The sequence below is a fragment of the Eublepharis macularius genome, chromosome 6 (genome assembly GCF_028583425.1).
Source record: "Eublepharis macularius isolate TG4126 chromosome 6, MPM_Emac_v1.0, whole genome shotgun sequence".
In the NCBI taxonomy this organism is placed as follows: Eukaryota; Metazoa; Chordata; class Lepidosauria; order Squamata; family Eublepharidae; genus Eublepharis; species Eublepharis macularius.
Window position 1 is genome coordinate 42,055,232 of NC_072795.1, and position 288,358 is coordinate 42,343,589.

General features: G+C 41.2%; 1 protein-coding gene across 3 annotated transcripts; it reads left to right on the top strand.

The window, feature by feature from the left end:
- The first annotated feature begins 1,131 nt into the window (after nt 1-1,131).
- PID1 (phosphotyrosine interaction domain containing 1) lies at nt 1,132-166,648 on the top strand. Of its 3 annotated transcripts, none has more exons than XM_054984052.1 (3): nt 1,132-1,451; nt 67,761-67,907; nt 162,306-166,648. In XM_054984052.1, exons 1-3 carry the CDS (start codon nt 1,413-1,415, stop codon nt 162,780-162,782), a joined length of 663 nt encoding a protein of 220 aa, XP_054840027.1. In that variant the 5' UTR covers nt 1,132-1,412; the 3' UTR covers nt 162,783-166,648. The 3 variants fall into 3 exon arrangements, with proteins under 3 accessions (XP_054840027.1, XP_054840028.1, XP_054840026.1); XM_054984053.1 differs by having other exon boundaries at nt 1,132-1,442; XM_054984051.1 differs by lacking the exon at nt 1,132-1,451 and adding an exon at nt 2,181-2,370.
- Nucleotides 166,649-288,358: the final 121,710 nt, after the last annotated feature.

Consider the following 288,358-nt stretch of genomic DNA (forward strand, 5'->3'; position numbering starts at 1 on the left):
CAATGTAAAAATCCAGAGAAGAGGATCGCTTTTGAAGCACGTTTTGGTGCCGTTGAGGTGCCACGCAGGGTTTGTGGCAATCTGCCACAATGGCAATCTGCCATTGCCAATCTGTGGCAATGGACACTATATTGGACTGTATGGTGAGTTTTGGGTGACCCCATGTAAAAATCGATTTGTGCAGTGCACTCTGTGGCACGGTGGGTGCATGATTGTTTCCCTGCTGTCTGTAGACTAAGACATGTTCTATAATACGGCCTGTTTGTTTTGTTTCACTATAAAAATCATATGAATTCATGAGGATCTGTTTAAAGTCATCTAGATTCAACTTTCACCCCCCCCCCCAAATTTGGCAACCTACTAAAAGGAAACAAAATATCCATGTCCCCCTTTATTTACATCCAACCACAAGCCCAGGTCTTGGGACACCTGAATTGGAAGCTAGAGGGTTAGGGAACAAAGACCAAAATCTTCCACAGGACATTCGAGAGAGGAAATGGACGCATATACAGCATTAATACAGTATTACATGGCGGTGGGCCAGAAGACGTGCTCAACATGACGGGTCTGAAACGCTGAGGAAAGCCAGGTTTATTGCCGCAGATCCAGCCAAATATCCTTTACACTTAGACGCTGGGGCGCATCGCTTCAGCCACCTCTTTAATTTGCTCCGCACGCTTTCCGAGCGGCCCTCACAGACAAGGCACAAACCGCGCGCGCAGGAAGGTGAAGCTACCGTGACGCGCGTAGAACCCTCTCGGCATCTTGTGCCAGGGCGTTTTATACATTGCCACGAGAGACATGAACCTGCCCGGCTGAAGTCTCGAGATGGGAGCTTAGGGTTGTCTTGCGACGCTTCAGCGCAAGCGACCCCCCGCCCCCGGCCATCCCTCAACCCCGCGTTGTCTCTGACGCGCCGTCTTGCGAAGCGGGAGCCCCGCCAGCGTCACGCGCCTAGAGGGGCAGCAGCAGCTCCAGCTGAGAAAAGGGAGGGGGGGGGCTGCGCTGAAGGAAGGAGGAGAGACGGGAGGGGGGCCGACTTGCGCCGGGAAGGTTGGAAGGGGCGGGGCTCGTTGAGAGGGGGCGGGGCTCGAAGCGGGGCCGCCTCTTCTCTCGCTGCTCCTGCTGCGCTCAGGGGCCTGAGGTGGAGACTAGCGCAATAGGACGGCGCTTGCCCCGTGGAGGAGCCGGCGCCGGGCTTGCGAGGAAGTTCCAGCATCTCGGTTCAGGGCTTCTCTCCTCGGCTGGGCGGCGCTCGCCTCTCGCCCCGTTTGCTGGCTGGCGGCTCGCCCCGACCTGACACACGCCGCGCAGATGTGAGCGAGCCTGGCCAGAGCTGTGCAGCCGCCGCTCCAGTCAGCTCGTCAGCAACTGCGTCCCGCTCCTCCCAGCCAGGTCCCAGTGGGAGAAATATGTGGCAGCCGGCAACGGAGAGACTGCAGGTAAAAAGGGTGAGATTTGGGGCGGGGAGGGGGGGGGAGGATGCCTGTCATGTGACTGTGAGGTTGTGTAGAATTGAAAAAGGGGGCAGTTGGAGGAGGGGGGATCGCCATCAACTTGGTTGCCCTTTCCGCCTGCTTGGTCCTGGAAGGTTCTGCTTGCAACTTTGCTCTTTCCCCAGTCGCATTCCAGCATGGGCTGGGGAATCTTGACTCCAGATGTGCTTTCTCTGGGGAGGAGGGAAAAAAAGCAGATGACTTGCAGATCAGGGGTCTGGGCTCTTTTGCTTGTCTCTGAAGCGGGGCTTCGTTCAAATAAGATGTTTACGGAGTCTTCGGTCCCCTCTTTCCACGTCGCTGAATCCCGCGTTAAAATCGCTTGGTTTTCCCCCGTTGCAAAAGGGCTAATCGGAGGAAGAGGGGAGGGGTGGACCTGGCGGGCTAGTTGTCATTGACGCCTGGCTGTAAACTGTTGAGATCCCGATCTGTTTGGGCTAGAGACGGCGAGACGGGGCTGTTGCTCAATTGCAGACGTAGCTGGCAAGAGGAGTCATTAACCACACGGATCGAGGTCTTCGGAGTTGGCGGCGGGGGAAGGGGCACGGGTGCTCTTGTTGCAGGTCTCTCTCTTACTCTGAAATATTCTCCAGATGGTCAGCCAGAAAGGCTGCCAGAGAAATTTACAGAATTCCTCAGACAAGCTTCTTGGCAGGCCAAGGCTGCACTAAATCTCAGAGTAAACTCCGAAGAACTTCTGAGGGGCAAAACAAAACACTCTGAAAAGCAGAGTTGGATTTGAAGGCATGGCAAGGAGAAAATAAAACGCTAATGCAGATTCATTACAAACGCAGATTTGTAAGGGCAAGGATGGAGGTCAGCAAACATGTGTCCTATCCCCCTACGGAGTGGGAGGTGCCTGCTAATACTTGCAGTAAGTCATGGTCTATTTTATGGGGATGGTGTGCATTTAGAACATTGAAGACTTCATACTGAGCTGTGTGGACTCAGGAAAAGTGCTACTGTGTTTTTACCACGATTCATTAAGCATAATGCAAGATGATCTTTGTTTTTCTGGAGATACTTGAGGACAAAAAACTGTGGTGTCTCTTGAAGGATCCTGTCACAGTAACAGTGATTTCTTAGTGTACTTTCTTTGTGGGATGGTCATGGTGTTCCTGTGTACATGTGCATGCACACACACATAACTATTTAACCACAGCATGCTTTATTTAAAGTGCTTTGAGGAATTCTGGCTTGTGTTCATCATGGTAGTATTTTCACATTTGGAATATCAGCTTTGTATTCAGTGATTAGATAGTTATTGCAACATTGGCTGTAGTACTTTCTGTTGTGTACATTGTCATTTTCTGAAGTCAGGCTGTTATGTAAAACCCCTGGCACACTAAAGATATGAGCAACAGTTACGAAGATTTTTATGAAAGAAATTCTTTTTCTACTATGGTGAGACATACTTCCTAAATGACACTCTCTCCTCTATGTTGAATCCTTGAACTATTTGCTTCAGTGCAAAATTATCTGGAGTATGCCTGTAGGCCTGCCTGATACTGAGATTGTGAATATGTAGGTAGCTGCCGGTCAATTATAAAACTTAGCTATTGAGTTAATATTGTAAACTTTTCGAGATATGTGTCATGGTTTACATATTTAAAGTGCAGTTGTTTCAAAGTTTCCTGACAGATTTGGTTTTTATACCCTTCAGAAACTTTTCTGTTTCAGTATAAACCTTCATGTTTTTGAAGGATATTATCTTAAAATAAACAATAAAGTATTTGTTTTGAATTTATGGTACAGAGGTAAGGGAGACAGTCTGCCACATGATCTGTTGCTACAGTTACAAGAAACTGGCAGACAAGACTGGTGCCAAGCCATTACAATTTGAGGTGAAAAGCAGAGGGAAGGGACTGATGGGTGGGCTCAACTTGTAATGGCTCAGAGATTTCTGAGCTGAGAGAGGTAATTTTCCTTTCTTATCATTGAAATTCTTCTACTGAACTCAGGTTTGGTGTGGCTTCATTTGTTTATAATCAAAATATATTTTGGTGATGTAAAGTGCTGTCAAGTTGCGGGCAACTTATGGCAATTCCAGCTTTCAAGGGAAGAGATGAACAGAGGTGTGTTGTCATTGCCTGTGCAGTGATACTTGACTGCTTTTGTGGTCTTCCAATCCAATTACTAACCTAGGCCAACCCTGCTTAGCTTCTGAGAGCTGATGGGATCAGGCTAGTCTGAGCTATCCAGGTCAGAGCAAAATATATTTGTTCCAACCCATATTTTGTGTTGCCAGCATGTAATCAGCAGGGCCAACAAAGTCAGTGTTTTCTGAAGTGTCTTGTGTATACAGAGCCATAAAAAATGGAAGAGGAGGAACCTTCAGCATGGGCTAGGAAAAGTGATGGGGTTTATTTTAATGGTAGTTTACTCTAATGATGAACACAAGGAGATGTGAGTCTGCGTATTGGTGCATCATGTTGTTGTTATGGCTGTTTCTATAAAACATAATGCAACTCATTGTTTCATGGATTTTACCCAGGATTTTGATAATATGTTCTTTTTCTTAGAAGTTAATTAATGGATTGGATGTTAAATATTTCATCATCTTTTTAATTTTCAACGTCAGCTAATGAACTGTTTTAGACATTCTAATGAATGCTAATGAACCATGATTTAGACATTCACCATCCAAGGTGTGAACGTTAAATGAACCAGCAGACTATGAATGAATAAACACCAAGCAAGATAATAAATTATCTTCTGCCTGGGGAGTAATAGTACAGTTGATATGTAGTATTAATGTGCAAACATTATAATAGTTTATTATTACCTTTTATCTGAATGCCACCCTAACTTTTTGTTTCTGAATTCCTATTATGCTTTTTCTTTTCATAGTTCACTTGAAAAAGCATGTTGGGTTTATCTCAGTAAACTGTGTTGGTATCATCTGTTGATGGGTGTTCTTCTTCCCATTTTTTCCTAGGCAATTCTCAAGAATGGCACTCCCAGTAGAGGGAGAGTTCTCTTGTTCTGGTGGTAGCATGATCCTTCCATCAGATCCTCAGGGCCCCCCACCCCCCTGTCCAGCATAGCTAGAAGCAAGTAGTGCTTGGACATGGTAGATATATGAAGATGCCTTTAATAGTGAATTGTCTGTCAAGCTCTGTATCATCATATGGTTGGCAGTAGTTTCAGGATAGGGTCAGAGATTTTTTTCTAGCACTGCTAACAACAACAGCTGCGCTTATATACCATTCTTCTAGACAGATTAGTGCCTCACTCAGGGCTAAGCTAGAAGTGACAAATTACACTTGAATGGCAAGTGAATAGACACACATGTATTCCTCCCTGTTCACTTGTACTCCACTTGCACTCCACTCGATCAAGTGGAGTGCAAGTGAACAGGGAGGAATACATGTGAGTCTGTTCACTTGTCATTCAAGTGTAATTCGTCACTTCTATCTTGGCCCTCAGAGCAGTGAACAAGTTAGTGTTAGTGTTCAAGACTGTAGGGGGTGGGAATGTTCCAGAACATGACAATTTGGTTCTGATGCAGGATCAAACTGTGACGGAGCCTGGAAATAATGCTTCAGCTTGTGCATTCTCCTACATTTTGTGGTTCTTTTTCTCATTAGTTTATTGCAGATTTTGACTTGCTAACTTGGATGAAATTGCATTGCAATTGTGGTTTGCCATGTTTCACGGAGGGAGTAGATGGCAACAGAGGAACAGAGAAGAATGGAAGTCAACAGTGGGGCATGTGAGCCTGAGTTTTGTTTCGGGCTAATTCATGTGGTATCAGTCATGGGTTGCCATTGTATCTTGATTATGCTAATTTCTTTTTAAAGTACTATCAGAAGAGGGAACAAAGGATTCAGAAAAGAAGAATGTGTCTGTTTAATGCTTCTGCAAACCAAATTTATAATGGATACATGTCATTTTGGCTTACTGTTCTGAGTTGGACTTTCCCCCTCACATACTTTATTCACATTTTAATATAAATAAATATGCAAGGAAACCTGAGACATGCAGAAAGCAAAGCAAAATAAAGCTTACTGTGCAGTTTTACTATATCAACTCCATAAAGTTCCTGAACCAAATATCTAGAAAGAAATAGCTGAACATATTAAAACACAGTTATTGGTCTCTAGTAGATATTGCTCCTCAGAGGTTTTATTGTTTCTGTGGTTGGAAACAAGGAATGGATTTAAAGGCGGGGGGTGGGAGAGATGTGGCTATTCAAACTTAATTTAGCCAAGTTTGTTTTGGTCTATGACATTTGATCATTGTTTGCTGTCATAATTCTAGTAATTATCTGGAGATCTAAGATGGCACTGATGTGGTATCCTTGTAGCCACCTCTCCCTGTAGCCTCTTTTTAGACAACTGTTTTCTTTCACCCTGCAAGTAATAGGGGTTTTTTTTTTGCTGTATTGCCCTCCCTCCCCCATCAATAATTCTTTCCAGTCCCCAGATAGCAGATTCCTGGGGTCATAGGATCTAAGTGTACTAAACACTGGGTAAGTTGGGGACTGCAGTGAGGTGTAGCTTTACTAATGGAAGAGGGCGATGCTTCAGTTAAGCTTAGATTTTCTTCCTTTTCCACTCCAAACAACAACAGTGTGCTTATATACTGCTCTTCTCGACAGATTAGTGTCCCACTCAGAGTGGTGAACATAGTGTTATTATTATCTCCACAATACAGTTGGGAAACTGAGAGGAGTGGTTTACCCAAGGCCACCCGTTGAGCTCATGGCAGTAGAGCAGTGGTTCCTAACATGGTACCCATGGGCACCCTTGCATCCGCAGACACCTTTTCTGGTGCCTGTCAAGTGTTTTTAGAAAGGGGGTGGGGCCAAGTAGGGCTTTTGCCAAGCATAGCTTCTGATTGGCCATTGGAGGTTTGATTAGCTGTGTAGATTTTAAAAAAATTGCTTTGGCAGAAGCTGCTTACACAGCAGAAAGGTCTTCACTGTGTGACTGAAGGTAAACTGTAGCAGCCATTTTGTGGCTGTACCCACCACACTGTGTCAGAATTCCAAATGTACCTGCAGGTTCAAAAAGGTTTGGGATTCAAACGAGTAGAGTGCTGATTCACATCCCAACCACTAATAGAAAAGAGCAGGGCTTTTTTTCAGCAGGAACGCGGTGGAACAGAGTTCCGGAACCTCTTGAAAATGGTCACATGGCTGGTGGCCCTGCCCCCGATCTCCAGACAGAGGGGAGTTTAGATTGCTCTCCGTGCCGCTCAGCAACCCTCTGAGTTCTACCACCTCTTTTCCCAGAAAAAAAGCCCTGGAAAAGAGCAAGAGTCCAGTAGCACCTATAAGACCAACAAAATTAGTGAAGAAGTAAGGTGTGACTCACGAAAGCTCATACCCTACTACTAATTTTGTTAGTCTTATAAGTGCTACTGGACTCTTGCTCTTTTCTGCTGCTACTGACAGAATAACACAGCTTCCCATCTTGATCTATGTACTATGCTACAATGGCTCCAGTCTGTATGGCAGCTCGTCCATATGGGCCCTGTGACTCTTGGAATCAGTTTTCTGGGGATTAGATGGGGTTGCTTGGTAGAAGGGAATGACGAACAAATTCACATCTGCCAGTGCTTTCCACAAATGTATCACTGGATCCAACACAGCTGTTAGCAGAAAAGTCAGCTGCTGGGAAGGTAAGCTGTAGAGTGTAGACTATAGAATGCTTTAACATTTCTTCACCCACATGTAACCAGGCCCTTAATGGGCGTTGCTGCTATCACATTTAGTTAGGTTCTAAGTATCAAGTCAAGGCTTTATCTGGTTGCATGTTTCACAAATGCATTTACATAGTTAAAGCAGTCACATTAACTGAAACCCTTAAAAAAGGAAGCAAACATGCTTCAGTTTATGCTGTGAGCATAGTAATGCTAGAATGTGTAAAGTTATTGGAAAGGCTAGGCATACCTTATTCTGTTGAAATGGATGCAGTGTAAGGATGAAGTTAAGCGACCAAACTTCTTTTTTAGAGAGGAGAGAATAACATAATGATCTCTGGTTTAAAAAAAAATGTGGTGAGATGGACTCAAAGCAGCATCTTCCTAACATGTATTATTATTTATTTAACAAAATTTATATACAGCCTTCCTGCCCTTACAAGGACCACCAAGTGGCTAGCAAGTTAAAACATACACAATAAAATCACTTTTAAAAAAGCAACTTTAAACAGTTAAAACCAGAACTAAAAACAATTAAAACATTGGGTAGGAAGGAAGGATCACTGAGGAAATCTGCTGGTGGAAGATGCAAGAGAAGTGGAAAGAGGGGAGGGTGTTCCAGAGATTTGGTGTCATGATCACCAAGAAGGCCCTATCCCAAGTTGCCACCCATCAAATCTCAGAAGGTGTGTGTTGGGGGGAGGTATTACTGAAGTATTATTACTTCTGTATTATAGGAAGTTTATTTAAATTCATCAAGGTAGAAAAGACTGCTTGTATTATGGTATATGTAAGGGTTTGTAGCTGGGACGAGCCTTACTGCAGATATTGTTGCAAGGACACACACAAAACCAGGAGCTCTGGATTGAAGTCAATGTGTGTAGAACTATTAGTTGAAACCAGATATAACAAGTAAGGATGCCAAGTATAACAGGAATGGAGGTTGAGACATTAGTCAGGTGTACACTTTGTAGGATATGGGTGATACAAAACAGTAATGTTTCTACAGATTGATACGACGGTTTCACACATACTTATTTATCACTTGATTGCTTGCATTTGTAAATAGTCCATACAGATGGAACTGTAATATTGTTTAGCATCAGTCAGCTGCAGTACTCTGCCTCCATACTTGGCTGTCAAATGTCAAATAAATAATAGCAAAGAACATAATAATGGCTTGACTACTGTGCAAAAATTTGTGGTCTCTAATGATATAGTGACTAGTTACATTGAGCAGCCAGAGGACATATCTGTTGATGTATTTTGATGAAAGATACAGGCTGAGATGTTTGTGTGAAGCCACTGCTTCTTTGTGAACATCACAGCCAATTTTTTTACCTGATAATCAGCCAGCTCCTGGCCCCAGAAGCAGGGACTATGTTTCATTGTCCCGTTACAGTGGTAGTGTTAAAATGGATTTGAGTGCTGCCACCACTTTAGCCTTCACAGGGGAGATGGTTGCGTTAGCATAAATCAGTTGATGCTGCTGTGATGTGCATGTATTTGTATCCAACACTTAGCTTGCAGTGAGAGATCTTTGTTGGAGTAGAAGTGCTGAACATGTACAAATTAAATGAAAAATAGTATAGCATAACTTGTTTTAACCTTGCACAACCTATGCTTATAGGAAAAGAACAACAGTCACCAGGAAAAAGTAAAAGCGAAGGCTTCTAAAATGAAATGATTGTCACAGGCTTTTACAGGAATATGGATTCCATCTGAATGTGCCAGTGCAGACAAAAATCAGAGTTACTTGGGTTCCCAAAGACACCTGTAACCTTTAAATGATAGGGACTGTAGACTATATTACTGTAGACTATGAGCGGAACTACAAGTGACAAAAGGCACAGGTTGGACTCTTGTCAGCTTCTCTCAAGTTTTGATGGGAAATGTAGGCATCCTAGTCTTGCAGCTTGGCTCTATGACTGCTGTCCAATGGACTTTTTAAACTGTCACTTGTCCAACATTCCGCCAAGCTGCCTACATTTCCCATCAAAACTTGAGGGAAGCTGACAAGTGTCCAACCTGTGCCTTTTGTCACTTGTAGTTCCACTCTAAATTACTGTCATTTATTATGTCATGTCAGATTGCTTGTTTTGTTTCAACATTGTTTCAGCACTGTGTCAGATTTCTGCTTTTCTTTGAATTTCTGTAGTCTACATGCTATTGTATTGTATGTTGAATGTCCTAGCTGTTGATCATATTGAATTGTGCTGTGTGTGTAATCTGCCTTGAGTCTCAGTGAGAAAAGTGGACTATAAATAATGTAAATTTTAAAAAAATTAGCATGTCTAAGACTGGATGATCCTGGATGTTGGTTCGACAGAAGTCTATTCTGTAACTGCACACTTTGTTTTAGAGTGAATTCATAATGCCTTGTATTTGATAGCAAACTCTCAAGCAGTGCTGTTTCTGAAAGAGCTTTAGGTTGATTTATGTTTGGACCTCTATGAATGTCATCATGTTGTGTTTTTAAGGCCTTGGGCATCTTTGTTCTTTCAAGTCTTTTGTGGTTTTTGTGTGGGGAAGTTGAGTTCCACTCCCATACTTGTCATCTTTATGATCTGGATGATCTATACTCTCCTTCTTCCAACTTCCTCCTCCTCCTTCTCCTTATTACTACTACTACTACTACTACTACTACTACTACTACTACTACTACTACTACTACTACTAGGATGTTTAGTCAGTTGGAGGTTATGTTGATGCAAATCATATGATGGAACACTTAATGCTTTATGTAATGTGTCAGTATAGAGATGCATTTTTGCTTTGGACACCTCCACCTGTCCCACTTTTCTTCTTCAGCTGTCTTGTACATTGTGAGCTAATGGGTGGTGTGTGACTCTAACAGCGTAATAGAAGGGTATAACTCTGATAAGGATTAAATTGTTAGTGTGCTGTAGATACCATTATATAATAATTGACTTAACTGGTAAAATAGTAACTCTGTAAGGTTTCACTGTTGCTTTGTTTCGTTTTTCCAAGCAAAACAGAAAAATATATTTATATAGATCCATATTATATAATTTTAATTTTTTTAACTGGTTGTTTTCAAAACTCAGTGTTTGGGCTGGATGCCAGCTTATTTTTGTAGCCAGAATTTATGGGCTTAGACTGGAGTAACTCTCCTTAGGATTTCATTGTGAGAGTAGGATGACCATTATTCACACTAATATTGAACTTAGGGGTAGTTTCCGCTATCTTTTATTAAAAACATGCTCCAAAAGGTTCTATGATACATTGGATAGCGTTACAGTAGAATTGTAATGGAAATGGATGTAATAAACCTAGATTACAATAAATGTTAGCTACATTTTCTTGGTTTTTTCCCCTTTTGAACAGATGGTTGGTGTTTAGAGCTAACAGATGTTGGAATTTTATCTGCTACTATCATGACAGTTGGTGTTGAGGTGTTGACGTACTTGCTGAAAAGTGCCATTTTGAAATGCAGAAGAATTTAACTTACAAAGTGGTGTCAAATGCTTTACACATCTCTCTGCTCTACATTATGTTTGCCTATAAATGAGAACTTAGTAATGTCAGGTGAAATGGGATTTGTTTGATATGATCCTCTAATTATTTATTGCAGAATACTCTAATTGGCTTCAGGAGGATTATTCTTGAGTTGGTTATCAGATCTGCTCAGCCGTGGTAACACTGTCACCTGACATCAGCTATTTGCATACTAATGTTCAGATCTTACTCATCCAAGGCAAATTCATCACTTAAACATTTTAGAAGTGTATAAAGAGCCCATAAAAATAGCTTTTCTGCTGCTCTTCATGCACAGGCAATGTATGTTATTCATTTAAAAAGTGGTCTCGCCTTAAGATTTATACCCATTAAAAAGCCCATTTGGGCACTATTTTTTTTCATTTTCTATCAACCTGGACTGGCAAGGCTTTATAGCTGTGGGAGGCAGAGGGAAAGAAATGTATACCACCTCTAGTATTCTTCTTCCAAGTTGTTTACTGAAATAGACATAGTAAATGTAACCAACTAAAGCATTAATTACATTTCTGTCAACTAGAAAGCCTCACGTGGCAGTCTCTGCAAAAAGGAATGAAGTTTGGATTCAGATGTGAGCAGAAGGAAAATTATAATGCAATTCCACAGACACTTGTGCACAATTTTTGCAAGGAGCCCAGGGCCACAGAGTGATATAACTGTATCTGCTGTTGCAATTCTCCTGCTTCCCACTCATGAAAAAGGTAGCCACAACTCTCTCATGTAGGTGGATTGACATCTTTGCATTTAGTTTTACTTTTCTAGCATATGGGATAAAATAACCTATCTGTGCAGAAGGTACCAGGTATCTCATATGAGGACATTGAGATTCAGTTCTGTGTTTTAACGCATCTTTGTAGAATGCAGTAATTGAACTACAAAGTACTACCTGCAAAAAAAGTATCCAGATAAGTGTTTTGTTTTTATGCTTTAGGTTGTCCATTTCCTGACAGTTTGAAATGTCATTGTAAATAATGAAAAAACTTGGTTAAAATAGATTCATCAAGATCACTATGTAACTCTTACTTTCTTTACAGCTTGATCTATTCCTATTATAGTCACCAGATAAATACGAACTCCCTCTTTAATCTTCATGAACTGTGTAACAATTGTCTGATGTTATCTAAACGTCCCTTCAATCTAGTTCAGAGTCCCTGGAGGGGAGAGCGAATATTGTCTTCCTTTTTAAATTAGCCTTTTCTGTCGCAACTCTGATCGTGATCCATAAAGCCAAAGCATATGTGTTTGAATCACCTGTTCACTGCCACATTCCTGACTGGGTGTTCTTTTTCCTGTCCGGAGCACTCCTTGTGCCCTATGTTTTGCTTATCTCCCGCAGCTTTCAAGTCTGATCCAGTACTTCCAGCATTTTTGCAGTATTCATGATGCCCATATTGTTGGGCATTGTGACATGGGAGTCAGCAGTTGTAGATAGTTTTGTGCCATCTAGAAGTCAGAATGAGCAATGTTTGCGGGGCAAGCTTAAGGCAAGGTTCAAGGACAGGAAAAATTACGCAACAACTTTGTTGGATAAAAAAACAGGCCACAACTTTATTGGTTACAGAAGAGAAAAGGAGCATTGGCAGCGTAGGGCACAGATCCCAGCATCGGGTGACCCGCCTGCCAGCTGATGACTCTCTCACCCCCTCAGCACGCCTGCTGAAGGGGGATACCCCAGGATGACGGTTGATGGGTCCACACTGGGCGGAAGCCTCTGTGTAGTTCCCCAATCACCTGGAAGCAGGCCTGCCTTGGCAGCCCCCCGAGCTGGGCCTGCTGCTGCCATGCCTGGTCCAAGATCCCTTATGGGGATTCCCATCTATGGGGAAAAAACAGTGCCTGCAGGCCCTGTTTTCCCCCAAAGGGATCGGTGCCCAACGCCCAAACCGCCAACCCAAAGTTGGGACAATTGCATTTTTAACAGAGAGACTGTTCCAACGAGTCTCATTATTTAACAAAGGGTGTCAACAGAATACTAGCATCAACAGCAAAGCTAACCCTATGCTAATACAAAACCAAACCGGGTTAAAATGGAACACAATACACTGAAATAATCACTGACAGAATAGCAGAGGGTAGGAGGGGTTCGCAGTTCCGGAGCCGACTGAAGGCTCCCTCTCCGGCCCCGTATTTATAATATGTGTGAGGACCTGAGGGAAAACTTCTTCCCTCAGGTCCAGCAACGGTCCCCACGTTCGAATACCCAGCCAGCCCTGTTGATTGGCTGGCTGGGAATAACCATCGCGCGGCTCGGATTGGAGCCGCGTATAATGGGGCCGGCAGGGAAGGAGCCGCGCCCGCCTGTCTCTTCCCGTGCCTTGCAAGCCCAGCAAACGCCGGCCCTGGTAAGAGCGGGGCTGGGGGCTTCTGTTATTGTTGCTATGGGTATAAACAGGTGAGATGTCTAAATTTTAGTGATGGCACATGACACATGCTGACATGCAATATAAATGTCAGTTTTATCACACTTCATATTTGTTAATTACAAGGTAAAAATAATGAACTCTTTAAAAATTGGTATGGGGGTGGGAAAGCACAAAATTCATATTTAGTGGGTATGTTTTTCTATTGCATACTTTCCCGATTTCCTAGACTACTTTTGTTGTTTGTGTTACAATTGGATAGGAATCTTAAAAACAAAGATCTTGGGACTTCAGCACAGCTCATCTGGCAACACTTAAGATTCAGGCAATTCCTTTTTCTCTGCTGTTTATACTTCACAAAAAAATGAACAGCTCTGAAAAAGTGCTAATTTGAGGCAATACTATATGACCAAAGAAAATGAAAGTCAGCCGGTCCTTTTCTGAAACCCTTCTAGGAGGCCAATCAGATTCACTTTTAGCATGCTAGCTTATTATCTTAATGGCCATCTAATTATAGAAATCAATGGTGTCATTGAAAGAGTTAATTTTTTTAATACTGGATTAGATTAAATGTGTTAAATTTCAAAGTTTGTACTTTTTCATTTTTCCATTCAGTGGAAAGTTGTTTGATGTTACAATCAAATATAAAATGATTAACTTAGAATCGAGTGTGAAGCCAGAAGATTGCTCTGATAAGCCTTATGAAGCAATGTTTTTACTTTTACATAGTTAAGTTTCAGGGGCCATGCAGTAGCATTGTATAAATAGTGACGAACCTCATATATTGTGACAGCATGAACATAGTAGGGAGATGGAGGCAGTATAACAATCAAGAGCCATTAAATAGGCTCTGTAAATAGATCTTTGTATTATTAACTGTGTTCCCTGCTTGTAAGTTAAGCAAAGAACTTACCTAGCACTTGTATTGTAAACAGGAACAAAATTCATTGGTAGTGTGGACATATGAAAATGGGAATTATCAATAGATATGATGTTTAATTTATAAAGTAGTAAGGAAGGAAGAAGAACATGAACACCCCTATTGAGTTGGGAGATCTTGGTTCTTTGGAAAGAATCTGACTAGACTGCCTTTAAAGTACTTCAGGGTGGAAACATAAAGGACTGAACATGCTGACAAAGTGGAACATAGCTAGTAGGAGTAGTAATAAACTGATTTCTCTCTAAATCATTTTGCTGAAGTAACATGTAATTGTATAAAGTGGACTTGCCATCTGTCACAAAGTCCTAGGTAATAGAGGTAGCCCTATCAGCAAGGATAAGACTGAATCAAAAAGTTAACATTGGATTAGGTTGAATGGCCATAGCCACTGGGAGACATCATCAGGAACTTCAGGCTGTGGTGTCATCAATGTACAGATGATACCGAACTCTACCTTTCCTTTTCCATCAAATTCTAAGGATGCGGTTGATGTTCTGAACTGGTGGTTGGAGTCAGTAATTGGCTAGATGACGGTGAACAAACTGAAACTTAACCCTGATAAGACAGAGGTTCTCTAGGTTAGCAGAAAGGCTGACTAGCAGTGTGAGATCTCCTGTCTTGGATGTGGTCACACTCCCCTTGAAAAGTCAGATCCACTGCTTAGGAGTACTGCTTGATACCGCAGTCACCTTAGGAAGTTAGGTGACTGCAGTAGCTCAAAGTGCGTTTGCCCAGCTTTGCCTGGTTCAGTCAGATCTAGCCACAGTGATCCATGCCTTAGGTACATCTCAACTGGATTACTGCAGTGCATTCTACTTGTGGCGACCCTTAAAGATGGTTTGGAAGCTGCAGCTAGTGCACAATGCTGCAGCTAGACTGCTGGTTGTGGCAAGCTATTGTGATAGCGTATGACCTTGATATTACAACTACCCTGGCTATCAGTCCACTCCTGAGCGCAATTCAAGGTGTTGATTCTGTCCTTTAAAGCCCTAGATGGCTTGGGACTGGGTTATCTGAAAGACCATCCTGCCTGGGTATTAAGAGCATAGGGAGACGCCTTCCTGACTGTCCCATCAACCAAAGAAGTTTGGTTGGTGGTCCATGAGACAGGGCCTTTTCAGTGGCAGTCCCACGATTGTAGAATGATCTTCCTAGGGAGGTGTGGCTGGCCCCCTACAGTCTCTAGCTTCAGGAGGCAGCTGAAGACTATTTTATTTCCTTGATAGCTTTTTAGATGTATTTTATACTCTATTTTTAACCTACGTTTTTAACAGTTTGGGTTGTTTATATTTTTGTTTTTTTCATATTGTAAAAACTTGTTTTGTTTATATTTTATACTGTAAGACACTTTGAGCTCTTTTTTGGTGGATATGTGGCTAATAAATATTTAAGTTAAATAAATAAAATGATTTTTTTCCATCCTAGTGTGTTTTTCCAGGAATGTTCTTACTCACATTTTTCTGACATTACTTAATTTCTGGAATTTCCTGGCTTACTGTGAGTGGTTTATTCTATCATGTGTATTCTCTTTTCATATTTTGTATTTGTGTAAATACATGAACATATACATATACAGAAATATGTAACTTGTTACTAATGGTATGTTCAGTTTGTGCAGGAAAAATAATTGATTTCAGCTGAGGTATTGTGGGGTAAAATGGGAATGACACTAACTGATTGGGCTGTATAGAGAAAAAGAGAGAACATATCATTATAGCAAAGTAATATGGTTTGCAATACTTTGTATTTCATCCATAATTAAAGTTATTTGACACTGAATCCTTATGTGTATATTACCTTTTTTAAGAGAAATTCTCGGTGGACATGGTAAACCTATAAACTTGATCAGAACTTTTAACAAAAGTTAGAGATGCTGGATTCTTTAGTTTGGAAAACATAAATGCAACCAATGTAATTTTGAACTTTTCAGAATTGAGACTATGGGTGTATGGAAAAACTGGACTTGGACATCCTACTGAAAGGTGTTATTCTGTATTTATTTGTTTTGTTTATTAAAACATTTATACCCTGCTTTTCCACGTGGTTCAAGGTGGCTTACAATAATGATTAAAGCTTCCAGTTAAAAACCAAAATAAAATAACAATTCCCCAAACTCCACTCCCAAGACTCCTGCCATTAATACTTTCTTAAAAGCCATATAAAACAAGCAAGCCTTGCAGCCTCTCCTGAAGATCTCTAAGAAGGACCCCCCTCACTTTTTCTGGGAGCCCATTCCACAGAGCAGGAGCCACCATGGAGAAGGCCTGGGCTCTAGTTGATGCTAGACAGGCACCCCAAGTGGTGGCATAGCTTGCAAATGACTGCCTGTGGACCGCATGCAGGGACATATTTAATTCTGTATCTTCTTGAGGGAAAAACATGGAAAGTCATGTGTCTGCATACTATAAAATATTGGTAAAGATTCCACCCCAGTCTGTCTGGAGCCACAATTACAAATATATGTGTTCCAGCTTCTAGTACATTGTCCAAATAAGAAGAAAATTGTATATGAATCATTTTTAAAGATGAACTAAAATTGTACTCTTGAATGTCTTTCATAGTGTCAAAAGGTCTCTCTTTTGCTTTTTTTGCAGTACTTGTAAAATGTTCACCAATGAATTTAGATTGCCCTTTCTTGAAGCCAATTAAAAGACAGAATTTACTTGCAATGATGTTGTCAAACAGCCCAGTGTGACTGGTTGTGAAGCAGTGTGACTTCATTCTGTTTACTGTATAATCTCTGATTGACTGGGATAGCTGATGTGATTTATCCAGAAAGAAGCAATAGCTTGGCATGGAAAACAGTGTGGAAGCAACAGCATATAGGCAGCTCATAAGTCTAAGGAGAAAATAAGTATTTCCCACAATGGAGAGATTTGGAAGGAAATATTTCAAATACCCCAAAGGTACTTCTGTTTTAGCTTTCACACTATAAGTAAATAATCATAGCCCCCATATGTGATTTAATTATAGGCTTCTTTAGATAGTTCTGCCTACCTTTAGGAGACTAAGCTCATACATTGGTGCTTTTTATCCTTTTATGGATATTTGTTGCTCTCTGTGTGTTTATGTTAATTGCTGTATAGTTCAATAACTTCTTATCTAAATATGCTAAAAAATACTGAAAAGCCAAGTATGGTAAAATATTACATTCTTTTAACTGTCTCCCCTTTTCTTCTGTTTCCATTAGTTTTTTATTAGTGTCCTCAAATCTGTATTCTTCAACTAGCTTCTATAGATTTCATGTTATGATTGCTACAAACTGTTGTACTTAGCTTAATTCTGCTGAGTAAGCCACAGTGCAGCAGATTCTTTTCCGAATTCTAGTGAAAGTAAGCCCAACCATGCATACAACCCAGTTAATTTACAAAACAAACCAGTTTGTTAAACATAATGGCACACTACTCTAGCAACAGCAAATAATTAAGTAAAAGCAAACACGCAACTGTATTGGTTCAGTGACACTATCTTAGTGTGACTGTCTTTCTGAGCAAGAGAAGCATATGGTCACATATACGTGAGAAGCAAAGTCTTAAGACTGAGGCAAGATTTTAGTAATAACTAACCACTCCTGTGACATCTTCCTCCAGACTATTTTTCCATGTTGTTTCAAGCAGTATATTCTGTTATGACTAATTACTTTGCATAAGCTCTCCCCCAGTTTTCCAGACCCTTATTGACAACTTGGCCAGGGTAACCACAGATTTTGTCACTTCTTTCACTTTTAGACAGTTACCAGAGGGCCTTTCAGTAACTGGCTCTGTCCAGTCCTCAACCACAACTTAGCAATCTTTTTATGAAAAGCAGGCCTCTTAACAGCTGGAAATCTTCCTTTTCCTCAGCAGCTTTTAGTTTGAGAGACAATTTCTGACTTGGGTCTGGGAGGCTGTTCTTGGACCCTAAATTCAGGGGTTCCCATGTTACAAAACTAAGAATTGTTGCTGTGAGGAGGCAGAATATTGATTTACTGGTAAACTCAGTACTTTAAACCGCAAGCGTATAAACATCCACAATTATCTTCCGTTCTTTAAAAGTAGCCATTTGGTTTTGTGTGTGTGTGTGTGTGTGCTGTCGAGTTGCAGTTGACTTATGGCAACCCCAGCAAGGGGCTGTCAAGGCAAATGAGAAGCACAGGTGGCTTGCGCCTTCCTCTGAAGATTCTTCCTTAGTAGTTGCCCATTCAAGTACTGACCCTGCTTAGCTTCTGAGATCTGACAAGATAGGGCTATACCATGCCATCTTCTCTCCCAGTCATGTAGCAAAATTAGAAAAAGAGTGCTGCGTGTCATAAAGGCTAGTACATTTATTGTATCCAAGATCCTACTTCATCAGTTGTATGAACTATAAAGTGAGATGAAGAGGATACTTGGAACTGTTAGACAAACAGTAATTGACACCAAAGTCTTCAAAATCGAATCCATGCTAAAATCTTCATATACTGGTCAATCACTAAGGATTGACAAAACTGTCACTCTAGATGGGTCCATTTACACCACACCCATCCTTTATAGACTCATTTTGCATTATACTGAGAAGATGGCTGCCTCTACTGGCATAATTCAAGAATGAGATCTATATTGATTATCTTCCACAGGCTCCTCAAGTAGGGTTGGTAATTGATCTTCCATGCTTGGGCCCATATTTGGGCTTTTTCTCTATTATTATAGGCAGTTGTCTCTTTTACCCAAAACTTGGCAGTGTGCAGACTGGACACCATTTCCCCTTTTTGGACTTCCTTGAACTTATTTCAAAATATATAAATCACATTGGATTAGTAGCTCCCATTTGTTTCTGTATGAAGGACAGTAAGCTGGACCTCTTAATCATCCCAAATGTGTAGATTGCTGCCCCAGAACTGCATGAACACAGAAGAGCAAATGATGAAGAATGTTGTTAAAATCCTTATCCTTCTGCCTAAACCTTATTATATAAATGGATTGTATAAAGTTCTGCTTTACAAATATGAACATTTTCCGCTGTTTGTTCCCTTGTTCAGAAGTGTTGTAATTCATTGTCTTTATTTTTTAATATAGCGTTTTGCTTTTACCAGAAAATTAAGAGGAAAGCTGCTATTCTTCCCCCTCCCTCAAACAATAGTGATATTCATGCCCAGCGTGTTTGTATGTAATCCAGATTTCATTTTATTCTAGTTCTTAAAAAGTCCTAATTGAACGCCATCAAAAGCAGGCTGTGGTGTAGCTATTGCCACAGTTGCCTGCCAAATGTGATGTGTTTTTCTTTTAATTATGGAGCCCTTGACTTCTCTTTGGAGAGACTGCCTTCAAGAGATAAATTGTTGTGGCCTTCTTTTTAATTAAACATTATGTGTGGCTTTCAGAATACATGATCTAAATCTGTAGAAATGTTGTGCCACTCTTTAATGTGGCTTCAATTTTGAAGGAAGGCAGAGTTCTGTGAGGTTTATAGTATTGAATGACTGATGGCACTTCTATGAAATCAGCCAATTTTCTACTAATGGTGGCACTTGTCGTGGTATATGTAGTATGAGGAGTGTCATATGCTTTTGTATTTTGAGTTACTTACTGACTGATTTTTAATGGGTGATCTTTTTATTAGTTTTTGTAGCTATTTTGAGCTTATGGAAATTTATGGAGTTTACAATTTAATGTTAAAAACTTTTAATTAATTCCTTCTTTCTGACACATACAATCTGAAGCGCTTAAAGCCTCTCTCTGCATATGATGATATGAGTGTTCCAAAAACCAGTGCTAGCTCAACAGTGTTCCTGGGCTTGGTACCTCCATCTACCACGTGCTAAGAGCAGTGTGCCCCCATCTTTTTAAATGTAGTATGGAAACCTTACATGCTGTATCAGACTTCCTTCCTCTCATGAGCATTCAGCCCATTATTTTCAGCATGCCTCAACTGGGCTGCACCCATGGTACTTTAGCTCTTTAGGAGGCCATTGTTTTTTTCCTCTGGACTCAGGAGTAGAGATGGACACGAACAGCAATACAAACAAAAAAAAAGCCACGAACAGCCCAATCTGCTGTTCGTGAACAAGCTGTTCGTGAGGCCCCATTCTAAATGAACAGGTGGTCGTTGCAAAGCCTCATTCATTGCTGTTCATCAATCCAGACAGTCTGGCACCTGCAATCAATTCCCTTGGCAACTTAGGCAGGGATTGTCTGAACTCTGTCTGAACTCCTGCTGTTGCCCTGGAAACCCCAATCTAAACCCAATTTAGCTTGGTAGGCAGGTCTTCCTTCCAAATGTGGAGCTCCAAATTTGTTACAAGGGAGCAAAGAGCAGGGGAGAGGGGGGCTCCCAGCTCTGGTTTTGCAGACAGTGGAGAGGGAGAGACAGTTGCTGTTGACATTTTGATAGAGAGAGTGCATTGGAGCTTGAATTTTCTTTGTGTGTGGTGGGATAGGGATCTACCCCTTCAGGTTCCAGGGCTGCTGCCAGGCTCTGGACCAAGCTATTATTTATTATTGGTACCTTTCCTGCTGCCTGCTCAGGTAAGGTTTCTGGGAGTGGTGCGGTAGGGATCTTGACCAAACTTGGATGATGGCTGGAGGAGAGCCTGCTGGCCCCCACAAACATCCAACCATGAACATATTCGCGAACAGGTCATGCTTGTAAGTGTTCGTGAGTCCCTGTTCATGGATGGCAACGAACAATGAACATCATGTTCATTTTTTTTCCTGTTTGTGTCCATCTCTACTCAGGAGGACAGGTCTATCACCCATGTAAACAATAACCCTTTAAAGTGCCAATGTGTTGTTTGCAGAGCAGCAGGAAGGCCTTCCTACCCAATTTTGGATATTTCCAATATTTATTGGGAGGGAAATGTTGAAATGAGGGAATATTGGGAGTGCTTTTTTGTAGTATTGGTTATTAGTGATCTGATACAAGTATTGGACATTTTATCTGGTTGGTAATACCTGTTTGAGCACGCCTAATCTGCAGCTTGATGTCACAATTTCTGTAGGCCTCACTGTAAAACTATTCCTGACAGGAACCTGAATGCTGAAATAGAGACAGATGAGAATGGCTGGGGGAGGTTACAATTCTAAAACAGTTTTCTGGGGATAAGACCCATTGACTAAAGTTGGACTTTCTAAGTAGACTTTTTCTGAGTAGACTTGCTTAGGATGATTCCCTATGTTTTTATTGTGAGCTGGTCCCCTTGGTTTCGATATTTGTATTTGGTAATTTTTAAAAACTCCAGCAGGAAATTATTCCTGTCATTTAAACAAAGGACATTTCTAAAGGGCAGAAAGCTTTTCCGCCTTCTCCTTTCATCTTAGTAGGGAAGAAGGCACTGGTATTTTGAAAAAAGTTGCTGCCTTAAAGATGCATGCATGTTTTCAAAAATAATTTGCTTTACTTTATCCCAATAGTGGGATAGTGGGCAAGCAATATAAGTAAGTAGTATCTTTAGGGATAGGGTATATGTGTTTCACTAAATAATATAGGAAATTAAATAAACAGTACTTAAAAGTTTGTAATGTGTAGTTAGTAATAGTATATTTTTAAAAATATACTAAACCTTTGTCCTATAGATCTTTGGCTTAATCTCTCATTTTTCTCCCTTTCCCTCCTGAAGCAAAGCCTAAGTTCATGTAAATGCATTTGTACATGTTTTACTCCCTTATTAGCTTGTCTTTCCTTTTTTCCTTTCTCTTCTTCCCTACAGCCAAGATTGCAATGTAACTTCCTTCAGATAGATGTACATCCTCTAGATAGCTGTATGTCCTTTACTAGGTAGAGTATTGTGTATACTTATGCTTCAGGAGTAAGTAATCCTATGATTTTTCAGAATTTCAAAACTTGGCAATATCCTAACAATGTGAACACATGAAGCTGCCTTAAACTTAGTCAGATCATTGATCCATCAAGATTGGTATTGTCTACTCAGATTGGCAGCAGCTGTCTAGGGTCTCAAGCTGAAATGTTTCATAACACCAGACTACTTGATGTTTTTAATTGGAAATGCCAATATCGAACTTGGGAACGTCTTCATCTTCACTTCAAGTAGATGCTGTATCACTGAGCTATGGCCCCTCCCAGTACTGCGTTTTTGTTTTTATTATATTATCATTGTTTAACTTATTAACCACCCACTTTATGTCTCACTTTGGTGTGTGAGAGAAGGTGGGACATAAGTATTTTATACACATACATAAAAATAGTTGTGTGTTTCTACACTAATCCTCAAGGGTACTTGAAATGCCATTCAGTCTGCTAGGTGCTGTTTTGGTTTTTCTCTGAGATGGAGTAGAAACTTTATGCAGTGAAAGACAGAGGAGGAAAATTTTTGCTACTGGAGCTGGCAACATAATTATATTTATTTAGATGTTTATACTCTGTATTCTCTCCAGTGGGGGACCCATAGCAGCTTACAACATTCTCCTCTCTTCCATTTTATCCTCACAGCCCTGTTAGGTAGATTGGAGAGAGGGAGTATGTGTCTGTGTGGCCCAAAGTCAGCCAGCAAGCTTCTGTGGCAGAGTGGGGATTTGAATCTGGATCTCTCAGATCCTAGTCCATTATTCTGACCACTACATGATGCTGGTTCTCTAATGAAGGAGTGGCTTAAGAAATTATATTAAGAAAGTATCTTAAGAAATTAATGGCTGAATGTAGATACATTATCATCCTAAATTATGTATTTGGTTTATTGTGGGTGGTTTTATTGTGCTACGTGATGTTCTCAAAGTGCAAAACTTCAGAAATGTTGCATGTCGAAATCTTGATTAAGAAACCTAGATTGCAAAACTGAATAAACAGTTCAATGGCCTTTGGTAAGGTCATAGCAAGCTGTCTTATCAAATACAGAATGTCCTTTGTTTGCATCGAATGGATATATGGGGGTGGGAGAATGTATACCCTGCTATACAATAGGCAGTGCTGCACACGCAAATGTCGAACTGCACTTGCTTTAAAGTTTATTCTGTTTATTTGGATAGTAATCGACTGACCTTTTGTTTCTCTGTTATGGTTTGAGGCTTTTGGGGTATATGAACCTTTCTAAGATAAACTAACTGAGTGTCGTTTGGCGTTGGAATAGCTGATGTTGAATGAAACTAGAGTTATGGAGGTAATTACTGTCTGAATTAGAATGTTATGATGAACTGAGTTATGGAAGATGTTATGATGTGCCTGCACTAAGTTCATATCTTAGTGTTGGTCACCCCAGGATAAATTCATGTAACTCCAGTGAAATAATGCTGTTGTCAGGAATTGTTCTGTCTAAACCAATGGCTCTCAAACTTGCTGTATTTTTGGGGAGATTCACTTGCAAAGTAATTTCATGCTTCTTTGCCTTTTCCAGCATTAAATAAAGCAATCAGGGCCGTCGTCACACGGGCTTAAAATTAGCGCGAAAATTGCGCAATCTACCGCAAAATTCCCACCTTATTCTGGCACTGTTGCGAGTCTGAGATTTCTCCTCTGGTCTCAATTTTCGCGCTATAATCTGCTTCCGTGTGACCATCTGGCATCGATTTCTATCCCATAATGACGGAATTTTCCCTTTCTTATCTTGACCCGTTATCCCAGACGCCCTTTCGCGCTCTCCTGCAGTGAGCTCTTTTTTTTTTTTTTAAAAAAAACGTCCTTATATCGCTATAACGTCATAGTATTATAAAAATACAAAGCAATGAAAGAGTGTTCTTTCTATGCTGCTCGAGCAGCATAGACCGAAAAAGTCTTTCCGCTGCCCTTCGCCTCCGATGGAGGGATCGCAGGTGTGCATGGCACAGAGTGAACGTGCTCTGAACCATCAAAACAACCAGTTGGGCCACCAGAACTACAAGTTCACTCGGTGGAGCCATGATTGAGTCTTCGGCGATGGGGATCACGTCAGACAGGGGTTTTTCTCAGAACAAGAGTATATTTATGGATGTTCAAATTAGGAAGAAAAACAATCTTAGCCAATGTTCAAGCTGCTTCCAGGGCGGGAAAACTTGGCCAACCTATCCTGCTCTTTTGGGGTTGGGCTAACGTTTGGTTATAACGATGTAATGTCGTTATAACGCAATAAAGCGGAAAAAAAAATTTTTAAAAAGGGGGGAGGAGTTTTTTCTGTGCCCGTTCAAAATGACAGCACAGAGCGCTACAGTGTGAACAACTCGAAGCGGGAGGAGACGGTATTTGACAAAAGATTGCGTCATGGCGCCGATAGGAACAATAGTGCCACATAATGGAAATTTGACGGAATAAACGCCCGTGTGACGACGGCCCAGGTAATACAGAATACATTTTTATATATATTGAATAATGAATATATATATATATATATATATATATATATATATATATATATATATATATATATATATATATATATATATATATATATATATATTTGATAATGAATATATATATGTTCATTATTAGTGTTTATAAATCTGTAGCACTTCTGTTTCATGGCTGCTTCATTATTTATTTGTTAAGGAAATTTCTGTGCAGCCTTATCAGAGTCCTGCTTGAAGTGGCTTACAGTTAAAATAAGAAGCTATCGATATAAAAACAAGCAGCTATTAAAACAAACTCAGTAACATAAACAGGTAAAGGCAGACTAAATTTGCACCAAAACTCACACAGCCTCTTCTCCTACCTTAGCCTGTTCTTCCCTCTCCCCTTCTTCCCTTACAACCTGCCTTTGAGGGAGTCATTATCTACTTTTGGATCCTGACTCACAGGGTAAGAACCACTAATTTAAATGGCTTCATGAACTTCCGGATAGTCTTTCACTGGATCAGATACTTTAAAACAGGGTTGCTGCAGAACAGCGTTAATCCTCTCTCAGGTATGCAGGTACGTTTTTTTCTAGGAAATGCAGGTAACTATTTCAGAAAAGGAGATAGCAACAGGTGCCCAGTTCTTCTGATGTTCATGCTTGAATCACCCCACTACTGACTTGTGGTAAAATATGTATGTTTAGACAAAAACACTCTTCCAAATTCAGTCGTATACAATAATAAACAATGATAATTAAAATAAACAATGAGAATTAATAATAAACAATTATAATTAAAAAGGCAACTGTTATATAAAGATCAACTGCAATGATCAACACTAAGAAGCCAAATCAGAAATATGGGGAACTGCAAACATATTTATTAGGCATGGAAAGCTAAACTGAGAGATGGATAAAGTTGTTCTGAGTGAGGAAGCATGCTCTGAAGCAAGGACTCCTTAAAACAATCGGATAGGATCATAGAGAAAAATGTACTCCTTCAGATAAATTGGGCCAAGAGTGTTCAGGCTATTTGTGGTAACCTTTTGGGAGTTGTTATGGCTCATTGGTAAAGCAATAACTTCACATGTAGAGGGAATGGATCCAACAACTTCTTTCCACAAAGAGAAAACAGGAACGAATCACTGGACTCAAATTAGGGGAATCAGTTAAGTGGATCCAAATAATTCCTAGCGAGTTACCTAGCTCAGTTCAAAGAGCTAGTGAAAGACCTGAAGCCTACCATATATGAATCAGAGTTTTGATTCACCCTGGCAGTCATTGGAAGATTGGGAGGGTAGAGAGTCAGGGTGTTGTAGCACTTATCATGTCTTCCTTCGTGCACATGCACCTCTGTTCCCTGCTGCGACAAAATCACTTCTGGAAATGATGCAGTCACATGGGGGGCAGGAGTACATACACACTTTGTGCCAGGACCAATTGTTCAAGAATCAGCACAAAACATGCGCATTCCTGTCCCCCGCAAATGCGACAGTGTCACTTCTGGAAGTAACATCATTGCAGTGGGGTACGCCAGTTTTCTCAGGATGCCTTCCAATGGCGAGCAATTGTTGGGCAGCTTGCCACCTCCTATCGATTGCCAGTGATCAGTGTCTACTGTAACCTGCAGCAGCTCTCCAGGGCCTTGGGTGGAAGTCTTTCACAGCAATGACTGCATGATACTTTTGAACTGGAAAAGTCCAAGATTGAAACGGGGCCATTCCAACATAACATTACAGGATCCCAGCATCAGTGAAGGCTGCTACTTGTGCACTGGATCCTTGTCCATCGTGACTGCTAAAATCTTATAAAGACCACATAAATGAGCCTTTGATGTCTGTCATAAAGCAGTCACTAACTCAGGGCTCCTTCCCTTGGCCACTGAAAGAGGTGGTCATCCTCTCACTACTTAAAAAAAATCCACAGTTAAAAGTGATGTGGCCAATTATTGGCCAGTCTCTAATCTGCCGTTTCTGGGGAAAGTGATTGAAAGAGCAGTAGCTGACCAACCCTAGGTCTTTTTAGATAACTCTGGTGCTCTAGACCTTTTCCAGTCTGGTTTCAGGTCAGGTTACCCATCTTGTCTGGGTTTAGTTTAATTTTGTTTGCTTTCAGCCATTTGGTTGTAGCTCTCAAGCAGTGACTCTGGACCTCTACAGCTTCACCAGGAGATTTGGATAGTAAGATAAAGAGCTGGGCATCATCTGCATATTGATGGCATCCAGTTCCGCAACTATGAATGATTTCTCTTAAAAGATTTACATAGAGATTGAATAACATGGCAGAAAAGATTGCACCTTGTGGAACCCTGCAAGGTAGTTCCCACACTGAAGATAACTTGTCACCAACAGCATCGCTTTGAGTCTACCCTATGAAGAAGGATTTAATCCAGTCCAAAACACATCCCCGAATATCCACTTCTGCCTCCAAATGCCTCAGCAGGATAGCATGATCCACTGTGTCAAAAGCTGTAGATAGATCCGGGAGGAGCAACAAGGAAGCATGGCCTTTGTCTATGTTCAGATGGAGATAATCATCTAAAGCTACCAGAGCTGTCTCCATCCCACAGCCTGACCTGAACTCAGACTGAAAAGACTCTAGAGCACCTGGATTCATGCCATGGTAACATTGAGACTAGACCACTGTAATGCATTCTGCATAGGTCTCCCCTCAAAGTCCCCTTGGAGATTCCAGCTGGTAGAGAACACTGTGGCTTTATTATTGTCAGATGCAGGGAGGAGCATGCATATTATTCTCATTCTGCAGTCACTTTATTAGCTGCCCATCAGTTGCTGAGCTCAATTCAACATTCTGTCCATCGTATATAAAGCCCTTCATGGCCTTGGCTGTTCATATCTACAGGACCATCTCTCCCCTATGCTCCACTGTGGCAGCTTTGTTCATTTGAACAGGGCCTTTTGCAGATACAGCACTTCAAGTGGGACCAAATAAACAGCTGTCCCCACACACTTGCTCTGTAAGCCCTCACCTTATGGAATGATCAGGAAAAATCTCACTTTCTTGGCTTTCCACAAACTGTGAAAAACTGAATTATTTAGGAGGGTTTTTTTTTACTTGGGTAAAAAAAGAGTGGTGCTGTAAGGAAATTGTTCAGAGAGATGCTCTAGTAAATGGGCATGGGCTGCAGATTATACTATTAAGTACTGTCTGTTGATGTAAGTGTGCTCCTACGGGGTAATTTCCTCATTGTTTAATATATTATGTCAAACTACTTATGTTTTGTTTCAGCAAGATCCATCTCTGTATTCCTGTATTTGAATTTATGCTTATTTTCAGATTTCTGCAACGCATATCCTATTGAATTGTTTTTGAATGTCGTATTGACTCACGCAGATATGTCCTCAATCATGAATGTTACTGATACACCAAATGAGGACTCCTGGGGGCAGTTGCAGTTTATAAAAAAGAAAAAAGCAAGATATAATTTGCATGCAACCTCCCTTATGGATTATATTCGCTGCAATGGGATCTCGAGGGGACTTAGAATTAATAAGCCCCTGGGTATGTTTCAGAATAATGAAGAATTTAAGAGCCGATGGGCAGTGGTCCTCAATAAGTGTTCAATGGATTTGATGTTACTGGTTGTGGAACAAGCCAAGATTGAAGTGAGTAATTTAGAGAAAGAGATCACCACCTTAGAGACTACTCTTAAACAGGACATGATACATACGGCATTCGAAACCAAATTAGCAGAATTGGAAGTACAAGTGTTAGAATTTGAAAAGAAGACGAAGGAAATTAAGATAAAGAAATTCCGTAGGGATACTAAGGATTATACAACGGGGAGGGCTGGAAACCAACTCTGCACGTAAAAGAGTAACCTGGTCCAATCCACTTGAAACCAACTCAGAATTGGACACTACAGATGGGGATGAAACCGATACCTCAGTTGAGGATAACACTCTGAGCAATACACGAATTAACAGGCTGAGTTGTAGTAAGCCTAGAGGGAATTTTTTGAGGGGAGGAGCCAGGGGACGAGGCAGGAAAACCTAGTAGTTAACCTGTCTGCCAGGCAGCTCTCCGCTGCAGAAATTGAAGTGTTAAACTTAGGTTTAAGTTTTGTCCCCACCCCACGTTATAATGCTTTCAAAACAAGAGTTGATTTGTTCAAATTAGTCAGGCTTCTAAAACTTCGAGATTTTTTTGGTAATGCACCCCCCTTTCTTGGTGTCCCTCTCAGTCTTCGTCCCCGCTCGACTTTTGTTCCTCCGGTTACTAATCATTACATTCAAACTTTTGAGGCAATGGTAAATAAAGAAATAGAGGAGGCGGAACAGAGTTTCCGCTTTAAGAAGTCCAATCTAAGTTATTCACATAACCTTGCCTTACGCTCCCTTACACAAGATGAATCTATAGTTATTAAGGAGGCAGATAAAGGAGGTGCAATTGTTGTGATGAATAGAGAGGATTATGTCGGGGAGATTGACCGCCAACTTAATGATAGGGAGAGCTATTTGAATATTCCTAATGATCCCACAAAATGAGTAGCTAGTATTATTAAAAATACACTTGATGAAGCTTTAGCCCTAGATTGGATTTCCGAGCCAACTCATAGGGCTTTGATTAATTTTTGTCCAAGAACACCTATTTTCTATGTCCTACCGAAAATTCACAAGCTGGGATTTCCCCCTCCAGGACGCCCGATAATATCCGGGTCGGATTCTATTTTAGAGCCATCAGCTAAATATGTGGATAGTTTTTGCCAGCCATTTGTAAGAAAGCTCCCATCATATATACAGGACACACGGGCCTTTATTAATGCCGTAGAGGGTATGTCTATTCCACAACGAGTGACTTTTGTAACCCTGGACGTGGCTTCTTTATATACAAATATTCCCCACGAGGAGGCTATGGAAGCCGTCCGAGTAGCTTTGGAACAAAGAACTTCATCCAGTCCACCTTCTCATTTTTTGTTAGAACTTTTCGATATAGTTTTGTCACATAATTATTTTCATTTCAAGGATAAATTTTTCCTGCAGGTCCGCGGAGTCGCTATGGGCTGCTCTGCAGCACCTAGCGTCACGAATTTGTTTATGGGGCGTTTGGAGGAAACTTTTTTACAAAACCCTACACAGAATCCTTTTTTTGAAAAAATTATTTTCTACTGTCGTTATATTGATGATCTTTTTTTGATTTTGTCAGAGTATAATATAGTTGAAGAATTATGCACATGAATGAATTCCCTACACAGTAATATCAGTTTCACCTGGTCAGCTAATGAGAACAACATTAATTATTTGGATGTGTCAGTGGTCCGTTCGAGGGGAAATGTAGTACAGGTACGACCATATAAGAAACCCACCGATAAAAATGCACTCTTGCACTTTCATTCTTTTCATCCTCCTCATCTTCGCAATAATTTACCGTATAGCCAATTCTTGAGGTTACGTCAAAATTCCACAACAATACAGGATTTTCATATACACGCGGCTCAATTAGAGAGACAACTTACGGTGAAGAGATATCCGACTCAGGTGATAAATCAATGCAAGAATAGAGCTATTAAGAGGGATAGACAGGAGTTCTTAAAGAACACGGAAAAAAGGCAGGAGGATAGGTTATGTTTTGCATTAGACTACACACCTTTGACGAGACAAATTAGGGGTATTATTTATAAATATTGGCCCCTTGTGGAGAGTTTGCCTGGTTGTAAGGATAAGCCACTTATTGCCCTCCGTAGAACCAAAAGCTTTAGGGACCAATTAATACACACGGATATAGTAGGAAAGGTTCCATCTAGAGAACTACCAAAGGGGCATTATAAATGTGGCAAATGCAACACGTGACCTGGTGATGTCACCACAACAATTTAGGGACTTAGGATTGTATTGGAAGGAGTTTTCCAATTGTAATAGCCAAAATGTTGTATATTTGATAGTATGTTCATGTGGCAAAATGTATGTAGGATGTACAGGACGAGCTATCAAAGTAAGGATTCAGGAACATCGGTCGAGACTACGGAGGAACATTGAGGAAGCGCCGTTGGTCACACACTTTAAGAATATGGGACATGGTGATAATGATTTTGTATACACCGTATTGTATGTGAGTCGCTGCAAGGAGCCCTTGATGTTGCAACGGGACCTGCTGCGGCAGGAGGCTTGGTGGATTTTTAAATTACGATCTGTGGAATCAAGAGGTTTAAATAATTCATTTGACTTGGCTGCATTCTTATGAGGACAGGACCTAGGAGCGCTAGCACTTTAAATGATGATTGAAAATTTGGATTCATTGACTAATTGGATGTAATACTTAACGGCTGTGTGAGTTTAATTGAATTGCTTATGCTACAGAGCGTGCTGCCACTATGCACTTTGAAGGTTGAGAAATGTATTGATTTATTGCTTGTAAGTATTTATATAACATTTGTAAATTTACTGTGTATATTGATATATTGTGTGGATATTTATAAATTTGATATGTGGCTTTTGTTTTACAGTTGTACAGTATTTTTTGAGATAATACATCTATCCAAACTGTTGTTTGTGAGTATATAGTGAAATGGCTGTAACTTATTGTAGATGTATGAATTTTTATAATTGTTCTAAAAATCATTTTATATATTTCCACAGTGGTAACTGCTTTGAGAAAGGGGCATCCGGAACGGGAACCTCTTGCTGGCGAACCCGTCAGCAGTTACATTGATTATATTGGAAATACTGATTGATATTGTAGATGGTAACATGGTTCATGTACCTACACAGTTTATGGATAAAATATGACTTATTGTGAATGATACACCTTAGTGGTTGAAATATTAAATTTACACCTTTAACATTTATGATATAATTTGGAGTGTGAGAATTGTTGATTGATTGGTTTATAAAAGCTCCTTCATTGTAAGTAATAGTCTATACAGCACACGTGCTGCATAGTTAGTCGGGCACGGTTACACATAGCTTTTTGGGTTGGTTGCTCCGTGCCTCTCTCGTTTGGTATTGTTTAGGCTTGAGTCTCAGTGAGGCTGTTTCCACACATCCTTAAAGGGACGGCCAGTTTTCAAAATGGTTGCAAGTGATTTAGCTTCTGTTTTTTCCACCTGAAAACAGAAGCCAAACAGCCTGCAACTGTTTTGAAAATCGACACATCTGGAATCAAGGGGGGAAAGCCGCCAGTGTTCGGTGACTAGGCTGTCCCTTTAAGGACATGTGGCAATGGCCTGAGAAAGGTGGACAATAAATAAATAAATAAATACTTGAACTTGGATGAAATATTCTACAACCCAGTAAGACTGAGTGGGCTTTTTATCTTTGTTTACTGTGGATATGTCAAATATGTGTGGAGCCATAGCCTATCCTCAATGCTATTCTCTAGGTTTCGAATTAGGTGTCCATTTTTTCCTGACAGACTCTGTACCTTGTAACAGTTGCATGACTTAAAGAAATTTCAAATTTAATTATTTATATATTTTTATTTTACTTAATTCTAATCTGCCATTGGAATGTAATAACAGGGAAGTTCTTGCCTGATACACATGAATGTATATAACCTGCTGAAGTCATCCTCAGAGATCCTGCTTTGTATGTCCCCAGGTACTGACGCTACGAGAATGCGCACTTGAGATGGGATTGTCTTACCGATGGTGCTTATGCATTCAACTTATGCTAACATGTGTGTGTGGTGGCGGGGGGGGGGGGATAAAAAGTATGCACTCTCCGTTCCCTGCTTAAACATATTTGACAGTGTACGTATGCATATAAACAGTTATGCCCACAGGCTCCATCTTTATGTTCTGGAACAGGGCTAATAGTTTGTAATCATATGGATAAAGCCTAGGCACCTACAGCTTGCGTACATGCAGGTGTTGTGTCCCTGTGTGGCGATGGTGCCAACTCACTCCTGTACCCTTTGTTGGCCTTGTGCACTCACATGTTATAAGTATAGTACTTATAACTTGTCCGTGGCCTGACAGCAAGCTTTGTTGCAAAGTGGAAAACTTGAACCTAGTTAAGACCCAGCATTCTATTTTTTAGGCTATACTGCTTCTTGGGATTTTCCCCCCCTCCTTTTGAATGCATGCAGCAGCTGTTATGGTGCAGAAGTCAATAATGCAGCATAATGCATCTCAGGCTATAATGCAAGTTCATAGGAAAATGATGCGTATTTTTTTAAAAAACAAAAAACAAAAACGGTTTTAGCATCATTAGTATTGTTTGCCTTCCAGGGTGCATTTTTCCTTGCACTCATTAGGTGGAATAGAATATTAGCTGATACTATGTCTTTGAGTTCTGTGTAGTTATAGGTTCTAAAGCTTTCAGTGAACACATACATTTTTAAAGGAGCATCCTCAATTTTCAAAGACATGGTAAGAACTCTTACCTTGTTTTTAATGTATGAATTTTTATCCAGAAGGTAGCCTGTGTGTGTCTAACAGTGCACTGATAAAGAACCATATGATTGGCAATGAAAATTGCCTCGGAACATCTATTGCTTGAATGCTGTTGGTTGGTTATCCACTACCATATGAAAACTAAGGGGGAATGCTTTCTCCCAGCATGCTCCATTTTCTTATAAAACTTTAACTCTGTAATAGGTACCACGTGTGTATAGAGAGGGTTGAAACACAGCATGATAGGTCTGCCTCTAAGACATACCTGCTTCCAATAGAAGTTAAGATGCCTTCTTTGCAGTTAGATGGCATGGCAGATTTTGTCTAAGTACACTATAATAATAATCTCTTTTGAAATTTTCTGAAGAGTTCTCTTACTGTGCACAAACCAAGTGGTATTCATGAAAATAATAAAATATGACAGGTTTGTGCTGAGAAAATATTACCGGGCAATGGAAAGGGAAAATGTTAGTGGGTTATTGAAGCAAAGATCCCCCCCCCCTGTTATTTGAGCTTTGGGTCACTTCTCTCTCATTTTCTTATTTTATGTCTGTGAGAAAATGTTTTGGTCATAGAAAGCAAGGTTTTGTGCCTTCTTCCAAATCTGTGTTATTCAGTCTCTGACTGTACTCTAGGATTGCCTTCTCCAGGTTGTGAAATCTCTGGAGATTTATGGCTGGACCCTAGGAAAGGTGAGGTTTGGTGAGGAGAGGCACCTCAGTAATACTATAGAACCCACCATCCAAAGTAGCTGTTTTCTCCAGGGAAATTGATCTCTGTAGTCTGAAGATCACAGCAATTCCTGATGAACTCTAGGCCCCACTTGGAAGTTGGGGCCTAGGCCCCAACCCTGCTGTAGGGGGAAATTGGGGCCTACAGCCCTGCTGTAGGCCTAGGCACATCTATTAGGGCATAGGCCCTGGTTAATGTAATGGGACTCATTTCTGAGTCAGCGTGCATAGGTTGAGACTGTATGTCTGGTAACAGATTACAACAATCCACCATTCAGACAAGCTCCAATGTGTTCCCTTCCTGTTTTAAACAACAAAAGGAAAAATAGAATCCTTTCCCCTTTGAAAAGGAATAGTGGGATTAGGGATCCCATGTCCCCTGGTAGAGAGCAGGGGATTCTCCACTCCCATCCTCTGCTCCCTGCCACCACTCATTTGGCCAGCAGGGGGAAAAGAAGGGAGAACAGGCCTCCCAGGCACACTCCTGGGAGGCCGCAACATCATTCCCAGGAGTGACATCATTGTGCCGCCCTGTGAATGCTCCTGCACTTTGCAGTGGGCTGATTTGGGCCCCAAACGGCTCGCACACACTCCCGAACCTACGCAATGATGTCACTTCCCAGAAGCGAGGAGCCAAGAAAAGATGAGTACTGGGATCCCTCCTCCCACCGGGAGGGTAAGGGAACCTGGCAACCCGAAGTGGGGTGTATCTCAAAGGTAAATGCTGTATTGAATCTAACAGGCTACTCTTGCAGACAGAAACTGTAGCACTTACTAGAATACTAATACTTTTACTCCTATCACAGTGTCCAAAGAGAGCTGAATGGAGAGTCACCTCTGGCTTCTGTAACTCTGTAATAGAACTGGTCGTTAGCTGGGCACACCACTATTCTCTCAGCCTATTGGTCGTGCAATAGTTCTAGGAAATGCTGAACTGCCCATGACAGGGAAAGCGGCCACACTGTGCTTGGACTGCTAAAAGGCCAGCTTGGGGGGGGGGGCAGGATGCTCAGGAAGTAACTTTGTCATGATGCCACTAGCTTTGGATACTTCTCTGAGAATGGAGGGAGGGGAATTACAAATGGCCGTTGGCATTGGTATGTATACAGCCAGTACTTCATTGTACACGAGGAGACTGTGCACCACTGGTAAGAGCACATTTTTTCAACATGCCTGTTCTTTCCAAGATCTGATATGTGTGAGATTTGTTGTTTTGTGTTCTCTGTGACTTCCGAAAGCCTTTGGGCATGGATTCTAATATTATTGTTCTGTTATTCCAATATTAATGACTAATAATAAGGGCATTAATGCGTCAGTCAGAAGTTCAATATTTGCTAGAGCCGATGTTGAAATAATGTCCAGAGTATGAGAATTTGGAGTTTGTTCTGTTAGCTTTTTTTAGGTTTATGTGAGGCAACATGATACTCCAGAGGACATGTTGCTGCTTCAGTACTGTTTAATTTTTTTTTGAAAGTGTGGCCCTACTTCCTGGTTCACAACATCCCATCATACTGTTTTCCTTCTGGAGTCCCCAGATTTCAAATTTAGTTTATTGGAGTATATCTTTATCCTATTACATCCCAAGAACTTTTTCTTGGGACTAACCCCATTGAATAGACCTGAGTAGGATTCTAACAGTACAATCCTAAGCAGAGTAACTCCAGTCTAAGCCTAAACAGTGTTTAAGATTGCACTGTTAGCGTATTATAAATTTTACTCTCATCTTAAATTGATTTTTCAAAGCCTGTTAGTTTAATACAAATGACAGTTATTTTTTTATACTTCCTCTAAATCATAGGTTGTAGTAACTAGAACTGGAATTTCTTCCTGGCTGTCCCATTATTCATTTAATGGCTTGAATAAGACAATTCTCAGTTGACTTGAATGTAGAATTTTTTTTTGAGCAAGTGAATTTTCCAAATTTGCCAGGTAGATTAAAATATGGACCATCTATTACCACAATCATGGGAAGGATTCACACCCCATCATGGGACTCTGATTCAGTTGAGGCTATCATGGCTGTGGGAGAATCCACCTCATGTACATCCTTTGCCTCACTGGCCACCTCAGTATTCAAGATCTCTGGCTGATCAGGACCATCTAGAACTTCCTAACTCTGTGTAAGTCCAGAGATGGTCTACATAATGTCTCATAATCATCCCATCCACCTGGACTATGTAAGAGTGGTCCTTTTTGTGCTAATAACAACTTTGGCACCCACTTGGATTTCCCAGAGAAGTTCTTAACTTAAACAGGATGTCCTGGACATAAAGGCCAGTGTGGGGTGGCTGCTATCATGATTCTTTTCATGGATTCCTGTTTCTGAATGACTTGACTGTGTATATTTAGCAAGTCCCATCCACCTACCAAAGTCCCATCCATCTACCCAAAAGCATTTCAATTGGGGATCTTACCCAGTACTAATATGTGGTGCTTGTGTGATATACAGCAAAAAAAGGGAAGAGTTTTGTTTGCAAGGTTTGGTATGCAATCTTCTTTAGTGTGGTTTTCATAATCTGCTTTACTGTTTCCACCAACCCATTTGTGGACTGATGGTATAGCATAGAAGTGTTTGTTTGTTTCCACTGATGATCAGGAATAGAGGTGGGCACAAACTGTGAAAAAAATGAACCGTGTGGTTCGTGGTTCGTGCATTTTCATGAACCACAAACTTCCATGAACTGGTGCAAGTTCAAACCAGTTCGTGGTTCGTAGTTCATGGGGTTTAAATGCCCCTTTCTATGCCGCTTTGCAGTGGCACGGAAAGGGGCATTTAAACCCATGGATCAGCTGCTTGTTGGGGAGATTTAAACAGCGGGGCTTGGCTGCCTGGCCAGGAGTTCCTGGCTGGCCAGCCAAGCCTCATCCACTCTTTAAATGGCCATTTCCCCACCACTTGGAGAGGTGAAGTAGCGACTTCGGAGTGACATCCAGCCATTTGGAATGTGCATCCACCAACACCAATAGCACAAGCCTCCTACTTTCGCTTCCCTCCAGACCTCATCAAGGAACACAGCAGCTTCGAGAGTGCTGGTGGAATACTGCAAGATTTGATTGATAGGGACCTAGAAGCATAAATGGCCTAATAGTGGTAGCTGTTCCCTCTTGGATACACACTGTAACATGGTGAGAGGGTTTGAGCGTGTCATTAAAGCTGAGAGCAACAGCATCAGGAACAAAGGCTTGGTCAAGAAGAGTCACTCAAGCTGGAATGGTCAAAGCTGAGAAATTAGACTATGATGCATCAATTCACTTCAGGAATCAGTGGTTACATCAGCAGAAGATAATTGACTGTTCTAGTGGTGACTTGATGACACTTTACACACAGAAACGGATTACTGAGGAAACTCTTAAAATGGCTAAAGACAGATGAGAAGCAAAAGGTTACAGAAAGAGTTAGAATTCTAAATGCAGCTTTTCAGTGACTTGCATGCAGAGCCAAAGAAATTTATTATAATAGCCAGTGCAAAGAAATAGAAGAGAACAACAAAAAAGGAAGAACAAGAGATCTGTTCCACAAGATCTAGGAAATCAAAAGGGAAATTCAAGCCATGGCTTGGAATGCTGAAAGATCTATATGGAAATACAGTATCTGATCAGGACAAAATAAAGGAAAAATGGAAACAATACACTGAAGAACTATACAGAAGACATGGAAGGATGACAGATACCTTTGAAGAAGAATCTTTTGATGAAGAACCAGAAATCTTAGAAAGTGAAGTAAAAGCTGCATTCAAAGCAATTGGGAAAAACAAAGCACCTGGAGTAGATGGAGCTATTTCAAGGTACAGAAATGGAGTCCATCAGAATTTTAACAAGAATCTGTCCTCAAATATGGAAAACAAAACAATGGCCCACAGACTGGAAATGCTCAGTCTACCTTCCAATTCCAAACAAAGGGAATGCCAAAGAGTGCAGTAACTATTGGACAATCACATTAATTTCGCATGCAAGCAAAGTGATACTACAGCAAATTCTACAGCAAATTACTTACCTTATATAGAATGAGAAATGCCAGATGTTCATGCTGGATTCAGAAAAAGAAGAGGCACCAGAGATCACATTGCAAATTTACGATGGCTAATGGAACATACCAGGGAATTTCAGAGGAAAATCAGTCTGTTTTTTATAACAGCAAAGCTTTTGACTGTGTGGATCATAAAAAGTTATGGATAGTATTAAAAAAAAATGGGGGTGCCACAACATCTGATTGTTTTGATTTGCAACCTGTACTCTGGACAAGAGGCTACTGTCAGAATAGAATATGGGGAAACAGAATGGTTTCCAATTAGCAAGGGTGTCAGACAAGGATGCATATTGGCCGTCGTCACATGGCCCCTTATTTCGTCAGTTTTGCACTAGAAATCGTTTCCTCTGTTATCATTATCAGAACAGATTCTCCCATCTTTTGACAACTGCTTGCACCTCCAATTGGTTACATTAACAGGGAAAAGCGCAATTTGATGGGCAGTCAAAGTGCCTCTGGAAACAGGGCCAAAAATCCCACTCCGTCCTTTAAAAAAAATTTCCCGCATATTTGCACTATGTCGCACTTCCGTTATACCATCAACATTGATACATATATTAAAAACTGGGGGGTGGCAAGATGGGCAGCGAAGCAGAGAATCCACGGCTACTTGGCAGTAAAGTTTTAGAGGAAATGTCAGTGTACTCAATCAGTGTTCTTGCATGGCAGAATATCGCAATAGTGCTATAAGGCTTACCTTTAAAAAAAATTACTTTGAGGCTTAATTGCGGGTCTTCCCGCAATGAACTTCCACTGAGAGAAAATCCATTTGCTATAGAAGGGGTGCACAACTCAAACAGTTAGGTGGACAGTGAGTAGGGTTGTCAGGTCTCTCTAGCAACTGGTGGGAAAGAGGTGGCCGACACCAGTTTCGATCTTTGTTCATGGGTCACTTCTGGAAGTGATGTTATCAGGGCTTTTTTTCAGCGGGAAGACGGTGGAACGGAGTTCCGGAACCTTTTGAAAATGGTCACATGGTTGGTGGCCCTGCCCCCTGATCTCCAGACAGAGGGGAGCTTAGATTGCCCTCCGCACCGCTCCAGTGGCGCTGAGGGCAATCTAAACTCCCCTCTGTCTGGAGATCAGGAGGCGAGGCCACCAGCCATGTGACCATTTTCTCCGAGGGCAACCCACTGAGTTCCACCACCTCTTTTCCCAGAAAAAAAGCCCTGGATGTTATCATGCGCTGGCCAGGAGTACACACGCCACTGTTTGACTGGCTTGCAAGTGGTGGGTGATCGCTGAGCAGAGTGGCAAACCAGCAACCACCTGACAAGCCTAGCCATAAGAGTTCTTGAACAGAGCTAAGGCATCGCCTTGTTCCAATATGGCTCACATTATTGTGCAGTAGGTCAGAAACACCTAACAGTGGTTGAGAATAGACATGAGCACGAACTGAAAAAACCCCTGAACCACCTGATTCGTGGTTCGTTGCTATTTCATGAACCAGAAACCAGGAAATTCCATGAACTTTTACCAGTTCACGAATCAGTTTGTGGTTCGTAGTTTGTGGAATTCAAACACCCGGTGCTGGCTTCTGAAGCTGGTGTGGGGTGTTTGAAACTGACAGCCCCCTTCTCCTGTTGCCCCAAAGCAGCAGGAGAAGTCTGTCAGTTTCAAAACACCCCGCACAGACTTCATCCGATCGGGTGAAGCCTGCGAGGAGCATGTGAAACTGACAGCCCTGTTCTCTTGTCCCCTAAGTGGCAGGAGAATGGGAGCTGTCAGTTTGACAGACCCCGCGCCGGGCTCAGCCCATAGGCTGAACCCGGCACAGGGTCTGTCAAACTGACAGCTGTTGTTCTTCTCCCACTCGGGAGGCAGAACAGGGCTGTCAGTTTCACTCACCCTGTGCTGGGTTCAGCCCATGGGCTGAAGCTGGTGTGGGATGTGTGCAACTGACAGCCCCCTTCTCCTGCCACTCACTGGCAGCAGGGGAACGGGGCTGTCAGTTTCACACACCACTCAGCAGCGCCAGCCGGTCTGGATTACGAACAGCTCACAAATCGCACGAACCCGCCACAAACCCTGGGGGTTTGTTAACACACAGTTGCACGAACCACATGTTAACGAACCACAAATTGGCCAGGTTCATGCATTTTTTTGGTTCATATTATAGTTCATGCCCACCTCTAGTTGAGAAGCAGATTCCGATACCACTACTCTGGGAAATTTCCCTGTTGTTTCCCAGGGCAGAGGGAGGAATCAGAACACTATTTGCTAGCTGTAAACACTGCTTGTCAGCTGAAAGGACACATGAGATCTTGACCCTTCCCCTTTGAAGTGTCTTCCTGAGAACTTGTCTAATCTAGACTACCCGTTCCACCGTCTTCCCACTGAAAAAAAGCCCTGATAACATCACTTCCAGAAGTGACCCATGAACAAAGATCGAAACTGGTGTCGGCCACCCCTTTCCCACCAGTTGCTAGAGAGACCTGACAACCCTACTCACTGTCCACCTAACTGTTTGAGTTGTGCACCCCTTCTATAGCAAATGGATTTTCTCTCAGTGGAAGTTCATTTACTGTGAAAGTAGAAATAAATATTTATGAAGCCATTCCTATTTCTAACATGATCATTGGAGAACTCTAATTAAGTAAAAGACCACTAGTCTGGAATAAAGGCAGGAAGTTTGGAACTATAATTTGTATCTTTATTCCCATTTACTGAAAACTTACTTTTGCCTCCTCTGTCTATCTGCTTCGTGTGCCTCTATGAAGCCTTCAGGCAAGATGTTTGACACTTTAGGGGCTTTGTTGCCATTTGTGGTTGGAAACAGAAGGCTTCAGATGAGTGAACGTACTTAAGAAAAGAAAACTAAGTGTAGGGTAGCAACAGGAAAGTGTTTTAAAGCAATCAAATTGGCCATTGCATGAGGGTGAGAGTTTTTATATATAAGCTCCCTTGAGAAATTTATTAACTTTAATTGTAGATTGGTTGCCCCAAGGGTGACCCTATGAATTCAGAGAAAGGCGATTTTGGCACATTGCAGTTTTTGTTCCTTGTGATGATTTACTCAAGGAGCAAAGACCCAAAGCCACTTCGTTCCAGCTTTTGTTGATAATACCGGAGGAGGTTTTGAAGAGGAAGGAAGATTTCACTAATGCCTTCTGAGATTGGAGAAAGAAAGGCTTTATCTTTGGAAACAGAAGAGGGTGTTTGTACAGGAGACTAGCCAGAGTGTGGTGGAAGTAAGAAGCCAGTGAAAAGACCTTTGGCACAGAAATAAAGTGTTGATTCTCTTCAGGATCAGTTAGCATAGAAATCTTGTATTGAGCTGGATTATAGAAGCTATGATGCTTTGCATTTCAAGACAGAACTTGTGAGGAAGGGGTTATTTTTTCCCTCAAGAAATCCCAAGTGTCTGTCTCAAAAATTTTCAATAAATATTGCTGTCCCTGAGGCTGAAGGAGCTATGGGGTTATGTTTCAAATTGCCAACAAATATATTCAGTTTAAAGTAACGATAGCCAGGACAGAAGATGGACATTATATAGAAACATAAATTTGGAAGAGAGATCTGGTCTGCATAAAGTTGTTGTATCCAAAGGGGTGTGTGTCTCAAATAAAAACCAAGTATCCGATATCTAGTTAGAGTTAAGTAGAATGAGTGCTGGAACTAGTAGAGAATGTGGCAACCCCGGCCACAGCCATCGGTTGCTATGGTCGAGTGCCGTCCTTTGCTGCCCTGGAAGGAGAAGGGACAGCCTCTCCTTCATGGGCATCCAGGCATTGTGAGAGAGGGTGGAGCCTTCCCCTCAGTGCTCTCAGTCTGCGCCTTGTGCTTGGCCTACCCACCACACCCTGTAACAGGGCAGGTTTAGCCAGTTGCCATTTATAGGTCCAGGCAGGAATTTTCTCCACCGTCTCCAAATTGGCTTATGGTGAGGGGTGGTTTTTTGCCTACCTTGCACTGCAAACAGAGGTTGTGGTAATTAGATTTGGTGGAGCTGTAAATAATTTGTCCACTGGCAGGTTAGAGTTGAGGAAATGAGAGCAGGCCGGTGAACACTCTTGACATCTCCCCATTGGTGGGGAATTGGGGTCTGTCAGGAGTGGCTGTGGCTTCATGGCCCAGCTGCGAGGGCAGACTGCCAGATGGGACCTCCTGGACAAGTCATTCCCTCAGGCTCCATGGCTTGGGGTGTTTTGAGCTTTAAGGGGGGAACCATTTCTCCTGACCGTCTGGGCCCAAGCCATACCTCATGGATGGCTTGCACCCGGGCAGTGGGTTTCACCCAGACAGGTACAAGGAGGAGGTCCCTGTGCAACTGCTGGCATGACCTGTACCACTAGTTAGGTTCCCTTTGCTGCGTTAACTGTTTATGTTGTTGCTTTAATAAAGTGGCCCTTTTTATTCCAACTGGGGTGGCAATGTGTTTTCCTGGAGAATCTTTTGCCAGGAAAGCAGATCAGGCAAGATATTGAAGAAACCACAGCGTTGCTTGTAAAGGAAAACAAGAGTGACAAAGTCAGTGGAGATCCACAAAAGAATATCAACAAGAAGCTTCTTTGAGTGTAACTAAAGTTATTAATATGTAATTATGGAATGTCAAGGAATATTCTAATGGTAAAGACTGATATAATAGAGAGTAGATGGGGCAGAATAATGGAAACTCTAAGGTTTCTTTTTGAAAGTACTTATTGGTAAGTCAAGAGACGAGATCTAGTGAAGTAAGGTATTGGTGAATAGAATTTGGCAAGAGGAACTAGATCAGGAGATTAGTCTGGATCCTGTTGGATTGCAGTGACAAATAGCTTCAGTCCTTAGTACTAATTATAGCATTGGATTTATAATGGTTCCAGATATGTCTCTTTTAAAAGTGTTGCTGCAGTTCTAAATGCAGTTATGCCACTCTAAGCCTGTTGATTTCAATGGACTTAGAAGGGTGTAATAATACTTAGGATTGTATTGTTAGTTCAGAAATGGTAAAAAGTTATTAAGAGGGCAACTTCATTATTTTTTTGTTGTTGTCATTGCTTCTTCAATAACTTTGTGGCTAACTCAAGGAGCAGTTTATACATTTTCTGCTGCTGTTGGAAACAGCAGTAAATGTAGATTTGGCTATGATTAAATGATTAATTGTTGGAACTAGTTTGGGGACCTTGGAGCTCGTTGCTTATAGGCCGTTTCCACACATCTTACTGGCCTCTGGAACATTGCGCGAAATACCCGGAAGATAGCATCTTCTCACGTGAAATTGTGCCAGGAAGACCCCTTTCCTTTTAAAGGCTTGTATTAATATGTCTGTGAGAAAAATAAATATTTACAATGTATTTTCCTTACCCTCATTAATAGGACATGAGGCTGGGCAGAAGGAAGTGTAGTGTATGAATTGTAATTTTTATATATTATCATTTATTGGAAGAGAAAACAGAGCAGATAAGCTGTGATGTACGTCCTTTATGTTACAAGTCTAGGGGTGCATAAATGGTGATTCACTTGTTTCCACCCTTCTGCAGCAGTCTTCTGCTGGTTCTGCCCCCTGGGTTATTAGTCCCTGTGTGGGTTGAAGTGGAGAACTGTGGTGGTAGGGGGGAATCGGGGGGAATCTCAGTCTGTTTGATTGGGAAGAGCACTTAAGATGCAAAATCATATACTTTCATAATGTAATTTCCAAAACCACACAATGATTTTGCATCATGCACTGCATCTGTAATGCTAAGCATCCTTCCTTCCAGTAAAATGAAATGGGTGTATAGGCTTAAGAATGTGAATGTATAACCCAGTGGAACCCTAGATACATAGATCTCTCTCCAAAATTATCTTTTCCAGTTGGAGAGTTTGGGGTGTGCGTGTGTTGAATTAAGTCAATGAATAAATGACAGCACCTTTGATAGCACCTTTGTGGCTTGGCAGTCTTTAAAAAAAACACTCAAGGTATTTTAGTTTTCAAGGTAACTAACATTTATCATAAACCCAACAACTCTATGAACCCAACAACGCTATGAACATAGCATTTGCAGAGACAAAATCTTCAGTGCCCTTCCGAAAGGGCACTCTGAACAAAGGCAAACACTAACAAATGGTGTCCAGTGATACACAGAGAACAGCAATTTGAAAATGTTAACTTAAAGAAGTAGTGCAGAGCTGTGTCTTACCCTGTGTGCTCTTCAATGGTTCTTGATGCTGCTGCTCTCGAGGCTTTCTCTCTCTGGCTTGGCCCTGCAAAGAAATCAGCAATTTCCTCAGTCAAACTCTAGGCTTTCTCTCGTTTGCTGCAGGCCACACATTGAAAGAGTTTTAAACATTATCCAACAGTTCGACAAACCCCCTTCTTTATAATATCTCCTAAAAGGGGAAATTCTAACATTTAATTTCTCCTTGGTTGGGCCCATTATATACCTGCAAAGAAATCAGCAGTTTCCGCAGGTAGGGTTGCCAGATCCACTTGGTATGAAATCAGGGAATGGGAGGGGGGTCATGGGTGCGGGTGGCTTGCCTGGAGGACATACCTTGCATGGAGTGCTCTGGTGCATTTCTACATTGCACTGGGAATAGTGTAATTCCCAGTGCAATGGGGAAGTGATGGGTTGTGTGCCAGGCTGATTTGGTAAAAATCAGCCCCCAATCTAGTGTTTGGGGTTGATTTTTACAAAATCAGCCCCATGCACGACCTTTCACTTCCATGTCATGCCATGAATGACCTCGCTTCCACAACAATGTAGAAACACTCCAGAGCTGGTTCTGCCCCCTGAGTTATTGTGGACGCTCTCTGTGGGGGTCCTAGGCTGATTCTCGTGTCTTCCCCCTGCTGTCCAGGCGAGAGGTGGGGGGGGTGGAGCCTGGGAGTAAGGGATCCCCTGCCCCCACTGGGGGACTGGTAACCCTAGTTGCAGTCCAAGCTGACTGTCAGTCTATGGAAGACAGGATATGTTGAAGTTGACTCCCAACCCTTGTAGCAAGAAATCCAAGCTCTCTTGAGTAAATGGGTCTTTATTGAGATATCATAGGCTTCGCCATACATACGTCCATAGGTTACACAGAGATAAGGGCTCGCTTGTCCTGGAATCTGGAAAGCAACAGGGAGCAGGTGCAAGAGGCTATTGCAGCATATTATAAGCTGAATAACAATATGCAGGGACAGTGGGCAACAGAGGTGAGGCCCTTGTAATGGGCAACTTTACTAACTGCCCGTGCTCTGTGTATTTTTGCTCCCTAGGCTCAAAATCCTAACCTCTCAACAGAAATAAAATGTTAAAGAAAAAGTGGCCTGGATTACAAATGTGAGAATTATTTTGTTTCATGTATTTATTTGAAACTCTTATATCCTACCCTTCCATACAAACTGAACATCCAGCATGACTTACAATAAAAAATGTAAAAAATATCAATATAAATAGTGATTTAAAACAAAAAGTAACCACCAGGGAAAAAGAGAGATACATGTCACTGATAAATTGGTCAAGTAGGTTACATAAACACAGCAAAAGGTGGTAGTAATCACATGTCAAAAGCCCTTTAAAAGTATACTTTTCCCATGTTCTGGTTAAAAGCTGGCAAGGTGAATCTCTGTTGGAAGCAAGTTCCATAACCTTCATGTTGCTACAAAAAGTGCCTTATCCTGTGGAATCACAGGGAAAAACAAGAGATGCTTCTGAGATGTTTCTCGCTTTCCTTCTCTGCTACACGTCCCCCAAGATTTGTAGATTGGTAGCCACCCGAGGGACCATATGGTCTCCATTAAGAACTGCTGTTCTAGTGGTTGCAGTCTGGACCAGTTGCAGCTTCTAAATGAATAGAGCCTCATAGTGCTTATCCCAGCAACAGAATATAGTTGTAACTAGATAGTACTATTGTGATTTAAGTTATCTTTAGCTGACGCCAGAGGTAGTTCTTGGACAAACATTCAGTTTGTATTGAAGGGTAGGATATAAGAGTTTTAAATACATGAAACAAAAATAATTCTTACATTTGTAACCTATGCCAACATTTTATGTGTGGTCTGCATGGAACTATCCTTGAACCAGTGATTTTAAATATTTGTGTCCCAACTGAGGCCCCTTTCGCACATACAGTTTAAAGCACCATTTTTGAGCAGTCAGGTTGATCGCAGTGGCTTCAGTTTGGCACCCTCTCCTTTCATGTTCCCAGCAGTTTCAATTTGGCCTCTTGTGATTCCTTTCAGACCTACCTCGAAGCCTGTATTCAGTTTCGGGCTTTCGGGGCATTGCAGTGCAAGTCACTGTTTTTTAAAAAACTTTGAGCATGTGTAGTAACGTTTCTACATCTTCTACCAACAAGGCCCCCTGATGCCCACCCTTCAACCACCCACCCCACCCCACCCCACTTTTTCTGTGATAAGGGAGGACTTCAGTTTGCATGGCACCTTTTAAAAAAAACTTTAAGCATGCATAGTAACGTTTCTACGTTACTACATCTTCTGACTGAAAAGGCCCCCCATGCCCACCCTTCAACCACCCACCCCACTCTTCCAAGGGGTAAGGCAGGACTTCCCTTCCCAGGGATAAGGCACGGTGCGGGGCGAGGGGGAGCAGGAGAGCTGCCCCAGCCAAACCCTGGCTCACTGTGCGCTCTGCTGAGACGCGCCAAGCCATGGCTTAGCTGGGACGTCCAATCTCTTGCGGGTGCCCCAGCTAAGCCACAGCTTGGCACATTTCAGCTGAGCTGGGAGTGGGTATGCATCTGCTCCCCCACAGTGCCATACACCACGGAATGTCCCCAGGGAGAAAAGTCGGGGTAATGGGGAAAAAGTTGTTTGTGTGTCTTCATTTTTGTTTTCATCTACATTTATTGGATGCTTTTTGTATTTCTGCTAATGTTTCTGTGGTAGTTTCTTGTTGTTAGCTGCATGCTGAAATCCTGTCCTTCATAATTTATGCTTGCTTTAAAAAAATTGTATTTGCCTTGATTGCATAAAATATGCCTTTAAATTGTTGCCATTGAGATACCACACTGGTTACATAGCAAGTGTCTGATGTTCCTTTTCCAACTTTCCCCCGCTCCTTCTCAGAGGACAAAAAATAAGATATATGTGTGCTAAGGTAGCGTAGGGTGCAGAAGCCTGCAGTACGCTTCTTTTCTTTCCTTCCTTCCTTTTCAGTTTTTTGTGTAGAAAATGGAAGCATTTATATTTTATAAATGTACCAAATATTACAATGTTATATGGTAAGTCATAAATTATGCATTTTACGTTACGTTACAGCATTAATATAAGATAAAGTACACACACATCATTAAAATTTTCTTTTTCTAGAAGATACTTGTTTTTCTATAGCTTCAAAACTTCTGGAAATTTTATATCTCTACTTTACAAACATACTTTCCAGTGATATGACAAACACCTGCCATGCAAATTAGGAAGTCTGGCTTGTGCGTGTGAGGATGCAAAAGCCTGAGGTTTGTTCTCCATAGAATAAATTGAGATTTGTATGTGAAATTTGAATATAGTCATTGTGTTTAAAACTAACAGAGCAATCCTAACCCCCCAGGCTGCACCGTCGCTCATGTGCCTGTGTAAATGGGGCGGTGCTGGACGACACCCTAATGACTTTCGCAGGATAGTATCGCCAGCGCCCAAGTGTGGCAAGGCAAAATGCAGCAGCCCCTGGGAGGTCCCGCCCACTGTTCCCCTGACAACTCCGCGAACACCAGCCAATGGCCACACCCCTCCCCTCACATCCCGGTGAGAGAACAGCAGCGGTGCAGCCAATGGGGAGGCTGCGATCGCCGCCGCCACTGCTGCCGCCAGTAGGCCCCTATCAGGGGGCAGGCATCCCTGCCAGGGAGGGGGCAGGGGTGATAGTGAGGGTCCAGATCGAACACCCCCCCCTCGCACGTCCAGCCCCCATTCTGATGAGAGCCAGGCCAGTAGCCGCAGCTCAGAGTGCCTGCCCACTTCCACTGCCACCACCAAAAGAAAAAGGTTTCCCCCCCCCCCTGAAAAAGTAGGGCCAGACAGTAGGGAGCTGATCTCTGTTGCCTGGAGAGCAGTTGTACTTCCAGGAGATCTCCAGCTACCACCTGGAGACCGGCAACCCTAATCAGTCCCCAGGTTCTGGAGAAGCAGGTGGGGGGGGAGGCGGGGCCGCCAATGAGTGACAGGAACGGCCACTGGGAACCACATAAGAGGCCAGGAGCCTGTTTGGAAACGAGGGGAAGGAAAAGCGCGCTCAGACTTGCTGCCACGCAATGGGAACACATTACTGCATCTCTACAAAGCGAGAGCGGGGGCTGGGCCTTGACAGCCATGTCCCAGTACTGGGGAGATTCCCCCCCCCAGAGTGAACTGAGAGACCCTCACCATGCCAAGCCCATCCCTGCCTCCGCAAACACAACCCCCACCCCCTGGCAGCAGCTTTCCACCTGCACCCTGTCTTCCTGGCTTATCAGATGCCAGCCACTCAGCCTACCAGAGAATGAAAGTCCTTGGTGCCTCCCCCCTCCTCGCAGACAGTCCTGGGCCACAGTTCAAGTCCCACCCCTCTGCCTGACGTTACATTGTGGGGTGGAGTGGGGTGGGGAGGCTGAATGGTGTCTGCTTGATCCATTTGTAGGGATGTGCGAGTGGAAATATGTGATGGGGTGTTGGGGGAGGGGCTAAGGACAAAGTCAGACATGCAAACACAGAAGTTAGTTGTTTTTCGACTCATTTTATTAAACTGGAAAAAGCGCCATTGTTTCTAGGCTGGAAAGGGAGCCAAGGCATTTCACACAGCCCTCTGTCTTGCTTCCAGGGGCGAGGTTGAGATGCGGGCTGCGGTGAGATATTACTTCCTGGGCTGGATCTGAATGTCACTCGCAGAGGATTGGTGGGGCGAGGTGGGGAGGAGCAGACATGCTCGGGACGTGCCTCTGAGAGAAAGACACACATGTGGACTTTGCTTCGGTCCATGGCCGAGGCAAACCCCACACTCCAAAATCTGAGAAGATGCACATAGTAGAGAGTGGCAGCGGCAGCGACCAGCTGATGCCAGACCGTCTGGCGAGGATGCACTCTGCCTTGGAGTGCTTTTACCTTTAAGGGAGGAAACAAGCTGGTAGTTACAAACACCTGGTCAAGATTAGCTTTCTGGGCAACTGCCTCTGGGGTGGGCAGGGACGGGCACCATCGCCCCCTCCCCTGCTGGGCTGCATCTGAAGAGGCTAGTGGTCAGGTGGGTTCAGGTGAAGGGGCCGTTAGCACTAATCAGCGGGACAGGTCCACCATCACCCCATCTCCTCCGTACCTTCAGCGTTCCCTTGTTGCTTAACGAGCTGGAACTTAAGAGTCAGGACACCTGCAAGGAAACAGGAGTGGCTGCTGTTAGTTAGCCAGATATTCCAGACTTTGCCCTTCTTCCCTTCAGCGAGTGCAGTTCTCCCTCTTTTCTTGCAAAGTCCCCAAAGTGCGCCCAGTGCCTGCCACTGTGCGACCCTCTCCCCCGCTTCAAAGTGGCCACGGCACACAGCAAACGGGCAGAGATTCCTGCTATGTGCTCACTTACCTGAGGGGTGTGGGCGGCGCTGGCCGGATGTTTTATAGGGTGCCTTCGCGGGTGATTGGGTGCGGGGAGGAGGGCTCGTCCACGCCAGGCGTGCATGCTGATTGGCCCCCGGGATAGTTCTCATCCTATGCTCCTTCGGGCCATGGGGGCGGGGCTGGGCGCTTGGAGAGGGGTCCGAGTTTTCGCCATTCCATGGGCGCCTATGGGCTACGCCTTCTTCTTCCATGGCGTAGCTATTTTGCGCCGCTGTGGGCGTTCCTGCTTCTGGAGGGGCTTAGGGAGCGAACTAACTCCGGCCTTGCCTTCCTCCCCGCCCCCTCCTGCACCGACACAGGGCTCTACGATGCTTTTCCGCCTGCGCCCGGGCACCTCTTGCTTGCGCCGGCGGAGGCCTGGTGGCAGCTGGGCGCCTCGTAGCACCACTGACGGAAGACCATTTACGCCGACTTAGAGGCCAGATCCGCTGTCGCAAGGCTTAGTTTGGTTCCTATTCACTTTCCCCGCCCTCCTTAGGATTGCACTGCCAATTTTCTCAGTTTAGAGTTTTTCAGCATCTTAAGAATTCCCCACTCCCAATCTGTTAATTATATATCTACTTCTGCAAAAAGTATCTAAAACTGGGCCACTGGAGACTTCAGACATTTTATAGATCTGGATACTTAAATGATGTATTTTTCCAACCATTCTCTTTTGCAGCACATATGTTCATAAAATGACTTGGAGGACAAGGAGTCTGGTGTGATAGTTTAAAATGTTAGTTTCAGAAGGATAGTTAGAGAAGGTACATATTTTGTTTCCAGCTGCATGTTTATGTGTGTATGTTATCTGCTGTTAAGTTGCTTCTGACTCATGGCGGCCCTATGAATTAATGACCGCCAAAATTTCCTGTCATTTATAAGTCTTTGTTTTGTATAGCAACGCCAAAACAACCCTTGAAAGGGTTCCATTGCTTCCCCTGTCATATCTCCTGGTTGAGGATGTCTTGATGGGGACAAGCCCATTGGTGTGAGTCACCAGAGACTCACTACCCACATGACTCAGCCTGGCACTGGTGGCAATGGTGCATCTGGGTCAGACTGTCATTGCTCAGGTTTTGTAAAGTGAAGACCGTGGCTTCTTTTACTGAGTCAATCTGCATGTTTGTAATCCATTATTTAGGGATGCACATGCTCTCGCTTTACAAATTGTGAGCTGTGTTGCTGCAGTAATAGTATCAGCGGTGAACCTGTTTAAATAGGAAGATATAGAAATGTGCTTTTGCAGAAATGTCTGGATCCTTGTTTCTGTTTGCTCCCCTCTTTGTCTCTTGCAGAGGTGATTCTCTTCTGCACAGCAGCCTGGCTCCAGATGTTTTCCAGCTCACTGAAATGTATATATTTAAAATATTTATATGCCCACCTTTCCATCAGGGATCTAAGGACCCAAGGTAGGTAACAGCAATATAAAATCAATACAAAACAATTAAATAACACCCACATTAAAACAATACACTAAAAACAAGACTGAAAAAAGCATACCCCAACCAGTAGGGTATTCACGCTTTGCCCAGGCTCAGGATATCCCCAAAGCTCTCTGGAACAGCTCTGTTTTGTACCCTCATTGGAAAAGGGGACAGAAGCTCTTAGACTTCTGGGAGACTGTTGCAGTGGCATGGGCACCTGCTGCAAAAGCCCATGCCTGGATGATGATAGAACGCGCCTTACATAATAGAAGAACTTATAAGAGACCTTGATGGAAAGAGCACAGCAGCCTCACAGGAACATGCTGGGAGAGGCATTCCTTCAGTTATGGAAGAAAGATGCTCATCTTGCATGGGTGGAAGATGCTAGCAGTGGAAGAACATGCTCTGCTATAGAGTACTGCCCCCACAGCAGAAAAAGGCTCAACACAAGCAGAAGCAAGACTCAGAATCCAAGCAGTGGGGGGAAGAGTAGAATGTCATATTTTACAGGCAGCACTATCTTGATGAGAATTTGGTTTGTTCCCTTCCTGTTTAGTCCCTTAAAGTTTGGGTATGGTCAGAGGTGCAAGCCCTTGGGCATGAGCTGAAGCCCAAGAGTTAACGGCTCTTATTGGCTGATTCCGCACACGTTGGATAATGCACTTTCAATGCACTTTATCAATCGTTTGAGGTGGATTTTTTGTTCCGCACATAAAAAAATCCGTTCCAAATGATCTATAAAGAGGACTGGAAGTGCATTATCCAACGTGTGTAGAATCAGCCTGTCTCTTAGCCTGTGGACTACAATTCAGGTCTTCAGAATATGAGCCAGAATACGAGTCCAGGACCAGCGCAATATATAGGTTAATGTTGTGCTGCTGTTTTGTTGTTTATTAGTTCATCTGTATAGCAGGTGAGGGGCTCAGTATATGTATTTACATCTTGATTTTATTCTCAATGGTGGTTCAAAGTGACTTATATTGTTCTCCTCCTTCATTTTATCTTCAGAACAGACCCGTGAGGTTAAGTGATGTATGACTGGCTTAAGGTCTCCCAGCAAGCTTCCATGGCAGAAAGGGGATTTTAACCTGGGTCTGACACTCTAACCATTCACCCCACTGGCTGTGTCTCTACATGGTTTTAAGCTATTTTGGGTCCTTTCAGGAGGAAAAATGAGGTACAAACAAACAAGCTAGCCACACAGAATTAACATATTGATCCAAATAATATTTTATTAATATGAGCTGGTTTTAAACTTGCAGGCTATCCAGCAAAAAATTAAAACAACGAATTCACAGCCAGCATTCTGAAATATGTAATCTATCTACCAGTATATTTGTCTTGCATTCGGAACACAGCAGTGTATAAACCTATAGATTTTTTTTAACTAATCGAGAAATGGCCTTTCAAAATAAACACTGAAAACTTGGCATTGCTATAACTGTGTTAGGTGTACAGTATGTTAACATAATGGTGCTTTTTTTGGAAGCGAAGTTACTTAAGTAGTCAGTATCATTCTCAAAAAGAGTCCAGTAGCACCTTTAAGACTAACCAATTTTATTGTAGCATAAGATTTCGAGAATCAAGTTCTCTTCGTCAGATGCATGGTACAGAAACTGGTCAAATATAGAAGAGGAGGGGGAAGGAGGGGAGGAGAGGGAAGATGTAGTTAGGGGGGGAGAGGGAGGATGAAACCAAAACATTCCTTTGCTAGTAAATGTAAACATCTCCTTTTGGTGTGGGGGTCAGTTGGCTTGGGTGAGGCTTCAAAGGAGTTTGCCGTGTTGGTTTGCAGCAGTAAAACAGCTAGACCATCCAATTCCTATGTAGTATAAGCCTTCGATAACCACAGCTCTCCCCGTCAGATGCATCTGACAAAGAGAACTGTGGTCCCCGAAAGCCCACGCCAGGCGCCACTGGGCTCCCCCAGACCCCGCCTCTGTAAAGGAAATCTGTTACCTGTGATAATGTGATAACCATTCATAGTCCCTATTCAGTCCCAGCTTGACAGAGTCAAATTTGCATATGAATTCCAATTCAGCAGCCTCCCTTGGATTTTGTTTTTGAAAGGTTTCTGTTGAACTACAGCGACCTTTAAGTCTTTGATGGAATGTCCTGGTAGATTGAAGTGTTCTCCCACTGGTTTCTGGACGTTTCCATTTCTAATGTCAGATTTGTGTCCATTTATTCTTTTGTGTAGAGGTTGGCTGGTTTGTCCAATGTACAGAGCAGAAGGACATTGTTGGCACATGAGGGCATATATCAGATTGGAGGATGAGCAGCTGTAAGAGCCAGAGACAGTGTAGCTGATGCCATTGGGTCCTGTAATTGTATTCCCTGGGTAGATATAGGGGCAGAGCTGGCATCTGGGTCTGTTGCAGGGCCTGGTACCTGTGCTGGTGACTCTGCTGGCCGATTCATGATTGTGAGTGAGAAGTCATTTAAGGTTGGGGGGCTGTCTGTAGGCAAGGAAAGGTCTTCCACCCAGGGCTTCTGAGAGAGAGGTATCATTTTCCAGGATGGGTTGTAGCTCACTGATGATACGTTGGATAGGTTTGAGCTGGGAGCTATAGGTGACAACCAGTGGTGTTCTGTTGTTAGTTCCTTTAGGTTTGTCCTAGAGCAGACTGTTTCTGGGTACTAGTCTGGCCCTGTTGATTTGTTTCTTCACTTCATTTGGTGGGTACTGTAGTCTCAAAAATGCTTGTTGTAAATCTCTTAAGTGTGAGTCTCGGTCGAGAGCATTGGAGCAGATACGGTTGTAACGTAAGGCTTGGCTGTAGACAATAGACCGAGTGGTATGTTTAGGGTGGTAGCTGGAGGCATGTAGATATGAGTATCGGTCTGTTGGTTTCCGGTATAAGGTGGTATTTATTCGTCCATTATGTAGTTGTACAGTGGTGTCCAGGAAGTGTACCTGTTGTGTAGAGTGGTCCAGGCTTAGGTTGATAGTAGGGTGAAAGTTATTGAAGTCCTGATGAAATCTCTCAAGGGCTTCCTTCCCATGGGTCCAAATGATGAAGATGTCATCCAGGAATCTTAAGTATAGTAGTGGTTCCAGTGGATGGGAGTTGAGGAAGCGTTGCTCCAAGTCCACCATGAATATGTTAGCATATTGTGGTGCCATCTGTGTACCCATGGCTGTGCCATTAACCTGTAGATATAAGTTGTCACCAAATTCGAAGTAATTGTGAGTGAGTATGAAGTGACAAAGTTCAGTGGTGAGGTGTGCTGTGGTTTTGTCCAGGATAATATTCCGTATGGCTTGCAGTCCATCTGCATGTGGGATATTGGTGTACAGGGCCTCCACATCCATGGTTGCTAGGATGGTGTCATCTGGTAGGTTGTCAATGGACTGTATTTTCCTGAGGAAGTCAGTGGTGTCCCATAAATAGCTGGGTGTGCTGGTGGCATAGGGCCTGAGGATAGAGTCCATGTATCCTGAGACTCCTACTGTGATAGTGCCTATTCCTGAAACAATGGGGCGTCCTGGGTTACCTGGTTTGTGGATTTGAGGTAGTAGGTAGAATCTTCCTGGTCGTGGTTCCTGGGGTGTGTCCGTATGGATGCATTCTTGTTACAGTATCATTCTGTAACATTTACCTATAACTATTACTGAAATACACTTGCTGCTAACTGTTCAAAAATTAGGCTATAGTAATTTTTCCAAAAATGAAGAAATCTGTGTAGCATAAACAGTCTTCCTTGTGGTGAAAGAGAGAATGAAAAGAAGAGTGCCTTCATTCATCCTTTCATCAAGAATGAAACTTCCTTTTAAATTTTTCATATATACTCGTGGGTGTATTAACTGAATGGTAGGCAGCCTGTGTACAGATCTGGTTTGTTTTTAACCTGTTAATTCTCAAGTGACCTCATTTTGAAATAAATGGGAACTGCTCAGGAGTATGGAAAGTAGTAGCTTGAGCAAGAAAGCTTCCCATTGGATTGAGCCATTCATAATGAGGCTGTTGTTTGTAAGCACTTTACACCAACCAAATTCTCGCAGTGTATAATTTGTGGCCTGATTTGTTTGAAGATGAGTCTACATGCAACAAAACTGCCATTTGTGATAGGTCAGACAAATGTAGTAAAACATTATCATAGCTGGGAACTGCAGCAAACTATGAATTTATGTCAAGAATGTTAATGATTTGTTTATGAATAAGGAAGCATGTTTTGTTGTAAAACTACGCTCTGACAGAATTGCTGAATGGACAGTATAAAGTGAACTGAGAATCTCTGAACTAAATAAAGCATATAGGGAGTTTTTGTGTTTGTGTGTGTGTGGTCAAAAGCTTGTTGCAACAAAGTTTATGATTTTAATAAACAGCCCATTCTTTCTCAGTCTATTCAGGTTTTCTTTTCTTTTTGTCTATGTCCAAAAGAGATAATTTTGAACATCTAACCTAACTTAACACAGATGATAAAAACCTTGTCAAAATTATACATTAAAATTCTAGAAGCCTAGTTACAGTCTGATAACACAACAGCACTCCAGAATCATGGCAAAGGTATCTGCTTTCAAGTTTACTAACTATAAATGATCATAAACTTTTAAAAAGATTATGAACTGCAAATCTCATTTAAAAAACCTGGAAGTCTCCCAGAACAGGATTATTCTCCTTCTTCAGGGAGCCATGGTTATGTGAGCCAATGAGTGATGGGGGCAGCACATTCCAGGAAATTGGTAATTTCAGCAATGTATGCAGAAAACCTCTTATGCGGTTGGCATAATCATGAAACACTATTGCAGCTGTAACTCTATATGTAAAGTCAGGCTCATTGAGAGGCTGCTGAGGTTCTTCAGAGAGAGATACAACTCTCTTGTCTGTAGATGGTTACACCAGATGCATTTTTCAATCCTGGGTTGGTTTTGTTACATACAAATACGAAATTGAAGTACATCTTGTTTTTCTCGACAGTTGTCCTGTAAATATTCTGTCTTCACTGTGCTGAGCGTTTCCTGGAACGTGTCCAGATTTGAATGGCTTTCAAATATGTATAATTTTGGCATCCCACCTAGACATCATTTCCGCAGCCTAGATTAGGACACGGGGTAAGGATATTAGATGCACAGGCAGTGCTCTGAAGTAAATTGGCTAACTGTGAAATACTTTCTTCTTTTAGTGCCAAAGACGAGACATTCCGGAGCCAGTTTTAATACATTCACTATATTTGAGCAGGCCACTATCCAGAGGCTTCAAACTGTCCATTCTAGTCTAGATCCTATTCAGACAGTATTGAGAGCTTAGTTTAAAATTTGTTGAAGTGATTAGAAGGCCATCAGTTGACTTTACTCGTTTTTTAAAGCAGTCTATTTGAGAATGAAAATAATATTTCAGTTTTAGTAAATGCTAGGAGTTGTGAGATTAGTTGTTGCTGCTGCATCCTTTCGATGATCAGATTTCATAAAGGATGCTAAGAAACGTGGTGCTAAATCAACATAAAGGTCTGCTTTGAGCCAGCTTGCTTAAGCATGCTCCCTCCAATAAGTAGCCAGCCAGGCAAATCTTGAACTAAATCAGCTGTAATGGTGAGATTGGGAGTCTTTTTTAACAAGTGGTTACAACTGAAATTTATGATTTTAATGAACAACAGTTTTTACTCAGTCTATCCAAATTAGGTCCCTACTGTTCATATAATACATATGCAGAACTTGGCAGCAGATCATGTTCTGTATATAAAGTTCTAGCCTTAAAAATGCTTTCCATTATTTTAGTTAGCTTCTTAGGTCTATAACTTGGGATTTTTTTTTTACTTCTCACCCCAGTCCTTTTGAAAAATTTGGTGTTATATTGGCGATCTTCCATTCCTAAAAGTGTCAGCATTGCCTCATTGCATTACATGATTCATTCTGCTATTTCTTTCTTCAGCACATAATACTTCAATAAGTCAAATATTAATACAAATATTGTACTGTAAACTTTTGTGGATCACATCTCAGTGAGGCGCAACACTGATAAATCTACAGTAATTAGTAATACTGCAACGTATATCAAGCAGCCAGTAAGTTTTAAAGTATGTGTTCTCTTGAATGATGATTTAATTTGAGCTATATTTCAGCCTGGAAACCTATTCTTATTGACAGGGCATCTGCCCAAACATATGTGAACTACTGTAATATTAACAACAGTAGCTTTGAGCATGTACAAATAAGCACAGCACTCTAAGTCAAAGATGGTAGCTTCTACGGGAATATGAGCACCTTTTAAATCCAATTCAATAATGCTTGGGTGATAAACTCAAAATCTATGCTGTTTGCATGTTGTCATTATCCAAAGCCCATATTGCTTGATGGTCTTTGCACAGCCAGCAACTATTCTCATGAGCAGAAGCATCCCAAGTGAAAGGCATTTTTCATTGTTGTTCTCTAAGTGTCTTTCCTCAGCATTCTTTTGATGTCCCCTTCCAAAAATGCAAATTATGTAGAGTTCTGGGTTGGAAGTTTGGGAAGCAAGTTTCTCCCTATATTCTGTGATGAGCCAAAGTAGATGGGTCATTATCTAGATCCACTTCAATCCAAGTTCAAGCCTGGGTTTGGGACAGAAATGGCTTTAAGGTCTCACCACAGGAGACAAAATACACTTGAATTAGACGGGTAATTCAAGTGTATTTTGTAATTTGCGTGTATTTGAGTGTAATTTGAGTGTAATTCAAGTGTGTTTTGTCTCGTTGGTTTGACCCTTAGTTTGCCTGATTTATGGTCTTCAGTGGCAGAGTGACAGTGGAGTGCATCCCTGTTGATTCTCCTGGGCCTCTCAATAGCATTAATTGACCATGAGATCCTTCTGGAGAGGTTGGCTGGGCAGTGCTTTGGTATTCTGCTCTTACTTGAGTGGCCAACTCCAGCAGGTGGTGCTGGGAGATGACTGCTCAGTCCCATTGGTATTTATAATATGCTATTGGGTCCTGCAGAATTCTCCCATCTACATGAAACAGCTAAAAGAGCATCAGGTGATTTGGAGTAAGGTGCCACCAATATGGGGATGATACCAAGGTCTGGTGTCATGAGTCAGCCTCAGCCTCTACTGGCCACCTTACCTCTTGCCCCAGAGTCCTCCTCAGAGGATGAGCAGGAAGAACCAGTAGGGGCTACTCTGGAGCCAGAGCCAGCCGTGACAGCTGCTGCTCCGAAGGAAACTCAGCAGGAGCAGCCAGAAGCCTCTGCAGAGGCTGTTGGAGACGAGGAGCAGCCAGAAACCTCTGCAGAGGCTGTTGGAGACAAAGACTCCCCCAGAGCAAAAGAGAAACCTGGGAACCCTGGGCCAGCTGAGAAGAGGAAAAATAAAGCAAAGACAGCTCTGTTGGAGAGGAGAAAAAGTGCTCCTTTGCAGGCACAGGCAAAGAGAAAACACCTGCTCCTTGTTAGGACAGTATAAGAGAGAGAAGCTGAAGAGGCCAAGTGTGGAAGCAACTCAGTTCGCCACTCCCGGTGACCAGAGCTCTGCACCTGGAAGCTCCTGGCCTGGCCTGGCCAGAAGTTGTACTGCTTAGAAGCTTCCTTGTTTCTACGTAAACTATGGACCTGTATATGGAAATGATTTGATTTCTGAATAAAAAGCCAATTAACCAGGAACCTGTGTCTTGATGCAATGGCCCAGAGATCTGTCTGCTGTATCCTGTCATCCATAGCCTGACAATCAGTGCAATCCACTTTATGTCTATCACTTGCCACAATACCTATGAGTACAATTAGAGTAGCAAATTCAACTTTAAAAAAAATTGCATGATCATCATGGCCGACTTGGTGATGGCACCTGATTTGCAGTTGATTAAAGTCATGGCAATTATCACACAAGTAATATTGTGCTCAAAGCCTTCTGCTTGGTTTTTGAAAGAGCTTTGGTGTTTGCATACTTTGAATTTAAGATGAAACCTTTGACTCCACAGATTATTTGTGCTCTGATTATGTGGTCTTTGTCTTTGGAAGATAATATTAAACAAGTGATGCTTAGGGGTTCCCTCCATAGATCAACACTCTGTTTCATATGGAGATGTGTCAGGGATCTGGACACATATCACATAGAGAAGGTATAGTTTATGGACTGTGGACTCCACTCCTGGAACTTACTGACTGAACTCTTAATTGCAGAGCATATGCAGTGAAGTTTTTATAATGCAATGGAAATGGTAGACCAATGGTAGATCACTATCTACAGAAGGGCTACCTTGGATCCAATCCCATATCCTTATTCTGCATCTAAGAAATTATGTGAACACTCATTAGCTGTTTACATGTGTTGTAGAAACTGCAAATGCTTTAAGGGAAAACAGTCTGGAGTCTGCTTTTGTATGAAATTTATTTCTAAAGGCTGTTTAGTCATAATCAGTGAATAAAAATAAAGGCATTTTATTAAAGCTCAGAAAACGTGTTATTTCACATGTTCTTTGATCTGAGCCCTTGGAGAAGAAAACCTAGCTTGAGCTAGAGCAAACATTTGCTAAAATGTAGAGAGGTAGATAGTGATACTTACATGCAAACCCTGTGCAGTTTTTTTTTAAAAAAAATACCCAGTTTGGGCAAAAAGAATTTTGGTCAGAGAGTATTTGAAAGGGGGAATTGGTAATGAAAGGCTTCTATGCAATTTTGTCATTCTGATTTTTCTAGGTGCATCATAGAAGCATTAAGGGTTTTTTTTTAAAAATCTTCCTGATACTTTTTCTTTGGGGTTACCTTTGCTTCTTTGTTTTCTCATTTCTTTAATCCAGGAGGAGCTAAATTTTCTAAACCCGTGTTTTTAAAAGTCTTTGAGTTGTAAAAATACTACTTTGTGGAAAGAAAAACTTCTCTAAACTTATATGAAATAGGTTACTATGTTTGAGGGGTCATCTAGTAACTTTTATTATTTTGTTATTGCGCAAAGCTGGCATGGCATACTTCAGAAGGAACATACTATTCAAGTAAAAGACAAGTCTGCTTTCCCTATATACAGATATTCTATGTAATTATGTTTTCTAAGATCTAAAGAATGTCACAGTTCTGCATTGTGATAATTGGCAGGAGTTGATTTAAGAAAATAGTTTAAAAATGTTTTTATGTGTACCATAATAAGCTTCAGTCATGACAACCAAAGACTTTACTTCTTGGCCGAAAACAGAATAATAAAATAGTTGTTGAGGTTGAAAGATATTTACAGTACTCTTGAGCCTTAAATAAACAGAACAAAATTCTAAACAAATTGGCATCTGCTGAATTCATTGGAGGAGAATCCCTCTTCCAGTGAGTATTAAACTTAAATGTTTACAGCAGAGAGACGATCCTTTAGAGAGTCCGTTGTTTAAGTAGTTAAGAGTGAAATCTGTAGGCACTGCTATGTAAGTTGGGCTCTTCTCAAGACCTATTACTCTTGACTCTGATATTTTACTAAAATGTAGAATCCATGCAGGGATTTAGGAATATTGTCCAGATGAAAGTAACAGGCATATAAATCCTCCCTGAATGCTCTTTATTCCATGGTAAAGTTTTTTCCCTCCCTGAAAGTGAATCAGCTTGCCTGAAGATTCCAGTGTTTTGGAATCCACTGTTTTGACTTGACAATATATAAAACTCTTATTCAGTAGCTTGGTATGAAATCAAGGGCAATTTTAAAATTAACTACTTTGTTAATCCACAGCCCTTTTACGTCACTATTTGCTACAGATGGCATGCTTTATTGAGCCTTGGTACATTTATAAATTAAAAGCCAAGTCTCCACTGATTAAAGATTAATAGATTCAGATGTTGAATATAAAACTTATGGGCAAGGCAGATCTTGTGTGATCCCCTTTTTTGTCACTATGTAAGGTATTGTGTCACCTGGAATTAAATGCTATTCTGCAATCACTGCTTTGATTTGTATGGGGAGAACCACCCTCCCTTGAGGTCCTGATAAAATGTTCTGAATGGTTGCAGTCTTTTTGTTTCATTGTTAATGCTTGACAAATTTCCTAAGCAGGTATTTCTACAAAATCATTTCTGTTCAGTATTATTTACCTTCAACATGAAATTATATGTACTAGAATAGCTAGTACTTGGAACTATAAATATGCCTTTAGACAATTCAGCACAAAGTCTTGAATGGTCTTGAATGTCGCCCAGTAATTTTGTTGTTTATTGCTGTGTATTTTATTGGTTCTACCAAATTTTTAATGATTTTTTAAAAAAAATCTTAGTTATTTTAATTTTTAAAATATGTATATGCTTGCCTTTCTCCTAAGCATCTTTCAGGACACTGTTTTGATAGCCTTATGAGTATGATGCAGTCATTTAAAGAATGTGTATTATCTCTACATGCCAATGCCAAGAGACGCCAAGGTGACTTTCAATACTGTATGTATCCATATTTTTCTAATTGTATTATAGTTAGTGTGATGTAATAAGATGATCTCAGTCAGGTGGTCAAGGCTTTTTCTTTGACATCACTTAAATAACTATGTGAAGCTATAACTTAAGCTATAAAGGGTTTTTCACTTCGGACATCTATCATAATGATGTATCCTTACAGCAGAAATATACCACACAATGTATTTTTAAAAAACACATTTTAACAAAGTAAATTTTCTCTGTCTGCATACTTATATTTACATAGTTTCTTTTCTGCAGGCTTGATAGTGTGATTAGTTTTGCTTTGTGATAATTGGCAGGATTCACACTGGCCATTTCTACACGCTGTTAAAGAGACGGCCCACTTATTGAACTCTGGCCTTTTTTCACTCACTCCATACGTCTCCTATTTCAAAGCGGAAGGAGGCAATTTGGCTTCCATTTTTTTGGTGTCTTTTCTGAGAACAGAATTTCCCACACTTTCCTGTGCCAGCTAAAAGATGCCAAAAAAAAAGGAAGCCAAACTGCCGGCTTCCACTTTGAAATCAGAGATGTATGGAGTGAGTGAAAAAAAACACACCAGAGTTCAGTGAGTGGGCTGTCTCTTTAACAGTGTGTGGAAACAGTCACTAAGAAGCCTGAAGGAAGACATCTCTTTATTTTCTGCTTCCAACAGCAGCTGTCAGTCATGACCCTTTATCATGATAATAAGTTGTGCCCACTCTTGACTGACACTGCTAATGTTGAAATAAAGTTTGAAAATTAATTCAGTTTTAAATAGTGCTCAAAGTTGAGAAAAAAACAATATTCCAGATAAAATTGATGTTCTCCTAGGCCGTGTGCAACAGAATCCTATAGCAGACAAAAATCATGTATATCTTATGTGATGCAAAAGAAAGGGGCGGATTACAACTACCAAATTTGAGATTATATCATGAAGCGATATGTTTAACATGGTTAAGAGACTGAGTAAATTTATCCAACTACAAGCTGTTAACTTTGGAGGCATGCATACTTATGCTATGAGAAATATAAAATGGATGGAATGTTTCAACACCACTTTGTAAGGAGAAATATTTTTTTGGTTTGGCAAAAATACAAAAAATATATAGAGGAGAAAAGGCCTATGTGGATCGTGCCGGCAGAAGTGATAAAACCACATACAGACTATTAAGGAGAAGACTGGATAACATATAAGGAATTATTGTTGATAGAAAGAGACATTGTAAAAATGAAGAAAGAAGAAGACTTATCTTTTAAAAATGGATGGTTACAATACTGACAAATTAAAGACTTATTTGAAGTAGATAAAAGAAAAGTAGGTTTCAGAACTAGAAATTCAGAGTTAGAAGAACTTTTACTTGGAAAGGGAACAAAAATAATTTCTAAGCTTTACAAATTGTTACTGAAATGGTACACAGAAGATGAAATGGTTAAGACACAAATGGTGAAATGGGCATTACATTTTAATAAAGAGATTACAATAGAGGCATGGGAATACTTGTGGAAAAATACTATGAAAATATCTACATGTGTTAATTTAAAAGAGAATGGATATAAGATGATGTATAGATGGTATTTAACACTGAAAAAATTAGCAAATATGAGTAACGTTATGTCAAACAAATGTTGGAAATGTAAACAACATGAAGGCTCTTTCTATCATATGTGGTGGACTTGTGATAAAGCTAAGCAATTTTGGTCTAAGATATATGCGGAAATGTTGATAATTATGAAAGGTAATTTGTCAAAATGCCCTGAAATGTTTCTGTTAGGGCTTAATATGGAAAAAGTCAATGTACTGGACAGGACATTAATGTATTACATGTTGGTGGCAGCAAGATTATTATATGCACAATACTGGAAGCAAGAGGAGATACCAGAAATTAAGGAATGGATACAAAAACTGTTGTACATGGTGGAGATGGACAAATTGACAAGAAAATTGAAAGAACAAAGCTCAAATGAATTTTTAAAGGACTGGGCAAAATTTAAAGACTATTTGAAAATAAGTGGGATGTAAAAGGACAACTATGGTCTATGGATAGTTACTAATATGTATATGATAATAGAACTAAAAACTATGTAAGAACTTTGCCTTTGAAAACTAGGACAAATATTAGAATAGAAGGAAATGAAAAGACTTAAAAAGGTTTTAGTGCTGTTGGGGGTCTAGGGTAAAAGGGGGAGGGAGGGTGGGAAATGTGTAATTGAATTGATAAATGTAAGACAATAAGTACTAGTTGAAAAAGAAATGAATGTAATATGTAATCTATGAAATGTATGTTAACCTACCCAATAAATTTCTTTATATATATAAAAAAATCATGTATATCTATTGTGTAGGTGTCCTTCTTTTATACAATGTTCCTCTTCTCTTTGATTACCTGGATACTGGAATTTACGAATTTCTCTTTTAAAAATGTCAGACCAAAAAAATGATCACATGCTTGAAGGGTTTATAGAAAAACTTTAGAAAATGTACACTTCTAAAATATGACTCTGCCATTTTTCTGGGCAGTTTCTCCCTTTTATATTGCTGAATTGGATAGAATTTTGGTTAATAGTCACTGAGTAATGTGAAAGTCACTTTAGATTACAGCCAGAATCTTCCACAAATGGAATATAGCATTAAGGATTGACTATTAACCACCAGACCAAAATTCTGATTGTAGTCTTGAAAATAATCTATCGGGGAGAAAGTAGAAATTATCAAAAAATGATGTCACTTCAGTTAACATTAATGAATGTTAGTCAATCAATCAATTAATTGATTAATATCACACTCTTGATATATACAGGGATTTTAAGGAAGCCTTCTGAATATGTGATGACTTCACTTGCTCCCTTATTGGTGAACATGGTTAGCTCCTATCAATTTATGACAGGGACTGTAGGATTATGCTATAGTGATGTATACATTCCTAGCTGTACCCCACTGGAGAGTTATCGCAAAGTACCAAAGAACATGAGACATTTTTTATTTTGCAAATAACATCAAAAATATCATCCCCTCAACAGTATTTTTTTACATGATGTTGAACTGGACTGCACTTCATAATGTAGTAAACTGGCCAGTCCCTGTGTCAAGTGACATAAAGGGTCACCCACAGGGAAGTTCTCTACATACTCTGGGGACTCCCAAAATATACAGGAAAAAATAGCATTTTTTAATTAACAAACAAAAGCACTGTTGTCCTGCTAGTAGACTCTAGGACGAATAGAGTATCAGGATAGCTGAGATGTCAGTTAAAAGGAAAGAGGAGAAAGTGGGGGGAAACAGCCTGCCCAAGTCCCTTAGAGAATCCTGGAAGGGAAAATATTGAGAGATGATTTTCGGTTGTTACCCAGTTCTTCAGTTCTTTATGGATCCACAGGTTGTATTTCATAGTTGTCTGCTAAGATGAAGAAATTATAGTAGGCACATTTGACCTTGGTAATAATCTTTGAAGTAAAAGAATATCCACATTTTAAATCCTAAATTTTGGTCTGGTTCATGTAAACTACATTGACTGAAACAGCTTGCCATTTGCCTGCACATTTCCTTTCATGAGGCAGAAGTGTAGGTTGCATCTTGCATTGTGGTTGGATGTAAGTGCAATGTTTATATTAGCAAAGGTTTTCCCTATCAAAAAAGAGAGGCTATTTAGATTATATCATCCATGTTATATGTTACCTGATGGGCTATTGTATGGGGAGTAGAAATGGGCATGAACCAGGAAAATTTCAAACCCTGTGGTTCATGGTTCGTCGCGTTTCATGAACCATAAACTTTCATGAACTTGCCCCAGTTCACAAACTGGTTTGTTAGGTTCATGAAAAAGTCACTTCCGGGTCAGCAGAAGGTTTGCAGAGAGCCCATACCCCATGTTGTCTAGGAAACTGATTGATCGGTGTCAGGCTGTCTGTAGTGATGAACTGAAATACAAACCAAATGAACTGGGCTAAAATTTGTCACTGTTCATGAGAAATGAGCTCCCACAAACTGCCGGTTTGCGAACCACAAACCGACGTGGTTTGTGATGAACTTTGGTTCATATTTTGGTTCGTGCCTGCCTCTAATGGGGAGTAATAGGGTGGGTTAGCTGTAGAACCACAGGAAGGAATTGGCAGTCGAGAGTGAGAGGCCATGTATTAAAAAGAACTGAATAAATTGTGATTCAAACCCATCTTTATGACAGTCACTTCCATAACAGTTGTGTAAACTTGGTTGCTTCCACCAAGAATAGTGAAATAGGCTATCTGTGATGCCTGTGACATGACTTAATGGGTACAATATCAAGTCAACTATTACTTTTGTCGCTTTGCATGTTTATGCTTTTCAGACATGCCATTGTGACAGTTTTGGTTTGGAAATGGTGATGAGTGTAGGATGTTTACATCGTTTTTTCAGGATTTTGGAACTGTTTACTTAAGTAAAGCATGTAACCAAAGTGTTTATTTCTTCTCATGGAATTTGTTTACAAGTATAAGATGTCTTTAGTTGCTGCAAATAAAATATAACATCTATGACTACATAAGTAAAAATGACAAATATAAACCCATGCACATTTTTTGTGAATAGTCAGTCTAAATTAGATGTATATCTAAATTCACAGCAGAATATGGTGGCAGTCTCAGAATTTTATGAACATTTTTATATTAACACATTTCTCCTCCATATTTGGTCTTTTCATTCTCCAGCTTGACTAGGGACTGGGGGAGTATGGAGAGGGGTCAGTGATTTCCCTAGAACTCTGTAGTAAAAACCATAGTGTTTTGGGAATTCTAGAGTGCTCTGCAACACGGTGATGTCATTTCCAGTTAATGTGGCCAAAAATGATCTTGCAATGTTGCGGGACACTGTTTTGGCAATGAGAGCAGAGCAGGAGCTTCCCCGGCTCCAGCAAGTAAGCGGCAACCCTAGCATGACAAATCAAAAGTGGCCCAAATGGCCCTTTTCTCACCGCTTTTTAATACATACAAATATTTAATAGACTTATAGTTATGCTTTTAGACAACAGGTTTTGACGCTTAGAAATCCAGAGAATGTAAAACTTGTGGAGCAGAAAATTTCAGAGGGCAGTGTTTTGTTCCTTGGATTTCCCATATTCCAAACAAGCTATCTCTCCAATGCACTGCTTTCTCCAATTTTGTGCAGCATTCATTCAAGCACATGTGAAAAATCATATTGAATAGTGGAGAAAAATAATATTTGAGTAACAAAAATACAGAATTCGGGTGTGGGGAGGGAATCCAGAAGAGAGGAATGGAAGGCCAGAGGAATAGAATTTTTTGCAATTTAAAAACGGTGCCAGTACTCATCTATATAGGTTGCATTGATTTCCACCAGTGCCCCCTGAGGACTTGGGAGACACCCCCACCCCAAGGTGCTGGTACTCAGTACTGGTAAGCACGCGCACACACATACACCCTACATACCTGAGAGACACAAAGACAAAGTGGAGTCATGGGAAGTCTGCTCACTGATTTGGATGGAATTTATACTTAAAACTCTTTCTGTTGAAAGCAATGCAGTTCATATACAATAAAATCAATAGTTCTTCAGATATTGGAAGGGTTTTTTGCCTTTTCTATTTAAAACTCTTTTGGTTGGAGAAGGGAAATGAACTTGGAGGAGGCATATCTGAGGGTGTATTTCTTCAAGTCCAATTTCTCCTTTCTTTAGAAGAGAAAAGCCCTCCTTATACAATGGGCAAGATTTGAGTCCAATCTCTCCTTAAAGATCAACAAGATTTCTAGGGTATAAGCTTTCAAGAATCAAAGCTCCTTTTGTCAGCTCAGTGCCGCTGCAAAGAAGCAATCTTTCACTTCTTCAAAAGCAAAATCCTAGAGAAAGTATTTGTGCAATGTCACCTTCGATTAAATCAAAACTAGTGCTTTAGTTAATTGTCTTCTCTATGGGCCCCATATTCCAGTCATACCTCTTAAGTGATACCCTTTGTCAGGTATCTCTAACTTCCAAAAGCTCATGCCCTGGATATCTTGTTGGTCTTTAAGGTGCTACTGGACTTAGACCTTGCTCTTGTACTGTACATCAACACAGCTACCCACCTGAAATTATACTTACCGAGGGTTTTGGCCTAAAGACTCACATTCTCTGATTCCAGTTCCCCCCATCCCACAGGCTTCAGGATGAAGGGAAGCAAGCAGCAGACTGTTTCCCTGCAGTCTGCCAGACTCCTAATGCATTTCCTACAGACTGAATGAACCTGTACTCTGCACGGACCTAGTTTTGGTTGCATGTAGAAGATCCACTGAAGAATCACAGGATTTTCTTGCATGGCTGGGTAGGGTCACACCCACTTTCAGGACCATCTTTTTCCCTCTCTATGAGTCGACAAAGTTTGCACTCTAAAAATCAAGTTTCAGTTATAGAGGTATGACTGGAATATGGGGCCTGTAGAGGAGGTGATTAACTAAAGCACAGGTTTTGGTTTAATCAAAGGTGGCATTGCACAAATACTTGCTGTAGGATTTTGCTTTTGAGAAAGTAAAAACTTGCTTCTTTGCAGTGGCACTGAACTGCTATAGAAACAGATGTTCAGAAAACTCAGTATTACAATATTCTGGTTATTTGCTATTAAAGCTGAAGTTAATAACTGAGCGTATATACCACTCTTCTAGACAAATTACTGCCCTACTCAGAGCAATGAACAAGGCCAGTGTTATCATTATCTGTGGAATACAGCATGGGAGCTGGGGCTGAGAGGAATGGCTTACCTAAGGCCACCTGCTAAGCTCATGGCAGTACTGGGATTTAAACCAGCAGAGTGCTGATTAGAGATGGGCACGAACCTGAATACGGGCAAAAAACCCCCACGAACCAGCATGGTTCGTGGTTTGTGAACCAGTGGTTCATGGAAGATCGTTTCCACGAACTTCCACGAACTGGTCTACTGGTTTGTTTGGTTCATATTAAAGGGCAGTTTAAATGGCCATTTCCCCAGGAAAATGGCCATTTAAAATTTTCCTGCTGCTTGCAAGCGGCAGGTCCCTTTAAACTATCTGCTGGCAGGCGGCGGGGGAGGGGGGAATCCCTTTAAATGCCCAAATCCCACAAACTCCTGGCCCCATCTTGAGGTTGATAACTCTGCCTCTTGTTTCATGTGTAGCTTTTTTCTAAAGCAGTTTTTATTCCATCCAGGCATACTTCCATGTCACTACACAGATTATTAGAATAAGTCAGGTAGAAGTTTAGGCCTTCATGTTAGTATGGTTTCATGCACACATTTTTTGCAGAAAAACCCCCCTAATCGTCTCTCTCTCTTACTTTCTGTCATTTAGCACTTTCAGACCATGTTGAAGACTAAGCTAAATGTCTTAACCCTTCGGAAGGAACCTCTCCCTACGGTGATCTTCCATGAGCCAGAAGCTATTGAGCTGTGCACCACAACTCCGTTAATGAAGACCCGGGTACATGCTGGCTGCAAGGTGTGTAATAATTCAAAATTTTAGTCAGCTTTGGGATTGTTCCACTCCAATAAAAAAATGGAAAGGAAAGGAAAAATCCAAACATCTTATGAATTATCATTTAGAAAGCCACAATATATTTTTCTTCTACACCTCACGTTATTATTGTGTGCATATAAAATTGTAATGAAATTTTTGCTTTTTGGATAACTGAACATTTCATATTAATCCTGGACTTGTAAAAATATTCATACTTGCAGGTTTTAAAAAATACTAGATGATCAATTAACATTTTTATCTGGAAGATGAAGAGGCTGGACCCTCTAAATTCTCTACCCTTTTGTATTATTTTGGACATTTTAATGTAAACCTCATCTCACTTTTACAGCATGATATGTAAGGTACTTAAACAAACACTGGTGATTAGTCAAAGAATAAAAATGTAAGTATGTAGGATGCTTAGCAAAGAAGAGATCCTAAGTGTCATTTCTGTTACATCCAATTAACATTAAAAATGTTAATGTTAATGGCAGCAAAAGACTCCTCCTTGCTAAGCACTTGAATAGCTGCTACTAATCAGAGTAGACACATCTGTACTAAGTTGAGAGTTAGCACAGATGGACTGGTGTGGCAGACCTGTTCAGATGTCACATCATACCATGGTTTGGGATTATATAAGAAACCTTTGAACTCTCGCACTTTCACTTTTTCTCATGTGCTCCTAAGCCTTCCCAGCCTGCTTTTTACCAAGCCACAGTTTGGCATTACATCCGAACCATGCAAAACAGAATATAAAATAGGTTTTTGATTGTAGTTTCCAATTCTGGTTTCCTCAAATAATAGTTTGCCTCATTTAAATGTAATATTGAAACTGGTTTGCTACATACCTCGGAAGAGTGAATCTAAGTGCCCAAGAATAAAGGACTTGGGGAAGGAGAAGAGAAAATGCACCAATTTAATCACTTAATGCTGATTAATTATGTCCTAAAACAATACATTATCATAAACCATATTATGATTGGGAAAGTGGTCCAAGAGAGCTAAGGTAGACAAGTTAATTTTGTTGTTTTCCTTTCTCTCTGCACAATTCGTCTGTAATTATTTTTGCATTTCTTTTAATAAATTGTTTGGAGTATAACTTTGTGGGTTCAATGGGAATTTGCAAGCTTCAATCTAAACCCAGTACTTTGGCCCATTTTGGTCACAGCTAACCAAATAATTGTTTAGTGGAACTCAATCTGCAAGGTGATATACCTTGCTGGGTTGAGTTCCTCTTTAAAATCTGATAGGGCTGGGAACCTGACTCTCTGTTCTATAGCCGAAAGTTTAGTCAAGAGATCATGCTGGCAGCTTGTTACCCTGAAAGTGAGGATTGACTCCCAGATTTGAGTATTTTGCTCTTGACCTTCCATTCTGGATGGCTTGGTGATATAGCTATGTGTGACAGGAATGTCTGCAGAATGGGAGTAATATGCATGCTTGCCTTGCTCCTGCTAATAATAGAGCTGCAGCCTTCTGAACCAGCTGTAGTCTCCAAGTTAACTTAGAGGGAACTTCCAGCCCTCGTTAGATCACCCAACTCTGTGTTAAATGTTACCTTGTCTTGTGTTAAAGTTGTTGGTATAGTCAAGAGATCTATGTCGAGTGCATTACAGTAGTCTAGTATTGATTTTACTATGGCTCCAAGTAGCCAGATCAGCTGTGTCAAAGTAGGGGGGGGGCAGAGCACTGCTGCTGAAGATGGCAGAAGCTTCCTTCTGAAGCTCCAAGCCCAGCCTGTGCCCGTGCTTAAATAATCAAAACAGCACCCGAAAGTGATGGGAAAGACACCCTACATACCCTACATACCCTACATTATCACAGTCTCTGAGAACCTAGCAGACAAAATAAATAGCTGTTTGGAACCTATAGCAAAACAGCTTAAAAACATTAAAGACTTCATTTCAGGAGTAACTCTGACTGCTGACACAGCCCTTGAGCTAGGACTCGTGTTACAAGATGAAATAAAACAGATCCAACTGTTGAAAATTTATTATCAGCTAAAGTAATTGCACTTGAAACAAAACTTAAGGCTAAGAATTTAAAAATTAGGGGCTTCCCAGAGAAAGAGGAGGCTAGCACAGAACTTGCTGTATTTATCTCCATGTGGCCAGCAGGCATACTCCAGCTTGAAGATGGTGTTGCTTCTAACATCAAGTTAGCCTACAGAAGATGTCCTAATATACCAAATAGATCTTGTTCACCAAGAGACATTTTAGTGACCTTCCGTGATTTCAGATCAAAAGAAAAGATTCTTCAGGAAGCTCGCAAGCGTGGACATTTACTATATAACTACAAAGAAATCCAGGTGTACCAGGACCTTCCAGCTGAAATACTAAAAATGTTCCACGACTTAAGACCAATCACCAGCGTCCTTACAAAAGCCAACATGAAATACAGGTGGATTGGTTCTGGCTGATTATCAGTGTTTCACAATGGATCCTTAAGCTATGCAAGTGACCTAGAAAAGTTCTGCTGAATACCTTGAATTTGAGCATTACACCTGAGTGTCCTTTGAAGATCCCACCAAAGGATTCAAGAAACCCCAAAATGATGGAGAAATGGAAGAGAATCCAACCTAGACTACAACACAAATGCTGAAATCTGACTATATATGGGCGATCTGAAAAAAATTTCTTAAAGCTATCAAGTGAAGTTGAGGCGGGAGCTGGTAGCTCTCAAAAGAACCTCCTTTTTTAGTTGTTTAGGTGTTTTCCCCCTGGAGTAGAGACCATGTGCTCTACACCTCTGGCCTTCAATGCAAGGCCAAATCCAAGGTGGTATTTGTTCTTCTTACTGTTTTGTCTTTCTCCTCTTGTTTCTTCTTTTTTCTTTTCTATGCAGAATATCTGGTTTATAAATAATTGTGTCAAAAGTAAGGGGGGAGGAAATAGGCGGGGGGGAGGATGGGAATCTTTTGTTGTATGCTGCACAGATAAGCTTTTACACAGGTTTAATTACATCTGCAAAACCAACTATACTTTACTTTATCTGCCTGGCATATTTGATATGTGGTAACTATGATAGCTATGAAAATAGTTTTGATGTAAACAGAGGAAGAAGAGCTATTGGGGAGGGCGGCAATTCTTTTGTCCTACCCTTTTATGTTTTGATATCAAGTTCTCAAGTAAAGCCTCTAAAGGTTAAGAGGTTAATTACCATAACTTCTGTTTCTTGGAAAATTTATTCAGACCACTATGGTCAGGAGCTTTTGAGCAAGAAAGTTGGCTTTGTAAAAAACATTTCGGGAAGGGACAAAAGTGGGCAGGTAGAGGTTAATGAGGGTTACTTTTTTCAAGTTATGTTTTTTAGGTTTCTTTGTTTACAGGTTGAATGTTCTGAACTCAAGTTTGTGAAGTCATACTTTATTGCGATAATAGTCAATATAAGAAAGAATTCTTTCAGGAAATTGGATGGGGGGAGGTGGAAGAGGATCAAATAACTTTAGACGTGATTATGGGTTTTTTTGGTTCATCTGACTAGGGCTATGATAACAAAATATCTTAGTCCACTTGATTATAAAAGGGACAATATAACCCTTCTGGTTAAAGGAAAGCTATCCGTACTTAATTTTCTTTGATGTCTTTTAATAAAAACCAATCGTATAAAATCATATCAGTCAACTGTCGAGGATTAAATTAAAAAATTAAAGCTAAAAGGGTAACGTCAGCCCTAACCAAGCTATGGCCCTCGATTCTTTTTCTTCAGGAAACACACTTAAAGAAATCAACTGTATCATCCCTGCAGTCTGACTGGTTTGGACAGCAATATCAATCCCCAGGCTCTTTGAAGTCTAGGGGAGTGGCGATCCTATTCTCTAAAGATACTAGTTTTTCTTTAATTGATTCCTCAATAGACAAAAAAGGTAGATTCTTGTTCAGTAAAGGTTATCGGGAACAGAAATTATCACCTTGGCCTGTATTTATGCTCCTAACCAAGGTCAGCTGCAATTTATGGTGAACACCCTGACAAGTCTTTGTTCTTTTGCAGAAGGAGAAATAATCCTGGCTGGTGATTTTAATTTCATTATGAACGATGATTTAGATAGATCTTTGAAACGACAGGTCTACCAAAAGCAGAAAAAAGGACCCTCAGAGCTTTCAGACATAAGAGCCAGAGTAGGTCTTCAAGATATATGGTGCCATCAGAACCCCTTGGTAAGGGACTACACATACTTTTCTTCCATGCATAATATATCTACACAGATAGATTATATTGTCTTATACCCCAAACTAATTGGCCAAACCCTTTGAACAAGCATTGGCGATAAATTGTGGACAGACCATGGTTGGATAGAATGTGTGCTTAACAAACAATATTAAACAAACTAGATCAAACAAAGTTGAAAAAAATCACTTTTATTTAATAATCAAATTGCTTCAGAAATCTCCTTGGAAATTAAGCAGTATTTTGACACAAATTTGCTTTGTGGTGCTCCTCAGATCCATGTATGGGACGCTATGAAAGTGATGGTAAGGGGGGAAATCATAGCTATAGTATCCTATCATAAGAAACAAAAAGAGAAAATTAGAAATGAAATTATATCCAAAATTTAAAAATTGGAAGATGAACATAAAAAACATGTAGCAAAAGAATATATAAACAATTGTTAATTGAAAGGAAAATCCTGGAAAATGAAAACTCTCAAATTAAAAAAAACTTGCTAAACATCAAATAAAGGTATTGAGTGAGATCACCCAAGTCTATAAAATTATTGGCTTGGAAAGTTAAAGAAAAAAATTTCATCTCATACTATAAAATCAATTAAGGATATATACAGAAATCCTCAAACTAATTTTGAAATAATAGCAAATGTGATTGCAGATTATTACCAAACTCTCTACACATCTGGTAACCCAGACTCTAACAACATCTCATTATATTTATCCTCACTGAAAGCCTTCCAGAAATTATCACTAGAACACAAACAAATCTTAGAGCAGCCAATTACAGTACAGGAAGTCAGAAATATCATTGTCTCTGAAAAATAAGGCTCCAGGCAGGGGTGGTTTCTCTGCTGAATTTTATAAAAATATGTAAATTCACTTTCAGTTCCTTTAGCAGCTACGTGCAACTCAGTTATGGCAACAGGTAAACTACCCCCTTCCTGGTCAGAAGCTGAAATTACAGTTAGCCCCCCAAAAGACAAAGATGTTACTGACACTAAACATATAGAGCAATCTCTTTACTGAACCAGGATCAAAAGATTTTTACATCTATACTTGTAAAGAGACTGCCTAGTTTTATCACTAAGTACCTACACTGGGACCAGACTGGCTTTATGCCAACAAGGAACTTGTCCGATAACACTCATAAAACATGAAATATAATTAATTTCTGTGAACAACACAAGACTCCTGCTTTGCTCCTGGCTTTAGATATAGAAAAAAGCGCCTGACATGGTAGAGATATCATATCTTAAATTTTTTTACAAAAAATGAACTTTGAAGAATTTTTTAAAAAATGTTATCAAAGCTCGTTACCTATCCCCCAAAGCTGTAGTTAGAATCAATAACGTTCAGTCAACAGATATTCACATAACAAGAGGAACCAGACAAGGCTGTCCCCTATCTCCGATCTTATTCGCCATAGCTATGGAACCTTTGGCATTGGCAATAAGATCTCATTCCAAAGTAAAAGGAGTCACAGTTGGAAGCTGTGAATTGAAAATTAGTCATACTTGCACTGTTGGCAGAAGTTTGAAGTATTGGCCTAGGGCGGTGTTGTTTTGTTAGGTCACTGGCAGGAGAGTTTTGGGAATAGGGCATGGGCCGGTGAGCACCCAGTGGCACTTCCCCATGGGTGGGGAACAGGGTCTACCAACAGTGTGGTATGCTTGTTGACAGCTACCATAACACAGGCAGACACCTGCGGGGATCCCCAGGGACAAGGCCTTCCCTCATGCTGTATGGGCTGGGGCATTAGGTGCTTGATGGCGGATCCATTTGCCTTGGCTGGTCGGGTTGCAGCCATTCCAGGGATGGCCTACACCCGGGGCTGTGGGGCTCACCCAGACAGGTCAAGGTGGAGGTCTGGGGATGACCCCAGGGCTTGATCTGTACCACTTGCCGTGGTTTATGTTTAATGGTCATGTTCATAAACAGCCCTTTAATTCCAAGCCTGTGTCTGTCTCTTCATTCTGGCTGGGGTTGCAGATACAAATGTCAGATTTTACTATGATGCAATACATCTTACCTACCTGACACTTACGTTAAATTCCAACTTTCAAACAGACTTGAAAAGCATAGAGACAGAAAAACTTAATCAGAATAACAGATGTGTCAAAAATGAAATCCTTCTATCCAAACAAAAATTGAAACAGCATTAGACTGCAAAAACCATGGCTCCAATACCTTCAATTCAATCATTTATTTAGTCAATCTTTTATGAAAAGTACATCTCGTACAACAACTGAATTTGAAAACCTTTTGAAACTGGAAAAAAAACACTTGCTAACACTTTCCAAAACTAAACCATTTCCCTATCAGACAACTTGGGAAACAAATTGCAACTTACCCATATCTGACTCCTGGTCTAAAATGTGGAAGTCAACCATCCTTAAATCTAGGTCCATAAATATCAGAACCCAGTCAATCAAATTAATGGCAAGATGGTACGTTAGTCCCCAAAGACTTCATTTTATAAATAAATCTATCTCCCCAGTGTACTGGAAGTTATGTGGGGAATTAGGTTCCTTTTTTCACTGGTGGTGGACTTGTAAAGTTGTTAAGAAATTCTGGTCTGATGTAGCCATATGCATTTAAAAAATCATGGGATGTGTTATCCCTTTAAAACGTGAACTGGTTTTGCTCAACCTAGGATTGGAACAAGATCTTTCAGTAGGGATGAGGAAACTAATTACCTCTTTATTAGCAGCAGCCAAGGCTACTATACTACTATATGGAAAAATCCCAAACCTCCTTCAATCCTAATTTGTCATAATAAAATTTGGGACTATATTTTTATGGAGAAAAATAACTTACCAACTCAAGCAAATGTATGCAATTAATCTGCAATCCAGTTTCTGGGAAGAATGGCTATCAGCACTAAATTATTTGATCAATCAATATGTCAAACTGAGTAAGCTGTATTCTTTGGAGCCTTTTAGCTTTTGAGAGGTGATCTTATTTTATAGAGTGTATGTTGAAGGAACTGTAATTATTCAGACAGTTATCCTTTAAGCTGCCTCGGATATATGTGTATACTTTCTAGTTTATTGTCCTTTTCTTGAATATGGAATGCTTAATTTATTCTGTATTGTATTGCTGAGTTCATTTGTTGTTTTTAATGTTGTTATGAAAACAAATACTTATAAAGAAAAAGTTTTTTAAAAAGGTAGGTGGCAGAGAAAGCCTTTTTACAGCTACGTTAACTTGATCCTCTGGCAGCGGTACTGGATCCAGTATAACCCCTAAGTTTTTAACAGGGTTTCCAAGGGTCAACTGAACTCCATCAAAAGTGGGGAGCACTATGCTCTTCAAGATCTCTGCTTTCCCAACTAGCATTACTTCCATCTCGTCTGGGTTCATTTTCAATTTGTTTGATTTTAGCCATTTGACCATAGCTGTCAGGCAGTGAATCGAGACCTCTACTACATCCTTGGGGATTTGTAAGTGAGATGTAGAGCTGGATATCATCTGTATATTGATGACATCCAGTTCCATAGCTACAAATGATTTCTCATAAAAGCTTTACGTAGAAGTTGAATAACATGGAGGGTAAGAATGCTCCTTATGGAACCCTGCAAGATAATTCCCAACCTGAAGATAGCTCATCTTCAATAGCAAATCTTTGAATCCATTCCATGAAAAATGTCTTAAACCAGTTCAAGGCACATTCCCTGATACCTGCTTTTGCCTGCAGATGCTGTAGCAGGATGGCCTGGTCTACTGTATCATAGGCAGCAAATAGATCCAGGAGGAGTAACAAAGATGCAGGGCCTTTGTCTGTGTTCAGATGGAGATCATCAACTAAAGCTACCAGAACTGTCTATGCTCCACAGCCATGCCTGAAGCCATAGTTATCTAAGAAAACCTGGAGCTGGTCTGCTACTGCTCTCTGAATCACTTTGCCTAGAAAGGGAAGACAAGAGACCGGGCGATAATTGGCCACATCATTTTTTTCCAGGGCTAGTTTTTTAAGTAGCAGGCAGATGACCACCTTTTTGAGTGGCCAAGGGAATGTGCCCTCAGTTAGTGACTGATTTATGATAGACTTCAAGGGCTCATTTATGTGGTCTTTACAAGATTTCAGCAATCAAGATGGGCAAGGGTCTAGTGTACGTAGTCTTCACAGATGTCAGGATCCTGTCAATATTTATATCACTGTAACAGTGTCAACATGGTTTAAAAGTGGACCAGAAGGTGTATTGAGCATTTCTTCTACCTTGCCTATATCACAGTCGGTATCCAGCATATTTGTGCTATTTTATCAGCAAAAAACTTTGCAAAGGACTCACAGCTAACTATCTGTTCTTGAGTCAGTGATGGTTCAGATTTAGGAGTTAGATGCTGAAATACCTTAAACAATTGGGATGGAAATGAACCAGCTGAAGCAATGGCTGCAGAGGAATAATGTTTGTTTACCACTATCATTGCTGCTTCTGTGCTCTGTAGCATAAGTTTTCTACCAGCATCTTTCTAGATATATCCCAGACCTCTTTAGATCACCCAGCTCTGTGGTAAATGTTAACCTGTCTTATGTTAAAGTTGTTGGTAAGTTGAATTAATACCTATTTTTAAAGGACATTAAAATGTGATTAGCTCAAATCTGATTTTTTTTTAATTAGGTAAAATACAGTCAACTTACAGTGTTTGTGCTAGCATTTAGCAGGTACTTATAGCTTGGCTGGTAATTATGTGTTTGACTTAGGGGTGCCAGTGTCCAGCTGCAGCCTGAAGATCTCCCTGAATTACAACTTAACTACAGAGATCTTTTCCCTTGAAGAAAATGGCTGCTTTGGAGAGTGGACTCTAAGGCATTATATCCTGCTGAGTTCTCACCTTGCCCTCCCTAGGCTCTACCCCCAAATCTCCAGGAATTTCCCAAGCTGGAGTTGGCAACCCTAGTTGGACTAGGATCTTGGAGATCCAGATTTGAAGGCCCAGTGTACTATGAATTTTCTAAGTGACCTTGAGCCAGCTCCACTTCCTTAGCCTAACCTACTTCGCAGGGTTGTTTTGAAAGTTAAATGGAGGTGGTGATCTCCAGGCTAATCTAAGAGAACAATATATGCTACTCTGAGCTCCTTGGAGGAAGGGCAGGATAAAAACATAGTAAAAATATATTTATACTGCAGAAGGACTGTCATACATTTGCCATAGATGATGGTGATTGAGTTGTGACTTGATTCTATAAGGTGCTGCATAGAAGCAGTGGCAGTGTACTAGGTGAGGCTAACAGATTTAGGGCCAAGCCACAAGTGACGAATGACACTTGAACGGCAAGTGTATTTCTCCCTGTTCACTTGCCCTCCACTTGCGTTCCACTCGATCCACTTGCCGTTCAAGTGTCATTCGTCACTTGTAGCTTGGCCCACAGTGTATCCTTGTTACGGCGGTTTTTACACACACGTTGCTGCTCTTGTCCTAGCACTTCTGCTCCTGTCTTTCTCCAACACAGCTGTAATTGGAATGTTTCCAAATAGTTAATCAAATCATTGGGAGGAGGGGCTTGTGGAATGATTAATGATTCACATCACAAGCCCGTGCTAACAAAATCTGTTATAGTGGCTGTATTGTAATTCTGTGGACAAGGCCTTTCTTAAACCGTTGCCTACCAATGAAGTTGGTAGCCCTGTGCAAGTTACACAGACAAACTTTCTTGCTGTATTGTCCCTGGTATGTGGAGGCAGTACTAAAGAAGCTTTATGAATTGGTCTTATTAATTGTGTTGCTGCTTCAAACCACTCATTAACTGTAATGGAGAAGGTCAGAGGTTGGCAGTCACAAGTTTCACATTTCTATTAAATTCTTCAAAGCAAGCCAGTGCTGTAGGGTCAGAAACCAGAGTCAGTTCTTGTTTCAATCAGATGTGAAATCGTGCATTTCAGAACAAGTGTTATTTGTTTTGTTTGGGCTGACATGTTCATTTGTATTTGGATTGACACTTGCATAGATTTTTAGTAGCACGAGATGGATTCTGATTATTTAAAGGATGCTTCCTGTGCCTCAGATGTAAGTCACTTGATCTTTCTTACAGACAAGACTGTAGTTAAATGGCATTGTGGGTGTTTGTGAAATAGCATGTGCAAGCTCACTGTGCTTTGTGCATGAAGTTTAATTTTGCTTAATTTAGAAGATTACTAAATTATAGGTTTTGATTCATCTGAACTGGGAATGTCATATTACAATAGTTCTCCAGTGTAGGACAGTCAAGTTGCTTACTTAGGACACACCTTGATGGTGGAGAGTGCTGTCAAGTCATAGCTGACTTATGGCAACCCCTGGTGGGATTTTCATGGCAAGTGATTAAGTAGATGGTTAATGGAGGCCATAGTCATAGAATTCTGTCTTGGTTCTGTCCCTGGGGATTTGTCAGCCACCATCATTACTGTCATTTATGTGCCAGATTGTCTGTTATAGTTAGGTGAGCTATTAATAGTAGCAAACATTTTTGGTTGTTGTGGGTTTTCCGGGCTGTATTGCACGGCAATACAGCCCGGAAAACCCACAACAACCATCGTTCTCCGGCCGTGAAAGCCTTCGACAAAAACATTTTTGGCTTTACTGCTGCTGATTTTTTATGTTGCATTTTTACTGTTGCTTGTTTTTTTCTGTTTTGTTATGTGCTTAAGAACGGTAAGACTGTGAAGATTTTACGATGAAAAATCAAGGTACAAATAACATATAAAAATGGTAACTCCATTTAAAAGTCACAGACCTTAACTTAAACAAATGAATTGCTGCACATAAAAACTTCCACTTCACTTTGGTTCCTAAAATTTACTCAAAATCTTGGTCAAAATGGTGTAACCTCTGTACTAGTTCTGATCAGAATTTTGAAAGATGTATTTACTTTATAACATCTCAAGTGCTTACTCATTGAGTCCATTTGATCTACATCCTCATGTGGCTTAACTGCCAACTCAAGCTTTTACTACTTAGTTGATTTTTGCTGCTTCTAACCACAATTGGTTGGCTAAGGCATGTATTCTTAAAACCACTTCCTTTTGTGACTGCTGGTTGGGAGCAATTCTCCTCTGCACTATTAAAGCCCAAATGGGAAAAAGTAGCTATTTCAAGGTCCTTTGTCATTTGTTATAGTGACTTTGTCTTAATTTGTTACTACTTTGTCTTAATAAAAAAGCAAAGGAAGATTCCCAAACAATACACGGAAAGCATCAGGACTGAATCAGTGTTTCTTCCATGTCATGATGTATGAATAGGATGTGCCTCTTTTTGTATATGTTTCATTAAGGGCCCTTATTGTTCACTATGAAATCTTGCTTATTTTAAAAAAATGATTGCTAATTGGCAATTGAGTTATTGCTAATTAATCTGGCTGGGCTGCTTCTTGAAGCATTTGTGTTTTCTAAAATAAAAATTGGTATTGACCTCAGTATCTCTAAGATCTATACAAATTAGATTCATCAGAGGTAGAAAGATAACCAGCCTAAGGTATCTTAGCCTGAGGCCATTTCCACACACTGTTAAAGAGATGGGCCACTTACTGAACGCTGGCGTTTCCCCCTACAAATTCCAGACAATTCTGATTTCAAAGCGGAATCAGGCAGTTTGGCTTCCATTTGTTCAGTGTCTTTTAGCAGGCACAGGAAAGAGTGGGAAATTCCATTCTCAGAAAAGACACTGAACAAACGGAAGCCAAACTGCCTGATTCCGCTTTGAAATCGGAGTCATCTGGAATTTGTGAAAAAACCCGCCAGCGTTCAGTAAGTGGCCCGTCTCTTTAACAGCGTGTGGAAACAGCCTGAATGTAATTTTAAAACACATTGGATTGTACTTTAGTACAATCCAATGTGGCTTTAGTTAGGGAGCAAGCCTAAGCAGGTCTACTCAGAAGTTAGTTCCATCTTATTAGGTGAGGCTTACTCTCAAGAGAGTGTCTTCAGGATTGCAGTCCTTAGCTTCTTCCATACTGTATGTGGCTTTATCTTGAAGCAAACCTACTATTTCATGTAAACAATCATGATGATTTTAAAAAAGAACTTACCACAACATCATAACCTGCTATTATGTAGCAGCAGTTTTTATAACAAAGCCATCAGTTCTGAGTGCTGAATGCTGTACAGCTGACCAGGAAGACAAATTGTGTATTGATACTGATTTTTAAAGTTCTCATGTTAGCTAAGGACCTAAGAAAATGATTGCATGGTCCTGGTGAGAGCAGGATTAGGACTACATTCAAAAATCTGGAAATACTAATATGCCAATTGGACTATTAAAGAACAATAAAGGAAAAAATTACAAGGCTAGATAAAGATATCTATCGAGCTAATCATATAGGTGATGCAAAATGGTGAATCTGTAGAAAGGCTATGTGACAGACATTAAATTACGATAAATGGAAGGATACACTGTGCTAAGAGTGAATGCCATAAATGTTTGTTGATGGAAGGGGAATGGCTCTGTTTTAAGGAGGAGGTGATTAGTGGCTCTGGGTGTATTTGACTTTAGAAAAGCCAGCAGAGTTTAGTATTTAGAATGTGAATTGTAATGAGTATGGATTGCCCTGAAATGAAGATGAATCATCAGATGGAAGAACAACTGCCAAGTAGATATCTATCATGCTGAACTCAGCATAATAGCTGCTGTTCTTCTTTCCAGAGAGGGCTGTATTGCATGTTCATTTACTTCCTAAATGCTTAGTGAAACCAATGGGAGTATTATGCACAGTAGGAGAAATTTGTTAGGTATAGTGGTCACTGATAAGGTCATTAGTAGCATCTGAGTGTTTAATTGAGAAAAGCTCAAGCTTGAATATGTAGTTGCTGCTGGATTTCTTCTTACCTTGCATTAGGGAAACCACAGTGCTTTGCAGGCTTGCCCCATGCAGCAGTGTGACCTGAGCATGAGAACTTAAATCAGCACTCGCTCTTTGGAAGACTGTTTCCATGCTTTTAGCAGATCTGTATAGGCAGTTTTTTCTAAACACATGATATGTAGGGATGTTTCAGAAACCCAAAGCAAACCCAAATCAACCCCGATTCGGGTTGATCTATAATTCCTGAATCGGCCCCAGCAGAGCTGGCCTGATTTGGGAAACCTGAAGCAGAGCAACCTGAAGTGACTTGGGTTGATTTGGGTTGCTCTGTGAAGCCTTTTTCTGTTGCCGCGGCAAGAGGAAAAAAGCTTCAAAGAGCTCTCTTCCCACAACTTTCAATTGATGGGAGGGGGAAGAGGGGAGTGAGAGAGGCAGGAGAGGGAGGAGGAGAGGGGGTGATCAGGGAAAGGAGATTGGCTGAGAGAAAGAGCCAGTCACTGCAGCAGCAAGCAGCTCTTCCCTTCCCAATTGGGGGATTCTCTGGGAAGACAGAATTTTTTTGAAAAAATGTTTCAAGGTGGGACTGTGATTTGAATGCGCTTTTAATGCTGTTCCCAGAAATCCAAGAAGTGAAATTTTTTAAAAAATATTTTGGTGTGTTTTTGGTTCTGTTTTTGAAGTGTTTTTTATTCTCTGGTGTAATGGTGGGGGTTGATTTAATCTAGGACTGTACAATGTGATTTAACAGTGATGTGATGTTTGAAATTTATTGCTGTTACCAAGAAATAGATTTTTAAATTGATTTTTGTGTGTGTGTGAATCTGTTGCGATGGTTGGCCCCATAGGAAAGCATGGAGAGTGGCTGGCCAGCCAGCTCTGGGGGTGCTGGGGAATTTTGAGGAGTTCGTCTTTGGTGTTGTTGAGCTGTTGGGGGTTTATTGAGGGGTTTCTGCCTGTGGCCATGGATGCCACATTCCATGTGTTTCTATTGTGGGAGTCTGGATTTTCCCAAAATAGAAAGTGGGGTGGCTGGGGTGGTGGTCAGCCTTCTTTAGGGAACCATTACATGGCCCCTCGAAGTCCAATCTCCCTGATTCTTGGGTGATCTCCAGAGGGCAGGTAGGAGTAGGTCCTCTGTAAGTTTGGGCCTCCTAGAACAGCCTCCTAGAACAGCCCACTAGTTTTCAACACATGGTTCAGTTTGGTTTGGGTTGAATTCAATGATTATCTGGAGTGAAGTTGATCCCCTTTCATCAGTTTGGCTGCACTGAGGGAGGTTGTTCATTAGTTCACTTCTAGTTGCTCACTCACTTGCTTCATATGGTTTTGTTGTGTATTTTAATCAAATTTTTCTTATTGTGATTCTCTGGTGTGAAGTTAGTCCTCATAGGTAATAATGTGGCTGGGGGACCTTTGGGGGGGCATAACATGGCCCCCCGAAGTCCAATCTCCCTGAAACTTGGGTGGCTGTGGAAGGAGAGTTGGGAAAGGGTTCCCTGCAGGTTTGGTGCATTTTGCTTGAAAAAGGCAACCCCCAGCCTCCTGGGAACATTCCCCCCCCTATTTTCCCATAGGAAACAATGGAGATAGGTGGCAGCTGGGGGGACCTTTGGGGGGGGGGCATAACATGGCCCCCGGAGCCCAATCTCCATGAAACTTGGGTGGCCATGAGAGGAGGGTTTGGAGAGGATCCTCTGCAAATTTGGTGTTATTAGGGAAGAAAATAACGCCCCCAGGCCCCCGGATAGCCGGGAGCAGTGTATAGCCAAAAACTGTGACTTTTCGTGGTTATATCGAGAACTGTTGTTTCCAATTTGGATGTGCAGTGCAGGTATTTGATACAGTTAAATTTCTCTTACTATGTCAAGACGAAGACCACCCCTTCAGGTGCTTGGATTGGTCAGCTTTCCAATAAAAATAGAGCTGCCAGCGCTTCACTGGAGACTTACATGAGACTGTTTGCATGTCACATGCTACTAGGCTTCCCAGTTTTTTAATCTCTGTGTGTAAACTCATCCCTGCTACTTTGATTATTAAGGCTGCATCTAATAAGCAGGGTTCAGAATGAGTTCCACTTAATAAATTGTGACACAAGATGATACAGCCAAATTGAAATTTATTGTGGTGGTTTACTGTGAGCAGATTTTGCTGTCATCACCAATTGGCTTGCTATATAATGTCCTTGAAAATTGTTCTCACCTTTTTGTACTTCTGCTTCAGGATGGAACCACTAGAAACTTCTCTGTTGTTTGTGTGAGTGATAGCTCAGCTGAGTTGCTATGGTTACCGAACTCTATCCAGCGGTCCATTGGTTCTCTCTGATAATTATTACAGACACTCTGTCTTTGCTTTGAATTGGCTCTAGTAGATGGGCTATCCTTTATATCTCTCACTCAATGCATTGAACAGGTTATGGTTGTCCCTTATACTTCACAGATCCTTTAAAACATTGCTCCCTTGTGAAATAAATAGGAGGGCTCGTTTATTATTTAACCTTATGTAGTTTTTGAAACGGCATTGCTTTTAAATGTATTCATATATAGTAAAGATGTATTCATATATAAAACAGAAGTGTTACGAGCAAGCCTGGGAATCACTTGGAGCATGATAAATCTAAGAATGTGTAATCAGCTGTTAGGGATAGCTGTCAGTACCTTGTGCTGGAGTTGAGAGTCATGAAATGGAAACTGCTGGAATTGGATCCATCATGTTCAAGCTGCTTCAGGCTTTGTAATTATTTCCAGCTGACAAATTCTGCACAGTCTATTATGACTCTTGTCTTGGGGGGATGACTCTGCCTGCAAGGTGCCCACTGAAGTATGTAGGAATTGCAGGTTTATACACATTTTTGGATTGGACCTCCTCTATATTTGTAGTGTAAAGTTCTGCATTGAATCTAGTGTGAGTTTGGCCATGATGGCTTCAACCTCTGTGTTTATTTTGGGGAGGAGAGGATTTGTTTGTTCATCAGCTAGGGAATATAATTTATTAAAGATTTAGAGTTACAAAACAGTTTACAACATAAAAACAAACAATAAAACCAAGTAGAACATGAAAAAATAAAAGCCCATAAAGAAAGCAGATGCTGCTTGATAGGTTCAGGAATTGAGAAAAGGGATCTTCTCCATAGATGAGTTAGTATGCATACTGCCTGATGCTGGTTGGAAAGGCAGAGATCTTGAAGGACATTGTGCTCCCAATGTTTGATGGGGTTCCAGTGACCCTTGCAGATTCAGTAAGAGCCTGGGGGTTATACTAGATCCAGTATTGCTGCTAGAGAAGTAGGTTAATGCAGCAGCAAAAAAGACCTTCTTCTATAGCCTGGAAGGTAGCCCCCTACCCTGATGCAGCTGATCTGGCCACTTGGATCGAGACTAGACTACTGTAATGCACTCCACTTATGTCCCACTCAAAGTCAGCTAAGAGACTCCAGTTGATGCCTTTCCCCCTATGCTTCACCATGGCACCTCCACTCATCTGAACAGCGCCTTCTGCAGATACCATCCTGCAAATGGGGAAAATCAATAGCTGCTCATACATGCACCTTTTCTGTAATAGCTTCCCCCTTTGGAATGGTCTCCTGGAAGAGGTCAGGAAAGCTCCCACCCTCTTGGTTTTCTGCAATTTATGCAAAACTGAAAATGTTCAGGAAGGCTTTTTTACTTAGGCAAATAGGGCTGTGCTGTAAGGAAATAATTCAGAGATGCTTTGGTAAAGAGACAGGGATTGTAGACTATATTCCTGACTACTGAATGCTGATGTAAACATGTTACTATTGTGTAGTTTCCATGTTATTTAATTTGTCATATCAAATTACTTACGTTTTGAGAAAGTGAGAAAGGTGGACTATAAATAACATAAATAATTAAAATGTCATCTGGAGTATTCTATCACTTTTGTTAATTAACATCTTACTCTCCATTATCTGGAGCTCCATATGATTTATTATGCTTTTGAGTCTGAATGCTTAGCAGAGAGTACATACATGTTGCTGCATTGAAATCAAAGATAGTGGTATATAACAAAATAAAGAGCCTTGTGGCACCTTAAAGACTAACACATATACTGTGGCATAAGCTTTCATGAGTTTATACTATGATAAATCTGTTAATTTTAAATGCCACAAAGCTCTTTTTTGTTGTTTTTGCAATGCACTAATGTGATCCTTTAGAACATAAACATAATAGTAGAGGATGTATAACATAATTATTTGTTACATTATGCATCGCTCTAGAACATGGCTTCCAGAGTTCATCCATCATAGGCAGACTACTAAATAGTTCCCCAAAGGCAGCATTTCCTATTTGTCTGGGGTGCTACCACCAAGAAATAGAGCCATGTTAGTCCCTTCTGATGGATATACCTGTGTATGGATAGAGCTATAAAGTTCCTGCACCTTACTGACTTTGAATTACCATCCCTATATCAGAAAATGCTGAGAGATTTGGTGGGCAGTGGCCACCAAAGTTTCAGGGGATTTGATGTCACACCCTCTGCCATGATCTAGGAATCTCTATGGTAAAGACCATATCTCTATGGTAAAGACCATAGAGACTGGAGAAATTCTTAGAGTGTCAAGGGGAAGTATGATGTCACTTGCAGGTATAGGTTTGGAGAATGTGACATCACCTGGGTAATGTTCTAGGAACTCCTACAATCATTGTGGTCTTTACCATCGAGATTGGAGAAATTCCTAGAGAATCACCGTCAATGCTACCTCCTTTTTTCCTCCTCCTAAAATCATCAAGGGTGGATGATTGAGGCTAAGGGTGGGGGTTTGCCCACCACAGGCAGGCAAGTTTACACTGACTCCAAGCATCGGAATTATTGATATCTCATTGGCAATTTCCAAGTAAAATTACTTAATGCAAAATCAACAGCTGTTACGAAGATGTCAGAGAATGCAAGTACATAACCCGATATTTATCCCTTCTGTCTTTGGCAAGATAGAATTTGCTACAAGATGTCATTCTCCGTGATGCTCACTGTCTACTTAAGTGAAGATGCCTCTTTCTTTTGGTCTAAGTGGATGCTTTGTTGAGCACCTATGTAATGCCTTGTTTCTTCCATATACTCCTTATAAACAACTGAATCTAGTTCACTGCTTTCTACAAAATGCAGAACTAAATACAAATTAAGTAACCTATAACTTTAGAAGGCAGATATGCAGTTATTAAGAAAAATGAGCAAGATGGAAGTTGAAGTCAGTAACATCAAGTTTATATCATTCATTATTGTGTGTTCTGAAGTCCAGATGGCTACAGTCTGTTTCCCTGGACGTCCTCCCAACATGAACCTTGCTTACAAAGTGCTTTCCTGGCCTTGATAACATGTTTCTCAATTACACTCCCAAATGCAATAATTTATTAATTATCAAACACTGCTTAGATAGCATGTCCTATAAACCTGAAGAGCAGCATAACTTCCAGGGATGTTTATTTTCATTAGCACAAATATACTTAAATGAAAGCACTACAGATGCGAAAAAATGGATAATTAAGTTTCTTGTAGGTTTACTGCATTAGCTGAGTTAGCCTACTAGCAGTTTCTTAATAAATCCTGGAATCTGCCGGGACAAAACAACAAAAAGGCCGTCTCATCCTCATCATCAATTTATTCTGTGTATATGACCATAGGCCTTAAGCATAATTAAACATAATTAAAATAAAATACATATATACCATCACTAGGTATCAATAAATTAAAAATACAAGATCTATAGAATGAAAAATGAATGATAAATAGTAATACTTTACAGAATACATACAAAATAGACCCATATATTTTTATTTTATTTTTATTTTATTTATGTTATTTATGGTTGTTGGGGGTTTTCCGGGCTGTATTTATGTTCTGCCTTTCTCACTGAGACTCAAGGCGGATTACATAGTGTGAGATTAGTACTTAGTGGCAAGGACAAAGGCAGGCATTTCCATACAGTGTCAAGAACATTTCCATAAACAATGTCATGGGGTAAAAGAATATAAGTTTACAAAATTTTGTATTAGCAAGGATCCAGTATGGGGTTGAGGAGTTGCTGAAACAGAATGTAATCAATTCTAGGACTTACATTGAACAACATAAAGCACAGGTAGTATATAGGAGTACATATTTAAAGCAACAGATTATATGTAAGGCAACATAATGGTGAAATCTATGGTTCCTAACTCATTAGCGAAACATCTGGGATCTCTTTTCTACAATACCACCTTCTTAGCTGAGAAAAAAGGCCTTTTTGAATAATTCCGTTTGCATTGTTTGTGGAAAGCCAGGAGGGTGGGGGCTCTCCTAACCTCCTCAGGCAGGCCGTTCCACAGGGCAGGGGCCACCACAGAGAAAGCCCATGTATGGGCTGCTGTTGATTTCACCCATGTACAGGCTGGCACCTGCAAGAGACCCTGTTCAGATAAGCGAAGCTGCCGTGGAGAGACATAGGGAGAGAGGCGGTCCTGTAGGTATGTTGGGCCAAGGCCGTGAAGGGCTTTTTATGTAATAACCATTACCTTGAACTGAGCTCGGTAACTGATAGGCAGCCAATAGAGTGACTGTAGGATGGAAGTGATGTTCAAGCTCCTACTCGCTCCTGATAATAGTTGAGCCACAACATTTTGCACCAATTGGAGCCTCCTAGTTAACTTAGATGGGAGACCAGTGTATAATGCATTACAATAGTCAAGTTTTGATGTTACCATAGCATGGATCCAGGTGGCCAGGTCGGCCGTGTTGAGATAAGAAGCCATTTTCCAGGCTCGAGTGAGATTGTAGGAAGCGTTTTTTTTGCAGCTGCCTTAAGTTGTTTTTCTAGTAGTAGTGCTGGATCCAGTATAACCCCATGGCTCTTAACTGAGTCTGCAAGGGTCAAAGGAACTCCATCAAAGGTGGGGAGTACAATGTTTTTCAAGATCTCTGCCTTCCCAACAAGCATCACTTCAGTCTTGTCTGAGTTTAATTTTAAGTTGTTATTTTTCAGCCTGTCAGGCAGCGATTTAAGATTTCTACTGCATCCTGCGTGGACCTGGATAGTGAGATATAGAGCTGGGTATCATTATAATTAAAATTCAGCAATAAAATGTAAAGGAGAATCAAAACTTTACAGATTCTAAGTGCAAATATCAACACAGAATCTCACCTAAAAACTTGTTTGATACTGATTTTGGCATTTCAGTGAAATTATAATTGCCAAAAATTTACCATCGAGTCCATTATTTCCAGAACAATGTCCATCAGTAAATAGGAAATCACCCATGGCTCCAATGGGAGATGATATATTGATAAAATAGGAAATAACCGATAGGATCTAAGACCAGTCCATTGAAGACAAAACAATAACAAGTGGGCTAAGGTGTCTATCACACCATACACACACGGACAAAGTCTATCTGAATAAGAGACTTGGTTAAATTGCCCTATTCGTTCCACTGATGGGAAGTATTTGGTCTTGCAAAAGTAAATGCAAACCTATGAGTGGAGATTGTAAGACAGCTTAGATATGAAGGGGGATTTAATGGAGGAGGAATCTCTAAAGCAAGAGGTGAACAGACATGTCTAGCAACCAAACTATCTTTATCCACATTAAAAGCCTTCAGTTTAATCAATCCCCAAGCCTCTTGTTGAGTTACCCTGTTAAGCGTCAAAAGAGGGAGACCAAGCAAATCCAGCTTCTTGTCTATCAACGTTAACCAAGTATTTCTATAATTTTCCTCCTTTGATAGATGAAAGAAACCCTCAGATGATGAAATAGAAAAAAGAACCTTCAGTCTTCATTTAAAAGTGGCCAGTTAGGCTTTCAATTCAACAGAGCATTGCGTTAGCTCCAACCTAAACACAGTTCCTGCCAGCCACACATTTTATTCTTTTGCGTAGAGGTTGGCTGGTTTGTCCAATGTACAGAGCAAATCTGACATTAGAAATGGAAACGTCCAGAAACCAGTGGGAGAACACTTCAATCTACCAGGACATTCCATCAAAGACTTAAAGGTCGCTGTAGTTCAACAGAAGCCTTTCAAAAACAAAATCCAACGGGAGGCTGCTGAACTGGAATTTATATGCAAATTTGACTCTGTCAAGCTGGGACTGAATAGGGACTATGAATGGTTATCACATTACCACAGGTAACAGATTTCCTTTACAGAGGTGGGGTCTGGGGGAGCTCAGTGGCACCTGGCGTGGGCTTTCGGGAACCACAGATCTCTTTGTCAGATGCATCTGGCAGGGAGAGCTGTGGTTATCGAAGGCCCATACTGCATTGGAATTGGATGGTCTAGCTGTTTGGCTTCTACAAACTAACAGGGCAAACTCCTTTGAAGCCAACTGATACACACACTAAAAGGAGATGTTTACATATACTAGCAAAGGAATGTTTTGATTGCTCCCTCCCCCTCCCACCCTAATTGCCTCTTCTCTCTCCTGCTCTTCTGTATTTGACCAGTCTCTGTATCAGGCATCTGACGAAGAGAACTTGATTCTCGAAAGCTTATGCTACAATAAAATTGGTTAGTCTTAAAGGTGCTACTGGACTCTTTTTGATTTTGCTACCACAGACTAACACGGCTATCTCCTCTGCATCTAAATATATTTTAAAATCACAGTAAAAACCACATCATGACAATAGCAAAATACAATTCATAAAATACACTTGCAACATGAACAATTTTTGGTTGGTACTAAGCATAGAGAAAGTACAGTTCTTACTAGGGTAGATAGAAAAAGGGGAAATGTAATTTCAATGTATGAACCGTTGCTGTCAGCACAAAACCTAGGAAGTTGGTGAGGCCAGTGAAGAAAGTTGCATCTGTCAGTAGCCTGGGGGAGTGCTGGAGGACCCTAGGAAGTGCCATCGGCACTGAGGATTTGCTGTAGGTGTTTCCATCTGTGCTTGATAGCATGCTTCCTCAGGTCATGTTGAAGCTAATCAAGCTACACAGTACTTTGTTTTTCTTTCTTTTTTCTCCCTTCCCTGTTCCCCTCCCCAGACAAACAAAATTTTGTGGCATAAGTTGGTGTTAGTTTTCACTTCTATTCCTATACTGGCTGAAACCAAGTTTGCCTTATACAACGCAGCTCATCATGACAGCCTGAACTCCATAAATGTGGGCTGGGAAATTTTCAAACCACAACATGTGGCATTCCACAAATTTACTGCTTGATTCAGTGTAAGTCATGAGTTGCTCTGTAGTCTTTCCCTTCCACCCCATTTTTATACTGTTGTTTAATGACTGTTTTTTTTCCTTCCCTTCTACCATATAGCATAAATATAGAAAAAAGCAAATGCTTTTGGCTTCTCTCTTTCCCAGCATAAATATCTGATAGGCTGATCGTGTGCTATAAATTACAGCAGTAGGAAATTGTGGCTGTATCTAATAGTTTCTTGCATTTTCTGCAGTATAGGATATGGGATAGCAATTTTTGTCAATAGACTTCTCAACTCCAGCCTTGTCATCTTTTAGGAATGGATTCAGAAAAGTATCTTCCAGAATGTGGACTTTGTCAAGGATGTTTCCCTGAGGGAATCTGAATATCTTTGTTTTTGTGTGTAGTGCAATTTAGTGAGGAAATTAGTACTGTGGTTTGTGTTGCTATGAGGAAGAAAGAAACCCTCAAGTTTGCCCTCAGTGTTTTTAATATTTTCTCTCCTGAAATGTTTTGGAGACAATTTTTGAGAGAAAAAATGTTCTGAAATACTTGACATAGAAACAGTATAGCATCTGTTTCCTTCTCATCCTATCTGTATATTGTTTCTCTGATACTATATATTAGAGAATGGCATCAGAAGGTTTCTTCTCCCCATTACCTTCAGAAATTTTGTGTGGTCTTCCCCATTGCCCTTCCTGAATAAAGCTTACAAGCAAAAAGATCTAAGTTTCAGTCTTTTTGTCCATAACTTATAATGCCATATGGTAGCAGTTAAATGTATCCACATGGCCACTATATACCACACAATTGTGGGGCTTTACAGATCAATATGGAGAAAATGTCTCTGAAAACGATTATCTTAAAAAAGCATAATAATATACTGAGAGTGGTCTGTTTTCTTTCCAAACTACGTGAGAGCCATCATATCTTAGCAAAATATGCTACCATTATATTAGATTTCAGGAAGGCAATGTTGACACATTTTACCTTGTAATGTATTGTGTGAACCATTACATGCTGGGGTTAGGTCTGTTATGCTCTAAACTAGCAACAGAGCCTGTGAACAAATGCAACGGGTTCTAGAAAATGGATTTGGTGGGCCCCCTTCTGGTGGCAAGTGGCCTCCAAGCTGCACCTCTTGACCAGGCCCTGCCATTGCCTCTGTGGGGCTGCCTCACCCTTTCAAAGCCCTGCAGCAGCTGTGGAGGCAGTGGGAGGCCGCTTCTGCCAAGTTTGGCATGGAAAGTTGCCTTGAGCAGCTCCTTTGATAGGGGAAGAGGTGCTTGGAAGCGCTTTGCTTTCCCTCTCCTTTCCACCCCAGCCCGCACGGCATTGAGCGGCTGCTCAAGGCAGGGTCAGCGGCCTGAAGATAGGCCTAATGATCTCATCTAGCTTTTCTTCCCCAGCGCTATTAGTGTTCAGATAGGCAGAATGAAGTGCAACTACATGCAAATCATGTTAGGAGCCCTTTATCCCAATGCAGAGCCCAGGCCAGCCCAGCTTCTTCTTGTTCTTCTTTTTAACTTCCTTTCCTTGTCTCTGATTCATTAGTTTAAAGCAGGCTGTTAAAGATCGTGGTTGCATTTTGCTCCCCGTTATACATCCTGGCCAAACAAAATAGATGTGCAGCACCTTGCTCATTTTCTGACCGTGTATTTGGAGGGGGGAATGACGAGGGTTGTTGCTGGTGAGATGAGAGACAGGGAGAGAAGTGGAAATGCCAAGATGAGGAGCTGCACAGATTAACACAGAGAGAGATGCACACCTGTGCACAGCCACACTCACTGAGGCTACCCTCTGCTCCCCTTCCCCTCCAGCTGGTTCCCTCCCTCCACTTTTGCGTATAGTGGTAAGAGCCCTTCTTTTTATGTCATCCCCGATGATTAGCAGGACTGACAGTGGTGGGCAGGGTGCTGCCATGATGATGCAATGACACCCAGCAAGCCAATAGAAAAGCGAAACAAAGTGCCTCGGTGCTGCACTCACTGTGGATTTAGGGGAAATACAATGAGGCTGTGGTATTTTGGGTGATGGTGGCCGAGTTGCTGAATCCCTGGCATGGTAGTGGAGGTGCTGCTCCACACCTCTGCATGACTGCCCGTGTCTCTGTGTGTGCATCTGAGTGAGTGCAAAGTGCTGGTGGGTGGGTGGGTGTGAGTGCGTGCGTGCGTGCACACATGGGTTTGGATGAGGGGCTCTATGTGGATATGCGTGGGGTCCATGAGCCCCCTGTCCCTCCCCTTCTCCTCTGTTCTTTCTTCTGCAGCTTCCCCTTCTTCTCCATCCCCTTTTGCCTCATCTCATGCCTGGTTCGCTTGGTGCATTTAGCCCATGTCAGCCCCCACCATCCACCAGGTGTTCTGATCCCCTTTACAACTTTATTTCTTTCTGCCAAACTTCCCTAATGACCCACACCACTACCATCACTCACAGCTTCTGGTCAGCAGCAGCAGCAGCAGCTCTGGAGCTGGAGGAGGCAGTGACAGCGGTGGGATCCTTTGGAGGGCCGCAATGCCATGCCTCCCTACTGCCTCCGTGGCCCCTCAGAGGCCTGGCACAGGCTGTAGGGAGGCCCAGCACACCAAGCCATGCAGACAACTCACATTTTATCCTGGCGCAAGCACACCTGCTGGCCAACGGGCTGTAGCAGTGGGGCCTTGGGAGGGCCAAGCCCCACACAGCCCTCCCAAGACAACAGATGTGGCAGGAAGCCCCCCCTGCTGTGGCCCTCTTGTTGAAGGGACAATGCACCACCCCAGGCTGCGGCATCACACAGGGCCTTCTTGCTGCATCTGCAGTGCGGCATGATGGGCCTTCCTGCTGCTGCTGTGGCAGCAAAGCCACTCACCAGGCTGTGACACTGTGCTGCCTCTGCAGCCCCTCAGAAGCCTGGGGCAGGTGGCAGGGAGGCCTGGCACTATTCTACCAGGGCCCTGCAGCAGCCGCAGCTGCCAGCAACTGACTTCTTATCCTGGTGCAGGTGCACTCGCAGATCCCTCAGTGCACCTACACCAGGATAAAAATGAGTTGTCGGCAATACGGTTAGCCTTTTATATATAGTGGATGTTCTTGATGAAATAAAGCAAAAAACCTAGGTGTAACTTTTTCCTGTTATACAGCAGATTACAGGAGACTAGATTCAGGCATCGTGTTCATTTTTAATAAGACTGCAGTTTGCTTCAGCCATAATGTTCAGCATATTACCACTATTAAAGGAATAAGAAAGTGGGATTGCTTCAAACCTTGGTTTTAAATCCTCATTAACAGGAAACTCAGTTAACCTTAATGCTTATGTGAAACATAATTTTAGTTAAAAAGACAGGAAAAAATTAACCAGCCAGTTGTGAGGGGAGGGTAGACAGTGCGTGTGCCTGGGAATCCCCCCCCCGGTTCATTTATGTAATAACAAACCATGGTTTACATCTACCTGAGACATGCAAGATTTAAACCATGTAATCATGGATCCAAGCTAGAAAGTTCAAACAATTAAAACTTCTTGTGAATTCCTGACTAGTTATTGTATTGCATATGCTCCAAGATCATAACATCAATCAGCCTAAGAGCCTGCAAGTATTTCAAGTGCCTGGAGAATGAAAGATACAAGGCAAAGAATATTTGGGGGCAGGAGTTCCAGACACACTCAAATTTTGTTTGTTTTTTTCCCCTAGACAGTCTGATCCCCTCCCCCACCCCAGTAAGTTCTCCAAACTTACTGACTGAGATGCCTGCTAAGTATCTTGGAGATATTTTGGTATGAAATGTTGTCTTGCAGGATGCTGCTTTAGAGCATCTGTTAAGCAGATGGAAGTGAGAATGTTTCCAGTTCTTAATGGCAAACACAAGCAAGCGGAACTGTTCCAAGTGTTGAGCAATTTGCTGGAAACTTGTTCCTTGGTATCCTAAGCAAGGCAGAGTTTGAACCTTCGTAGTCAAATTACTTCAGGGAAAGCATTTGCTTGCTGCATGCGTGGAAAACTAGTTTAAACTGTGTATTCTAAATATTTTTGCTAGCAGTGAAACTAGGCCAGGTTGCAGCTAGCCAGGTCTCTGCTCCACCTAAATGTTAAAATGACTTTCAGTCTGTCTAGGCTTTTAACAATACTTGTGTTTATAAAGAAACATGGGTGTATATAGGGCACTAAACTTGATCTGCACTTCAAAGGTATCTAATGTTTATGGCTACATCTCAATGAATTGGGCACCAGAAACTGAAAGAATTTATAAGGCAGTACAGGCTTTGTGCAATGCTTTATTGTGCACATTTCCTTAGTATTTATAATTCTGGAAAAAGCTTGCAGTAACAAGGAGTACTTATTAGGATCAGGGATATCCCGTTTCAAATTACAGTTGCCTGGTCCCCTGTGGCCCAAACTGAAGGACAGGCAGGTTGTGGGGGGAAGAACTTACCTTGCTCATGTGCACAGTCCAAAAGACTTCCTTGTTGCACTGGTAATGATGCTCTCCAGAGCTCCTGGGCTCATTTCCTGCACCTCCCCCCCCCCCCCGGCCAAGCAAGTGATAGCAGAGAGCAGAGTCTTGGAGCAGGGGATCTCCCACTCCAACTGGGAGAATGGGATTCCTGGTTCAAACCCCTGCTCTACCATGGAAACTAGCTTTGGGTGACTTTCAGCCAGTCACATACACCTAGCTCAACCTCCCTCACAGGGCTGTTATGTGGATAGAGGAAAAGAGAAAAATGTGACCTGCTTTGGGTCCCCATTGAGGAGAAAGGCATGGTATAAACTAAATAAATAAATTATGGAAGAGTGACAGAATTAGACTGCCCTAGAAAAAAAGATTCCTGTGGCATCTTTAAAAACTAACAAATGTATTGTGTTCATAAACACAGGCTTGGTTCAAATAGAGCGCAAACCTGTTTGCTGCTATATGAATGAGTCCTTTCTCTGTCCACGCTCCCTCCACCTTCCTCTATTAACAATTGCTGTTCAAGTGCAAGCCATAAGTTACCATTATAACTGAATCTGCAGAATGTGGTTTGTGGTTGTCAGAATGCTCGCATCTGCCATAACCGTGAGGGAAGGGGGGGATGGAGGTTCCCATGAACTGACTGTTTTCACTAAACTGCTCCTAATGCTGGGAAAGGATTCTCTGTGCCCTTGGAGGCTTCAAGGCCCTGTACACATATTTCCCAGCAGGAAGGGGAGGGGGGAGGAATACTAGCCTGGGAGGGATTTATGTGTCTATGCTATTGTAGTGCCTTATTCTGGACACAGACCATCGTAGGATGAGTATCGTAAGCTTATGATACTAGACTCGTTCAAGAAAGCTTTACAATTCCTGTGGAGACTTTTGGAAACGTGTCTTAGCATGATCCTTACAGTGGTTCCCTTTTAAACCAGCATTGCAAAGCAGCTCCAAAACATAATTTGAAATCTTGGTTAGGAATGGAAGTACAAACCCTAGTTTTTGGTACATATATAATGGCAAACTTTGCAATAAAGAGGGCAGGTTTGTAGCTTGGGGTGCTGCTGGACCTAAGCCTCCTGTTGGTGGCAGCAGTGGCCAGGCCTGCCTTTCACTGGCTTTGGCTAGTGAGCCAGCTGCAGTCCTTCCTGGAAGGGAAGGATCTTGCCGCTGTGGTGCATGACCTGATAACATCTACATAGATTAAATTACTGCAATGCGCTTTAGATGGGGTTGCCCTTGAAGACTCTCTGGAAGCTGCAGTTGTAGAGAATACTGCTGGGAGAAATGTTGATTCCCCAGCCTTGTTCATATCACTCCAGTTTTGTTCTGTCTACACTGGCTCCCAATTTGTTTCCAGGTCCAACTCAAGGTGATGATATCAACATTAAAAGCCTTATATGACTTGGGCCAATCATTCCTTAAGGACCTCCTCCCATATAAACCTACGAGTCCATGCTGGTCATCTTCAGAGGCACTGCTTTGAGTGCCCCTCCCATCTGAGGCTGGATGGGTGGCAACCTGTGAATGGGTCCTGTCGGTCCTTTGGAACTTCCTTCCCAGGAAAATTTTTCTGTCTCTTGTTGTTTTCTTCTACCAGTAGATGAAGATGTTTTGTTTTGTTTGATGTATACCCAGTAAGTATTGTTGACCCTCTTATTATGTTCTCTGTGTTTGGCCATTTGTATTATTTAAAGTGATATAAACTTTATATTAAATGTTGTTTTAATGTTTTACTGATTTGATGTTCGCCATCTTGGGGACCCTATTTGGTTGAAAAGATGGCAAAGAAATGTTTTAAATAAATAATAAATAAAATTAATAGACTGATGGCTTTCATGAAGAACACAAGGAAACATGGAAATGCACATTCATGTAGTGCCAAACCAAGATTAGGTCTAAGCTACCAGCAAGTTTGCTTCAGAAGTTGACAAAGGGAACTTTGACTCTTGAAAGCTCATACCCTGGCATTCTGATTGGTCTTTAAGGTGCTACTGGACCTGAATCTTGCTCTTCTACTACAGATCAATACTGCTGCCCACCTGAAACTGCTTTACTGTTCTATCTACTTTGTAACGATGATGTAGTTTAATTTAAAAAATGTGGATGGAGTTGAATCATTCTTGGCTACTGATGGCTGAAAATGTTTTTAGGAGTCTTTCAAATGTGGACGTGACCTTTTATCAAATGTCTGCCTATTTTACCTTCTCTAAGGCTTCATCCATATTTACATTACTGTTTCGGGCTAGAAAAGTACAGTCTGTTTTGCAACCACCGTTCCTTATGTCTGTTGTCCAACAGGTACATACAGCTCCTTATTTTGGCTGTCACAGAGAAGAACATAAAACGTTGATCAGGTTAGATACTGAGTGCAACACATTGCAAGCTAGGATTTTTTTCAGTTCTTCAGGAGTTTGTTCACACAAGCTTCACAAATTTATGCTGGAATCTGTTCAGGTGCAGGAACTAGGGTCTACTATATTGTTCGGATGTTTTTCTGTGAAGATGAGTGCAGGTAAAGTAGTGCTACTAACCTTCCTTTATCCTGCTGCATTCAGTGGCAGCCCTTAGAACGCATTCCAGTAGTGAAACTACAAGGTTACTCGACCATTACACTAACATAATAATGGTGAAATCCTCCATTTTAAGGAAAATATTCAGCCAAGGATATTAGAAGTAATTCATAGAGACTGTTCCTAGTTCCTGATATCAGCTGTGAAGCCAAGAGTGATCCACAAACACTTCCCAGCAGTCACTGGATCTAAATCTGCCACAGTCCAGGTGTTTTTAGACAAACAACAATCTCTTGCTTTCACCCCCCCCCACCCCCAATACATATCTCCAAGAAAGTGGTAATAGTGACCTACTATGAAGGTTGCAAGGATTACTGAGATATTGTAAGTGAAGCACTCATATTCAAAGTGTGGTATAAATGTTAAATGTTGTGATAATTACGATCCTAGTGATGTTTATTGCATGGCTGAGGAAAGTAGTTTAGATCCAGTGGCTAACCTCCACTAACTAAGGAGCTTTGCTCCAGTGGAAGGAGACTTCTTACTTAGCAAAGTGAATTATTGGATCCTACCTACTGTTATAGACCTCTGAACAAGCTTGTCCTGTGACAGTTTAAAAGATGGATAAATAGTTATGATTCTAACTACCTTATAAAACCAATTTTTCTGCAACATAATCTTGAAAACTAATTCCCTACAATCATTATGATGCGGTCTATGGTATTTTTCTCTGACTGGTTCCCAAGAAAATTTTTTAAATTATTTATTCAAACTGGCAAAGGTGCCAGCATGGTGTTAGAGTGAATGCTTTGGGTATAGGAAGCTGATTACAAAAAGAATTAGGGCAAAAAGTATCTTGTGGATGTGGATATATTTGAAACTATTGGGGAGCTAACTTACTGTTGAAATATATAAATATGTGCTTGGTGATTTTGAACAAGAGTTTGCCACTAAGGAACATATTGCAGAAGGATGTCATACTTGGCTCCTTGGGTAAGCTGTGGAAGAAGGCCGCATGATGAGCAAATAAGTGCTGTGTTTGGATCTAATATTGCATGCCTCATAGTGTGTGTAGTTGTAAAGCAGCCAGAGAACACTTCGCTGTCCATCTACATAGAAAACTAATTAGCAAACACAGTTCTCACAAATAAAAACTATGGGTGGAATTGATGCATTTGCTTCTTATAATTGGGTTCTTACTATTACAGTTGGTAATTCAGTCTGCTATCCTATGCTCACTTACATGGGCATGTGTATAAAGAGAACAGAGCTAGTAAAATACCTTTTAAACAGGTATAATTCTGCTGTGTGTGAGGGATGCATGGCTGAAGATTTGGATGGATGCTCATAGGTTATGGCTTTACCAAGTTGTGAAATATTAGGGTTGTTATTATACTATCTTGTTAGTATGCATAATTTATTTAAGAAGCACATTTAAATTCAAAACAGGAATTTTGATTTACGTGGACTTTTTGTCTTGGTGATTTAAATGGTCTTGAATGGAATCAGTCCACCTTGTACGTTGATGTCCTTGGGATACTCACCTTATCAGGACTCTCATTTTGATTCTCATTTTGTCTCAGCATGGGCCTAGAAATAAAAGATGGAGTCTGCATCAAACTGATATCAAATAGCAGCAAATCATTATGCCAAAGGTGTAATGGAATGCAGGACAACTCATCCATCAATCATGCAAAGCCCATTCAGCAAAAGTTAAATCGGAGGGTCATCTCCTCAAGGACTTTGGAGCCTCCTCTCTAAGTAATTTGACCATAATGAACAACCCAGATTTCCAAAACAATAAGCAACTGGCTGATTTCAGCCACTACTCCTCTCCCCCCCATCTTAACAATTGTACAAGACGATTTCTCCCCTTCTCTAATCTTTTCAGTCACCCAACCATTGTTCTATTTTCCCAAACCTCCTCAAGGGAGCATTTTAGTACTTTTGTGCAAATCAGGAAAACTCCCTTTTACAATGTTAACAAAAATTCCTTTTCACACTTACCAATGTCACTGTGATTCCGTCCCTCCATTTTTCTCAGCAAACCATAGTCCATCATTGCATGCCAGTGCTTGTACTTAAAGTTTGTGCAAGCCATAGTTTGATACCAGAGCTACAAAATTCCACCCCAAAGCACTGCATCCACTACGAACATACAAGACGGCCAACTGGACTGTTCATCACCAGTACCTGAAGTAGGAAGGATAGACCAAAGTACAGCAGTGGAAATTTAAATTTCTCATGTGCAGTCTATGAGGAATAGTGAGCATAAATGAGCATGCATGCATACACACACCACTTCTGGGTCTCCTCCTGTCCAAATATTTAGCAATGCACAATGCTAAATTTTAAAATTAAGGAATTCATTCCCCTGGGAGATTCATCTATACCCCTTAATCATTGTCTCGTGCTAGCAGATTTTTTTTTTCTTTTCTGGTGTACTCTGACTGACCCTCCTTTTTGTTTGCTTTTAATTGGCTTTTATTTATAAGTACTTTTTGTAAAAGTTAATTTTTATTGTCTTAATTGTTCACTACTTCAAAGGCCCAAATTCAGTGTAAAGGCAGCATATAAATGTTTTAAATAAGTAAATAACATCAGTTAGGCCCTAAGGGTAGGGCAAACCAGGTTTTTCCCTTTTGCTAAGCAGTAGGGGGACCGATATGCCAAAAAAAAGCCAACCCAGTAATTTTCTGATTTGTGGCCATAACCTGATGAGTAGTTCTGAGGCTTGGTATATATTATTTCAAGGCCACTCCACAAACACTTCCTATGCAGAGATACTCATTTGAATGTTGCACAGTGGTCATAAGATATAGTGAATGTTATGTGAGACAGACAAGACAGATTAAAATTAAAAACAGGTTCCCTGTCTGGACTCAGAAGAATAATGACAGGGAAAGAGACACACAGAGACAGAGACCAAGGATTAGGGATAAAAACAGGCTGGGGGAGGGAGCTTAAAGAATCTTCTCTATGAAAACGCAGCTTTTGCTGTGTGAACAGTCAACTTTTGAAAATGCAGCTTAACATACATTTTATTAACATTTGTTTACTTTAGGCTATTTTCCTTTATAATTGTAGCATGAACTGTATATAGTTAACCCAAATAGAATCCCTTTTTCTAATAAAAAAGTCTTTATCTTTTCTAAAACTCTGACTTTAAATGTTCCTATCACATGAAAAAACAGACTGGAAATTCCACACATACAACCCTGATCGTCTTTATAGTATATCCTCATGTACTTAAGCAATCACTATCTTCTTTGAACTTCTGCTTATCAAGTAGTGTCAGAACATGGTCTGAAGTAGTATTAAAAGAAATACTGACTCCAAGCTGAGCACTTCAATGCATATCATTCTTCCTGCCAGAACTATTTCTTGTAGTTATCTTTCAGTTATCAATTGTAGGATCAGGAAAACCTGGAAAAACCAGCATCCAGAAATTGGTTCATGTTAGCACAAAAATTTATGAAGAGACCTGTCCTGTTTTATTGTACTGTTCACAGTATACACAAATCTGTCTTTATTGCATTGACTTCTGTAACTCTGTAATCTACCTTGAGTGTCAATGAGAAAGGTGGCTTGGGAGCATGCCTGTGGCTGGTATGACAATGTCACTTCAGAAATTTTCGTTGTTGTGCCCTACTGGGAGCATGCTTAGTGTGCACTTTCCTGGGTTGACTAGTACTGGAGGGCAATCCCTGAGGGGTTTGCAACCTCCCACCAATCGCCAGGAAAATGCCCACCACTAGCGGGCAACTGGGAAGCCTATCTGGCGGAGAAGGTGTAAATGATGAATATAAACATGGTGCGCTGCTCAACATTTAATAACAAATTGTAGGTTTATGGTTTTTCTTATAGTTACTCAAAATGCTATGAAACATTCCAGGTTAGAGTTACAAAACTCCGAAAAAGGAGGAAAGCCAAGCAAGATATCATTTTAACGCTGACCATTCTAACAATTGTGCATTTCTTAAAATAAATCACCTCGTTTCAGGACTGTCGGATGGATTTGAATGTACTGCATCAAATGCAGAAAACTTCAGATCTTGCAGGCTGTATCTAGGGTTCATTTATATTCCAGAGTCCTAGAACATTAACTGTTATATAATGGAGCTGTCTTCAGGCTTCTTGCTTCAGTACAAGAAGCAAGCATAAGACAAAATCCTCTTTCTTCTCTCCCTTCTCATCCCCAACCCCCATAACCAGAATGCTGCGAAGTGTAAAGGCAGGCGGTACACTGCGCTGGGAAAGAAAAGAGAGGAAAGCTGCTGAAATGTGTAAGATACTAGCAGCATAGTGGGAAATTTGCAAAGAATAACAATCCTGCGCATGTGGTTTGATGAAGGGCGGTGTAAAAGAAAAATGAAGGTAAAGAAAATAGTTATTTAAACCCCTGATGGTTACATGAATGATCAGTAAGAAGAAAGGAGTTTTTCAAATAATAATGTGATTAATAATAATGTGATTAATAAAAGCAGTGAATGTAGATATCTAATATATTCAGTTGTGTACTGATATGGTGGTTAAGCATTTGATGACCAACATGCAGCCTAACACTGGGATCTGTGTGGAAATGTGATGCTACAAATCAGGGCTTTTTTCTGGGGAAAGAGGTGGGGGAACTCTCACCCAGGACAACTTCAGGGAGGAGGTGGTGCGGCTCTCAATACATGTGCATGTGCTCCCAGGACTACATGATGATGTCACTTCCAGGAAGTGATGTCATCACACAAGCAGGGCCACCCTGGGAGTAGAGTGGTATGCTTCATGGGGGGGGGGGGGGTGTCAGATTTGGCTCTTAATGGGCCGCTCCACTGCAGGGGAACACTCCTTTGCCCAGCAGTGGCTGGATCTGGAGCATTTTGAGCCCAATTTGGGCCAAAATGGGCCCAAAACGGCCTGTATCAGCCTGCAACAGGCTGTTGCCGCATGGGAGAGCACACCCTCACAGGGCAGCAGCCTGAACCTGGCCATTTAGGGCCTGATCCGGACCGTTCTGGGCCCCAAATGGGCCAGAAATGGCCCGGATCAGCCTGGAATGGACTGTTGCCACATGGGAGAGCACTCCCCCGCTGGGCAGCAGCCCGATCCTGGCCATTTTGGGCCCAAAACTGGCCAATTTTGGCCAGAATTGGGCCCAAAATGGCCAAAAGGGGCCCAAAATGGCCATTATTGGGCAGCTGTCGGGCAGGAGACTGTTCCCCCACCCAGCATAGACCTGATCCCAGCCATTTCAGGCCCAATCCTGGCCATTTTGGGCCCAATCCTGGCTATTATGTGCCCAAATTAGGCCCAAAATAGCCAAAAGGGGCCCAAAATGACCAGGATTGGGCTGCTGCTTGGTGGTGGAGTCTACCCTCACCTTGAAGGGGCCCAATGCTGGCCATTTCAGGCCCAATCATGGCCATTTTGGGCCTAAATTGGGCCCAAAATGGCCAAAAGGCCCAAAATAGCCAGGATGGGGCCGCTGCTGGGTGGAGGAGTGTTCCCCTGCCTGGCAGAGGCCTGATCCTGGTTGTTTTGGGCCTGATCCTAGCCATTTTGGGCCCCTTTTGGCCATTTTGGGCCCAATTCAGGCCCCAAATAGCCAGGATCGGGCCAGAAACGGCCAGGATTGGGCCTCTGCCAGGCAAGGGAGGGTTCCCCTGCCCTGCACTGGCCCAATTCTGGCTGTTTTGGCCCCAATCCAGGCTGTTTCTGCCCCAATCCTGGCCATTTGGGGCCCTAAATGGGCCCCAAATGGCCAGAACAGCCCCAAAATGGCCCAGATTGGGGTCAAACCGGCCTGGAACGGGCCACTGCTGGGCGAGGGAACCCTCCTTCGCCCAGCAGTGGCCTGATCCTGGCCATTTTGGGGCCTGAATTGGGCCCAAAATGGCCAGGTTTGGGCCCAAAGCAGCCAGGATAGGCCTTTGCCAAGCAGGGGAACCCTCCCCTACCTGGCAGCGGCCCAATCCTGGCCGTTTCAGCCCTGATCCAGGCCATTTTGAGGCCTAAATAGGCATCAAAACAGCGCCAAACTGGCCTGAATCGGGGCCGAACCGGCCTGGAACTGGCCACTGCCGGATGGGGGAACCCTCCCTGGCCTGGCACCGGCCCAATCCTGGCTGTTCTGGCCTTGATCCGGCCTTTTTGGTGCCATTTCAGCCTTTTGGGGCCTATTTAGGGCCCAGAACAGCCCGGATCGGTGCTGAAGCCACCATGATCAGGTCAGTGCCGAGCAGGGGAACCTTCCCCTGCCCCGCAGTCACCCAATCCTGGCTGCTTTGGGCCTGATTTGGGCCCCAAATGGCCAAAATAGGCTGCATGTTCCGGGGTGTTCCAGCTCCAAAAAAAGCCCTGCTACAAATTATTTCAGTTGATGTTAAGATTTCCAGCCATTTTTCAAATGCTTTTGTCTAGTCATTTTTTCCAAAGAACAAAATAGAATATTATCAACCAAAACTTAGTGAACTCTTGTATTACTGAGCTTTAATCTTTGAGTATTAAAGTCATTATTACACAGCTTCTTGGCGTGTTCCATATTTCTATATTGCCCTAGTTGCAGGGCGCTCGCTTTATTCATTTTATTTTACCAATTTTCTCATCAGTGTGTGTGTGGTGCCCTCAAATCATAGCTGACTTATGGTGATCTCTTTCCCCTCAGCATCTTCATCCAAATTGTTGTCCAGGTTTTGCATATTTTTTAAAGAAGGGTAATTGGTTGGATTGTTTTAAATCTTTCCTTGCAGAGTTACAGTTGAACTTGTTTCTTGTTACTAATGGAATAAGAATTACCCATACATACCCCAAAATAAAATGATCTTGAATGTAAGATGACTCCCCTCCCCCAATGTTATTTACAAAAGTTTTTTTATACTTGTAATATTGTGCGTGAATTTAATATGACTCTCTTTTTGTTGATGGCACACCTGGAAACAAATCCTAGACTCCCTTTTAGGTAAATGCTGTAAAATTAAGCAAGCCTATTTGGTGTTTTGTCAATCTGCAGAAGACTACAGGAATGATATCTTTACTGATATATGCTAGAATAATGAATTACAGTATAAAATTTAGCTTTCTGAGAATCTGCCCACTGGAGAGGTGACAGTGACTGTTTCTGTAACTGTTTCTACTACCTAGGGGCCGGGTATTTTGGGAATTCATTTCCTAGAACGCTGCTTTCGGGTTCTGCAAGGTTCCATCTTGTCTCCCGTGCTTTTTAGCATCTACACAAAGCTGCTGTGTGAGGTCATCCAGAGGTTTGGGTTGCTACCAATAAGCAGATGGTACTCAGCTCTATCTCATGCTTCCAGCGGCTCCCAGGTAGGCTGTGGCAACAGTGAACAGGTGCCTGGAAGCAGTTTTGGAATGGATGAAGGCAGACAGCAACTTGATTCCCCACAAATAGAGGTGCTACTGATGAGGGGAAGGTCTAACCCAGGAAATGGCTTAGCTACTGTTCTGGATGGGGTTGCACTCCGCCTAAAGGAGCAAGTTCATAGCTTGGGTGTGTTCCTGGATCCAGACCTCCTTTTAGATAAACATGACAACAGTGGTCAGGTGTGCCTTTCACCAGCTTCAGCTTCTGGGGAGAGGGTGAGGGGATCATGCCTCTGTGGTGCATGCCCTGGTAACATCTAGATTAGATTACTGCAATGCACTCTAAGTAAGGCGGCCTTTGAAGACTGTCCAGAAGCTACAGTTTATACAGAATTCTTTAGCCAGAATGTTGACTAGAGTGGGGAAGGGACCCTTTGTTCCATCTACATTGACTTCTATTTTGTTTCTGGGTCCCACTAAAGGTGGTGGTATTGATTTTTAAAGCCTTTATGTATTGGGACCTGCATACCTTAGGGACTGCTTCTCCCATATGAATCTACTCATCCACCCCAGTCATCATTGGTGTCCCTGTTATCTGAGGCTAGACAGGTAGTAACCTAAGAAAGGGCCTTCTTGGTCATGCTCCCCCCCCCCCCGCCAACCCTTTGGAACTCCATTCCCAGGGAGATTCATCTGTCTTCCTCTCTTGTTGTCTACCACCAGCAGGTCAAGACTCTTTTGTTCTGTTTGTGGACCCGATTTGGATGGAGATGTGACATATAAATGTTTTAAATAAATAAAATAAATAAATTACACAGGGAAATGCAAACTTAACACCTAGCAGTAGCTGCAGTTGCTCAGTGTATCTAATATGATAGTCATGTTCACATTTAATGTATACATGTAAGACCCAGAAACAGAATACGAGGAGTAGCCTTTGAGGGAAGTATGGATAGACGAGAGAGCTGATTAGGGTAAAAGCTGCTATTGTTTTTTAAAAAATGAATAAAAAGATGGTGGCTGAAGGATATAAGAGTTATGCTAAAAACAGCAAAGTTGACAGGTTTCCAGGCTGACATAGGAGTGATATACAATTACAAAATGTCTAAGAATATCCTTTTTTAAAAAGAATGTAGGATTTTGCTTTAAAGTTTTCAGAGGTACGCATTATATCCCGTGATGGCACAAAAACCAAAACTAGTTTTGTGCAGGTCTTCTGTGGGATGGATAGAAGAGATTTGGCAACTGTCCTTGCTAACTTGTCAGTTTTTTTAAAAAAACCTTTACTACCTTTTCTTGCAGTGTAGTCTGATTCTTGTTATCCAAAGTTGTGAGACAATTATGTAATGAACAGCAATTATGATAAAATGCACAAATCTACACACTTTGTAAAGTGTGTATAAAATGCATGATTCTTGGTGTAGCATTTGGATACAAGAGAAATCTGATCCTGAATCTCTTCCTTTCTTTTGATGAGCATCCATCATTTTTTTTTATACTAACTGACATGCAAGTTGAAAGACTTCCATTGTTCAGTATTTTATGCACACCGAGGTTAATAGTGACTGTCAAAGTGCTGTTTTTAAAATGGGGATATAAGAAAAGCTTATGAGTTTGAGTTTTCTTCTCAAATTGACTTGTTTTTACTTGTTCATTTTTAGTTTCTAACCTGTGGTGATATTAAGGTTCCAGGCATTTGCTTTCAGCCATTGAGCACTTTATCACCTGCGGATATGCGTAACTTTCAGGGGTAATTCAGGCAATACTGAGCAAATCTTTTTAGTACTGAATTTATAAGGGAAACAATTATGGATAACTTGCTTCAGATCGGAGCTCTGTACAATAGGAAGACAGGGCTTCCTTTTTGCCATGAATAATCTATGCAAACTACTAGCAGATTAACCTGCCGAAAATATTGTTGGGCAATCTGTGCCTCCCTCTGCTTGCCTACATTTGTTGTCAAATCATCCCTTACCCACAGGAGTTGTGAGCATGGATGGTGGGAGGAGACAGAAGGAGGTCACACAGACTGATGAGGGCGAAGGAGAGCAAAAGCTGGAGAGCTGATGGTGGGCAGGGAAGGGGCCCCTGAGTACTTTCTGCTCAGGGCCCCCTAAAACTGGAACTGGTTCTGCCCAACATCCAATAAGATGAGAGTACACTAAGGGACTGGGAAGTGTGCTGCAAAATCCAGCCCTAAAACTGACATTTCCCTCTCAGGGAGTCTTCTAAAGTTGTAGACTGTTGTGTGGCTACTGGTAAATCAAATACGTTTGACATTTATTTACAATATGTATATACCAACTTGGACTCCAAGGAGGCAACAAAAAATAAAATAAGTTTGAAAAAAGCAATACAAATAACAGATATTAAACAACAAACAAAAAGCCATTAAAAACACAATGCATTATATCCTTTGCCAAAAAAATCTAAACAGGCAATGAAACCTCAGATCTTCTCAGCATAGGACCTCCATGTGCTCTTTTAAAAGTTCAAATTTATATTCTGTATAAAAGCTGATTCCCTCTGTCCCTCTGGGATGCTATTGATGAGGACTGCTGCAATCTCTGAAAAAGCTTGTAACAGACAGCTTTCTGTGGGAGTGGAATAACCAGCAAATTTGTTTGCTGATCAAAGTTGCCATTTGGACTCATACTAGGAGATAGTGCTTCGGATACGTGAAGCCCTGGTTGTGAAGGGCTTTAAAAGTAAACACCGTCTTCTTGAATTGGATCCAGAAACATTCAGGCAACCAATGTAAAGATTGTAAAATAGGAATAATACGGTCCTGACTGATTTTCTTGTGAAGATTTTTTTCATTCCTCAGTTTTATGCTGTTGTAGTAGGCTTCTTTGGCCACCGAAATCTGTAGGAGTTTAGGGGGCCCAGAAAGGTTTAAATTATTACGGTTTTGAAAAGCTTACTTCATATTTAATTTCCTTTCTCTGACTTAGCCTGCAGTTCAAAGCACTCACTTGGAAGTAAGATAAAAAAAAACTCACTTCCAAGTTAGTATGAATAAGATTGGGATGCCAACTGAATAACAAGAGAATAAAACTTTTAATGATTTTACTTGATAAGATGTAGTTTTTTTGCCAGTACTGATTCCCTAAATAAAATTAGCATCCAACTCTGATTTCACCTTCGTTTTCATAAGTGGCTTTTCTTAATCCAATCCTTTTTGAAATTCATGAATCTTTTCCTCTTGGGACAATTTGTGCTGAACGTGAGGTTTCTATAAAGGGCTGTCTCTGTTGCTGTCACTGGCTAACTCTTGTATTTTAGAGAATTGTCATCCATTTCAAACTGTTTTCACAGCAGTTTAGTACTATTGTAGAATACTATAGTGATTACTTAAAAATTTAAAAAATGATTGGTTCAGGGTTATGACTGCTCCATGCACCACTGAAAAGTCATGGTTCTGTTCTGTGGATCTTACTGTGTGCATAACTCATACAGGAAAAAGGTAAAAGGAAAGAATCTGAGGAAGAAGAAATTTAAATTTAAAAAAACTGTAGCTACTCAAGGAAAGAACCTGTGGAAGAGATGCATTTTGAGATAGGAATTAAAAGAGGAAGTAGTAATAATTTGGAGCTGGAGAAGGGAAGGCTATTCCAAACATAATGAGGAGATTTGGGGAAAGCATGAATTTAGAATGCAGAAGTAGATTATTTATCCATGTATGATTATGGGTAATCTAATCCAGATAATCATACCTTTTTGGATTGTTTCATTACAGAATAGCTGCTTTGGTAAATAGTATAAATCTGAGTCAGAGTCACTGAGCCGTATACTGTGCCTAGGGTTGCCAGATCCCCTTACCATCCTGGAGGGAGGCTGGGGATCTGGGGTTTATCTGTCTCGTGGCCCCAGCATGCTTCTCTCACACGTGCTTTGCCTCATGTCCATGCAATGATGTCACTTCGCAGTGGGCCAATTTGGGCCTCAAACGGGCAAATCGGCCCACTGCAAAGCATGTGCATGCTCTTGGGGCGACATCACTCCCAGGAGTGACATCATCGCACTGCCCCCAGGAGCATATCCAGGAGGCCTGTTCCTGTGCCCTTCTCCCCACTGGCCAGATGAGTGGGGGGGGTGGAGGGTGAAAGCAGGGGATCTCCTCCCCCTCGGGGAATGTGATCTGTAACTGTGCCTACTGTTAATTCTTCCAAAATATCATTTATCCCCTACTCTATTATGTTTAACTTGATCTCAGATGCATTTTATACACGTTTGTGAGTCATTCAAATAACTATTTTCACAGTTAAAGCTGGAATTCTTTAGCTTTATGGAGTGTTTCATATATACGTTCTTTGTCCATATAATACTAATAGACAAAGGAAGTATGTATGAACGTATATTTACAAATAAAATATATTTACACAGAAAGTATGTATGAATAAATACATAACACATCAACCACAGGACTTTTTGATGTGGAACAATATATCTTGCATTTCAAAATGGAGGATGTGCATAAAGAGTTTTAAAATATACTTGTAGCTGAGGATCTGGAACTATTTCCATTTCAATAAAACACATGGTTGCTATTTTTGCTAAGTGGAAGTGTGCAAGCCTTCTACTTAGCCTGGGGGTGATGGTGGTTTGTTTCATATGGCAAGAGAAAGGATACTATACTGCCTTACTCTATGGAAAGCATCTAATCTCATTGGTATGTTAACTTTTGTTAAAAGTGTTGACTTTTACAGATCTTCATAGCCTGTTCTGAGAACCTGGGGCAAGTGACATGTTTAAAAACAAAGATTATTTATTTATTTATTTGTAAATTTAAATACTTATACACTTGCAAACCTCTCAACCAAAGGTACATGAAAAGCAAAATAAATGCCTGCTATCTTAACTACCAACCCAAATAAAATTGTTTTGTGTCACATCCAGAAATATTTATTTTATTTATTTATTTTATTTTTGTCATTTATAGTCCAGTTTTCTAACTGAGGCTCAAGGCGGATTACATAGTGTGAGATTAGTACTATCAGTGGCAAGGACAAGGGCAGGCATTTCCATACAGGGATGTCATAGGGTAAATGAATACAGTGTCAAGAACATTTCCATAAACAATGTCATGGGGTAAAAGAATATAAGTTTACAAAGGTATAATATTAGCAAGGATCCAGTATGGGGTTGAGGAATTGCTGAAACAGAACATAATCAGTTCTACGACTTATATTGAACAACATAAAAGGTAGTATGTAGGAGTACATATTTAAAGCAACAGATAATACGTCAGGCAACATAATGGTGAAATCTATGGTTTCTAACTCATTAGTGATACATCTAGGATCCCTTTCCTACCATACCATCCCCTTAGCTGAGAAAAAAGTCCTTTTTGAATAATTCAGTTTTGCATTGTTTACAGAAAGCAAGAAGGGTAGGGGCTCTTCTGACCTCTTCAGGCGGGCTGCTCCATAGGGTAGGGGTCACCACAGAGAAAGGCCATGTATGGGATGCTGTTGATTTCACCCATGTACAGGCTGGCACTTGCAAGAGACCCTGTTCAGATGAGCAAAGCTGCTGTGGAGGGACATAGAGAGAGAGGCGGTCCTGTAGGCATGCCGGACTAAGGCCGCGAAGGGCTTTGTATGTAATAACCAATACCTTGAACTGAGCACGGTAACTGATAGGTAGCCAATGGAGTGACTATAGGATGGGAGCAATGTTCAAGCTCTTGCTCACTCCTGGTAATAGTTGAGCTGCAGCCATTTGCACCAATTGGAGCCTCCTAGTTAACTTAGATGGGAGACCAATGTATAATGCATTACAATAGTCAAGTCTTGATGTTACCATAGCATGGATCCAGGTGGCCAGGTCAGCTGTGTCAAGATAAGAGGCCATTTTCCAGGCTAGAGTGAGATTGTAGTAAGCATTTTTTGCAACTCCCTTAACTTGTTTTTCTAGTAGTAGTGTTGGATCCAGTATAACCCCTAGGCTCTTAACCGAGTCTGTAAGGGTCAAACGGACTCCATCGAAGGTGGGGAGTACAATGTTTTTCAAGATCTCTGACTTCCCAACAAGCTTCACTTCAGTCTTGTCTGGGTTCAATTTCAATTTGTTATTTTTCAACCATTTTACTATGGCTGTCAGGCAGCAATCTAAGATTTCTATTGCATCCTGTGGGGACCTGGATAGCGAGATACAGAGTTGGGTATCATCTGCATATTGATGACATCCAATTCCATAGCTGCGAATGAGTTCTCCTTAAAGGTTTTTTGTAGAGGTTGAATAACATGGGAGATAAGATTGCACCCTGCGGGACCCCACAAGATATTTCCTATTCTGGAGATAGCTGATCTCCGACAGCAACACTTTGAATCCATTCTATGAGAAACAGTTTAAACCAGTCCAAGGCCCACTTCTGTTTCTAAACGCCTCAACAGGATGGCATCGTCTACTGTGTCAAAGGCTGTAGAGAGATCCAGGAGGAGCAATAAGGAGGCATGACCTTTGTCCATATTCAGACGGAGATCATCCATTAATGCTACTAGTGCTGTCTCTGTCCCATGCCCTGGTCTGAATCCAGACTGGAAAGGATCTAGGGCTCTAGAGTTTTCCAAGAAGATCTGGAGTTGGTCAGCTACTTCTCTCTCAATCACTTTGCCCAGAAAGGGCAGATTAGAGACTGGATGATAATTGACCACATCAGTTTTGTCTTGAGATGGTTTTTTAATTAGTGGATGAATAACTGCCTGTTTGAGCGGCTGGGGGAAGGTGCCCTGAGTTAGTGACTGATTTACAATAGATCTCAATGGTTCACTTAAGTGATCTTTACTTGATTTTAACAGCCAAGATGGGCAAGGATCAAGTGCACAAGTAGTGGCTTTCATAGATGCCAGGATACTGTTAAGGTCTGTCATTGTAATTGGTTCAAATCAGTCCAAATATAGACCAAATGGTGTATTAAGCATTTCTTCTATCTCGTTTGTATTGCAGCTAGCATCTAGATCAGAGCGTATTCATGCTATTTTATCAGCAAAAAACATAGCAAATGCCTCACAGCTAATTGTTTGTTCTTGGGACTGTAAAGGTTCAGATTTAGGGGTTAGAAGGTGTCTGGATACCCTAAACAATTGGGACGGTCGTGAACTAGCTGACACAATGGTTGCCGAGAAGTAACGTTTCTTTGCTGCTTTCATTTCTGCTTCATAGATCCTCCAATGTGTTCTGTAGCAAGTTCTATCAGTTTCTGTGCATGTTTTACGCCAGCGTCTTTCTAGACGTCTTCCAGCCCTCTTCAGGTCAGCCAGCTCTGTGGTAAACCATGGTGCCGGCTTCCATCCCAAGGGCCGGAGGGGTTGACAAGGAGCAATGGTGTCAATAGCTTCAAGGAGCTTTGCGTTCCATGCTCCTACAGCAACTTCTGTGGAGCATATGTCTGGAATTCTAAAATCCCCCAAGGCATTTTGGAATCTGGAAGGGTCTATGAGCCTTTGTGGGCAAATCATTTTAACTGGACCCCCTATTTTGTGGGGTGTTGGGGCCATATTCACTTTTGTCTTCAGAAGATGATTATCTGACCATGGTTGAGGCCAAACCTCCAATGTTGAAACAGGGTTTTCTCTTAAAGGCTTAGTGCAAAATATTAAGTCTAGTGTGTGGCCTCTTTCATGTGTAGGGCCTGACACTATTTGAGAGAGGCCCAGGGTTGCTAGGGAAGCTATAAATTCCTGAGCTGGGCCTGACTTTAAACACTTAGCATGGATGTTGAAGTCTCCCAGAACAATAAGCCTAGGTGTCTCCAACATCATGTCTGCTAGCAGCTCTGCCAACTCAGAAAGGGTGTTTATGGGGGAGCTGAGTGGTCTGTAAACAAGCAGGATACCCAGTCTGTCTTTAATTTCCAGAGACAGGAACATGCAGTCAATACCAGGTATAGCTTGTACTGGAGATCTGCGGAAGTTAAAGTACTCACAAAGAATTATAGCAACTCCTTTGCCCCTTTTGAAGGATTTTTGCAGGGCTATCAAGTAAGCTGAAAATCACAAGGATATGTTGCTTTGGGAAATATATTTCAAATCAAAATCAACTTCTTAGGCTCATCATTATTTAGCATTGCTTCTCTGCTTTCATTGTCCATCTGTTCAACACTCCTGTCTTTATGAGGCAGTGAGGGAGGAATAGTCAAAACTATGTTATGTCAGTCCAGACACTGACTTACTGTATTAAATTATATAATATAAATTACGCAAAAATTTAGGTAGTCCTTTAGTGAATGTGGATATTTAAAGTAATATGCCTTTTCAGAGATATTTTAAATTGTCACCTACTTTAGTCTTAATGGATAAAGCAGCTTAAAATTAATATTTATAATAATTATTATCTCTTAAGTTATATTTAGGGAATGCCCAGGCTCTGCTCAGATTTTTGGCTCTCACAACAAACTATATAAAGGAAGAGAGAATCACAGTAAAAAGCAAACAACCAAGGAGGGAACCGCTGTGATGGCTCAATAGAACAGCAATAGTAACAACAATGTAACAAAATTTAATGGTATCTATTATAAAGTGTTACAAAAATCTCCTTAATATGCATAATCATTATCTATGTATTATATAGTATGCTTATAGTATGTCTCCATATAATTCTACATAAACATGAATATAAAATGAGAATACAAATGCCCAAGTCATAGATGGAAAAATTCCAAAAACATTCTTAGAAAGAATACAAAGAATTCACATTCCACAAATCCTTGAGTAAATCCTTGAGTTGATTTTTTAGGCACAAAACCAAGAGTCACTGCCGAGATATCATAAGCTGTAATACAAGCAAACTGCAGACCGCTATACTGGATCCTTATCAGCTGTTCACGATGGGGAACTGGCTTGGAACACCCTGTTTCTGCCAGGTTGTTATCAAGTATTGTAGCCGTGTAGCAAATACTAATTCTTCATTGACACATCCTTTAAAATAGTTTACAAAACAGACAGCATGACTCTTTCTTCATAAGCAGAAGGCTTCATAAGCAGCCTTACTTGGATTGTGTTTCCCATAGGAAACAATGACAAAGGTTTACCAAATTTGCTCTGTATTACCGAAACAAACTGGAGAATCAATTCAGTATCTGGGGGTGCCAGATTTTTTTCCATTTCAGTATAACCAAACTCGAATCAACTGAATTTTTTTGCTGTGCTTTTGTATAAGTAGTTACTACAGAGAATCAATGCACATTATCAGTAGCTTCTTTTTCTTCCTAAGTGCTGAACAGTCTCCATGAATTTGCACTGTACCATAAGGACAATCATAGTTCACCATTGGTTTTATTGACACAGAGGAATTACATTTCATATTTGCACTAACTGAGTGAATGGTTTCTGGGAAAAAAACTATATTAATCCATTCTTTCATTCTGAGCCATAGATGTGTTATCCACAGGAATCTTCATTTACTGCACTGGATAATCATGTACTTTTTATTGGTATGTAAACATGTGTCTCTTGTTCCTAATTATTTGTGAGTATTATATGAACAACATCATTTAATCTTGTCAAGAGCTTGGTATAGACTAAAATGACTAGCATTGTACAAAAGAGGCCCAGAAATATCTAAGAATCAGGTCATCAGTGTACAAAATTTAGATTGACTTTTTATATGCTATTACCAAATATTCATCTAAAGTTAAGCACTTCTAAAGTTTATTTACTTCAGTGAGATAATAGCAATTTGATTAAATCTCTCCCTCAGAAATCTCTCTTAGAAAGAAACTTACAGAGCGTGCTCCTGTGCCAGATTACTTCAGTCTAAGCTTGTTAATTTCAGTGGATTTTGACTGGGCTAGTTCTGTATAGAAATGAACTGTTAGGTTCTTTCATTTTTCATGGATTATGACCTTTATTTGCAGCAAATTAAAGAAGTGCTTCCTCCATCATCCAAGCAGTAATAAGTATGGATCATGCAAAATTTAATGGATTGGCTGGATTGCACAAAAAATAGAGTTACAAAAAATAGAGTTCTAAGTCCACTGAATTGCTTAGGATTGTACTGTAAATCTCTAAAATGGGAGGGGAAAGGCAGATTCCTGTAACATGCAAGACATTGGAAATAACCCACTGAAGAAAACAATAATAAAGTGACTTAAAAGCATGTGGTATTAAGACCTTCTGAGGAATGTTTCATTGATTTCTCAAGGACTCTTTCTGCATAAGTATTGGTAATAGGTGTAGGTCCTAAAGAAATGTACCAAGGCTTCTGATGTCAGAACAAGCCACAGTTGCAAATAGTTATGTCTACTCTTTTTCAAAACCAAAACAGTATTTGCAAGTGCATTTGCTTTGCAAAGCAAGTTCACTTCCTCTTTTGGTGCAGCAGCTAGAATCAGTAGTTGTCATACTGAAATTCTCATTTGCATGTTTTATTTGTATTGGAAATTGCTGCCATATGGATTGTTGTACAGATGGGATTACTTGTAAATGAGTGGCAAGATTGCTGTAGGTGGAAGCTTGACTGTGTCAGTCTTTATCCAAAGTTTGGCCAGCAAAAGGCAGAAAAAAGAAGTAACACACTGTGTGTGGGCACTACACTGAACTTGGATGGAGCACCTACAGCAATACTGTAAATATTTAAAGGTCCCTATTGGAGGGTGAGCTGTTTCAAGAGCCTTCTGTTTGTAATCTGTCATTAAAGTAAATGTTTCTTAGTATACTTAAGGCTGTGGTAGGTTCTTCATCTTAAAAGCTTGCCCGAAGTTATGTGAAAAGCATAAAGTTCTGGAGAGCTGAAGTCTTGCACTGTGCCCTGAGACCTTTGCTGGCCTCCCATGGAAGGAAGTATCTTGGTCTCCGTGCTGATTGTATCATACTGTGTGACTACTGAGCTTAATTACTCAGAAAAATCAAGTCTGTCTTCTTCATTGATGCTGCAAATTGAAAAGGGATTGAGAATAAAATAAGCCAGCATCATAATGCCAGTGTATAAATCTGTCATGCGGTGTAGTCTGTGTGATCATTTCTGGTAAAAAACAACAACAGTGTATTGATTACAACATGAATTATTAAGTCATCACACACACACACACACACACACACACACACACACCTCTATCCAACTTTTTTCTGTCATGTAGGTCAGGTAAAAGAGTTGAGAAGGCAGCAGACAGAGGCAAGGAAGATATGGCAGGGAAGAGAAAATGAACACCAAGCAGTCTAAGAAGGGATGTGTTGAAAAGGAAATGGTCAAGGAAAGAAATGATAGAGGAGCCTAGGAAAAAATGAAGGGCAAAGAAGGGCTTGAGGTGTTAGTGCCCCAAGGGAAGGGGGCAAATGAGGCGGTGAATAGAAGCAAGACATCCAAGGGAAGGAAGAACTGGAGGAAGCAGCAGCTAAAAGGAAGGAAGATGGGCAAGGCAAAGCCCACTAGGAAAAGGGCAGAGAAGTTATGCCTGACACTTATGGGTATACTCAGCTACAACCTATCTTTAAGTTCCTACCATTGGCTTGTCTCTCAGCCAGGGCTTTTTTTCTCGGAAAAGAGGTGGTGGAACTCCCTATTATCACATGTGCATGTGCATGTGTGATGACGTCAATCCCGGAAGTGACGCCGCTTCCCAGAACCCAGCACAATGCATTACAATGAGATAAATGTTAGTAAGCTTGGAAAATTACACTATTATGAGAAAGGGTTTGTTTCCTTTCTGTATCCTCTACAAAAAGTGAAATCTTCCATTCCCTTTCCCAAACATTTCATTTCTTTGGAATCATATTTTAAAATATGCAAGAAGGAAGGGGGCCTCTAAAAATCCAAAACCCATTTCACAAATCTAAACTCTAACAGATTCCCTCTGCCAGCATAGGAAAAAAACTCCAAAATTCTTTCTCAAAATTCCACAGTCTGAAATTCTTACTCTAATGAATATTGAATTTTCAAATTTTCAGGGAGGGTTTTGCTTTACTGGAGCAATTCAAAATTACACACTCAACTTTAGCTGCATTAGATCTGTGTTTAGTTTAAAATGGCTTTTTTTTTGTTGCCTGCCAACTCTACCTTACCAGTGGCTAAGCTGTTGTGACATTGTGAAATGCTCATAAATATTCCAATGTCCCAGACAAACAATATTCATAAAAACTTCCTTAACACCCATATGTCCACTGCAATTTCAGTGATGTTAATCAGCTGAGGGTGGGGAGAACCATTTGAGTTACAGCTATTAAGTCATAAGAACACCTATATGCTGATGAATATATCGATGAAAGCCTTCTGTGACTTGGACACAGCTATCCATTCCTAGCATAAAACTGAAATAGCCATAACTGATATTTTAACTAATACAAATAACCATAACTCGTATATTTAACTAACACAGAACCAATCTGCATTCAAAAGCTGTGGGAACCATAACAATGTCAACTTTAGTCAACAAAAGAATGAAAGCAACACACACACACGCACAGCCCCACCCACCTCCATGAAAAGAAAGCAGAATGACCTCAAAGCAGCGCGCACACAGCTCCTACACCCCTATGAAAAGAAAGCAGAATGAACTCAAAGCAGCATCCATGCACACAGGGTCCCACCCACCCACTCCCCCAATGAAAATAGAATGAACTCAAAGCAGCAAACACATACACAGAAACTCCTGAATGAAATGAAAGCAGAATGAACTCAAAGCAGCTTAACCTCCTCTGGAGAGCCAGCCCCAGCAACTCTGCTTGTTCACTCTCACTCTCGCTCTCGCTCTCACTCTCGCTCACAGAGGAATGAGCAGAACAAACTCAAAGCAGCCAAACATCCTCTGCAAAGCTCATGCTGGGCCCCAGCTCTCTCTCTTTCTCTCTCTCACTCACAGAGGAATGGGAAAAAAGCAGAATGAACTCAAAGCAGCCTAGGCTCCTCTTCAGAGCCCCCGCCAGGCCCCAGCTCTCTCTCTCTCCCTCTCTCACTCACTCACAGAGGAATGGGAAAAAAGCAGAATGAACTCAAAGCAGCTAAGCCTCCTCTGCAGAGCCCCTGCTGGGCCCCAGCTCTCTCTCTTTCTCTCACTCACAGAGGAATGGAAAAAAAGCAGAATGAACTCAAAGCAGCCTAGCCTCCTTTGCAGAACCCCTGCCAGGCCCCAGCTCTCTCTCTGTCTCTCCCTCTCTCTCACTCACTCACAGAGGACTGGAAAAAAAGCAGAATGAACTCAAAGCAGCCTAGCCTCCGCTTCAGAGTCCACAGGGCCGAAGGAGGAAGGAATCACGTGGGCAGAGTCTAGAGCTGCCGGAACACCATTCTGGAGCGTTCCCCCTCAAAAAAAGTCCTGTTCTCAACAATCTGTCTTAGCATCACTGCTATGCTATCAAGGCCTTCAGCTTAATTTAAAACTGCAGGAACAGGACGTTCCCCTATAAAAGACATTTAATTATGGGCCACAATAGGACATTCCTGCTGCCCAGGAAACTGGGTTGCCTAAGTGATACGGTATTATAGTATTGAATTACTTCAATTAGATGTTATCCTCTTGGGTCAGAGATGCCCAGTTCTTGAAAGTTGGTCAAAAGACACACAACTGTATTGTTTTCTCATGGTAAGACTAGTGACAGAGGGTCACAGAGAGGAAAGCACAATTCAATTATGACCAGGGTTTAGGCAAGTAGTCCTATTTATTTTGATTTGTTTATCGGATGTTGCTATCTGCTGAGTTACCCTCAAGAGAAAACTATTCTCCTGGAGATAATAAAATTATGGAAATGGAATTAGAAATCTGGCCAGCAGTTAAAGACATTTTGTTGAAATAATAAATACAGATCCTTGACAGGCATTTCTACAATACAGTGTTGTCAAACATGCCAAAATATTGCTTCTGACTCCTTGCACAGATAGTCATACTGTCTTGGAGAGAATGATGCTTCATCCATGAGGCCAGTGTAGAATAACCTTGGCTGTGTGGTAGCTGTTTTGTGTTCCCCCAAGCAGCTGCAAATAGTTTGAAATAAAACTACCAGCACAGTCAAACCTTTATGGTGCTGCTACCTTGGAATATTACACCTAGATCTGGTCAACCCACATCAAAATATATACTTGAGCTATAAATGGGCAGAAAAGGAAATCATGGTGTTACAGCAATTTCCTTAGACTGAAAAGCTGAATCGGGAGTGAGGGTAGCTTTGCAGATGATAAAATTGTGCATGCTGTTAGCAAAGTGAATGGCAAGAATTTCTCTCTCCCCTTATAATATTAATAATGGAATGAACTTGACTGGCAGTAGATTCAGAACAGTTAAATGTATCGATTTGGGCTGTTTTCTTAAGTTATTGTCTTACACAGCTTTAGAAGGGGATAAGACAAATTCGCTAGAGGATAGGACTGTCAACGGTGGTTAGCCACGATTACTAAATGAAACCTCATTTGTTCAGTGTCAGCATACTGTCATTTTCTAGTGGGGAAAATAATGGTGTTGTCTTGGAAGCATATGGCTTATGCCTGCTAGAATCAAGATGCTTGACTAGAAGGTCTTTTGATCTGATCCTGCATGCTTCTTCATATGTTCATGGCAGCATGTTTTCTTTGATATGGGCAACATACACAGAACAAAGTTGTTATTATGCTTGTCATGACAAGCATACATTTTAAGTGGGTTTGTAGCAATTAGCTACTTCACACTCCCTAGCACCAGGCAGCTTTATATTGTCATTTGTAGTGTTTCTGTGTTGTTCCTCATCTCTCCATGTCCTCTATGGCATTTTTCTATGATCCCCCAAACCCTGAAAACTAGTAAGATACCAATTACTGGTGAGCACTAATGATGAGTAGGGAGGGGCATATATGCAGGGACCCATTAATTTTCTAGCAAGGACAAAAGGGCAAATAGGGCACATAAACCATGGATTCCAGTGACTCCACACTAATGCACAGACCATGGGAAACAAACAAGAGAAACTTGAAGTCTTAATGCAGGAAGGGGTCTATGACCTAATAGGCTTTACTGATACTTGTTGGGATGAGATGTACAATTGGAATTTTTGAACTGAAGGGTACAGTTTGTTTAAAAGGAACAGACCAATAAGAAAGGGGGGGAGTAGCATTTCATGAATCTGAACATGGAACATCTGTTGAGATCCTCTGGTTAAAAATAAAAGGAGAAAGAAATAATAGTGATATTATTGGGGGGGGGGTCTGCTATAGACCATCAAACCAGGCAGAGGAATTGGATCATACACTTCTAGACCAGATTACAAAATTTTCATAGATGGGAGATTTCAATTACTCTGATATCTGTTGGAAGTCAAACTCTGCCAAAAATGTACGGTGTAATAAATTCCTGACGTGTCTTACTGACAACTTCATCACTCAGAAGATGGTGAAGGAAACAAAGGGGTCTGCTATCTTGGACCTGATTTTTACCAACAGGGAAGAACTGCTTGATGAGGTGAAAGTAGTGGGCAACCTGGGTGTAAAGAAACTGTCTCGCCCAGTCTGTTTCTTGTTTCTTTTAAGAGGTCAGTTCAAGTTTTGGGTATGATAGAAGCCTGTAAATTATCATGACTAGAGATGGGCATGGGACGCATTACGAACGTAAAAAACCCACGAAAATGGTGATCGCGACCCGGTGGATCGTGATCATCCACGGCCAATGATCCAGCAGTCGGGAGAGACCTGGATCGTGACGTTCAGGCTCGATTCAGGAATCCAGACACTCAGGCGCCAGCAATCTATTCCCCTGGCAATGGAGCCAGGGGAATGCCTGAGCTCTGTTTTCCCTCCTTTTTTTTTTTTTTTTTGTAAAAATTTTTATTGGATTAGAAATATATCATATCATATCATTTACACTCGCATTCCTTTAAATTTCCAATTCTAACCCCCTCCCATTCCCCCCCTTTTGTTGACTTCCAACAGTTTTCCAACCCCTCATCTATTTTCCCTTTACTCATATGAATTTTATTATATTTATTATAATATACTTTCAAATTCTTCTAAGCTTATCTATCATATTTGTGCTATTTCTGATTCCTTTCAATAATATTCATTCTGATCACCTGTATTCTATTTTACTCTTTCTACTCTCTTCAGTATGGGACAAACAATTTGCCCCACCTTATACATATTTTCTAGTACTTCTATAAACTTTACATGTATTCATAATAAATCAATCAATTTGACTTATATTCTATATATGTTGCTCCTTACTTCCTTTTACATATCATATCCAATATAATTATCTAATTTCTCCGTTATAGAACTATTTAACTAGAGTAATCCATTCATATATTCGTTTAACATAAGTCAATCTATTATTTCCACATTTCACCTACTGATATGTATCCATTCACCCTTTTGCAACTATTATTTACGTCAGAAAGATATTTAGTTTAGCTTTTATCCTTACATTTCTTATAATAATAGCACTACTAATACTCTATATAATAATCCAATATGGTATTTGCTTAGAATTATTCAGTCAACTCTCCCCCCCTCGGTATAGTCACTTCCCTCTTCTTCCGTTATGTTTCAGTAATTTTCAAACTGCCACAGTTCTCCACCCACCTCCCATTTTTTCACCAGATATTGTTTCAGCTTATCCCAGTCCTTGTTAAACTGCCCTGGGTCAAGGTCTCTCAATTTTCTTGTCATTTTATCCATCTCCGCCATGTACAGCAATTTGTAGATCCAATCCTCAATGGTTGGCACCTCTTGTACTTTCCACTTCTGCGCGTACAAAAGTCTAGCTGCTGCTGTCATATAGAATAACAATGTCCTGTATTGTGCTGGCATATCTTGCATTCCCAAGTTCAGTAGCAGGAGTTCTGGGTTCTTATTCACTTGAAATTGTAAAATCTCCCTCATTACTTTTATTATTTCCCCCCAGTACTGCCTAGCTACCTCACAAGTCCACCACATATGGTACAAAGAACCCTCATGTTTTCTACATTTCCAACATTTGTTAGACATGTTCAAATTCCCTAGCGCTATCTTCTTTGGTGTCAGATACCAACGATACATCATTTTATAAACATTCTCTTTAATATTAGTGCATGTCGTAATCTTCAATGTATTTTTCCACAAGTATTCCCACGCCTCCATTGTTATTTCTTTGTTAAAGTTTATAGCCCACTTCACCATTTGCACTTTAACTGCCTCATCCTCAGTATACCATTTTAGCAACACTTTGTAGACCTTTGAAATTTCTTTTTTATCTCCTTGTAAAATTACTTTCTCTAATTCTGAATTCTCCATTCTTATTCCTCCCTTCGCACAGTCCGAATAATAAAGATCTCTGATTTGTCTATATTGAAACCAATCATAGTTTGGGGACAACTCTTGTTGTGTCTTTATTCTAGCTTTAGAAAGTTCTGTTTGAGTTATTTCCTTATACGTTAAACACTGTTGCTTATTATCGACCGTTCTTGGATCAATTACTTCATATGGAACCACCCAAGAGGGAGTTCCTTCCTGTAGGTAATCTTTATATTTCTTCCAAACTGTGAAGAGGCTTCTCCGAATATAGTGGTGTAGAAACATAGAATCTGCTTTCACTTTATCATACCATAAATATGCATGCCATCCAAACAGTTTTTTATATCCCTCTAAGGCCAGCAATTTGCGATTTTCCAATGTCATCCAATCTTTCAACCATACCAGACAGATTGCATCATAGTAAAGTCTCAGGTTGGGCAGTTGCATTCCACCCCTTTCTTTTGCATCCTGCAACACTTTCATTTTCACCCTAGGTTTCCTGCCTGCCCACACAAACTCCGATATTTTCCTTTGCCATTTTTCAAATTGTTTAGAGTCCCGAATAATTGGTATTGTCTGTAACAAAAACATCACTCTTGGCAAAACATTCATCTTAACTGCTGCAATTCTTCCCAACCATGACAACTTCAATCTATTCCACTTAATCAAGTCCTGCTCTATTTGAGTCCATAATTTCTCATAATTATTCTTAAATAGATCTATATTTTTTGCAGTCAGTTCGATTCCCAAATATTTTACCTTACTTGTTACTTCACAGTCTGTTATTTCTATAAGTTGCTGTTGTTTTTGTTTAATCATATTTTTACACAATATCTTTGACTTCTTTTTGTTTACAAAAAAACCTGCCAAGTCTCCAAACTCTTTGATTTTATCTATTACCTTAGGCATGTTTTCAATTGGATCTTCCACAATTAACATTATGTCATCTGCAAATGCTCTGACCTTATAGGAAAAGTCCTTTATCTTTATTCCACGGATTGCATCATCTTCTCGGATCTGTATAATCAGTATTTCCAATACCAAAATAAACAACAGTGGAGACAACGGACAACCTTGTCTTGTACCTTTCCCTATAGTCAGTTTCTTAGTCACCTCATCATTCACCACAATTGCTGCACTTTGGTCTCTGTAAATTTCTTTAACTGCTCTTATGAATCTTTCTCCCATTTGTAGCTGTTCCATAGTTGCAAACATAAAGTCCCAGTTCAAATTGTCAAACGCTTTTTCAGCATCTACAAAGAAGAACCCAACCTCTTTATCACAACGCCTGTCATAGTATTCAATAGCATTTATAACTGTCCTTAAATTGTCTCTAATTTGTCTGTTTGGAAGAAAACCTGCTTGTTCTTCCCCAATAGCCTCAGCTAGCCATCCCTTTAGCCTCTATGCCAAGATCTTCGCAAAGATCTTGTAATCATTATTAAGTAAAGAAATAGGTCTGTAATTTTTAACATTTGTCAAGTCCTGTCCCTCTTTAGGGATCAATGATATATTAGCTTCACTCCAAGTATCTGGAGTTCTTTGGTCTCTCAAAACCCCATTGATCACCTCTTTTAGAAATGGTGCCAGCTCATTGGCCATTACCTTATAAAATTTTGCTGTAAGTCCATCAGGCCCTGGCGCTTTTCCCAAATTTGTTGACTGTATTGCTTTCTTTATTTCTTCCTCTGTTATTTCACTATTTAATTTGACTCTCCAGTCTTCCGAGATTATTGGGAGTTTTACTTTTCCCAAATATGTCGCTATTGAGTCTTTTTTCACTTCTTTTTTTCCATACAATTTGGCGTAAAATTTGTAAAAGGCTCTACTAATGGCAGTCTGTTCCAGATGCACTTTATTGTCCTCACATATTTTATTTATTATCTTTTTTTCTTTTCTCTTCTTCAGTTGCCATGCCAAATATTTCCCAGGTTTATTTGCACCTTCAAACGACTTTTGATTCATTCTTTTCAAATTCCATTCCAATTCTCTATTGTTCATTGCCGTCAACTGCTCTTGTAAAATTTTAATATCCTGATAAATTTTCTTCTTACCTGGTCTTTTCTTTAATTGTATTTCTTTGGCTTTTATTTTCTCCATAATCTCCTGTCTCTTCTCCTCTCGTTTCTTTCGTGCTCTTCCATTTAAATCCATTAGTATGCCTCTAATCACTGCTTTATATGCATCCCAGACCTTATTGGTTGGTACTTCTCGATTCATATTATGTTGTATGAAGAACTTAGTTTCCCTTCTCAGCATCTCCATATTTTCTCCCTCCTGTAGCAAATCCTCATTTATTCTCCATCCTTTCCTCTTATTTCTTTTCCCGAACTTCCACATAATTGGATTATGATCTGAGCCTACCATGGGCATTATTTCAACATCCTTAGTCCAAAGCGCTAAATCCTTTGAGGCCCAGATCATATCAATACGTGATAGAGTAGAGTGTCTTGCGGAGAAAAATGTATACTGTCTACTTGTGGGATTCCGCGTTCTCCATACATCTTCCAAAGTTTCCTGCTGCACTAATGCAAAGAACGACTTTGGCAAAAGTCCTCTTTTCTTTTGTGCAGTTACTGATTTTTTGTCCTGTTCCAAATTTGTAATTCCATTGAAGTCTCCTGCAAGGATTATCTGATCATATGTAAGTTCATCTAGTTGCTTCCTTAAATCCTCAAAGAAGCTTTCTTTAGCACCGTTTGGTGCATAAATTCCAATAACCAACACTTTTTTTAAATTCCATGTACATTCCACTGCTATAAATCTAGCTTCCACATCTCTAATCATTAATTTTGGCTGTAGCTCCTCTTTAATATATAGTACCACTCCCTTTTTTTTCTTTTTTGAGGCCGCTACAAAATCAATGCCCAACTTACTCACTTTAAGATATTTTACATCCTGATTTCTGATATGGGTCTCTTGCAAACATACAATGTCACATTTTTGTTTTACTAGCCAGTGGAAAGTACTTTTTCTCTTTTTGGGTGAATTAAGTCCATTTACATTCCAAGATAAAACTTTACACTCCATATTCATAGCCTTGTTGTTGGTAAGTCCTTTTCATTGTCCCTCATAAACTTTTCCATCTCAAATTCAGATCTGATGCGCTTTTTCATTCCTCCAAATTCAAAAGATATCCCTTCCGGTAATTCCCATCTATATCTTATTTTCATATCCTTCAAATTCTGCACAAGCACTTTATATTTTTTCCGATCAAGCAACACCGATCTGGGTAGCTCCTTCATGATGATAATCGTCTTGCCATCGACTACCAATGGATCTTGAAACTGTTTACTCACTATCATTTCTCTTATATTCCTTGTCGTGAATTGCACAATCACGTCCCTTGGTAATTTCCTCTGGGCCGCGAATCTGGAGTTTATTCGGTACACAACATCCAGGATAGCCACAACTTCCTCCTCCCCCTTTCCCAGGTATTCAGCTAACACTTCAGTCACCTGTTCTTGTGCTGTCTTTGTCTCTATTTCCGGCAGACCTCGAAACCTCAGCTGTTTCTCCATATATTTACTCTCCGCAACCGCCATTCTCCCCCTTATCACTCTCATATCTGTTCGTTGCGTCTCTGTAAGATTCTCCATCGCTTTTTCCACAACATTAACTTTCTGCTGCGCTGCCTGTAAATCAGTTTGTATTGTTTCCATTCCCTTCTTCACCTCTGCCAATTCGTTTTTTACTGTCTCTTTAACATCTTTAACTTCTCTCACCAACTCCTGTTTTGTCTCCTTCAGTTCCTTTAACATTTCCAAGAATTTTTTGTCCAAATTCTCAATAGCTGTTTGCCACTCTTTCTTCGACATCGTGGGGCTTGATTTACCTCGCTCCCACGAGTCTGCACGTTCTTAGCTCCGTGGCGTCTAAATTAGTGTCCCTTTGAAATAATTTAAATGTCCCGGTTCTTAAAATAAACAAGAGACACTTACAGAATCCAAAATGTCGGGCGTCTTTTCTCTATGGTTTTTCTATAGTCTTTTTATAATCCAAGATGTCCTACTTCCGCTCCTATTGAAGTCAATGCCCTTCCCTTTTCAAAAATGGCGATTCCCTTCTTCCTGTTCTTCGATGGGGACCTTCTCTCACAGGCACCTCTATCACTGTTACGCACTTCCTGTTTGCCGACTCTCCACTGCAGCTCTCGCGATGGTAGAAGTTTTCTCACAGCTTGCTATCACTTTATAACCACAGGTATGGTAAACAATTATCTATTTTCTTCAATAACTTTCTTTAACTTAGTCCTTTTTCTAATCAAATTCTTGCCGGATCTTTTTCTCAATATAGTCCAACTGTTGCAGTTTAAAAGTTCACTTTAAAGCCTCATTACTTTAAACAGTCTGTCCCGGTTTGAGAGATAGTGATCTTTACCTTTTCACACGTCTTTCTGGGTTGTAATCACTGCTTCGATTCCAAATTTTCTTCCGAAATTAATTTCCCCTGCTGAAGCTTGGGCATGGAGATCTTATGCCAGTCGCACTGGCCCCGGATCTGCCGCAGAGATTTATGCCGACCTGTCTTAGGGTGGGACCTCAAGGGACGAGAGAGAATCCTTAGCGCAGAACCCCCCCTCGCCCGAGATCGACGCGCCCTGAGGTACTTGAGCGTTTTTTGCCTGTTCCCCACCTGGGAGCAGGTGGCCGCGGGCTGAATTTGCCCCACCGGCCGCTGGAAACGGCAGCCCGGTCAGCTCCACTATTGGAGCTGCGTTAGACCTCCATGGATCCCAAACCGGAAGTCTGTTTTCCCTCCTTCTGTCGCCCTGGAAACCCGAATGGAATCCCAGCTTTCCTTGATCAGCAGGGCTTCCTTCCAACCACGGAGCAGCAAAGCAGTCACAAGTTGGGAGAAGACACCCAGGGGAGGGAGGGAGAAGGGGGTGTTCTGTAGCCATGGGCACTCCAATCTCATCCCTGCAAACCCTGATAGGCAGCTCTGATGGCCAAACACAGACGGCCAAACACAAACACAGATGCCGCCGGCATCAGCCACCATTCCTTTATCACTGGGAACAGCGGGGCGCTGCTGTTCGGGAATTCGGGATCGTGGTCTGCACTGAACCACGATCCTCTGGTTCTGTAGTTTTTTTTGGTTCATGCCCATGTCTAATTATGACTCTGCAGTTTCAGAGCTGAGATTGAACTGCATGGGTGCAATTGTACCTATATTGCATCATTTTAGCAAAGGATCTTGAGTGGGAGTAGTGCACTGTCCTTAATTGACTAATTAGGATCAGGCCAGTTGCAACAGTTTTGGATCAAACAAAGGTCCTTATTCTAGCTTGCACCCTAATCCTCCTTTGATAACTTTTGACTCTGTATGGTTGCTGAAAAGTATCAATTGCTACTTGCTTTTGTGCTCTGGACCCGCTCACCTGGATTGGTGTCAGCCCAGGATCTTTGTCTCTGGACTTTGAGCTTTTAGAACCCTTTGGACTCTTTTTGGTTTTAGCCTGAAAGGTAACCTTGGGCTGGGAGACTGAGAGTTTGTTTACCTGTGTTCGTTTAGGTACCTAGTTTTGCTGTTTTTATCTTCTGCTTGCACATTTCTATATCTGTACCCTTTTGTACTTTGTTAATAAACTCTTTTGAGTATATACTCGTCTGTTCTTTGGGAGTTTGAAAGCTTCAGTCTTAATCCAATAGTTTGACTTAAAGTAATTGTTTTGGAAGTTAGTCTGTAGATGTCCTACCCTGCAGGACTGAATTCTTGGTTAAAACTTGGTAGGACTGGGAACTTGCCTTTTGATTCCACAGCTGATTTACTTAGAGGGGTTGGTGGCACTGAACTGTTACCCTGAAAATGAGGACCCACTCCCACCTTTGAGTCTTTTGCTCTGGGCCTCCCTCTCAGGGCAGCTTGTGGATACAGCCCTCTTTGATACAGCCTGGAGAGGAGGGGACTGAAATTTGATATGATAGCTCTCTTAAAGCATTTGAAGGGCTGTCACATAGAAGTTGACCCTCGGGGGTGAAGTTGTTTTTGTTCCCCCAAGAGTCAGACCAGAATCAATGGATTAAATTTAAATCAAATCGGCTAAACATTAGGAAGAACCTCCTGACAGAGCAGTTCCTCAATGGAACAGATTCCCTTAGGAGATGGCCTCTCCTTCTCTTGAGTTTTTAAACCAGAGGCTAGATGGCCACCTGACAGCAGTGATGATTTTATGACTCAATATGAATTCAGGCAGATTGGCAGAGGGAGGGCATGAAGAGATGAACTTGTGCTTGGTTCTCATGACCCTTTCTTATATACTCTGAGCAATGCCAGTCACCACTTCATGGTCAGGAAGAAATTTCCTCCACGGCAGGTTGGCCAGGGATCCTGGAGGGTTTTTTTGCCTTCCAGCAGCGGGAGGTAGATGTGAATTTTCTGTACTGTGCAGGGGTTGGACTAGATGACTCTTGAGGTTCCTTCGAGCTCTATGCTTCTATGTTTCTCTTTTCTGGTACCTCTTCATCATCACTTGAACAAATTACAGTTCCGCCTAAAGAGTATTCTGGGACTGATAATAGAATTTACAGCTCAGAGCACCTTCTTATGTTAAGATGTCTAAATCATTAGGTGGCAAAAGGGGTTTGAATTTTTCCCAGTGCAAGTTGAGTGTTATTTATATCATTGTTCAGTGTTGCAAAAAATTCCTTCCATAAACTCTCTGATCTTTTACCTGGGAAGACAGCTGCAGTGTGCATTGGCTTTGAAAGCATCCAACAGTATCAGTGCTATACTTCTGACTAATTAGAGCTTTGGAGAGTAGCTGTGCCGCAGTGTCCGTCCTGCCAAATTAGCTTTCTTCCCTCATTGATCAGGAACAGAATACGTTAATAGCTCAGAAGGTAACTACCCTCATTCTTCCATTAATTTTTTTCTGCCTCAGAATAAGGTTTACAAATTCTAGATTCCTAAGCAAATATTCCAACTAATTGGGGAAATGTTCATTTTCTGTCATATAGAATCATTTGGAATTTTGTAATAAAAGATTAATTGGAAGTTTCATTAAATATGTTTAGATGGAGCATTGAAAATGAGCACGGTATGCAATGTTTCTGTGTCTGTGTTCTATCTACATGCCTTTCCTTAGGAGATGAGCCTTTTTGTTGTAACATACCTTTTCAAAGAGAAGCACATCTTTAGAATGGTTGTGATACATGTAAGCTGTGATTAGAGCCAAGATCTAATACAAAATGATTTGCTAGTGAATAAATTACTCTCTGACATTTCCCCCATAACTTTATAGTATAAGAATCCATTGTATGAATCTTGCAGATTGCAACAAAGAATTTACTAGTCCACAGAGATATTTTGGCTTCCTGTATTGCACAGTGCCTTGGACAGTGGGACCAGCAATACTGAAGACATATGAGTTTGGACATGAATGACTAGTGCTTCTTTTCACCATATTTCTGTTTTTGTCTGATGCCTGAATTTGAATATAGATGTACATCTCCCTAGAAGGGACATCTCTAGCACATCAGTACGATTTGTATAAGGCATAGGTTCGTAATTAAAGGAAACATGAGTCTGGTCCTACTTGCAACTTTTTTTTGCTAATGCTACCTTTATGCAGGAGAAATTATTTGTCCTCCCAGTTAAGTTACTATGTTAGTTATCTATCAAATTATAACAAAAATAGCATATTAGACATTTCTACCTCATTTTGTTTCTTGGGGCTAGGGAAGGCAAACGTAATGGTTGTATTAAGAGATGGATTTGGATAAAAGTTAAATACCTGTAAACATAGATAATGGTTGTTGTGGGTTTTCCGGGCTGTATTGCCATGGTCTTGGCATTGTAGTTCCTGACGTTTTGCCAGCAGCTGTGGCTGGCATCTTCAGAGGTGTAGCACCAAAAGACAGAGATCTCTCAGTGTCACAGTGTGGAAAAGATGTTGGCAGGTCATTTATATCTACTCAGGAGGGGTGGGGTTGAGCTGAGTCATCCTGTAAGAGTTTCCCAGGGTGTGGAATGCTAATGGCGGGAGGCTTCACTGTATCCTGAGGAGGTTCTTTTGCATATGGATTGGTGCTTGATGTGCTAATCTTCTCTGCAGGGCTATTGTCGGGTATAGAGTGTTTTGTTAGCCTGGTGTTTTTCAGAACTGGAAACCATGCTCTGTTCATTCTTAAGGTTTCTTCTTTCCTGTTGAAGTTTTGCTTATGCTTGTGAATTTCAATGGCTTCCCTGTGCAGTCTGACAAAGTAGTTGGAAGTGTTGTCCAGTATTTTGGTGTCCTGGAATAAGATACTGTGCCCTGTTTGAGTTAGGCTATGTTCAGCCACTGCTGATTTTTCAGGTTGTCCAAGTCTGCAGTGTCTTTCATGTTCTTTTATTCTTGTCTGGATGCTACGCTTTGTGGTCCCGATGTAAACTTGTCCACAGCTGCAGGGTATACGGTATACTCCTGCAGAGGTGAGGGGGTCTCTACTGTCTTTTGCTCATCGTAGCATCTGTTGTATTTTTCGGGTGGGTCTGAATACTGCTTGAATGTTATGCTTTTTCATTAGCTTTCCCATCTGATCAGTAATTCCTTTGATATATGGCAAAAACATTTTTCCTGTAGGAGACTGTTTTTCCTTGATTGTTTGATTCATCCTGGGTTTGATTGCTCTTCGGATTTCATTTCGGGAGTAGCCATTTGCCTGAAGTGCGTGGTTTAGATGATTAATTTCCTCATTGAGAAAGTGCGGCTCACATATCCGTCTTCAGACCCAGCCCGGAAAATCCACAACAACCATCGTTCTCCGGCCGTGAAAGTCTTCGACAATACAACATAGATAATCTTTGTATTTCATGCTTCTTTTCGCACTGGGACTTCAAAGCATTTCAGTATCTGTTCTTCTTCCCATGTTTGCAGCAATTTTAACACTTGCAAGGTAGTCATGGGACACAGCACTGATATATGTCTGCAGTATCCTCACTTTTCCCCCCTGCAGACATACCACAATTTTATTTTGAAGTCGCTGCCCAGTCGCATCAGGCCCGATAAATGTCAGAGGAAACTCAGTATTCCCCTTCTGCTTCTGCTTCTCTTCTCCCCATCTCCTTTTCCCTGGGAGCTAATTAATCTATGCAGAATTAACCACTCCCACCCTTCTCAGCTCTCTGAACTCCTTTTCCATAAGCATTTTGCACAGCCATTTGCAAAACAAAGCAGCATGGAAGCTGCCAGGAGGGGATGAAGCAGTAGCATTTTAACCCTTTCCTGACTAGGCTTAAAAAAATGAAAATGGAATAAGCACAAAAAGTACATGTTTTCCCCCAGAACTCCGCCACCAATTGCCTCTCCAGTCCAATCAGCAAATACAGGGGGGAAGACGGGTTCTAACATTGCAACATTACTACGCCTGTTTAAAGTTTTTTTTTAAAGTGTGACGTGAATTGCAAAACCCCAAAAACCTAAAACTGCACCAAGGCTTCAAAGCCCATCTAAAAAGAAAAACAAGATGCCAAATCAAAAGTGCCTCAGACAGTGTGGAATGTGGGGGTGCCATGTCAAAGCCATTCTGATCCTGGCAAATGCTCGTAAATGGTGGTTTAAACTGTAAGCGTGAAAAGGGCCACTGTTTCAGCAATCTGTGTAGACATATATTGTTCAGTCAGTTAATCAGAATAAGAATAACAGTAACATTTGATTTATATACCACCCTTCAGGATAATTTAACACCCACTCAGAGTGGTTTACAAAGTATGTTATTATTATCCTCACGACAATCACCCTGCTGGCTTCAAGCGGAGGAGTGGGGAATCAAACTCAGTTCTCCAGATTAGAGTCACGCTGCTCTTAACTACTACACCAGACTGGCAGTTAAAATGATCATGATAGCTTTTTAAAGATCATGATTTGTGATCCCATTATCTCATACCTTATATCCTCTATGATGCTGTGGCCACAGGGAGTATTTTACTTTTTCTCTATTTTTCATAAAGATGCTTCTTGACTTCCCTCACCCTAGTTTAATCCTGACTTTTGTGAAATTGCTAAAAGTGTATATTCTTTCCCAGGTAATACTTCTAATAAAGATTTACGCTGCCCTTGTTTTTAGCCCACCAAGTCAAATGATATTGAACTGCATATCAATCACACTTTATGAACCAAGCTGTGTATAGCTATTTTTCAATACAGGGAACAATTTCTAGCTCATCATCAAACTACTGCTTGGAGCAGATAAGAACAGCAGTGTGCCACTGAGTTGCAGCTGACTCAGCAACCCCATCCATGGGGACATTCCAGGCAAGAGACAAGCAGATGTGGTTTGCCACTGCCTTTGTCTGCATAGTAGCCCTAATCTTTCTTGGTGCTTTCCCAGTTCAGTACTGACCATGGCCAACTCTGTTAAGCTCCTAAGCCCTGACAAGCAAAGGCTAGCGTATTTGGGATGATTGAAGCAGATAATATTTATCAAATTATCTTTGGTTTGTTTACTTAAAACCAAGCATCTTTAAACATGACATGTTGAACGATGCAAAAGTTACACAGTTGTAGCATATCTTCTACATCAACAGACACAGTAGTATAGTCTACAGTCCCTGTCCCTTTACCAAAACATCATTTTGAACCATTTCCTACAGTATAGCCCTCTACTGTATAAAACAGCCCTGCTGAATAATTCAGCTGTGCACAGTGGAAAGCAAGTAGTGTGTGGGGTCTCTTAACCTCATCAGGCTGGCCATTCCATAAGGAGGGAGCTACAACAGAAAAGGTGTATGTACAAGTAATTGTTGATTTTGCCCATTTGCAAGATGTTGGGTGTCACATACAAAGCAAAAGGGCCTTGGTCATTTGAGCAAAGCTGCCATGGTGGAGCATAGAAAGAGAGGCCGTCCTGCAAAAATGAATGGCCAAGCCCATGGCTGTGTTAATTTTTCATTTGCAACCAAGAAGTTCCATTTAGTATTAGTGGTGTTTGCTGAGCTTGTTTTTTGCTAATAATGATGGGATACAAATGGTATCAATTCTCCAAGGGTCTATATGTCATAAAACATTTTTTTCAAATGAAATTGTTCATGGGGAATGACCAAGAAGTCAACTATATTCAACAGTATTTTCATTCCTAGACTGTGCCCTCAAAATCGTTCACATTAAACATTTGCAAAAAACCAAAGAGAACAAAATATCTTGACTTGCTCTTGCCCTTGCTGTACTTGTATGAGTACCAGAAGAGAGTCCGCATATAAGGTTTACAATAGTACTTAAGCCCTTTTTGGACTAGTATCACTGCAAACAACCATCTAACGTATATTTCACTTGGCACATCTGTCTTTTGTCTGTATGAAATGCTGGTACACTAAGCATATTTTGAAATGCTTTAGCTTTCTTTTGAAACTCTTAACTCTGTAGTGACCCAAAGCCTGTCTTAATGCCCTGGACTCAGCTAGTATTTCCCCTTCTCCATCTACCATCTAGGCTTTTGCCCAGAAAAATGTATTCTGTTTAAATGTCAGTTATCAGATTTAACCAAAGAGGTGGTTTCTTTCTGTGGTCAGTTTTCCCAACTAGGCTCCTATCATGCCAGAGTGTTTCAGAAATCATGTGGATGAGATTTGGACAACCCCCTTCTTTTAGATATCTAGTGTGATGCAGCTGTTACAGCTCAGTTAATGACAAGCAAAAGTATTTACTCTGGCTCCACTCATTCTTTGCCATATGGCACCACAGCCTCATTCCCATCTATTATGTGAAAGAAACATGTCCAAGCAGCTCTACTTTTCAATCCATAATGTTGGATACAGCATATTGGTTTATATATTGGTGAACTATCCTGCTGGTTCCTTGCCTGTTTTGTTCCGCTCCACTGTCTAATGAGATCTGTTGTGCCTACCCAGAATGATATGTATTGATATTTTATTGTTTTATGATTTTTGTAATTTATTGTATTTAATCTAATTAATTTAATTTATTACTTTTCTTGCCTGCCCTTCCCACAAGCGGGCTCAGGGTGGGTTACTTACAGCATTATACAGTGATACAATAAATTAAAACAACAATGCACAATACAAGATAAAATATTGTATATATATTTTTTGAAATTGTGGTTTTATGATGTTGTGACCCACCCTAAGCCTGCTCATGGGGACAGCAGGATATAAATCCATCAAATAAATGAATAAAATATAGACCAAAAGAGTATTATGCACGTGATAATTTATCCTAAAACTATTTTTTGTAGATAAAATGCTTCCCCCGCCCCAGTCTTTTAAAGATTTCTTAAACTTTCTTTTCAGTCTTTCTTTAAAGTGGTCACATAGTGATTCTATAGTTGTAGCAAAATATTAAAGGAAGTGGGGAATCTGTGGGGGCATATCACTTTATGCTGTATCCCCTTCCCACACTATTTTCTCTTTCCCTCCTCCTGGCATCCTAGACCAAACATGCATATCACTCCCATTTTACAGTCACCCCATTGGCTTTCCATCAGTTATCGAGCTCAATTCAAGGTCATGACTATCACATTCAAAGCCCTTCATGGCCTAGGGCCCTCATAGTTGTGTTACTGTCTCTCCTCCTATGTTCCACCATGGAAGCTTTGCTCATCTGAACAGGGCCTTCGGCAGATACCACCCTACAGTTGGGCAAAATCAACAGCTGCCTGCATATGTGCTCTCTCTGTGGTGGTCCCCACCTTAGAGAATGGCTTGCCTGTGGAGGTCAGGAAAGCTCCCACTCTCCTGGCTTTCCACAAACTATGCAAAACTGAATTATTCAGGAGGTCTTTCTACCTAGATTATAGGACTGTGTCATCAGAAATAGCTTAAAGGGGTGTTTTGATAGGGACAGGAACTGGGACTATATGCTATGTGCCACTAGGGAGTTTCCATGTTGCTTAACATGCCATGTAAATTAGTTATGAGTAGTTTCAGAAAGATTTCATCTCTATGCTCGACTTCATGCTTATTTTCCTCTCTCAAATGCTGAAACAGCCCTGGAAAGGGCCCCTCCCCTTGCCTTTAATTGACGGAAACTAAGGCTAGAAAGCTGGCTGGCAGTACTGTGTGGTTGCCTAGCAATGGCCGCTAAGGTTATTTGCTTCCTAAAGCTACAGGTGCTGCTTATATTATTTTGTTTTATTTTTTTTAAAAACTGTATACGCTTTTTAAGATTTCAGATTTTTCTGCAAACCTGGGGCATTTTTCAGGTTTGTCTGTTCATGGCTCAGATCTCCGGATTTAAGTATCAATAGATTTAGGCACATTGAGAATTAGATATAGTGATGGTAAGTATCATTATTGCTGGTGCAAAGCAGAAGGCCTTGAAGTAGAAGAGGTCAGATATGTAGAGCCCTTTTCTTAGATGGCACAGTGCTCTTACTCCTGTCACTCCTTTTTTGTTTCCTTTCTATCTACCATGATAAACACCAGGACAGATTGGGATTTAGTAAACCACTGCCACCAATCTAGTATTTGGAGGTTCACCTTTACTTAACAGGAGCCCCAGTTACCCCCCTTCCCCCATACATTTTCCTTTTGGTGAAAAAAGGAACTGCCTGGGTCAGCTATCAATGCTGAGTGATACAAAAGAACCCAGCAGCGTTTTAAAGAATGTAGAAAAGGATGTAGAAAAGCAAAATGCACAAAAAAGCCCCAAATGGCGGTGATTATTGCATAAAATCCAGTCAGGGCAAAGAGAAATGCCATGAAATGGGCAACTTCGCACCAAATGCTCAAAACAGCTGATTTGCTAGCCCTGTGAAGTTGGAATACTGCAGTGTTGGGCTGGAATGTAAATTGGAATTGGTTCAGTTATACAAAGAATTTTTATGCCACTTTTCCAGAGAACCTGACTGAGGTGGCTTACAAAATAAAACCTAATAAAAATATAAAACATTAAAAATCCTTAAAAAACCCAGCATAAAAAAACCAACCAGACTTTTAAAACAGATAATTAAACAGCTTAAAATGAATACTGATTTCCAGACTAAAACACACTATTAAAATTGTGGCAAAAAATTAGCCCCTTAATAAAGAAGCCTGGTTAAACAAACATTCTGGCCTGGAGCTTAAAAGCGGAACATAGGTGAGCCTCAAGGGGAAGGACATTCCACAGGCAAGAAGCCACTATGGAAAATGCCCTGCCTCTGGTTGCCGCTCACCTTACCTCTGAAGGCAAGGACACAGACAGCAGGGCTTATGAGGCAGACGTTAACTGGTGGGCTGGACAAAATGGGAGGAGCCAGTCCTTCTAATACTGTGGCTCCAAGCCATTAGGGTTTAAAGACAAGAACTAGTGCTTTGAATTGAGCCCAGAAATAAATGGGTAGTTGATGTGTATCTTTCAGCACAGAAGTGATACCATCCCTGTATCTCATCCTTGATAGTATTATCAGAGAGACCAACGAGATTGGTTTCAGGGTTGCTAGGCAATTTTTTAAAAAACAGTAAAAGATTCCTTAATACAGCTTGGTTGGTCCCTTGGCTCTCCTCTGGAACCAGCTGCCAAGGTCCAAGCTTCCCTAGCCTGAAGTCATGCATTCCACAAACTGCAACCACTCTGGCTGACCCTTTCCAAGGAAATGCCCATCTGACTTCCTGGAAGGAGAGATGTATACATTCTCCCAAAGGCCCTGGCCTTCTCTGTAAACTCGAGTGCATCTGGTCAGCTTATCTGGCTTGGATTTTTCCTGGGAGATCAAGGGTGGGAAGAGAACAATTAGCTTCTCCTTCCAAAATCTGCATTAAGCACACAGTCCTTTTACTGCTGCTCAAGTGCCAGAGATGCTTTGATTGTCTGACAAGATAATTGTGTCAAGGAAATGTCATAGAAACCCAGGAAATGAAACAAAAAATGGAAATGTTTTCAGTAATCCATAGCTTTCGTGCTCATGATTCATTAAAATTACATAAAAGAGTTTCCTTTCATTGTATCAAAATCTAACCTGCCCTATCTAATCAGTTCAGCCTTAAAAAAACGAATATTGATTTCATTGCCCATTTTGACGGTTGGGTGCATTTCTATGTAATCAGTAATCATGCTCTGAGTTAAAGATTCAAGAGTGAATTGATCCTCTTCTGAAATTTAAGTGGGCAAAATCCTTCATAATCAAAAAGATTTTAATTGACAGGTCTTCTGAACAGAGAAGAGGCAAGGTGTACAAGCTCTTTAGCTGTAAATGAAATGAGATGTTTGCTCTCTGATGTTACAGTGTCATTAAAGAAATTCTTGAAGAAAAAGGTGATCATGTATTACCCAAATTAACTACTGTTTAAGCAATTGGCTCCAGACTTTTTTTTTGTTGACTCCACTTATACAGCATTGTATCCAGCCAGTTGGTTTTCGTGTAGTTTTGTTGCAAGCATCTAAGTGCTTAAAGCACTTTGTAGCCTTGATATAATTAGCTCAAATGTATCTTGGCTGTTAAAGCCAGTATGTTACATGAACAAATTCCCCAGAGTTCATGTTGAAGTGTAAAAGATATGGTGTTGTCTTTGCCTCAAGGCTTTTAAAATCCATTCCCCACTAACCCTTACATTAGCCATAACAGCATGCTGTGAATATCAATGAAAAGCAGTTTTAAAACAGTTGATTTCCTATTTACGTTCCCAGGGTTTATACTAGACTAGCTTGATACGCATGCGTCACTACAGTATTTAACTACTTTAAATCCAGTTATAATATTTATGGGTATGTAACATTTTTTGGTTTGTGGGGTTTTCTTTTGAGTTGGTTTTATAGTATAATAGCATAGTACCCGAGCTTCACAGAGATGTTTGAATAAAACGAAGCATGTTGATACTGAAAACTGATGAAGTGAATTTCGAACTGTAACATTTATTGAAGAGATTTTTAAAAGGAAAAGATTGTAGTGCAATAAATAAAGTGAAAAATACGTGCAACCTTTTTTTTCTACTGAAGGACCTCTTTGTAGACCACATTGGTGGCTTTCCCCTCAGGTGCTAGGTGAGGTCTCTCTGCAGCAGGCCACGTAGAACTGCCCACGTGAGAAGCAGCCCTCCCTCAAGTCAATTCCTGTCACCTTCAGTGTCTGCCCCTGGGACTTGTTGATCGTCATAGCAAAGCAGGCCTTGAGGGGGAACTGCAGTCTTGAACTTGAAGAGGTTATCTGATGGTATGAGTGGTATGCGTGGTATGAACACTTGACACACACACACACACACACCCCGCATTGCTGGTGAACAATGTGGCCTTGATGATGTTCCTGTGGAGGGCTTTCACTCGCAGTCTGGTGCCATTGCAGAGTTTGGGTGGGTTGAGGTTCCAGAACAGCATCACTAGAGCCCTCACTCTGAGGAGAAGCATGTGGGCTGGGAAGCCAGGAGGGTTGAGCGTGTTGAGGAACTCCATGGGGTAATGGACTGTGTCATCCATTTGCACCTCTGAGTCCACGGATCTGTACTCCATTTCTGTCCCTTTGAGGGAGTTGTGTTTCATAATGATGACAGCCTTGTCATGCTTGGGGGTCAGAATGGCATGCTTGCACAGCCAGTCTATGGACTTCTCCGTGATAGTGACGATATCAGGGTATATCGTGGCTGTTAGGTCTGCAAGGGTCGTCACTACTGTGCCCAGGCCTGCAGGGATGGTCACCATTCCCTTGGACTCAGGATACTCTCTATCCTCTATTTTTAGTCGGAGTTCAGAGAATTCCCCAACGGACACCTCGCCTCTCAAGTGGACTCTCATGTTTTTTCTTAGTGAGAGTTTCCTGATGAGGGGCCACAGATACGACGCCTTGACACACACAGTAAGCTTGTCAGCTCGAGTTCCCCTTGGGACTACTGGCAGAGTCTTTCAGAAGTCTCCAGCCAGCAGCACAGTAACTCTCTCCAATCACTCTCTCATTACCCCTGACATCTTTGAGGGTTATGTCAGACTCTGGATGATAGATTACAGCAGACAGACCCCTGGTTCATTGTAACAAGAGACTGGTTCTTGATTAAATGATTTTTATTCAGATATCAGTTCTTTCCATAATCAGAGCCAAACGTCTACTCAAGAGCAAGGTAAGCCCCTAAGCAGTTCTAGTAGAAAGTTGACCAGAATGGTTACATAGGAAAATTATAAGCCTCTTCTACCTCTGCTCGATCCCCCCTCCCCTTTTCCAAACAACCTGGCGCTGTTTGATCTGTGTGAGAACAGTCTTCATTATTGTGCTATCAGCTACAGAGAGAGAGAGAGGGAGAAGACATAACATTAGCAGGAAACCTCTAACTGGTAAACACCCAGCCGCCTGGGAATGAGTGAGAATTCATTGGAATGCTAGCACTAAGATTATAACCAGGCATACAAAATGGAGTCACCCCTGACAGCATAAAGTATACAGATGACAGCAATATTATTGGCATGCATGAATGGGCACAGTCAGACATGACAGGTTATACTCAGTGCTTCAAAACACCCCTTGTGCGCCATGGTGCTCTCATCCAAACAATGAGCTTACAGTTCTGCAGCATTTGGCCCATGTTGCTTTGTTTTGAGATGCTGAAAGGGGTGAGGTTAAGAGGCAGCTTGAAGGTAGTGAAGGATCATATGCAGTGTTCCCGTTAATGTGAGCAATTGCTTACAGATTCTGACTCCTCTGCTCACAGATTCTCAGCTATAGCTCACAGTTATTAACTCTCAGGTGGCCCCACCCTCCCACTCAGCCAGCACCAGCAGGTGGGCCCAATAGGGATGGAGCAGAGATGGAGTCTTATCCTGCTTCTTACGTTCCTTCCCAGCTGTGGCTGGCTTAGCCTTCAAGACGGAGCCAGAGTGTGGCTCCAGTTGCCACTAGCTCTCTAGCTGGGGAACAGAGCAGAGCTGAGTGATGGGGGCCCAGTCTGACCCTGCCAGGATCCCCTCAGCCCCAGAGAGCAGAGGAGAGGAGGTGGCACCTCAGCCGTCGCCGTGGTGAAAGTGTCATTTAACTTGGTCTTGGTGAAATAGGAGACTGGAAAAAAGAAGGATGAGGAAGGGAAGTAAGGCGGAGAGCTGGGCCAGTGCTCATCATGCCTGCTGACGGCCAGGTGAGGCGGAAAAGACCATTGGAGTGCTGAAGGAGGCTGGTTGGACTTTACCGTTGATGAGGCCTCCTTTTCGAAGGCTCTTCCAAAGTCACTTTTACAGCCTGAAATGCAGATTTGGCCAAGAACTGGATCTGGCCGTCCTGTCTCGGCAAGCCGGGCATCTGCATCTAAAATGAAATCAATGGACGTAGACCAGAGTTAACTGCATAGGATCATGCTGTTGGGGGTTTATTTTAGCGCAGCCACTTTGGGGCTAGCTCCATCTTGGCTCTCTCGTTTTCTTTTTTTTTTAAAGCCACCTTCTCCTTTGCAGGCTCACAGGCTCACGGCCCTTCTTCGCCCCCCACCCCAAATCTGGATCTGAAACTAAAGCGAGCCTCCAAGGACAGCTGTGCCTGACTTGCCATCTCTCCTGCAGCAAAAGCTGAGGGAAGGCCTTCTTGTTCAAAGGGGAGTCTGTAGGTGCAGAATTAAACAGGAAGCCTTGAAGATTTTACAAGATTTGAGTCCAGTGGCACCTTAGAGACCAACAAGATCTTCAGGATATGAGCTTTCCAGAGTCAAAGCTCTTTTCAGATACAAATAAAAAGGAAACTTTCATTCTCAAAAGCTTTGGTGCCACAAAGTTTCCTCTTTTGCTTTGTCCAAAACCAGTGGTTACTGGCAAATTCCAGAGGTTTTGGTTTTGATTCTGTTCATGTTAACTGGCTTGCAACCTACTGATGGGCCCAGTTATAGAGTATCCTAATGATGGTAGATCAAAGCAGTCTGGAAACGTTTCCTCCTGTCATCCTGACTTCTTAAAAATTATGTTGTTTTCTGTTTGTGGTACAGCAGCTCTCTGTACAGGTGGTACATAAATATTCTAAATAAAAATCAAAACTTGCAATTCTGTATTTGCACATCCTGTCCCTTTGAGCTTCAACACTGTGCAGATCTTGTTTATTTGCCCCAGAAAACTGGCAAATAAACTTCAGGCTATTGAAGTTGCATGCACAAAGTTACTAAGGTGCCAGGTTTGCCATTCCTGAGCTTCTGTCTAAAATGAAAGGGGTAGATGAACCACATTTTCTTTGTGACATGGAGAAGAATAGAAGTCTGTGAGCGAGATACCGCATTTGGACAGCTTTTATGTATTTTGTAATTGTCTAAAGCACAATTGTTCCAAATGTTGTATGATGTCAGATTTCCAGGTGCTTGTATAAGGCAATGGCTAACTGCCTGAGCTGAGAAATCCACAGTCAGAATTGTACCTGAACCACAAGAAAGCCAGTCAGCACGAATGTAAAACAAAAGTCCAGTGGCGCCTTAATTTTTATTTCAGTATGAGCTTTTGTGAGTCACTGCTCACTTCTTCAGATGTGGAAATCAAACTTAGAATGCTTCTTAAGGGGCAGGTTGGGCGAGGTGGGGATTAAGACCAAGGATGAATTCTGTCATGAGTCTTTCAAGTGCAGATTCATTATGTGGAAAAAGAAAATGTGAGAATGATTGTCAGGTTGATTTCCATACATATCTGAAGAAGTCAGCACTGACTCACAAAAGCTTATTTTGAAATAAATATGCTAGTCTTTAAGGTGCTACTGGGTGTCTGCTTTATTTTGTAGCAATGGACTAACACAGTTACCCTTTTGCAATCAGCATGAATGTATCCATTTTTATACAGAAGTATACTCTGATTTTTGTGGCCCTTTCACCTAATGAGACTAGATGGTCTTGAACGACTGGTTTTTATTGTTAATTTGTTTTGATTGTAATCAAAATGTATTACATGGTTTTTGTCTTTGGATTCTACAGAGACTAGAAATCAATGGGTTAAGACTGGAGTAACTTTGTACAGGATTATACTGTAAATCTCTCCACCTACCTGCTGCAATCTTGTTGGAATAGAGAAGGCTAACATGTGCCCAGGATGAGTTGCAGACCCTAGCACATGTTCTCAGATATATTTATGTTTGTATATCAAATAGTTGGGAAGGAGAAGTATTAATAATGTTACCTGCAGAGTAATTATTTGAATTGTTGCTTCGATGTGAGAAACGATACAAATTAAAGTAGTTTGTAGTTTGTTTGTTTTGTATGTTTGTAGACTAAATTAAAAAAAAAAGGAGGCACACTCAAAACTTTAATGAAGGTTGTTTTGGCTCACAAAGTAGATTTTTAGCTCAGAACACTGCACAGGTTAGAGGGAATATTGATCATAGGCCATGCCTGGGTGAGCCTTGACCTTCCGTGGAAGTGAGAGCCTCTCTACTCATCTTCCAGGATTGCTTTGCTCATAGAGAGACTCTGCCAGTCTGTGTACCTTGGGATGATCTTGCTGATACTTGTCCATTGCTGCTTGGTGCACTGCAGGAGTAGGATGTACATATTTCTTTGCCACATCTCTAAGTTGCTTCCTCCTTTTAGTGTCAGTATATCTTACATGACGTCTGCCAGGAGGCTTCTTGGGGGCAGTAAGAGGTGATGATTGCGAGAGGTGTGAGGTGGAGTTTGACTGAGGGAGGAGTGGTGTGGTGGGCACTTTGGCAGGTTCATGTGAGAGGTTTGCATCGAAATGGCCCCTAGAAAGGTCTTGCACCATCTCCCTATGAACATTTAAAAACTCAGTGGCTATACTGACTTTTATATAAAATCCCTGTTCAGGACTCGGAGTCTTGTGCCATTTTTCTTCAACTGTCTGCAATTTCCTTGATTTTTACCTCAGAACACAGAGTTCCACAGCTGACCAATCAGAGAGGGGGGTTGCAAGCAGGCAGGAGCCTGCCAGCCACACAGGAAGACCAGGCCCACAGGGAGATTGGCAGCCCTAGTGAACTTTTAGGGGAAGACTGGGAGGTGCATTTTACCTCAGGACACATTCAATGACTCCCAATAGCAATTGCATACTATTTAGAATGTTGGGGTGAGGGGACCAATCAAACTGCATATGCAAATGACCTTGAAAGGCTGGCCCAATCAGAGAAGAGTGGCCAAGCTGGCAGTGGACGGCGGGAGCAAGAAAACACATTTTACCCCTTTTACCTCCTTAGGGGGTGAATTTCTTAAAATCCCTTCTTAGTTGGTGTTTACATCATGAAAGGAATGTTCTCCCCAAATTTCAAGTTTCTAGGTCCAGGGGTTTGGGCTGGGCGATGATGAGTCAGTCAGGACACTTGTCTTTATATATAGAGATGTCTGAAATATAGTAATATTATAAAAAGAGCTCTATTTCAGTAGACTAAATTCCTTTGCCTTCTCTTAAAGCCTTTTATCCACATTATCACAAAGTGTTAAATTTTTTGTGGACCTGAGTGAAATGAAATATTTTATTAGAGATAATTTTTTTAAACCCTCCAAATGTGGTGTTTCTGTATGCCATAGATCTACCTTCCTTCTGTCAGAATTTCACAATGTACCTTCCTCCCCGGAACTATCTCCCCCTCCTCTTAATAGTATTCCTGTTAATCTTTTGATTTTTGGTTACTGTGCTTTTTCTTCCATAACTCCTAAGTCTGCTAAAGTGATGTTAATTTTCCTTAAAGAAACTCATTTTTGTTTGCCAGTATTCTTTAGAGTGCTATTTTTTTCTCAGTAATTGAACTATCACAGTTTCACACTGGTTCAGGCAATAAATTTTGTGAGAGAATGCTTCTAGTAGCAATAGCTAGTATTTAGCTTATTACATGCATGGTGCTAATTGTGTGTCCTTCAGCTCAATACTGAGCAGGGTTACAACTATAAAACTGTGTTACTAATTCCAGAGTGATCATCCTAGGCTGTTTGCATTAATGAATTTCAAATGAGTGCTGTTTGTCATGTACTCACTGCCCAGTTTCTTGGCCTTTTTTCTCTAAGAAACAAAATAAAAACATAATGCACCATCTACTGGGAACATTTCTTACACAAGTCTCTTTAAAAGTTCAAGGCATTGTTCACAGACGATTCATATGAAAAATTGCTGGGCAGATCATTAGTGTCAGCTAAAGCCGCTGGATTTGCCCTTTTAATAAAGGTGGGCCAAATAGAATGCATACAGAGAGGGTTAATAAAGCCTGCATGCATTTTTTTCGGTCACATATTTAATTGTCACAATTTACATTATAAAACAATTTACATTATAAAAAACATTATAGCAAAGGGTACGGTATCCTGTAAAACAGGATAGCGTGATGTCCCTTCAGAAAAGTACTCACCCCCCCCAGGTTCCTTGGAGGGTAATATCAGTTACATAATTTGAAAAGGAACAAGAGTTTATCCTTCAAATAATTTTCTTTAAGAGCTGAGTTAACTGCTAGCACATTTTAAAATTAACCAATGCTGATTTTTCGTTGTTCTTTTGGAAAATGATACGTGATGCATTGAAATAAATGATGGATAAACTCCCCTCATCACGAATCAAATTCAACTTGATTTTGCAGGCATTCTCAGAGGGAAAAAAATCTTGTCTGTTTCCAAGGGTTCTGTTCATGATCTTGTTTGCTCCTCAAAATTTCATCTGTGTTTTATCCAGTTCCTGGATGTAGTGTAGCTCAGTGAGAGTTGTTCAATAGCTTCTCCCACCACCCTCCACCCTACCCCCAGTTGTTTTTAAGGCGGCAGAGAGCTTTTAGGCCCATACAATTCAGGTATGCCACTAAATTTTCAGAACAAGTTGTTGAGAAATCTTCCTTACAACTAAAAGCTGTTTCTGTGTAGTAGCATAGTACTGACCTTGTATACAGGCCACTGACTGTTCAGTGATCAACCTGTCTTCCTGGCTTCCTTTTGGATCTAAGTACAGCAAAAGCTGATAATGATAATGGTAAATATTTTAATGTTGATATGCAAGACCTTTGTGTTTTCTCATGGAAATCCAAAGGAACACAGAATAGTGCAGAACAAAATTGCAATGATAGCTGCTATGAGGAGTGTATACAGTTATGCCTCTTGAAGTTTTACCTACTGCAATGTTAAAACACAAGTTATTTCTTTGTACATAGACTTGTACATGGGAGCTTGTTTTGTTTCTTTCATTTTTATTGTTCCAAGAGGGAGGGTTTCATTGTTGTGTTGTTTCATATGGTTTTGTTTTATTATTGTTTCTTTCATAATTTTTTTTGTTTTCATAATTCTGTTTCATTAATATTTCCCATTCGTTTCAACGGAAGTACTCCTGTTTCTTGGGTCTGTATCTTTCTTGTTTTCTATCTGAACTGGACTAAACTCGAAGATTGCAGTACTCTACTAGGACATCTACACTGCCAGATATCAGACAGAGAGAGTAAAGGGGGTCCCACTACTGGAGGCAATGAAAGAGGTCCATGTTTAGCATTAAAGTCTATGGGAGAATTGATAGGAAATAGTAACACATGAAGTGCTGTGTTTTGAGAACAGAAGTCAAATAAGAAGTGTATATGAAATGTATGTAATTTTATTACTGGATTGTGTGTGATAAAATAAATAAATAAATTTAAAGTGCTGTATTTGGGAAACCCAGGCGTACAACACAGACTGAATTATACCAGACAGACAAATCCCAACTTAATTGTAATTCCCAAAGAACCACAGCAGTTTCGGGGGGGGGGACAACTAAAAATCAAAAGGGTTCAGTAGGACAAGGACACATTCAGGTGACACAGCCAGTCACTGTCAGGTTCGGACTATATTTCTTGTATGTTCAAACCAAAGAGACTCCATTTTAATCCTGTCAGTATTTTAAGTGCTTCTTTTGCAGATGGCAAGCTGTTCAGTAGCAGTTATCTTAGAGAAGAGGAATGTTATGACTACAACCTTTCCAGCCTTGGGAAACTTTCACTTTCTCAGCCTCAAGCCGTTTGTTTTGAGAACTGTGGGGGGAGGATGGGGCCTGCAGGGTTATGCTATTCTGTACCTTAACCTTTGCCTGTCATTCGTAAGATTCTTCGATAGTGGACTATAAGGGTTGTTTATATTCAGTAAAGTCTTTTGAAACCAATGGACTCATGTCTAATTGCAAGAGATAGTCTGGATTGCAACTTTTAGTAAGCCACTGCCTGACAGTCACAAACTGAAATAATTAATAAAGAATTAATCAAGCAAATAAGACTGAAGGGAGATTAAATTAAAAAATTAGAGGAAGCAAAGTATCAAAGACAAGCCATAAATAAAGCCGGGAATAAGGGTGGCAGTTTTCACTGGTAGCTTTCAAGAAGAGGCTGGATGCATATTTGTCAGAGATGCTTTAGGTTCATCCTGCATTGGGCAGGAGGTTGGACTAGAAGGTCTGTATGGCCCCAACTCTGTGGTTCTGTGTGGGTGGGAGCAAAAATGATTAAAATGTTTCAAAAAGAATTAGAGAACACAGCACACACAAAACAAACTATATTCAAGATTAAAGCTAAAATAGTGAGTGTAACCCCCACCCAGTCTCACTGCCCCCTATTTTAAACCTTCCTTTTCAGGTTCAGGGCTACATAGTCAGTTCAGAGCAGTCATAATACGCTACATGCCTAGTCCCTCAGGCTAACTCTGACCCAAATTCACACAGGTCCCCTCCTCTTTCCAGGGACTTCACCAGAAAGGCAACCAGTTCCCTTAATTTACAATCCCTTACCAAGCTGAATTCCCAGGGCTATTGGAGACAGGGAAACTCAGTATTTCTTTCCTTTATATGCTGACACCATTATTTCCTCAGACACTTTGGTCATGATCAGATAGAATTCTGTGTTCACGTATATGGTGTTCTCCTAAGCCAACAACTTCCAGCAAGCCAGGTGTAAAACAGGGGGGGGGGAAACCCTTACATTTACAAGATGAACAACATAGGAATGAGTGATTCAAACACTTGGATACGTTGTTATTAAGATGTGAACTTACAACCCCACAGTAGTTACACTACATTATAACAGGCGTCAGAAGCCAGCTTTCTCTCTGCTGCTTCCCTTCAACAGCCTCAAATCCTTTCCCTTCTCTAACTGTTCTAACAGATCTCAACTGCCACCAGCCCCAACATTCCATTAGCTCTCATTGGCTGGCAGTTGTTGGGAGAGGCAGAACTTAATGTGTCCATTACAGTAAGAAATGAATAGTATAGTATAAAATAATACACTGGCAGAAGAAAACCTGCAAGCAATCTTTCCTTCTGAGACCCCTAGAAACAGACAAGTTGCAGTATGCAAAACAAGCCATGATCCAATGCAGAGTCTCACTTCATATGCTTCAGCATTGGACTATCTCACACATATATGTAATCTTAGTGGCTAAGGTCTGCACTGCAGTCAATCAAGAAAAGCCAGAGGCTTTCTCACCCTCTCCCCTAAGGTACATGGCTTTATGCCCTCATTTTGAAAACAGCAGAGGGAAGACAGAAATTTTACCCATTAATTTTATTAAACAAGAAATACACACAGGACAAATCATAAAATTAAATCGTAAAAAGCAGTAATCAAAACAGCACTTAACAATCTGAGGGGGGAGGGAGACAGAAATGAAAGCTCCTTAACAAAAATGAAAGAAAATCATGGGGTTTTTTCCGTTATAGGCTGTTTAATGGGGATTTTTTTTTCATTTTCATGTTAATTACTATAATTACAAAACTCCCAGTTTTGGTAATTGTAGTAATGAATAATGAAAGAAATGTACGTTTAAGTTTAAATACTGGAAGAAATGAGTAAATAGTAATATTTGGGCTTTAGGCTTGCATATGGTTTCTTTGATAAAGCTGTTTTATCAACAATTTTGCTGTTCCCAAAAAATCTAGCAATGAAAAACATTTTACAATTGTGTTGATATTCCTGACATCCGAAGAAGATACTGTAAATGTCAGAAGTAGAATTCTTTCTGTGTTGCAGGTGCAGCGGCACTTTTGTTTTGACTTGAAGTTACACAAACATGGCAACTGAGACAAAAGGGGAATGCCTGGATATTAATGTGGTGTCACCTTTATAAAGTGCCTTTGTCTCCCGAGTCATACTTTAATGCCTCACGAATAAATCACTTCAGACTTCATCTGTGACAGCCACAATATCCACAGTCTTCACACATCAGGAACCGGGCTGAGATGGGAAATTATGTGCTGGACCCATTTGATAAAACTATACTGGAGATGAGGGGACTTAAATTCCCCTGTAGGTTACTATTTTTAAAAAAAAAAATCAGAGCAAAGTTGTGTTGTACTGGATTCAGAACTGCTGTTGTATGTCAGCTGAAGAAAATAAACAGCAAGGGAGGGAAGAGGAAGAAAACTAGGAATGTGATGAAATCTTTGCTAAACATTTTATTAATGCAATTTTATGTATAAAATGTCTTATGATGCCTTGCTGTCTAGTTAGTTGCTATACTGGCAGAATGTCTGTCACTGGCAATAAAGCCTGTCCTACAAAAGTGATTAACATGATTCATTATGTAGACAGATGAGTGAGGACATGTGGGTGATTGAGGTGAGGTAGATATGAGACAGGAGTCAGTACTTGATCCTGTGGTCTGTTCCCAGTCTCTTAGAATATTTAAGGGTTGGTGAGCATTAGATCTGCGTTCTTTCTTTCATAGAATCCTGTGCTAGGTTCTGCAGCAGTTGAAGGTACATCTTTATGTTTCTAAAGTACTTCAGTGAATATTATACTAAGTCACAATTTTATTTATTGCTCTGCTTACTCTACATATTAAACTGGAGAACTAAAATGTCTATGTCCTTGTGCAACCAGTTCTAATAGCAACATAAAAGCCATTCCAACATAAAGCATGTTGGGGAAATTGCAATAGCATAGATTATAGCCCTTTTTGAGGATATTTACATACTTGAAACTATTTCTGCAGTTCATTTTGTCATGTGGCTTTGGATTGCTTTACAATCCTCTCATCATTTACATTCTCCTTTTATGTAATGCATTGTCCTATTCCTATGGCCAATGAACAGGGAGCTTGGGCATGTAGTAAGACCAAAAATCATAGGTTTTGTTTAAATGTTCTTTGGGCCGCAGTATATTTGTTAATCTTTAAGATGTCACAAGAAACATCACTAAAATAAACAGATCTGGAACACCTGTTTAAATAGCATGAAGTTTTTCACAGATACCTAAGGTTTTGAAATGCCACAGAAGACTATGTATTTTTTGATGTGACAGTGCACTAGTAGTGTTGCTTGGAACTACCATCTGAAAAGTAAGGTCCTCTGGGATCAGAAATCTCCACTGAAGCGTATGTAATGGTGTCTGGGTGAATACTTGATTTCTGTAATCACTCTTGTTTATTTTCTGAAATCCAGCATAAAATGTGTCTTCTATTAAGCTCAAAATACATAATCAAGAGACAACATTCGCCTTATATAAATCTGAGAATTAATTTGAGATCCTTTTTAAAAAATTTCACTGTGAAGATTGTGACTGAGAGTTCATGGATAAAGAGATTGTAGCTGTTGTGCCTCATGCTACAAACTCTGTTGTTTCCTTTACAAAAATCTCTTAAGGGTATGGCTTCACTGATACCAGATCAATGTAGCTTCATACCTGCCAGAAACCAGTGGATGTGTAAAATATTAGAAAGAGCTTGGCTTAGCATTTCTGCTGTTTGAGTTCTTTTGGCATTAATGCAAAGGTCCGCTGTTGGTAAATTGGCCATGGACTTCTGGAAAATATGACAAATTTCCTCTCTTTACTGTATCGCTTTATCTGCATTTTCTACCATATTCAGTGGTTGTAGCTTTGAAATATGAAATATGTGATGTAGCTTTGTTTTTAAAGAGGCTTTGTTTCTAGGATTGCCAACTGCCTGGAGAAAAATATATCCTGTTCCTTTAATGGAGACTTAAATGGGATAGTATTTACTAAGTTATGTTACTTACCTCCATGTCATGAAAATGTTCAGTTGCCCATTTTTACAGAAATGTAAAGGATCTTTGACTCTCAAAAGCTTCTACCCTGAAAATTATGTTGGTATCTAAGGTGCAATTGGACTCAAATCCTGCATTTTTATGCATTAAATGGGACTTATTCTCAGGAAAATGTTCTTAAGATTGCACTGCAAATAACTCTAAAACTTACTCAGAGCAAATAGCCTGAAGCTACAGTAATGCAAAGAACAGCAAAAGAGGAACTGAAATCAACTTTAAATATCAACTGAGTAAAATTCTAAAATTATCAGGGAAGCTGGACTGACAATAACTAATTATCATCTATGGGAAACAAATGTCCTTTGGCTAAATGATTTTAAAAATCCCTAATTGGCATTGTGTCAGGGAAACACAAATTTATCCACCAGATTGGAGTGATAATGCTGTACTTATTTGTTTTGTTTTACTGGCACTTCATATCTTTTTATTCCTTAATGGTTTTGTAAGTGCTTATTTAATGTTGGTAAACAGAGCCCCTGGACAGCAAATACTACTAAGCCAAGTGCAAAGAAATAAATTCACTTCAGAATCCATTTTAAGCATTTTATTTATAAATCATATGTCCTGAAAGAGATTCCTCCTTTCCCATGACCCAGAACTGGCCTTTGAAACTGACAGCACTTACAGAAGAGGACTGTTTGGTATGGTGCAAATGGCATTGCTATTAAGCATTAGCTGACACTCCAGAGAGCTGTTGGAAAAAAGGAACGGGATTCTTTTATTCTTATATTAAGTGAGTGATAGAGTGGACATTCACTCCTGGTAAGAGCCAGGAGAGCAGTCAAAGCACCTAATTCTCTGTAGTGAGAGGACAATGGTGACCAAAAGTAGGAAATGGGGTGAATTATCTACCTCTTCTTAAAAAGATCCCATCTTGATGGACTTGAGTATACCTGAGGGGAAGGAGGTTGGAGTGATCATTGGCTGTGTGATCAAGAAAAGAAGACATGGGAAGGACTAGCCAGGCAAAGGGGAAGAGATATAGAACTGGTATCTCTTGTTCTTCTGTCAGTCCTACTCTGGCTCAGGGAACTCTGAGAGTCCTGTTAACTTCCACTGATTTTGCAGGCAATTCTGGTTAAAGCTGGGTTATTAGGGGGGAAAATTATCCAAGGTAGCATCCAAGGTTGTTGGAGCAACCTTGTCCAGCTAAGTATATAGTCCAGAATCATTGCAGGAAAGGTGGCTTGGGAGAAATAGCCATAGCTGATAGAGATTCCATCCCATGCTCCAGGAATCCTTTCAAAGAAACTCACTGTAGATGATATTTACTTAAGATTGGATACAAGAAGAGTATTGGGCAGTCTCCTAGTATACTGCTCACAAAGCAGTGATTAGGTCATAGCTGGAAAAAAATTTCATTGGTTCCAATTGACCTAAGTAACCACAGACCAATTTCAAACTTGCTTAGTGGTAGCAGTGTCGATATCTATAACTTTTGGATGAAAATAATGATCTTGAATGCACCAGCGAGTCAGATTATTGGTATGTCTGTGTCAGTTCTGTGTTCTACAAGGATCCTCAAACTTTTTGATCCCGTAGACACTGTTGGAATTCGGACACAGGGTTCTATGGGTCGAACAACAAAATGGGTGCCACAGGAGGTGGAGCCAACCACAGAATGTCATGGAGTAAGGCTAACTCTAATAGTACCTCTTCAACATTTCAGACAGAAGTTCTGTTTAATGCCTTTTAAAGTGAACATATTGTTTAAAAAGATTTTCTTGCATGTATACAGCATCTTCAGTCACACAGTGAAGATCCTTTTAATATGGTGGCAACTGCTGCCAAAGCAGCTTTTTAAAAAAAATCTGCACAGCCAATAAAAAACCCTCCCGGGCAAAAGCCCCACCTGGCCTGCCCATTTTCTAGGAATACTTAGTGTGCACCATGGCATCCATGGGTCCCACTTGAGGGACCCCTGGTAGATGGGCTTCAGCTAGAAAGGAAGTGATTTTCTTGAACCTCTCAGTTAATTTTTATACCTTTGACTATAGTATCCTTTTGAGGCACCTTGCAAAGTTCAGATTGGGGTATACCACTTAGTCGAGGCTTCAGTCCTCTACTAAGTTGAGTTGGTTCCATAAAGCGGTGCTAAAAGAGTATTGTTTTATTCTATGTACTCAACCATACCATACAGAATTTATGCATCCTATGTTATTGTAAGTGGTCGGCCCAGCCTCCGCCATTTTAATAGCCATTTTAATATGGCTGCTTATGATATTAAAGATGTTCAGCCCTCTGGAGTTAAAATGGTGGCTGTATTGCCACCAGAGAGCCTCTAACAGTTGCTGAATCCCACCCGGGAGAACACAGCATGAATGGACTGCTGCACAGGAATGCAGAGTGATTAAGAGGCAATTGGATTTACTATCTCTCCAGCCCCGCAGGTGCCCAGTGCAACAACGGCCTCGCAGAGTCATCCCCACTTAGCACATTCCTTTTCCTCCTCCTGTGATGAGATCTCCTGTCCTTGATTGAGGAGCTAATCAAATGTCATTCATAAGTATTTACAGATGTTCCTGGAAAAGAACAGTCCCCACCTAAAATCCATCAACTTAGCTCTGGTGGAATTCACTAACTAATGATCCCTTTTGTGCACCACTAGAACACGTTTTGCATTTGCTTTTACACACCCCGGCAGCTACTGATCAAGGTACTCAAGCCTTTTGTATAACCCAGGAACTAACCGTTGGAACCTTTGTTCTAACGGCTTGGTGGGCTCTTCCACCTCAAGGCACATTTTACCTATAAAGGTATAGCTCTGGCCTCATTCAAATCATTCATGCTTCCGGATCCATAAGCATTGTTCCCTTGAGGTTTGCCCAAGCCTCTTGCTCCTTCTTGCTCCCTTAAGGCAAGGACGCTGGCGTTTGAAGCTACCCGCTTCTTCGCGGACTGGACCCCCCCTCTCCAGGATATTTGCTCCCTCTCTCTATCCCCAATTTCTGACTAAACTTCCTAGGTTTCTGTGTGCATGTGAATGATTATTTTTACCTTGTAACTGCGAGTATATGTGCATGCCATCTTGTTCTTTAATAAAAGTTATTGTTGGACCTTAAGAACCAGCCTCATTTGCTATTTCGGAAGGGATATGGTATACACTGGTGATAGATCCCAGAGTTGCCGGCCTCTTGCATAGCCATTCTCCTTGCTAGCTAATTCACCCACCAATTATTTATTGCAAGGAGACCACTTCCGGTAACATTATATAGAATCTTCATAAAACTACTAGAAGAGATCATCTTGGTATACAGAGAGTACTATCATCAATGTGCTGCTGACACTCTGCTCTGTCTTTACTTTTTATATGATCCAGATGAAGCAATTGTAGTTATGAGCAGGTGCCTGGAGTTCATTATGAATGAATGAGAACAAATAAGCTGATGCTCGACTGAGTTAAAATGGAGGTATGGGATGCAGTGGACTGGTTAGCCATTTACAAATGGGATTGTACTGTCTCTGAAATATTAGCTTTGCCGCTTGCTAGGTGTGCTTCTGGGATTCCAAGTAGCAACTATGACTAGGAGTGCCATTTCGATTGATTTGGGAGATTAAATCAGTAAAGAACTCTGCTGCAGTTTCTATAATAGAGGCCAAATATCAAGTGAATTTACTGATTTCTTAGTTGCTTATTAAATGAGATTAGGGTTGTATTTTGTATAGCATATACTGAGAATAAAAATTCCTGTGTTGTCTCCCTTCAGATAGCATGGCGACTGCATATATTTGGAGAATCTAGTCACAGTTGCTGGCCTCAGTACATGGAGACTTAACATTTGAAAAAACTAAGATGTTACAACATAGCAGGTCATGCAGAGTTACTGCAGGTTGGTCAAACATAGCAAAATAGATAATATATAGTTTATGTATGCCATAAAGTTACAATGTTTTACATAGCTTTTATTAAGGCATTTTATCTTTGCAAGAGGCATCTAAAGAAGATAAGGCTGTTTCAAGATTACTCTGTTAACTTCATGGATCAGAGGGTATTTGAACCCTGGTCTCTCCAGTTGAAGTCCAGAAATCTACCCATAAGTTTAAGTTGGCTTTCTGACTTTTTAGTCTATGAACAACCTATAAAACATGGTATATATTTTCAGTGTAAGTACACAAACTGTTTTTTTATGTACTTAATGCATCTTCAGCTAAACCAAAGATAATGAAATTCCTAGGAGTAGATTATAAATTGAGCTATCACTGAATGTCTGATTTATGAAGTAAATAGGAGTTTCAGAAGATGATGTTGTAGGTATATTGTGATTAGTATTTAGTATGTGCTGGGGGATTTCAAGGTCTGGAAAGGAGCAGGGAAGGAGGAAAAATGATCCATTTGTTTGATGCCCAGATTTAAAACTAAAACTCCGGGGGGGGGGAGGGAACTATTGCACTCTTGGGCAACTTAAATCCTATGCTGTATTGCATGGTGGCTTAGCTTTTGTTGATGTAGGAGAAGTGAGTTATGGCTATGCAAGTATGTTTTTCCTGACCTGTTTTCCTGAAATTCAATATTGACCATGTTGCATGCTCTCTTACTTTTGTTTTTCAACAAAGAAGCATAAATGGAGGGAGGGAAACACTGCTTGTTGTGGTACTTAGCATCAGATAACATATTGCTTCCACCGATGTCTTTATTCTTGTGCTTCTACAGGTCAGAATCTTTGAGGGATATGAGTTTTTATGGCCTATCATCCCCTACAGCAGAGGTGGTTCAGCTTCAGTATTGCATTGTCTGCTTATTTGTTTACTGGAATCCCCAATCCATTCTGTTTAAACCTCATGTTTAGACTACCGTAACGTGCGCTTGAAGACAACCTGTAAGCCGCAGCTGGTCCAGAATATAGAGCAGCCTGACTGTTGTCAGGTTCTAAGTGATGTGAACATATCAGACCTATTTTGAAATAGCTACATTGGCTGCAGGTTTGTTTCCAAGTGCGATTCAAGGTGATAGTCTTGTCTTTTAAAGCCCAACACAGCTTGTGGCCCACATATCTGAAGTGCATACTATTTTTGCACTCTGGACTTAAATGCCAGAATGATTGCTGTAAGTTATCCTTTTTATAAACATGATACAAAAAGCAAAATCCTATTCATATAAAAGTTCCCATTGAGTTCACTGAAGTCAAAGGTTTATCCTGAGCATCCATGCAAGACAAAGAGAGAGAGAGAGAGAGAGAGAGAGAGAGAGAGAGAGAGAGAGAGAGAGAGAGAGAGAGAGAGAGAGAGAGATTTTCTGCAGACTGGACCTTGAATCAGATATTGATATTTCTCATAATTTCTGTGACCGAAAACTAAAATATATTTTGACATGGATTTTGTTTTCCCCTAAAGGTTTGCGTATTCACATGCATTTAATAACTATTAATAGCTGAAACTGCAGCTGAGTTTGAGATCATTGCAGAAGCTTGCCAGTGAGGACAGGATTTGGATAGCAATTCCCATTTGACAGGAGAAAGGGCAGGAGTATAATAGAACTTTTAGTATGCCAGGAAACTTGCACGGGGTGCCATCTTTTACATACGCTTTGAAAACTAATACAGAGACACTGAGCAGCTGCAAGATGTAATATAACAATATATTCCTGCATCTGCATAGTAGTGATATAATAAAAAACCTTTATTCAAATTAAATAAAATAACTTTTCCTGTTTCATATGAAATCTGTTGCATAAACCTACAAGTTGAACTGTCGGATTCTCACTGAAGTATGTGCGAAATTTGAATCTTCACTCAAACAAGGGTGTTATCTGTATCCTAGGATTAATGGTTAGATCTTATAAACTGTATTTTATCCTGCATGGGGATCTATAAAATTAAGTAATCCAGCTCACCCCACTTCCAGGCTTTGATCTTCAGAAGCAGGAATATAGCTATCTATGAAATATGAATATTGCTACTCCTACAAATTTGCATGCTAAATGTCTACACTTCTGCATAGATAATGAATAGCAAACACCCTGGTGATTTTTCTAACTGATGCCTATTAAAATGCATGACTTTATTACTTTGCACTGTATCTACACAGTTTATCTTGCTAAACCTCAGTAAACTGTTAAACTCAGTGCAGAGACTCCACAGCTTAGTTATGAGGAGCTACATGGAGCAGGCACATTACGCCACTTCTGCAGTCATCATGTCTTTGGCTGCTCATCAGCTACTAGGTTCAAGTCAAGGTTTTGCCTATCACATACAACGCCCTTAATGGTCTTGACCCCTCATATCTGTAGGACCACCTCTCTCCCTTCACTCATCTGAACAGGGCCTTCTGCAGGTGTCACCCTGTAAACAGGCAAGATTAACAACTGCCTATAAATGTGCTTTTTCTGTTGTGGCCCCCACTTTATGGAAAGGCCTGTCTGATGTCTGAGGAGGTAAAGAAGGTTCCCACACTCCTGTCATTCTGTAAACTATGTAAAACTGAATTGTTCAGAAAGACTTTTGTATAAAGGTAATATGGCTATGCTCTGACAGAATAGTTCAGGAAGGTGGCTTATAAATGGAATGGGTCTATGGATTACTGCAAGCTTTCTGTTCGTATAAGGACCAACCCTATAAGGACACATGGAAACGGCCTTAGTCCTAGTACACTAATCATGAGTCATCTCTTCGTATTAATTGTATCAACATATACTGTGCTTATGTTGATATGGACAGTTTCCAATTTACACTGCATAATATGTTTTGAGGCTCAATGAGAAAGACAATATAAATGCAGTTAATAAATAAGTAAATATTTAATTTCATGTGGATAAAATATATGAATAGCTCAATATATGTGTTTTTTGTGGTTTTGTGGGTTTAAAATGCCTTTCAGCAACTATCTGAAAATTATAGAAATTCATTAGTGCAATAAAAGCAAAATAACTATTACAGAGACTGTTAATAAATGAAGGGACAACTCTCACTCCATATGAACCTTCCTATCCAATTAAGATCATCATAAGATCCTTTTCCAGGAGCTGCTGATCTTATGGTTATAAGGTAGTAGATAAATACATTAAATTAAATTATATAGGTGATTATTGGAGGAAAAGCCTTCTCATTGGTGACATGTCAGTTGTGAAACTCACTTTCCATGCAGATTTGTTTGGCACCTATATCAGCGTTTTCTAAGGACCAGGTAAGTGCATAATATTTTCCCATAGTTATATATAGGATGTATTTTCTTAAGTGCATTATTTTGTTGCTAGGTTTTATTTAATTTTAATTGGATTGTTATTGTTTTAAATTATGAACAATTTGAGGACTTTTAAGAAGAATAGCGATATATAAATTTCTCCAGTAACCCATCAGCAACAGGATTTTAAGTTCCATGGAAATACACTTAAAACATTTCCTGGGTGTAAGTCCCATTGAATAGACCTGCTTATAATTGTTCTTTTACTTACCAGAGCACTGTGACTTAAATATTGTGTATTTAATATATCTAAAGTGCTGAGCCAAAGCAGAGGCAATTTATAAAAAGATGCAGTGATAACTTCTGTTCCAGATTATCTTTCTCGAACATTAGAGTCTTACAGCTTTTGAGTGATTCCTTTTAACAGTTATGGAAATGAAATTGGTTCTGCCAATTAGAAGATTAGAACTGAAGTAAATGTTTTCTTCCACTGTTAAATGCAGCCGAAAATGCTTTTGGTCACCAACCGGAAATGGTTTAAATCTCAAGTTCATTAGTAGAGTTTCATCATCACCAATTTCAAGATGTGTCTATTTCTGATTTTGGTGTGCCAGAAATGAATTTTTGATAATTCTATAAATGACAGTATAGCATTTTTGTGGTTTGGGCAAGAGAGTTGGAACTGTTGTAACTCGATTGAATGAATTGGTTTACCGTTGAGGCTAGTAATGGTGTAACTTGTGAGATGGGATGCCCCTGGTTCAAATCTTCTTTCAGCAGAGGTGGTCTTAGTGAATCCGGGACCCTGGGCAAAAATCCATCCAGGATGGGTATTTTTTTAAATCATTGTAGTGATATGCCATTGCACCAATAGCAGTTTTTCTGAATTCACAGCTTTTATTTTCAAAAAGTAAGTCTCTAGTCCCCCTTCTAGTGCTGATTTTTTTAAAAAATTGGGGAAGGAGTGGCCACTTCTGAGGGGTTTGGATAGAAAATTGTGTGGAAATCTGCCATGTGGAAGCCCTGTTGCTGCTGCACTATATCTGCAGCTGTACCAGCAATGGAGAAACCACAAAATACTTTCCCTGTGTGGAAGACAGCCAAATCTGAGAGCCAAACTAAAAGTGACGTCTTACACAGGTTGGACACTAGTCGGCTTCCCTCAAGTTTTGATGGGAAATGTAGGCATCCTGGTCTTGCAGCTGTAATGGAGAGCCAGGCTGTAAAACCAGGGCGCCTACATTTCCCATCAAAACTTGAGGGAAGCCGACTAGTGTCCAACCTGTGTAAGACGTCACTTGTAGTTTGGCTCTCAGACAGGCTAGGCATGAGTGACTGTTGCTGCAAGTGCGCAGACTGAGCTTAGACAGGATCGGTGAGTAGTGTGTTGTTCAGCTGGCAATTAGATACTCAAGGTTGAAAGACTTCAACTCTTGCCAGTAACAGAAAGTAGCACACCATTTATTTGACAGAGTTAACTAACATTACACTCTGGGCTTTCCCTCTTGTCTCTCCAGGAAGTGCTTCTCATCCAGGCTTCCCTTTGACCCCTGAACCAGGAACTATTTTCACAAGTAGAAGCAATGAGAGTCTGTCCCTTTTTTTCTTCCCCTCCTCTGTCAGGGGGTTGGATGCAGGGCACGTGATCAGGGCCTGTCTAGCATGGAGCCTGGGCAACTGCCCTGGTTGTCAGTTTGCCAAGACTACCTCTGTCTTTCAACATGCTTCCTTAGCTAAGCTTCAGCACTACATCTGCAGCATAGGCATAATAATACTTTCCACGGCTGTTCTCGTGATTGCCAACTTAATGTATAAATGTTTGAAACACGCTGTATAAATATTGGGAAATACTGGAGATACTGAAGCACATTTTTGTTGCTGCGAAAGTTGGTTAGTTAGAGCACACAAAATGATCATAATACCCACAGTTTTATCAACTGAACATTTTTTGCTCCTTCTATACAACTAGGGTTGCCAGTCCCTCTCCCCTCCCACCAGGAGGGGAGGATCCCTGGCACTTACCTTGTATTGGGCATGAGGTTGCTCCTTGACCTCTTCATGGTTATGATTCAGCCGGTTGTGGGGCCCAAATCAGCCCCAAACAAAGTACGGGAACGCTCCTGCAACCAGCACAACAACATCACTTAAAGAAGTGATGTTGCCGCGTCCCCAGACAGTACATGCACAGCGTGTTCCCTGGGTGCCTGCTGGTGGCGAGCAACATTTGGGGGGCTTGCTACCTCCCGCCAATCGCTATTGGGGGCAAATACCCAGGAGTTTGCCCAACACCGGCGGACACCTGGGAACCCTATATACAACCCATGCCCTCTAAGCTGGCTACTACATGACAGAGAAGGAACCACTTCATTCCCATGGCAACAAGCCAGTTGTTCATCTCACTGGGATATGCATCCCATTTAAAGTAATGCTACTCAGAAGAGCATCCCGTTTGTATTCACTCCTCTGTATGCTTCACTTTCAGTTGGATTTGTAGGCACACCCAAGTATATGAGAAAGGGTGCCTACATGGAAACAGAAATGTATTTCCTCTTCTATTCCTACATGCGATCTTCCAGTATAAACAGTTTATTACCCTTGTGCTGTGTAGAGTAAACAAAATGCACCAAGGAGATTTCATTTTGCCCAAAATGCCATTCCCATTTTCAAATTAGCACAGGTGCCTTCCCTGTGATGGGATTTTTCTTATTCTCCCTTTTTATTAGGGCAGTGCAGTCACAAGGAAAAATATCTTTTAAGGAAGTCTGAAATGTATTTTTATCCAACAAAAATGTATATAATACCTTTTATTAAAATCAGTCACATGGTACAAACCAATTTGAAGGCTCTGAAGTTGTCTGGAACTCTTCCTCAGACTGGATGTTAAAATCTTCAAGTAAGAAAGGATGAAAAGGCCATTGTAGGCTTACCCAATAATATCCATGATTTTTTTTTTAATTGTCAGAGTTCTGCTCCAGGGGCTTAATCATATTTTGCACAGGTTTCCTCTCAGCAAGACTTGCTAATGTGTCAATCCATCATCAAAGCAGATTTCTCCTAGTAGGACTTTTGACAATGTCATATGCTTTTAGGATCACTCAGACTTGGCTTTTAAAACTTATTTCAAAACCATTTCAGATATAAATATTTCCAAAAGTTTATGTAGGGCTGAATCTTCTTCGCTGTTGATTAATGGAGTGATTTCCTCCAGAGGAAGACTCAAAGATATGGTACTTTTTTTTTTTGGTAGCATGTATTTCTTTTTGATAACCAGCATGGAAGCATAAAGCACATTAGAATCTTCTGGAGGAAAATAAGCTGGACTTTGTGCTAAAGTCACAGTTTATATTTATCTTATTGTTTTCACAGGACTGAAGGTGCAAAGAGTGATTGCTACTTGGATTTTCTGGAGAGGGTTGGGGAGCAGGGAAGGAGGAGCATAAATGTGTCCCCACTCTGCTAGAACACTTTTAAGGCAGCTTTAATTTCTCTGGACTAGTGAAAGGAAATAAAAGACTTTGAGTCTGTTGTGATTCTCAGGGCCAAACTACAAGTGACGAATGACACTTGAATGGCAAGTGTATTCCTCCCTGTTCACTTGCCCTCCACTTGCTCTCCACTCAATCCACTTGCCGTTCATGTGTCATTCGTCACTTGTAGCTTGGCCCTCAGTATTCCCTCTTATGGGGACAGGAATAGTCCCTGTGCATACTGTGAATATTTATAGACTGAAAATCTTTATTTTGAGACTTCACTGCTTTTGGCAGGCAAGGATAAACCATGGTCTATTTCCAATAAAGTTTTGTAAGCTCATTCTTTAATTATAGCTGCATCAGTTCTCTCTGTGTGTATATTATAGAGTGTATATATGTGCATGTATATTGTAGTTACATCTGAGAGAGCCAGTTTGGTGTAGTGGTTAAGAGCAGCAAAACTCTAATCTGGAGAACCTGGTTTGATTCCCCACTCCTCCGCTTGAAGCCAGCTGGGTGACCTTGGGGCAGTCACAGCTCTCTCAGCCCCACCCATCTCACAGGGTGATTGTTATGAGGATAATAATAACACTTTGTAAACCGCTCTGAATAGATGTTAAGTTGTCCTGAAGGGTGGTATATAAATTGAATGTTGCTGTTATTATTATCATCTTTGAAGAGGCTGGGCAACACGGATTTTTGAATGAAACAGATTGTTTAGATCCATTCCAATCTGGTGTCAGGCCTGGTTATGGGACTGAAACAACCTTGGTCACCCTGGAAGATGACCTGCACCGAGAGATGGACAGGGGGAGTGTGACCTTGATAATGCTCCTGGACTTCTCAGCTGCATATGATACCATTGATAATGGTATCCTCCTGGGACCTTCTGGAAAATGTTTAAAATAAATAAATACTTCAAAACGATTTTTATGTACATAATTATTTTCTTTAAAGAAAGAACATGATCAGAATGTGGGCATCATAAGAGTAGACCCAAAAGCATAACATCTGTGTAGTCTGTCAAGTAACATTCAGGAGCTACAAGTCTACTTTTTAAAGTTTTCACTTTACACTACAATATTTCACTGTGTCAATATTAATTAAATAATGGCATTTCAGAATTCCATCAAGGGGAGATAAATGTCAGCCATTTCATACAAGCACACACTTCTTCCATAACAGAATACGGTTGGCAAATTCCTAAAGCCTTTGGAGGAGAGGGACCTCAGCAAGGTATAGAGAGTCCATCCTCCAAAGCAGCCATTTTCTCATTGGGAACTGATTTGTGTAGTCTAAAGATCAGTTGATTTCAGTTGTAAACGGAGGTTGGCAACCCTGTAACAGAAGCAGCTTCCTTGGCCATACATACATACACATACTTAGGAACCCTGTAAAATAGGTTTTTGTAATCCTAATATTGCAGAAGATGAGGTGAAGAAGTTCAGAGTTGATATTTCTAAGGCCAAATGACTAGTCCCCAGAAGAGGCATGAACTAAACTGAGGATTTCTTTATTTGTTGTTTCTTACACCAGACTCTCATACTTTGAAGTACTGGGCTGTAGCACAGTGGTTAAGTAGCTGGGCTGTGAGAATCAGCAGTCTATTGGTTTGAGCTCAGTAGGTGGCCTTGGGTAAGCCGCTCCTCTCAGCCCCAGCTCCCCAGCTGTATTGTGGGAATAATAGTAACACTAACTTGTTCACTGCTCTGAATGAGGAACTAATCTGTCTAGAAGAGTGGTATATAAGCACAGTTGTTATTTGTTGTTGTTATTAATTATTATTATTGAGGTGACCTATTCCAGCACAGTTAACGGAAAGGGGAAAGACTGAGATACTTAACAAGTAAGAGAATTTGTTCTCTACTGATGTATAGAAGCAATCAATGGAAGTAGGCAGATATATGTTCAAGCTGGAATATGTATTATGTCTTGAGACAATACTCCTGATTTCTTGTACTCTTATTTCATTTGTACATAAATCAAATTGAAAGTCAAAACAAAGAGAGGTCAGTTTATTATTTCAAAATGAATATAGCTGGTCCCTGTGGCTGAGTGATCATTATTATGAGATATACTACTTGACACCTTTGATCCCATTGTTGACATTTGAAAGAATAATTCAAAATTTTGGAAAAAAAACAAACTTAAAAATAGCTTGAGTGAAAATTAAAAGAAGCTTTTAAGAACTGCTGATACTATTTGTTTGTTCTCCTCTAGCACTGTCTTCTCCCAGCAAGTGAAGACTTTCCTGTTTTGTTTCCCTCAGTGACCCTCCTTGTGTGTCTATCTGTGTTTTTTAAGTTGTTTTATTCATTTATATATAAACATATTAAAATTGATTTAATGTTTTGATTGTCATCTTGAGAACCTGAACTGGGTGGAAAAGCAGCATAAAAACATTTTAAATAAATAAAAAATAAAATATTCTATGGCTGGATCCCAGGATTTTGTAACTGTAATATTGGTATTTAGTTGACAGGTGTTTTTTCTTTTGTTCTCTTTTCAGGTTACATATTTGGGTAAAGTTTCCACAACAGGGATGCAGTTTTTGTCAGGTTGCACAGAAAAACCAGTCATTGAGTTATGGAAGAAACACACACTTGCCAGAGAGGACGTCTTCCCAGCGAATGCTCTCCTGGAAATCCGCCCCTTCCAAGTTTGGCTTCATCATCTGGACCTCAAGGGAGAAGCTACTGTCCACATGGACACCTTTCAGGTTGCACGTATTGCTTACTGCACTGCCGACCACAATGTCAGCCCAAATATCTTTGCTTGGGTATACCGGGAAATCAACGATGACTTGTCCTACCAGATGGATTGCCATGCTGTAGAGTGTGAGAGCAAGCTAGAGGCCAAGAAGTTGGCACATGCCATGATGGAGGCCTTTAAGAAGACTTTCCATAGCATGAAGAGTGATGGCCGGATCCACCGGAATAGCTCATCTGAGGAAATGTCTCAAGAATTGGAATCTGATGATGGCTGATGTGAACTCATTAATGATTAAGCAAAAGCAGAAATGGCCCTGGGAATAGAAGCATATAGATGAATAAGCAACAGTTTGGTTTGGGATGAGAGATCTTCCCAGCACTTGACTGATTCAGCTTTTCAAAAAAAAGAAGAGAAATTCAGTAAACTCCCACAAATGCATATTTTAAAATAATCATGACATTGAAAGCTGCTGTTTTAAAATGTGAGAGAGAGCTTATCTTTTTCTTAAATTTTATTTCCCTTCTCCCCTCCCAATTCCATTTTGGCCCTTTCTATTCAGGTTCATCTTTTGAAGATAAGATAATTATTTCTTTTTGCCTGTTGAAACCCATCAAGTTGTTCTAATGATAACGTCTTCTTAGATTCATTACTAAGGTCTACTGCTGATGCCTAGTAGCAGTCCAGATCAGTTGCTAAAGGGAGAATATGATTTGGTGGCCTACTGCTAACCCTCTTGACCACCTCCAGGCTGAAATAGCTATGCCGACTTTTAGATTTAACAGCCTGACAGTCTACAGTTAATTCACATTTCACAGTTTGAATATTTAAAGATGCTTATATTTACACATTATAACCATATGCTTAATTTTATTTTATTCATTTTACCTTTTTAATGTACCTACAGCCATTCATGTTCCACTTAGCACCATAGTTGTTGTTTTTTAAAATACAAACTGCAGGAAACCAAAAGGGAGGGGATGGAAATCCTGTTGTAAGCTCACTATCTTTGCATCCCTGGGTGGAAAAACCAAAATTTAATTGAGAGAGATCTTATGAAGACTCCAACTATTTAGACTGTGACTCTTGTTCAGCCTCTGGCCTAGCTGGCAAGAAGAAGAATGCTAGTTTCACAGAAGGCATCTGGCAACCACTTCTGTATTAGTTTGTTTACCTGGCACCATTGGTTCTCAGTGGTCAGGTTTGAGTTACCATTATGACAATGGGATGTCTTACAGAGAAAAACTAAGGATTGTTTGGGGTCAGTTTGAAAGCACATGACTTGTTCCGGTTCAAAACCTCATGCTAATATGTCCTGAACCCTTTCCTAGTAGTCACAGATGAAGGGGTTCATAAATTAAGAAACTAAAAAAAAAAGTTTTAAGGCCAAGTGCTAATTGATAGTTTGCAGGTAATGCTGCTCCTTTATACAGTCTTGTTCATAAATCGTGGTAATGTTAGGGGCACTAGGGCACCTTACAGAAGCCTTAAAAGAGCTAATCAAAGCAGATAACTATAGAGGTCTGTTCTGTTGTGTGTGAATATGTATAATGTGTGTTTGTGTATGTGAGTGTGTGTGTGATTAGTGTTAAAGCATGTTGATCGATCATGGGAACATACTGAGGATTCATGCCTCTTGAAAATATGCTTATTGCTTTCCAAATGTATGTAAACAATTCTTGCAACATAAAGACATTCATACTTTAATAAAAAAAAAGTTTGAGTTAAAAAATAAATAATTTTAGGCTCCATGATTTATGTGCATGTTCCTATTTTGTTTGAAATGCAGTGCTTCACTTTAACATGCCAAAAATAACACTAATTCACAAGCATGCTATAGAATCTAATGACACTTAATTTACGTAAAATTTTAATTTACCGCAATAACTTGTAGCTGGATAATAGAATTCTTTTAATAATAATATGCTATAAAATATTACAATGTAAAGAAATGTTTAAAAAATTAGTTTATACTTGACATTTGGCACTCTATGAATCAGATTCTCTCTCATTACTCTTCCTGTTAATGATATAATGATAGAGATCCACAAATTCTAGCTTCAGTAATCTCCCTTAAGGGTTTGGGTTCATTTGTGAGGATAGAGGCGTCAGTGGGGCAAAGAAGGACTGACTACCCAACCAGCCAGGGAATCCTTCCCCATTTGATCAGAGGGGCTAAATTCTTCTTGAGATACCTGTTCAGACACTTCTTGAGATACCTGTTCATGCATGGAAAGCTAGTTCAAAGCAACATATGAGTCCATGCTGTTTTTAGGAAATATATTTGGAAACAAATTCTCTGGAGTTTACATTGCTTAGAGACTATTGTAAAGGACTAGTTGTAGGACAAACTTCAGTTTGAAATAGATTTGTTGCTCCAAGCCTTCTGAGAGAGATGAAGCATGGGGAAACGATTTTTGCCCCTTTGTTCTTCACTCTGCATTTCCCTGCAATCCTTGAGAAATCACTGCTCAAAGCTGGATGCTCTCCAGAACAGTAACCAATACAGCTTGAGGAGGGATGCATTAAAAATTGTTCCCCCTCACTTTGTGTGAGTTTTGGCAGAGCATGCTGTATTAATACAATGGTGAGGGCGAAGGCTTTTGCTGATTCTTGCTGCTTTCCCCGGGCCCTGACATAGTGTACTGGAGGGCCTCAGTAGTATTTGCTACTACAAAATGCAGAGGAAAGTGGCATTGATCCCATGAACTCACCACACACATGGAAATCTTGGATCCAGCCAAAAATGTTCTCTTAGGGAGCAATCCTAAGCAGATCTATTCAGAAGTAAATCTCATATTTTCCAACGGGGGTGTACTACCAGAAGAGTATTCTTAAGACAGTGGACATAGTTCATTAAAATGTATTACTCTAAAAAAAACTTGCCTATGTTTATAAACTTTTGCACTGTCTCCATAAATTGCAATTAGAGAAATAAAGATCTAAAAATTGCCTTGCTAAATCAGAACAAAGGTCTAGTTGCTCCAGCACTCCCTATCTGCTTCTAGATTCTTTTGGGGAAAGTGGGTTGGAGGTAGCCCACTGTTTCTTGTTTGGCCTCAGCCTCCAAAAATCTTTGTTCTAGCTTCTAAACTCAGAGGTTCAAAGTAAGAACATTGATCTAACCCACTACTACATGTTCTGACTGGCAGCACTCCTCCAAGGTCTTTCCTAGCCCTGCTTCCTTGAGATTTCACAGATTGAATGTGAAACCTTATATATGCAGAATCAGTATGTCTAAAGTAGAGGTCTTATTAAAACCATGCAACAGATTCTAAGTTAGCTCTGTTGTCTTTATTCAGTAAATGACACAGCATGTATATAATCTGGAAATTTCCAATATTTTAGGAAATTGTCTAAAACTGCTGATTAGTGTTGTCAGGCTGTTGTTCAATTAGTCTGTTTTTCATTGCTGATCCTATTTAGTTCAATAGAGCAGAGGAAAGCCTCCTCTTTCCACAATAAGAACCATTATTACTAGATAAATGTGTTTTTAAAAAAATCAGAAATAAAATTCGTCCAATGACAACCTTGTTGGAGTTAATGTGTTCCGTATCTATACAGTGTAAAATCCCGCTTGGCTCTCAGCCCATTAATATCCATTTTCTTGTCTAGTTCACTCCAGTATCCCCTTGAAGTTTTTTAACTTCCTGCTGCATTTATAAACAATGGCTCATGTTGCAATTCAGATGGCATCACTAATATAAAAGTATGACAAGAATGGAGCTAATAAAGAACGATTGATTTGCCTTGTCACAGAAATAGAGCCTGTAAATAGCCACCTAAGGTTTGTAGTGACCTTGAAGTTCACATTTGCAAAAACAAGAAGTAGAAATCTAAGATAAGTTTGCGCTAATTACATGAATCTCTCTTGATTGAATGTAATGTTTCTTAAAGATGTGGTTTAGATTTGTTTATTGATGTACTTGTGGATTAAATTAGAACAAAAATGTTGTTGGCTGTGAAATATCCTGAAATCTCCTTGTTCCTATTAGTACATTCAAACCAGCCCAAGCTTCCATTTTTTTAATCTTTAAAAGGGATCCAAATCTCCATGTATACTCAATGTGCTCCATTCATTTAAGTAGATAAGGTAGTTCCATATGATGCATCTGCTACAAATTTATCTTCTCCACTGAAGGAAAGCTGATAATGGTATTTTGTATGCTTTGGAATTTCCCTGCTCACTGCAAAGTGGGTTAGGGAAACTGTTGGTAATAAAAGTTGATGGTTTGCTAAGCAGCCTTAAAAATAAATATAAAATGTATTAAACTCAGTTTTATTCTAACTTCCTCACTAAATATTATTTTCTTATTAAAATCCCCATATGATCTTGATAGATTCCAGCTGTGCAACTGCAGCTGAGGCTTATTCGGTATTTACAAGCATTGCTATCAAAAGAAGTTCTACACTGTTCCTTTCTTAAACTGGGAAGGCAGTGAATGGATAGATGGGAAAGCCCTGAGATCATTAAGGTCTACGCTTCGGTATAGAAGAAGGCCAATTTTTACCACAAGTACTTTCACTGCTACATTTTCTGATGTCTTAGGCAAGAATGTAATTGATAATGACTGCATACCTCTAGATACCTCTGGAAATCAGGGTGGATTGGTAATGTTAGCACTAGTTGAGAAACCAAATAACACCAGCAGCCGTGATTTGATTATTCTTCTGCTTTCTTGAATTCATACCTTTTCTGGGTTGTTTCCTGTTGAATATTTTTGGTTAAAAAAAAACCCTACCCTGAATTCCAGATTATATTTCTCAGCAAGTATTCCATTTAAATCCTTTGCTAATGAATGAATTAATTTCATATAAGTAATTCTTAATTCCAATCCTAACACATCATAGTCACAAAAATATCTTGGATTGAAATACGTGTCTCGGTATTTGGCCATTTATAAGAAACGTCAGATAGAGATCAACCTTCATTTTTCACATTCTCTTGAGATCTAGAAAGACGATATCTTGGCTTGATGACAAGATATTTTCCTGAAGATGTAACCAGAGAACAGCCACACTTTGAAATGAAAGTTTAGTTCACTGACAGTTAAACTTCTAAACAGAGCCCACTTATATAAGCAGCGAAGTGTGAGGTATTAATGATGGGGTAAGCTCCTCATGGCTCATCTTGTAATAAGGTTTCCCCCCCTGAGCTATCTCAGAGAATGCCAAGAAAATCTTCAGGTTACAGTGCACCAATTCTCCAGGAATGTTTGGAACATTGGCACTCCCTTTTCTTTTCCCAAGCAAACTTATAGTGGGTAAGGCCAGTGGTATAAGGAGTTGGTTAGTGATGGTAGAGACCTCATTCTTAAAGCTGTTGCTAGTGAGTTACATGGGAATTGTAATTTGCAGTGTCTTCAATTCATTAGGTCAGGAGGGAATACAAGCAATAGTTCCCATGAGACAATGCATCCTAGCCTTACCGATGAAGCCTATAACACCTTCAATCTTATTCATTACAATCTTATTCATTAATTTCAGTGTGTTTAGGCGTCAAAAATTCTGCATTTGTTCTGTCAGTCTGTGTGGGAAGATTTTGGCAAACCAGCTAGGAAAATTGGATGGCAGGCAGCTACTATGAGCTAGATCCAAATTTTATTGTAGGCTTTGGCTAGAGAATATCACAATGTTTCTGAAGCTAGAAATTGTGGTGGTAGTGGTGATTTGTAATATAGATTAAATGCCCTAATCCCAGTATAGCTGTATGTGTATTTGTTCTGTGCCATCAACTTGCCCCCAACCTATGGCAGCCCTATGAATTGAAAGACCTCCAAAAACATTGTATGAATGTGGAATATCTTGAACTGGATTAAATGCCACATGCTCAGTTTGCCAGCCCAATCCAACAGTTGGGATTGCGCACACACTTTTTTGGGTTATCTTTTTACTTGGTACATTTTTATACATGATTCTCCCTTGCTCATTTTGTCACAACATCCATATCAGGGTAGGTGAGAGTGACTGGCCCCAGGTCAGCTTCATGGCAGAATAGGAATTTAAATGCAAGCCTTCTGGGTTCTACTCTTGACACTTAACCTCTCCACCTCACTGGTTTTCACCAAGTGGGAATCAAATTGCTGATGGGCTTAGCTATAGCTTCTTTCAAATAGCTTTGCTGCCCCTCCTGCAGGCCTAGCTTTTTTATGCTTGCTTACTTCTAAATTGGAACAAATCCCTTTACATATTCATGAAAGTGAACTTCAGAAATGCAAAAAAAAAAAAAAAAAACAGCCATTTTGTTGTTTTTTTTAAAAAAGCTTTCACCTTTAAAGGGCATTATTTGTACATCTAACCTCCCTCCCCTGTTTACAAAGATAAAGCATCTACTGTATCAATGCTGCATCCAGTTTTATTTTTCAAAGCTTTAATATTTACCAAAACAAAATCCAAGATATGTCCTTGTATTTCCACAAAGGTCAGGACTAGGTCATAATTGTACTTCATTTCATACATAAATTTAAGAAGATTCCCAAGTGTGTGGCTGCTGTTTCATTTAATAGATATGACTGCAAGATCCTGTGCATTCAGAAAAGAACATAGCCCTACAGCTGGGAACCTGCACTTACAAAAGTAATTTACTAAAGAAATGTTCCATGCTACCATAATTTCTTATTTTATTAAAGGTCACTCTTCTCACCAAGTTTATTAGAAGAGTTTTCTCTTTGCACTGCTTAAAGTTATTAATTTCCAGTTTTACTTATCAGATGATTCTCACCATGTCAAAATGGCAAGAATTCAGATTAAAGTCACCAGAATAAGTGTATCTGGGGCATTGCACAACATGATCATCCCAATGTCTGAAAAGTCAGGAGATGCTTAGCTGGGCTTTTGCAACATACTGCTATTTTGGGGGAGGGTAGAATGTACAATGGGTAAATAAAGATTGACTAGACTATGTGGAGCACATCAGTATGAAGTACAGTTTTTGACACAGAAATATTGACATATCTAGGTTGGGTCCAAAGTATAACAACAACAACGTTTGATTTATATACCGCCCTTCAGGACAACTTAATGCCCACTCAGAGTGGTTTACAAAGTGTGTTATTATTATCCCCACAACAATCACCCTGTGAGATGGGTGGGGCTGAGAGAACTCAGGAAGAGCTGTGACTGCCCAAAGGTCACCCAGCTGGCTTCAAGTGGAGGAGCGGGGAATCAAACCCAGTTCTCCAGACTATAGTCCCGCACTCTTAACCACTACACCAAACTGGCCTGAAGGAAGGACTGTCTGCCTATATATATTTTCCCATACTCTGAAATCATGCAAGAAGACCCTCTGAAGTATATTTGGTGGGGAGCAGGGAAAAGGCCTTCTCGGCATTTATCCTGTATACTCCCTGCTCGCAGCCTTGTTTTATTCTCTTGTGACCAAGAGAATCTGAAATTCACTAGGGTGGTGGGGGTGTTCCACTCCTTTCAAGAAATCCTTTCCTCCCAAAACCTCTTCCCAAAATTAGGAGGTTTTCTCTTCTATATGCTGCCACCAACCAGAGTCTTCATCTTTCTTGCCTTACTGCAACACCTCCCAGTTCTCTGTTTCATCTCAAGGTGGGGTATACAGAATGTGCATGTGAGCAAGGACAAACCCCCTTCAACTCTTAGCCCATGCTATCCCTCTTTTCTTGGAGGTGTCTTGGTAGAAGTAAAAGCAGTCAGAGAACAGCAAGGATCTTTAAAATAAAAGATCTTTTAATAACTGAACATAAAAATCCTAACATAAACCAAAACATAGATGTATGGGAAATCAGAAAATACTATATATATTGCAGATTACTCAAAAGAAACCAAAAAGGAATTATTAGCTAATCCTCAATTTACAGTTATCTCAACATTTCTCTCCTAGAAACTGACGCAAGAAAATAAACTCTTTTCCTAGTTTGATATGTATCAGTCCTTGAACATAGACTTTTCTCCCTTGGCACAGGTTGCCAGAACAGGCTTATGGTTATACCCTTCATGTCTCTAACCTGGGAGTGTGGGCTGTACACAATCTCTTTATTACTGATTATTAGTAAAATGCCAGAACAAGAAGCCCAGTAACTGAAAAGATGAGGCAGAGTTGGAAGATGAGCCACCTTCAGGAGGTAGTTCCAGTCCCATATTTTGCTAAGCTGCTCTAAATTTGTCAACATCTCTGTAAGAGATGCTTGAAACGAGGGGCAAAATAGATCACAAAAGACACCAAATATTTAATAGTGGCTGCATTTAGATGTCATGCTAAGCTTGGTTTATAAACCAGGTTTGATTGAACTCCAGTTTGGCATGTTGATCTGTATATCTTGCAGTGTTTGTAAAGTGAGACAATTTTTTTTTTTTATAAAAATTTTTATTGGTGAGTTTGAATTTTCAAATTTGATACATACATTCCCTTCATATCTAATTAGTTCTGTTCCCCACCCTTTTCTTCCCCCCTCCCTATTGACTTCCAACAGCTTTCCAACCCTTACCCCCTTTTATTGCTTAATTCTATTTCACTTATATTTTCCTGCAACACATAGATCATATCTCTTACTCTAAGCATATTCTAATTCTTTTATGCATATACTCTATAAAATATACTATCAATATAGTATTTGTTATTATCAATTTTACTTTTCCTTTGTTAAACTATATATTCTAAATCAAATTTTCTTAATCATAAAATTAGCTTATACTATCAATATAGTATTTGTTATATACTATACCATCCAATATAGCATAGCATGCATTGTAATATAACATAACATATATTTATCTGCAACACATAGATCATAATATCTCTTACTCTAAACATGTTCTAGTTCTTTTATGCATATTCTTTATCAAATATACTATCAATATAGTATTTGTTATTATCAATTTTACTTTCCCTTTGTTAAACTATATATTCTAAATCAAATGTTCTTAATCATAAAATTAGTTCAAAAAATTAGTTCAAACCAAAATTAGTTTGGTCCAATAATATTCTATCTTCCTCTCGGATTTTAATTATAGTTTTCTTCTCTTTTTTCTTTTTCAATTGCCAAGCTAGGTATTTGCCAGGTTTATTTGCGCCTTCAAATATTTTTTGGTTCATTTTTTTCAAGTTCCACTCCAATTCTTTGTTGTTCATTGCCGTCAATTGCTCCTGCAATATTTTTATATCCTGATATATTCGCTTCTTCCCTGGTCTTTTCTTAAGTTGCATCTCTTTGGCTTTAATTTTTTCCGTTATTTCCTTTCTTTTTTCTTCTTTTCTCCTTCTATCTCTTCCGTTTAAGTCCATCAGTATTCCTCTAATTACCGCTTTGTAGGTGTCCCATACCTTGTAAGTTGACACATCCTTATTTATGTTGCATTGTATAAAGAACTTGGTCTCCTTTCGCAACAACGCCATATTGTCTTCTATCTGCAGCAAGTCTTCATTTATCCTCCATCCTCTTTTTTTGATATTTTTTCCAAATCTCCACATAATTGGGTTATGATCTAAGCTTACTTTAGGCATAATCTCCACATCTCTAGTCCACAACATCAATTCTTTGGAAGCCCAGATCATATCAATTCTTGATAGTGTAAAATGTCTTTCAGAGTAAAAAGTATATTGTCTATTTTTAGGATTTTGTCTGCTCCATACATCCTCCAGACTTTCTTGCTCTTTGATAACAAAAAAAGACTTTGGGAAAAGTCCTCTTTTTTTCTGTGCAATTTTAGATTTCTTGTCTTCTTCCAAGCTTGTAACTCCATTAAAGTCGCCCGCCATAATTATTTGATCATGTCAACTCTTCTAGGTGTCCTTGCAAGTCCTTAAAAAAGTTTTCTTTTGCGCCGTTCGGTGCATAAATTCCAATCACCAAAATCTTTTTTGAGTTCCAAATTATTTCCACCGCTAGATATCTGGCTTCTACATCGCTTAAAACTAGTTTTGGCTGCAGCTCCTCCTTTATGTACAGTGCAACTCTTCTCTTCTTCTTTTTGGAGGCAGCTGCAAATTCATTTCCCAGTTTTGCCAATTTTAAATACTTTAAGTTCTGTTTTCTAATATGTGTCTCTTGCAAGCATACTATATTACATTTTTGTTTTAGAAGCCAATGGAAAATAGCCTTACGTTTACAAGGTGAATTTAGTCCATTTACATTCCAAGATATAATTTTACACTCCATGGTTACATTCTTGTACTTTTTGGTAAGTCCTTTTCATTGTCCCTAATAAAAACTTCCATCTCATGGCCAGATCTAATGTTCTTCCTTGTTCCACCAAATTCAAATGCCAGTCCTTCCAGTATTTCCCATCTATATCTAATTTTCAAGTCCTTTAACATTTGGACCAGCTCTCTGTATTTTTTCCGCTCCACCAACACCGATCTGGGCAATTCTTTCATGATTCTCACCACCTTCCCATCTACTTCTAATGGTTCTTGGAATTGTTTGCTTACAATTGTCTCTCTTATACTTCTGGTCGTAAATTGCACAATCATATCTCTTGGTAACTTCCTCTGTGCTGCAAATTTTGAATTAATTCTGTATGCCACATCCAGGAGAGCTGCAATCTCCTCTTCCTCTCTTCCCAGGTAGCCTGCCAAAATTTCTGAAATCTGTTCTTGGGCTGATTTTTCTGTAATATCCGGAATTCCGCGCATTCTAAGTTGTTTTTCCATTTGTTTACATTCAGCTACGGCCATTCTTCCCTTCATTCCTCTCATCTCTGTTCTCTGCACATCTGCGAAAGTGTCAACTGTATTCTCTACAACATTTACTCTCTGCTGTGTAGCTTGCAGTTTGTTCTGTACTTGATCAATTTTCTTTGTGAGTTCTGCCATCTCCGATTTGAGTGCCTCTTTAAAATCTTTAAAGTTCTCTTGCATCATTTCTTTAAGCTCTTTATTTCCTTCTGAAACTTTTTTGTCCAAGTTTTCCAGTGCAGTTTGCCACTCCTTCTTTGACATCGCGGAGCTAGATCTACCTCGCTCCCACGAGTCCGCTCTTTTCCTCAACTCCGTGGCGCTAATTTACTCCTTTCTGTTAATTTTAAATGTCCCAATTCAGCTTATTTTTTAAAAGTTAATGCTTACACGGTCCAAAATGTTGGGCGTCTTTTCTCTATGGTTTTATATTGAAGTAATCGCCCTTACCCTCATCCAAGATGGCCTACTTCCATTTTCTTTGAAGCCACAGCTTTGCCCTTCTTCAAAATGGCGGCTTTCTACTTCCGCTTTTAGCAAACCACTTCTCACCGGTCTCTCTATGATTTTGACGCACTTCCTGTTCCTCCTTTCTTCACGGCAGTTCTCGCGATGTTAAAACTTTCTCACAGTTCGTTATCTCCTCTTAGCCGCAGGTATGTAAACAATAATCAGTTTTCCGCATTTATTTCTCTTTATAATGTCACTTTTTAAAAAATTTAACTTCTCTCCTATATATAACAAGTCCCTTGCAGTTTTTAAATCGTCTTTATCTCTTTACTCCTTTTTATAATCTGTCCCGCACTGAGAGATAGCAATCTTTACCTTCTTAGACGTTTCTCTTGGGTTGTAATCGCTGCTTCAATTATCCGATCAATTCCAATTCCCTTCCTGGTTTACTGAAGCTTGGGCATGTAGGTCTTATGCCAGAAATTGACTCCAGAGCCGTTGCAGAGATTTTAGCAAACCTTTCTTCGGGTGGGACCTCAAGGGTGGAAGGGGGCTCGTTGTGTAGAACCCCCCTCACACCCGAGATCAACGCGCCCTCAGGTTCTCGAGCGTACTTGCCTGTTCCCTGCCTGGGAACAGGGGGCTGCGGGCAGTTTGCACCCCTCCAGCCTCCACAAACAACGGCACGGACAGCCCAGCTCTTTGAGCTGTGTTAGACCGTCATGAATCCCAAACCGGAAGTCAAAGTGAGACAATTTCAGAGACAAAATAGCGGCATCCCAAGGAATGCTATATCTTCTAGTTTGGCTATCAGAGAATTGCGCGCTGTGATTCTTACCCAGAGTTACAGCCTCAGCATGTGAATCTTGATTTCTCTGGTTACTTCCATTTTTAAATGGGGGGGGCACTCTGCTTCCCAAGACACAGAGATGTGACTACAATATTGCTGTTCCTACTGCAGATGGCTATCTCTGGAATTCCCAGGCAGTTTTTGATTAGTTCTGATGGTCTGTTGTAATAATTAGTTAACCATGATTTATGAATGTGGCCTGTTTGGTTGGATCTAAATGAAATTTTCCATCAGCAGAATTCTCCTACTTCACCACCATCACCATGGCATTCTACGGATCTTCATGAACTGCTGCTTGTAACGGACAGGACAGGACATCTCTAAGAATGCCATGGGACAGTCTGTAGCAAGAAGAGGGAATCAGTGAAAATTGTCAGTTCAGTATGGATCCAACCCACAGGTTTCCTAAGAAACTACACAGATATAACAAAAATCTGAAGAGCCAAAAATGCCTTGGTTTTATTTGTGACCTTAGATGGTATGTGTATGCATACTTTTATATTGTTAATTCTTTTCTTTTCTAAGAGAATTTCACTGACATTTATCCCATCAAGGATACTTCATTTGCATTGTGGCTGTATTAATGCATTTGTCTAGACCTTTTTTGGAAGTATACTTACAGTGCAATCCTGAACAGTTATATCTTTCTAACCCCATTAACTTCAATGGACTTGGAAGAGTGTAATTCTGTTTAAGATTGCACTGTTAAACACTATGTATATTTATTTACATTATTTATAGTTCTCCTTTCTCACTGAGACTCAAGGGAGATTACATAGTGTAGGTCATATAGTACCCTCAGGATGGGACATCCAATAAAACAATTATGTTTGGATCACTGAAATCTGAAAGCATGCAGAAATATGAAAATGGAGCTAAAGCAAAACATAAGCATGAACATGACATGATAAATTATGCAGAAATTATATAGCAGGACCATACTTGCATCAATAAACAGTATGTACTATACATAGTAGTGCAGAATCATTTCTGGAGAAATTCAAAGTTCTAAATTTTCCAATGCTGCTGTGATGAAATTTTCTGACAGTTGCAGGGCTGGATCAAGGCTTACTGGCACTTGGTGCAACCCTTGTCTGGCCCTCTGTGCATGCGTGCAGCACGCACAAGCGCTCCCGGCGCTGCGTGATGATGTCACTTCTGTGATGTCATCAAGAAGGGGCAGGAGGTGTGCCGCCCATGTGGCAAGCCGGCCGCCACAGCACCCGGTGTGCCGCGGAGCTGTCGGCGGCGGCACGGGCATGTGCTGGGGCAGCTGGCTTGCTGTGCGGGCAGCTGAGTGAAGGGCTAGGAGGCCCTCCATGCGGTTCGCCTACCCCACTGTCCCATGCTGCCCACACAGCAAGCCAGCTGCCCCAGCATATGGTGCACAGGTGGCTGATCACAGGGCTGGGAGGTCCTGTGCGTGCAGCAAGCCAGCCACCCCATTGACGGGGCAGGCGAGGGCCTCCCTGCACTCAGCCTCCCGCGCCGCAAGCTGCAGCGTGCTCCCAGCAGCTGACAGAGGTGCCCGGGGCAGGGTACCCCCCTGCCCCCCTTCAATCCAGCCCTGGACAGTTGATACCTCAGTTCTTTCCCAATCATCCATTCTTCAGCTCCCTGTGCCTCAGTTTGGGGAATTTAAATCTTATTGTAAACCTGATAACAAAACTCACAATACTTGTTTGTTGTTAAGTAGTTCTATCTAGTCCACGTGTAACTAATTTACATAAATACAAAACACAGACAACACTTTCCTTTGTCTGTGTTCTTTTTCCATTGACAAGATGACATGCAATTGATTATATACACTGTACATTAAATTCTCATATTAACACAAAGCTGATTGAACAGATGGAAAAACTGCTCATGCATCTAGTGTCTTTCCCCCCTTCAGGCTTTCTGTGAAGATAACTGCATAATGTTTCCAAAGCCAGCTTGTTATATGCCTGCTGAGTGCTGACCTATTGGTTAATTGAACCAAGTTCCAGAGTACTGTAAGCTAGTAACATTATGGAAACTATTTTGAATTCTTCTTCTTCTTAAATAAATAAACTGTAGCTTTACCAGTTAAAGACAGATTTGTTGCCTGAAGGACACTCTAGATATAATATAGCATTCTCTTAAAATCTTGCAAAGTGATCCATTTCTCATGTATTTTGTCTAATCCATCTGTTGCCCATATCCCAATCAGTCCTCTCTGGCAATGTTCTAAAAAATATTTCATGATTATTTGCGTCTTGTTCACTAAATAATTGTTGTTGGTTAAGTTCTGTTGGCATGATAATATTATTCAGTATTCAGTATCAATCTAATATTCTGTTATATTGTACCATTCTTAGTGGTATAATAGAGAGCTGCTGTAATACAGTGGTTAAGTGGTTCAGCTACAAATCAGCAGTCTACTGGTTCGAATCCCACTACTGCCCTGAGTTCAGTAGGTAGCCTTGGGCCAGCGACTCCTCTCAGCTCCAGCTCCCCAGATGCATTGTGGGGATAATAACACTAACTTGTTCACTGCTCTGAGCGAGGCACTAATCTGTCTAGAAGAGCAGTAAATAAGCAGTTATTGTTATTTTATTATAAGATGTTGTAGACAACAATAACCAAAATATTTTATTTATTTATTTAATCACATTTCTAGACCGCCCTCCCCGTCAGACGGGCTCAGGGCGGTTTAACAACAGCTTAAAACAATAAAAACATTATAAAAACATTAAAACATCATATCAAACAATTAAAATTGGCGGGTATAAAATATTAAAATACAGCATTGTCCTGCATGGGTGGTGAAAGGTCTTCAGTGGTATAGCCGGCGAGAGGACAGCCTAGCCCCCACCAAATGCCTGGTGGAACATCTCCGTCTTGCAGGCCCAGCGGAAAGATAACAAATCCTGCCGGGCCCTAGTTTCCTCAGACAGAGAGTTCCACCAGGTCGGAGCCAGAACTGAGAAGGCCCTGGCTCTGGTAGAGGCCAGGCGGACCTCCCTGGGGCCAGGGACCATCAGCAAGTTCTTAGTGGCTGATCGAAGTGACCTCTGGGGAACATATGGGGAGAGGCGGTCCCGAAGGTATGCTGGAGAGGAATTGCCATCTCTCTGCATACCTTGTCTGTTTTTGTTTTTGTTACAACCCTACTATTGGTTTACTCATAGAATGGCCCCATGATCAACTTCCCAACATGAGATATTGGGAGTGAGTCTACCTTGTGCTGAATACATACAGAACTGGACTTACTAGATGCATGGTGATGAAGCTGTTAACCACAGGTGGAATCCATTTAAAAAAACATCATTTGAGCACTTTCATAATATCCCGAAATCAATAATTTTTGCTGTTAATGAGAAGTTATGTGAATTGGCTTTTAATTCTTAAGTTCTATCCTGGGTGCCAAGATATTCTACAGCTTCTCTTACATGTCCTCATGTAAAAGTTTCTGTTTTTCTGATTTATCCATTGTCATTACTGGTAGCTTTAAGAAAGAAGTTGTTGAAACTGATGCACTATCTATTTTGTGTGGGAGATAAATATACTTTTAATATTTCTACTAATGCTTTAATTACATATTCTAGAGATTCTATGGTACTTCCAACAAAAATATGTCTACACACTCTGAAGAATAATAATAATCTTGTGGAAACATCAAAGTTATCTCCTTTTAAAACAGCTGCATTGAATAATTGCCATCTATTTACAGTCTTCAAAGAAGTGAAACCCATTCAAACATATAAACTTGGAAAATCAACTAACTATAGCACAGGGGATCTCAATTAATACAGTAGCAGTATAATCCTAAACAGAGTTACTCCAGTCTAAACCCATTGCACTGTGAGTATACCACTTATTAAATAAATAATGAACAAGATGCACTAAAGCTTTCATTATAACTTGTTTGGTATAAAGTAAAAAAGATTCAATGTTAACACTTGACTTGGCTTTAATTTTAACAGTTAAATAAATGGTAAGGAACTAATTGATGTATGTGTTTATTTGCTTTTGGCACTCCTAATATTTTGTCCTCATTAATTTGAAGCTGAAATGATCACAGTTAGTTGTTGCACAACAGTTGTTGGGCATCAGCAGATTACTCAATCATTATCTCTTCTGCTTGAATTCTGGGCCTCACTGGAGAGAAGAGTTATAATCCTAATTCCAAATCATTGTTATAATGTTGAGTGGAGATGAAGTATTTTTATCAATACTTTTCCCAATACATTTCCCTTTTTCTCTGTGTTCTTGTCTTGCCTGTGATAGGAATGTATATTTTTATTTATTTGAAATATAAACCCAGTGTCCAAATACTAAATATATGGATAACTAGGTAGGACTGTGATTGTAGTCCTATATTATTAGTATTTATGTCATTTGTGGTCTGCCTTTCTCACTGAGACTTAAGTTGGATTACACAGTGTGAGATTAGTACAGTCAAAATCAAAGTCATTTCCATAAACAATGCTATAAGGTAACTAAGTACATAAGAGAAGCCATGTTGGATTAGGCCAATGGCCCATCCAGTCCAACACTCTGTGTCATACAGTAGCCAAAAACCAGGTGTCCTCAGGAGGTCTGCCAGTGGGGAAGGGACACTAGAAGCCCTCCCACTGATTGCTCTCCCCCACCCCAAACACCAAGAATACAGAGCATCACTGCCTAGACAGAGAGTTCCATCTATACCTTGTGGCTAATAGCCACTGATGGACCTCTGCTCCATATATTTATCCAATCCCCTCTTGAAGCTGTGTATGCTTGAAGCTGCCACAACCTCCTGAGGCAGTGAATTCCATGCATTAATCACCCTTTGGGTGAAGAAGTACTTCCTTTTATCTGTTCTAACCTGACGGCTCAGCAATTTCCTTGAGTGCCCACAAGTTATTGTATTGTGAGAAAGGGAGAAAAATACTTCTTTCTCTACCTTCTCTATCCCATGCATAATCTTGTAAACCTCTATCATGTCACCCCTCAGTTATCATTTCTCCAAGCTAAAGAGCTCCCATAGCATTAGCAAAAATCCAATACAGAGTTGAAGAAATGCTGAGACAGAACATAAGCAATTCTAGGACTGACATTAAACAACATGAAGCACAGTTAGCTCATAGGAGCACATATTTAAAACAACAGATAGTATGTAAGGCAACATAATAGTGAAGTCTATGGTCCTTAATTCATTAGTGAAGCATCTGAGACCCCCTCCCTACAATATAAAAACCTTTTTGAATAATTCAGTTTTGCATTGTTCATGGAAAGCTAGAAAAGTGAGGGGTCTCTTGACCTCCTCAGGCAGGCTGTTCCACAGGGTAGGGGCCACCACAGAGAAAGCCCGTGTATGGGCTGCTGTTAATTTTGTCCTTGTACAGGATGTCACCTGTAGGAGACCTTGTTCAGAGAGTGAAGTTGCTATGGAGGAACATAGGGAGGGAGGCGGTCCTGTAGGTATGCTGGACCAAGGCCATGAAGAGCTTTGTATGTGATAACCGATATCTTGAACTGAACACGGTAACTGATAGGTAGCCAATGGAGTGACTGCAGAATGGGGGTGACGTTCATGCTCCTGCTTGTTCCTGATAACAATTGCACCTCAGTCATATTAAGAAAAGCTTAAGTATTGTTATCCATTCAGTTTCTTGGAATTACACACACCCGGCCTGTCCTTTCTCCTTTTAAATGCAGAATGGCAACTGAAGACTTCCTGGTTAAGAAGTCTTTGGTCTAACCACTATTTGCTGAGACATCCAAATTCAGGGGCTTCAACAAGCTGGAATTTCATGTCCACAAATTTAGATTTTAAACCACAGAGACCTAGTTTGTGAGAAAAAAGAAACCTCAATTTGTTAAACCACATTCATTTTTAGGCACCACAATAGCTCAAACACTTCCTAAACCACAGTGTCTGTAATCTTGGATCGGCACATGAGGAGAGAAGGCAGAAGATGCTCAAACCTAGAGGCTACCAGTGTAGAACCACACAGCTCAAGGCAGTATATGAAATGGCTAACAGGTGCTGCACTCATTTCATATGAGCTGGTACACCTTACTATCTGAGAGCTTACAAAAGGAAATATTTTGTCATGTTTGTTGTTTCTCCATGAACAGTGGTAAATTCTTCTACATATGAGATTCCAGTTTTACACATAGCCTTACATAAACAAAGTGTGACTGGGCTGTGGATGAGGTAGGACTCGAGATAGATCTTTGATGCTTGAGAACATATTAAATCCATTGCAGTATACAATGGGTTGGACCCAACCAGCTTTTGAGTTGGTGAAAAAGAAGGAAGGGTTTTTTGTTTAAACTGTCATGGACTTTTATTTCAGCACCTCCTTATGTTACCTTAAGCTTTTACCTTTTATTTTCACACACACACAGCTTTAGGTGTTCACTACTTAAAAAAAAAAAAAAAACCTTTGGGGGTTGAATCCCATCTCTGACACCACCTGTGGTGTTTTTCCCTTTTGGTGTAACCTATATATTGCTGCCTTCCTCAGTGTTTCCAACAGGTTTTTGCCGCCATCAAAGGCTTTTACCTTATTGCTTTTCAGTTCAATTGTTATTATAGGAAAGCTTATTTAAAGATGGTACAGATGATACAGATAAATAGTCAGCATATGGGGATGGCTGTGAGGTAAAAAAAGGATCCCTTTTCACTTAATAAGAAGTAGAATTTATTTATAACTACATAAGCATGATAGCCCAGGCAAGCCCAATCTTGTCAGATCTTGGAAGCTAAGTAGGATTGCCCTTGGTTAGTAATTGGATGGAAGACCTCCAGCAAAGACCAGGGTCGCCGAGCCAGGCAATGGCAAACCGCCTCTTGCCATGAAAAGCCCACTAGGGATTTTCATAAGTCATCTTTGACCTGATGGTGCTCTCCACCATCAAGCATAATGGTTGCAGAGTCTTGATAAGCATATTGGTTTCAGAATAGGTTAATAAGCTTGGTGGTTTCAAAATAGTTCTTAAAGGTAATATCACAAAATACAAAATATTCTTAAAGCTATATTCATAGACCAAGTCACAAAGACTAATTTTAACACAGGTCTTCACTCACAAAATATTTATTGCATCCACACAGAAACAAACACTCCCAGGATCTATACAATTTACCTGACTTGGACTGAATATCTTGTCTCTGAAATACACACAGACTGACCCAGGTTCACACACAATTTGTGTGACTTAGAATTTCTCAGAACTCCACACAGATTCACTGACCTTAACAGAATGAATACTTTCCCTCTGCATCCTGAATAAAAATTGCAGTTCACTCCACCCCCTATGGTACAGCTGCTGTCCAGTCAGAACACAAACTATTCACCCATCCAGTCCCCTTACTCCAGAGGCCTGTATTTAAATCCACAGTAACAAGTATTAAGACCGATGTATTGTCGACAGCTTTCACGGCCGGAGAACGATGGTTGTTGTGGGTTTTCCGGGCTGTATTGCCATGGTGTTGGCATTGTAGTCAGGAACTACAATGCCAAGACCACGGCAATACAGCCCGCAAAACCCACAACAACCAAGTATTAAGACCCCTTACATTAACCAGCAGAAATAAAACATACAAGCATATTTACACGTAAAACATTAAAGGTTCCTTTGGAAACGGTTCTTTCTTAGTCGAGGGTTTTTGGTTTCCATAGAGTTATTTATATTGTTATTTGAGCTGTAAAAGAAGTAGGATACCCTTCAGACACCATTGTTCTGCTAGGATGTCAGTGAAAGTCAGCCTGCGCACCAGTGGCAGCTGCATGCTGTGTGTGTACACTTTATCAACATCTTTCACAATAAGAGAAGCTGACTTCCTAATGTGCAATTGCTTCTTTAATATTTGCTAAGTCATACATCTTCTTTCATATTTATGCCATGCTGCATTATTTGTCCCTTTTTTAAACAAGTCAGCATTTCATAGAAGTTCCACATGGAGCCAATGTTTGAACATCTTGACTGCCAGGAAGCAGTACTTTATCTAGACCTCCAAAGATGCCTCTTTCTGAAGCTTCTTATTTAAAATCATTGCCATTGTCAAGAGCAAAGCCTTTTAAAGTATCCGCATTCTTTGTGATTAAAAACAGTAATTACTAATATTCTTCTGTCTGTACAGTTTCATAGCCCTTTAGTAGCATAACTCAGAGTAATTTGAATTCCTTGAGAGCACTCAAATGCACCATGGCAAGAGAAGAAAATCAGTTTGGTCAGTACAATGAAGTTAATTAGGCAAGATAGGTGATTAACTCCAATCCAGTAGACAAAGTGTTTTTTGCATATCCTGGATGTTAGAAACTTTAATCCCAATGGAAATCAAAACTGACTAAGCTGCCACAGTATTATGGTTAAATGAGATCTAATTAGTGAACTGCTAACAAGCTCTAAGTATTACTGTGAACTTGTAATAATGCTTGAAAGTGCCCACTAGTCAGCATTTTCTTTCCTTTGGATACAAATGCATCCTTCTATTAGTATCTTTTTAGATGGTGCAGATGAAGAGAAGCAGGTCTAGTCGGCACCATTTGTAAACCAGGTAGTGGTTATAACTCTACGTGATCATTAGGAGCATCACACAAATAACCACAAGCTCCCCAAAGCGACTGAAACAAGGTTCTCTTTGCTTTCCTCAAAGAGTGTCAGATTTAGGAGGGCCTTTCTCAGGAGGATATTTTAAAGTTTCAGGATCATCATGAGGAAAGGCTTCACTCTGGACCATCTCAGAGCCTACTTCTCAACTGGCTGCCCCCTGTCCCACGGGGCAGGCGAAAGGCAGCGTGGGGGGCTGCAAGGCCGCCCACGCCATTCACCTGCGGAGAAGCGAATGGCGCGGGTGGCTTCCCAGCCACACACGCTGCCTCTGGCGCCCCACATGATGACGTCACCAAAATGACATCATCACACTGCGCCAGGAGCGCGCGCACGCACAAGGCCGGACTAGGGTTGCCCCAGGTGCCAGCAACCCTGGATCCGCCCCTGCAGTAGGGTTCCCAAGTGCCCACTGGTGTTGAGTGAACTCCCAGGGATTTGCCCCCTCATCTGCCGATCACTCAGCAATCAGCCAGAAGGGGCAAGCTCCTCGAGCTTGCTTGCCACTGGCAGGTACCGTCAGGAGCACGAGTTGAGTGCATGCTCCCAACTGGCACAGGGACGTCACTTCCAGAAGTGATGCCTGTGGGAGCATTCCCGCGCTTTGTTTAGGTCCGATTTGGGCTCTAAACAGCCCAAATCGGCCCTGTGCAGAGCGCAGGAGTGCTTGTGTGGCTGGTGTGGTGACATCACTTCTGGAAGTGATGTCATCACGTTGGCTCCCAGGCACGGGTGCTTGCCCTGCAAAAGGCAAGTGCCAGGTACTCCACCCTCCCAATGAGAGATGAGGAGTACCTGGCAACCCGACTGCCGAGTAGTTTTCAGATAACTCAGAATGAGTACATATGAGATCCATATTCCAGTGCATATCACACTAAACAGTGCACTTTCACATCAAGTGACTGGAGACAGTGCAAGATCTGGACACTTTTTAAGGAAACTCTAAACCTTATCTGTCTCAAACCTCTATTAAAGAGCTCTTTTCTTTTCTGCTCCTTCTAGGGATGCCATTTCCTCACCTGGGGTGGGGGATTCCCTGCTCCCACCCTTCTTCCCTACCCCTACTTACTTGGTCAGCAGGGGGGCATGCTCCCCCAGGCACCACCCGGGCAGTACAGTGCATGCCCCAGGCAGTGCGGCACACTCCTGTGGCCACAGCAGTCTGAATTGCACCCAACAGTGGGCCCGTTTGGGGTGGAATTGTGCCCCTTGGTGAGCGAGGGAGTGCCCTCTTACCTTCAGGGCTGCCCGTTGACCAACATGATGATGTCACTTCCTGGAGTGCGCGTGCAAAGAAAGGATCCAAGGATGTAGCAGGATGAATAACAGCCTCCCAGTCTCCCACCGATGGAGTGATGGGACCTGGCAACCCTAGCTTCTTCCCCTCTTTCCACATGTTCCAAGGGTCCTGACTAGTTATTTCTGGTGACTTTCTCTCCAGACCACCAAGGTACAAAGGGGATTGGAAAGGGGATGGCCTTGGCTCAGACCATCACAATGTTCTAGGCATGTACTGGAGAACACTCATAGTTTGCTTGGGGGAAAGAATTGGAAACTAACTGGCAGCTAGAGCAGATGATAAAGATTTAGATACCCTTTAGGAGCTCAGCTAGGCAAAATCCAAATCCAAATTGCCCTACTGGGTCCCCCCCCCCAAAAAACCCATCAGATCCAAATCCAAACTGGTATTCAGTCTCTACTTTGGCAAGCTGAAGTGATGCTGCTACTCCATACCAAAATGTCCCTATCAAAGAATTGCCAAATGGCTGTTTAGAGACTGAGAAAAAACACTTTATGTGCTAGAGCTGCAAGGTTATAATACTAGTAAATGTGAATACTTAATGGATAACATCTTGGCCACCTTTCAGATAATAGCGTTTTGATCTTAGCTTCATGAGAAACTAAGATTTTGCCCAAAGGGAGAAGCTTTTTTCCTACATTGTTGGTAAAAATATTGGTAAAATTCCAATGAATCCAGGTCAATAGCTTTTGGGATCCTCTGCAGTTAGGTTTTGCCCGTATTTCTAGTGTTCATAACTTTCTGGTTATGTAACAAGACAGATGATGAAAGTCCAACTTTGGCATCCAACCCATCATTGTAAAAGAGTTGAGATTATACTTTACAGTTTTAGCTTACTTTGTCCTTGACAAGCTCCAAATCTATTTGTCTGACTCGTACTGAAAAACAGTTTTATTTATGACTGTATTCAAAGTTCAAACAGCTCTCTGGCTACATATTCACAACTTTGTAATGACAGCAAACCAATTTTGTTTCTTCTGTATGGTTTTTTTGTGTGTGTGTATGTTTAATTTTTATTTCACCTAAAACATTTTTAAGAGACTACGAGGATACTGAGGTTAAAAGAAATAAAAGTTATACTCACACACAGGAGGTTCTGTTCTAAACTATGACAATTAAGTTATTGCTTCCTTTACGTAATGACTGAGAAATTGGCCTCCTGGGTTCAACATAATATGGAACACAATGGCCATGTTGCATTCCAAGTTGCAAATGGAAGTGAAATTTACTGCAGTGCGAAGAATTTAAATGCAGCCCTTTTGCTACTTTACTGCCACTTTGAAACCTTTCTGAATATCTTAGATTATCTACTTATGTAATGCGAGTTTCTGACATTGTCTGCTTTTTCAGTATTGTGTCACAAAGAAATAGATGATAGGATGGAGCTAAGCAGATGAATAGGGGACTCTATATAATGAGTTGGGACAATCCTTCCTATCTGAAGCCAGTGGGGCTGGAAATAGCTTTAGTCCCATCTTAAAGGTTTCACTGAGTTATATCTCTTTACTACTACTTGTTCATGTGAACAGCTGGCAGTTATTCCCACATGGGTCTTAAAAACTAGCTCACTGCCTATGTCAGTACTTTCAGTAGTTCGCCTTTGACACTAAGCTCTCACTGCAGAGTGCCCAAAGTCATTGCACAAACATCCCAGGGGTCCTTATGGTAGGCAAGATTTCTCTCTATAGACCTCATCTGTCATTACATTGGGCAGTTTGCTTGGATAAAAGAATAGTGACCTGATAGAATGAAAGCTTTAGGCAGCAGTACTATAACAGTGTTGCTGTGATGGCCTGCACTTTTTAAAAGCCTGGAACTGCTGTACAAACAGCTGAAGGACTGTTAAGGGTTAATCCCTCACAGACACAGAGAAGTTTGAGTAACAGGCTACTCCAAGGAATTTGATTGGGTAGCATGAGCAGGAAAGAGGTTGGTCTATTTTCAGTCCTAACTGAGAAGAATTGAGTGCAAAAAGTTGGAAGATGGAGTTCTAACTGAAAGCAATTTAACACTGACAGGAGAACTGGGGAAAAGTTGGTAAGGAAGTTTGGGAAGTAGGTGTGTTCTCCATTCAGGCCAAAGAATAGGGATAGATCTTCTAAGGACAGGAGATGTTCCCTACCCAGTCAAACAGGGAGGTAGCTCTGGAGAGTGGAGAGATCCCTGGTTGGGTGTGGGTAGAAACTGCCTTTTGGAGACCTTAAGATTCAGTTAAAAACTCAAGGAAAGCACTGATGTTTGAAGAGAAGGGGCTTGGGGTACTAGAAAGTGAGTACCAGCATTTTTAAACCTAAAAAGAGAGAATCCTAAAAGAAAGTATATTCGAATGTTTGGAGAAAACACAGAAACAAAAGCCTCGAAACAGAAGAATTTAAGTATCTGTGCATAAAAAATAAAGTCTGTGCATGTACGGATTTTACCTCAGAGATTTCTATGCTGAATTACCTCAGAAATTTTCAACCTCTAATTTAACCTGAAATTTCCTGTCTAAAATAAATAAAATAGTTGATTCGGTTTCGTTTTCCCGGCCATGTCGGACACTCCTCTTCGCAGGTCCGGGAGGAAACGTCCGAGCAGCCTGACCTGGCAGTTGACCCGCGAGGGTTAACCCCCAGGACTCCCAGTGAGGGAGTCAGGGTCCGGGGTGCCGCGGGAAGAACCCTCTGGAAGCAATGCAGGGGGTAAATTGCCCGTTTGCTCCAACGGAGGCCGGCAGACTTGTGTAGCGCCTCGCGTGCTGCCGGGCCATGGAGAATGGCAATAAGCAGATTTAAGGTGGAAACCTGTAAGTAAGCGAATCCTTTCTGACTTCTAAGCGTATGCAAAGGATTGGTGGGAGTTGAAGCTAAGAAGGAGCGGATTTCTTCCCCTTCACGGAGTTTCGGAACTTAGTTGGCGCCCCCCCCCCCTAAGATGGCGACGAGAAAGCAGAGCCCAGCAATAAGTAAATCGGTGATGGCGACGTTACAGGGGAAGGGGGAAACCCTGGAAGAGATGGTGAGGAGAGCAGTCTTCAATGCTGTGCAGCCCTTTGTGGCGAAACTAAATGAAATGGGGCAAAAGGTTGATTCAGTGGAAAGCGAAGTGAAAACCATTAAAGAAACAGCGACCGGAGCAGAGCAGTCTGTGCACGAGAACGCAGTACTCATGAAAGCAGCAAGTAAGGAAGTGAAGCTTTTGGAGAATCAAATAATAGGATTGCAAGTGGACCGAGCCCAAACGGTACTGCGTCTTCAGAATGTAAAAGAGGAGCAAGGTGAAAATCTGAAAGATCTGGTGTCTGGACTTTTGGCGTCATTCGCAAAGGCAACTAAAGAAGAGTTAAAAAGCGATATTTTGGAAGTCCGGCGGACATCTTCAAAGTATGTAATGAAGCGTCAGCTGCCTCGCGAGATTATTATTGACTTTTCATCTAAGAAGATTCGGGACACCATTTTATATAATTCGTACAATGTGGACTTGGATTATTGAAGATTCGGGACACCATTTTATATAATTCGTACAATGTGGACTTGGATTATTTGGGCAACAAGGTTAAAATATTGTAAGATGTTCCATTTTTGGCTCGTAAAAGAAGATTCAAGTATAAAGGACTTGCGGCTTCCTTGAGGAAATGTGATGTAAAATATAAATGGTTGTTTCCAGAAGGTGTTTGGTTTGGATATAAGGATCAAACTTACAAGATTACATCAGAAGCACAGCTGACAGACTTTTTGCTCAACCATCAGGAGTTTCAGCAGGAAGAAAGTTCAAAATCTGAAGGGGAAAATGGGGGGGGGGGGAGAGCGGGCGCAGCTGCTCCAGCCGCGCAGAGAGAGCTGAGACCGAGACGCGGAGGGGGGGGGGGGAGAAAGTCTGATCCTGAATATAGTTTGTATTGTATAAAATCTACCAATCTGATAGCATATTAGAAAGTTAACTTTTAAGAAAAATTACAGCATGAAGGGAATACAAGACATGTAGTGTAGTGTTTGTTGTTTATGTGTTGCCCTTTCCCTTTTCCCACTCCCCCCTTCCCTTTTTCCCCCTCTCTTCCCCTTTATATTTTTGTAGTTCTTTGTAGTTTTTTATGTTAGATATTAAAAACAAAAAAAAATTTCAAAAAAAAATAAAAAAAATAAAATAGTTATTCTTGAATTTTAAAAATGCCTCTGTTGCCATTTCTGCTGTTTAAGGACTAAGAAGAGGGAAGGAGGAGGAGGGAACGTCGTAGTTGCCTTTTACTTTAAAAGAAATTACTTCCCTTCAGCTACTAACTGCTCTCAACAAGCCTATCAGAGGAAGAGGAAACAGCAGCTTGTCAGTTCTCCATCTTTTCGTATCCAGTTCTAATGGTTAAATGCATTACTGAGGAAAATATAACTGTGGGAGCCCTCTGGCATCTTTAAAACTCAGATCTAAAAAATAGGGTGTTTTATCAATTTATACCAAACTGAGCCTATGGAATCTAATCCTTTCCAGAGCACTCTAGTAGGTGAAAGCTACAAGTTTGTAATTCTTACAGCGGGGCATTAAGGAAAACAGGCTTGTGATGGCATAAGCAGGGGCCTGAAGATAAGGAGAGAAGAGAGGAGGAGATAACTTCTTACGAGAAGGAAGAAGGAGCAGATAGGGATTGACACAACAAAGCATTCCTAAGTATTTATTGGTATTTCGTAAATAAAAGCCTTAACCTTTACAATGTTCCACATGTCTATTTGCCTTCTCTTTTTGGAATGTTTCATTGGCCCAAGTGTGGGGGTGCTGTTGGGAAACACAAAGAAATGGAGAAAGCTGACAGACTGAATATAGAAGGAACTATGAGCTTTGGATGAGAACTTCAGCACCAGCTTGAGATTTTCAAGACAGTCTACTTCTCTGTTCCATAGAAGTGAATGGATTTCTCTTTGGAGATTCAAAATTCTAGTTTATGTGTGACCTTCAGGAAAGTGTAATGCTAACATGGGGTGCATGATTTTCTCCAAGTACATGAGTACAAGCTTCAGGCATTTCTGGCAAGAAAAGACACAGGACACAATGAGCAATCACAGACAACTGCTGTAGGATCCCAACTGTCCATGTTTACTCAAAAGGAAGATGGCTCTTAATGTAGACAGCCCCCACTGTAAAAGGTATACATAAAAAAATATTATTATTGGACATAATTTTAACTTGTACGTGAATGTAAGATGACCGACCTCCTCCTCCTTTTGAGTAAATACAGTAAATTGACATTCTAAGTGAGAAATGTAGGGCAGTATTATCTAATGGCATTTGGATCATGGGTGTCCCCTCCACTATTTATACTACTTCCTACCTTTCTCTAACCACCACTACCTGCTCCAATCCATTCTCCTTTTGCATAGCTGTGTTGTGATTTGATGCGCTGACTTCAAATATGTGGCATTCAGAGTCCAAAGTGGTTTCAGGTAGGCAGCCATGTTGGTCTGCAGTAGAAGAGCAGGATTTGAGCCCAGTGGCACTTTAGAGATCAACAAGATTTTTAGGATATAAAAAATAGGCATGTGATTTCTTTTAATTTGAATGTTAAAGATTCAAAAAGGTGCCTGGAATGTCTCTCTGATGCTGTTGGCCTTAGTAGAACTGTATTAAATCCAAGATAGTCTAGTTTGAAGCTGCTGTTATGAAAATTCTTATTAAAAACAGTCTATATGCCTACTGTATTATGTGTGATTGACTCATCTACATGCACTTTAGTTAACACTTCCATAAATTTCCACAATATTCCACAATACAGATAATAATAAATATACATATTAATTCCTAGAAGAATCACAAGGTTGTTGGCATTATGATTTTTAAACATTTCCTGCTGGAGGTAAGTCTGCATTGATGGAAAGGTTTACTCCAATCAAGAATGAGCTGGAGAATGGCTCAGATATTTATGACTGGGGGAGATACGAACTGTGCAAAGTCACAGGGGCCCTGTGAACCATTTATATGCTGCCGCATCAAACATACCTCAGAAATGTTTTAGAGGGCTTTTAAGAATTTTATTGGCTCTGTGTCTTTTGTGGTCTCCTACTGTCTGTAAATCCAAATCTTTTATTTAGTATTTTGCATATGGTAGAGGACTTCAAGGGCCTGGAAAATTAACCCCTATAAAAATGAAATCTCCCAAACAGATGTCTATATTTAATAACGTTCTTTTGTGATATCTCCAAATTGTTAATCCCCTCTGAAGAGCTGAGAACTGTTTTTTCTTGATACTGTGTATTACATAGTGATTATCAAGTTGAAAAATTAACCAATGTATCTGACAGATCAGGCTTGAATTTGCTTGTTCACCCTTAACAATGTTGAGGAAAGAAGAGGCCCATATATATATAAACATTTGCCAGTTGATCAGAAGCTCCCTTTTGCTGTTTGCCACAGGAAACATTAATGGACTCCTTAAAAATTCTACTATTCAATTTATCGGGCTTTTTTTATGGGAAAAGAGGTGGTGGGTTGCCCTTGGAGAAAATGGTCACATGGCTGGTGGCCCCACCTCCTGATCTCCAGTCAGAGGGGAGTTTAGATTGCCCTATGTGCCGCGGTGCAGGGGGCAATCTAAACTCCCCTCTGTCTGAAGATCAGGCAGGGGGGCACCAGCCATGTGACTATTTTCAAGAGGTTCCAGAACTCCATTCCACCGTGATCCAGCTGAAAAAAAGCCCTACAATTTATTCACTAAGGAATTAATTTCAACAAATTCTCCATAATATTAAACTAAGAGACATATATTACAAATTCATTGGACTGGATCTAAAGCTGTAATTGTGAGAGTGGAAGGCACTTCTGCTTGTACAACAGAGGGGACTATGATTTTCATGGATTCCACCCTCCAAGCATTCCTTCAGCCTGTTCTGTGTTTTTTCTGAGGGCCAAGCTACACATGACGAATGACACTTGAACGGCAAGTGGATTGAGTGGAGGGCAAGTGAACAGGGAGAAATACACTTGCTGTTCAAGTGTTATTCGTCATGTGTAGCTTGGCCCTGAGAGTTCCTCTGTCAGGAATGGTTTCTATCGAGTGCAAGGTGCTGCAAGTGGGGCAGGGGGAGGAGAAAAAGCAGTGTTTTATGAATGGATCTCCTATTATGTTTCTCTGGTCTGGACACTACTCATGGCCTGCAAATGCAACAGAAGCTCAGAATAAGGTAAAATGAAATGAAAGAATTTTATTGTGATGGAATTCACTTTAATGAAAGGTTTCCACAGTGCAGCATTCAGTGAGTGGAAGTGTTACCTAGATGGTTCTCTTTGTGAGTTGGGGGAATTAGCAAACAAATAGAAGCTATGAGAGGTCTGTAATAAGCGAGATCCTCCACCAATTTTTATTAGGGCCCTTCCCTGATGAAACTGACTAAGCAGGTGTTTTTCCAAAACAAAGAATCTTTATTTAAAGGGAAATTCAAACACACAGCAAGAGGTAAATATATATATGTATATCACAGGCATACAAGAATCCTAGGGAAAGCAGTGAGGAGATTGGATTTAGTTATAGGGTTCGAGTACCATCAGAGGAGTAGACAGGTCTGAGGAGGAAAGCAGCTTGAACAACCAGTACCCTTTGCCAGGAAGCTCAGAGGAATCTAATCAGAGACTCTCTAATTCAGAGACTGCTGAATTGCAACTGATAAGAAAGCTCAAGACAATGCATCTGCCTGGACTGAATCAAGACAGATACTTCCTGTCTCATTACCAATGCTGATTTCTCCACACTCACTACTCCTCTGCATACCCCACCCTATTCAATCATGCCTGCCATAGTCATTCACCAGCTATTATCATCCAGCTTTTGTAATCACTCCACTCTCCAAGACAGGACATAGGACAGATGGACTCACATTCTAGTTGTATCTGAAGAAGTGAACTGTGGCTCATGAAAGCTCACACCCTACCACAAATTTTGTTAGTCTTATGGGTGCTACTGGACTTTTGCTTCTTTCTACTGCTCCAAAATAGCATTATCAGCTTCCTTCAGTCAGATCTTGGTCAATCGTGCCAGGTGCTCTTTACTTTGCTCTCCCCACAATTGGAAACCTTTGTTGGTGCATGCTGCAGGCAATTCAGTCCAGACAAAGGAAGTTTTCGGAATGTTACATCACATATATTCTTTTTTTTTTCTGGAGCAACAAAACTCTGGGAAATGGCCTTAAAGTGTTTGCTACAACAGACCCTGAAAGCGCCATCTCAGACATGTCATAGTGTTTACCTAGATGCTGTCAAATCTGTTTTGCTGCAGTTGCCACAACTAGTTGAGGCATTAGAGAAATTTCTCATGGTACACATCTTGGTCATGATGGGTACATGCAGACAAAAATACTTAGCTATCTTTGTATCGAGTTAGGACCCTTAAGGCAGTAAACAGGTACAAAAAGATAATACAAGTCAATTTTAGGTGAGTAGCTGTATTGGTCTGCAGTAGAACAGCAGGATTTGAGTCCAGTTTCACCTTAGAGACCAACAAGATTTTCAGAGTATAAGCTTTTGAGAGTCAGAGCTTCCTTCTTTAGACATGAGTAGGAATAGAGATCCCTGAGCTGTTATATTCCAGCCAATGGTGGGTGGGGTGTTACAAGGGGGGACATCAGGATGTAAAGGTACAATGCAGCTTGATTCGAGCAGAAATTAGCATCTGTAGTGAGATAAGAATTCTCTGTTCAACCTTGTGTGTGTGTGTGTGGGGGGGTGTCCATTGTTCTGAATTTGTGAACAGACTCTATTTTAGTAATCTCATGTAATTTCCCCTTGAAGTTTCTATGTTTGAGGACAGTCACCTTTAGGTCAGCAATGGAATGTTCTGGAAAATTCAAATGTTCTCCCACTAGTTTTTGAGTGTTGTGATTTCTAATATCAGATGTGTGTCCATTTATTTTTTTTTGTGTAGGGATTTACCTGTTTGTCTAATGCAGAGAGTAGAAGGGCATTGCTACTACATGATGGCATTTATAACATTGGAAGATGAACAAATGAATGAACCTGAGATGGTATAACTGGAGTTGTTAGGTACAGTCAATTTTAAAAACAGTACATATGTATAAAACAACCATTAAAGATTTGGATTGTGGTATTCATTGAAAGATTAAATTCATTTAATCAAAGGTGTAACTCTTGGGTTAAAAACTGAGTGATACATCATGTATTAGCTGAATAATGGCACCTTTGATCCAGTATTGAGTAGAGATGGGCACAAACTGAAATACGAACCAAAATTCGTGATGAACCAGGCCGGTTCGTGGTTTGTGAACCAGTGGTTTGTCAGATCCCATTTCTGACAAACCGCCACGAACTTTAGGCTGGTTCATTTGGTTCATTTTTCAGTTCATCGCTGCAGACAGCCTGATGCCAATCAATCAGTTTCCTAGGCAACAGGAGATGGACTTCCTGCAGACTTTCTACTGACCCGGAAGTGACCTTCTGCTGATCTGGAAGTGACCTTCTGCTGGCTCGGAAGTGGTGATTTGCTGGCCCGGAAGTGACATTTTCATGAACCAGAACAAGCTGATTTGTGAACCGGGCAGGTTCGTGAAAGTTCTTGGTTCATGGTTTGTGAAATGTGACAAACCACGAACCGCATGGTTCATTTTTTCCTGGTTCATACCCTCTAGTGTTGAGTAATAAAATCAAGGTCCTTTCTTTCTAATGGATGAACATTTTCAGTATGTTGGGATTGTTCAGCTGTTTAAGCATTCTTAAAGTATAGATGTGTGTGGATTGGCCTTCTCACTTCTGATAATGAGAGTGGAGAAATTTTCTTTCAGACTTGGATCCTCCAGAACTATCTTTCTATTGCTTTTACACAGCTAATGCCAATTTTACTTAATAACACGCCAAATAAAATCATGGAATGTATATTTTTCAAAGCAAATTTTTGAATGCAAATTTATCAGCATAAACAAATTAAAATGGAAAAGAGACTGCATAAAGAAAAGGGTTGAGAGATCAAATGGAAGGAGAATGGTTAGAGGAAAAAAGGACTGTCAAAGGGGAAAGAGTGCCCAAGTTGTACTCAATTGCCCAGGGCCATGGAACCTGGGACCGGTTCTGCTCCTGATGAATATTTGAAAAGGTTTTATATAATCTGTCCATCTAGCTCAGTATTATAACAAGTCAACCACCCTCTTGAGAAATGCAATGGGAATTCATGCCCAACTATAACCACAAGCCAGAACAAGAAATTAGGTTTTATGGTATGAGTTAGAATATGTTTTCCTCCTGTAGTTATCCATTTGCTATTCATCCTAATGTAAACAAAGACTCTGATCTAGGAAACTGGGTCAAGTGGAAAGATGTATGCCTGACTACTACTGTGACTATGAAGCTCCATGTGCTCTTCCTAAGGCATGATCAGCCCTGTCAGATTGGAGGGTGCTTGGATTAAACTGTTTTTAACCTCTGTATAAAGAAAGGCAAAGAAGGGAAGGAAAAAAGGGGATTGCAACACCAATCTCATTTCTGGGTCAGAATATTCTAGATCACAATGCTGTTACCTACTTATTTAAAAACACGTATTTTTAAAAGATACCTGTGATGTAGATTGCAAATACCAATTTTGAGCTCTGTGCATTTGTTCTACAGTGTTTCCTCATAGCTATTGAATCTGGCTTTCTTCTCCAAGATTGTATCCTCATTGGGGTCTGGGTCTGGAACTCCCTTTAGCAAAAGCAGTTCTTTGTCGAAGGTGTCAAAGTATGTTGTTTTTAAAAAGTAATCCATTTTAATGAATAGCAGTCTTTGGCTCTATCATTAGCAGCAAACACCTAATCTGGAGTACATTATTTTCCAGTTGATTTGGCAGTTATTCTTAAAACATTTGTGGTCTTTTTAAAGAATCCATCTATTTGTGGAGCACAGGGGAGGCAGGCTCCGTGCTATTTCTCTCTGTAAAATGATTTTCCCCCTTTAATACTTCATTTTAAAGTAGCAGTTGTGGATTTAAAATGAATCAGATTGCCAGAAACAATTTGGGGATACAATTTTGTGAGCAAAATGAAGTACTGCAAAAAAGAGCTCATTCTTTGCATTCTCTGCTTCTGTTTAACCAAGACTCTCATGTCAGTCTCAATAGACTGAAGCTAAGCCCCGTGCTTTCAAAGTAGCACAAAGCAAAAGAAATGGGACTAGGACAGTGATTCTACTTATGAGACAACCAGATATCTAGAGAGAACCAGATATCACTCAAGAGAATAAGGTAGTGGTATTTGGGAGGGAGGGTTTTAATGAGTAAAACATATGTTTCACATTGGGAAAGTCCTGTTTTAAAATAGGTAGATTGGCTGCCAGACTTCAAGGTGCTGATTGTGACACCCTGATTACACCCAAAGGTTCTTAAGTCTCACCAGGTTGCTGATCAGATCCCCTGGAAAATCCATATCTACACGTATCACCCCCAAATCTTTAGGAATATGCTGACCAGAACTAGCACCCTAGGCATTCTTTCCATCTCTTTCAGACAGACAGCCACAGATCTTCTCATCTCTTTCTAGGCTACCTGTGCTCTTTCTCCTGTCTTCTCTTTAATAGCTTATCCTCCTTGCCTTCAGCCTCTCACTCAAACAGGTCTTGGAAATAAGGTTACGAAGTCCAACTTGGGAAGTAGATGAAGATTTGGGAGTGGTGCTTAGCTCTATGTCACGTTGTGGTGTCAAAATTGACCCCTTCTTGTGAGGTCACTTCCAGGGCATTTCCCAAAGCCCGGCCTTTCCTGTGACATCACTTCCATCGCATTCCCTCCTAATCCACCCTTTCCTATGAGTTCCCTCCCTCCCTCCCTCCAAAGTTAAATTCCTTGTCTTCCTGCTCCCCAAATAAAATTTCATTTCCTCCAATTTATCCTCATAACAACCATCCTGTGAGGTAGTTTAGGTTGAGAATGCATGAGTGACCCAAGTGAGACTGGACCAAGATCACCCAGCAAGCTTCCATGGCAGAATGGGAATTTGAACTTTGGTCTGGCAGATCCTAGTCCAACATTGTACCTTTCAAGTAACAGGTACTTGAAAATTATTCCCTACCGTTAAATCACAGAAGAAGCATATCTCCCTCCAGCCCTGCCCCAAACCCTCATGCTGCTTTAGCAGCTCCTTAGGGAGCCTTGCTAGAAAAGATGGCATAACTCACAGTAAATCTGACGTGTCCCTAAAACATTTGGGGAAAAGGTGGAGTAAGCGATCAAAATGTTTGCATAGGTCACCAGTGCCTGACACACAGAATCATAACAAGCAGCTGTAGCTACTGCAGTGTAAGAGAACAGCTAAGCATCAGATCCTCTTAAAATCTTACCTCAACAAATGAACTCACCTGGTAGCCTCAGCTTCCACCCCCTTCTGTGTGGCTGTTTTGATGCCACAGCTATCAATATGTTAAAACCTGTCCAATGTTGCTGTCCCGTTGGATTCTAGTCATTTCTGTTTCCTGTGTTTTTATGTATCAGTGGTTTGTGTTTCAAGTGTGCCCCGATTGAAGTAAACAAAGCATTCTGTAAGGATCATAGCCTGAAATATTGTTTTTCTTTCCCCCTGCCTCAATGAAGAGTTCTGGAGAACTCAAAAGTTTGCATGCTGTGGGCTTCCACGAACAACAGGGCAGAAAGGAATGGCAAGGAAGAAGTTTTGTGAATATGTTGTCAATCAGTTATTACACTTTAGTACTTTAATTTGATGAACGGCATCTGAGAAAACAACATAACAATGCAGAATGGCACACGGGCCACTCAGGCTTCCATTAGCAAGGCAAGTGCTAGCCTGCAAAGCTCATACCAGGCAGCCTTTAAGTGAAGCTTTGGAAGACTAACAGGCTTCACTTTGCCCCACTTTGGCCTGATAGCAGCTAAAAATACTCCTGATTCTGTCCAAACCCTGGAAAACCTTTGCAGCTCCTTTAGGGAAGACAGTGCCCACACTGTTTGTCTCCATAACCTATGAAGCTTTGCTTGTGGCTTTCTGCAGACCTGCTGCTACTGCTGCTCAAGGCACAAGAGCAGACCAGGGTATTGCAACCCTCTGCAGTCTTAGTGGAATGACCCCTTTCTTGTCCCCTCCATCCTCCTGGATGAGTTCTTAATCCCTTCACAGCAGTCCTGGTTCTGATGCCACCTTGACGAGAGCAAAATGCTCCATCTGCTCTAGGTTCCACAAGAGCGAGAGAGGAGTGAAGGGAGGTGGCAACTGCCCTGCCCCAATAGTAAGTTCCCTTTTGCTCTCCCCTCTCCATACCCACATTGAGGCAGGTGTATGTGGCACCACAGCTTCAGGAACAACAGGCAGGCCCAGCCGCTAGCAGTGTGGGAGGCCTTTGGCATGCATAAAACATCCAACTTATTTTAAGATTGCACACTTATTACATTGCAAATGATGGTGAACTGAGGTACAGGATGAGCAGGCCAGTTTAGGTTTCTTGTCTCCCCAAGCAAGATGTACCTATCCCTTCCTGGGTCTGCATGACCAGCGGGTGAAGCCAAGCCAAGCCACTGCTGCAACAGCATACATACGTGGCTTGGGCCTTGCTGCCAGCCTGCATAGGAAACGATTGCCAACTTTTAAAACTGGACCCTCTAGCTGTTCCTTTAATATCAGTTTGATCTTCAGTAAATACCAGAGGATGTTATTTTTCTTCATGATATAAAAAGCTTAAACTGCTATGGCTAGTTACACTCTCACTCTAGTGGATCTCAGAGAGTTGGTGTAAGGATAAAAGGAAGGTGAACTAAGTGTGTCTCCCTTTGCTCAATGGAGAAAGCTCATTGCAATCAATGGGTTTTTAAAAGGGGGGGGGTGCAAAAAGGCATTTGGGGGACAAAATGCAGAGGCTACAGGGCATGGACTTTCTCTGGCCATTGGACAGGTAATAGTGTTTTCTGAAAAGTAAGACTACACAGGTGAAGAAACTAGTTTTCATCCTCATTTGCCGTTGGTATCTGGGCTCTCACTGCACCCAGGTGTCACACTGGTAGCTGCTGTTTCCTTCATAGTGACATTACCAGAAGGAATATAGAGGATATAAGAGCATCAGTGTTTCAAGGCTGAAGAGGCCCCCAAAATCAATGTCTCCGATAGAATGTATTGTGTCACAAATAAATTCCTCACTCCCAGGAATTCATTTGGCATCCCCCCCCCAAACAAAGGAGAAAAAATGCTGGATGAAGAAAACAAGGTGCACTAGTATTTGTCTTAGAGCCATAGATAATTTGTTGCTGCTGCAGATAGGAATGTCCATTAGCTGAAAATATGTTAAATAAAAAATAACATTATTTCCAAATAATAAATTGTTGGTATTTTTGAGAAAAGCTGCAACTATGCTGGCTGGAATGTGCAAGTTATTTGGCACCATGCACTTCAAAGGAGGAAACAATGTTTGGTTCAGCACATGTATGAAGTAACATCAGCTCTCTCCAGTCTGAGGATTCTGGTTTAATGGATATCATATGGCTCAGCAATGTGCTTTAAGGCGGGTGTCATTTGCTTGCTTGCTTAAAAACTAATAACTCTTGGTCATCATCCAAGCTATGTATACAAAACACCATTTAAGCTGCCAGGATTTTTACTGTTCAAATATTTTCCTTGAATAAAAACTGGTAGCATGTGGATACTCATTTTTAAAGTAGTGAAATTTAAAGAAGTAGAAACAAAGGCTGGGGTCCAACAACTGCTTAGATTTCTGTGAGGAACTTGCATTGTTCTAGTGGAGCTGACCCGTGCTGTAACTCCCCTCAGTTATAAAAATAGTGTGCCATGTGACGTAGTGTGATGCTGTTCAAGAAAACAGGTCTAAAGTCCCCTTGGGCTTATGGAACTAGTTCACAGTTCTTTTGGTTACTGGCCAAAGACTGTAGATTGTTTATGGCCTACTTTTCACAAACAACAGCTGGTATAATAACCATATTTTAGATTCTCTCATAGCTTTGAGTGATAGACCTTTCCTTGGTTACAGACAGACCCTTATTCTGAAAAATCTTTTTATCAACAACATTGGGCTGACTAGTAAAGACAAACAGCTAAGCTACAAGAGACGAATTACACGAGGAGGAGCACATGAAGGGAGTCACAATGTTAGCTGGGAAGCTGAGTTTTAAAAGAGACTGGAAGGCTTTTTCAGTTTCCCCTCTCTACAGAGCCAGGGAAATTGCTGCTCAGAGGGTTTGTTTATTTTCTCTTTGCTTTAGAAGTGGAGGTGAAACTGACAGAGCAACTGATGTTGGTAGCTCCAGTGCACTTAAGATTCAAAATGCACATAAATGAAAATGTCATGCAAACATAGTGACCATTTTTGATAATTTTGTCTTCATATTACCTCATTCCTAGGCTATTGATTTGGCTCTCAGTCAGGATTCAACATGGCTGTTCAATGGCTGTTTCCAACAGGGAGCTAATAAGTAGGAAAATGCAAGCATAACATAATGCAGTGATCCCATGTGGCACTCAAGAGCACCATAAGGTCCACTGATGGGCTTCCTGGCAAACATCTCTTCTCCAATTAAAATAACCTGTTACAGCCTTCCCTCCATTTCATTGGAGCAGGAGAACCCAGAAAAACTCAGAACTTTGTGTCTGCAGGAGCATTCATTCAGAAACCACTGCCTCCATTTGTAGGAGGATACATGACTTGATACCGTCCAATACATACCGTCCAAGCCAATACATGGCTTGATACTGTCCAACCATCCAATATTGTGATTGGCCCCAGCTCCCACAGCAACCATTGTATGGTGGTGTCCATTCCCTGTTCTCAAAATTCAAAAAGTGCCCCAAGTTTTGAGGACCTCTGCTTTAATGTAGTGATGATCCATACATGACATGTCTTCTACATATGGCACAGCCAGGGAAATATAATTCATGATACTCCTGGACTATAACAGAACTTCCCATGGATGTGGCTATAGCACAGAGTTGGGTATACACTCCTGCCTGCTTTTCAGCTCAATAGGGCAGATGCAAAGTCCAAGGAACAGTGGCTTGCTTTTTCCAGATGATGGAGTTGTTGACCTGTAATAACCACAAAACCATAATGTATACAATGTGGTCTGAGTTTCTTTCCTGCTTCTGGCACGAAGATTAGACAGTGGCCATGCAGCTCTTCCTAACCAGTTTTGAGGAAGAAATTGCAATACTTCCACCTGAAATTCACATAGGAATAAACTTGTTAGGGGACAACTATATTGACATAATTTACATTTCTTACACAATATGGTGTAGAAGCTGAATTAATGAAATAAAATGTTCTTGCAGGCAAGGAATTATTTATTAACACTGAAGCACTCCTTGGCTGTTCTATACACTGAAAGCTGAAATTAATGATGGGGAATTTTAAACCAGGATTAGAAAACCTGTGGTGATTATGGGCAAAAAGGTATAGATCAAAGATGAATAATAATACTGCAGGGGACAAGGAAATGATGGTGAAAGTCAGAAACGCTGTAAAGGATGGATTGAGGGGAGAGTGCAAACGGAGAGGGACGGCAGCAGAGCTTTAGAAGAAAGTATCAAGCCTCTTTATGAGAAAAGATTGATGAGTGAAGCACTCTCCACTGTTATTAGAGAGCAGGGGCAATTTATTAGTGCCCAGAAGAAAAATTACTGGCTTTTTATCACATTCATAAGTAATATTTAAAGTGAAATGTTACAAAGAATATTTTTCTAGCAAAGAAAGAATGATTCCAACCATCCCAAAGTCTTAGATCAATACAATTATATTTTCTTCATGTAGCATCCTTAAAGGTTAACCTCTTGCATTAATAATATACACTAATTTTAAAAAACAACGCATACAATTTGCTTGCATGTGAAGCAGATTTCCAACTTTGCTATCATAATGACTAGAGATGGGCATGAACCGGGAAAATGCTGAACTATGCGGTTCATGGTTTGTCGCATTTCACAAACCACGAACTTTCACAAACTTGCCCCAGTTTATGAACTGGTTCATTTGGTTCATGAAAGCACCACTTCCAGGGCAGCAGAAGGTCTGCAGAAAGCCCATCCCCCTGTTGCCTAGGAGACTGATTGATCGGCACCAGGCTGTCTACCGTGATGAACTGAAAAATGAACCAGACAAACTGGCCTAAAGTTCATGGTGGTTCATCAGAAATGGGCTCTGATGAACCATTGGTTTACAAACCACAAACTGGCATGATTCGTGACGAACTTTGGTTTGTATTTTGGTTTGTGGCCATCTCTAATGATGACCATTCTATTTTTTCTTCTTTATTTTCAGACTTTCAAGTGTTTGGGGAGCACCAAATGAATGCAGAAGTAGGGGTTGGGATCCAAAGGTCTTCTTGGGTAAGCTATTTGCACAAGGGTATTCCAATTACTGCCAAATCCCCCCTACCAGTTAACAGTATGTACTAAATTCCACATTATTCTAGAAGTCCTCTGACCCTTATAAGTGGCTTTTGGGGGGATGTGTTTGTTAGTAGTAGCCCAAAAGAGAAGGCAAAAATGCCCATTTCCTGAGAGGAACCCTGATTGCATTTCTCTTGTTTCAATCCAAAGTTTGCTTGAGGTTTTTTTTTTAAGCTCACCAGATATATTTTTGTTTGCTCTTTTGTCTCACAGTTTTGAGAAACTGAAGCTTCCAGTGTAGCATAGTGGATAACTGGTTGGGATGCAAGTCAGCATTCTGCTGGTTCAAATCCCATTACTACCATGAGCTCAGTAGGTAGCCTTGGGTAAGCCACTCCTCTCGACCCCAGCTCCCTAGCTATATTAAGGAGATAACAACACTGATTTTGTTCACCGCTCTGAGTGGGGCACTAATAGTCTAGAAGAGAGGTATATAAGTATACTTCTTATTTTTACTTTGATCTGCAAATCAACTTAACATGTTCTGCTTTATCACAAAGGGTAGCAAATATTTAACAAAATCCATTTTCTTTCTTGGAACATCTTTACTTGATGAAAACCATGCTAGCTCTGATCCAGCCAAGCATCTTTTGCATGGAAGCTGGTTTCTGCGTGTGAATTCCTATCTGATTCTCATGTGCAAGCACATTGTTCCTCACCGGATCCAGAGATCCAGGATTGTACATATGCCACCTAATTTTAAAAATTCCAATATTGGCAAATACTTTGCAATGGGGGGTAGACAGAGGGATAGTTTTAGTCTTCCCGCCCTTTTCTCTTTTTTGCCAATTATAACTGAGGAGCTATGCATACTCAGCCCCATCTGCTTTGCATCTGTGTAGACAGATCATCATTTTAAAGTGCAATCCTAAGCAGAGTTACTCCAGTCTAAGCCAATTGATTTCAGTGGGCTTAGACCAGAGTAACTCTGCTTAGTTTAGTGTAAAAAGTATGCTATATTGGAAATGACTAATTGATTCAATAAAAGAGAGAATGTCACTTCTACTCTTTTTTTTTTGCTAAAAGATAGAATTTATATTTTGGGCAAATAACAATTAAGATGTCTGTCACAGATTGCAAGTTGAGAGGTAAGAGGTTTTTCTGCTAAGCCTGGACACTAGGCAGCAGATAATCTGTCTCAAATGTGTGACATCTAGGACTTTCCTGCTTTCTGTCTTGTAAACTGTCTTCCTAAGTGCTCAGCAAAGTTCTCATATTTGTTGGTTCTGTATTTGATCTTCACTACAGCACATAGACCTACATCTTGTTAAAGCCATGGCTGAATGAAGCTGTTCTTAGTCAAAAGGTCAGATTAAGAATTGAGTCCTACTTCTCTGCATAGTGAGTCCTGTTGGATCAGACCCATGGCTTATCTAGCTTAGCTACCTGTTTCCCACAGATGTCCTGCAAGACCCACAGCAGAAGCACAGAAGACATTCAGCTTTCACTGCTAATAATCATTTCTGGATCTGTCCTCCACAAACCTTTCTAATTCCCTTTAAAGCCATCTAAATTAATGGCTTTCATTGATTTCTGCTTTGTGTAGTCTATGCTGGACAGCTGTTGCATGTTTAAGTCACTGCTGTAAAGTGACGTGTTTTAGATGGTTTTTAATTTGACAGTTTTAGAGTTTTGTTGTGCATTGTCTTGAGTGCTCAGTGTCTGAGTAGGGAAGAGCAATCTAAATAAATAACAAGTAGGTGAAGCATTCCTCTTTACTGCATCTCTGAAAGGCATATTACTAGACAATTTAGCTGTCAGGCATCTTTTAAAGGTACAGCATCACCTCCATCAATAAAAGGTGACAACATCCCTATATATCTTTTTAAAAAAAGAAGAAGAGTCAAATAACCTCAGTGTGATGTTCCTAACTTATTTAAAAAACTGAATTTCAGGCATGTGCGAATTCCAATTTGGACTGAGGCCATGCAGAAAGAGGAGAGGGGGTTTAATCTTTTCACCTCTGCATGATTGTCCATCTTGTTTTCTTCCACAGTTACTAGCAATGTACAGAGGGAAATGGTCTTGATTGGAAAAACTGTGCAGAAATGGAAGGATTACATTTATTATCCCCTCCCATGTGCCCCAGTCTGAATAGTGACTACATACATCTGAATATTGCTTTTAAAATAAGTTGGGAAAAGAGTAGTCTCCACCATAAGCTAGTGAGTTGTTGAGGGGGAGCAAATCTGAAATTTTGCCCTGACAACTTCTAACAGAGAAGCAGGAGGGAGGGATTGTTGTGGAACTAAGATTTATAATGGGTACCTTGAAAATGTGAAATCTAGAGATCTTCCTTGTGCCCTTTGTCTTGGCTTACTTGTTCTTTCCTTTATTTAGTTAAATTCCAGCGAGAGCCAATGTGGCATAGTGGTTAGTATATCAGACTAGGGCATGGGCCAACTGAGTTAAAACCTTCACTTTACCATTGACGCTCACCAGGTGCCCTTGGTCTAGGGTTGCCAGCCATTGGCAACCAGTGTGAATTGGGAGGGGGTTGAGGACTCAGGAAGTCACCGTTGGTTGTCAGCATTACATCACTTCTGGGGAAAACCCAGAAGTGATGCCAGTCTACTCTAGGAATCACCAGAAACTCTATGGTTTTACCTCTGCAGTAGTGGGGGGAAATGGGAGCCAGGGCAGGGGATCCCCACCCCCATAGGGAACCTGGCAGCCCTACCCTGGGCCCATTGCAGTCTTTCAGCTTACTCTACCTCATAAGGTTGTTGTGAGGATAAATTTGGAGGGGCGAATGATCTGATAAGGCACTTTGGGTCCCCATGTGGGAGAAAAGTAGGATATAAATTATAAAAGATAAAATAAAATACGTAATAACCAATGGACTAGCCATGTTAGTCTTTTGTAGCCAAAACAAGAATCTTGTGGGACCTTATAGACTATTCATGTATTGTAACTGCAGAAATAATAATATATTCCAGTATTACTTAATTAATCCTGGTAACCTTTTTTATATAAAATTTGTGATTTGCTGGCTGCTTATACTCAAACCAAAAGAGACATTATTCTTCAAGTCACAGCAAAATAATTTTAAATAATGTGTGAGGCAGTCAAATAATGCAGACCAAAATGCCACGAATATGATATATTCCAGAGAAATTTTAATGGGAGTATGATTCCATTGTGACCAAATCCTCAGTGAGCTCAAATAGATTTTAAAATAATAGCTCAACTTAATTATTTCCACTTCTTTCACAAAAGAGTAAGAGAATGTGGCTGAAACGAAACCTAATAAAGAAGTCTATTAATTTTGCTTATTTTAAGTGTGCTGTAAAGCATTCCTGCATAGCCCAAAAAGGTTAAGGAGATTTTCTTTACAAGAGACTTTAAATTACTGTACACATATATATGCTCAATTTTCTGAGCTGAAGTAAATTTCAGAATACTCTAAATGTATAATACAGAGTCTCTAGTCACTATGAGATGAGTAGAGAGATCTTTAGAACAGAAGCATTTTAAGAATCAACATTGAAGGCTAGCAAGTATGTCCATAACTTTTCCAGAATAATAATTAATTGCAAACTATTAAGACATTAATTCCAGTCTATTTACTGGACTGTGCAATGGGGCCTATAGTAGAATCACAGTGCAGAAGAGGTAGCTAGTTCTGTCCCCCAACTGGATCTAGTAACACTTGTGTCTCTAGATTGGTCTGATGGCCATTTATGTCATCACTAAGAAAGCGTCTTTGGGTGGCACCAGAGGACTTCATCCCTCTGGCACTGGATTCTGTTGACTGTTGTGTTGTTAGTCAGCTGTTCTTTTTTGCTTTCATCTTTGCAATGGGTTCTGCAAGGCTGATGGGGGAAAGAGGGATGTAATGTATTTGTCAGCGTGATGGGTATCTTTGTTTTGCTGGTATGTGTTTGATTGGCAATTTGCTATGGCGGTAAGTGAATCTCGGGCGTTGCACGGGTGGTGGAGGCATGACAGTAGGAGGAGTGTCATTTTTGAGAGATGAGTACTGGACAGGTACAAGCTCTCCTTCTCTGTCTTCTCATTGGGGATGTCCATGTAATGCTTCTTAATGAACCTCTCACTTTGTTGCTGATGTTGTATAATGTTAGGTTTATGAGGGATACGGTGTCCCTACTGCATGGTGTTTTGGTAGCAGGCAGGACTGATCTGGCCTGTTTGACTGAGATCTGACTAAATGATACTGAGAATCCAGTAATTCCACCCACTTCAAGCCCAAAATGTAAGTTGTATTTTTGCCATATTTCTCCATGAGCTGTTTTTTTCTATAGGTTCTTCTTGCCAATTATTGCCCGATTTGATTATGTGTGCCAGTGTTAAGCTTCAGAGACAGGGTGTTCTTGGAGACTTGACTGGGAAGAACAGAAGGAGATCCTGCTAGCTAGCTGTCAAGCAGGATCTGCATAACATCTCAGCGAGTTTATTCTGCTCTCTCCACATAAGGCCTAGGCAATTCAAAGGGCAGGAACCAAGTGGCTCTTGTCTATTGGCTCTTAGCCTGAGGATTTTAGCTTCTAGTTTTGAGGCGGTGTACCAAATGTTGGGATTGAGAGACAGGACTGGGATTTGCTTGGTGTACTGCCCATCCTGCTGCCTAAATCTCCCTGCCTGAGTTGACAGAGGTGGTGTTAGGGCGGTGTTGAGGACCCCTAGGCTAGTTGTCCTGGGAGACTTCAATGTTCATTCTGAGCTGTCTTGTCAGGAGTGACTCAGGATTTCACAGCCTCCATGACACCCATGGACCTGTCTCAGGAAATAACTGGCCCTCCATGTTGGTCAGATCATGCTCTTGATCTGGTATTTTGTTCTAGACAGCATCAATATGATCGAGGGTGGAGGAAATGATGATGTTTCTTTCATCATGGAAAATCACTATTTCCTCAGGTTTAAACTTGTAGGCATACCAAGACTCTGCAGGGATGGGGGAATCTATTAAAATGATCCACCTCTGGAGCCAGATGGATCCAAATGCTTTCTGATGGCTCTAGAGGATTTCCCTGTTGATATGCCTGGTGCTTCTGTCAATGCCCTTGTTAAGCTCTTCAGTGAGGAAATGGCCCAATGAGGATCTGTGGTGTGAGCATGCTGAAAGTGAAAACTGCCTCCAAAGGGGTGGTTTTTCACCCAGTGTGCACCGGGATTCCTCTATGGAGGGGGAGCATGGGAGTGTGCATGCACATAGCACGCACACAGGAGGTAAGTTCCCTGCTGTTTCCCATCCCCCTGCACTACCACTTGGGCCCCTGGGTCCTCTGGCAACCCTATTCCATCCAGCGAACAGGGGTTGCTGTGCAACTTAAACATGATTCTATCAATTCTAGCAAGAACTATGCCAAAGCGTGTCGTCCATGGGCAATATGCACAAATCACGCAATAGTGCTATGATGTTTAGAAGACTAGTTAATTCCTTAATAATTAAGGCTTTACAATGACTGAACTACATTTCTTGAATGTAATCTTACTACAATTTTTTGATAAATATTTTATTGAACAATAATAATCTTCTAATGTGACATCACAGTTTACAACTGTAGCAGAATCCATGTTTTTCCATTTCTATTTCTTTATACTGCTTTTCTAAACAAAATACAAAATACCTAAATTTTTAAGTATTCCGATTACTTATAGTAACCATTCACCCAATCTAACTTGGATTGTTGAATCTGGGTACCATCTGGATGCCTGTTCTTTTTTCAAATTACAGTGCTGAATTAGACTGTCTGGATGTGGGTCTTTATGCAAATTATTATGCATGTTCACATTTCAGATCAACCCTTATTATGTAATGCCTCGCCAACACAGGAATACAGGGGACAGAACTATAGTGGCTTGTCTCCTTTCTCCATGGTTGGGGACAGAGGATGGCACTCGGGGAGGAGTCGTCATTCTGCCATCCACTAATATGTGGTGTGCCGCAGGGGGCAATACTCTCTCCACTATTATTCAACATCTATATGTGCCCCCTTGCCTAGCTGGTGCGAAGTTTGGGGCTTGTGTGTCATCAGTACATTGATGTCACCCAGCTATATCTGCTGATGGATGGCCAGCCTGGATTGGCCCCAGATGCCAAGGAGCATGCTTTTGAAGCCTTGGCTGGATGGTTGTGGCAGAGTCGGCTGAAGTTAAACCCTTTGAAGATGGAGATCATGTACTTGAGTTGCAAGAACGTGGATTTGGGATTCCGGCTCCCTGTACTGAATGGGGCAGTGCTTAAACCGGCCCCAAGAGTTAAGAGACTGGGGGTGATTCTGGATGCCTCCTTGAAAATGGAGGCCCAGATCATGGCAGTTGCCAGGTCATCATTTTTCCATCTTCGACAGACCAGACAACTCACCCCCTATCTCTCGACCGCGACATAACTACAGTGGTCCAGGCAATGGTCACCTCTAAACTAGACTACTGTAATGTGCTCTACACAGGGCTTCCCTTGAACTTGATCCAGCGGGTGAAACTGGTCCAAAATGTGGCAGTGGATGTCATCACCGGAGTGACTTGTACTGCACACATAACACTGGTATTGTACAAGCTGCATTGGTTACCGGTGGGGTACCGGATAAGATTCAAGGTTCTGGTATTAACCTATAAAGCCCTACACGGACTGGGACTGGCGTATCTACAGGACCGCCTCTCCCTGTATGAGCCCTGGAGGGCGCTTCGATCCAGTGACAAACAGCTGCTGCTGGTCCCTGATCCCAGGGAGGCCCACCTAGCATCGACCAGAGCCAGGGCCTTCTTGGTCCTGGCTCCAACCTGGTGCAATGCTATGTTTAAAGAGATCAGGACCTGGCCGGATTTGCTATCCTTCCGCTGGGCCTGTAAGATAGAGCTGGACAACATGAAGTTGTCCGGAAGGGCGGTATATAAATCGAATGTTGTTGTTGTTGTTATTATTATTATGCTCTGCTGGGCCACGTGGGTGGGGCTGGGGATGAGGGAAAGTGACTTTTCCCATACAATGGGCACTTATGGGCTACACTGTCATTTTTCATGGTGTAACTTTCTGCTGCTGCAGGGTGTGTTCCTATGCCCAGGATGGCTTAGGGAGTAGACTAATTACATACCCTTTGGTCTATCCCCTTGCTCTTCTGCGCAAGGATTTACACCCTGGTTATGCCCATGCCCAGATACTGTGGCTGGGCACCGGCAGAGGACCCAGGTGAAGCAGTGCCAGACTGCTGCACTGGCATAGGAGGAAGTTATGATAGCGTAAGTCAGGGATACGCCATTGTGAATCCTAGTCAGCTTCTAGGGTGCCTCCCCCCCTTAGGAATGTGCTGCCCATGGCCCAATTGAACTTAACAATAACAATAAGTTTGTTAAAGGGAAAAAATAAGGGTGGACAGCACAAATACTTTATTGGCTTGAACGCAGTCCAGGTTTTAAACCTAACTGACCCAGAGAATTTTGTGTTACTCCAGACAGCCAACATAACTTCTCACAGAACCTGTTAAGATGATGACAACAAGTTAAAAATGGAGTGTTCTAAAAAAATTAATTTTTTATATGGGGGCAGGGTGGAGAGAGAGGGTGACAGCGAAGAGAATTTGAAGTAACAGAAATGCACATATAGGAAATAGACAGAATGTGTACAAAAATGTTTGTGCTTAATTTCACAACAGTTACGTAGAAGTAGGAGACTTTCTTTTCTAAGCTCCTGATCTTTACCACATCCATTTATCTCAAGCCTATACAAGTCCAAGATGAACACAAGATAGTCAGTCTATCAAATACCTGAATTGTGTGTCAATCATCTTGGATGGGATTATGTTTATTATTGCTGTTGCTAGTGTTAGTATTGCTATATCTAATCAGCCAGTGTGGATCTCAGTGGTTTACAGCAACTACTAAAACCTATTATAGTTCATATCAATTAAAATATACACCAGAATTGTCAGTATTTTTCTATTTTGCACAGAAAGCAGATTTACTCTGCTTCTTAACACATTTTGAAGACAGAAACATGTAAAACGTAAAATCAAAACTGACCCCAAATTTGGTTTTAGTTTATTACCCTGCAAATGTAGAATTGGAATAGTTCTCTTGTCATTGGTGGTCTAGCCTTCATTGTAGGTCATAACTCAACAACTAAAAAAGTCAGCCACATGGGCTGAAGAACTCTGAGGATAAACCAACAGCTGCAGGAAGTGACCCTTCCCGCATTCTCTCGTTGTTAAAACTCTACTCATGTGAATAAGACAATAATGAATTAGTTCTTAGCAGTGAACCATCCTGGTGGTAATGTACTGTAATGTAGGTAGTACTGTATTCCTGAGGGCTTTGTCTCTTGTATGAGACATAAAACAGAGGTTCTAATTATAACAGAAAACATTCCATGATATTCTTCATTGAATATTAATCCCAGAGTTATGGCTGGCTTCCAATTGGGTAATTACTGCAGCTGAGCAAACATGAGCACTTTCCTAGGGTCAGGATAATTCATTTGAGCACAAATGTTGGTTTATTCAAGTTCTGTGATGAAAACATCAGTGGTTGAATGACTTCCCTCATGTCTTATCTTGGGTTCTGTCCAGGGTGAATCACAGCTCTAATATGAAAGTAATTGTTTCAATGTTCATTTATAGAATCAGTGAAATCATGCATACATAAAAATAAACCAGGTTTTCAAAGAAGTTTAGTTCCCATTGTGGTATCAAGATGAAAATCATATGGCTAGGTGTTGTGCAGTGATATGGTCCTTTGCAACCAGATTTTTACTGAGTAATTGGAACCTTGAAAGTTATATTGATTCCTAGTTGGGCAGGCTAGATTCTTCTGAAAATCTTCATCTATGTTTGAATATTGAAATATAAAATTGAGATAGTGGGGTTTGTGACAGGTCTGTTCTTTTAATCTGAGCCAGTGGGCAGCTTTAGTCCACTCCAGGTCTTAGTGTGGGCCAGAACAGAGAAAAAGGAAGCTGTTGTTAACTGTAGCTCCACACAGAGAAGGAGCCTGAGTTATTAAACTGTGTTCCTGTCCAAAACTATGCTGCCTCCTTATTCTGATGCCTAGCATGAAGGACACAACAGAGATCTCCTCCACATATGCGATCTGAATTTCTGAAAGGTTTAAACACGAAGATCTATTTGCATTAGATGGATTTTATGGGTGTATGCCAGGTCCAAAAGAAAGAACATGGTAAACATGTTTTGAAATCATTTAAAGTCACTATTATTTTAAGTGGAAGAGTTAAACTTGGACTGAACTTTTGGACTGAACTTTTTTTTGTCTAAGGAAAAGACTTTTTTTCTGGTTCCTAATTGAGTCACAATTTATTCTTTTCTAACCAAGACAAGTCCTCCTTTCTTAGCTTAGATTTGGATATGTCCTACTGTAACTCAGGACCTAGGCCAGTTACATGTGTGCGAAAACATGTGTTTAATGGAGCGGATCCCCAACTGAATTTGCATTTTGCATGTGACCAGTGACCACACACACCTTCAAAATGTTTTTTTTTTTAGAAAATAGGCTTGTGAACACACATAGAGGAATAAGAAGCTTTATATGTCCCTATCTTCTACCAAGAAGATAGGGACATATATCTGCGTTTGCAGATATAACAACAACAACATTTGATTTATATACCACCCTTCAGGACAACTTAATGCCCAATCAGAGCAGTTTACAAAGTGTGTTATTATTATCCCCACAACAAACACCCTGTGAGGTGGGTGGGGCTGAGAGAGCTCCAGAGAATTGTGACTAGCCTAAGGTCACCCAGCTGGTTTCAAGTGGAGGAGTGGGGAATCAAACCTGGCTCTCCAGATTAGAGTCCCGCGCTCTTAACCACTACACCAAACTGGCTCTCATATAAAAGATCGGGGGTGGGGGTGGGGGGCGTGCTACTTGTCTAACTGCTGGAGAGATATATCTCATGGGCAGATATGTAAAAAAGGAACTCAGAGAGACACCGTGTTCCCTAGGACTAGGAGATGGGTGTTGATTGATTCAGTTGTGTCCTAAAGAAGAGAATAGGCTCAGGATCACTTGACACATGTCAGTTGTGTCTTAATTTTTAAGACTTCTTGACTATGCATTCTTGCTTTGTAACTTAAAACATGTTGGTGGCCCATGGAGATGTACTGAGAAGAAAAAAATGTTAATCGAATCAGTCCACACCAACTTTAAAAAAATGTAATCAATTTTGTTTTAACCATGAATCAGTTTCCATTCAAATAAATAATGCTCCTTATTGCTTTCTTTGGCCTTTTTTTTACCATGTCTATGATATATTAACCAGCCAGAGTAATAACATTTATTTGTGGTTTGATCAAATGCGAACTCTTCACATATTTGAAGATTTGCAGCATTTTTATTTGGGATTCCATTCTCTAAATGACACCATATGTTACCGCAGCTGTCATTATCCTCATGGCCTCCCTCTCCTTTCACTTTCATACATGCATATTCTTAATTATGTTTTTCACAGACCCTTTTGCACATTTATCAGTGCAAGAAAATTTCAGTGACTCCCTACTGAATTTGTGTGTGTTATTATTAGATGTTATCAGAAGCATGGGACTGATCTTCCTTCTATTTGCATCTCCCAGGATCACATGGATGCTGAACAATTCACTGAACTACTTTCATCCAAAGTTCAAAACTCCAACAGCTGTGAATTTGTGATCATATTAAAGCAAGTCAATGGATGGATTGTTCTGCAGAATTCAAATAACAAAGGGATAGTTGGATAGAGTTTAAGCTAGCCATCCAATGTCATGAATTAAGCAAGTGTAGGGCCACTGTCTTCAATTAAGCCGAGTGTTATTGGAGTGTGGAAGGATTGCATTCTGCTGTCTAACAGACCCCTGGCAAAGATTCTTGCTAAGTCTTAGAGGATGTCTGGATGCCTTGGATGCAACAAGGTTTCAGTGGATGGCATCCAGTGGATGAGATGTACAACTTTGACAACTCTGTTCTTTTAATCTGAGCCAGGTGTTTTAGACTACCTTAGTCCACTCCAGGATTTGTATGGGCAGGAACAGGGGGAAAGGAAGTTGTTCTCTCTGCAGCTGTATACAGAGAAAGAACCTGACTTATTATGCTCTGCTCCTGTTTGAAACTATGCTGCCTCTGTATTCTGATGTCTAGCATTGAGGACACAATAGGATCCAGTTGCAAGTGTGTTTCACTTCTTCAGTGTCAGTAGGGGTTGGGGGGTGGTGTATGCTCTCATTTTAAGGCCACTCTTCATGTATCTCCATGTGCCATTTACTTGGGCTGGGTTGCAATGAACATGTCCTACCACTGCTCCATAGTGGTCTTTTCCACATGGGGCTTTTTCATTGGTTCTGGTCCCATACTGCATCAATTTATCTCCAGACTACTGTGTGCTTGGTTAAAATACCCTGATTCAATCTCCAAACTATTTGCCCGACTTTTTTGCTTTCTGCACAGGGAAAGGCTGCAGCTGCCACAGAATCGATCTTTTCCTGGCTTTTCTGCAGCAGCACACATACCTTGATATTTTTTTTCCCAGCAAAGTAAAACTGGGGCTTTTTTGAAGTGCAGAACGCTTTCTTTGGTGTGAGGCCTGGGCCTGCCTTTTGCCCTTCCCTTTATTCCCCTGCATTCTGATTGGTTGAACAGCAACCAGTCAAGCTTTTTCATGATTAAAAAAAAATTAAATGGCAACATTGCAATGTTGGTGCCATTAAAAAAGACAAAAAAAACCACTTTTGTTAAGTTTTCTCAGCAATGAAGTGAGGAAACTGACAAGTCCTCAATGCCTGCAGCAGAATTGGGGCATTTTTCTTGTGCAGAAATAAAAAAACCAGACACCACTTTGTTTCACCTCCCTCGAAGTACAGAATTAAAGAATCAAAGCAGTATGGTCCAGAGCTGATGAATAAAGCAGATCAAATCCTCATGGGCTGAATACACAGAGAGCCTGATGTAAAGTTCACCATGTGGAAGAGGCCACTGTTTTCCTCTTTTCTTCTAGGCACAATTCATAGTGCAGAATATTATTTTGTTATTTGAATGGCAAGGCTTGGGACTTGTATTCTTCAGAGTTTATGCCTTCAGTGTTTATGCATGGTCATGTAGACAAGGATTCTCATTCTGTCTGTTCTACAGTAGTGGGACAAAATAGTAAAGAGTCCAGTAGCACCTTTAAGACTTACCAACTTTATTGTCGCATAAGCTTTTGAGAACCACTGCCCTCTTTATCATATCCATCTGACAAAGAGAGCTGCGGTTCTTGAAAGCTTATGCTACAATAAAGTTGGTTAGTCTTAAAGATGCTACTGGACTCTTTACTATTTTACAACTACAGACTAACCTGGCGAACTCCTCTGAATCTATGAACATGAGTAGTGGTACACTCATCATCTAAAGGTTCCTCAGAATCAGTTGCTTTATATCTTCTGGAAGTGCTTAAACCCCTTTATTTAAACATCCATGTAATAGCTTTGGGTGGAGAAGAAATGTCTTGTGAGAGCTGCTGTAGCATAGTATGTAAGTGGTTGGATTGTGAGTCAGCACTGTGCTGATTTGAATCCCTCTATTGCCATGAGCTCAGCAGGTGGCCTTGGGTAAGCCACTCCTTTCAGCCCCAGCTCCCAAGCTGTATTGTGGGGATAATAATAACACTGGCTCTGCTCTAAATGGGCTAGAGGAGCAGTATATAAGCACAATGTTATATTATTATTAAATCATCCTGAAGGTGTGACTAGTTCTAGAGAAACCTGTCTATGGACAATGGAGGTAATGAACTTTTATTTGGATTTTGAAGAAGGCCTCTGCATCTTTGCATGAGCCTATGACAGTGGTTGTACATTCCCTAAAGGTCTTCCTATTAGTTGTCACTTACTGTGTAATTCTAAGCAAAGTTACACCCTAAAGCAGTTTTACACCCTTCTAATTCCAATGTCTTTGATGGACTTAAAAGGATGCAAATCTGTTTAGGATTGCATTGTTTTAATTGCTTCCAGAATCCAAGTTCCAGTCCTTCTGTGGTTGTTAACATGGAGAGGCATAATTGCTATCAGACGCCTATGTTTCAGCATATCTTTTACAAGTAGCTCCTGCTCCCAATTGGTTAATTGTAGGGCAGTTAGTAGCTTTCTTGAAAGATTTATTTGATGGTTTTATATATTATGGTTTAGGAGTTTAAAATTGATTAATGGGTTATCTTTATCTTTTAAAATGCACTATGTTGGATCTAAAGGATCGCTGTTTACAGGGCACATCTTTCTCATCTCCCCTTGCATTGCTGTGCTTGAAATGCTTCTCTTAGGAGTTCAGGGCTCTCAGGACCAGTGTGGGGTACAAAATGTCAGGAGAGGAAATAGATAAAAATTGCTTTACCTTTTGAAAGAGCAAAACTTTTGAGAGAAGAAAGCTTTGAATCCAACCCCCTTTCTTTACTTGCCTCAAAACTTTGGGTCTCAGTTGTACATAAATGTATATACACAACTACATAACAAGTATATATTTTAGAATGCTTCAAAATGTCTTTTGCTTTTTTATGTTTTACAGATGTGTATACATATATTCAAGTTTGGAATAGTTCACTTATGATATTTAGAGATGTATAGCAGTCAAGATAATATTAATTCTGTACTGGAGTGAATGTGCCACTGTAAAGCTTGGAATGCAGTGACCTGATTCACTGGAGAGCTTCCCTGTTAGTCAGCCTGAGATGGGAGTTTAGTTTTGCAGTCTAGCCACAATTCCTCATTCTGAAGCCAAACTGCATTACACAATATTCTGAGCCATCGCCGAGAAAGTGTCTCATATGGACAAACACAGCTACAACAACTGGAGGAGGAGAGAAGGAACCAAAGTCATTTCAAAATGAAAAGCTGTGATCTTTCAAATTCCTTCATACATTTGGAACAGAATCTTTTGGTCTGGATTTTGTGTCTCTCTTGCCTCATTCTTGCTGCTGAATAATATTCTTCTGTCTCTTTCTCATTTTTTCCATAGGCATGTTCAAAAGTCCTGCCAGAGAGAGCTAAGCGCTTGCAGAACTGTCTGCAGGTGTCTGTTTCATCTTTATTTTCAAAGCAGTAGATCCCTGGTGACAGGAAGCACCATACTGTGTCTAGAGAATAAAATGCTGTATTCTAGAGCAACAGTTTCAGGGGCATGAATATCGCTTTGTAATAAAAGGGGGGGGGGAGTCTGAATCATGTAACAGTTCATTCTGAATGTACTCCCTCCTAATTTAAGAGACTTCAATTATTTTGTTCAGTACTACAAAAAATGCTGGATATTTAGGAGAAAAGGATAAGCATGAGTTGCTGAGAAATTGAGAAACTGGAAAGTATTTAGCAGTAGTAGCTGACATGTTGAATGTTGAGTCTGACTTCCATATTTGTAAGCATCATCTCACAGTGGTGGCCAAAAGTGTTATGGAAGGGATTTCCCCCAAATCATGGGGGAGAATCCAAAGGTGCCCTTCTGTTCTTTGAAGGTATATTTTGCACAAGGAAGGCAATCTTCATTCTTTCATTTAAACAAAATTATACCTCATCTTTCCTAACAGAAAGTAAAGTCACCTTACAAAATAACAATAAAATAACCAAAAGCACATAAGACGTCACATAACCTCAAATCCTAACAGCAACCAACTTTCAATTAAAAATGCAAAAATAACCCAGTTCAACTTCTGCAAAACATTCTAGTCACCAAATTTTATTTATTTAATTTATTTACATTATTTATGCTCTGCCTTTCTCACTGAGACTCAAGGAAGATTACACAGTCAATATGATCAACAGCAGGGACATTCAATGAACAATGCAAAGGGGTATGTAAATGCAGATTTGCAGAGATTTGAAAACAAGCAGGAATCTGATACTGAGCTGAAACAATGTTGAAACAGAGCATAAACAATCCTAAACCTGACATGTTAAAGAATCCAGAAACTACCCAGTATAATCATGCTTACAGTAACAGACAGTGCATGGTAGTATAATCTATAGTCCCTATCCCTTTACCAAATCATCTCTCTGAAACTGCTTTCTTAGTCCTCCTATCTTTGTAAAAAAAGCCCTCCTGAAAGCCAGGAGAGTGGCCTTCCATTCTCATCAGACAAGCCATTTCATAAGGTGGGGGCCACCCCCAAAAATGTATGTACGAGGGCAGTGTTGATTTTGCCCATTTGCAGGGTGGCAACTGCAGAAGGCCCTGTCCAGATGACTGAAGCTGCTGTAGTGGACTATAGGAAGAGAGGCGGTCCTGTAAGTATGAGAGACCAAGGACATGAAGGGCTTTGTATGTGATAGCCATACCTTCAATTGACCCCAGTAACTGATGGGAAAACAACAGAGTGACTGCAGAATGGAAGTAACATGTATGCTCTGCCTAACTTCTGAAAATAACCAAGTTTTGGCATTCTCCACCAACTGGAGTCTCCCAGTTGACTTTAAGGAGAGCCTTGGCAGAGTGCATTACAGTAGTCTAGTGTCAATGTTACTGTGGCATGGATACAAGTGGCCAGATCGGCCGGGTGAGGTCAAAGTCCTCTTCTGGGACAGATTGAGCTGGTAGAAGGCATTTCTTGCAGCTACATTAACTTCTATATCCAGCAGCAGTGCTGGATCCAGTATAATCCTTAGGCTATTAACTGAGTCTGCAGGGGTCAACTGATCCCCATCAGCATAATATCCTTCAAGATCTCTAACTTCACCAAAGTAAAACTGCCTCACAGTTTCTGTAAAAACCAGTAAGGGAGTCTTGTACACTTCCTTAGGTAGTCCGTTCAGATAGCCAGGGATACAAAAAAGTCTACGAGTATTCTGGGGACAAGCACACCACCCTCATGAGGGAACAGTCCAGAGGACCTTACCTGACACAAGTGTTTGAATAGGGTGAATGGAAGGGTACTTTTTGATGAAACCAGCAATGATATTGTAAATGTTTATAAGCCCCTCTTTCTCCCATGCAGTGTGTTTAACGATATACACGAGTGCCACTGAAATTGGTTGCCATGTGCCTAATTTCCTTCCTCCCTTTTATAACATCAACTAATAATTGTACCTTTATTTGTATAAAGCATCTCAAAAGCTAGGCTCTTTATAATGATAGCATAGCTTTTTAAATGAAACCTACAAGTTTATAATGTAAAAAAAAAGACAAAGAAAGGGGGAATGGACTCAAGAGTTGTAGAACTGCAGTGTATCAGATATCAAGCCGTCATTTGTGTTCCCCTCCTCACAACATTGGTTGTAACTGGCAAAGGGGTGGGGAAACAGCATTGTGGTTGGTTGATCCAGTAAACATTTCTGCTGATGGAAGGAGAGAAGTCTTTGCTAATTCCTCCCTTCCACAGCTGACCTCTGACTCCTCCCTCATGTTATTCCTGGGGGTCCTTTGGGACATTGCAGCCTACAGTGGGAGGAAGAGGTGAATTTCCCTTCTGCTGATAGAAATTATTTCCTTCAGTAGAAGGCTTGTGTGAGCCTTGACATTAAGACTTAGTCAGATTGTAGTGGACATTATGGAGGAATGATGGCGGGATTAGCCTTGTGTCTGTTATTTTCAAAAGTACAAGCATATATAAAACAATGATATGCTACATTCTTGGCTAAGGGTATGAAGACACCAGCTCTTTGTGCTTTATGAACTTACTTTGTCCTTGGTTGGTCTTTCCCTCTGAGATGTTTGCTTCCTTTTTGGACTAAGCCAATATATATGAATCTAAGTGAATGAATTGTTTAATGATACCTTTTCTAGCAGGAGTGTCATGTCATAAGTTCAAACAGATTAAATTCCAGTAGCAACTTGAGGACCAACAAGATTTTCAGGGTATAAGCTTTCAAGAGTCAAAGCTCCCTTCGTCAGATATTGAATAAAGTAAGATTTGACTCGTGAAAGCTTACACCCTGAAAATCTTGTTGATCCTCAAGGTGCTGTTGGAGTCCAATCTTGCTGTTCTACTTCAGACAAACATGACTACCCACTGGAAACTAAGTTCAAATACTGCATATAAAAATTACTGTACATATGCAAGCATTTACCCCATTAAAGTGCTTTGGTGAAGTTTGCCTCTAGTCTGATGAATTGAGAACTGGCAGTGTTCAACCAGGCAGATAGATAGCCCTGACTCTGTTGCACAACCAGCCACTTGAGTGTGTCCCACCCATGCTGCAGATTGGCTACCCATAAAGTATAGGACATAGGCATTCATAAACAGAGAATCTAGCATTCTTCCTTTCCTGATGAGCAAGGGCAGGTGTTCCTACCTTTTAGTCTTCTGTGTTTTAAAATAGCAATTGCAATGAAAAACGGGCTCCGCTTCCAGCACCAAGTTATATGCTACCAATTAAAGAAGTTGAGAGCAGCAGTTTTAAGAGTTATAATTTACTTTTGGCAACAGGGCATAAAACATAGGCTGTAGATACCGTTTTTTGTGCCATATAATTACTTGATAAATCCCAGTTGGCATTCAGAGCTATAAACAGACCTGTAATGCACTCTGTTCTGGCATGGGCTTCAAAGAAGGTTTATACTCCTGAATTAGAATTAGTGTTAATGAAACAGACCCCGCTTCCTACTGCACGACAAAGTGTAAGTCAGCAGAGGGGTTCTGCCTGTCTCCTGTGTCAGGAGATTGATGTTGATGTGACTGATAAATGGCACCACAAATTCTTCATCAAATTACAGTCTCAGAGCTCAGGCGGGCTGTACAAATTGTTAGTGGCATTATTTAGAAACTGATTACCATATCAAAGTAGCAAAGTGATAATCATCACCATTTCCGACAGCAAAGGCAAGGATGGGAGAATTCTGTGTGTTGCAAATGAATGAGAGAATAAAACCTAAACCAAAAGGGAGGGTAACCGAAGAAGACTTTTAGAAAGCAAGGCAAGAAGGAGGCTGATAGAAAGAAAATGAACACTGATTATAAAAATGGGATCAACCTCTGAATGCTTCTCATCAATACCAGTAAGAGAGACATTAATAACTGGACTAAGTGGATGTTTTAGTCACACCAAATGGAGTTGCCTTAATTGTTTTGCCTAACTCTAACATTGCAGGCACATCATTGTTAAGTCCGTATCCATTCTAATGGTGCACACTTCCTGATGGGGCAGATGGGAGGGAAGCAGCCGTTTTGTCGTCCTACAGACTATGTAAAACAGAATAGTTCAAGGAAATTTTTATAAAGGCAATACAGCTAATGAAGTGGCACAGGAAGGCGCTTTTACAAAGGGGATATGAACTATACCACGGTGTATAATATGTATTATGTGTTTTCTGTATGTATTACCTTTCTCTTATTGCATTGTTTTATACTTATGTAACACTATTCTCTGCATTGTGTAGCATATCATGTCTAATAGTTTTTGCTTTGTTTAAGACTTCTATAATCCTTGTTCTATTGCATTGCTTGTTAAATATCTCCTATTGATTGCACTGGCTTACTTTATGTAATCTACTCTGAGTCTGTCAGAAAGGTCAGATGGCACTAATAATTCTGCTTGAGAGAGCAGTATTGCTTTGCTGTCTTTTCTTGTATAACACTTAATCACTGGCTACAAAATTACCCCTAGCATAGGGGAACATCTTATATACTGATAGCCAAGTGGCCCTAATCTGTGATACTTAAATCTGGAGACTGGAGCTATGAACATGATCTTCTTACACATCTGAAAAATGCCCCAGGTTTGCAGAAAAATTTGAAATTTAAAAAAAGATACATTTGGGGATAAATAAAGCCCCAAACGATTAAAGGTGCTCCTGTAGCTTTAACCAAGGCCGTTTCCACACAGCTTACCTTGTTCCGGAAAACAGCAAAATCTTGCGCAAAATCGCGTGAGAAGACTCTTATCGCGCCTTCTCGCGCAATAACAGCGTCTTCTCGTGCGATTTTGTGTGAGATTTCGCTGTTTTCCGGAACAAGGTAAGCTGTGTGGAAACGGCCCTTATGCCCTTAGTGACTATTGTTAGGTTTGTATTCCAGGCTTGGTTTCTGTCAGGAAAAGACAGGTGGGAGGAGGCAGGGCCTTTCCCAGGACAAACTTTGAGGGAGTACTCATGGGGGCCAGATCCTCCAACAACCTCTAGGTGGCTTGATACCACATGACATGCATAACTCACCCAGGCCTGTCTGTTTGCTACTGTTCAAAAGGACCCCCCCCCCGGCAACAAAAGCCAGTGTATTATAGTTTATTAGTATATTATTGTATATTATAGTTTATATTATAATTTATTAGTATATTATTGTATATTAGTTTCAGGGTAGGATCTGGGAGACCCAAGTTTGAATCAACACTCTGCTGTGGAAGCTCACTGGGGACTTTGATCTAGTTGAACACTCTCAACCTAACTTACCTCTCAGAGTTGTTGGCAGGATAATATGGAGGCCAAGAGAATGATGTAAGCTGCTTTGGGTCCCCATTGTGGAATAAGGCAGTATATAAATAAAGTAAATAAATAAATATAAATGAAGATAGCGGGCAGATACAAGATAAGATGTTTAGTGGGTGTGAAGGATGGAAATGAGGAAATGTGAGCTTATGGAGGCTGCCAAGAGGAGGGAAAGCAGAAATAGTGGGGGGAAAGGGGTATAGGGAAAAATAAAGTATCTCTCAGAAGTGCTTCCAGGTTCCCTATTATGCAGCTGTGTCCAGTTCAGCCAGTACCACACAATTGGGCTTTATGGGAGAGGCTGCTGAGGGGAGGAAGTGAAGACAGAGGGGAAGACTAGGGTTGCTGTTCCCACGTTGGGGGGCAGGGGATTCCCCATTCCCAACCTCTGCCTCTTGCCACCACTCACCTGGCCTGCAGGGGGGGAAGGGGGGGAACAGGACTCTAGGACAAGCTCCTGGGGTGGCACCACAATGTCACTCTCAGGAGTTTGAGGCCCAAATTGGTCTGAGGTGAAGCATGTGCTCCTGGGCCTGTACAATGATGTCACTTCCTGGAAGTGATGTCACTGTGCAGGTCTGGGAACATGTACACAGAAAAAATGAACTCAAAGAGGAAAAAGAAGGTAAGTGCTGGGTCCTCCCTTTCCACCAGGATGGTAAGGGGACCTGGCAGCCCTATGGTAGACAAAGGTAATGGGAAGGAAACAAGGAAACAGGAAAAGGGGGAGGGGCTGGGTGGGCAAGAAAGAGAAAAAGGACATCTTGGGGGAATGAATGCCCTTCCCTCAGCAGTTTTGGAGGGTAGATACAAGAAAATACCATATACTAACAGAACATGCAGATGCTCATATGATAAAGTTGAAATCACTGAACACATGATTATAGAGTGTCCATATTTAATGAGTTGAGGGCTAGTTTAATTACGCCCTACTTAAAAATATGAAACTACCTAATATGAGAGCCCAGATGATGTGGTTATTATCAGATACAAATGATTTTGTTACCCTTTCTGTGGCAAAATATATAGGGGCAATAATTAAATATCAGAAATAATATTAAGTAAGTTTTCCCCATTTTAATCTCTGCTTAAGGCGATAGCTATATGAGCAGTACCAGACAGATGGACAGAAGGATGGATGGATGGACAGAGGGGGAGGGGAAAATGAGATGTCCCTGGAAGTCCTTGCAGGTCCCCCACTTGTCATTTCTAAACAGTAACATTGAAACATAACTATTTTCAGCAATATTGCATTATTATAAAGTGGAAAGAAAAAAATTATATTTACTTTGTGATTTTTTAAAATTATTTGTTTAAAAAATCTCTCACTTTTATTTTATTGTATTTATTTTACTTCATTTATACATCACCTTTCTCCCCAATGGGGACCTAAAACAGCTTACATTGTTCTCTTTTCCTCCATTTAATCCTCACAACAACTTATGAAATAGTCTAGGTTGAGAGGATGTGACTGGCCCAAGGTCATCTAGCAACCTTCCAGAGCACAGCAGGAATTTGAAACTTGTTTTTCCCTAGAGCAGGGGTCCCCAACGTGGTGGCCGTGGGCACAATTGTGCCTGCTGACACCTTTCCTGGGGCCCGCCAAGTGTTTTTATAAAGTCGGTGGATCCAGGTGGGGCTTTTGCAAAGCATGGCTTCTGATTGGTCATTGGAGTATTGATTGGCTGTGTGACTGAAGGTAAGCTGCAGCAGCCATTTTGTTACTGTGCCCATCACTTTGTTAGAATTCCAAATGTGCCTGCAGACTCAAAAAGGTTTGGAATTCCTACCCTAGAACCTAGTCTGACCCTCTAACCACTAGATAACACTGCTTCTGTGAACAGGTATTCAAATAATATAACACATCAAGACAATGCAGCCAATAAATCATTTAAAACAGAAAAATCCAGAACAAAACATTAAGAAAAAGACAGACAGTCTCTGAAAAATCCCTAGTTTCTATTGAGACAACTCCTTGTTTTGAATTTCAATTCTGTTATCTATAGTGAAAATAGATCTTTCTAGTTCTGCATCATCTTCAGATTGATCAAGCATACTTAACAATCATACAAGTCATTATTCAAATTTTGAACTGCTTTGGAGCTTGGGTAGACCCATGTGTTACAACGCTTAATGCTTCCTCTCTATTTAAATACAATCCATTAAGGTACTGCCCTTGGGGTACATGCTTACAAACTACCTACTCATTAGATTTATTACATATTCTATACTATTGTTTCCAGGCACATGAGAGGTACACAGTGTAAAAGAACAAGTGGGACAGATCCCTGGGAGAATCTATCCAAATTTCTTATTTGTATCTGAGCAAGGAAAGCAGGAGTGAAAGGAAGAACATGTAGTTACTTTCAACAAATGAAAACTAAATGTTATTGGATTATACTTGTTTGATGAAAGGCAAACTGTTTTCAGTTATTTAATGAGAGCCAGTGTGGTGTAATGGTTAGATGTTCGGACTAGGATCTGAGAGATCAGGGTCTGAATCCCTACTCTGCCGTGGAAGCTCAGTGGATAAACTTGGATCAGTTACTCTTCCTCAACCTACCCTACCTAGCAGTATTGTTGTGAGGATAAAATGGAGGATAGGTGAACAAAGTTATTATAACTACTTTGAGTCATCATTGGGACTCAAAATAAATTAAATACATAACTTTGTGCCTTTACCATTATATATTTTAAACTATGTGTTGAGAAAGTATTCAGAAAACTGTGCGGATGTGTCTGTTCTGATACTCCATAGAATGATTACATGTTGACACTGGTGATTTGTTCTGCTTTAATTAATGCCATAATGGAATTTGCCTGCCCTTTCTGCAAAGGCAGATATGAGCTTCCTCACCCTTTGTATATCTCCCTTGAAGTGAGGACCTGCCTGAGTGCATCTGAGCTAGAAAATCTGCAGAAAACATGGCACTGGGGGGAGGGGTTGAATAATTTTTCACACAATGTTTTAAATCAATATTATGGCATCGAGAATATTATATTGCAGTTATTTATAAGATGACTATGAATAATTTACAGGCCATTAACTTTTAAATGCAATGGCTTTTTGAATCATTATGTTCCAGTAGCTTGTTTTTTAATCCTTTGACTGGGTCTCCTTTTAACCAAGTTAATTAGCTCATTCAGCCGGAACGCACATTTTACAGAGATATTGATGCGGGTAAGCTTTGGTATTTTTCACAGGGTTGTATTTATCTTTGAAATGCAACATCAAAACCATAATGGGGACCTTTATTTAACATGCAAAAATGCTATTATATCTTTCAAAAGGTCTCTAGAAAGCAAGTGCTGAACTGTATGCTTAATAATATGATGATAATTACTGTCATTGGTTTATGATCATGTAGCACTTTTGAGAATATAAATAATTATGCCAGCAAGGAACCTGCAAGGAAACCTTCCCTGTTTCAATGGATGAAGCAGATCTGTGTTTTATACTCTGGTTTGTGTAGGCAAGAGCTGCATGTGTACCTCTGGACTTATCGTACAGCTGAACAAAAGTCTTCTATTTATGTTTTTTTTTGTCAGTAGTTCAGGTCCCTCCACAAACTATTTGGTTCTCATAGTTTGTTTTGTATATTCATTTGTATTGTTTGAAGATTTTGTGCAATTTTATATCTAATTTATAGTGCATTTAGACATGCCATGCATGTTATTTATATACATAACAGGTTGGATCCTGTTCTGTGGAGCATTTCACAGAATTCCCCTCCTGCTGCAGAACAACATTTTGGGTTGCAGCTGGGGAAGTGGGGAGAGAAAGTCCCATTGCTAATAGAAATCTATTTTATCAGTCGATATTTACCAATGGATCGAAGTCAATGTAGTCTAATATTGATGTTGAAAAATTTGATGTGAGGAAAAAAAATTCTGCAAAAATAAGGGATTGCCAGTTTGATTCTGCAAAAGAGAAGACAGTTCAGATTAGGACTCTGGGATCTAAACAGCATGAAGCAGACATTTGAAATCCTTCCTACTTTGGATAAATTGAATTGCTAGAAAATGTAAGTATTGCCTGAATTAGCACAATAGACCCTATTCTAATGGCACTTGGATTGCCAAGCCCTGTTTGGGACATTCTTAGAGGTTGGGACCGTGCCTGGGATTGGTAGAGTTTGAGGAGGGAACTCAGTGGGGATGTGATACCATGGAGTCTGCTCTCCAAAGCTGCTGTTTCCTCCAGGGGAATTTATCTTTGGAGATCATTTGTAATTCTTGGAGAATTTCAGGCCCCACCTTGAGTTTGTTAAGATGAATGGGCACTGCTGCTTCAGCATTTTGTAAAAGCCCTCTGATTGCCCAAGCACAGTACCTTGCCTCCATAAGCAGTGGGGCACTATTGTACTGACAACAGTAGGTGGCAAGGGTATTTAAATGGCAAGGTAGACAGTGCTTTCTAGCATAGCATCATGAAGAAATTGCTGCTGCACAAGCTACTTCAGCTGGCTTTATCCAGTTTACTCTGTGTTCTTTATCCATAACTCCAAGTTATATCCATGTCCTTTTACGCTGCCAAACAAAAGTCTATTATTAAGTAATGCAAACAGTGAGACAGCTGTGTCTAAGCTTTGTTTAGCTACAAAACAAACCAGTTCATTGAATATACACTGGTGGATTGAGATGAGAATGCTTGAAAATATGAATATGCCTTAATGGTCTAGAATTGCTCTGATTGGTAGCAGCTCCCCAAGGTCTGAGCTACCTAAGATATTTCAACTGAATTGAACCCAGGAGCTTCTACATGCAAAGCATGTGCTCTGCCAGGACATCAGTGCCTTTTTATTGCTGGTGGCTAGAAGAGGTGACAAATATCTGCAAAAACAGGGTTCTGCCAGTGTCAATGAGGAAAGGAGTGTTTTAGCTGTTGGAGTGCAGCTGCTAAAGAGAGATGGTGTAGTTTTGCAGGGGACTAGAAGAAGCAGAAGAGGCTGCAAATGCATGCAATTTGGTTTTTCTGGGGCGGGGATAATGCTGTTCAAAAGACTATCTGTGTTGTTACCTCCTTCCTCTATAGATAGCCTAATAGAACCAGTTTCATTATGCTTATTTAAGATGTAGTGATTGTCTTTGGAATACCTTATTTTGAGGAAATACAATTTTCCTCTATTAAACTGGTCAAAGAACCTGTTTGTAAAGAGAGAGTATTCAGAGGAAAATGATTAATTGCATATGCAGTATAAAAATTCCCCATTACTCCCATTACAATAGCTTTTCCCTTAAAATAATACTACTGCATGTAGTAGTATTTAAGGTTACTTTAAGTACTGTGGTGCAATCTGAAGAAAGTTAAATTTGTATACATAGTTTCTGATGGGTAGCCATGCTGATCTGCCGTTTAAGAGTAAAATTCAGATTGAATCGCGTCTTAAAGACCAACTCGATTTCCAAGGTTTGGGTTCAGTAGCCCCTTAAAAACCAGCTAAGGTATGAGCTGCTGAGAGTCAGAAGAGTTGGTCTTTAAGGTGCTACAAGACCCAAATCTTGCTCTTCTACTACAGACCAACATGGCTATCCCACCTGAAACTAGATTTCTAAGGTCAGAGTCAAAGCTCCCTTCATCAGCTATCTCAAAAACTCATGCCTTGGAAATCTAGTTGGTCTTTAAGATGCTATTGGACCCAGATCGTATCTGTACATAAATTCACAGCTAAGTATTTGTGCCACTGATTTAATTGAGACTTAGGTGGTGCCCATCTATGGATTAAAATCATTTTCTAATCTCTCTCCCCCACCCCCTCCATCCATTCTCATTCATATCCATCTTTTAAACCATTGTGAATCATTCCTAAATATCCCTGTTATCAGGTTAACCAATATTAACAGTTACAATGCTGTTGCATCCAAAGATTTCTGTTCCTAAGGGGGTGGAAATAAAAGGAGGGGAAATTTAAGTAATATATGCAAGGCTGCTGCTGTCTTGATGAATGATTCCCTCTAGAAAAGCCAGTTCTCTTCTTAATTTAACATCTGGCTTTCATCTTGAAGAAGTTCAGTAACTTATAAGGAAGGGAAAAAGAGAACACTATGGAATCTTGAGTGCATCCCAGCATGAGACGAACCAGGGCTCATTTGGAGCCGGAACGCACAGGAACGGCATTCTGGTAGGTCTAAAAAGAGGTCACGTGGGTTTTGGCCCCGCCCATGTGATTTCCTCCGAGTGCAGGCCGAGTGGTGCTGGGCTCCAAAGGAACAGTAAGCTGCTTGGATTCCTTTTGCTCTTTTACTTTCATTGGGGGGGGGGGAGAGAAAATGAGTAAATGCCAAGTGGTGCTGGGCTCCAAAGGAACATAAGCTGCTTGGATTCATTCTGCTCTGCTCTTTTACTTTCATTTGTGACTGGGGGGGGGGAGAGAAAATGAGTGAGTGAGTGAGTGCAAGACGAGTGGTGCTGAGCTCCAAAGGAACACAAGCTGCTTGGAATTCATGCTGCTTTATTTTCATTTGTGACTTGAGAGAGTGAGTGAGTGGGTGCAAGCAGGGCTGGCTCTCCAGAGGAGGGTAAGCTGCTTTGAATTCATTCTGCTTTAAGGAAATTCCTGGAGACTTTTGCAGAAAGGGGCCTGAGGAGTGGATGTTGCCTTCTGACACACTTTCGGTGATGTCAGGGGGTGTGGCATATGCAAATGAGTTATGCTAATGAGTTATGCTAATGAGTTCCTGTAGTTCTTTTTATAGGAAATGACCCCTGAGAAGAACTAATTTAAAAAAGATATTGGATGAGGAGGGCTGCCATCCCTACTTGCAGAAGTGAAAGATGTATAACACTTCCTCTTTTAGAAGTAGAGATGTCAACAATCATTTTCTTTATTTGTTTATCGACTAGTACAAATCAGAAACAATAACTATGTAGTGAAGTCATTGGAAATTGAATTGGTCATAGAATTGGTCCAACCAATGACCAATATTTAAAATTTAAAATCCATACAGAAATTTCACGACAAATTCTGCGGGTCACTGAGAAAAATTTAGTACATCTAATAGTAACCTGTTGGTTAACGTCCATTAAAAGTTTCTTTAAAATATCAGCGTCAGAGCATAAGTCATTGTCAACAGTCAACATTGTCAACATTTCTTTTTTTTTAAAAATTGTTCTTCTAGTAATTATCACCTCTGAAGATGCCAGCCACAGCTGCTGGCGAAACATCAGGAACTACAATGCCAAGACAACGGCTATACAGCCCAGAAAATCCACAACAACCATTGTTCTTCTAGTAGTTGCATATGGTCAAGATTCTATAGTGTTCTGTTAATGTATTTGCAAATAGATCTCAGGACATTTATTTATTTAGAATATTTCTATGTTGCCTCTTCAAAGTTCTGTTCAAGCTGGCTTACAATTAAAAACCACAATATTAAAATACAAGCACCATAAAATTATCCATAAAACAGAGGCAGGCCATTAAAAAGCTGGTAAGGTAAAACTCTTAATTAAAAGCCAGAGGAAAAAGTAGGGTTGCTAGGTCCCCTGACTGCCCCAGCGGGAGATCAGAGGCCTGACACCTTATACTGTCCTCTGTCATGCGCATGCAGTGTGTGTGTGTGCTCGTGGCTTGCGCGATGATGTCACTTCTGGGAAGTGACATCATTGTGCTGATCATAGGACGCCCTGGGTGTGCGAAAGCTCCCAGGGTCCGATTTGGCCTGATTCAGGCCCAAATTTGCCCGAATGCAGCCAAATTGGGCCCACTTCGGCCTGAATTGGGCAGCTGCAGTGTGTGGGAACATGCTGCGCTGCCTGGGAGTGCATCTGCCGCCCAGGAGTGCACCCCAGGAGGTGCAACCCCCCATTGGCTAGTTAAGCAGGGGCAAGGGTGGAGGGTGGGAGTGGGTGATCCTCCACCCCTGGTAGGGGACTGGCATCCCTAGGGAAAAGATGAATTTTAGCCTGTGTTATATTGTGGCAAGTTGTGAATTTGGTGATTTTCTCTTATTGAACTGTATTCCCTTATTGAACTGTTTAGTTATTTTCCCCAGATCCATTCAGGCCAGAAAGCCTGCTCTGTAGTTTGTTTTCACTTCCCCTTTTGGTAGTTCGCTGTTTGTTTTCTACTAAAGCAGAGGCCGGGAAAGGCCCTGCTTTTGTTCAAATGAAAATTTCAATACTTTAGGCACAGTGTGCTTATAGAATTATTACAGATGGTAAAGTAGGCTGCAGGTGAGCTACAAGGTGGAAGGCATTCCAAAGATGAGATGCCACCACAAAAAAGGCCATCTCTGTAGTCATCACCTACCTCAGCTCTGAAAGTGGTGGAACTGAGTGGTGGAACCTATTGGGTTTTAGTTAAGGCACATTAACTAAACAAACTGCATGCAGAAAGCTCTCACACAAGTTAGAGAACCAATACCTGTTTATTTATCTAAAGAAATACAAGTTTCTTTAGTGGCGAGAGAGAACGAATAACTGAACTAACTAGCTAAGGATGGCTTTAGATTGAAAGCAGGGCATCTCTCTCAGGAGGAGACACCATGCTGCCTCTCCTGGTGCATGCAGGGAAAAAGAGAGAGAGGAAGGGGAGAGAAGGGAAGTAAGTAAATTCCCCTGGCAGGAAGGAGACTGATAGCAGCCTATCTATCTAACTGACTCTATGGTAGTTGCCTTCCTTCTTTTCTACTGGCAGTCCTAAAGGCCTGAGCAAGAGACATCACCAGTCCCTTCTTCTAACAGAACCTGCCTCAACTCTGAAAGTGGTGGAACAGAGAACAGGGATTGAGAGACAGATCTTATCTCATGGGCTAGACAGTATGCAAGGAGATGGTCCTTCAGATACCCTGGCTGCAAGCCATTTAGAGCCTTAAAGGTAAGAACCAGCACTTTGCATTGTTCTTAGAAACAGATTGATATAACCAACCCCTGACAGTAGCCTCGCTGCCACATTTGGGATAAATTGAAGTTTCCAAACCATTTTCAAAGGCAGCCCTGCTAACGGTGGCTGGTACCTGCAAAATACAGAGATAATTGTGACAATCCCTGGTAACTCAGAGCAGGACCACAAGTGACGCCTGACACAGGTTGGACACTAGTCAGCTTCCCTCAAGTTTTGATGGGAAATGTAGGCATCTTGGTCTTGCAGTTTGACTCTCTGACTGCTGTCCAATGGACTTTTCAACTGTCACTTGTCCAACATTCCGGCAAGCTGCCTACATTTCCCATCAAAACTTGAGGGAAGCTGGCAAGTGTCCAACCTGTGTCAGGCGTCACTTGTGGTCCCGCTTTCAGTTCAATTGGAAGGTATGCTTTGGTCATCCATGATAGCTAAATGGAATTTATATGTTCAGAAGCAGTATGATGATATATTGTCAAAGGCTTTCACAGCTGGAGAATGTTAGTTGTAGATTTTCCGGGCTGTATGGCCGTGGTCTTGGCATTGTAGTTCCTGATGTTTCACCAGCAGCTGTGATTGCCATCTTCAGAGGTGTAGCACAGAAATACAGAGATCGTTCAGCGTCAATGTGGGGAGAAGATGTTAGCAGGTAATTTATATCTACTCAGGAAGGTGGGTTTGGGCTGAGTCATCCCGTAAGAGTTTCCCAGGGTGTGGAATGCTAATGGGGGGAAAGCTTCACTGTATCCTGGGGAGGTTCTTTTGCATATATTGATATGCTAATCTTATCTGCAGGGCTGTTGTAAGATGTAGAATATTTTGTTAGTCTGGTGTTTTTCAGGACTGGAAACCATGCCCTATTAATTCTTAAAGTCTCTTATTTCCTGTTGAAATTGTGCTTGTGCTTATGAATTTCAATGGCTTCCCTGTGCAATCTGACAAAGTAGTTGGATGTGTTGTCCAGTATTTTAGTGTCCTGGAATAAGATACTGTGACCTGTTTGAGTTAAGCTATGTTCAGCCACTGCTGATTTTTCAGGTTGGCCAAATCTGCAGTGTCTTTCATCTAACATCTTCTCCACACATGGACACTGAGACATCTCTGTCTTTCGGTGCTACACCTCTGAAGATGCCAGTCACAGCTGCATACATGATGATACTTTGCATGTATCTTTCTGAGGCATTTGGCTGTCCGCTGTTGAAAACCCACAACAGGCACACTTAAAAGCCACAACAGGCACACTGAACAAATGTGAAACATACTAAAATATGGGCAGCTGCTGTTCAACCAGTAATTAACTGTGAACTACCAAGATGAAGTTTCTTCCTTTCTTCCTTCATAATGGAAAGACCTGCAGCTCAGGTTCAGGTATTGCATTGAACCACTGACTTATAATCATACTGAATCATCACAAATCACTTTTGTTGTTATCTCAGTCTCAAAAATATTCTATACATATTCATTTTATTTACTGTATACACTATATCCAAAATATTTAATTTGCACATAGACACATTGATATGTATTGAACTATCTCCCCCAGTTTATGATGGCAATCTGAAGGGCTGCATCCTCAACACTGAAGTTTCTGTGAGGCTCCTCCCACACTGGCAACCCCATCCAACTGTCTGCTATCCTGCAGGCTTCCCAAGACAGGTGTCCTTAAGCAGGGAGTTGCACCACCTTGTTCCTTCTCCTGTCCCTCTCTGTGCATCCTCCCTAGCTCAAATAGGCTTTTAAAGGTTTCCCCTTTTCCCACTTCCCAGGGTTTCCTCTAAATCCTCATCCCTATTCATAGCCTATCAGATGGGAGGGATGGGTAGACTCAGCAGCTTTCAAGCCCCACCCACTCCATCTCAGCCCAAGGCGGAAACTTCCTTTGTTCTTCCGGGGGGTTGAGCTTGTCCTGCCTATGTTACCAACAGCCTGCTGTGGGCCTGGCTGAGGTTGAGCTGCCTTTGCTACTGCAGACGAAAGGTGAGTCAGCTGCATGGCTAGGGTTTATTGTCCAGAGCTGGCCATGGGTGACAGCAGCTGTTGTTCGTATGGTGAAGGTGGCCCAGGGTTCTGTGGAGGTGCCTACAGCTGGGACACTGATGAAGGAGATGTAGCAGGTCCTGGGGACATGCCTGCTGCTGCGGGGCTGGTGGGAGGGGCAGAAAGGTGAATGGTGTTGCTGGACAGCTACCAGAGCCAAGCCCACACCATAAGTTGATTTCTGAATGTCAACAGTTACTATCAATATATTCTTCAGGCTTTCATTGCCTAAAGCACAAACCTCTTGAGCAAAACTCTTGTTGATCTTTAAGGTGCTACTGTCCTTGTATCTTGCTGTTCCACTGCAGATCAAAATGGCTATCTACATGAAACTATCTAGTTTGTATGTGATGAGAACATGACATCATGGGGATGAGCCTTGATAATTCTTGTGTGTGTGTTCTCCCTTGCTCTTCTTCTTATTCATAACTTGGAAATTGATAGTTTCCATATTTGTAGCAAACTGTATTTGACAATTTCATTCAAATTGGGCAAAATGTCACAGTATGGAATGTTTTACTTGCCTACAATCCAGGGTTCCAAACTATGGCTTAATCCTGAATTTTAGGCAAGAAAACAAATCTCAGTTTGTTGTTGCACCCAGTTCAGGCAAAACAAAAAAAGTATGGTTTTTTTGGGAATGTGGAAGTCTTCATTTCCTGAGCAGCAAGTGAGAGGGAGGAGAAAGGATGGAGCATTAATCTGAGGACTGTTGGGGCTTGCTCTTTTAGCATCAAACTATATCCTAAACATAACTCCACTTAGGGTTGCCAGTCCCTGGAGATTTTATGGTTTGAGCCTGGGGAAAGCAGTTTGTGGAGGGGCGGGACCTCAGCATGCTATAATGCCATACGGTCCACCCTCCAAAGCAGCCATTTTGTCCAGAGGAACTGATCGTTGTTGTATGGAGGTCAATTGTAATTCTGGGAGATCTCCAGGCCCTACCTGGAGGTTGATAACCCTCGTTCCTTATGGCAAAGGAGACCCTAGGTACTTTTTCATAAAGTTATTCCATGTCAGTCATTTGTTGTTGCTTTTTTCAACCCTCAGTTATGGCATTTAAATGATAACTTGATTTCTAGACCAAGGCTTTAACTTTGCTCACACCTCTGCTAGTATTGAAGCAAAATAACAAAAGTAAAATATACTCTTTCATGATATAATAACCTCTTTTATCACAAAGTGTATCGAATACTATTTTTTATACTGAACTATCGGTAGTAATTACATCATAAATCCAGAGCGATGGGTCAATCGTTGCACTTAATACTGGAGAAATGTTGTTCCTTTTTATCTTCTATCTTTATTGTAAGATTAAATTACTGGTTGCAAAGCACTCTGACCTGTTTGAATGGAAGGTACTGTAAAAAAAAAATTCTAGGATCACAAAAAATGAATAGTTGTCAAACTGAATCTGGAAGGATATGATTATATATTTCTAATAATATGAAAAGATTTAAAATGGAAAATCACAGGCTTAAACATGGTACTTGAATATGTACCTCATTTGGATCATGTCAGAGTAGTTTCAAATGTTACAAATGGTCATAAATCACAATCTGTTATTCTCTCCAGGATAACATGTGAGGAGTAGAGATGGGCACAAAATGGGGTAAAAAACTAAATGAGTGTTTCATGTTTCATTGCATTCCACGAATCATGAAACACGAACTTCCATGAAATTGTCACGTTTCGTGAAATGACTCATTAGTTTTGTGATTCATCAGAACTCAGGGCACTTCAATGGCTCCCTTCATACCTAGAGATACGAAACTCGCAGGGAGACTTCAGCAGGCTCTCCTCCACCCACCCTCACCCAACAAGCCAGCAAGAATAAATGCTCTAAATAAGAATGTAAGCAAAGAAAATTAAAGGGGAAAAAAGTAGGCCTCAGTCAAGCTAGGCCCCAGAGCCAAGCAATGCCCTGAGACTGGGGTTGAGTGGGGTGGAGGAAAGAAGGTACCCTCACCCAACGACCTTCCCAGCAAGGCCAAGAGTTGAAAATAAGAAAGAGGCTTCTCAGTCTCTTTTAAAGCAGCAGCAAATCCAGCCCAAAGCTCCCAGTTCCACTCTCTCACTCCAAATCCCAGCAACAGGTCCTACCTTTCCCTCTGTCTACTGGAACTGAAAAGCACGAGGTAGAGAGCTGTGCCTTATATAAGAAATGCTCACACAGAGCGGAACAGAAGGTCTCTGGTTGGCAGACAGACCTTCCTCACAGGGTTTGGAGGGTTGAGGTTGGTGTTCCCATGGCTACAGAAGGCCCATCTCCTCAGTTGCCTAGGGGATTAATCCCCCTGCTCTTCGGTGTATAGGACAGAATGGAAGCTCTCCAGTTGGCAGGGAGAGCTGCCTATCAAGGTTATGTGGGCTAAGATTGGTTTTCTAATGGCAACAAAAGTTCTGCAGACGTTCTGGACCTATGTTGCCTAGGGACTCAATGGATTGGCGCCAGCCTGTCTGGCATCACGAATCATTCACAAATCGAATGAATCGCCCCCAAAAGTTGTGAATTTCGTGAATCATGGCCCCACAAAACGCATTTCGCTAAACACGAATTGGCCCAATTCATCATGAAATTTGATTCGTATTTCAATTCGTGCCCATGTCTAGTGAGGAGAAAATCTAACCTGTAGCAAAATACTTTTGTGAGTTTGGGGACTGGTTAATGTGAATGGGTCCATCAAGTAAACTTGGTTTAAAGAAGCATGCCTTGGTTGGGGGAGGGGGGTAGTCCCAGTTTATGACAAAGGAATAGTTGTGTTTCCAAACAAGTGTAGAGAGCTACTGAATGGACCCTAATTTTTTGGAAATGGGTCTGTCCAAGTACCCGTCAGGGCTTGGAGGAGGTGATCACACTTGCAGTTGAGAGGAGAAAAAGGAGTTTTGTGTGTGTGAAGAAAGAGTAGTAATGAGTCTGAAAGAGACAGACAAAGAAAAGCAAACAGTCACTGGGAATGGTCTGAAAGGACTTGAGGTTGCAGAATCCCTCTCTCTCATCAGTCATAGAAGTGGGGTGCATGTAACAACATCTGAGCAGTTCCCATATCTGGAGCTTGTTCATCTCAGTATAAGGAATATGCACAAATTCTTCCTTCACACGTTTGTGATAGAAACCTAAATAGAAGAGCAACTCATCTCCACTTCTGACTTTTCCTTGCAACAAATATGTGATATGCTAACCACATTTATAGGGTTAGTATGCTAAATGAGATCATTTACCAAATATCAGCATGCAAAACATAGCCTGTAAGCTCTATTTTTTAAAAAGTGCAATAAAAACATTTGAATCTTGACTTGTGTTCTGCATTTCCTCAATTCAGCTTCACTACTTAGGCCCTGCATTTGAAAAGAAAGGTCATGTGAGGTTGACACAGCTATGAAAAAGAATTCAGAGCCGTCCTCGATGTGCAGCTGATGGTGTTTGCCAGCACCCTGGATGCTGCTTTCATTTCTGTCCATTCTTTTCTACCTCCTCTCTGGCAAAGAGAAGCCAACAACAACTGTGGCCACACAGAGGGAACTCTAGTCTGCTGTACAGCTGCCAGGCTTTGAGGTATTTTTCCAGGAATGGCATCTGTGTTTGCGGCTGACATCTTGGCTGGTCTCTTAGAGTCTTTAGTCTGAACTACTGAGGAATTACTGTTGGAACTGTAGCAGTGCTAATGCTTGCACACACTCAGCCCCCCCCCTCAAACTGTGATATCCAATGAAAGCCTATGGGGCTATATTGGGGTGTGTGTGAAATATAGCAATTGAAATCAGTGATCAAATTCTCTTGCAAACTCACAAGATAGCGCTGTGGGGTTTATAAAGGAAATCTAAAGTTTTCACTGTTAGTTTTGGGTGATGTAGAAGAATGATCCCTTTGATGTGCTATTGATAACTCACTGTTTCAAATATCAACCTAGTTTTTTTTTTAACAGCAATCCTGCTAAGAAGCAATTGGAATGGCCCTCTGAGGTCAACCAACCCAAACCTCTGCTCTTTGGCAGGCTGCTCAAACCTAAACTGCCTTTGATGCATAGCCAGTTCACCCTTAATAACTTCCAGAGCAAAGAGATTCCACAGTAAACTGCTGAACTAAAAAGATGTGTGCATTGTTCTTTTCTTCCAGGTGTTCCGAAACAAGGACTGGACTAGTTATGACCTGGATAATATAAAGAAGGTAAGGTAATGTCACTTCACTGTTATAAAGATAGTTTGTTCATTCTTCACGGAAGACTATGAGCTGCACAGTTTCTTAGAAGTTTTGTTTATGGCTTCCCCACCTGATCTCCAGGGCCCCTGTAATGACAGGGTCCTTTCTGGCAGCTTCTGCATGTTTCAGAATCCCCCACTCTGCAGTATTAAATGCTTTTCAGACTCTACTTGGAAAGGGAAACTATTAATCAAGATGTGCCACAATTATAAGGGAAGTACACATCTAACAATCATTAATGGATTTCTCCTCCACCTACTCAATTTCTTGGCTCCACTTGACCAGGAAGTAAATTTGTTGAAGTACAAGCAGCCAGCAGAGTCTCCAGCTGGAAGGCACATCCGCCAATTGTTCCAACACTGTTCTGTCAACATCTGCTTTTTAAATGGATCCACAGGTAATTTTTATTCTGATTTAGAGCTCAATCAGGCAAGCAGAAGTCCTATGGGAAGGATGTGCAGAGGGGCCGTTCCATTTCAGTGTGCTGGTTGGCATTCGATGGTTGACATTCGATGTGTGAATGCTCTCCAGTAACGGACCCCCTAGACATATATCATTAGCATGTCATGGGAAAGGCTACAGTTGTTTTGGCTGAACCCAGCAAGAGCATTTCCATCGACAGAAGGATTTACATCCACAGTGTGCTACTTTCTCACCCATCTTTCCCCACTGCAGCCCAAAATGCCCTCCTGAGAAACATTTTTGGGGTATTTGGGGCTGAAATGGAAGGGGGATGCGAGAAAGTCAAGCTCTGCAGGTGAAAATCCTTCCACCCATAGGAACATCCCACTGAATCCAAGGCAAACAAGAATTTTATGTGGGTAAAGTATGCCACCCCCAACCTGCAAACTTAAATGAAATGGTTCCTTACCAGATATATCAAGTGGGGTGTCTGCTTCAGCTCTTAGTTCATGAGATCACATCAGTTTTTTGGACAGGGCTTTCTCTTCCTGATACTTTGGAAGGAAGCTGCTGGACTGAACAGACAGTACTGAGCTAGGAAGATCAGTGATCAGAATAAGGAAACTTCATTTGTTCAAAGCTAGCAACAAGGACCTGTTTACTCAAAGACAAGTCAAGCAAAAGAAGTTGGACTTAGAGAAAGCATACAAGTGGCATGGATTTTACAACTTTTAATCAAGTTTAAAATGGAATAATATTTTTAACTGAAGTGAATATTGCTGCCATATATCCTGACGTGTCAGCCACAAAACTTTCTCTGGTCTTTGGTAGGCTGGTCAAAAACCCTAGTAATCTGAGAACAAGTAATGTTCAAGAATGATGTGGCTTTCCTTGCATGACTTATCTGCAAAGTAATTAATGTCCAGTGGTTGACACATTCTGTAGTTCTGTGAGTACAATTAATCATGTCAAAAGACCAGCACATGCCAGCAACATTAATAAGTTTATAATGACTCAGTATGACATGATGGTATTTCACTATTTCCTTTATAAAAGTGTGCTGATTGGAAGATTGGAAAACTCTTTTCTCACTCATCACCAACTGAGAGAACTGTAGTTTCTGATAATTAAACTAGTAGTTGTTTTCAGCCAAATCAATAGTCTTTGTATGGAAAAAAAAGCTTGCAACTATTATATGTTCTCATTGAGGCTTCTTATTCATCCATATGTAGATGACCTGCATGGACTCATCATGAACGCTGCAGCAACCCTGTCACATAATTTCTGAGCATTAATTTGTCTTCCAGTTATTAGAGCTTTCTGCTGGCAATTCACTGCAGCAATATGAAGTAGATGGAAGAAGAGCTTAGATGCGTCTAAATACATACAATAAAATGTAAGCAGAATGTCACTCATTTTGAAGGGTATATATAAGGCTCACATATGTATCCACTGGTATAATAACTGCAAATTGTTCCAATATTCTTTATCAATTATTGCATCATTAATATGTTTGTTGTTAGTTGGGTAGCGATGGGCCACTTGGAATATTTTGCACATGCAAGGAGAAAACACTAGGAAAAAAACAAATTAAATGCTGGATGAGCATATCTCTCGTGTATTTTGATTATTGATAAGAAACCTTTGGCATTTCCAGTTCAGACTGTTGTTGACTTCTAACATCTTCTATAGTCTTCAAGAACCCAAATGTGTGGAGCAGGAGGGAGGGGGAACTGCCAGTCATTAGTGCTTCATATAACTAATATTAGCAAACAAACAAGATTGTGTGTTTTACCTTTTACCTCGACTTTCACCGCAATAGCATATAGGAAGTCTACTTTGTCTATCTAGTGAATCAGTATTCATGGTAATTAATACTCCCTGAGACATTCTCCTGGAGCTGCTACATGCTCTGTTGGTGAGCGCATACAGGCAATGTAATGGCAACTTGTATGTTTGCCCCCTTAGCAAGTCTGGGCAAAGGATGTTTTGGTTCTGGAAAATGGCATGGGCATGATCTGAAACTTAGGGTGATGCAATTTCTCCCTAAATGGTATCACATCTATCATCCTAACAAATTTGGCATGTTCTTTAGTGTGTTGGGATAAGTAACGCAATGTCAGTCACATTGAGCTATGCAAGACAAGCTCTATAGCTCCCCCTTCCTCCTGCAAACCCTCCTGCTAAAGCATCTTTTCTTTAAGTTCTTGAGTGGCTTATACAAATAGTGTGTGTGGGGAGGGTGGGAACTGCTGGGAAGTAATGTAAGAATGTTCATGTGCAAAACATTTGCAATACCATTCAGAGCACTTCCAAACATTAAAAAGCAAACAACATTTTGAATGTTTGACAGAGCTTCTTACATTACTAATCATAATTTGATATTTCCATGAAAGACTGGAATATTAGAATGAAAGGAGGTGGGAACATACAGAATATGTTCTCAGTTTAATGTGTTCTGGATTACTCTGGCCAGGCCTGATTCAAATACAGGTGTGCATTTAAGAAGCCCTATTTAAAATGAGAGATTACAAGTTTCTAATTCCAGTTTCCAATTCTAATAACCTTTATTGACATAGTACACGCATCGAAAAAAAAGAAGATGGCAATACAATACAATTTTCCAGTTTGTCAGCATGAGAGCAGAGTGGGTTACAGGTAATTGTGACACTAGCAGCTAATAATTAAAAAAAAAAACCGCCCCCAAACCCAACAATCTCAGGTGTCACTATTAGCCTTCTTCCTCCTGGTTCCCCCCTTCCTCTCCCTTCCTTTTCCCTTTTCCAATTTTTCCCTTTCTTTCACCCTCAGTATGTTTGCCAGAAACTCTGCCACCTGCGAAGTAATTTCCAGGAGTCTGTCCGCTAACAAAAATGTCACACCTCCAGTAGTCGCTATCTTAAAGGTTTGAAAAACGGGACTGATCAATCGTGAGCGCAGCTGGGTAAACAGCGGGCAGCGCAGAAGTATATGCTGAATACAATCAGGTTCCCAGCAGTGGTACCTGCAGGCTTGCCATGTGGGGGATACTCTTATATCTGCTGGTGACCACGGATGAGGGAAATATATTAAGTCTAGACAACATAAAAGCTCTACGCTGAAAGGGGATTACTAAAGTCAAGTAATACCGGGTCATAGCATTTTGTAAAAAGATAGTTTAAAGTGATAATGACGAGTTATGTCTATGTGAATTGGGTATGTTCAAGGGTACAGTTCATATTTTGTTGGTGTTTGTATGGCTTATGGCTTCGGCCGGAAAAGCAGTAAACTTATTATTATTATTATTAAAAAAAAAAAGTAAAAAGGAAAGGCCTGAAAACCGGGGGGAGCAAGTCCCCACTGCTCCGGCATTTATCAGCTGCAAATCAGTATCCCCAATTCTCCTCAGGATTGTTCTAAATATATAATTTTCAGTAGAGTTAGCCAGAGAGTCTAGATCAATGCCCAAAGTATTAATTTTTTCAGATATTAATTGGGACCACCTAGAGACAAATGAATCGGCCCTCATAGAGGCAATAAGACTATTTGTGTGTGGAGGGTGGAGTTTCTAATTCATATGGGTATCTTTTGGCTCTCAACCAGTACACCCTTCCTTGAATTATATCTCCACTTCTGTGAAGTTAGAGATTCCTGTCATTCTCAGATGCTGTCTGCACCTGGGCCTTGACACATTGTATCTATTGATGTGTGTTAGATGGGTTATCTAATCTACACAAGAGCACACAACTGTGAGTCTCTCTACACGAGACCTCTTACACGAGGATGCTCAAGTGTAGGGAGATGTAATGTTAGCCAGGAAGTGTAGTTTAAAAAGACAGCGCCAAAGGCTGTCAATTTCATCTCTCTACAGCAGGGTGGTTTAAAAAGACAGTGCTGGCAGAGAGAGCTCCTCAGAGAGTTTGTTAATTTCATCTTTGCCTCCCCAAAGGCTCTGTCAATGTCATCTCCCCTTTGGAAGGGCAAAGATGAAATTAACAAATCCTCTGAGCATCCTTGTGTAAGAGGTCTGGTGTAGAGAGACTTCTAGTTATTCCTCTGTTTAATGCCCCACGCCAAGGTAGTTGTATTCCAGGCCTCTAGAATCCCTTATTGGCATGTTTAGCTATGGGGCTGAGCTAGGCCTGTTGCTGTCTGCAAAGAAATCTATGATTTTCTTGGTCAAATCCAGCAACAGTTTCCTTATATTTCTAGCTATATCTGTGACAGATAGCTGTATCCATACTTTATCTATCCATAAGGAAGGTGTGTATGAGCACAGACATGAAACTTGTTGCTCTGAAATATCAGAAGTTCTTAAATACTGTTCCTTACTAAAAAAAATACTATTTGTAATAACATGTATACCCTGTCCTGGATAGCCCAGGTGAGCCTGATCTCGTCAGATCTCAGAAGTTAAGCAGGGTTGGCCTGGTTAGTAATTGGATGGGAGACATTCAACAAAGACCAGGGTTGCAGAGGCAGGCAATGGCAAACCACCTCTGATGTATTGTCGAAGGCTTTCACGGCCGGAGAACGATGGTTGTTGTGGGTTTTCTGGGCTGTATTGCCGTGGTCTTGGCATTGTAGTTCCTGACGTTTTGCCAGCAGCTGTGGCTGGCATCTTCAGAGGTGTAGCACCAAAAGACAGAGATCCCACATTGTCACAGATGACACTGTGACACTGGGAGATCTCTGTCTTTTGGTGCTACACCTCTGAAGATTCCAGCCACAGCTGCTGGCGAAACGTCAGGAACTACAATGCCAAGACCACGGCAATACAGCCCGGAAAACCCACAACAACCATAGCAAACAACCTCTGTTAGTCTTTTATCATGAAAACCCCAGTAGGGGTTGCCATAAGTCAGTTATGACTTCAGGGCACTCTCCACTCTAATAACATTTATGGAGTACTTTAAAGTGTTCAACTTCATTCCATATATTATTTCAACATAATTAATTTACAGCTACTGTATCAGATATGTTGGCATTATTATCTTCATATTGGAAATAGCAGGAGTGCGTGGAGAGTGAATGGCTCCCTTGTGTAAGACTACCTTGTGAGTCTATGACACAGGTGAGATTTAAAATAGCAGATTCTTGGTTCACAGCTCAGTCTCTTACAGTGCAACTCTAAAAAGAGTTATAACATTCCATACTCAGAGCCAAGCTACAAGTAACGAATTACACTTGCCTGGCAAGTTAACAGACTCACGTGTATTCCTCCCTGTTCACTTGCCATCCACTTGCTCTCCACTTCATCAAGTGGAGCGCAAGTGAATGGCAAGTGAACAGGGAGGAATACACATGAATCTGTTCACTTGCCAAGCAAGTGTAACTCGTAGCTTGGCTCTCACTGATTTCAATGGATTTAAGAGAGTGTAACTCTGGATTGCACTATCTGTGTTAGGCTAGCTGTTATCTTAATTTTGGCTAATAATGTGGTCCTTTGCATGCTTACTTAGGAGTAAATCCTACTTAGGCTTGGTGGAATGCAGTACTTCAGACTTCAGGTGATGGGTTCCAGCTCTAACTGTTATCTGTTATCATACAAGTAAGCATTCCAAAATGTGGACTTCCATTATATGTCATTTGCAGTTTGAAGTAGTACAATACATGGTACCGTCTTATTTCCTATCTCATATTCAGCATGGCCTAAGGCTGAATCAGGCCTAAGTCTTGAACGAAAGCATGAAGAAGACCCCAGCATACATGATAGTGAAAATTAAATGGCCCGGTCAGAAGAATATTAGCATGGTCAGATGTGCCCAAACTGTAGCATCTGGAAACTATATTTATTTCACTGAGGGAGTTAAACATGTGCTTATATCAGTCCCATTGATATCAATGGAATTTAAATGTATTTGACATCGGTTGGATAGTCAACTAATGAACAATGTGTGGGCTATTCAGCATTTCTTAAACAGCCGCTGTCATTGCTATGTTGTGCAACATTTTTTCAGAGAACAGCACATAAGACAAGTCAGGGTCAAAACACTTCATTTGGGTTTATTATCAACTGTTTATACTTTTTCTCCTTTAGTCCAGAGGCCTTTTATTAAGTCCTGAAAGTGAATGTCATCTCGCTGGCAATTTCAAGAGGAAATAAAATGACTTGTTAAATGATCAGCATGTTTAAAGAGAGACATAAATATGAGTCACACCATTACCAAGTCTTGTGGTATGTACTCCCGCAAAACTAATCTTAGTGGAAATGAAGATTACACAATGCATTTCCCCATGCCTATTTATAGTATTTCCTTAGCCATTCAGCAGTAAATGTTCAATCACAGCTTTGAGTTATCTCAGGAAAAAAATATTTTTTAAAAGTTCATTTTCATACTTTGTTTCTCTAATTACTTATAACAGTATTGTTTCTTTTTACAATACAGTAATACTGCACCTCTACTTTCCCCATTCTAATATGCCGTTTTTTAAATGCATGAAATATTTCTGTTTCTTTCTCATTGGTTGCTGTTAAATTAGTGCTTAATTTAATCTATCAAGGAAAATGGGAATAAGAAGACAACCTGCATTTTTGCAGCCCCACTTTTTGCAAGGTTTGTATGAAGTTGAAAGTTACAATAGATGATTTTCACTAATACTGATTTCCCCATTGTTTGTAAAAAATAAAATAAATGCTGAAACTTTAATGGGTGAGTTCTAACAGTCCATACAAGTATTTAAATATACTGGGTATTGTTAACAGAAGCATAAGAGAGAGAACCTTTTTATGCAATTTCTCCCTCATATCTAGTTCCATTCATTCTCTGAAGTAACATTTCTTAAATCCTTTCCCCCAGGATTTCAATCCAGATCTCTCATTTTGGTGTCTCTGAGCACTTGCTGTTTTGATTTCAGTTGTATTAAACTCTTTATTAAACAGAGCAGTCAGCTTGGCACTGGAATCATGCCTAATTCTCAGTCTGGATCTTTTCTATTAACAGTGAAAGGAGTGAAAAAGGAATGTTAAATCCTTCTATCCTATCTAAAAAATTTCTAGCTAGGGCAAAGACAAGGTTGTATTCTTTTTTTAAAAAAAACAAAAAACCTTTACTTTGTTTGGTTTATAATGCTGTTTAAAAGAAACTTTAAAAAAAAACATATTTTTCTCCTAGTAAGATCCTGTCTGGGAAACAGATGATTAAAATCTAGTTGAAGATTTAACAATTGCTGATAAAGATTTAACAATTGCTGACAAAGATATATTGAGCAATATGTACTGACTACTTAGCTTTGGTAACAAAGCAAATAGCTTTTGAAAGAAATGGGAGAAAGGATTTAAGAGATATTACTTCAGAGAATGAATGGAACTAGATATGAGGGGAAACTGTGTAAACAGAGTTTTGTATCAATCTTAAGGGAAATCTTTGCTTGCCAATGATTATTTATAAGGAAAACTTATAAAATAATTACAAATGGTATCTTACTGTTGTGACGGACTCAGCTTCAGATGCTGAGATTTCCAGTCAGTGAGCTATGATTGACATGTTTCCTTCCCCCTCCCCTTAGGTAGCTAGCCTGAAATGGCAGTTGGGGATGGCATGTTGGGGAGGCAGTCAGTTGGAGCTGGAGAGTAAACAAGAGAGTGAAAGAGAGTTGGAGCCTGGCTTTAGACCAGCGAGGGTCAGCCAGAGAATCCTCTTTGAGAGGAAATAATGTTTGTGAAACACTTTTAGTCCTAGGACTAAAGTGGGGAAAACCAGCACTAACTCCTGCTTAGACTTGAGAGATCTAGAAATTATAGAGGGCCAAGGAAGTGGGTAGAAAGGAATCTCCCCTTCAGTGCCAGGAACAGGGTTATAGCTCATAACGATAATACCTGCCCAGTATCTAGGAAGGGTTTGTCTCAGTGGAGCACCCTTAAGTCTGGAGAGGAGGGAAAGTTTGTGTTTGAGTATAACATCTGTGAAGTAGTGTCAGCCTCTGAAAGAAGCCAGCAACCTAGTGTTATACCAAGTGTTTTGTGCCTCACACCAGTGAAGTTCCTGTATGAAAACCTTTCTGTTACGTCAGTTCAAACATCTGCCTACCTGCCCTCAGACTTTACTTACTGTAATGGATTGGAGCCAAAATGGCCCGGATCGGGCCTCTTATGGGTGGTGGATCACTCTCCCGCTCAGCAGTGGCCCGATCCTGACCATTTTGGGCCTTTTTTTGGCCATTTTCAGCCCCTTTTTGCCATTTTGGGCCCAATTTTGGCCCTGAAAGGCCGGGATTGGGTCCAAAATATCCAGGATAGGTGATGTCAGGGGGTGTGGCACATACAAATCAGTTATGCTACTAGCATACTTCCAGTAATGTCAAGGGGTGTGGCATATGCTAATGAGTTATGCTAATGAGTTCCTCCAGTTCTTTTTCTACGAAATGACCCCTGTACATAAATATTCTAAAGAAAAATCAAAACTTGCAATTCTGTATTTGCATGTCCTATCCCTTTGAACGCTGTGTAGATCTTGTTTATTTGCCTCAGAAAACTGGCAAATAGACTTCAGGCTATTGAAGTTGCATGCACAAAGTTACTAAGGTGCCATGTTTGCCATTCCTCAGCTTCTGTCTAAAATGAAAGGGGTAGATGAACCACATTTTCTTTGTGACATGGAGAAGAATAAAAATCTGTGAGCAAGATACTGTATTTGGACAGCTTTTATGTATTTTGTAATGGTCTAAAGCACAATTGTTCCAAATGTTGTATGGTGTCAGATTTCCAGGTGCTTGTATAGGGCAATGGCTAACTGCCTGAGCTGAGAAATCCACAGTCAGAATCGCACCTGAACCACAAGAAAGCCAGTCAACATGAATGTAAAACAAAAGTCCAGTGGTGTCTTAAAGACTAATTTTTATTTCAGTATGAGCTTTTGTGAGTCACTGCTCACTTCTTCAGATGTGGAAATCAAACTTAGAATGCTTCTTAAGGGGCAGGTTGGGCAAGGTGGGGATTAAGATCAAGGATGAATTCTGTCATGAGTCTTTCAAGTGCAGATTCATTATGTGGAAAAAGAAAATGTGAGAATGATTGTCAGGTTGATTTCCATACATATCTGAAGAAGTCAGCACTGATTCACAAAAGCTTATCTTGAAATAAATGTGCTAGTCTTTAAGCTGCCACTGGGTGTCTGCTTTATTTTGTAGCAACGGACTAATACAGTTACCCTTTTGCAATCAGCATGAACATATCCATTTTTATACAGAAGTATACTCTGATTTTTGTGGCCCTTTCACCTAATGGGACTAGATGGTCTTGAACGACTGGTTTTTATTGTTAATTTGTTTTGATTGTAATCAAAATGTGTTACATGGTTTTTGTCTTTGGATTCTACAGAGGCTAGAATTCATTGGGTTTAGACTGGAGTAACTTTGTACAGGATTATACTGTAAATCTCTCCACCTACCTGCTGCAATCTTGTTGGAATAGAGAAGGCTAACATGTGCCCAGGATGGGATGCAGACCCTAGCACGTTCTCAGATATATTTGCATATCAAATAGCTGGGAAGGAGAAGTAGTAATAACGTTACCTGCAAAGTAATTGTTCGAATAACTGCTTGAATTGTTGCTTCGACGTGAGAAACAATACAAATAAACTATGAACTAGTTTATAGTTCGTTTGCATGTTTTGTATGTTTGTAGACTGATTTTTTTTTTAAAAAAAGAGGCACGCTCAAAACTTTAGTTAAAGTTGTTGTTTCAGCTTACAAAGTAGATTTTTAGCTCATAACACTGCACAGCTTAGAGGGAATATTGGTTGCCGGGTCCCCTAGGGCTCAAAGTGAGGGACAGGGGTCTTGGGGGGGGTCTCAATGAGAGTACTTCCCAGCACAACAAGGAGGTGACGGGTCATTCTAGAGGCCAGTTTGGTAAAAATTGGCCTTCATTCTAGTGTTGGGGACTGATTTTTACTAAATCAGCCCCTGGCATGACTTCTTTGTGTTGGGAATGATGTTATTCCTGATGTGAAGCAGAAGCATTCCAGGGCATGTGGGAGTGTTCCTGTGCCTTCCCCTCCACTGCCAGCCAGGTGAATGGGGATGGGGGTGGAGGCTGAGAGTGGGTGGGGTTCCTCCTCTCCCACTGGGGGAATGGGAACCCAGTTGGAATAACTTACATATACTGATGGCTATGTGTAAGTTTCCCCAATGGGGCTGTTTCAGGTTAGGAAAATAGTGTATGTGGGGAGGGGGAGTTAAGTCCTCATGCACCTGGGAATTCCTGGTATGGAATCGCAGATGGACATATGATCCAGAGTCCTTGTAGGGAGCACATGTCTACCACATCTACTCTGTAAAGTGTGAATCCATTCTTCAGTCAATGACAGCCTCTAATCCATATGTTTTCAGAGCACACAACTGGGTTCACATCTCCTGGCTGATTCAGATGATAACAGTCATACATTTCACTTTCCACATCAATATTATATACATTCTATTAGAGCTACATCCAGGAACTGTAACTGAGCAAAGTCTTAAATCTAGTATACTTCCTAACTTGTATGTGTACACTACTGAACTGATTGTGGGCATGTTGCTTACACAAACACTACAAGCAGCAGCTTGTGTTCTAAAGTGCCGACAAATCAGCTGGGATAACATCACAAGAAGGCTTGTCATAAAAGATGCTTGTTAGTTTCAAAGAATGACTCCTCTAGTTTTGCAACTTAAAGGAGCAAAGGAACAGTCATGTGGTGGTTGTTAACATCTGGCTGTTGGAATGTTTGTCTGGAGGAAAACTCTGCTCATTCTTCTGCAAAGTAGATGGATTAATATCTTAATTTCTCACTGCACAACTATGCAGCTGGCAGTTAAGCAGAATCAAGAGCACTGGCAACTTAGGTCCCTGCAGAAGATACACAGCTGCTTTAATCTGTATTTTAGCATATGTTATCCCAAAGACAAGCCAGAGAACTGTGGTGAGAACGGAGTGATGATGCAGCTTCACTCATGAGAAGTTTTTCAGTACTTTACTGTTCAAAAGTTTACGTCTACTGCTGTTAGTTACCACAGAAAAACATTATTCATCATTTTATGAAGGGTGAAGGACCAGGAAATGGAACCATTGAATGCCAATTTGAAATGCCCTGACTGCATGCAGCTGAAGAATGTGTAACCTATTGAAATATATTTAGCTCCTTAGAGCATTGACTAGAATCTTCATACACAACTGTCTGTATGTAAAAGCTGCAGAAATAAACTGGATAAATGATTGAGGACAAAGTGGTAAGAAGTGGAATGCAGGAAAAAACATGTTGGGAAAGATGAAAGATAACATTCATTCCTTTGGTATGCTGTTTTCATACCTATGGCCCTTGTATTTTGTATGTATTTAGCCATTGCAAACCTCCACTGATCTGTGAAAACCTAGGTCCTAATTGGCCCAGTGGTTGAATGCTGACCAGCAAGGAATGCCCAGAGACTCGATAGCTGGAATAAAATAAATGAAATTAGGTTATTAGTTACAAATGAATAAACTTCTAATGAATTTCAGACAAAGCTACTAAAACCATAGATAAATGAAATCATGAAGTAAATAAAATAAGCACCTAAATAAAACATAATACATACATGAAAAAACAACTATGGCACATGGAGAGTAAAAAGAAGTCATAGAACAAACAACACATGATTATATAATTATGAGATATTATCCTTATAATGATCTCTGACCCATCTAACTGAAAGCTAAGCTAAGCCAAGCCCAGTTAAAGAGCAACCCTAAACAGATCTACTCAGAAGTCTACTCAGGTTATTCACTGGGGCTTACTCCCATGAAAGTGTTCTTAGAATTGCACTGCAAGTTACCCTTGTGTCGCTATATCACTCTAAAATAGTTTGCATAGCTATATTTTCTTCCTCTGGAGTTCTGACATGGAGTCTTTCCAAAAAGGGAACCACCAAAATACTCCCCAAAAGAAAATCAAGGAGAGAAGGCCAAAAACAACTCTCTTTAGAAGACAATGAATTTTTTTTTAAAGGAACAAAACAACAACTTGTCATACTGTATTCTGTAAAGTGCCATGGTCATTTATGACACTGTCAATATAATATAATATAATATAATATAATATAATATAATATAATATAATATAATATAATATAATATAATATAATATAATATAATATAATATAATATAGCCTACATTTTGGAATCACTGCTTTAACACTGGATTGACTCTGTTTTCTCCTTTCTATTTGATTATTTTTATTGATGCAAAAAATTACCATGAAAAATTATTTGCAATGCGTGTAATAACAAAAAAAATCATCATAATGGTAAGTTGGTATTTTGAATAATCTATCAAAACTACTTCATAAATCATAAGCAAAACTTCACTGAGAACTGAGTCTCCATTCATTCATTCATTCATTCATTCATTCATTCATTCATTCATTCATTCATTCATTCATTCATTCATTCATTCATTCATTCATTCATTCATTATTGCAGCAAAAGCCAGTAAAACAAAACCATTCTGAGATTAAAGATAAGTTATCACATCAAAGCATAGGAAAAAGATCAGAGCATTAGCAAAGGAAGATTAATAAAATAAGAACAATAGAGATAAAAAAGGGAAAAAGCAATTATACCACATTTTCAGCTAAGAGGAGTCTGCATTGCCTAATGGCTAAGGAACAAAATTTGGCCACGGCATAAGTCACTGAACTCTGAGTGTCTTCTAAAAAGAAATTGCACAAGACTTCTGGTCTGAAATTAAGATAGGACTGCAAGGGATTGAATCTAGTCAAGAGAGGCAGTATAAAGCAAGCCCGTTCCTCTTGATAAAATTCATAGACTAAGAGGACACGAGTAACCGATTCTACCATGTTGGTCATGCATGGACATCGGCATTCATGCATTGGCACTTGAGCAAATTTACCCTGCAACATGGTGGAAGGAAGTGCCTCAAAATGGGCTCTAGAGAATGCCCATCTGTAAGGCTCATGAGTGAAGTTGGATAGGTAAAGAGCAGCAGTAAAATTGGGACTGGATTTTAAACATTTGAAGTTCTTGGGCAGCAGAGCTTCTTCATTTTGTAATTCAATATCAAGAAGTCTCTGTGTCTGTTCCTAGCAGATAGATCCCTCAGCCCCTCTCCAGTGAACACACATTGGGACAGGCAGGTAGATCAGGTCCCAATTTGACAGTTCAGGTCTGCACTCCATCACGGAGCTTGGTAGAAGTAATAAGGCAAGGCAAGCAGTTCTACTTGATTTTCCTGCATTCAAATAACTGTTAAGGTTTTGGCGCACAGTATACACAGGTCCTGTGAGAACCCTTTTTAGTTATGGCTGGACATTCAGTATACAATCATACATTCCCAGCATCTGGGCGAAGTAGCAAGAGCTGGCATCTGGACGCTCCAAGGTCAGTGCTAGCTTAGAGGAGCATACTTTTATAAGATAACAAAAGAGGCCCACTCTGGGTCTCAAAAGTAACACTTGCACTAAGGAGAGAATACATCAGGTTAGTAATGAGCATTGTAGTTACAACATACAGACAGTCATGGCATGACTTAACACAGATATGACACTCTGTGTAATGGTGTTCTTGCCATTTGTAGGCTTCCGTAAAACAGATCTTCTGGAACTAAACCAATCCTCTACTTTCTTGTATAGCCTCTTGTTGCTCAAATTCTAGTCCCAGGACTTGTCCCTGATGCATCAACCACTATATTCTTTTGATGATATCAACAATGCACAACTTTTAAAAAAACCTTCCTCATCTAAGTGACTCAAAATTAAGATGTTTGCAGTTGTGCTGATCCAAAAGCAAAATCCTCAAACAAAATACAATCCACATAATACTTTTTGCAGCTGTACTGGCATGTGTGAGGCTGGTGTTGTGAACAAATGACACTCTTACCCATATGTTTTTTTTAAAAAAATCACCACAGCTTTATTGATTACAGACATTGGAGCACCGGTGCAGCATAGGGCACAGATCCAGACTATTGAATGACCTGCCCACCATATGATGATATATTCCCCAATCCAAATGCTAAGTACCAAATATGAGATGGTAGAAGGTATAATGTCTGCCCTGGGCCTAGCCCTGATGATTCCCTGCCACCCAGGGTGAAGCCTGCCAATGACCCCCATGCTAGGCACATAAACTTTAGCTCCTCCCCAGATCCATTAAGGGGCTCCCAAAATAGGTGAGTTGCCTGGCTGGTGCAAACTCACCCCAGTGGATCCAGCCCAGTGCCTCCCAAAACATTCAGAAACCCCATTCGAAACTGGTCACCACAAGGTGGGAGGTTGGGTGACCATCTTGTCTCCAATCCCCACATGGAATGGTGGTGAGATACAGGAGAGGCTGTAAGGCTGGCAGCCAGTCTCCATCCCCTTTCTACCACAAGACCTGATAGGTGCCAGTGGAGCCTGGGAGGCTCCACCCCTAAAATGGCAGCTGCCACACTGCCCAAGCAGCTGGCCCTCTGCCTTGCCTCCCAGGTGCAACATGGTCCATTGATTATTCTGTTAACAGTTGATCCTGACCCTCATGCTAATAGGGAAGTTTATGAATATGGCTATATTATAAGCCCCTTTCCTCATATGTTTTAAAAACAGAAACACTGCCTGGAAGGCAGGAAATAGTTGCCAGTCCTTAGCTGGGCGTTGGAAAATTACTGGCATGTGAGTCATAGGCGAGACTGGTTATCATCCTCACACCCTCAGAAATGTGCACAGATTGTAATACAGAGAGTCTTCCACAAGTTCCTGAATTAATCACATCCACACCCTGCCAAGCTTCCCTCATCCACTCTCCCAGTCTGGGCTATTCAGGGATCTGATAAGCCCCACCTGTCCAGCTGTCATGGGTCATCAAGCTCCTTTCTCCTTTAGTAACATCCAGGAAGGTTTAATCAAACCTTTCCCATTTTATTGTCTCACTTCTGGAGACAGCAATTAAGTTATTGTTTTGGGGCAGAAGACACCATCCTGTTCCAGGGTATGTTTCACAGTATAACTGGGCTACCCTCCACCATAGTTGTGAGTGTATGTTCTTGGATCTGACACCCACCATTGGGCTCATATCTGAGCCTCTTTCTTCTTGCCACAAAACACAGGTTGCTCAAAGCTAGTATCTCATGGATGTCCCCTACCTTCTAGAATGATAAGTATCACCCAACCCTGCGTTCCTTTCCATTTCCTCCATTTTCTAGTTAGTTCTCTGTGTATATTGTATGTGATTTCCCGTGCCTTTGCTTTTGCTACCCTTTCAATAAAAACCATTTTTGTTGAACATCTGCTTGTTTTTATTAAGAACTCTCTAGAGGAACAATTCTAGTATACACAAATAGAGAAATATCACTTAGTTACCCTCTCTCGTTGCATCTCCTTGTATGCTAATTCCCTTAACTCACAAGAAAATCATGTATCTGGGTAACAAGTCGAGCAACCTCGTTTTGTTAAGAACAACCAAAATGGCAAAAATCATAGTGTGCACACTATGTTGTTTAGTTGGTCCTAATAAAAAGTATTGTGTGGGCTTCTTTAAAATATGAAAGCAATGTTTGAATTATACCATACCTAACAATCTGAGCCACAAATCAATATATGTTAATTGCAGGAGGAAAACAGAAGTGATAAATAGCACTACCCTTTTACATCTCAGGGCCAAGCTACACATGACGAAAGACACTTGCCTGGCAAGTGGATTGAGTGGAGGGCAAGTGAACAGGGAGAAATACACTTGCCGTTCAAGTGTCATTTGTCACTTGTAGCTTGGCCCATAGTGATAGATATTGTCTTGATTATTACAGTGCAATTCTAAACAGAGATACCTCCTTCTAAACCCATTGGTCTTAGAAAGGTGTAACTCTGTTTAGGATTGCACTGTTTATCTTTCTAAACCAAACCATCTAGTGAGCATAAACTAAATTTTCCAATAATCTGATCTTTCCCTGTAGAAACCAGCTGGCTTCTGCAATAAACTGCCCCATTCCACCTTCATCAAACTGTGCAGTAACTCTACAGTTTTAAAGGTATAATCAATTCTTCACTGCAAAGTTTGTTAGGCATTTTAATAACGGCCTACAGGCAATTTTTCTGTACACCACTATCTTTACAAGAGACGTTTCGTGTTTTATAAAGGGGGGAAGAATTTAGAGTCTACTTCTTAATCTTCCCTTTTCATTTGTTGGCAATAATGTCAAAATATAGATACAGATGAAGAATTTTTAATAAAATATACGGAGAGTCCAATTTTTTAAAAATACAAAACTCTAGCACAGATGTTTTGGGTTACATATAATTTCCTTTTAATGTCATATCCATCATTGTGTGCTGAGTGATGAATGAGTACCTTTTTGTTTAAACATCCCAATCAGGTTTCCATTGTTATAAGCAAGAACATTCACATGGATCCAAAGTTCACAATCCTTGGATGGAAAGTAGGAGGCATTTGTTGATTCCCGCATAGCTAGCAACTGCTCACTATAGATCAGGATGATTGATTCTCTAAAGCTGTATTTCAGAAGAATCCTCTCTACCCAAAATGGATGCGTTTCATTGTCACAAATGGTTTTACATAAGTCATCAGCAGTTTACATGACTGTTTCTGATGTGAGTTTCATAACATTGTCTAGGTAACCTTTATGTGTAGCTCAGATGTCAAGCCATGGAGTTTTTGACTTCATATTCTTGCATCTAGATGGAGTCTTACTATGTTAAAATAATGCAGGGGTGTATTTTTGCTTAAACCTCTGTATGTTCTGACTTCTGGATACACATCTCATAATAACTTTCCTATAAAAGGAGGAATCCCCATCCTGCAAAACAACGACAACAAAACACCCTCTCTAGGCAGCAATTTTGGGACATGAGTGCCAAAATAGTTCTGAGCAGACAGAGCATTAAAAGCAAAATGGTGTACTTAAAGAAGCTTAAAATGATGTATCTGAAAGAAAACAGAATTTAAATGACATAAAATGGTAAAAAAAGAAACTTCTAAAATAGGTTAAAAGGTATATAAAAGAGAAAACAGAGTGCATGTCTTTGCTATGGGCCTGGTCTGCTCTCCCCCATTTCTTGGGGGAGGTGGTTGCCAGCAGGAGGGCCTGGGATTTTCCCGGCTGCGGATGGGTGGATTCGTGCAGCCAAAGGCACCAAGCTACTTTGATGGAGCCCAAGCTCCCCTCTGATTCTATCTTTTTAGCTTACCGGAAGGGGATGGAGGCTGCCAGGTCTAGTGGCGGTGAGTTCACTAGGACCTGGAGGAGTGTGCCAGTGCAGTGGATCCTCACAGTGGGTGCGTGGGCATCCTTCAGTTCTTTGGGACCAGTGGGGGGCTCCTCAGGGGGCCTTGGCCCAGGATGAACCTCCTTTGAATGATTGTCTTGAGCTGGTCATGGTGCCCTGCCTCGACGGAGCAGGACGCATGGGTCAGAGGCTGCAGGACAGCTGGTGGAGTCTGCGGGGTGATTCTTTCCCTGGTCAGCTATCATGGAACAGCGATGGTCCTCGCCTGGTGATGCTGGGGTCTGGATGTTTGGTCATAGGACACTGAGGGGCCTGCTGAGGTTTAATTTTGCAGCTCTAGGAACGTTAGCGGTGAGCCGTTTTGTGGCTCTTGTGGCAGATTGGGCATTGGACACTGATCTGTTTGAGGGGAAACAGGGCCTTCAGGCTCAGTTTCCCTATTATGGGGATCCCCATAAGGGGTCCAAGGAGTGAAGAATGGCTTGTGCATGCCCAGTTGGGGGCTGTCAGTCTGCCTCACTCCCAGGTGGCAGGGAATGATTCACAAAGGGATGTATATCCATGTGGCATCCAAATAGCTGTCATCCCTTGATCCCCCCCCCAGCAGGGGTCTGAGGGGGCTTGTGGGTCATTGGCTTGGCAAGCGGGTCAGCCGATGCTCGGATCAGTGCCCTATGCACACCTTTGGTCCTTGAGCTGTAATCTCAATAAAGTTGTGGCCTCTTTACCTCCAACACTGTGTCCTTGTGTTTTTGTCACCATGCCCCCTCCCCGCTCTCCTCTCCCACTTAGCACTCGCCTGCAAAATATAAGATGATGAGCAATTTCCTTCACTGTGTGCTAACACATGACTTCAGTTTACTTTTAGTCATTTGGATTTTGATGCACAGTGAAGATATTGGCTTTTAAATTTTTCCTAATAATAGAAACAGATTTGTTCTGTTGTTCCATTGCCTATTTTAGTAAATTTTAATCTTCCTGAGTACCTTCCATCAAAAATAAATCCTTTATAGTCCCCATTGACAACCACCCACTTATCGAGTAGTCCCAAGGATGGCTGATGGTTTTTCTTTGCAAAAATCCTTTCCCTTGGACTTTGGGATCCTTTTCCCTGGTCATTGAATATCGTTTTAGATCATTGCTAGATGGATTAGCAGTGCAGTTCTAAACAGTTACACCCTTTTTAGTTCATTGAAGTCAATTGGCTTAGAAGGGTGGAACTCTGTTTAGGATTGTACTGTAAAATGTTGGATTAAATCTAGCCCTGAGGCATGAGGAAACTGATGTAGGAAATGTTGTAGCATGGTATGACTTTTACACATATAGTTTGGAATTCTGCCCTAGTGCTGACAGCTGTTGAAAGTAATGAATGGTTTTAGAAAGCATGTTAAATAACATGGCCCTGCTTCTATTTCACTAGAGAACTTTGCTTACAATGAGGAGTGCAAATGGTAAATTGTTTACAAAACTGGCATTTGGAAAAGCAATCAATGCTTTGAGTTTCCAAGAGTATGTGTGTCCCTTTTTTGAACCCCATAAAGAATTCCTCACAGACACTTCAATGGTGGCTACAGACATTCAAAGAATTCAGGAAATAGAGTTTTGCATAAGAAACATTCATGAGAACTTGAAAACATCATTGTAAGCAGTATGCAAATAGGAAGGTTCACCAGCAGGGAGGATCCCATGCCTGTGGACATAGAAACATCACCAGTGATGATGCCCTGAAGAAGGCATCACCGTGAGCTGCCACTCATGGAACTATCAATGGCAGCTGATATGTGATTGATGGATGCTGCCAGTGTTTCTATGGAGACTTGCTCTGCTTCCTGTGTCTTGCCGGGTTTGTCAGTTGACTTATATCCCTGTTGAAAGTTAGCCCTTAGGGAACAGACTAGTGCCATTGAAGCTACACAGGTTCCTGGATGCTTCTACAACAGCGCCCTTTAGGATTACACTGCCCAAATAGTCAACTACCAACATTTTCCAGCTCTGGGTTGGGATATTTCTAGAGATTTGCAAGTGGAGTCTGGAGAGGGCAGAGTTTGGGGAGGGGCCTCAGCAGAGTATAACACTATAGAGTGCACCCTCCAAAGCACCCTCCAATGGAACTGATCTCTGTTACAGAGTCAGGCTGAGCCTGACAACTGGGAGGAGGGTTGAGAGTGGGCTCATGGGAGGGCATCATTGCGAGCATGATGCTGCCATGTCTGGGAAAAACCCAGAAGTGATGGCAGGTAGCTCTAGGAATTGCTGAAAACACTATGGTAAAAACATTTAATATGAATGTCCATTTTCAGTTAGGGAGAAGAGAAACTGCATTGGATCAAATGAGATTACTGGGTCTTGACATTCAATGGTATATGTCGCTGTCAAGGTTATCCACATACTATGTCAAATGAACAACAACTACAATTTTACTATGGAACAGTAATATTTATTCCAGTGAAGTGCCCATCTTCTTTAATCTTGGAGATGCTTTGTAATGGACCACAGTGAGTAAATGTGTAATCAGGAGTTGTAGAATAAAATATTTTACATTTTTTTCACTTGTTAAAGATTAATAGTCTATAGCACTCTACTTGATACAGGCATTTATATAATGAACAATTATTCATCTAATTGCTCACTATGTAAATGCCTGTATCAAGTAGATCAATTCAGGTCAAAGACTGTTAAATGGTCTAACAGCTGCTTGCCATATTCCTACTAAAAATATATAGGGGGAGGATATCATATGGATACTTTCTAAGTGGGAACCATTTTTATTCTTGTGCTGGATGATTCCTCATTGACTGAAGTTCTCTGTTGTCTTCATAACTGGCAAAGGCCTTCATTACTGAACCCAGTAAGAAGCAGTTTTAAGTTATAAGATTCAACTGTCTACCAACCTATGCAGCTCTTAACAGCTTACAAGGTAGCTGAAGTGATGCAAAATAACATACGGGCAAATAATTTATGAAATAGGTGGCATTCTTGATGGACTATTATGAACCATCATGGTATGGATTATTCTTACTCTCAAGGTAGTGTGATATCAGATCAGATAAATCTAATGAAGATGGACAGAATCTTTAGGAATCAGCAAGGATCTTTAAGAGTAAGTGAAGAAGGCAACCAACTTCAGCTAGGAATTTATTGTGGTATGGTTGCCAGTACTGTAGTTTACTAACAGGGAAATCTATACCCTTCAGTCTTCGTATTCAGCTGCAGGGGAAAGAGCCGGTTTTGTATTGGTATAAGTAATGGATACAAGATTGTGTACTGTAGTAGAGGGTCAGACTAGATCTGAACGGCTTCACGTCCCCATTCTTCCATGAACATCACTGGGTGATCTTGGGCAAGCCACCATCTCTTAGCCCAACTCATTTCTCAGGGTTATTGTGAGGATAGAGGAGGAAGAGAGAAACATGTACTACAGAGGATAAGAGAAACATAGAGAAGAAGAGAAACTTTGAGGAAAAGCAAAATTCAAAAACGTGATAGATGCTAGCAGAAAAACTGGGTTGCGTGTTGGGCAGTAGAACCCATCACTTTAGTTGTGTGTACATTAAAGGCAGTGCTGAACATATGGCTGTTTAGATATGATGTGCTATAAAATCTAAGCATCATTTCTCCAATCCCAGCTCCAAGCAATTTTGTGGGATCAATGAAGGAAAAGGTCCATTGTCTGTAAGCAAGCACAGCTGCTCTTGTTCAATATTTTAAAAGACAGAGAAATATCAGGGTGTGGGATAAGACTGGCCTTGATTGGATTGCATTTCATAATCATCTGCTAGAAATTGTGTGCAGCAGAGTGTGTCTGACTTTATTGGAGATAACTGTGTGCCAGATGGATATGTGCAGTGATTGTGCATGTTAGAAAAGTTCATAATAAATAGTTTCAAAAGTGTGCTCAGAATGCTTTAGAAAGGTAGAAAAATATGTAGAGACATGAAGAGGACATGGGGAAAATCCAGTTATTGCAAAGGTCTAACAAACAAAAAAGTCCCCATTTGGTGTTAATCAAACTTTCCCCCCAAGCTAGCTGAAGAAAGATGACTAAGATGGATGTAAGAAATTAGGCCAAGGTAATATGACATGCATCATTGCAGAGAATAGACAGATTGCATCCTAGCAGCATGTATTTGATTTTGCTACTCCAAGGATAATGTCAATTCTGGTACAAAGAAGATTAAATGTAAATTTAAGTCCATATTTTGATTGGGAGTTATTCTTCAGATTTTTTAAAAAGAAATTTTATTAACCATTTTAGAAATTAAAAGAATATGAAGCATAGTTGGTATCCAACCTGTTTATGTGCACCAAGAATCCAGGTCCCAGGTTCCATTGCTAGATATAAAGGGAGGGAGCTATTACGAAGCATGATGAAAAGCCCATGATTAGTCTGCAATCATCTATTCTAAAAGAGAACGGATTAGCAAGGCTGTAACCCCCTTTCCTTGATTGGTGAGGTTGTCATAGTTGCAGGTAGAGATTCAAAGAAATAGATGGCAACTCAGTAATTTCCCAACCGTCAACTACATCCTCCCCCACCCTCAACACCTTCTCACCAAGCCCAAGTGTATTTTAGGATGCTAAATGAAAGAAATTAGAGAGGGAAAAACAATAGAGCCTGCAACCAAATTCCCACCAATCTAACTGATCTCTCAGCCTTACCTAAACTGGTTAACCAAATTAAAATCATGGATGAGACAACAATCCATCTGAAAGATAAGCATCTACAATCTCATTGAAATGAATGGATTTCTGCATTCCCAATTTTATTTATTTATTTATTTATATTTCTATTCCGCCCTCCCCGCGAATGGGCTCAGGGTGGATTACATCATTTAAAACATAGTCATGACAATGTTACATGATCAATAAATACATAAAAAACCCCTAAAACAATTAAAATCTAATCATACTTTTACTACAAACTTTAAAAAATCTGGAACAATAGAGACTGCACAGATTTGATCAACCTTTGTTGTTTTTAACTAAATCTCTAGACACACCAATGTCCTGTTCCAAAATATTGCACAACATTCTGAATACAAAACTCTGATTGTATTCCTCCTTCGTTAGAGAAAAAAAAGAAAAGACACCCTTCTGGATCCCTACTCAATGGCCCCAGACTGTAAAAAAGAAAGAAAGAAAGAAAGAAAGAAAGAAAGAACTCAAACAAGAAAAACAGCACGGCCCTCTGCATTAAAAAAATACATAATTCTGTCTTCTTTGCACTCATCCATTCTCTAAGCTCATGTTGCTGATTCACTTTTCAACAAAGGTCAGGAAGGAGGGAGGCAAGGGGAGAAAGGAGCTTTCACTGCTTATTTTTAAAAATTTTCCTGGAAAAATATTTTTTTCTCTTGTGTAAGAAAAAATCTTGAAAAGAAAAAAATCAATTTTGGGTTAGATGGACTTTTCGGTTCTTTCATGAAAACTGTGACTGTCACCTTCAGCATTTGTGGTTAGGAACAGAAAATATTATTCAAGGTTTGCTGTTGCTGTCAGTGAAGAAAAAGAAAACAGCTAAATTAAAACATCAGGGACATGAACAGACCTTGAATGTGCCTCTCTAACATTTTAATCTGCATTTTTATCTCTATGGCTCAGAGTAGGCAATTGATGTTTATAAACATTTCTGAAAATATATGACTGCAGCTACACTGCAAACTCACCCTAACATTCCCAGACAGCAAATGCATTCCAAGATAAATGAGTATGTTGATCTCATTTGGAGAATGTCAACCTCTGGTGACCTGCAAGAGGAGCCACTAAAATGATTGTCCTCCTGCCCTGGCCATATGTAATTGGTCCATGGGAGGCTTTATAGATCTTTTGCTGTTTATCTTGATAGGAGAGAGACAGTCTAAAAGATTCCAGAGGAGTAACTGCGTTAGTCTGTTGTTGCAACACAAAATAGCAGTCTGGACTAGGCACCTTATAGACAAACAGCATGAGCTTTCCTGTTTTAGAGCTCACTTCCTGAGATCTAAAAGATGTAAGGCTGAATATGAATAACTGAAATATATATGTAAAGAAGTATTGGTGCTGTTTTTGACTGGACCCAATTCCTGAGTATTAAACATAATTAAAAATAAATGAATTTTCATTCTTGGACTATTGTTATTTTTAAATCCCACATTTATATTTCTGTGATTTGGGTTCATTTAGTAACTAGGATGAGAATATCTATTTTCTGTCTAAGTTGATGATGGCGTTGTATGGAAGTTGTTGTTGTTGTTGTTGTTGTTGTTCATTTATAGTCTGCCTTTCTCACTGAGATCAAGGATGGATTACATCCTGTAAGTGAATACAATTCAATCAATAGCTAGGATATTCACAGAGCAAAAATATGATATGATCAACAACTGGCACACAAAATGAAAAAAGATACCACAGATACAATTTGAAAACTAGCAGAAAGCTGAACACATAGATGAAAACTTTCTGAATTAAAGAGTAAATAATTAACATGACATCTTTAGCAACATCAAACTACACAGCAGAAATGTATCTAAATAAGCAGACAGTACCTAATAGCCTAGTCCCTGTCCCTTACTAAGGTGCCAATTTGAGCTATTTCTTATGACACAGCCCTATAACCTGAGTAGAAAGCCCTCAGGATAGGGCCTTTTGTAGCAGAATCAAAGTTATAGAACTTACTTCCAACAGAGATTCACATTGCCAGCTTTTCATCAGAAAATGGAAAAAGTATACTTCTAAAGGGCCACTGTTTCGTTTTTTTGTGGAACCTACTTGGCCAATTTATCTGCTGAGTCTCTGATAGAATTAAACAATTTTATGTGCTGCAGAACAGCATATGGCATGGATTTGGGTCAGGAACGGCTGGCATGTGTATGCAGTGGAAGGGAAAGGATGGTTCAGTGATAGGGTGGGATGGCAGACTGAAGACTTTGTGATGTTCTACTCCTTGGAAAAATGGGATCATTGATTCAGTCATGGCATCACATACCTGGAAAATGTTAGAACTACTATCCTATACTACACTATCATCTTTACTTGTTAGCTACCTGAGGCAGCACTCTAGAGAGGCAGTGGCCTAAAAATTTCTTAAACAAAGTTACTTGCTTCTAAGCCCATTAACCTCAATGGATTTGGAAGGGTGTAGCTTGACTTAGGATGGCTCTGCAAGTAATGCAAGTACTAGTTTGGAGCTCAGGAATGATGCCAGTGTCTTGTTCTTGTCTTAAGGGCAATCATCTTCAGTAAAGTTTAAGTAGCATGCCCTTTGAAGGAGCTTTACAGAACTCTGCTTTGAAAATCTCTTTGAGTCTCCAAAGCATCACAAGGATCTTCAAGCCTTTATGCATGTATGTGTTTGAGTGACATTTTAGTTCCTGCACAGTTATTTGAAAAACCTGAAGCTCTCGGCGAAAGAATATATCATCTGAGCCTGTTATAAAACTTCTCTGCAGAAAATGGATAGCCTTTCTCATATTTAGGAACAGGAAGATAAAAGGCAACTTCGTTTTTATCGAGCATTGCAATGGATCATAGTGTGACAAACCGGTGGAACTGTGAAAGTGTAATGAGCCATTATTAGTTAGCAAGGATTCAGTGATTATTTATGACCTTTGAAATCCATCATGTAAACAGTCATATAAAATGTTTTTAGTACGCTAATATCATTGAGAGTGGTAACAAATGCACAGAACTGGAATTAGGAACTAAAATGTGTGCATCTTTATGCTCCAAGATACAGTAAAAGCAATAACCTGAGTGCTCACATCCCATATTTTTTCCTGAAGAACCTTTCTTGAATAAAAACCTGTTTTATTCATGTGTCCAACTCTTTTCCTTGCCTGAAAGGGTTTATTTTTATCCTATTAAGGCTCTTCTCCCATTAAGTCCAGTCTGCAGAAATCTAATAAATACTTACACTTTAATCAAAAGCTGTTCTGTGACCCCAGGATAAATCAGAACCTCCATTTTCAGTCTATTGTGAGTAGAGGTGGGCACAGACTGGGAAAATGCCATGGACCGCTGGCCCATGGTCCTTTGGTTTTCACGGCCCACAAACTTTTCACAGACCAGCCCATTCATGGACCAGTTCATTGGTCTGTGGTCCATCAATTCCAGGGGCCTTAGGATCGCCCCCTTCACACTCAGAGATGCCAAACTCACAGCAAGGTTTCAGCAGGCTCTCGTCCAGCCACCCGCCAAGTTTGGCCAAGATTGCATTTCAGAGGTCTGAGTTACAGATCCCAAAGCGGCTGCCTCCAGGAAACTTCCTGTAGATACTGTAAGTCACAAATGCCAACTGACTTGCATTGGCTTGTAGCACCAAAAAGTTGCAATGAAGCAAACAGAAAAGGGTGGGGGAAGAGCCCCCTCACTCACCACAAAGACACCTTCCCAGCCATTGCCTAGGGAATTAATTCTTGCTTCTTGCTCACATAGAACTGAATGGGTGCTCTCTAATTGGCAGGCAGAGCTGCCTATCAAGGTTTTGAGGGCTAAGATTGTTGTTCCCATGGCTGCAGAATGTCCAGCCCTTTGTTGCCTAGGGAATTAATCCTTCCTCCTTCCTCACATAGAGCAGAATGGGAGCTCTCTGGCAGAGCTGCCTATCAAGTTTCTAAGGGCTGCAGAAGGTCTGCGGACATCCTGGGCTCATGGACCACAGACTGATGGATTGGTCCAAATGGACCAAAGTTCATGAAAAAGGTGAGTCCCACAAACCGTGTGTTCGGAAACCATGAACCGGGCCGGACTGTGTCAAATTTAGGTCAGTTTTCCGGATTGTGCCCACCTCTAATTGTGAGCCTTCAGTTTAAATTGTATCTTAAATGTATCTCAAGTTTAAAACAATATCTAATAGGAATCTTTTAAAAAGATTTGGTATAAAATCTAAAACTACCAAACTACCTTTGGCTTTCATAGTATGGTACTTAGAATTCTTCGTGCCAATGGTAACCATGAAGGGAAGCACCTACAACCAAGTTTTGGTCTGACAGGCAGGAAAAAATGGTGGCAGTTCAAAATTCTGGTTAATGTGTGAAAATCCATGTACCATTAAGAGAGCAAACCTGATGCCATTTTATAATTCTTTCTCTTACGTCAGCGATGGCTGACAAATTCCCTCATGATGTTCAACATGAACAGACTATATGCATAAAGCAATCCAATATAATTAGAGGAAACAAAATGTATCTTTTAAATGAGAACCATGAAAGAAAAATCAGAAATGTTTTATGAATAGGGTCCTGTGGTTTTACAATCTCCTCTTCCCACAGTTGTGTAATACAATTTTGCTATATGGTTTAATATTAATAATAGTACATTGCAATCTGTAGGCCTCTGGAACTGTTTAAATAGGACAGACAAAAAGCAAAATGGACAAGAATCACATTAAATGAGATAAGCTAAAAGCTTACCACATGCCTGGATATAGTTGGAAGGGGGTCCTTAGCCATCATCATCGTCATCATGAATAATATATAAAACTACTCTGCATTACATTATCTGTGAGTTTAGGGCAATTCTACAAATTTATTCCATTCTGTTCCTTCTTATCTCAATCAGAACTTGAGTAAGGATTTACCAGAAGTGAGTCCCAGAACCTATTTTGAGTATCAGGAACATGGGAATAATAAACATGAGTGTTTGGACCATAAAATAGTATATTTCTTTCACCACAGAGTAATTGCTGTTAGGATTAAAGATCAGAAGGTAACTGGAATGATCAGTGCAACCTTAAATTAAATTATACCTCACCATTGAAGTTACACCTTAAAAAGGTATTTAAATCTTCTTAGGATTGCACCATAAGAAACAGAAGTCCTGAGTTGATGAATATGATTGCTATGCAGGTTGAAACACTGGCACCTCCCATTTGAGCAATTAAGCACAGGTTAATACTTTAATACTTAATACTTTAAGAACTTTGACAAATTGGTATGATTATAATAGACATTTATTTAGACCGAGAGAGATCCATTATTTAATTATTCCATATCCATTTGTGCAACATTTGCAGTCTCTTTATTTTATACTGCTTCTGTCTATGGATAGTAATCTTTTTTATGACAACTTGCCTTTTCCCTGACCAGGACTTAAAGTTGCTTCAGGGTGCTATTTCTGAGCAGGAGAGCAGTGCAGAAGGGGAGAATTAAACTCTCCTGTTCCCCCAGCTCTGTGGCTCCAGTCTGTACACTGCCTTCCCCACAGCTGTTTGTTGCAGCCAAATCTGGTGATGAATCCCCAGCTTCATGTTTGGCATTCCCTTTATTGCATGAAAAGTTTCTCTTTCCAGGTGGTATTTCTTGATACTTCTCTTGTGAGCACTTTTGCTGGTATGTTTATTTAAATTGGTTGTATCTTCACCAGTTTTTAATAGAATACATTGGGGAGAAAGAGAGTTTATTTATTTATTTATAAAGCCTATTAATTGCTTTTTTGCTAAATGCACTCAAGGCATTGTATGACTTAAATTTAAAATGTCTTACAGTAACACAGCAATAGCAGTTTAAAAAACAGAAGACAGATTACAGGATAGTTTAGAATCATTTTTAAAAGAACTAAAGAAAAAAAGAGGTTTTTACTCTGTGTCTGAACAGTATGAATGAGGAGCTTGATGCCTGAGACAGAGCTGCTAACTCCATGTAGGGAAATTCCTGGAGAGTAGGGGTAGGTGCCTAGAGAGGGAACTTGGTGGAGATGTGATGTCCCTCTAGGATTTCCATTTCTTATCCAGCAGAACTAATCTCTGCAGTCTAGAGATCAGTTGTAAATTCTGGGAGAACTTGAGGCCCCACCTTGAGATTGGTAACCTAAGCCTGGGTTCTGCCTGGAAAGCTGCTTCTGAAGCAGCAGGACAGGCAATGACTGTTATTGGATATGAAGGATTCCCCACCCATTTTGCGACATAGTAACCCCATCCCAACAGTTACCTGTTTATCGAATGCGTGGAGAGGAACAGGAGCGCTCCTGCTTGCCTCACACATTACATCAACCCTAACAGCTGAACATTGACAGCACATCTCTATGTGCTTCACATACATAAACATAGGCAATTTTGTATGCTCAGGAGGACTATTGAGTCATCATTATTAAGAGCATGGAGGAATCTATGTGCAGACATGTTTACGTGCAGACATGCTTTTTCTACTGCTGGAGTAGAAAAAGAAAACACTGGACTTGATAGACCAATTGTCTGGCCCAGCATAAAGCAGCTTCATGAGTTCTACAGGAGGAGCATTATTTTAAAAAAACTCATGTGATATTTGTTTTATTTGTCATATGAATTCTTTTCATTATTCATAGTCGAATTGTTTCTAAAGTGTCTGGAGGCATTTCTATTGAATGAAACAGTATTTTGTCCCCCCTGTCCCTGCAGCAGCTCTTCTACAAATTTCTTTTAAATTCATATTGAAGTTTGAGACAGAGGTCTAGGGTGCTGGTATTAGGCTTCTTTTCCAGAATAAAAATTAGAAGTTACTTTCTCTTGTATGCAGAGATAACGAGCTTTTGTCCTGACCTGAATAGCCCAGGTGAGCCTGATCTCATCAGATCTCAAAAGCTAAACAGGGTCGGCCTTGGTTAGTAATTGGATGGGAGACCTCCAATGAAGACCAGAGTTGCAAAGGCAGGCAATAGCAAACCACCTCTGATAGTCTCTTGCCATGAAAACCCCACCAAGGGTCGCCATAAGTCAGCTATGACTTGAGGGCACAAAACACACACATACCATATGTAGGCTGCTTCCACACACGTTGGATAATCCACTTTCAATACTCTTTAGTGAACATTTGAAACTGATTTTCCATGTGTGGAACAAAAAATCCACTTCTAAAGGATTACGAAAGTGCATTGAAAGTGCATTATTCAACGTGTGTGGAAATGGCCGTACTCAATAGAATCAATATTGTGTAGACCATCTTTTGTAGTATCACTAATAGTCTGGAACAGCTTAATCTTGTTAGAGCTCAGAAGATAAGCAGTGTTGCTGTTTGGATGGGAGACCACAAGGGAAAACGGGGGTTTCTAGGCAGAGGAGTGCAAAGCAAATCGCATTTGTTCATCTCTTGCCTTGAAAACTCCAGGAGATGGAACTTCATGGGGTTGGCATGAGTTGGTTGCAATTTGCCAGCGCACTTTACCTTTGCATTATATTTTACTGGTGAAGCTTCTCAGTCCTTATTGTCCTTGAATCAGTTCCTATTGTGAGATAGTTTAGGTGGGTACCCATGTCGGTCTGCAATAGAACAGAAGGACTGGAGTCCTGTGGCACCTTAGAGATTAACAACATTTACAGTGTAAGCTTTTGAGAGTCAGAGTTCCCTTCTTCAGACATGTATCTGAAGCTTACACTCTGAAAATCTTGTTGGTTTCCCAGGTGCCACTGGACTCAAATCCTGCTATTAGTAGCTATTGGGTAAGGAGCTTTTTACAGATGTCCAATTTGAGTATACAGGGAGGGGAGCAGAGTAGGATTGCCATTGCAGTCTTCTCCACACTGTTAGAAATCTTGCTTTTTGCAGGGCACCTACCCATTTGCATACGCAGGATGGATTCATGTACAATTTCAACATGTGTAGGATCTGTGCAGACAGTAGGATACATGTGAACACGTGTAGGGATAAAAATACATTAAATCAATAATAAGTAATAAATAAATGAGATACCACAACCTCCTAAAGCTATGGAGATCTAGCTTTCAAAGAGAATCTCTGGTAGCTGACAACTTCATGTATAATGTTAGACAATAAAATGCTTTGTTTAAGAGAATCCAATTTGTGATTTGAAAGTAATAATAATAATAATACCATCTATGAATCCTTCATTTGGAAATAGGAAAAAATGAGTGTGCTGCATCTTTTGGTCTGTGACTACATGATAAGCCTAAGAAAATGACATACTAACCAATACGGGCACCACCGGAAATGAACTGTAACAAAAAAACCCCAAAAGGTCTCCGGTGGTATAAATACCATAAATTGAATTGATTCGGTTTCGTTTTCTCAGCCATGCCGGACGCTCCTCTCGGCTGGTCTGGGAGGAAACGACCGGGCACCCTGACCGGGCGGCTGACCCGCAAGGATTAGCCCCCAGGACTCCCAGGGAGGGAGCCAGGGTCCGGGACGCGGCGGGAAGAACTCCCCGAAATCAATGCGGGGGGGGAATTGCCCGTTTGTCCCTATGGAGGCCGGCAGATGTGCGCGGCGCCTCGAGTGCCGCCGGGCAACGAGAAACGGCAAGTAAAAGAAACAGGCGGAAGCCTGTAAACAAGCGAATCCCTTCTGTTCTACAAGCGTTTGTGAAGGAGAGGTTGATCTGAAGAAGACTCGCTCTTCCCCTTCGTTGAGTTCCAGAATTTTGTTGGCGCCCCCCCCCCCAAATGGCAGCAAAGAGGCAAAGTCCCGCTCTCGGTAAGTCAATCTCGGCTACCTTGCAGAAGGGGGAGTCGCTCGAAGAGTTGGTACGCAGGGCGGTGGTGGAAGCTATAAAACCCTTTGTTGACAAGCTGAACGAAACTGATCAAAGGGTGGGCTTAATTGAAAGCGAGGTGAAAACCATTAAGGCAGCAGCGGGGGGGGGGGGCAGAAAAGTCTGCTCTGGAAAGTGCGTCACTTGTGAAGGCTACAAAAAAGGACCTGAAGTTGGTGGAGAACCAGCTGATCGGGCTACAGGTGGAACGAACGCAGACAATTTTGCGTCTCCAAAACGTGAAAGAGGAGGAAAATGAGGATCTGTGGGATTTGGTCTCGGAATTACTGGCGACACCCGCGAGGACGACTAAAGAAGAGGTTAAAAGCGCCATTTTGGAGGTCCGTCGGGCTTCTTCAAAATATGCAACAAAGCGACAGTTGCCTCGTGAGATCATTATTGACTTTTCATCTAAAAAGATTCGGGACACCATCCTATATAACTCATACAATGCGGATTTGGACTTTATGGGTTTGAAAGTCAAGATTTTGAAGGACGTTCCATTTCTAGTCCGGAAACGGCGTTTTAAATATAAAAAGTTTGTAGCACTTCTGAGGGACCATGGAATAAAGTACAAATGGTTATTCCCGGAAGGAATATGGTTCAGATATAAAGATCAGGCCTATAAGATATTATCAGAAGATCAACTAAAGGATTTTGAGAATAAAAACCCAGAACTCTGCTGCACCAAGAACGAAGAAAAGGAGGAGCCGGAGGGGGGGGGAGGAGGAGAGCATCGCAACAGCAGTTGCACAGAGAGAATTGCGTCCGGGACCTAGAAGGGGGAGGAAAGTTTAACCAGAATTTGAAATGTTTATTCTCTGTATGATTAACCACTCCATCATTATTTTATGGAGCTATTTTTGTATTGACAGTATGAAGGGAAACATTGAAGTGTAGTGTTTAGTGTTTGTAGTTCATTCCCCCCCTTTTCTTTTTCCACCCCCCCTTTGTCCCTTCCCTCTCCCCTTTCCTTGTGATAGTTTTGTGTAGTGTTTTGTAGCTATGAAAAATAAAAAATTTATTAAAAAAAAATAAAAAAAAATACCATAAATTGAATTATATTTCCTGATTTAATTTTTCATTTTCTAATTTTATTATTTTTTATAAAGTTTCTAATTATTAAAGTGCTAAGCACTAATTATGTGCAATAATATTAACAACCATTCATAACGTTCATAAATATGTCACTAAATATTCAAAGATACAAAATTATGATATAAAACATTCAATCAGTATAAATACATCATAACATGTCCAATCACAGTCCAACTGGTGAACAGTTCATGAACTATACTGTTTCACTTCACTTTAAAGAATGTTGTTTTCCATTGTAGCTCAATCATGACAGAGACCTTCCGCTGTTTAGCAGAAGAGCACCGAGGCGGAACGTTATATTCATTATACAGCCAACGGGTAAATTGCCAGCATCATTCTCAATTCCCGTTTCGTATTTCCACTTCCTCATAGGCTTATTTTTAACTGAAATAAAAATATTTTAAAACATACAGTATCATGTGCTCCATTCTTTTGAATATTCGCCATATACACAAGAAAAAATACTTACAGGTCACGCATGGTACAATAGCATATCACCAAGTCGGTAAAGATTCCCAGATTCTGTTCTGGGAAGATGCCCATCATTCTGGTGTATGTAGATAGGTACTTGCATATTGAGCACAGCTGGGGGTGGGGGTGGGGTGTGATATGCTTCTGTACGTTCTGTGGAGAAAAACAATACACCATCCTAAACGATTTCTGTTCATGTGGCCCAGGATACCCTTTGAGTCAAGATGGGAGAAGTTATGCCTTCATCACAGCAGTATCCTCAACAATTTGGTGTAGTGGTTAAGAGTGCGGGACTCTTAATCAGTAGAACCGGGTTTGATTCCCCACTCCTCCACTTGAAGCCAGCTGGGTGACCTTGGGTCAGTCACAGATTCTAGGAGCTCTCTCAGCCCACTCACCTCATAGGGTGTTTGTATTGGGGATAATAATAACATACTTTGTAAACTGCTCTGAGTGGGCATTAAGTTATCCGGAAGGGTGCTATATAAATCAAATGCTATTATTATTCACACATGTACATACCTAATTCAAATAATGGTACCACTCACTTTTATGACATTCCAGGTTTGTTTTTCTGGGTAAAGAGGTGGTGGAACTCTCAAGAGGGAAATGAGGAAGAAACACATGGGATTGTTTGAAATCATATTATTTTCAAGCACTATTGCCGAGTATTCGGCTCTCCCAGCCGCGGCTCGCCGCGTAAGCTGGGAGCCGGCAATTGGAGCCCTTGGAAGGAGAAGGAGGCAGACTCCCTCCCTCTCCATCCGGGTTCTGGGAAGGGGCGGAGCTTGGCGCTTTTGTGCGCGTTCTGCCCCTTCCCGGCGTCAGATTTTTCAAGCGCTCGGAGTTGGAGGACTTGCTCCGTGCTCCGGCGCTTTGCAGCACAGCAGCAGGGAGCTTGGCCGGGCCGGCTGGGCCTGCTGCGGGCTGTGCACGGCCCGGAGTTGTGGAGCCGCCGCCGTGGTAACGGCGGCGGAGTGTGTGGGGCGCCGCCGCCGCGGTATCGGCGGCTCGGCGCGGCGCGGATCTTTTCGGGCCCGGGGGCTTTGGTGGGCTAGCCATTTCGGGGCTGTCACTACAGCAATTGGCCCTAGTGGGCCTGGCTTTGCCCGTGGCACTACCCTTGCCTGGTGGGCTTTTCGGACCCGTTAGGGGCTCCCCCCTGGGGCTATTATTCCCCCCATCACCCCTCCCCCATTGCTGTAGGCCGTTGGCTTCTTGTAGGGGGGTCATTTGGCTGGGTGTGTGTGGCTGATACCACCTGGTGGGTGTTAGCCGCACTGCAGGTGACTCCTGTTGCTGGGGAAAGTTGTGCGACATCTTTAGGGGAGTGTGGTCACTGCAGCCTTGGCTTGTTACTGGGGAGGTTGGGCGACTCCTATTGGAGAGAGCTGTAACTGCTCTGACAAGGGCTTCTGGTGACACCTACTGGGACGAGGCTGATACTTTTGTTTCTTGTACCTCACCTTGAGCCTGCTAAAGCATGCCACCCAAAAAGGGAGGGGGCCCTTCTAAGGGCAAACAGCCGGTGAAACGGCCTGCACCCAAGAAACCTCCTCCAACTCTGTCCTCATCGGATGATGAGGATGGCCCTAGTAGGCAGGAGTTGATGGAGCGCATGGCCGCTCTGGAAAAAAGGGCAGCGGGTTTGGCAGTGGGTGGAGATTTACCTCAGCCACGTAGGGGTGCGAAACGAGTCGCAAAAGTGGGATTTAACAAAGAATTTGCCTCTCGTCTGTTGGCACTAGAGAAGATGACAGCCCTGAGTACAGGGGAACCTAGCTCCAGTCATCATCATCATCCTACTGCGCCTGAAGCGGAAGGAGAAGGCTATCTGCCTGGGCCTGGGGACTGTGGACAGGTGGCTGTGGCGGTGGACTCTCCTCTGGCTGAAGGTACGGAATATCAGGCGCACTTGCACACACACCAGAACGCTGTTTGGCCGTGGGGGGCTGGAGGGCAGTCCACTCCCTCTGGGGTGTCGCTTCCTTCCACCTCTGGCGGTTATAACGCACAAGTTTGGCCCCCATTAGGACAGCCCATTTGGCCTACGTGTGCCAGTGGCTCCTTGTACCAGCAGTTGCCGTCAGGGACCGCTGCCTGGGACGGGCAGGGGCATAATTCATCGAGCACTGGTTGGCCCTATGGTTACGGGACTCAGCCTGGCCTGCCCCCCTATGGGATGCAAGGATTTGGTGTGGTTCCGTATAGGGCCCTACCTACGGGGGATACGGCGCTGCCATTGGGGGATCACCTGACGCAGGCCACCCGTGAGAAGATTTTGCGGGGAGAATATGTTGATGTCTTTACCCTTCTCTTCAGGGAACTGGAGAAGAAGGATAAAGATGATCTTGAGGATAGGGACAAGGAGCGGATCCGCCGGAGGCGGATCGATAGAACCTGGGCCCATTGGCTTCCAGGGTTTTTGGTGTATGCGGGTGTTCTGGCCAGGGCGCAGCCGCATAGGGCCCTTCCCCTGTTTCAATACATGAACATTATTTACAGGGGTTATACTGATTTTGAGGGTGGGGCCTGGCTGCGCTACGATGAGGAATTTCGAATGCGGGCCGCCTTAACCCCTAGTTTGCCGTGGGATCAGATTTGGGTCCAGCTTTGGGTCCAGGTCATGACTCCTTCAAAGTCAACGGTGGGGGATAGGACCGATAGCGGTCATTTGATTATCAAGCCAGTTCAAGGTTTGGGTCCCCGCACCCCTGCGGGGCAGCTGGTTCAATCACGGCTGCTCTGCTGGGACTTCATGTCCAAAGGGGTCTGTTTTAAGCGAGCATGTAAATTCTGGCACGAGTGCCCCACTTGTGCTGGACCCCATGCCCACTCTGCCTGTCCCAAGGGACGGCAGGGTGGCCAGGGAGGAAAGCGATTTGGGGGCGGCGGCGGCCAGCAGCCTGGTGCTGGCAAAGGGTCCCAGCCCGGTAAGGCTGAGGGTACTTGAGGAATGGCTTCAGGTCTACCCGCGGCGTCGGGACGCTGAGTATTTAATTTCGGGTTTTAAGTTTGGATTTCGTATTCCGTTTCACGGCCTTAGGACACCTTTCATGGCAGCCAACCTTAAATCAGTGGCTGGCATGGAAGATGTGGTGCGTGGTAAGATATTAAAGGAATGTGCTGAGGGTAGGGTATTGGGCCCTTTTGATGCCCCCCCTGTCCCGTCCCTCAGGGTTTCTCCTTTAGGGGTGGTGCCGAAGAAGGCGCCGGGGGAGTTCCGCCTCATTCATCACCTCTCTTTCCCAAGAGGGGGCTCGGTGAATGATGGCATACCCGAGGAACTCTGTTCAGTGCATTACACCTCCTTTGACCAAGCAGTCAAAGTGGTGCGACGCTGCGGGGTGGGAGCCGAGATGGCAAAGTGCGACATCAAGTCTGCCTTTCGCCTGCTCCCCGTTCACCCGGGAGACTTTGATCTCCTGGGTTTTGCATTTGAGGGCAAGTTCTATATGGACAGGGCCCTACCCATGGGGTGCTCCATATCTTGCTCTGCATTTGAGCGCTTCAGTTCCTTTTTGGAATGGGAGTTGCGTCGCCGCTGTGCCTGCAAGGACACCTGTCACTATTTAGATGATTTTATGGTGTCTGGGCCTGCGGGTTCGGGGCAGTGTGCCCGGCTGTTGGCAGCCTTTACTGAGCTTGCTGAGGAGCTAGGGGTCCCCTTGGCCCATGAAAAAACGGAGGGACCGTCGGTGATCCTGACGTTTTTAGGTATCGAGCTCGATACCATGCAACAAACTCTGCGGTTGCCACTAGAGAAGGTGGCAGACCTTAGAGCGAGACTGGAGGACTGCTTGAGTAGGGACAAGGTGTCCCTCCTTGAGTTGCAGCAGTTAGTTGGCCATTTAAATTTTGCTTGCAAGGCCGTTGTGCCCGGCAGGCCCTTTCTCAGACGGCTGTGCGATGCTATGGGGAACTTACGGTTACCTCATCATCGCTTACGAATTAATAAAGGTATGCGGGAGGACCTGCTAGTCTGGAAGGAGTTCCTTGCCGCATTCAACGGGGTGACTTTCTGGAGGGAGGATTTGTTGCTAGAAGCTGAACTCCAAGTCACCTCTGATGCCTCCGGTTCCACTGGTTTCGGAGTCTTTTTTAGGGGGCATTGGTGTGCTGACCAATGGCCCTCTGATTGGGTGGCCCAGGGATTGTCCAAAGACCTTACGTTTTTGGAGTTTTTTCCCATGGTAGTGGCGCTTTGGCTGTGGGGGTCTCAGTTGGCAAACCACGCTGTCCACTTCTGGTGTGACAACTTGGCGGTGGTACACGTAGTCAACACCATGACCTCCAGATCCCCCAGGGTGATGCGGCTGGTGAGGGCCTTTGTACTTAAATGCCTTCAGCTGAACATACTTTTTAGGGCTAGGCACGTTCCAGGCGTTAGCAATGGTGTGGCAGACGCTTTGTCTCGCCAACAGATGGAACGATTCTGGCAGCTTGCCCCTTGGGCCGACAGGCAGCCCGCGAGGATGCCATGGGAGCTGTGGGAGCTTGGACGGCGGAGGTAGATAGAGCAATCCAGCTGTCCATTGCTCCTAGCACACGCCGGGCCTACGACCGTGCGGTAGGACAGTTTCATCAGTTTAGGTCATCAGCCAACCTCCAGCATGTTTGGCCCGTTCCGCAGGAACATTTACTGCACTTTTGCGTCGTGCAGAGGGACAGGGGACTTGCAGTTAAATCTATTAGGGGCCAACTGGCCGCTCTGGCTTTCGCCAGCAAATCACGGGGCTTAGCGGAATTTACAGGGGCCTTTAGGATTAGGAAAGTGCTGGAGGGATGGTCTAGGGAAAAAAGGACGCCCTCTGACCCTAGACAACCCATATCTCCTTCGGTCTTGCGGGGACTTGGGGCGGCATGGGCTGAAGTGTGCTCATCCAGGTTTGAGCATAAACTCTTCCATGCAGCAGCGTTAACTGCATTTTTTGGGGCCCTGCGAGTTAGTGAGTTGGTTGCTTCATCGCGCTCTGATTTATCGGGTAGGGCCTTGATGGCCAGGGATATTAAATTTGTGGGAGACAACGTCTCCATTTGCATTAGGAGGTCTAAGACGGACCAGCAGCAGCGCGGAATCACCTTCCACTTGGGCCCTTGTTCTGAGGCGGGCTTGTGCCCGGTTAAAGCCCTCAAGGAATACACCGCACTTAGGGGTGATGCCCAGGGGCTGTTGTTCTTACACGAGGACCAAGCTCCTTTGACCAAGTATCAATTTTGGACAGTAACTGAGAGGGCACTCAAGAAACTAGGCTTGTCGGGGGTCAAATTCGGCACTCATTCCTTTCGGATTGGTGCGGCCTCCACGGCAGCAGTTTTGGGATACCCCCCTCAGGCTATTCAGAAAGTGGATAGGTGGCGGTCGAGAGCTTTCAGGTCTTATGTCCGACCCCTACAGCAATTTTAAATGGCGAACTAATTGCTCTTTCTCCAGGTGCCGTGTCGGGCCATGAGAGGAGGAGGATCCTGATATGTGGCCACAGCATGGTGTTTTGGGCGGCCAATCAAGCTAAGAACACGCCGATTGGATCCCAGTTGGGCCTGAGTGCTGTGGCCACAGTGGAGTGGCAGGGACGGCGGGGCCTCAGGTGGCCGGGCCTCTTGCCTCTCCTGTTTAGGGGGCGGTTGCAGCCGCCCCCGCACATTGTGGTCATCCACCTGGGTGGGAATGACCTTGGCATGGTACAGGGTAAGGCCCTGTCAGTGCAAGTAGCAGTGGACCTAGCATACATAAACGACCGATGGCCTGGTGTGCTGGTTATATGGTCCGAGATGCTACAACGTCGAGTTTGGCGGGAGGCTTTGAATCCCAAGGCTATTGAGAGGGCCCGCCGTAAGACCAACCATGACATCAGGAAGGCCTTGGGGCAGGGCTTGGGCATTTATCTGCCACACCCCAGGATTAGGGCCGAATTTGCCAACCTCTACAGAGGAGATGGTGTCCATATGTCACCTGAGGGCAATGAGTTATTTTTAGATGACCTGCGGCAAGGGCTTCGGGTGGTGCTAGGCCACCTGTGGGGCGCGAGGGTCTAAGCAGAGGCTTGACCCTTGCGTTGGCAGGAGTTTTTGGGAATAGGGTGCGGGCTGGTGAGCCCCTGTGGCATTCCCCAAGGTTGGGGAACAGGGTCTGCTGTTAGGGCGGTATGCATGGGCGGCTACCGTCAGGGAGGGCAGACGCCTGAGGGGATCCCCGGGAACAAGACCTCACCTCATGCTTGGCGGCTGGGGCGCAACAGGTGCTTGAGTGGGATCCCAGGGCCTAGCTGGCCGGGTTGCAGCCATTCAGGAGATGGCCTACACCCGGGGCATTGGGGGCTCGCCCAGACAGGCAAGGCGGTGGTCAGGTGCTGACCCCAGGGCTTGACCTGTACCGCTCAGTTAGCCCTTGCCGAATGTTATTGTTATGGTCATTTAATAAACGGCCCTTTTATCCAAGCCTGTGTCTGTCTCTTACTTCCGACTGGGGGTACAATTCGGCTCTCCCAGCCGCGGCTCGCCGCGTAAGCTGGGAGCCGGCAATTGGAGCCCTTGGAAGGAGAAGGAGGCAGACTCCCTCCCTCTCCATCCGGGTTCTGGGAAGGGGCGGAGCTTGGCGCTTTTGTGCGCGTTCTGCCCCTTCCCGGCGTCAGATTTTTCAAGCGCTCGGCCCACCCACCTCACCCTGTTTTTAGTGCAGGAATAGCCGGCTGCTATTTATGGGCCAGGTAGGAATTTTTTCCCTCCTTCCCTGATTGGCGTTGTGGAAGGGGGGTTTTTCGCCTACCTTGCACTAATGGCGGTGGTATGAGTATTGTTGGGTTTAGCCGTCGGTGATAGTGGCAGGAGTTTTTGGGAATAGGGTGCGGGCTGGTGAGCCCCTGTGGCATTCCCCAAGGTTGGGGAACAGGGTCTGCTGTTAGGGCGGTATGCATGGGCGGCTACCGTCAGGGAGGGCAGACGCCTGAGGGGATCCCCGGGAACAAGACCTCACCTCATGCTTGGCGGCTGGGGCGCAACAGGTGCTTGAGTGGGATCCCAGGGCCTAGCTGGCCGGGTTGCAGCCATTCAGGAGATGGCCTACACCCGGGGCATTGGGGGCTCGCCCAGACAGGCAAGGCGGTGGTCAGGTGCTGACCCCAGGGCTTGACCTGTACCGCTCAGTTAGCCCTTGCCGAATGTTATTGTTATGGTCATTTAATAAACGGCCCTTTTATCCAAGCCTGTGTCTGTCTCTTACTTCCGACTGGGGGTACAATTTTCAAGAGGTGCCGGAACTTCGTTCCCTCACGTTCCCCCTGAAAAAAGGCCCTGTTAAAGACCATTTAAGATATGCAGAAGAAGTAGAACTGCGTTTCTAAAATGATGCTGGCCTGTTTCAGACTGCAGGTGCATGATCACAGGGAATTACATTTTGGAATACATCCCTACTTTAAAAATATTCCTGCAAATAAAAATCCTGCCTCACAGATAAAGAGAAGGGATTCTCTATTCTGTCAGATTTCTATTTGCATTTTTTTAATGTGAAGGAACATTCAAAGCTAGAATCTACTACCAATGGTCTGAAATGGTGCAGGCCATGATACCACATTAGGGATCTGACTCATCACCCCCCCCCCATTGTCCTGCATGTGTGAACCAAGAGTACAAGTGGGGACACTAGAAGTAGGGTCTAATTTTTTCCTATGCTCTTGGAGTTCCAAGTTATTGCAAAACAAGCATGTTCCTGTCTGCTTTCTCATATTTTCAGAGCAATTTTTTTCATTATTTTGTAGCACGATACAAGTCTGTGATGGAATCTTGTATGGCTATAGTGTGTGTGTGTGTGTGTGTGTGTTCATTTGCATGTATTCAGTATTAGTCCACCTTATTTCTGTGAACATTATTTCCTATTTTTAATGTAAGGTAATGGTTAGTTTCACATGCAATTATAATAAACAATATGTTTAATGCAGCATATTTTAGGGAATCCTTTCCTCTCTAGTTTGTCTGTGGAAGAACCCTACTACGTCTACAAAGGAACCATGGATTTTGGCTAGCATTGAATAGCATAGGATTTTGGATAGCATAATTTACATGCAGCACTAACCAGACCTGTGAACTGTTTCACCTAGAGCAACAGGTTTGGCTAGAACCAGCTATACATTTGATGTGTTCTCAAGATCCTCTGCAACATTCCTCTAAGATTTTACATCACAGGGAAAAATTGGTAGAAGCAGGCAAGCCGCTATTACTGATCTTATATGTCAGAAATCTTCAATTAAGCTTCTGGGAAACCACAGAATACAGTGTGAAATCCACTTATTTAATGCATTGTATAATAATAGTTTTCTAGGATACATAATTTTAACCACTGAGGTTTTCAGAGCTAACCGAAAAACATTTTTTCCTCACCCTTGGCATGTTAGCATAAAGTGACACTTTGCAACTTTGACCAGATGGCTTTCCAGAGGTGAAAACTGTACAGCAATAACCTCAGAACATTATGGCCAAGGGAAGCAAATTGCCAAGTGTTCCCCGCCTGAGCCACCAGCTGTTTTGATTTCATAATTAGGACTGGCCTCATTCTTTTCAAAGATGATAGTCTGTTATCTTTTGATATCCAATTTATACACTTCGATTTACATCTCAGCTTGATTTTATAAGCTGATAACAGATAATGATAAAAGCTGATAAAAGCTGATAAATGTTAAAACTCAATCTGTAAAGCCCCCAGATATGAATCTAATATATTAAACTGAAATAATTTGAAGGAACTGGTTTGAGCATCATCCAGAAGAAGGCATCCTTGTACCCAAAAAGCTGAAATAACTACTTTCCAGGGGCCAGCATTCTATTTTTGAGGAAAATGCTTAAGCATGTGGTAGCTACATGTTTCAAATGGTGTTGGATGAGATAGATTCTTTAGACTCATATCAATCTGAATACTGGCCTGTGTTTAAAAGTGACACAGCCTTGTCTGCCCTGCCTGATCTTCACTGGGATAGTTACAGGAAGAATTTGTTTCTGCTGATTCTCTTAGATATCTTAGAGTCTTTCAATACCATCAGACATGGTATCCTGCCAGAAAGGGTGGCTGAGTTGGGAGTACAGGGGCAACATGCTTTTGTGGCTCTGCTCCTAACTGGCTTGCCAATTCAAAAAAGAAAGTACCGGGGGAGTGCTGCTGAATCTCAAATCACCCCAAACCTAAAGTCATTTCCATAAGTGCACACCCTGACAGTTTTAGGAATCATTTTAGGCCTGTGTATACACTGGCTTGCTCTGGCATAGCCTTTCCCCAAAGGAGCTGGGAAGACACCTATAATAACTAATAGTAAACAAAAGCAGCAGACCCACAAGGACTTGTGGGAAGCATGTCATCTTCTCCCCCACTATTTCCTTTTTCCCCTTCCTGAAATGCCCCATAGCCTGTCCCCCTTTCCTGTTTCATTTTCTACTTCCCACCCATCAGCCAATCTACCTTCATCTGCCCTGTGTCTTCAGCTCTCTTTCTTTCCCCAGGAAGCCTCTTCTGGGAAAACTCTGGTCCAGTTAAACAGTGCCAGCACCAGGATGGGCGGAGTTGCATGTTGCTGGCTGGGCCTGGCCAACCTGCATGGTGGGGAACCTGCAAGGAATTGCAGGAGGCACCTCACTTTCCCCTGCATTTCCCTCCCCACATATTTCCTCTTTTACTTCTCCTGACAACCCCCAACTTTCCCTGTTTCCTTCTCTCCTTTCCATGTACCCACCCACCTGCATATCTTTTATTTGTCCCCCATCTTCAGCTATATTATTTCCTTCATATATTCATAGGGTTCCCAAGTCCCTATACTCTCCCAGAGGAAGGTGGGGGACCTGAGGCTTACCTGTTGTAGTGTCCTCATGCGTGCACTCCCGGAGATGTATGATGATGTCTGGGAAGTGATATCATCACATTGGACATGGGCATGCTCCTGTGCTTCAAGTGGAGCTAATTCTGGCCCCTAATGAAGTGCAGGAGCAAGCCTGTGGCAGGCATGATGAGGTCACTTAAGAAAGTGAGATTGTCATGCCCCACTGGTGGTGTACCTGGTGCTTACTTTCCCGGGTTGCATACCACTGGTGGGTGATCACCGGACAACTGGTAAGCCTATATATGTTGCATCTTCACCCCAATGTTGAATCAAAGCAGCTTACGGCTGTAATGTACACAAACAGCCTCTAGGAAACAGCTTTCTGCTTTGCATGTCCTTTACTCTTGGCCCTGTATGGCTACTTAAGCAGATTGGTGGTTGCTGACAGGGGACTGAGAGGCTGGCTGAAATGCAGTCTAAGCCAGACTGAGAGCTAAGCAAAACCTGTTTAAAATCTAGCATCTGGATATTCAAGATACAACACTTAAATCATTTTTTTCTATTTATCCTCACAACAACCTGTATGCAGTCAGCCCAGCCTCCACCATCTTTAATAGCCACTGCCAGTGCCAGGGTTTCTGGCACTGGCAGTGGCCCCTGACGCTCACGCGCTGCCACAGACTGTGTGATGATGTCATCACGCACGCAAGCTGGTGGCATTGGCTGGCGGGTGGCTGGGGTGGTGGGTGGAAGCTGCTCCGCGCTCCGCATGCCACCCCGGCAGTGGCTCGTGGCTGCTGCACCCGGCTGGGGGCATGTGGTGGTGGTGGTGGTGGCACGGGGCTGGCTGGCTGCAGCAGCTGCTGCCCAGCCACACCAGCTCTGCGGTGTGCGCCTCTGCCCCCAACACCACCTCCGGCGCCCCTCTGGTGCCCTGAGGCCACCGCCTACATGGCCTCAATGGGCGCGCTGGCCCTGTTAATAGCCATTCAACATGGCTACTTGTGATATAAGGCCCCTGGATTAAAATGGCAGTTTGTATTGCAGCCAGGGGAATTCCAGCTAGACGTTGCTGAGTCCTGCATGGGACACCCAGGCATGAATGGAATGCCGCATGTAAATGTGGAGAGGCCAGCAGTGATTACTTTACAGGCTCCCTGGCCCTAAAAAGGAATCCAGCGCAACAAAGTTTTCACAGAGTCACCCCACTTAACACATTCCTTTCCTTCCTTCCATGATGAAATCTCCTGTCCGTAACTGAGGAGAAAATCAACTAACATTCATAAACATCTATAATTCATTCCTGGGAAGGTACATTCCCCAACTAAATCCATCAACTTAGCTCCGGTGGACTTCATTAACAAACTGCCCCTTTGTGTAGTTCCAGGAGAGATTTTGTATTTTCTTTCACACACCCCGGCAGCTAGCAATCAAGGTAATCAAACCTTTTGTCATTCCCAGGTACTGACCATTGGGGCCTTTGTTCCAATGGCTAGGTGGGTTATCCCACCTCAGGGCATGTTTTACCCTATAAGAGTAGTGCCCTGGTCCCATTCAAATTGTATAAGCTTCCAGGCTGCCCCCTTAGGGTTGTTTCCCTAAGCCTCTCTCTATGTGCACACACTCATTGGATCCAAAGTGCTGCTCCCTTGAGGTTATCCCAAGCCTCTTGCTCTCTTGGTCGAGGATGCTGGATGTTTGAAGCTACTCTCTCTTCCTCTGCTGACTGGACTACTCTTCAGGATAGGTAAATATACTTTCCCCCTCCCTCACTCTATTCCAGCTTCTAAGTAGCTTCCTAGGACTCTGTGTGTGTGTAGTAAATTTTTACTATTTACTCTTGTATGTATGTGCATGCATTTTCCTCTGTCAATAAAATATTGCTCTTTGAACCTAAAGCACCAGCCCCATCTGCTGTCTTGGATGGGACCCCATAGAAATTGGTGGAAAAGATCCCATAGTTTCTGCCTCTCGCATAGCCGCCTTCTTTGCTGCTCATTCCCCCACTATTCTCTTACTCACAAGGAGACCAATTCAGGTAAAAAACCCTGTGGTAGTTTAGGCTGAGTGTGACTGGCCCAGTGAGCTTCCATAGCAGAGCAGGGATTTAAATCTGCCCTCCCTAACCACTATACAACACTGGCTTTTGTGGTGTGACTTCTGTTGAACAGTCTCCCAAAATATAGAGCAACACGGTAATACTGTTATCAGACAAGAAAAAAATTCCCGTGTACTATAATGCCTCCACAATCAACAATAAAGCGTGTAATATTGTTTCCAGAATTATTTATTCACCAATATATAAGGGGTATATTAAACAACTTGTATTTCAAATTATCTCTCTTAGCACATTCAAGAACTGTACCACATATTGCACTCCCCCTCAACCTCAATCATATAGGCATTTCAGACGTCCTGTAATTATTCTATTAAAGTGTCACGTGCTCCAAGTGCTATAATTATTACAATTAAAGTGCATTTACTGGTCAGGCATCCTATGACACTACTTTTCCTATACAGGGTTTAAATTGCCTTGTTCACAATTATAATATACAGTCACAATATAGGTGCAGTCCAAGAATGATTCCAGACACTGTGGGTGTCACAGCTCATGGGTAGACCTATGTCCTTCCAATATACGTTGTAAACTCTGTGACTGAGTTCTCTAACGGACGGTCCAGATCCTTGTAAGGTCCGTTTCCAAAGTTCTTTTTCAAAGAGCACAGTAGCTGGAAAAACATACATAGTCATAAAGAATCCCTGAGTATCTAATGTTTACACTAATACATTCATGGTACAATATACTCACTCAGAGATTCTTGCAATTAACCTTCCATATCCCCTTCTAGTATTCCAATTACTTCCATCTGCATCTTGTTAGCTAGTAACCGTTTTATCCTCTGAATGTAATCCACGCCCCCATCATATAGTTATTCTCTCTTAAAGAGATATTAGTCCCATAAGTAGTTATAAGAAACACGTATAGTCATTGGCTATATTCAAGCCATTAGGTATGAGAGTATTGAGTTTATATATCCAAAAGGTTTCTTTTTGGTGTAGTTCCCTAGTAGCAGTCATATATTCCCTCTTTCGAGTCTTGAACAGCACTGTAAATAACATCTCCATGTCACTATGTTTTCTCTCCAAATAATGTTGGACCATGGGTGCCTCTAATACGTTATTCTTTATTCTGGACTGATGTTCACCAAGCCTTATTCTAATGGAGCGTGTGGTACTTCCTACATATAATAGACCACATGGGCATTTCAAAACATACACTACCCCCTCAGTGCCGCAGTTAACAAATTCATTTGTAGTCCTTAATCCTGACTGTTCCAAATCTTCTGTAGTCATTATTAGGGAGCATTGTTTACATCTCCCACATTTGTATACACCCCTCGGCAGTCCTATGTTCCTGGTGCCAATATCATAATTTAAATCCGAATGTATAATCTGATCTTTGATGTTCCGGGTCCTCCTGAAGGCTACCAGTGGGGGAGTCTCACAGCCTGGGATATCATTGACAAGCGGCCAGTATTTCAAGATTGCCCTGCGGATGGCATTTGCTTTTTCACTATAGTCAAGAACACCCACGATACGGTCTCTGGTCGTTCGTACCTTCGGTCTAAGTAATTCTTCTCTGGTCGTTTCGTCAGCACGTCGTCTTGCTTGTAATAACACCCTATCTGGGTAACCCCGTTGCTTCAAATGTTCTTGCAATATATTACTCTGGAGAACATAATCAGCAATACTAGTAGAATTTCTTTTAAGTCGCAGGAATTGTCCAAAGGGTAAGTTGGCCCTTAGATGTCCGGGATGGAAGGATCTATAATGGAGTAATGAATTTTTGTCTGTTTGTTTCCTAAAAGGTCTTACCGCCAGGGTCCCATCCTCCCCCTTATACACTGTCACATCCAGATAATTCACAGACTCCCTACTTGTGCTCCAAGTGAACTTTATATTGGGATGTATACTGTTCATCCATTCCCCCAATTCTTGGATGTTGACACTTTCATTTGTCACTAGGAAGAGATCGTCAATAAAACGAACAAATATGATGATGTCCTTCCAAAATGGATTAGTTACAGGATTACAAAAATAGTCCCTTTCCAGCCGTCCCATAAATAGATTCGCTATACATGGTGCTGCAGAGCATCCCATCGCGACCCCTCGAAGCTGAATGAAAAATTGGTCTTCTACTCTAAAGTAGTTGTTTTCTAGTATTATTTCCAAAAGTGATGTCAAAAAGAAAGTGGGTGGGCGCAAACACTCTCTTTGATCTAAAGTTTCCATTACCACTAGGCGTGCCTCTTCATGCGGAATATTAGTATACAGTGAGGCAACGTCCAGTGTTGCTAATATCGCCCCTGTTGGTAATTTGAAGCCTTCAAACTTCTTGACAAAGTCCCCCGTGTCCAGTAAAAAAGTCGGTAGTTTTCTTACAAAATCCTGGAGAAAAAAATCCAAGTATTTAGACAACGGTTCCAGGATAGAGTTGCTTCCCGATATAATTGGGCGACCCGGAGGGGGAAAACCTTCTTTATGGATTTTAGGCAATATATACATTACTGGTGTCCTGGGAGACAAATTAATTAAGCCTTTATGTTCCCGATCTGTAATATGTCCCAATGCTAAAGCTTCATCCACGGTTACCTTAATTAAAAAACCGATCTTCTTCACAGGATCATTGGGGATTGGTTTGTAGTCCAATTCATTATTCAATTGTCTCCTCAATTGTCACTATAGTCTCTTGACTATAGTGAAAAAGCAAATGCCATCCGCAGGGCAATCTTGAAATACTGGCCGCTTGTCAATGATATCCCAGGCTGTGAGACTCCCCCACTGGTAGCCTTCAGGAGGACCCGGAACATCAAAGATCAGATTATACATTCGGATTTAAATTATGATATTGGCACCAGGAACATAGGACTGCCGAGGGGTGTATACAAATGTGGGAGATGTAAACAATGCTCCCTAATAATGACTACAGAAGATTTGGAACAGTCAGGATTAAGGACTACAAATGAATTTGTTAACTGCGGCACTGAGGGGGTAGTGTATGTTTTGAAATGCCCATGTGGTCTATTATATGTAGGAAGTACCACACGCTCCATTAGAATAAGGCTTGGTGAACATCAGTCCAGAATAAAGAATAACGTATTAGAGGCACCCATGGTCCAACATTATTTGGAGAGAAAACATAGTGACATGGAGATGTTATTTACAGTGCTGTTCAAGACTCGAAAGAGGGAATATATGACTGCTACTAGGGAACTACACCAAAAAGAAACCTTTTGGATATATAAACTCAATACTCTCATACCTAATGGCTTGAATATAGCCAATGACTATACGTGTTTCTTATAACTACTTATGGGACTAATATCTCTTTAAGAGAGAATAACTATATGATGGGGGCGTGGATTACATTCAGAGGATAAAACGGTTACTAGCTAACAAGATGCAGATGGAAGTAATTGGAATACTAGAAGGGGATATGGAAGGTTAATTGCAAGAATCTCTGAGTGAGTATATTGTACCATGAATGTATTAGTGTAAACATTAGATACTCAGGGATTCTTTATGACTATGTATGTTTTTCCAGCTACTGTGCTCTTTGAAAAAGAACTTTGGAAACGGACCTTACAAGGATCTGGACCGTCCGTTAGAGAACTCAGTCACAGAGTTTACAACGTATATTGGAAGGACATAGGTCTACCCATGAGCTGTGACACCCACAGTGTCTGGAATCATTCTTGGACTGCACCTATATTGTGACTGTATATTATAATTGTGAACAAGGCAATTTAAACCCTGTATAGGAAAAGTAGTGTCATAGGATGCCTGACCAGTAAATGCACTTTAATTGTAATAATTATAGCACTTGGAGCACGTGACACTTTAATAGAATAATTACAGGACGTCTGAAATGCCTATATGATTGAGGTTGAGGGGGAGTGCAATATGTGGTACAGTTCTTGAATGTGCTAAGAGAGATAATTTGAAATACAAGTTGTTTAATATACCCCTTATATATTGGTGAATAAATAATTCTGGAAACAATATTACACGCTTTATTGTTGATTCTGTTGAACAGTAGCAAGTAGCAAGGCCTGTGTAAGCCATGGTAACAAGCCATCTAATTGTTGCTGCATAGTCTGGCCTGATAAATCCTCTCTCAACAGCAAAAACAACTGAGGAAAGGGCTCTGCCCCCTTCCTGTCTTTTACAGACAGAAACCAAGGCTCATAGTCTGGGAATACTGTTGTGGTCACCTAGCAACCTCCACAGTAGCCATTGAGACAGCATGCATTTCTTAAAGCTACAGGTGCTGCTTCTGTTATTTTTGGGTGGAGCACTGAGGACATTCATTTTATGAAGCTGCTTTTATAATTTTCAGTTTTTTTTAAAAAAAAAGTGTGTATATTTTTTTAAAAAAATTATTTTTCTGCAACCTTCCAGATTTTCTCAGTTTTGTAGAAAGATCTGTCCCGTCTGTCCAGGGTCCTAATCTCTGTATTTAAATATTCAAAGATAGGGCTGTGTTGAGAATTGAATATGTTGACTATTGACTAATAAGATAGATTAAACCATCAATGGAAGTTCATAAAGGCAATAATAACAAACCCACTCCCAGTGTGATTATTCCCATATTTTTGAGCAGTGTTCTTCTAATTCCCTTTTGGAGGACACAACTGAGGAAAGTGTGTGCAAGGTCCTGGTGGGGACCAAAAGAAAGGGGTGGGCTGGGGGGAATGGTAGGCAGCAGAGGTAGGACTGGAAAACACCTGGGGCCGATTCCAGAGGGCTTTACATAAGAAGGCTGCAGAGGATGGGAGTGAGGGAAAGTTGCTGGGTTGTAGAAGTGCTTGTAGAGAGGAAGAGACGTGGGGTTCTGGTGGTGTGCTAGAAGGGAGAAAGAGGAAAGCTGCAGCAGGATGATGCTGTGAGATCGTATTTGCAAAGCGCTGGTGGTATGTGGCTCTTGGGTGGGATACAATGGTGAAGCAGAGGAAGAGTGCTCAGGAAAGAGAGACAGAGAGAGATTAAATCTTACTTTGCATCATCCTGTTGCCCTTGTGTTGGAGTGGTGGTGAAGGTCAGTCTAAGGAGAAAATGACCCTGTCAAATGTCTACAATCTACAACCAAGAAGACCCTTTTAGAAGGCAGGGGCACCCAAAGTAGAGGCTGTTAAGATAATCATAGTAGCTGCTTAGGTTTGTAAGGGAGTAGGCTGTTCTTCAGTTATGCTGGTAGTAAGTTTACTTTTTTATGTGGTAAACTGCCTCAAGCAGTTTCTCTGGCAAAGTAGCATAAAGATCTTCCAAATAAATAAACTGTCAGTGCAAACTTAATGTCATCCATTTAAAAAAGTAGCCCAAAGAGAAACATCTCAAGAGTGATTCAAAGAGATGGTAGCGCTTGAGCACTGGTGAAGGATAAAAGGAACCCCTTTTATATGTGTTCTCATTGTATTCTTTGTGATTGGTGTCTCAGTAGGGATCACATCACACTGCTTTATGGCTGAAACAAAATACATGGCTCAGCTGAGGCAATAAAAAGAACAGTAGACTCATCCTCTAGAGGAAATTTTTTTGGGGTAAATATCTTGTCTGAACTCTCTATGTTGAGCTGCTGCTGATCTCTATTAAGCTTAGTTTGCTTACAGTACAATGCTAGAGAGTCACTCCAGTCTATCAATGGTGCTTCATGGTTCAAGTTCATCTAAACCTTTCAGGCAGCTCCGTCTGCTCTGGATAGGCTAAGCTTTTTGCTATTGTAGCAGTAAAATCCACTACCACCATCCCAACCCCTGGGATGATGGGGTATGGGGAAACCTCAAGGAACAGATCGAGCCTGCACCCTTTTCCTCTAACGTGATTGCCAGAGGCAGCCTCATCCACTATCCACTTAGTAGCAAACAAATGCTATTAATCCTACAATTCTCATTGTCCTCACTACTACATTATCAAATTCTTTAGAATGAGTAAATTATGCCTTTCTTTTTAGAGCCCTCTCCTCCCATTTCCAATATATGAAGTTACCCTTTTTTTCCTGAGTACATTAAAGAAAGTAACTGAGCAGGAGGGGAAATTGAGGGAAGACAGCCGCCAGCCTGAAACACCCAGGCCAAGCGTTTTCTCTCTCTCCTACTGCAGCCTGGGACTGGACAGTGGCATGAGCTGCAAGTCAAGAGCCTAAAGGCACTTTGCTTGTGGCTCTTAGTCAATGAATCGCCTTGGGCAGTTAGATTAATATAGTGGACATCAATCACTATATTGTGGCCATCATCCCAAGATGTCTTGTTTATTTTTTGGTTTTTTAATTATTTTTAAAACTGTTTATAAATTTGTCGAAAGAGTTTTTTTTGTAAGCTACTTTGTGTCCTCATTGGGGAGAATAATAGGATAAAAATATACTTAAAAAATTGGTAACCTTGTTTCAGTTCAGACAGTAATAAAGTCATCAGATGACCTTGGGCTCACTTATAGTCTTTGCTTTTCCCTCCGCAAAATGGGAACAATAATGATTTGAATACCTGTCCTTTACTGCCCATTGAAAATAATGGGTGTAATAGCTCTTTAACAATTAAATGACTGTTGTGCCACATTCCAGCTAGCCCTGGTGTGTTGGCCCTTTAAACTTTAAAGAGACTTAATTTTCATTGGATGGTAAACTTGGCCTCCTGAGTTTGGACACCTGGTCTACCATTATTATTTTCAATAATGGCAATAAAATTAAAGGGCTATTATTTTGATTGTGGCAGCCAGCCTCTGGCATGTTTCTGCTAAAATGTTCACTTCGTGATGATCCTCTGAGCATAAAAATGAAACTTTGAAGAGAAACTCCAAAGGCTACATTCTAACTATTCTGCTAACTGTGTCATTGTTCTGTTTCCTAGGATTTATGCTGGCAGCTGACAAGCTATTCATAAGATGTTACTGCATAACTGGTTGGTGCTACTTGGATAACTTTCAAAGACAGAAACTGTATATTAGAACTATGGAAGTGAAAAAAAAATACCTAATTGAATTTGACACAGGAATTCAAAATCAGATTCAAGAAGGCTTTGCTATTCAGGCTAACCTAGACTAATTAATGAGACAAGGTTTATAAAAGTTACTTACATTCTACCTAAGATACCAAATTGACTAGGGAACTATAGGAAGATGGCTACTAGTTAGTAAAGTCCAGTCAGTTGCTGCAGGTATTTAAAGTCAGGACATGGCTGTGGGTGGGTTTCAGCAGGAGGGAGAATTGTGGGCAGAAGGCTGTCAGCTGGTAACTTCCAAGTTGAGCATCTCGATCTGTCCTTCTGTAGGTATTTAAGATCTGGATATGATGGGGGTGGGGCAGGGGGAATAAGCCTAAAAGGCTCTTGTTCCTTGGATGTTGATGGCTTACAGCCTGGGAGGACTAATCAAGTGGACACCAGCCCAGGATATGTTGTGTATTTTTTGTTTTTATGTTATGTTTTATTGACATTTGTTTAACTTGTATTGTATTTTTGGCAAGTCTCGTTGGTTCTTCTCTGGTGAAAAAATGGAAAAAATGTTTGAGTATGTTACCTGATTTTAGAATACTTTGGCTGAAATTTGATCTTGTATTTTTAGTTGTTGTGAAAAGTTTTTCAAAGAAAGGAAGATGATGAGATCTGCACAGATCTTGGGTCTTTAGCCTTTCTCTCTTCCTTGTGAGTTCAAGGTGAAATTGATATCCTCATTGTAGTTACATTTTAAAACTAATTTTACTTTATTCGCCTTGTGATGAGTTCTATGCAAGTCTAGCTCTGCTGTACTGTTGGTCTCACAGTCAAGTAAACAATGAATATTTTATTTACTTTTGCAAAAAAGGGGAAGAAGAGCTCATAAGGGTTGCAAGGTTGAAATAAAAATTAATGAGGCATTGCATTCATTTTATAAGTTTTTGCTCTTTC

Excerpts from the sequence above, each read along its gene's own strand:
- PID1 (XM_054984051.1), top strand. The coding sequence starts at position 2,323 with ATGTGTCCTATCCCCCTACGGAGTGGGAGGTGCCTGCTAATACTTGCA. Across the intron at positions 2,371-67,760 it reads GGTGCCTGCTAATACTTGCA|CACTTTCAGACCATGTTGAA; the intron begins GTAAGTCATGGT and ends TCTGTCATTTAG. Across the intron at positions 67,908-162,305 it reads GGGTACATGCTGGCTGCAAG|GTTACATATTTGGGTAAAGT; the intron begins GTGTGTAATAAT and ends TTCTCTTTTCAG.